General features: G+C 33.3%; 5 protein-coding genes and 1 non-coding gene across 18 annotated transcripts; 2 read left to right on the top strand and 4 right to left on the bottom strand.

Annotated features, from left to right (window-relative positions):
- The first annotated feature begins 43,274 nt into the window (after window positions 1–43,274).
- LOC123712570 (neurogenic locus protein delta) lies at window positions 43,275–70,121 on the top strand. Its single transcript, XM_045665739.1, has 7 exons — window positions 43,275–43,564; window positions 50,013–50,312; window positions 58,621–58,681; window positions 62,566–62,823; window positions 66,078–66,138; window positions 66,291–67,661; window positions 67,835–70,121. The coding sequence occupies exons 1-7, from the start codon at window positions 43,517–43,519 to the stop codon at window positions 67,926–67,928; spliced, it is 2,193 nt and encodes a 730-aa protein (XP_045521695.1). The 5' UTR covers window positions 43,275–43,516; the 3' UTR covers window positions 67,929–70,121.
- Window positions 70,122–75,528: 5,407 nt separating this feature from the next.
- On the bottom strand, window positions 75,529–85,194 carry LOC123710675 (serine-arginine protein 55). 9 transcript variants are annotated; one of them, XM_045663385.1, is made up of 12 exons: window positions 85,059–85,184; window positions 84,910–84,977; window positions 84,229–84,367; window positions 83,896–83,966; window positions 83,012–83,107; window positions 82,553–82,561; window positions 80,678–80,765; window positions 79,163–79,236; window positions 78,724–78,903; window positions 78,355–78,453; window positions 77,592–77,705; window positions 75,529–76,322 (listed from the first exon to the last, which is right to left on the bottom strand). In XM_045663385.1, exons 3-12 carry the CDS (start codon window positions 84,352–84,354, stop codon window positions 76,115–76,117), a joined length of 1,065 nt encoding a protein of 354 aa, XP_045519341.1. In that variant the 5' UTR covers window positions 84,355–84,367; window positions 84,910–84,977; window positions 85,059–85,184; the 3' UTR covers window positions 75,529–76,114. The 9 variants fall into 9 exon arrangements, with proteins under 9 accessions (XP_045519341.1, XP_045519418.1, XP_045519255.1 ...); XM_045663462.1 differs by lacking the exons at window positions 77,592–77,705; window positions 84,910–84,977; window positions 85,059–85,184 and adding exons at window positions 76,683–76,697; window positions 77,997–78,032; window positions 84,461–84,615; XM_045663299.1 differs by lacking the exon at window positions 84,910–84,977 and having other exon boundaries at window positions 85,059–85,194.
- Window positions 85,195–91,003: 5,809 nt separating this feature from the next.
- Window positions 91,004–272,605, bottom strand: LOC123711730. Of its 5 annotated transcripts, none has more exons than XM_045664460.1 (25): window positions 272,153–272,605; window positions 230,534–230,571; window positions 205,774–206,078; window positions 205,331–205,448; window positions 204,194–204,332; window positions 203,642–203,845; window positions 202,700–202,798; window positions 202,310–202,412; window positions 201,084–201,214; window positions 118,713–118,883; window positions 117,309–117,464; window positions 116,299–116,464; window positions 115,109–115,674; window positions 114,642–114,785; window positions 113,969–114,190; window positions 113,160–113,389; window positions 112,380–112,746; window positions 111,245–112,039; window positions 109,289–109,385; window positions 95,616–95,794; window positions 95,154–95,305; window positions 94,571–94,775; window positions 94,063–94,224; window positions 93,753–93,850; window positions 91,004–93,556 (listed from the first exon to the last, which is right to left on the bottom strand). In XM_045664460.1, the coding sequence occupies exons 3-25, from the start codon at window positions 205,781–205,783 to the stop codon at window positions 93,322–93,324; spliced, it is 4,749 nt and encodes a 1,582-aa protein (XP_045520416.1). In that variant the 5' UTR covers window positions 205,784–206,078; window positions 230,534–230,571; window positions 272,153–272,605; the 3' UTR covers window positions 91,004–93,321. The 5 variants fall into 5 exon arrangements, with proteins under 5 accessions (XP_045520416.1, XP_045520450.1, XP_045520433.1 ...); XM_045664494.1 differs by having other exon boundaries at window positions 109,289–109,382; XM_045664477.1 differs by lacking the exon at window positions 272,153–272,605 and adding an exon at window positions 238,032–238,383.
- LOC123716670 lies at window positions 126,584–126,722 on the bottom strand. Its single transcript, XR_006754593.1, has one exon. It is a non-coding gene; the product is annotated as a U4 spliceosomal RNA (small nuclear RNA).
- Window positions 272,606–273,117: 512 nt separating the features above from the next.
- On the bottom strand, window positions 273,118–276,943 carry LOC123714898 (39S ribosomal protein L19, mitochondrial). The gene is made up of 6 exons (XM_045669553.1): window positions 276,776–276,943; window positions 276,463–276,705; window positions 275,617–275,759; window positions 274,895–275,074; window positions 274,515–274,669; window positions 273,118–273,338 (listed from the first exon to the last, which is right to left on the bottom strand). Exons 1-6 carry the CDS (start codon window positions 276,837–276,839, stop codon window positions 273,206–273,208), a joined length of 918 nt encoding a protein of 305 aa, XP_045525509.1. The 5' UTR covers window positions 276,840–276,943; the 3' UTR covers window positions 273,118–273,205.
- Window positions 276,944–277,779: 836 nt separating this feature from the next.
- On the top strand, window positions 277,780–280,236 carry LOC123708883 (protein Spindly-like). The gene is made up of 5 exons (XM_045659879.1): window positions 277,780–278,517; window positions 278,597–278,688; window positions 278,760–278,874; window positions 278,991–279,117; window positions 279,748–280,236. Exons 1-5 carry the CDS (start codon window positions 277,839–277,841, stop codon window positions 279,953–279,955), a joined length of 1,221 nt encoding a protein of 406 aa, XP_045515835.1. The 5' UTR covers window positions 277,780–277,838; the 3' UTR covers window positions 279,956–280,236.
- Window positions 280,237–288,358: the final 8,122 nt, after the last annotated feature.

Here is a 288,358-nt window from a genome sequence, read left to right as displayed (position 1 = left end):
GAACTGGTCACCTAGAGAGAATGGAAGAGGAAAAGAGTATCAAGAAAGCATGTCTTGGAATATTAATGGACCGATGGCCACGATATCGGTGGAAAGACGTCGATCGTTGAAGGCGGCGTTCTCCTATCTCGAAGGCGAAGACTCTCTTCGTCGTTGTGCCAGCGGGATAACTAAGTATAGGAACAAGTGCCAACTGCACGTGCGTCAAGCGTTGCAAGTTTAACGACGAAACTATTATTGATCCAAACCTATAAAATACAAACAAAAACTTTGTTATAATACGTAATAAACAACATAATAAAATCTCTTAATTAAATAGCAGCCTTTAAGAATTGAAGCATAAAACGTTCGTTACAAAGAGCAGTTTCATCGGAGGTAACAGGGTCCTAGCAGTCAAGAGCAATTCACGTTATCTCCTCTCAAACACGTTTAGTAGAAGTGCACTTATACCCTTCATTTGAGTTTTGTCGAACTTTTAATTATTGAGTTCACTGCTTCAGATAAGTGATTATGGCCTGTCCCGACTTCGCATGGCATGGCATTTATTTTTTGAAATATTTAAGTTATAGCCTATAATATTTAGGGATTATGACGCAATCTGATAGTGAGGCAATTGAAATCGGTCAAGTAGATTTTCAGTTAATTCGTAACAAAAATGCAATCTCTCGTCTCTTAATAATATTGGTATAAATATAGTCGTCTTGGCTGATAACGGCTCTGCCTTTTGTTTTAATGTCATTTTTCTTTGCTGTCACGTACTTTCAGTTGCTCTAAGATTTGTTTAAAATGTGTAACGCTATAACTACGAGTGAGATTTTTTTATGAATTAACTTATGGGGTACTTGGAGTAACGAAACAAAAAAAATTCAACTAAATGATGGAAATATATAGCTTTATAGACGCGTAAGCTTAACCTACTTTATTACGCAGTGACAAACAGATAGACTGACTGACTGACTTGATGACGCGCTTATATCGAATAATGATAGGCTAACAATTGTTGAAAAAACAATAGTAAATCCTAGCCGTGGTTACTTGTTAGATTCTTTGCATGATATCTGAGTCTGTTTTATTAATCATGTTTCTTAAAAGAAATGATGTGATTAGCCGTGATTTTTATCACGAACAATTGCTAATTGCTCACATAGAAATCCGTTTAGTCCATACGCACGACTCTAGGTTAGGAATAGACCGGGTTTTATTAAAAGTTCTATGATGACGTCATACGGAAACAAACTAATGAAGCTGATAAAATCTAAAGAACAGCGAATGATTGCAACAGCGGTGCGTCAGCCTGTGGGCGGGGCGCTGCATTGAGATCTGCCTAACCTTGACTATGGTTGTGGGATGTTCTAAATGATAAAGTACCGAGTAAAAGCATCTTAGAGTCAAAATTAATTTGCATTCTAATCTAACACCAATAGTTCTGTATATTTTGTGGGCAAAAAGAGATATAAGAAAAATATATAAAAGATACAAATATACGGCCATATTAGGATTTGTATATATATACTTCAAAGTATTATCTATATGATAAATATACTATGAATGAAGAACCTTTTACAGCGTGTTGGTTGGTTTTTAGTTTCATGATTTTTTTATTACGGCTACAAAATGCGAGCAGAGAGAGTGAGCTCGTCATCTATACATATAAATCACACATATATCCAAGATTAAATACTATAAAATAAATCATATAAATTTAAAGTCTAACTTACGCGAATGATACAATTTATTCAGCCTAACACTAAGTTTGCAATTAGTTGTTTGGCATTACTGTATTATTTGATTATAAGAAAAATAACAATGATTGTATTACTGATTGCAAATGAAGTCATCAGGCCTCCAGGATAACATAATTAGAGATGATTACTGATTATGTCATAGATTACTTGGACATAAGTGCCATGAGAAGTCATAGTTACATTGTTGTATAATTATGTTTATGATTAGTATTCGGTTTATGGTCTACGAATAAAAAATAAAAATCATTGGCGCTACATCCTTCTTAGGTCTGGGCCTCATATTTTTACATCTGTTTAATGGTCGAATGGTAAATGCGCACATAGAAAGAAAGTCTATGGTGCACAGTCGGGGATCGAACCTAGGAGTATATTTTTTTTAATTGTAAAGTTTACCAAAAAGATCTTCCAAATGATTTCTATAGCATGTTTCTATTAGGGCAATATAATAATATAACGAAATAAGATTATAAGTTAATTTTCTCATATTAATCAAGATTAATGGTCAACGAAAAAGACGCGGAAAACTGAGGCCAAACCCTAAAATTATCCAGCCATTAGCATTTAAAATTTGCCTGTATGACTGACAGATCAACAGACAACATATAGTAGACATAGACAATGTCACGGTTATTAATAATAAGTGTTTTCAGAGCGGAAATAATTTTAAATTAGTAGCAGCAATGTAATACTGGCTAATCTCGATAATTAGATCTAATTGTTTGTGAGGATATCGGTTAACAGCTTTTGATATCTTCATTACGCGTAAATGATTTGCATACATTATAATTATTATTCTTAAGATTTAATAAGAATATTAGTGTGCTTGATAGACAATTGATAAGGTATATATATATATAGGTGGAACTATATATTTTTTGTTTACATTTTATTACAAGAAATATAGAACAATGAAATAAAAAAGGATATAGTTTTCAGAAAAGCAAAGACGAGTATCAGCCTCCATAAATTTAAAAGCGTTCTTACTCTTATATACCTACTTCAGATTTTTGTATCATCTATTACTTACACTTCCTCAAGCCTTATGTAATTCTTTTATAATCCACATCTTTGTGTGGGTTAAAAAAACGGAGAAACCGGGCTTTTGTCTCTGCAAATAAATAGTTAGAATATTCTTCAAGAGAAAGTCCAATGTATGCACAGTCATATTATGCATAAAAAGTTATTTGAAAGTGACGTTTTGGAGCGGAACGGATGGGTTTCAGTTAAGGTTAAATTAAAAAAATATATCTTTAATTTAAATTTAGGAAGTTATTTAATTGCCTTTTCGACTGTTTTACGTCTATAATTATTCAAATATTTTTAATCGGCTTCACTATAAGTAATGCGGTAAAGTGGGTGTGATTTGTTATTTTATCCCGTTGATTTTACGACTTAATAAAGAAGGAAGGGTTTAAAAAATAATAACACAAAATCGGAGGCAAAATCGGAGGAGTAAGTGAGGCAATGTAAAGACACGATTATTTGAAGGATTCGCTGCTAGCAGAATTGCAATCCAGATCAGATTCAAATTGCAATCTATTTTAACAAACTTAAAAAAACCCATAGAGATATCTATGTATGAATTACCACAATTCTTATGTGCCTTTTATAGACAACCACAGGGCATCGTTTTATCATATAATTGAAACATGAAAACTAGTCTTACACAGGTATGTAGCATACCAAAAAAAAAATTTAATTTAACCGTCAAAATAAAGTCATGATAATGATTAAGTTGAACCGCACATTTTACGACATATTCAAGGACTAAAGTATAGTAATTTTCTATATATATGTTAATATAATGCTATTTAAATACAAATGACAAATTAAAAAAATATATATGATGTCTAGGGATTTTAAGATACATTTTTTGACGTCAATTCCTGTGAAACAATAATTGTTTCAGGCTATTTTATATAATAATTAGAAATCCTTATTTATTAAGTGTATATAATGTATACGCATAAAGCTAAAATGTTACTTTTGTTGGTAAAAACAATTACTGTTTCGTATCTTGTAAAGTCATTATTTATAGTTTTAAGGTCGAAAAAATAAAACTTATATGTAGTTCTATTCACGTATCTTGTCTTGTATCCAATTATCATATTAAAAGCGGTGTTTTGTAAAAATATTAACTATTAAATTCTCACATCACGTACACATTCTCAGGAATTGCGATGTCGTCACTCATTGCCGAAATCTCAATGATATTAATTTTGTATGACTTACAATTTATTGAGGTTTAAAAATATCTTTAAGTTTCATTTAATAAATATGTTATAAACAGTGCCGAAAGCTCAATATATCTTAATATATTGGTATGTCGTCCATGCCCCCTATAGGAAGATACATAGTAGGTATATATATTATATATATATATATATATATATATATATATATATACCTACTGTGAGTCTTTTTGTTTCTACTTGTTTTGTTTTACGAGGAAATTGTTACTAACTCTAACTAAAATGACATATGGATAAAATCTGAATCAAAGAAGTTATAATTATTATTATAAACACGATAATAGAAAACCTATCAATTCAGAAACCTCATAATTACACAAGTAGCTCAAAATATACAATTAATGCACATCGTCCATACGAAATTACCGCTATTCTCGTTAAACGCCTCTCAGACGATAGATAGAGGACTTAAGTCCTTCAATGATGACTTCAAATACGAATTTCAAATTGTTTTCTTCGAGGCAGGTTTAATTCGAAATTTGAATCCAATGCATTGCACTTTTAAGTTCTATTCTACGATACACGCGCCATACAGCCTATGTGCGCCAGCGAGGTGAAGTATGCCTTGCGATAGAGGCATAAAGCTTATTTTTGAATGTATCCACGGTTAGGTTTTAATAATAACCTGTTTGTATACTCCGTGGGAACGAAGTCGGATATGCGAAGTATAATGGTCGGTCGGAACTAAGTGTGCAATAGTCTAATTTTGCCTTTTACTTAGATTGTATACAAACTCGTTTGGGCATCTGATTAACGCCGATCTCTCGAAGCATTAGTAGTAAAAGCTATCAATGTTTTAGATTTGTATGGGTAAAAAGAAAGGCAGTTAGTAAGTAGACATAGCAGGTTAATAAATAAGACAATTCGTAAAAAACCGCTGTACAAATTCAAATTGCCTAGATGTCGAAGAGAAATAACTTATAACATTTATCTAACAAACGACAAAGTGTATTTTTCTTTTATCCGATTATGTATAAGCGCAACTTGAACCATATTTTACATAACAATAATTCTAACTTTTGCCTGTCTATCGTCGTATCCTATTTATTGTTACGTAATATAACTTTCTGTCACAGAGATCGGATATTGCAAAAGAAAGTCATCCATAATATTAACGATAATATTTTTTTATGAATGACATTGCATTGGAATCTGTAACCATGATAGAAAGAGCCCATATAATTGACATAATATATATTATCACAAGAAAAGGTATTCTTATTTTATCGAATTATAAGCAAAGTCACAGCTTGTTATATGTTAGAAACTTTTGAATTTCAACGACTTCGTGATCTACGTTACATTAATGGTCAATAATTTATGATTAAATGTTAAGTGATCAAGTTGAATTGATTTTAATTAGGTTATATAATTATTTCTAATACGAATCGCGGCTTATTAGAACCACCACAGATCTTGTTTGATATATTATATGATCCACCTGCATTAGGTAGCTAACTAACATAGTTTAACCCGGATATACTAAATTCGATTAAGCTCGATTCGGAAAGATAAAAAAAGCTTTCTAGCTTTGCTTAAGTAATTGAAAAAAAATAAGTGTTTATTGGGTTTTATTAATTTAAATAATTAAGCTCATATTACACCATTTATCGATTTCCTTTAATTAATATTTAAATAAAGGTGTAACAAACATCCGTTTAGTTATTACTGCTCGCACGCACGAAAACCACCATTTTGTTTCATAAATAATTCTTATTTCAATTTAACAAAACTAACAAGATTTGCTTGAGTAAATAATATCTTATTAGGAAAATATTTACTTTTATAGTTAGTAAAACAAGCAAAATATAAAACCATTATATTTATGATAATTTTAGAATAAAAGTTTCAAGACATAATAAGTACCAAGATATTATCTTAGAGAATTTGGAGGCGTGATATCTTTCACGATTCTTTCAATTTCCATTTTACACTAATATTAGTGTACTAGCTTGAACGCGGTAATTTGACTACTTATTTGCCCTTATCATGATTTTAAGGAATATTATAGAAGATATCAGTTTAAATATAATTTTGCAACGAAATAATGATGTACTAACTAATTATAAGACCCCTCCAACTGCTGTACTGTTTTACAATTTTTAAGAGTAAAAGATTATGAATTTTGTGATAGCTTTTTCAACCGACTTCAAATAAACGGAGGGATAAGCGAATAGATCCCATTCTCGACCTCATCAATAGAAAGAAGAAATATCGTTGTTTAAAGGAATTTATAGATGGCACGAGGTGGTTAATGACTTAGAGAATTGGGAACTAAAGTTTTTAAAGCATTACGCTATTATTCTTACAAAAATGTTACTCAAAACTACTAATTCGCAATATATTTAATAAATGTTACTGCTTTAACGTGTACCTAAATCACTTAACCCTTTTAAATTTATACATCGAATTTCAAATTATGACAAATTATTCATACTATTCATTCATAAGATTTCCATTTTAAGTTGTACAGAAATGCAAATTTAAGTCTTCGCAACGCTCAACTAAGATAATCCGAGAAATAGGTATTAGGTAATGTGTCTGAGCATGGTTTAGTACGAAAAAGGAGTCTCCATTTAATAGTATAATGACGACGTGGCTTTAGTAACGTAAAGAATTTTAAAACATTTCAATGGTAGAAACTTGAATAGACTGAGCGTTATAAAATGAAATATTATTATCCCGTCTTAACATAATGTGAAAATTAGACTTGTAAACGGTCCGACTAATTTACGTTTTAAATCAATCAATATGAGTTTTAAAACCATTTCCTTGTCCTAATAAGTAATTGTAATGTTATAAAAATCGAAGTATAAATAAAACCAGAACATAAAACTTTGAATGGCGTCAAAACGATTAAAATTCTATTAATTTTATGCGGTATATGGATCAGAGAACAGCGCCAGTTTATTAATATATTCTATCTAATTGACCTTACATGATTTTTGTTTGATAATATATTATTGTAGACTACTTTATTTGTAACAAAAGTTATATGACAGTTTTTTATTAAAAATATAAACGTACGAAAAAGATAACAAGACTTATTTTTCATTATTTACATTTTTCTATCTAACCGTTTAGTTTAAATACAGCCACCCTCGCATAAATGGATTATCCTGAGATTATTTATCATCAAAGTAGTATTAACGAAAAGCAGGAATCACTTTCAACAGGACTAATCTTTTTAAATTTGTTTAGTTTTCTCTCTATCCATTTTTAATTATTATTACGAAAATTGTAAATTTTGATGATTGTAAATTTCATATTGTCCCACACAGAATATAGACCGCACAGATTGGTAAATAGAACTTAAAGTACCGATGAAATCAATAGAATAATAAACGATATTAGATTGTTGACTGATGATTATCCAAATATTGATTAAACCTTGTTATATACACATCAAGAAGCTTGTAACCCGAGTAACGGCATATTATTGCTCAATTCAGCCAAAGCAAGTCACGATTTAATTTAATTTATTGGATGTAGAACCATTATATTTACGCACAAAAAACTTTTATGTGTTTCTTAGCGGTTTATGTCACATGTAAGTACAAGTTTATGCCAACGATAACGTGTATATAGATGTACAATTATACAGAGCATAGTTTTGTTATATGTTGAAAGAAAAACGATTTATTTGTTGTTTTATATATAGCTTTGTTTTATATTATTACGGTATGTTTTTTAGGAAGCTGGATCTGCACCCACGTAGTCCTGGAAAGCGTGGCTGTGGCCAACCAACGTACAGATGGTCCTGATCCTAGGAGCAATGAGCTCGCTCTGAAGGTGGTGAAGCCTACGAAGTGCCCAGGAGTCTTAGTGGTTCTGGAACGCTACTTCTATGCCGTCGTCACGAATGTTGTCTACGCTGGCTTAGTTAGCCAGGACTTTACACACAACGGTAGGTTCGTTATGAGCGTCTAAGTGCGGAAACTGAGTCCTCCAACCATTACCAATACTAATAAGGATGCTGGATGGATACTTCTTTTCATTTCATTCTTTTAATTATAAACTAACACTGTAAAAATGTTTATATTCTAATATTATCCCGTAATACCAGTATTGTACTGTAACGTATTATAATACATTAGACTAGCCATACGTCTTGGAGCCTAAAGCCTAAAATGTAGGCTTTCGGATGTGGGTTTTTTTCTCGTTTAGAGATGAGTTTAATTCTCGTTCATTTCTAAAAGTGAAATTATGTCCATCACCATACTGAAGATTGTGTATTGAACGATGAGTGAAAGAAGTATCTTCAATACGTGACGGTTGTGCAATTTAACTAACATTATAAATACTAGAAATGAAATTAGATTGAACACCACGTTTTTAATACGAGTCATGTTTATCTCCGCACTACCAACATTTGAAAGCTTGAAAGTTTCCGTTATAATATTTAGTATTCCATCCAGGAAACACACTGTGGGAAAGCAACTTATCTATCGTACGATAAAAATCGTGATTTACATATCCTCGCGACTTGTCGCCAACTCGTTATATGCATTTTTTAAGACTAAGCCTATTTCGGTGACGTAATCGAAATCAATCACGTGTTGTGTAAAAGGCTATTTTTGCCTACAAATTCTGTAGATGTAAATTCATTTGAATGAATGAATCATGTTCAAATTCTTAAAAGAAATCTGGGATTATGTATGATCAAAAAAGCTTTATATAAGTTTATGTAGAAATAATCAAAATAATAAATACATATATATAGTCAGCGTAGGAACATAAAATAAAGGGAGCATATAGGTTTTTTATTTGTTAATATATATTACATTGCATAACGTACATTTCGAAGAACTGAGTTTAAATTTAGCGGAGCATCGTACGCGAATGTTAAATATACGAAAAGAGCAACTACTAGTAATAAAATCGGATAAATTCGTGTCAATTGAAGCGTAAAATTACCGTGGACACTCACAATACGCCATTGTTAAATATCTTTAGTCGCAAAATGTACCTTTGTGAACTAAAGGATAGTCAGGTGCTTTGTAAGACAGTGCAGTTTCAGTAACGTAACAGAAATTTTCCCTTTAAATCTATTATAATAAGGGCTAAATTTCCGTATCAATATATTGAATACCGTATGTTATAATTTTTTCTGAATTCACAGCATCTGTTAAGAATTCGCGAGATCTTAACATGGTCGCATCTGTTCTCGACATTTGGTACGTGCCGTCAAGAATAAACAAAAAAAATGGGATCGATGGAGTCCAAAAAATGCTTATGGCTTCTATTACCTATGAAACTAATCATAGGGACTCCAAAATATACTCCAAATATTAGCTGACGTGTTAAACTTACTTCTAAAACATGCGCCCTATTTGATTTAATTGCTTGATGATCACTTGTCTTATAAAACAACTAATAAGCGAGCTTAATTAATATATACTTAAACACATTTGACACATAAGTTGTAAATTGAAGAAAAAATTGAATATACTTGAATTTTTTTCATAATATTATATTGATTTATACAAAGCAAGCATAGCTATAGAATATCTTGTCTCTTCAATACTACAACTACTAACTTATCTTTTGGTCAAATATTATTTATTAAAAATGTAATAAAAAACAAAACATTTTCGAGCTTATAAAAATTTCAGAGTCAATCCATTCTAAAATGGATTGACTCCTGGAAGCGATAAAGAAATTATATTATGAAATTTAAATCCATAAAGCCAATATTTAAAAAAAAACAACAAATTCCGTGACTTACTTACAAATGTATACTAGCAACATTCTTTGGAATTAAAAATATTAAAAGAATGTGAAGGCAATATTAAGGTATGTGACTTTATCTCAACGGAGAAGTGGTTACTGGTTACAAAGTGGTGAATGATTTTATGTATTTTAAAACTAAAGTATGTTAAAATCAACAAAAAATCTTTTCAATGTTAATCTCCAACCATTTCACATAAATGTTATTAATCGTTTAATAAAAATTAAAGAGCCCTCCTCCTTGCAATGTGTTTTTACTTGTTTTAAAAATTATTATTTACTCATTAACTACATACACACTATTAGTTATTAAATTGTCCCCGACAAAGCCCTAGTAAATTGTCACTATTCCTATTTGTACCTAGTCTGTGGAGCAATTTTAATGTTATCCCTATCTATTAAGTGGTATATAATTTCAATCATTTTTCAACCAACTAAAGTTGCGTTGAATACGACCAGCGAAATGTTGATTAATGTATAAGATCCACTTTTATTTTTCTTCCGTATTTGAACATTATACGTCGTCTTACATATAATAAAATCTACAACACTTCTTTATTCACAAATATATTCATTAGTTTTCTGTAATACTAATTAACTCTTAAACTCGTATTTAAATGTCCAAAGTTGGACATCTCTTAGTCCTTTACCTGGCCATTGGCATATGTCTTGGAAGAAAAAAATCTCGTAATGATACAAAAGTTACTTCGAATCGCGTGAAAAACATCTGCTCTGCTTTTAATACATTCGAATAAAGACTTTATCTTCTTTGCTTAATACTTGAATTAGGCTGGCAAAATATAAAAGGCTGCATCTTAGAAGAACCAAGATTGAGAAAATTTCATTTGAAATTATTAACACCTTTGTTCATATAAATTATGCTTCCTCATAATCTGTTATATATAAAAGATAAATATATATTCTCAAAATTCTTTTGCAAGTTATTTATTTCACATTAATAATCTGATTTTCAAGATAAAGGCTTAATTTTAATTCAGTAGAGTAATGTTCAATCTATTTATACATATATATTTTATATTCTTTTAAGGAGTCTTATTTTCATACATAAATTAAAATATAAAATATCATGTAATTAGTTATTACTACATTAGGTAACGACTAATCTATAACGCAATATTTGCATACTCATCATTTAATTACACATCCCCTTGAACTTATCATTAAACATTCGAAAGTAAAAACTTAAAGGTGTGTCTATTTTTTTAGCCAAACATCTTCCAAGGTTATTTTTCGTGCATCTGCCATCTCACACAAACATCTGCATAATAATAGCAAAAACATGACCTACTAAAAAACTCACTTATTAAAATTTCTATGATCTAAAACATTTTCCTATTCCAAAGAAACAAAGTCTAAAGCGGTAATTTTTGAGTTTAAGATGGCGTCTAAATAAGAGGCATAGAGTCTAGAGTCGAAGCCACAGATTAAAAACTTTTGAACATGTAAAAAGGTGCCAATTTCCGTTCGGATGTGACATCCGCTTCTAAAAATCAGCAGAAAGTGATTAGTGCGCATGTGCTGCGCTTTTTTGATTTTAGAGTTTTTCTTGATGTTAATTTATCTTTTACAGCTGCTTTTTAGTGATTTTTTATTTGCATTTCTGAAATACATGTGATTTTACGGATATCCTTATTTTACGTAAAAGCAATAACAAAAATACCTATATCCATTGATCCATTATTTTAATTGCTGCTATGACAGAATTATTTAAAAACTTATAGTTTTAAAATTGTCCATCCATGTATTTGCTTTCCAAGCTTTTTAAACCTTATAACCTTTTTATACATATTGTGTTACTCCATCTTTGGCTATATTTGTTTATCCAGTGTTATTTGTTATATATAATTCAAAAAATAAGTTAGCTGTAGATAAATGTAATTAATAAATAAATGCATGCAAATAGCAAGATAATTTATCACGTAAACAAAACTTTGTCAACCTTAAATGTTTTGTATCAAAATCGTTCACCGCTGAAGCTGTCTATTTTTATATAATTTTCGCGGCTCTAACTTCAACTATAGGTACATTCACCTGTCTTACCTACTAATATTTGTACATTAAAGTTCACCTTCAGAGTTCACAGGGTACTTTTGTTCGCCTATTTCCTGCTTACCAATTCTTATAACAAATTCGATATTTCCCATCTCTAGATTTCGATTCCCACCGGTTTAACGGGACACACACCTTGCACTTTCGGATATCCGTAACATGTGATACCAATAAAGTCTTCCCAAGAAACACCTTTACTTGTCATATACACCTTGCTCAGGTCTCACGGTACTGCAGGTATCTGACCAGCGAAACCCTTTTTTAACAAAAAGCCTCAACCACTGCTCTGTAGGAACGAAAAAAAAATATGGGAACGAAATATTGGTTTAAAGATATTATTTTTTTCGGAAATACTAAATGTTTGTAAAATAAATACATATGTCTATGTATAAAAGGTGTTATAGAACTTATTTCAGAATTTGCTCCTGAATGTTCAGATCTATTATAATCTTACAGAATGGTTTTAAATATCTTAAAGGATATTTTATTGTTTAGTGGTGATAACAGACCAATAATAATATATACCCATTTGATATTGCGACGGTCCCAATGTTGGAAAAGCCCACTTCCGCGGCAATAGCCCTGACAAACAGGGTTAGGTACCCCGTGAATAAATGGACAAAGTGGAACTCTCCATAATGATGCTATGACGAGATTGCAAGAAGCGGCTCCGGAATGTTACCAACTGTCCCGTATTGTAGATACCTTGCCTTTCCCTGCCCTCGCAAGTATGAACCTGGATTCGACAAAGATCTACAGAATTTTTCAGAACAATTACGGGCCACTGTGTCTTCACCGACAGCCTCACGTCAGCCAGAATCAGTCACCCACGTAGTCCACTGTGGCTATCAAATAAAAAATATCAACGTACAGAAATCTTCGGAGCCGTGTGGTCGCTCTAAGAAGTCTGCGCCTACTTTGCAGGCTTCATAGAGGAGACCTCTGTGCTTCTGGAAGAAGCTAGGCTAGCTTGGTTAGCCAGGAATTTAACACAACAGACTAATGAGAGTCTAAGTGCAGAAACTGATGCCACCAATATTTAACTAAATGTTAAATGGTAAACCTTACATTTTTATTCCTATTTCCGCTTTGTTTATTATTAAATGTGCTGCATAACTTCATAGTTCTGGAGGAACCCCAAATTTTCCCAATATTGCTTGGTTCGTAGTGTGTTTTCACCCGTCATTATCTATTATTGCCCATCAGTATCTAATGTTGTAAGACTTTAACAATACCACTACGTTACACGCAAAAGTATAATGTTTCTCGAACTGTTTGAATATCAGATACTACCAGATGTCTAGTACAAACCCGTTAGGTACAATGTTATGAATCCAAGATCACGAAATCCCATCTTAGAGCCCACATGTCGATGCAAAGTAATCAACCAACTGTGAGCCTTTGGAGTAACGGAATAGCGGTTGAACAGCTTAGCGTTAGCGGTTCCTTTTAGTTATTTTTATAATATAGTTATCTTGTGATTGTAAAGTTTAGTATTTTAGTGATTTCATATTAAAACGAAAATGTATGAATAAAAGTAATATACTTTATAGATAGAATCAATTTGTTTTGCCATACATTATTTGATCATGTCTTTTTTATGTTATTTGAGGGACTATTGACACGATTTCATAAGAAATTACAACTATATCGAGTAGGTACATAGCAATATATTTTCCACTTATTAGTTATTTATTAACAGTAAATTTTTTCATATTCAACGGAAAATTACAAAAATTAACCTAACCTATACTAAACATATTTGGAGAAATCCTTTAATAAAGATTTTTTATTTATTTGAACAGCTGAGACGGTGTTCAGGGCGTATTATCGCTAGTTTCATAGCCCCGAAACCTTAGAACTATCAGCGGTACCGAATATCTACATTGCGATAACCTACTTATTTTTTTGTAATGAACAGGTATTTATCACCTGATGGTCAATGATCTTTGCACCTGCGAAAGCATATGGCGATAATCTTCAGCCCCAAATCAATTTCTAAATGTCGTAATTATGTAACTTCTCAACTGATTAATAATTATTCTTGGTGTGGTACCAGTTGTACGTATATCCCTATTTCGATTTTAATAATAAGTTTTCGTACTACGTAAATCAAAGTTTGCAAATTACACGCCATGGATGCTAAAAGAACTATGTACTTCGATTCGGTTTCCTGGACGGAAGAAGTCAGTTTTTTATTGGAATAACGGGGCTGATTTAGTGAATCAAAATTGGGTAGCATTATAATTAAGTTTGTCAATGCATGATGAGTCTCCTGTGACTTTTACAGAAAAAGATGTGACAACATTCATTTGTTTCATTTATTTACGTTAAAGTTTGTGGTTTTCACCTACATCCGTTGCGCAACACTCACTTTTTATTGTAAATACTAGTCAAGTACATATTCATTATAGGTGCTTAGTTTAGCTAGAAACTTTTATTAAAGACATTTTAATTTCAAAAATTTACTTATTTCTTTTTTTGGATTTCAAATAACACTAGAACAAGAATATATGAAACGTATGAGATATATAATAATAGTAATCTATTATTAAAATCATTATCATTTATTTCCTGTGTATATTGCGTTGATTAATGTTTATAATTTAAATATTAGTTTTATTTGCGTCATAATAAATACTAATTTCTGCCGTAACATTACAGGATTGGCCTGAATTTGTATTGTCTTTTCCTAAAACTAATTAAAGACTTTTTTATAGCAATCAATTAGTCAATCAAATTCTCGTCTGATTACCTACTTGCCATTAAACGATTGTATATCTTACACATCCTTTGAACACGTACAATAACGTACGTAACATAAATAAATTGGGACCAAACTGATTTAGCTCTGGAGAATACTTGTACATATTATTTACGAGCATGAATTTTATAAGGCACATTTCTATACAAACAGCATTAAGTAAAAGTTGTACAATTATAATGGTATGTAAGGTTTTCGATTAAATGTAAGTCGGGTTTTGACAACTCTGTCATTAAAAAAGTTATTAGTAAAGATATTACCTTTACCTAACTAACTAACTTTAACTTTATACTTACTTACTTTATATAGTATTAGACGACGATTATTATTTATATGTAATAAGGTATCTATTTAAGAAATAATTTCAGTGAAAGAAATTATACTGGGTACTATTAATGTATGTTACTACTTACACGTTCTCAACAGTGCTACAGTTTGATGACCATATTTTGATGCAATTTTACCTCTCATACAGATTATAATCTATGGAATATATCTACCTAAATACAAATTTTACTGATATAAACGCGTTAATTACGGGACATTTTCTTAAAAATACTTCATTTCAAAGCATTCCGACTTGTGTTAACTATGATATGTCAGTGTCAATTTGTTAATTATTTCAAGTTATCTTAAATAGTAATTAAAGGAATTAAGAGGGAGAGGATGGATAGAATTTAGGGTCCCAATCTACACCTTTCAATCGGCAGGTGATCATCTTTTTTGTTTTTTTAATTAAATGCGCTTGATGTGTCGCGATGCGATCGGGTGACAATAAACATTGTTCGACAAATTATAGTGCGTCTATCGGCAAGAGATACGTTCACTGAGGGTCGCCACGTCAGAACAGTAATAAGTAAGATATTAAATATTTTCTATGAACTATGGATATAGTATTTTGTCGCTTGGAGTGAAAATACGACGTAATTAAACGTATAATTGTGATTAGGCAACAACAGTAAAGTGTTTGACTAATGACATTCAAAGGAAAGCTAGCCTTTCCTTTTTATTAACATTTTCGTAGCCTCAATATTTTTCATCAGTGGTTTTTAATTAGTTCGGAAGACCGTAACATACTAAACCTTCGAGTCTTGGAAAGTTTCAGTAAAATTGAGAACTACATCCACTAGCTTCTAAATAATTTACGAATCTCATTGACGCACGATAATCAGTTACGCGTATATTAAATCGTTTGACCGATGACATAAAAGTGACTCTCGGTAGCATATAACAACCCGTCTGCTTAGCCATATGCAAAATAGCACGTGGCAAAGGTTTTTGTCTCAATGCAGCATCTGCTAAACACATTTCACGTCAGTTGTTTAATGAATTCCAAATATCGATACCTAATGTTTGCCAGTTTTCATATACCTATCGTAGCTGTAAATGTATAGGCCAGATAAAGATTTATTAATAAGAAATAATAATTCATAAAGCATTTACTTGATTACGGCAGAGTTTATGTAAATAAATTAAGACCGAGAAAAAGTATTCATTTTATTAGTCAAATGACAATAAAATGCAAATATAGAATATATATGCTATGCTGGTATGACCTTTATGTAATATATTTACACCACGGCCTTATTAACTAACATATAAACGACCCGTGTATCCCTTTTACATTTTGTTTACTCAATTGACTTTTTTATAAACGTTAATTATTTTATTCTTTAATTAGTTATTTTACCTTGAATAATTTAATTATAAATGGAAATCGGAAAAATAAATAATTTGCGTTTAATGATGACGTATAAAGAAATATTTAGATTTTATCGTAATTAACATAGTGCCCTAATAACGATGTTATTAGCCGACATAATAAATTACTTAATTCCCTCGCAATATATTTATGACAATATTATGTATGAATACAAAAATAGTGATAAGTTTATTAGAATAGAACATTCGCACAATGTTAATACTCGAAACAAACGCAGGCTGCAATTTCTCCGTAACACAGTCTAGCTGTCTAAAGTTAGTAATCCTTTTTTGGGAAAAGGGATACTCTTCATTAATAAAATCCCCGAGCCCCTTTTATCTTTGCCTTTTAATAAATTTAAGAAATGTATTAAAGAGTAGCTGTGTAAAAAGGCTTACGACAAAGTTAACGTTCATCTAGTTGATAAAAGGTCCTGGGACTAGTGATGGACAAGCTGCTTCTAATTAATTTGCGATATTTGTTTTAAAATAAGTGTTGTTTGATGATTTGCTATTTTAAAAGAGTACCGAGAGTTTTTTACGCCAGCTTTTTCTCTCGGCCTACATCCTCTGTCTTCTTTGCCGTTGAGTCGGGATGTCTACTTATTCAAATTTAATGACGTGGATAAATGATACTTGTATCGTATGTTCCATAATAGACATATACATTTTTTTTCTCCACATAATAGATCTATTGGAGAACACCGTTTTAATACCTATGGCATAATTTTAAAGATCAATTGATATCAAAATTGACATTGATATCAAAGTCACAACACCGTATAAATTCCTAAAAGGCTGGACGACACTCACGAGTCTTCTCTGCCTTTTATTTTTTAAAAGATATACCCTTATGAATTATGAGGTTTGTTTGTAAAATATTCGACGTCAATAATTTATGTTATATTAATCTCTTCTTTAATCACAATTTTCATTACTGAAGGTGTTGGTGTTGCATATCATCCTTCATTCCTATGTCTTCAACAAGCCTTATCACCTGTTTAATACTGATACCTTAAGTTGATCGGTCTAGCGAGTATTCGGCCTCGGGGTCTCGTACCTTACAAGCAGGGCGTCCTATATGACTCTCTCTCTGAAATACGCTCAGGATCCATTGATATCATGCCGAAGAAATTAACTTAAAGTTATATTAATATCATTCCATAATTCAATGGATAACATCAAACAAAACGTATATGCACTAAGATGTCGACGCTTAGATAAATACAATAAATTGCTTATCTTAATTACATTTAACCATTAAAGTATAAAGATGATCCGACTCTAATTTCATTTGAACTAGTGAACTTTTTTTAAGCTTCCATTCGATGGTTATCTCAAATGTAAGGAGTGGAGTTTAATTACATTACGGAGCTCCGTTTGGATAGATTAAAATAGTCAGTATAGAGAATTTTAAAGATTTATCATATTAATAGTCTTTGAGCCTGGTTTGGTTAACGTAACTACAAATAATATTTGTTTATCTCAATGTAAAATATATGTTTATAATGTGAGTGTTAACATTATTATTGTCTTATGTAAACGCGCAATTTTATTACGTAATTTAAAAAAAAATGAGTATAATAACTTGCAATAGAAATGTATGGAAATTGTATTCGTTTTTACAACAAACTTCCAAGCGAAATTAGAGTAATATCACTGAATAAAATCAAAATCTAGTCAAACGTAAATTAATTAACATTTTTTGGTTCATGGGATTGTGGAACCAGTTCAAATATTTCTAACTGTTCTGTCTTACAAACTATTTGTATGAATTAAAACTTGGGGATTAAAAAGAGTGGCAGAAGTTTTTTATCAGTTCTTCTCGCCCGCTCTGCGACTTGTAGTAAATGTAAAATTAGAATCAATTTAGCATCTTTTCTGTTGACGTTCATAAGTGTACTTGGTTACCTATATAAGATAGTCTTTTTGAGATTCTGCCTTTGACCTGAAATCAGTAATTATATCTAAGTTTTTTTATATATATATTATGATATTCCAATTTAGGATTAGGATTTAGTTAACGACTGAGTAGTCAATGTTTTTAAATTGTTAAATTGAATGTCTAACTTCTGTTTACAAAGGCATAGCGTGCATCAGCTGTAACCCGCCGGCATTATATTTTCAAATTGTTAAAAAGAATGGACACCCTGAGATTTATTATACCCAACATCTGGTTATTACCTGAGGCAATAGTTTTGTAATAGAAAAGTTTTTGAATGCAACTGGTGACTTTGCCATTATTTTTTCTGTTCGACTGTTCGCCGTCGAAATTATATTTTTAATTGGATTTACATATTAATGTGGCCGTACACAGTAGGTATAATTTTCCGGGGATATAATTTCTGGTTCAATAATTTGAAGGTACTGACTGACATGAAAGTGACTGTAAAACAATCATAACGAAGAAGATAGAGAAGTAGATCACTTTAGATGAAATGAGCTACTCGTTGTTGTTAATCGTAATGAAATGAGATAGATTTTAAATTAGTAAATGATATCTATAAGTTATTTAATTACGTGTGTTAGCCAAATTTTACTAAGCATTGACTAAGTATATAAAACTTTCTCACTACTTTATATCTACTACATATCATTCTTGCTACGTTAAACGAGTAGCGTTCACGAAAAGCACCTAAATCACTTTATTTATTTAGCTCATTAAAATACACATAACAAGCTAATAAATTACAAGTTACATTTCAATTACGTTTTAAATCAAAATAAGTGAAACTAGACATAAATAGGTTTACCTAGGTCAGGTGAAGGCAGCGCTCACGGAATTCAGACTCGCGCTCGAGTGATGATATTTAACTATAGGGTTGTCACCTCTCATTTCCAAAAAATGCAATAGATATGCATACATGCATGGAAACATTTTCATGAAAAAAAATGAACTCGCATCGGATTGCTAGTCATCATCCAGTGACATTACAACCCAGGGTGCTAGGATTATGATATTATCTGCTACTAAAGGTAATGATTAGGTACATCTTGTCACCCAATAGGAACCAATAAGCAATAAAGCATAAGAACTTAAGTTTTGATAGGAATGACAATTGATTAGTAGACATAAACAAAACGCGCACATTTTCGACAATGTAATAATACTCTCAATAGGCCTCCTAGGCTATCTAGGTCTTACTACTTAGTAGTCTTAAAAGCCTCTTAGCAAAAGCATATTTGTTTCGCCTACCTAAGCCGCCCAAACACGAAGCACCCAGGCTATTATAAAATATAAAAATGTTGTTTTTATCAACCCTATGCTTTACAGAATTGGTACAATACTAAATTCCGTAGATTTAAGCAATCCCAGAAACGATCACGATCCTAAATATTTTACATTCATTCTAATACCAATGATTTGCAAATGATACTATTGTAAATGCTTTAATCTGATTTCATATACTTTATTCCGTTAAAAACAACAATTGGTATATAATAAGATATTTCGTGATATTAATTTTGTGTTTCAGAGCGTCAAGTAACTTGTGTTTAACTTCTTATTATTCTTCTTCTACTACTTCAATAACAAATAATTCGGTCGTAGCTGTGTTCGTACTGAAATAAAGCTTTTAATGATTGAACTGTACAGTACGATATTTTAAACAATAGTAAAGTCTTAAGCGTTTAATCTCATACAATAAAAATCTTCAGCTGTATATAACATTAATTAAAGCTTTCGTAATTTTGACCTCTGACCAGTCAACTCGTATTAAAAAAAACAAAGCAGTGTCTTTCATAAAATCACATTAGGTACAACTTTAATGCTAAACGTACGATAACCCTCAAATCAAACTTGCCATTGACAATTAACAAACAGCATATGGTCGCGACTCTCTAACATTGGTGTCCCGCCAAAGATAATTAACCTAGTTAAGGCCAGCTATAGGAACTATTCTTGTAGAGTGATTCACGATGGTCTCGTCTCAGACGATATTCAAGTGCACGCAGGCGTCCGGCAAGGCTGCTTACTCTCGCCACTACTTTTCCTGGTAGTTCTCGACGGGATTATGGATCGCATACATCAGAACCAGCGTCGCGGAATAGAGTGGGGATTAACCAACATCTTAGAAGATTTGGATTATGCCGATGACCTCTGTCTGCTGAGTCACACGCACCGCGACATGCAATCTAAGCTGGACGACCTGGAACGCGAGGCGGGATTTGCGGGACTCAAAATCAACACCCGGAAAACGAAAGAAATGCGTGTTGGAGTTGAGAATCGCACCCCAATGCAGGTGCAGAGGACATAGAAAGCGTTCAACAATTTGTTTACCTCGGAAGCGTCGTGTCTGAAACTGGAGGTACAGAAGAGGACATCACTTCGCGCATTGCCAAGGCCAGAGCAACCTTTGCACAACTTCGGCCTATATGGCAGTCACGGATGTTGACGCGTCGAATCAAGGTTAAAATATTCGGATCCAACGTCAAATCTGTGCTGCTCTATGGGTGTAAAACGTGGAAGGTCACCAAACACATCTCGCACCGACTCCAAGTCTTCGTTAACCGCTGTCTTCGCCGTATTCTGAACATGTACTGGCCTGAAAAGATCTCTAACGAGCAACTTTGGGAGCGCTGTCGAGAAACCCCGATCAGCCAGCAGATCAAGCGACGCAAATGGAATTGGATAGCCATACACTCCGAAGGGATCTCAATCATATTCCCAAGCAGGCGCTTGATTGGAATCCGCAAGGAAAGCGGAAGCGTGGCCGTCCCAAACAACCTGGCGCCGAACAGTTGCGGACGAGGCAAAGAGAGCCGGAAAGACTTAATTTTGACAGACAGACAGACAGACAGACCGAACGCGATGGAGACTCACTGTGGACGCCCTCTGCCCCACCTAGGGGTTATAGGACATTAAGTCAAGTAGGTCAATATATCATAAGCAGTTTTGGCGTAGTGGCTTCAGAGACGGCCCTCATCCCTATAGGTTTGATCCCCGGCACCAATGGACTTTCTGTTTATGCACATCGACCATCGTAAGGAAACCGGCATTAGAGCAAAGTCGACGGCGTTTGTCAGGCACAGAAGGCTAAACACCTACATGCTATTTACAAATATTCATAAAACAGATATAGAAATCTAAGGTCCACACATAAAAAGGCTTGTAGTCCCACTGATTTACTTTTATTAATTTACATAGTAAATAAGACATATAGAATACACATTTTTGGACTAATTATTTAATGTTCAGTGGCTTTTTGCCACTATATTATTTTATACGTGACCCGTCTGTAAGCTCGCTCAAAAGTCCACTTTAACAACGCTAACCAATTGATATTAAAGTCATCATTTGAGCCCGGAATTCATTAGACATTTGTCGAAGAACCAGTTTGACATTTTATCGTAAGCATCTAAGCATTTAAGTTTTTAACTATTCTATGGAAATCAGTATTGCATTCCATACAGATAAGACATGTAAACAAACACTTTAGTTAAAGGCTTAGTGGAAAAACTATGTTTTGTAAGTGTAGTTATTGTTACTTTCACTAAACCATCACTTGGAACAAAATTTGTCGATTTGTCGTACTTTAAATTTAGCAATATATGTGTCCTGTAGAATTTATTGTTGCTCTACTAAATTGACTAACTATTGTACCGACTTAATACATAAAGTATGGGACAATTTGCGATGTAGTATATTTATTTTTTCTGTTATTTTTTAAATGACACTCAGGAAGTTCTCAAATGACGTTGAATTGACGAGAAGAAGTAACAAGTAACTCTTCACTAGGATGTTAAATCGCCAACTATTTTACCAGATTCTTGTTTGAAGCTCCAACCATTACTCATTGCGTCACATAACATGGATTGAAACAGCATAATAAACATAAAAACATGTTTAGCTATCAGTAGGCAAAGCGAAATAGGAGCATGTACCTTCAGTATATAATAATAAAAGCCTTTATTGCTGTAATTAATAAAAAATAAATTCAAATAATTAATCGGCAAGCCGGTTGATTTTGGTTATTCAGGTTGTCCTTGGACATAGGCCCCTGTAAGGGCTTCCACTCTTCTCTGTTTCTAGCCTTACACATCCACATAGGGCCAGTTACTTTTCGCTACCTTCTATATAGTGAAAAAAAAATGCAAACAAACAACAAACAATACATTCATACGCTCAATAGCATATCTCGTATATATTATTACAATATTTTGCATAAAAACATTAAAATCTATTAAATTTTTCATATACATTAACTATAAAAAAATAGACAATGAAAAAATTATTGCCCGATTTCTAGTAGTAACGTAGCTCACAACTTCAGTATATTTATAAATGTAAGTATGACAAAATCGCATGTTTGTGGAGTCAAACAGTAGCGGGAGTGGCAAGTGGCCTCAAAGGTCGCTATCGAGCTTTCAACTCCCATCAGAATATGAAAATCTTAATTTTATCCAATGTGTTTTAATAGAATAAGTATATATTTTTTAAAACTGATGAACATGAGGTCTTTCTAATTACCTATATATGGTTATAATATCCACGGGAGTTATATGTCCCTTAAATATAATATTAACGTTAAGATTTTTTTAAATATTATGTTAGGCCATTTAGAAATACTGGGACGTTCAAAGTTATAGATAACGTTAGCGGTCGTACGTACGCAACAAGTCACAGTTTAAAAAGATAACTTTATTACAACATCCCTAAAAGTAAGAAACTTACTTAAATTTGCTTACCGGAAATTCGAAAATCAAAAAGTTGAAAATTTATTGGCTTTCGGTTTTAGGCCCAATTTCTCAACTCTAGGCGACGCTGCGTCTATGGTAAAGCTTTGTCCCAGAAACACAGATAACACACCTGGCCATATCTCGTTTATAAGCCATCCATGATGTAAAGGTCAAAACGCTGGACTTATGCTAACGAGAAACTGTCACTAGCCTAGGAGTTAGAATATATTTTTAATGACATTACAAATTTAGTAATTCCTATGTAATAAAAAAGACATTCAGGCAACATGATGATTTGTGCCACTTAATTATTCCTGGTGTTCAGTCGTTCCATTTTCAGTTTAAAAACCTTAAAAAAACATCTGAAAAAGTATTGCATCTTTAGTAAACTGTCAACGTTTCCTAGGAAGAAAAACCAATGAACGACTTAACCCCAAAGAAAACACGGTTTACACACAGCTAAATAATGAAGGACATGACTTGGCTATTTGAAATAGATTTCTAATTTTTTAAAGTAGTATGCACTACTAAATTCTATACAAAGATAACTCTTAAGCTATGTCGTAAGCGACAAAATACAGTAAACTATTCGGTATTTAACTATTCGGACATTCACATTTCCATAACACGTCTAATATTTGCCGATTCCCTCCCTTTCTTACACATGAAAAGTAAGCGAGACATTAATAGCTAATTAATGCTCGTTTCCTATTTAAAATTTCCCATAACTTCACTAAATGATTTGTGTTCTTACATTTGTCATCATCAAATGAAAGGCTGCTGGGTAAAAGCCAAAGTCTTAATGTAATGGAGGTTGAGAAAATTATTATTATTAACTATGTATGTACTTATAAAATACGAAAGTGTGGGAGACGTGAAAGTTGGGATGTAATGTAAAGCAAGAACGAAGCTTGTATGAATAACTGATTTTCTTAAAGATATTGTTTGATTTTCTTTAAGGGGCAACAAGTTGTTTAGACGATGGCAACAAAATCGGCTTTAATATATCACAGAGCGTAACAACATAAACAACACGTTGAATTGATCTTCCTCTGATTTTTGAAAAACGGTTAAATTAAATTCTTATTTCTTTTTTCTGAGCATTATCTATGAAGTAGAAGAAGACAGTAGATATAAATAGATGTGTTCGCAATCGTATGTAGTTTTATTTAAAAAATGTAAACGCACTAAGCCTACGAAATCTTTTTACGTTCAAATAAAATAAGCGGCGTATTTCGTTACACGGCTGAATAGCAACTGTTTTACAAGCTTTTGATAATGTAAATAATTTTATAATGCATGTTGTCATGTGAACTATAGTCCAATAAGAGGTTTCATTAGTTTGTCTATATATAGTACGTATTCTTCTTGAAAATTATTGTTTGCCCACCAAGATTGCAAAACTCTTTGGTTAGGCCAAAGGCAGTTGTTATTATATTTAAGTATTTCCTGTTACAGCACCGGTACATGGAAGCTTTAACCATTTTCGTGTGTTCATTTACTAATTAATTAGTTATTAGCATAGATAAAATAAATTGTATGCGTATTTTTAATGACGATTCAAGGATAACTACCCAATAAATTAATTTCGTATTGTTAATGTTTATCTAGTAGAGATAAACCAACACTATATTTTAATTATTAAATTTATATACTACTGTGAATTACGTCTGGGTCAATAATTTACATGAGAACTGTTAATTTTCGTAGACTCAGTTCGTACAAAATAATTGCAATCGTTTCTGACATCAACGGATACTGAAAAAATTATATCGTTAATTTTTTGTGGTAAAATAACGTCATTCTCAAGTTTTTTTCGATAGAGTATCTTCTTACCATTGAAAATGCTACCGGAGTTACGTTTTGTAACGTTAACGTATACCACGTTTACAACGATTTTTCAAACTAATATTTCATTGAGATGTATATTATTTAGCTTACAAATTTACAAAAAGAGATGGTTTTGTAATCATAGTATGCTTGCCACGTTAAAAAAATGATTTTTATACGTTTGTAACGAAATCAAACACCACGAGACCGGTGAATAAAATGGACTTTTTAAATTCTTCATTATTTATATGTCTAGAATATTCAAGAAATGTCCAGCTGTGTAAAGCCAGGACAAAACAGTTAACAATAAGTCTAAGAACTTGACGTTTTAAATTGTGTTGTATTTCCGTGTGAAACTTAGCTTATCCTTTAAGTTTCGCGCATAATAAATAGCATCCTTAGAAAACACACAATACAAACAAAATATCATTCTAACAGTTCATTTAAAAACAACGAAACAATTAGTATTAGGAAAGTAGTCCAGATGTTACGTCTTATCTCAAACAGATGTTACCATTGTATTATGTTACCTGAGTTATAAAAGATTAGGAAAACCTTAAAAGATTTGGCGCACGTGTTCTACAAATGCAATTTTTGTGAATTTCGAATACAAAAGGCGACGGTTTTCAAAGTGTAATGTTAATCATAAAATTTATGTTATTGCTAGAATGTTCTCAGTGAAATATAAAATTAACACAACATATATTCCTGTTTAATATTTGTTACATAAAACATTTCTCCCAATTTTTTCCTGTAGTAGATTTTATGTAAAATTAATAATAATTACATATATATATATATATAACGAAATGAGGAACCTCCTCACCGGGGTTAGATTTGCACTCTACGCCTTGGTTAATCTTGGAGGTGTTTCATACAAAAGGAAAAAACGCAATTTAACGCTTAAGCATTCACAACGAGATTAGTGTTCGTTTTACGACCCTTAACAGTTTACGAATGTAATCCAAATATTTGACTTAATTTGACATTGCATCGAATCTAAGGTAACAAATAAGTTCAAGGGACCTCTAAATCTTTGTAAAAGACGACAAATTCGTGTTTAAGGTACTTAATAGTATTGTCGAGACGTCACGCGATTGGAATTAATAAGTTCAAACCACAAGTCAGTGCTTTATTTGGGAACTCTTTTCAAATTCGAAATTTAAACCTGATCCGATTTTTGCTTTGCATGTTTGTATAGTTAACATCACAGTAATGTAATATATGAAAAAAAACTGAAGATATTTTATTAAAAGCTTTCAAAACTTCGGCGACGCGTTAATTCGATTTTTGATTGTTTTTCAGCAATCAAACAGTAGAATTCAATATTAAATTCAAATAAAGGGTTGTTTATTTACATTTTTATCTTGAAGGCTTCTAGAATTTACCATTATATCATAATTAACTATGATATATATCTTCCTTTTAAACCGGATACATATCAATGTCAAAACTATAAGTGAAGTCCTACTGACATAACATACAGTCATAGATTACAGAGATCTTTTATTATGTAAAACTAGCTTCCGTTTGCGGATCCAGATCACAGATAATCAATGTACTATTGTTAACTAGAACTAGAACTTAGTGCGTTGCAATTCAAAATTAAAAACAATTAAAAGCATTAATATCAAGGTAATAATATTACTTACCTGTTTTGGGTGGAATTGGTATATAATAAGCCGACAATATTTTCCTATAGGTATGGGCGGCAACGCACTTGCGAATCAGCAAACGCGTCTATCGTAAGTGTCCATGGGCGGTTGTCGTCGACTTCTTTGCTAAACTTTAAAACTTTTATAAAGCTCACTTGTAAATTGTTTAACTTGGTATATTGTTGAATATTGTTGCTGAGTCATCAAGGCATGCACAGTGTCATGGGAAGAACATGATTAGTGAATCATGAGTTTCACAGTTTTGAGGTCATTACTCACACCAGTTTTGGTATCTCGCAATTTAGTTGACTATTACGTTTTTTATTATTACGCGGTATTATGTTTTAAGAAAAGAATGCAAAGCATTTCTATTTTACTATTATATTTATAGAAAGTCATCAAGGGCATTCAAACCCAAAATAATCCAATTTATCGCCGGAAATTCAAGAGTTTTCGTCTGCAGCGCCAGGGAGGCAAATATTAAAATTTTAAATTCAAGCAGTTTTTTTTAATACAAACCTTTAATGTTTAACTATTGTACATTTTATATATAACAATTGACAGACATCTATAACCATAAAATGAATAAATCCTTGGTTTAAATAATAAAATGTTTAAAAATATATTAAATGAAATATTACGTACCCTATAAATTAGAATACTTAATGAAAAAGTTAACTGTGATATGTGACAAAAAATACAATTATTTTTCGTGAATTTTAATTGTGGATTACAGTGCGATGTACTAGGTATTTTAATTAAGTTAATGAGGTTAATCAAAAGATAATGGCTGCTGAGCAAAAAACCTTTTTGATTGGAGTACCTACACATTCATTAAAAATGATTTATGTATGCAATGTTTTGATAAAATGAGCGATTTTAGCTATTTTTATCTTTCTTAAAGGGGTATCTATTAGTTTTTTTATCACGTAAAACTGCTTATTCAATATCAAACTCAGTGTTGGCCTAGTGGCTTCAGCGTGCGACTCTCATCCCTGAAGTCGGTTGGTAGGTTCGATGTGGACTTGCTTTCTATGCGCATTTAACAATCTCTCGAACGGTGAAGGATAATATATTTAGCTAAAGACAAATCACGTTCAACCTTCGTGCCTGATGACAATCACTGCAGTATATATATAAAAAGCTATTAAGTCAATCTAAAAATAAAACTTTTTTCATGGATATAAAACGAATTTTCTATATTATTTACATACATATAGTGCTTCTCAGAAATCCTGGACAGCGAGAGACAGCTGACACATGTTTATATTAGTTTAAGATAAGTTGTTTAACTACTTATATTCTTATTTTAATATATTTTAGGATCTAATAATATGATCTCAAAAACAAATAAAGCGAAAAAAAATGACAACTTTTTAAAACTTTATCCTCAGTTTCCGGCTGCTCATTAAAAGTTTCATCATGTTGGATGCAAGGAGTTACATATAAGCTTCACTGAAAACGTAAAGCTTTCCAATGAAGACACTAGCTACTCTCTGTTGCTAGTTAAGGCTGCATTCCGTTCATGGCATTCGGCACGGACTAATAATGTGGATCTACGAATCTTTGACGTTCGGATAATTATACTCATCCCGATAAAGTCCGCGAAATACGTAGCTTAACTTCGCTGTTTACATATATGACATAAACTTTTCCATATCATTACTCTTCTTAAAGAAACTGCTTTCGTCTCCTCGTTAATCAATTCTAGTTTCTCACTTAATTTGGTACATTTCTTTGCACGAGGAGGTAACTAATCATGATTTACGTAACGACTTTAACATGAGAGCGATGAACGACAAAAATCTGATCTAAAATCATATTTCTATTCTTCAAGTACGTTTAACTCGCGGTCTATTATACAAGGAGAAAATACTCTGTGTAAAGAATTACATTTTACAATTCAGTTGAACCGAGTTTTTAACAGGAAATACCTTCTCCATGAATTATAAGTGAATAACTATAATACGTTCCACAAGCTAGGTCGCAGGGCATGTGCTCAAAGGTCGCACGCGCGCCCACAGACAAACACTACCTACTCAGACATAGACAACAAACCATCGACTAAACGTTTATAGACACCGACTCAGATATTATTAAGTTTAAGTGTGTATTTTCGATATTATTTATTTGATCTCAGTCGTATATTTTAAAAATAAAAGATGTCTAATTGTAGTAAATATTTTAGGTATATTTTCTAACAATAAAACAAGTGTTTTAGGTGATTTTAATTAATGAAATATGTAAAATATTGAAATGTGCTAAAGTATCTTTAGCATAAATTTTAACTAGATTAAGGTCAATATTTGGCAGTAATGATTAATCAGTTTATTTAAAAATAAATAGAGGCTAAAATGTCAGACATAATCTTTAGACTATACATTGTTCAAGAAATTTCATAGTGGGTCACATAGCATGACCACATATATTTTATTGTGAGTGTCATGTCTCATATTTGATTTAATCTTGCTTAATTTAACTTACAATCGCAAAGCACATTTCTGTACTAAATACTGTTGAAATTTCTAAACGGGCCAGCATATATTACATAAACCAAAACAAAATCCCATCTGTCATATACAACAACCGATAATAAACCTTACGCTTAACCACCAATGCACAGTATTGAATAATAAAATTCTGATTTACATAGCACAATATGTCGAACGATTTCGATCCTTTAGCTAATATATTAGCGGTCAAAAATCACCTGTTGCCTTCTACACCTGTTTAGCAATCACATTTTGGTAGTCATAGGAATATATCACCTATAACTAAAATTATAAAGAACAATTTCGCTTGAAGTAAATCTGACTTTTTCTGAAGTAAAAAATCTTTTGGACAGTTATTTGAAAGATATCGTTGATGTGCAAGTATCAGTGTTGGGTCTTATATTTATTTTTTAAATACCAAGTTTTTAATGAAACATTAGCGGCCAGTGACATGAAGCTCTATAGTTATATTTTTTAATCAGGATCAGTGGCAATCTGTGGTTACATATTACAGATGTCAAGTCTGGTATGTTAGAAGAAAAAAAAGTTTATTCTTTAATTCATACATTTCGACAAAATAACAGCCTTGTAGGTTTTGTTATACAACATAAGGAAATATTTAATTTTACAATTGAAGCCAATTATTATATTAATTAAAAAGTATGCAATCAAGATTTCTAATAAACTATTAATATTCTGTGCATACAGTAAAGTTGAGGAACTTGTTAATTAATAGGAAAGCGCATCCTCATATTGGCGGCCATATTGGTTAACTTTCTCTTCTAACTTTAGATTCAAATCGGCAGAGTTCTCGGAAAATACTTCCAAGCTTCCTTTAAAATTATAAGTATACGTAATTTTCACTGAGGAATGTTAGAAATATCTCATTAATTTAAATATTAGTTTCTCGTCAAGTTAAAGTGCAATTTCTATGATCACAGATTTATATGGGAATCCATTCAGAACACCTTAGAAATCTCTGCATTGTTTATAACAAAGTCACTATTAGTCATAGTAGTCGCTTAGAAAATTTTAACTTAAGGAAAGCCATATATTTATTTAATGGTTTAGTTACAGGTGATACTTATAACATAACTCAATTATTATATACGTATAAATAAGATACAAAATAATAACTAAAACCTAAAACAAAAAAATGCTAATAATATGACGAATCTATCGACGAGCGATCCAATCCTTTAGTAAGTGTATATTTAAAATACTTATATAAAAAAACATAAACAAACTTTTTTTATAATTAAATTATGTAACTATATAAGTGCTATTACTTATAAAAGTTATTAATCAGCAAATATTAATTAAATTAATAGATCGATTCATATCTTTTAGCGAGCCAATAAATCACATACCTGTCAGTTTCCGATCACAAGCCGAAATTTTGTTAGTCTAATAAATCATTAAGTCAATCATATTAGTACTATAACTACATTAAATATAGAGTGCGTTAAGACGAGCATGTGAGCATGACGACCTGTAATAGCTAACCATTTTCAGATCCTAGTTTGTTTATAAGTAATAATAAACAAAAGACTGTGTTCCACAAAAGTATGGTAAAAATCAAGAGAAGCAAGGCTAGTAAGGTTGGATCAGAACTATAAGGTCGTTCACGGATGACGTAAAGTGTCATTAAATAAAAAATAATGTAATACAATCCGTTATAGCTTGACTATTACGAATTTATTATTCTTGGCGATTCCAAAAGATATAACGGACGAACTAAGAACGACAATATAGAGTAGATCCAGAACATCAATCTGTCGTTCATTTAGTATTGTCTTTTGTTAACACAGCTTTTACTCATAAAAGAAACACTTTTCTACCGGATTAAAATTTAAAAAAAATTAAAATTATGTAAAATAATTATAAGTTTATTTATACATAGCTTCAATCCGGTAAAAAAGTGTTGTCTGCCGTTAATTTGTTTAATTAACTGACCATAATGATATACTAAAACAATTTGTCCTTTTCAAGTGATTTAAGAGTACTAGTTTTCACTTCAATATCTTGTTATCTCATTTGAAGGTTATAAACAGCATTCGTATTCTATTTAAAATTAATAAAGTCCAGTCAATGCTGCAATATTCTCATATTAATAAAAATTTAAAAGTATCATTACTCTAATTGAATACACCTACACTTAAGCACGACTTAACGGTCAATTAAATTAATATTGTAACAATTAAAACTGTAATTAACGTGAGCGTAACTCTTGCTAAATTAACTTGCATAATGAGCAAATACTTAGCTTAATATTTTATTAGGCCATTATGAAATATGCTTAGAATATCAGATTCATATAACACTTTATTTCTATCACAAAACATAAAAAATAATACATTTTTAATAGATAGGTGGGCAGGCGGTCTTTCCGTAGACTTCGACGTAAATAATTGGAACATATAAAAAAAAGTATACAACGTGTTAGACACAATGCGACCGTTAATTATAGAAGAAGTCACTTGTTCTATTAAATGTATACAAATAAAAAAATAGGTCTTTTATAAAAGAGTTTTCATATCTAAAGAAATCGAAAAGAACGCTGACTAATTTCGGCAGTGTCAGAAATCTATACCATTACATAGACCACGCAATAGGGAAATAGTTTAAAATAAGTAGGTACTTTTTTTATTTGACTTCCTCAACACGGATGTGATTTTATTATAGAATATATCTTGTATGTACTTTGATTTTCTGGGACTATATTCCATCTTATGCCGAACCATCCGGAGACGCAGGCTGCAAGACTGTTTCATTTTTATTTCTTATTTGAAATTGTTGAAGATCGCATAGAATCTCCAGGTACAATATGAGCTTTTCTCAGAACTAATTTTATTTTCAGCTTTTGTTGCATCTCTCCCCCCACTTTTCTATTGTTTTATTTCTTATGGATTTAATTTAAGAAATGGGGTATTTGTCGATTAGGGAGAGCTTTTAAGCTTTGACGCCGCATAACTTTGACAATTCGTCTGCTCGCTCAATTACAACACTTACCGTGTGTATTTATCGAATTAAGTACGGTTTTCTAGTTTTTTGAAAGTGCCGTTATTATTTTTCTGATTCCTATCACGAAAGGATTTGATTTGGATTTGGTTATTGCTTCAGCGGCCCTATAGTCTATATAAGTTTAAAACCTTTTCTTTATCGTTACATAATATTGTTCTCGCTGTATACGCCAGCGCTATATCACGCAGATATATGAAATGATGCGGTTAAAGCCACTCTTGTTTTGGTATCAATATTGTCTACAAACTTATAGACATAGTGGGAACATTAGCAAATTGATTTGTTAAAAAGCACACGTATTGCAAATATTCACGGAAGTCTATTAGTCGGCAAGTACAAAGCATAAACTCTAGCTATTTATTAATCAGACGGCAATAACATCGTTTGACCTCGAATAACTTAGCTTCACAACTTTTATATTTATTTATTTGTATTGATACAACGCATGTGAATTAATATTTATAAAATAAGAGTTAAATGTTGGATTTACCAAATGACTAGTTTTTTTCATAGTTCACACCAGTCATAAATGTTTTAAAAGGAAATCGAATACCTTTAGTCTATGACTGCATTGGGAATATATCAAGTAGTTTGGAAAAGTATCGCACATTGATTAGTTTAAGCTGAAAAATAATCTAAATAGAATAATTTAAAAAATTAAATAAGTACAGGCTCTGTAGATATAAGTAAAGTTTTAGTTTGAAAACTCAGAACTTAAATTTTTTATACATTTTTATATCTATAGTGACTTTTAATTAAATGTCACATCCTCTATTATATTACACATATACTGATTTTATATCTCTATGATTTATTTTAATTCTTTTTTTTTTGTTTGGTGTGGTGTTAACTACATTTATAAATAAATTTACGAAGCATGACTCACTAAACCTATGACTATTTAAAAATTGTAGCAATAAAGCCAAGTCACACTCAATTAACTAATTATTAAGTGTACTATAAAATACATTGTAAATTTATATTGTTTAAGGAAATTTTACGGGTTCGAGAGGTTATTGTGATCTTATGTAGCGCACGTTCCAATTAATTCGGTTATTGCTATGTATCTTAATATGCGTGCTATATGTCTGTCTGTGAAAGACGGCACGCGAGCCAAAGCTCTCCTACAAAATTATGCCGTGACAGCAGAGTTACACACGGGGTCGTTTTCTTTAATACTTTCAAATTTAGTTATTAGTTAAGCCAACCTTGTTGGAACAAGTTGAAAGTTGGTCCATCCTAATGCGGTCAACTAGGTAAGAATGTTAATTTATTTTATTTATCTATTAATAAAAAAACCACAAAGTGTACATTAAATTAAATGTGTATGTGACGATACAATATAATAAGATTTTTTCCACCGAAGCGTCGACTTTATTAATCGCGTTTGTTAATTATTACAATTCTTAGTAATATTTAGACTTATTAAACATTTTAAGTAAAAATAAATTCTCTATTCTTACAAATATGACAGTTACTGCTTATACAGGTATATGCACTACACAGTACTACTTTCATTGTATTTGTTTTATTACAGATTAAACGAAAGATAACGGTTCACCATTATATTATTACACTCGTAACGATCCCAGTATTTATTAGAGATATATTTGGGCTAATAAAATCAGTTGCCGCAAAAATTTTAGCGAATTTTAAAAGTAAAATCCAAGCAGTGTGTACACGATAGTCACAGTTCTTACGACATCAAACCGTGTTGATCGCTAACGATCCTCAATTCGTCACAAGCCTTACAAACTATTTCACATAACACACTCTAATTATTACACGAGTAATATTTAATATGTTTTTACATTCGAAATTTGAATTGTACCAGAATTGTACAGATACAAGCTCTGGGTCCTATTTCTCCGGCTTGTTCTGGCGGTCTGTTGGATCGTTTTGTCAGCGTAATATTATATCATTATTGTTCAGCAATAGTTTAGAACTATCGACCTTGTATTGTCTTTTGTTAACATAGCTTTTACACATTAAAAGAAAACACTTTTTACCTTATAAACTCATAATTATATAACGTCGGAAAAAAAAATTATGTAAAATAATTATAAGTTTATAATAATACATAGCTTCAATCCGGTAACGAACTAGTTACTCATTAGCACAAGCAATGATGACGTTATAATAAAAAAATTAGTTCTTTATATTTATTTCATAATATTTCCACTACTAGATGGCGTGTGTAACAATTAATTAGTTAATTAGTCAATAAAAGACAAACCCACAAAAAGGTATTTATTAAGGTGACAAATTCCTTTGGATTTCTTTTCATGTTTCTAATCTAAATTGTAAATTGTAATTACAATCGAAGATAGGCACGCGCGTACCTTTATTAGGCTTACAAGATTATTAGCGACCAGCATGGCTATTCTGTCAATAACTTTTTCCAATTACCTAATTGGATGGAAGTTTATCTAAGAAAGTGCCGATTAAAATACGAAGCAACGAAACACTTCGTTCAACGTGAAAGCATTTCAGCAGCCCCGTTTTGCAAATCGAACCGAATTTCCTCAATATTGGAATCACTTTTAACACAACAGGGCAAGGCTTCTCTCTTGCTTCTATCTTTTCTCTCATATTTCTTTACTCACATAAAATTATTTGAAATTAATTTTATTATTTATTTCGACTCATTTTTGATTTGAGCATTTCGCTCACTTCATTGGGCTACTTATTGTGACTTAACTACAAAAATAAGACATATGTTGTCACTTCTCAGTAAGCATTACCAAGCCCCACAACTGTTCTCTAAAAGTTATTGTTAAAGCAGCGTTCGTAAGAAACATTCGTTCGACCGTTTTTTCTCCGACTTACTTTGCAATTCCGACTATCACGAAGTCTTATTTTATATATATTTATATATTTCATATATATCACAATTAAAGTGGTTTTCTTTTGTTATAAAAGTATTTTCAAAATCAATTAATTACATCCAGAGTTGCGTACACAAAAGAAGAGGTTTTCTACTTAGATATTATGAGTATTCGATTGTACTTTATGTAGTCCCTACGGTCCTAGATTACACCGGGAAAATATAAAAGAGGCATACTTGACAGTGACATGTAGTCTAAGCAATTCCAGAAGTTGGCCCATCCCGTTTGATACAGATACCGGCAAACATATTGAACAAATGTCCTTGCCTGCGCAGAAGCAATTTTTAGGTATCACTTGGGGGGCGACGGGCGGTGGTGAGCCGCGGCGGGATAGTGACCTGTCGATCGCCTGATTGGTAAATCAGTTGACGTTTGTGAGCCGCGCTGCGCAAACTTTCCCCCACTCCCTTGTTTAATGTTCAAGAAGTTTGCCGGTATCTGTATCATATAATTACAAAAAAAAACCCATCCTTCCTAAGCAAGTAATTATTGAAACTGCCAGGTTAAGTTTATATTTTTGATCAGATATCAAACCAAATTCATTTATTGAAACACAATACATTATTATGGTAGATATGTTTCACAATTCATTGCCTTTAAGGTAAAGTTATTTTCAAGTTATACTTGTTTGGTATTTTGGGTCTCATTTATTAAGTATTTAGTAAGTATACGTAATAGTTACCTTGAACGTTCCTTCACAAACACATTTTAGGCAAGTAAATTTAATTCGCTGTGAATCGAACTTTAGACATCTTTAAAAAAACCTTTAGACATCTATATAATCTATTAAATGAAAGTGGATATTTTTTAATTATATTCAAAACACTACATTTAGTAAATCTAATCTTCAAGAAATCAGGAAACTAAAAGTTGATAGAGGCAGTTATGCATACATTTTATTGAACGCTCATTTCAAGCACCACACACCACAGTCTACACTACTACAATTGCAGTCAAATAGCATTAAACATATTTCTTCTATATACAACTACTACTACAAGTAAACAGAAAAGCTAGTAAATATCGAATTTAGAAAATCGATACAATCGATGTAAACACGCAAAATATCCTTCCACACTTAAATTACTAAAATACTATTTGCTATTTGTATGTAAAGATTTTCAATGTTAGAAGAGTTTAATATAAACTACGAATATTAATCTGTTGGACCACTGATCATTCAGTACACTGTACCTATAAATACTGGGACGAAAGTGCGCTTACGCCGGTATTCCGAATGACCCCGGGTCAGGCTTTCTACCCATCATGTGTCATGTGTAATTACCTACTAATATTAGGAATTTGTCTATTTTAGCACAGCTTGCTAAATGCTCTGTAATATATTGTAATAAGTAAACCTGATAAAAGTGTCTTTTAAATACTGATTACTATACCTTAGTATTTAAATAAAATATTTTTATGTTTTTCATAGTACTCCCTGCTCCATCAGTTGAGCATCAACGGCAGGAGGTTCAACTAATGTGACACCGCCTCCGTGGATACTCATTCTGCCAGATGTGCTGAATCAAGCAAGTGAGTTTCCTTGTAGGAATTCGTACACTCTTATCTTGAAGTCAAATTGGTTCGAAAATACTACAGTGGGCAGCTGATTCCACATAGTGGTCGAGCACGCCAAAATCTGCCTTAAATAACTCTCAGTTACCTACACAACTAGGAGGAATTTCGTATTCTGCCTCGACGTCCGATGATGAAACTCAGTTGCATTAATCCGATAAACTCCTCCGAACATTCTCCATGGAAAATGCGGTAGAAGATCCAATCCACATCCCTACGCTCGGAAAGTGACTGGTCGTTGACAACTCGAATCACTCTTCGTTGAAAACGGCCAAATAGAAGGTACTGGTACTGGGGAGTACTGTTCTCACTGTGAACAGTACTCCATTTCTTTGTGATTGTCAGTTTAACATTATTGAATTTCGAGATTTCTTACGGATAAATACATCTTTTTTGAATAAAAATTGAATTTAGACTTGACTCTAATGACACTAAATAAATAATAACCATTAACACCCATATTAATCATAAAGTGTAATGAATATTGCGTTTGTAAAACGTTCGTACGTACCAACACATAATAACGCACCTCTTAAAACTCTTTCAGAAATCAGAATAAGAAAGTCAATGATGTAAATTTATAAATATCTTCCTATATATATCTAGGATTACATAAAACAATCTCATCGGAGCTATCCTCATAACAGTTAATTGGTAAATAAAATACGTTATTACGTATTTTATTATAAGACTCATTATTATGAGTCTTCTGTAGACGCCTTAGGAATGCAGTATTGCGAAATGTTTCTTGCATTAGAAATCCACTAACTACTTGATTCCTTAAGTAGATGTCTTTAATAACGATCGCTGTTTAATATATATTTTTCAGTTACATAATTTGGTATAACATTTTTAAAGGGTTTAATCGGCTAATTCATTTTTTTTTTAAATTATACAAAAAATAATTTTCTTAATGTCAAATCAAGAATCTTCGGTTACCACGATGAGATCATATGGCTCTTTGGTCAATGATTTTTTTATATTTTTAAAAATTGTCGAATGTGCTTGATTGAATCTACATTTTCAAATAATAAATGTAAATAAGATTCAGTATTTGGTAGCTATGAACATTTCGTTATTCTTATTCAAATAATATAATAGTATTTTATTCTGTTGAAAAAGTTTTATATACCGGTGCGGCTTGATTTTTTTATAGTTAATTACATATGCTTAAAAAAGCAGTATTAGACATAGTGGCTTCAGGTCAAGCCTTTCAGGCTCAGGTCGTAGCTTCGATCCACTTTCTATGTGGCGCATCTATCGCTGTACGTGACAGTGAACGAAAACATCATGAAAGCTGATTACCTACTCGTCTATGAAATAACATTATCAGAGAAACGGATGCAATCCGAGGCCAAGACCCATATAGGGTTGCAGCGCCACTGGATTATTATTATTATTCGCTTAAAAAACTCAACCCACGCTCTTCAGTACGGTAACTGAATATTAATATTTGTATCGACTTAAAATCGGTAGGCTTGCACCACTCTCATTAAAGAGATCAATTCAAGTATTTTTTAATTAAGGTCGAATTTCGTGAGAATACATTGCATTATGTGGGTGTGAGATATTTCATTCATAAATCTTTTAATAACCGAAAACATAATTACAACTATATATGGATACCTTGTTAAAATTATTTGTCTGAATTTTTTTTTAGTTTCACATAGATTCTAAAGGTAAGTCAACTTTGTAAACAGACTATTCTCGTTTATTTGTATTGTTCGTATATTATTGCAGTAAGGAAAAAGTTGTTTTCCCTTTTTTGCGATCTGTGTTTCTGTGTCATTCACCCCAAATTATTGTCTCGTCCGGAATCCAAAATTGTAATATTCCCTGTGTGCTAACCATTAAACGACGGAGGTGATATGCTTTAATTGTATTTAAAGATTAAATAGGACTCGCCGTAACAGTAGGTCAAATTATATAGGAAAGTAAAATTTTAATTAAACAAATGAATATTATAAATACATATTCAATACAATTAAAGTCTAGAAATCCGAAACAATATCTTTGAATTATCTATTAGCACTTCGCGGAAACAGATCGTATAACTTAAACGGTTTGGCCAATTGTTTTGTAATATTGAGCGTCTGGAAATAAATGGAAATTACGCAAGTGAATTCATGGTCTCGTGAATTATTTGTGTAAATATCTATCACTCAACTATGTACGTGACATATAATCCCGGGTGCTAATATAAAACAAAAGATAACAAAATGGCGCATTTCGTTTGAGTGTCAATCCAATCCACGTCTCAACCAAATTCCATATTACATTCTTATCACCCAGGATATGTATCTTGCATACAATAATTGGTGAAGTGACACTTTGTATCGAAAAATTATCCTTTAACGTATACCTATATAGGCGAGGCATTTTATATGTTTTTTAGCTGCCTCCGCGAACTTCGTTTCTCCTTAATGTCATTTAGCTTAGCCTACCTTTTTTACCAACATGGAACATTTTGCCTTAGAGACTGTTCGGTTTACCGGAATAAAAACTTTTAGGGTTTTCTGTGATGTTTCCTCTATATAACCGTCTGAGTTCAAGTCATAAGTTTCTAATTAACAAATAACCCCTATTTTTATTTTTATTTTTTCTATTTTTATTTTTTTTATTATTTAATCGTAGAAGGGTGAAAATTAAGACTTGTATTCTGTATCATAAAAAACAAAGAATTTTGTCTAAAAAATAAATTTAGGGGTAGACATTAAGGACACTTTAGTGGGATGAAAAATAGATGTTGTCCGATTCGCAGACCTAGCCGATTTGCATACAAAATTTCACGAAAATTGGTCGAGCCATTTCGAAGGAGTTTAATTACAAACACCGTGACACGAGAATTTTATTTATTAGATAAGAAACGCAGTACGATGTTTAAGATCGATGATTAAGTAAAAATTTATCTGCATGTTTTTAAAATTATTATTTTTATTTATTTGTTTGTAATTTTTTACATGCCTCGGCCCATACTAATATATCATGTACATAAGTATAATAAAAAGGCTTTTTATTAATTATAGATTTTAATGAAGTAGCTGTGTTTATTTATTTATTACCAGTAAATTTTCGTTTCGCGTTCTCTACTTGCGAGGTGATATTTTACTATTTCAAGACTTCCGTTGTACAATATAACAAGCCCCTAGCCAATTTTTTATTATTCTGTATTATTAATTGTATAATTATACAATAATTTTTCTTGTTCTTCAAATATAGTGTCAGGGACAGTGCTAGGGCGCGGTGGGTGCGCCTCTTTGTTTTAACGATCACTTAATCACTTTTGTTCACGAAACTTTACTTTAATTAAAATAAAACAATAATTAATAGTTCTCGTAATTATAATATTATGTTAACAATTCAATTTTACGTTTTGCTTGGGAACCTCTTCATAGAAAATTACAAGGAACTAGAATTTAAATAGATATTTTTATCGTGTATTGGATAATCCTTGATTAAAGATGAAAAACTATATTGTTAAACTATAATGACTTGGTACAGCACTTTTTCATAGAATTAAGATCTTGATAAGTTTTTCAACAAAGTCACATCTATACACAACGAAGTACACTTTTAGTATAAAGAGCAAAGATTTAATTATTTATTTCAATCGATTTGAAAGATATTTCGTAATAAATTACAATAAGAATCCTAGATCATCCCTGATGAACAAAGTCTTTAGAATATTGTCGAGGAAGTTAGAGATCTGTCTGATCTCGATAATGTATAAACGCTACGCTAGTATCTAATGATAATTAAGCTACGAGAAAATTTCTGCCTTAATTTCAATCCCATATTAAGATATTAGAAGAAATTTTATATTTTTACAAAAATGTTTAAACGATTATTACAATTATCTCATTAATTGTTTATCTAAATGTTAATTTTGAGAAATATTTTAAAATAATTAAATATTCAATAGATTTCAGTCGTATTTATTGAAAGGAAACAAAAGTAGTAATAAACCTTGGACTTAACCTCAGATTTCTGCATCGGTACCTTAATTCTAAAATCTTTATAGACAGGTACCTACCTATGTGATCCTTTTCTCACACGGCGTCGATTTTTAGGTCTTAATCATGCCGGTCTCTACGTGTATTAAGTGGTGTATCACTCATATCTTGTCTGTATATATAATATCATCTTTTTTTACTTTTATCATTGAGCGTTATTCTTCTTATAGTGCCATCTCCTTCTACGATTGGCGATCATAATGGCTACTTTAATTTACTACTAATTTCCTTATTATATTTATGGTACACATCGTAGTCGATATCAAACTTAAAATCTATAGAATTGTAAAACGTGAAGTCGCCTAAAAACCCAACAGGGCATAGGTTGAGTTGTACTATTTTAGTGACCTGTATAATCGACATGGAGGTCTTTGATAGAAGATACGACTTCCAAACATTAAAAAAAGGACAAACTTACCTACCTCCTTAAAGGCCGGCAACACATCCACTAACATGAGCCGTCAACGGCTTCGGTTCAGCTGCCTTTATGGCTGTAACGTTGGTTCGTGTATGTTTGAACCCGATATATTTTAATGGATTACAGGAATCAATCAAGGAAAATACAGTATAAGATATTTCTTATTTACATCCTCTAACAAAACTCAGTACATAATGATCGTAGACTACAAATGTTTGAGCAAGGTAAAGCAATCATGTGGGTGAATGAACCGAAAAATTAGGCGCGGTCTAGGAATTAGGACTTGTTTTATAACTTCAATGTTACCAGTTATTTAATTAATTTTCGATTGAACATGTTATAAATTATGGCAATTTAGCGGTAAAGAGCATAAATATGTATAGGTACATGTAGAATTTTTTGTGTTTAAATTTGAAATTTAATTACTAAATTTCAACTATTTATATATTTTCATTTCAATTTATTCAACATTTTAATTGACCTGATAGAGCCCGTAAAATGCAATTGCACAATAATATATATTTATATTAAATGTAACCAGTAAATTGCTCAAATTGCTTTTAAAGATGAATAAATATAAAATATGATATCTATATTCGAACAAAAAATATGGTTCGAAATGCCTACCTTAATAACACCCAACCTATTTAGGCATATTAGGCTATGGTATAGTTTTTTACCGAGTTTTGTCTATGCACTTTGGTCGTATTATAATAGTCTGTATTACAATGAAGTCAAAGCAACGTCATTAAAACTGAGTCGCGAGTCGGCAGTACGGATACGTCATTATGGGGGCGTGGTTTTGGCGACCAATAAAACTAGACTGGTTATGATGAATTAGATTGCTTAGTTGTGTTTTCAGACTTTTATGTTGGTCACATTTGGTATAATATAACTGAAACACAAATTAAATGTTTCTATTATTAATTATATATACCTATAGCCTGAAAAACACACATTATGTTTACCCTTCTAGGAATGAATGTTTCTTCAAGTAGAACTCGTATGATTTCACTGTAGGTATATTTATTATGTAGATGTTTACAAATATCACTAGCAATACCAATACTGAAATAATAACTACATGGAAAGAAATGGTAATATAACAAGCACCCACAAGTAAACTTAGGTCGTAAGCGTAGAAAATATATACCTCATCTGGAGTGTACCGTAAAGTCACCCCGCGACGGCCCAAGCCGAGGTCCCCATCTCGCAGGAGACGCCGTTGCGCTAGACGCCTACTCCGGCGAGCTTTCATTCCAAAAAAAATACCGTAAACCAAGTAGCTCCACCAAATAGTCCCAACAATGTTCTTATTCCCTGGTCCCAATTATGTATGTGTCAATGGTGCTTGGTAAGTTAGCAAACTGAAATTAAAAAACTAAATTAACGCTTTAATTAAATTAACTAAATAGGAAATCACGAAGGAAGTTAATTGGAGGATTTATAATAGAATCTGGAAACAATTGCTATACAAATTGATTTAAAACGCTGCTGCAAGGTAAAGTGTTAAGAAACCGTTTTTTGTTACGTTGTCCTGACGGTAATATTCACAGATAAGATCCTGCATTCTATGGTGAATTAAGGTAGGGAAAGAAATGTCAAAACAATCTTTCATTAGGTACCTAAAACTAAAACATTACGTCGCAAGATATAATTATTCAAGTACTCAGTTTAAAAATTGAAATTGTACATTTTCGTTGGGTATTATTATCATTAAGTTTGCAATCTTACCCTTATACATTTATCACTCCACCAATACAGTGCCCACCTGCCGGAGATTTAAAAAATTACCATACGCATGGCGCGATAACGACAAAACATCTGACAGTTGATACATGACATAAATGAAGACCTTTCTAAAATCACAGAGAAAACAATTGTTATCAGAGCGAAGTAGCAACGAATTTTTATTATTTAATTAATAATATCTTTGTGTGTATAGAATATTTTTTGTTTCACAAGATGTTGCAGAATCGTGCCATTGATGTAACAAGTACCGAGGTAGAAAATTTAATTAAATTTTGCATCCTTAACTAAATTACATCTTACAATTCGTACAGATGGTTTACATTTAAAAATAATGTACTCAAAGTTATACGTATTATAATTATTTAATAAATTATAATTATTCTACTTGGAATTTTAATTTACACCAGTATTAAAAAACAAAAGACGTATGTTAAGTAAGAAGCCGCGTAGCGATCCGGGTTTAAGTTTTTACTATGAGCACGTGGCCGATGGCAGAGATCAGTAAAAGACGGCTGTTTTCCGTGTATTTTCTGGTTGAGAGCTCTTCGAGGGGGGCGCAGCGTGCGGGCAGGGCGGGGAAACAAACGGCAGATGCGCCGCGCAGCGCCATCTAGCGTCGCCGCGCTGCCGCCAGGTGTGCGCTGCCCGCACCGAGCCGCCACCCGCCCTTCAGTCCGTTGTCACGCACCGTCGCGATCACACGTTATTACGGCTGCTCCACGTCGGCCACACGCGCGTATTTTGAACGTAGTGCACGATACACCGTGACCGGTTGTACTGTGGATGAGCGCGACCAGTGACACCTTTAGTGCTGTGTGACTTAGTGAAACTCAGTGCAGACATGTGCCAGTAATGGATTACTCTGCCGTCGTTTACTGACGGGCTCAGGATCCCGTATATGCCCAGGCGCCGGTAGAGGACGCGCCAATATGCGCGCCCCCACGGTGCTCCTAGCCCTGCTAGGGTTTCTGCCCCAGGTATTGGACATTGATATCGCAAACCGCGAAATCCCCGTTTGTTTACAATTCGCGTAATCGAGACTAGTGCGAAGCGAATGTAGATTCTAGGCTGTTTGGTAGGAATTAGAAGTGGAGGCCGCGCGACACTCACTTTCCCACGATTGTAGCGTCCGAGGCACCTAGATCGTCCTGGATAGAGGGTGTAGGTTAGCTGAGTCGTGACCGGGCCTAAGCAAGTCCGGACGAAGTGGTTGTGTGTGTTCAATACGTTTACCGAGCAAACATGGGTGCATAGTTAAGAAAGTTCAGGTTTTAATACGGCCAGCGCGGGGTCACGAGCTTCTTCGTTTAAAATTAGATGCATACCAAGACTTATGTCTTGAAAAAGGACTAATCGTTCGACGCGAATAACTCGCTATCGAACTTCGAGTAGGTACATAACGTGTATTTTAGGGTTAGTAGGTATCTAGAGGTTAATGTTTATTAAGTGTTATACGATTATAGCCGTCCTCGAAAAAACTTCTTGTAATTTCGATAGAAACTAGGTTAACTGAAAAAAATAGGTGAGAGAATTATTCAGTGTATTTTGTTTTGAGGTCATTGTCCTAAAACGGTCAAGGTTGGCACAGAGGGATGTTCTCAGCTGAAAATATTTTCACATTTTATAATAATCAGCCATTTCTAATACTAATTCGAATAACACGTTTATATTCATAAGCGCATAGCGTTTCGTTAGCTAATCGTCCAATTAAAATTATATTATGAAATTATTAACGTTAGTAATAAAGAATACATATATGCTTCTTTGGTTAATAAAACTTAAGTTGAAATAGATAGACCTAATTGACAGAGTGTTTATTTGTCTAACGTAAGCAACTCAAGTTAAACTTTGAAAAACGTCGACATAAACATTACCCAATTATTTTAACGTACTAAATGCCAGCGACAAAAAAATCGATAAACTCCCCTATTTTATACTCGTTTATAATAATGGCCTAGCTGGTAACAACCCCTACTTGCGTCTGCGCATAAGTTGACTATTAATCGTAAAATGCGAATTTTTACCGTTATAACTAACACAAGCATATTTTAATCACAATGTGTGTATCTCCAGTCATTTCAGTTTTTTTAAAGTTACATTAATGTTAGTAATAATTTAATGCTGAATACGTTTAGAGGCATTTAACGTGTCCAAATTTTAAAATTATGATTATATATATATATATAAGAAATAGTAATTAAAGAAACTGTGTCAATATCTAGCGTATTACTTTAGCTGAAATTTTTACTAAGTTAATATATTTATATATACAATAACGTGCCTATATATATATGTAATAAAAGTATACAAGACAACACTACAGCGTTAAAATTATGAATGAAATATGGAGTTGGAATAAAAACGGTGTTTGCAACTGGTTTCTTTACTGGCTCTGCGGATGTCACAATAATTGTTGAAACCCGATCGGGATGCTCGCGGGCACCGATTATAATAAAATCGATTCTTTTGAATCGTGCAATAATCGCGTGATCGATATAATCGGAAGCCGCATCGGAAACGTCTGCCCAAAACCGCAACCGAATAGCAATTTCCATTTTATAATATTCACCTCGGGTCAAATAAAAAAAGCCGTAATTGCCAGCTCTAAATATGTTTAGTATTTATGGGTTTGCAACATTACTGTATTAATCTATATCTAGGACATACTTGTCGTGAACGAGTGATATAATCGATTTATTTTGATACTTGTTTGTACCACATTGCAGGCAGGTGCAGTGGCTACTCTGCTACTCTTAAGACCATCTGCTTTTTTTATACGACGAATTCAAATTACGATCCGGTCGATTAAAGTTCATTTTGGGGGTCTTAATCGTTAAGTTAATTGGCACCTTCATATAATTATAATATACCTATAATATCCAAAACTTAAAATGTCACGCCTTCAGAATCAATACAAGACAGGAACTTGAGCTGTCAATTACTCTGAATAATTTTTGTGTCTAATAAAAAAGTCACTACAACTCGGAACTCCATAGAAAATTTTCCTTTTTTTTCCTACTTATGCATGAATTGCGACCACTTATTTTATGAATAGCTCGTTCACATGTTTTGCCAAATCAAACTGTCCAATTTGAGTTTCGAAATTTCCCTAAATTTTTTCACAAGCGGACAATAACAATTAATCATATATGTCATGTAAGCAATAAGCATTTAAGTATGTGAATCGTAACCCTGTTATAATTTGGCCTATTGTCCATAGCTTTTTGTTCTATGAGAACCGACTCAATTACAATACGAAATACGTATAATCGTCGGTTTTTAACGTCTTAACTATGTGAAAGTTGTATTTCGTCTCATTGTCCGATGAGCACGTAATACACTCATTAAAATTTAAGTTAAACGCTTATCAGGATTTACGAAAAATTAAGTACTTTATGGACGCAATCGCAATTAAAAACTATCTATTTAATAAGATCTGGATTTTTCAGAACATTTCATAACTACTAAACAAACAGCTTAGTTAATTTATCAGCTTGTGTTGGTATGGTTAGGTAGCTTAAAAGCTTGTTATAAATGACTTGCTTTCAAGCAAATGTCAAATTAAATTGAACCATATTCTATCACTGTTCTTTGACAATTACTGACAAATGACACAAGTCACGCTCTATTATAAGCTTTCTTTCATCTTTAAATAATTTAATTCAGTTTTTTGTACCTCTGGACGTATAATTGATTCCGACGTGTAAAAAACTAAGATGGCTGCCAGGAATCAGGACCATTGATCAGATTACATGTCGCAAAACTGGATGGTATTATGTATTATTTATAAAGAAACATAGCTGAGACTACTGCGAAACGGGGATTGAAGTAATTAGCTAATGAGGTTATCTGCGCAATTTGACATTATGGTTGCTAAAACATGAAAGGATTGTTATGAAATTTTTGTTTATACATAATTAAATTATGTACAATAATTATTGGTTATTAAATTACGCTCAAGGTCTCATTGTTTAGAACTGCGTGAATTATTTAAACCCAAAATGGGTAAATGTGTCAAATGGCAACACATTACGCAACGCTTCAGGCAGTGTACAGATGAGTTTGTGTGGGTTGCAAGTTGAGGTCGAAATATGCCAACTATCACTTAAGTGACAATACTTGTTACTTCATTACTAAGTACACTAGTATGCTTGACACTATTTAAAGCGCTAATTAATATGGCTTTGTTTGTTTAACGTGTTTCATTGAAAAACCTACACGCAGATGCACAATAGTCTGAAATGTCGTGTCGTAAAATGCAAGCAATTTTCAGTCTAATTGGCATTGCCATAGCGACCTCAATATAGCGATATATCCTAACACTTTTAAAACACATTATAAAGCAATTTTAATAGTATTCTCACACCATTTCAATAATCAGTACCGCACTTAGAACACCAACGCACTAGAATTGCTTGTGCAACTTAACCGCAAAATACCTTATGCTTTCCATATACGAGCAATCTGGAAGTCTATTACGCTCATTTCTCCGTTAATTTCCAATGTTAGATTGTAATTTTCTACACTCTGCAGCTGCCAAGACGAACAAAGAAATGACTTTTGTCGTATGTCGATTTTAAGAACGTTTTGTTAAAATTGTCCCTTTGTGCAATCATTGTTATGGGTGAAACTTTTGTTAGGGTTTACTCAAAGACGTTAAGAATTATTGCATAGAATATTGCGGTAAACTAACAACTAAAGGTATCTATTTTGAATAACGAACAGCTGGTTTTAATAATATTGTCAGGCATAAAATACCATACCGAATACAACATTCAGGATGATCTATACATAGAGTTTTATTTTTAATTCTATATTCAAATTGCTACCGCCTTTTTTAGTCAAAGACAAAATCAGCCAGACAAATGCATAATTTGCATTGGCCACAACGTTGCGCTAATAAAAGACTTTTGGTGTTTATTTTAACACATTTCGCGTAACGACTGAGATGAAAAACATTCCCCTGTGTTTCATTATTTGAGTTATTTTTAGACTTCAACCTGCCGAGTGGTGTTTACACTGTACTTATTCGAGTTATTACGAACATACGTTTTATTAACACAAATAATCTTAATGTAATAAAGTTATTATAATATTGTTTTATTAAAGTTTTGTTGTTTATTATAAATATTACTGAATAAATCTAATGAAGTTAGTACTACACCCTTTGATTATTTTAATACATATCCTGGTGAAGGAATATAAATGTAGAAGCAAATAAATTTGTTTTTATAACAAAAACAATAAATAATTTTGACACGTAATTTTGTGTGAAATATTTACTTAATTAAAACAATTTAAATTAATGTAAAGTGTTTTATCAAAGGTTCTATTACCCAAATCAATTTGTGTTGATGGCCTGCGCCGGCGCAATTAATGTTACGTGTCCAAAAAAAACAATATTGATCACGACTTACATGCATTAACTTAAAATTTATTCAAGGCAATGATACAATCGTAGGAATTTTTGTAAATAGGTTTTAACCTATGAACTTAGATTAATGCGGGTCTTAAATATGGTAATATCATTTGATAATATGTAAACTAATCCTGTTAATAGCTAGTAGAATTTGAACTTTATTACAAAGACTAACGCTAAACAGCTCTGATCCGTAAACATCGTTTATTTATTTGAATTAAGACTTATTAGTAACAAGGGTGTTTACAAACAAAAAATGTGGATTAGTCCTGACTAATTCTACATTAAACAAAAACGTTTTCTCTTTTTAATATTAGAGAAGATTTACTAAATACACGTTAGAACACATCAATCAAAGGTTCATCGCGTTAAATTGCTTGGGGATATGAAATAAAGCTTATTCGGTAGTAAGTAGTTTTTAATTGTCAATTTGTGGTACGCCGCGGGCACACGCCTGCGCATACTTTTAAATAATATTTAAGTTTTTACATTTATGCTACAAAAACCGTAAATTGAAGTTTCAAACCAATTACTTAAAATCGGTAGACCACAGCTACTATCTAATAAACAAGTTAAAGAATGGGATGTTTAGAGTAGCAGTTTTTATGTAATTTTTTTTCTGCTCCTACCTGGCGTTTACCACGTGGATGTGAAAGTTTCTCTCCTCTACCTTATCTATATGAATGAGAGAGACGGAACGTTAACAAACCCCTATGGCAGGATGTTGAAGAATCTGGTGTATTTTTTCACCCTTTGTTTAATCTGTATTTCTTTCATAGATAAGGTTCAGTGAATGGAGCATAGTATACAACATATCACAAACAAGACCTAGAGAATCGTATCAAAATTTATGAGCTCAATTCAGTAATTAAGTTTTCATATCGTGGGAGAGTCGATTGTTTTCTTTAGTAGCTTATAATCATTAAATTTTAACTGTTCCATAATTAAAATTGTATAAAATCTTTATTTATGCTTTGATTGTCGTCATAAACTATAGAACGAAAGTACAGGAAGCTTTTTTTACAAGGGACTTCCCCTGTAATGATTCGCAAAGACAGCCGTAATACTGGCCACTTCCTTCCGATGCCTTATAATTACCGGGATTTATATTACCTTAAACGTCTATATTTTCTTCAATATTTCCAAAATACAATATGATGTGTTAAATTTATATATAAATATATATATATATATATATATATATATATATAGCAAAACATTCTATATTTAAATGTTTTCTGTACTTAATTCTTAATGAAATACAAAAAACACTAGATAAGTTACTGTGCGAATGCAAGGTGGTGATGTTATTCCCTATTCGTAATATGTTGCTCATACTAGTTAATCCCACATGCATAGACAACTGCGCATTCTTTAAAAGGGGTTGCTACCCTTGGCCAGTGCTATTATTATAACACAAAAAACTATCTGTCGTCAATCGATTATACACAAAAAATCTCGCTTAAAACTACGCTGGAGGTACTTGTATCGTCTATCATCGAAGTTAATTATAATAAACTAGCGATGGGTCGCACGCCTATAACTCAAAAAATATGAAACTTTTCGATTCACATCACAATTATGATAGAAACGTGTAACATCAAAATTGTTGACAATTTAGTTGATTAAAATAAAAACAAATTTTATCTGTAGGTAATTTAGTTTCTGTTATTGTCTTTGGTACAGAATGTTTTCGAAATTTGAATCATGTTAGGGTTGTTGCACCCCTGGCATTAGGCTCTCGACCCCAGTTAGTCCAGTAAAACCGTTAATGTCTCAACGGGATCGATCATATGGACAGTTGTGCAAATAATTTGTTTTTAGAATTTAACTTTGACGTTGACAGATCTATGTTTGCCATTTGTGTTGTCTATGAAATACAACAAAAGTAAACTTATAATTTTACTAGTCAAACATTTATTCTTCGCTTTTAGCCTCCCAACAGTTTTAACTAAGTATAACGAAAAGATTGTGTCCCTACTAACGTGTTATTTTTTTCATTTCAGGTGCTGTCATCTGGTTCTTTCGAGCTTAGGATAAAAAGTTTCACGAACTCTTTGGGTAGATTAAGTAGTGGCCAGTGCTGTGATGGTTCCTCAAATAGTGATGCGCCTTGTTTGGCGCCGTGCAGGACTAAATTTCGTGTGTGCCTCAAGATATATCAAGCTAATATCGATACAACATCACCGTGTACTTTCGGAGACATCACTACACCTGTTTTGGGTGGTAACTCCTTGGATGTTCCCAACCTCAACGTGCAAGGGTTCAGCAATCCCATCGTGTTCCCTTTTGACTTCACGTGGCCGGTAAGGTTTTATTATATTAATAGCTTATAGAACACTCATACATTATGAATACAGAGTAAACATGTAAATCTGGGTTAAAGCTTTACCACACCAAATATCATGGCCGTATTGTAAAATCAATACATCATTAGAGAAGCATTAAGTAGCTTTGTATTCATAAATCAAATCTGTTCGATGTTCAAATTCCAATTCTGTAATTCTAGTAACATGACTAAAATTAAAAAGAAATTCCGTATTCAAATTTGACAGATGCAATGATAAGAATAATATTCTATGGTTTATCGGGTGTCCGTGTGGGCATAGTAAATTAATCGTATCGGAGATGTATGTTATTAAGTATTATTTAACCTTCACTGCATGTTCTCATCGATTAAGGCTTCAATCGTGATTCAATATTGTAATTACCTGTTCCGAGATCACGCTTAAATTCAAGGATTAATTGTATTACAGTTATTTCAAATTGTCTATACTTAACATGGTCGTGTCACTTCGTGTGTTGTTTGCTTTTTATTTAGCGGCTTCAAATGTTCCGTCTCGTAATGTTTAAGCAAATACCAAGCTCTGACCATCTGGAGAACGTGACATTTGGTCAGGTAAAGACTAAAGCTATAAGTTTGGGATGCCATAGAGTAGGATCATTTTTTTGGCGGTAGAGCGTCCGGTATCCATATGAATTGGCGCTAAATTGAAACTTCCTCTTTAATTTCACATTCTATTGTTGACATGCGATCAATTGAGCGAAAGCGACGCAGAGTAATCCCTGTCTATCGAATTTCGGTGACAGGTTAAGCTGAAACCCAAAGACCCATGCGGTATTTGATAGGAATATGAAATTTAAACATCCCATATGTTATCACATATGCGAGTATCAGAATTTGACGTCGACAATGGCATCTGTCAGTCTAGCGTTATCCCTAGATTAAACAGCCGAAACATCTATAACTTTGTAAAATCCACCGTTATTTTTAATAAAAATATTTTATTTAAAATTAGAATCAAATTCAATTATCGTTGATGAAAGCTTCATTAATGACTTTTAAATTTTGAATTATCGGGAGGCGTGTCATGGCCGGCCAGACATCACAATATTTTGAAACACGATGCCATGACGTCGTCATGGTAACGGTGCCGCTCAGGTTACCCGGGAAGAAGTTAGCCACCGTTAGCGTTTATATCTCCGTAACTACCTTACAAAGATTTGACCCTACAGATAATAGGTCAAATTATTAATTTTACTGACAGTAGGATTATGAGAAGGAATAATGACTATTCATCATGTATTTAGGCCCACTCATTTGTATGCAGCATCGTTAGGCGGGGTTCTTTAAAAAGTTCGTTTTACACGACTTTATATTGTTTAACCGGCCCGTTAGCTCCGGATATGACGAGACCGGATTATGTCGCACTTACACGTTAAACATGTTTGAAATTTGAAATTATTTACGTATGAGATAAAATTGTTAATTATCTACTGAGAAAAACGTATATTTTATATATGTTCTATTTTTAAGTTTAATAATTATATTAAAAACACTACACATTTCATGTAATGGTTGCATATGAATCCATTCATATGCGGGGACCGTTACATTTACTGCGAAAAAAATGTTCAATTGCATGCATATTTTTATGGCAACACCTGCGTACGTGCTATGTGCGAAAGCGATAGATATATCGCGAAAATGTCAGAGTTTACTTCCGCGCATGCGCGTATAAGAGGTTCATTTACACAAACCTACCTGACCGTGAACTATACTTTTTATGAAAGATCCGTATTGCGTTAGATCACAGTCTTATCTTTATAAATTGTCTAAATCATTCAACACAAAAACTAGAAACCCTTACTTTTTTTTAAATATAGAACTAAGGAATTACTTTTTTCAATAGAGTAGCTAAACAAAACATTATTATAACTGTATCTGGGAGTATTTTGGCGAGTCACTTTCCCACAAAGCTAAAGTTCGACCCACATTGCCTACAATAACATTACCATGTATTTAATTTTTCCGTTCACTCATTCTGTATTTAAAACACAGCCTTTCGCTCGTCTTGGTTATATTTTTGATTTATTGTTAACTGCTTTACCGATTTCTAGAGAAAAAGTAAATCAGCATTGTTTTCCTCAATTTAATGTCTAATTATTCACTGGCAACATTATCACCGGAAGAAACGGTGACAACATGGCGGTTTTATCAGTTTAAAGCGTGAGACATTTTCTTAATTAAGGTTAATTATATCATAGAAGTGAGCTTTTTATTCGTTTGTATATTTATTACTGAAATTTAAATAATTTTATTACGAAATTGTATGCTTGTCTTATTCCCTGTGTAAACTAAAGTAATGTTATCTAAAATTTAAGAAAAATAACACTTTCAATTGAATTGTGAACAAACCAGCCATTTTGAAATAACTGATATAAAATTTCGTTTAGTTATTTTATAATCTATGTATTATTTTACAGTGAAACATGTTACAATTAACAAATAAAAAATGTGACCTTTATGGTTACATTACCATATATACATTATCATAGATAGATAAGTATGAAGCTTATGTATGAAGAAACACGTTTAATGCATATAGACTAAGCAACAGCGTAACTAATTCTAGAGATTGTTAGTTATTTTGCATGTTTCGTCAATAGTTTCACGCTCTGAATGTTTGAAAAAATTTCAATGAAAGTGTGGTGTGGTGTCTCGGGTTTGATATGTCGACAGTCATTTCTTAATTTATCATGCAAATTATTTTTATCTGAACAATATGGGCTAAACTGTCTTAGGTGTATTAGACAAACACATTTCCCTTAATCTTAAACCGTTTTAAAACTTAATTTAAAGTTTAGTTCAAACGACACAGCGAGTTTCAAACAAATTAACGTTTCATGACGTCAGATAACGCTTAAAACAATACCTAGAAATAACATAATCTGTGACAATACGGTACAATGACGTTTAACCATTGTGATGCGTGTGAGTGCAACATTTCTATCCTAGCGGCATTTCTATTGGAAAGCAATTAACACTTCATGCTTAATCTGTACATACAAGGATGCTATTATCGATTTTCATACTTTACATACTAGCAACGCGCCTCCGTACCTAGTAAAAATACATACTAGTACTTCATACACAATATACGCAATGCATTTGTATTAGGTTCACAGTAACGCGATACGGTACGAGGTATAGCCGGTGTAACTTCCGTCTATGAAGTTTTTATCCCAAGAGCTCTTAATAATTTCCTTTATCTCAATCCGCTCGCGTCGCTCTCTTAAAATACTTACCCCTACATCCGCTTCTTTTAATAATCTTCCGAAGCTATGGAATGTGATCGCTCCCTCTTCGACGTCTTTTATCTCTTTCCAGCGAAGCAATTAAACTCGGACAAAAAGATTGCGAAATTCCACATAAGAGTAGCCCAAGCACAGTCGCAACTCAATTTCATAAGTAACAAATTTAATTAATCGGAGCATGTATAATTGCTCGTTGCATTGTTCGAAGCCGAACAGGTTTCCGACCCATCAATTAGCGAATTTGACGTATGCCTAAATAAACTTGCGAACAAAAGCGGTCCATTCGAGGTGTCTGCTAAAATAACAAATCTCGCAGATTAGGACACATAAATAATGATTAATCATCGAAGCTAAAGAAAACCTCATCAAGACAGTGAATAGACAAAAAGTTTTACCGGTCTTGTTATTACGCGGCGTCTGACGTTAAAAGACTCCTTTTTCAAATGAACGCTCGTTTACTGCCACTTTCTGACATTAACTACGTCTCTAACATTTATGGCTGCCAATAAAATTGTTCAAAACGCCCGATTTATAATCTTACCTAGACTAGACACTTTTTATAGAAACACGGTGATGAAACGTAATAAACAAAACTCTGGTTGGATTTGCTACAAGTGACCTGATTTGTAAGAATGATACTTGGAGTCGTATAGCGTTATTGATTAACAGTGTTCCAAATTTAAAATAGTTTTTCTTGTCTACATTCCGATTTTATTGGTTTCGAGCGGGCGTCTGGATGCTTTCTCACGTACTATAAGGGCGCGGATAGCCCTCAAATCTGCAATGATAGAATTCCGTACGTTCCAGTCTTTATTCATCACACGCGCGCAGTTTCTAGGAATTCTGTGTAGCAATGTGAGTGGCTCACATGCCCAGCGTATCCGCGACCGCGCAAAGTGTAGCCATTATTTAGTATGGGAGGTGGTGTGGCACTTTACGTCATACTGTTCACGGATTTATGGTCGTGTCAAAGGCCATTTGGAATGATCATCACAAATTAATCTTTTGATATACTTTTATAACATCGTTAAACATCCTTTAAACTCATTCTGAGAAAACGTAAACACGTCTGCGGTAAATTAACTCCATTCAAACAATCGGTTTATTTATCTTGTCTATGAATAAATATTCTAGTTCCATTTACAAATTGGCTTAGTTACTCATCGGATTTATTTAAATGGCAGTGGATTGCAAAATGTCTTAGAAAAAATTAAGATACGAATCAAAAGAATCATGTCCAAACTTGTATTGAACGTCATTGAAATCCGGCTGAAGATGAGGTTCGGTTTCAACACAACCTGTCTTATCTTTACATCAGGCTGACATCTCCCGAAATTTGTTAACTATGCTTTGTTTTATTCTTTTTAATTCAAATCACTTCGTTGTTTATGGCCAACATTTTCATTTTTCGAATTCCTTTAGTTACCGTCCGTCTGCGAAATGCCGCTGAGGCCATGTGAAAATAAATTTATTTCTTTTTCAATTTGCCCCTAAAGCTCCAAATTCCTTGGGTTTCGTCTTTTTCGTGATAATTGTAATTGAGGACGATATATTGTCATACCGGTACTGTTGGGGCCGTTTGTGTTTATATTATGTATTTAATGCCTAGTCACAAAATTGTCCCATATTTTGTTTGAATTACGGCCAGCTTTCGAAGTTTTTAATGTTTCACATTATAGTGTGGTGAGGTAATTAATCCTTTCGTAATGAGCCGTTTAATATTTCTTTTTGGTTATTATAATGTTTACTTTGTCGTTTGTGGTTGTGAGCTTTATAGCTGCGATAATGGTTGTTTCGTTATTGGCGTGTGAAATTTTGAACGGGCTAATTTAATTACAGAGTTCTATTCTAAGTTTAATGCACTTTAGCGCAACAATAACGTTCCTCTTATTATTTTATCAGGCGACATGAAACGTGATTCTCCAATTTGGCTAATTGATTCTATATTAATATAGCAATTTTCCATTAGGATATCTCAAATTTATTCACGTAAAAATAAAAGATATGGAACGCTTGAAAACTTTATTTAAAATAAATCATTAAGTACCAAATACCGAAGCTTGCAGAGCGGCTTATCATCGGTTGCTTTAAATATTTCTTTTTAAAATTTACGATTCCATTAGTCAATTCCATTTTCGTACCGATGGACAAAGAGGATTTTATGCTAACGATTTGAATTTAGAACAGCAACGGCTTATCTCACGGCAAGACCTCATTGAAAACACTCTTTTGTCTATACCTATATAGCTATACAAGTATAATCCGACCATTTTAATCTCATTGGATCTAAAGAGCGGTGCTCTATGTGAGAGGTGTTTTCAAATGATTCGTGTACACGTATATGAAATAGACTCGGTTGACGGTACTGCGGCGCATTACCACGAAACTGCTTAGCATTCCAACAGAATGTACGGTCGCCAATAAAATGCCGACCTGGTTTTTATATGATAATAATTATACATTAAATCTCACGTTCACACGGTACATTAACTATATATAATACAAATTATGCCCAATGTTTAAGGATCTAATAAGATTAAGCTATGAATCACCGGGTCAATGAACTATACAATCGTTGATGCCAAAATAGAATGAGATAAACTTAATTAAAGGCATTAATAATATGGATTATACGCTTTAATACTTCACGCTACGTTCTGTGGTAGACATTGAGATTTGCATATCTTTTAATTTGACGTATTCGAAAACACTCGGCCACATATCAACCAAGCGAAACGAGCTATAAACTAGTTTCGTTGCATAATCGCCTTTATTCCTGTCCACAAAGCGTTCAATCCGTGATGCGTGTCAGGATGGAGCTAAGTAAAAAAACCTGTCTCGAACAAGACGATGTTACCACACTAGTGAAGTGTGAAATATGAAATCACGACTCCACTTGGCTGGTTGTTTGTTCCAAATAACTATATTCTCGTGTTGAAACTAGAAAACGAATGCCCTTTATATTCAACATTCGCACCATAGATACTAAACACTTATCGTAAAACTTTATGGAACAATTAGTTAAATACGAAACATCTGTGGCAATTTCTAATTTTACAAACAATACTTCTAACAATGGTTCGGACACGTGCACCAAAGATGTGCCCGAACGCCAGATCCTCACCTGATTATCTTTTGTAATTGAAAGACAACTGACAATTTGTTAGGATAATAACGATGCCCGTTCCCCGTTCCCACGTAACCTTCATTTCTTTAATTACAAAAAGCCGTAATGGGAGCACCCTCATAAAACGATTATCAAATAATACAACCGCCTTCAGTTATCATCTAGTAATATAATTTAACGCGAAGGGATAGTAACAACGTCGTTACGGTACGATCTCACGATATTTTGTTCTGCCTTTTCTTTTGAAATGTTTAATTAGGAACACGGAGAATGAGCATAGAAAGGTCTATGATAATCTGTGAAAGTTTGTGTTTATAGTTCATAGTCCAAGTGTTCGAATTTCAAATCAGTAATTTATAAATCGTCCTAGCAATGCAATGCTACCTGGTAAAAGGTACACTCGTTGACTTTTTATGACTAGCGTCGAGTCACCGCGTCGTGGGAACTCGCCCGCGACCACAGCTGACCGAAATGCCTCCTTATTCGATTAACAAATCGATACATACCATATTCGACACAAACAAATATTCGCGCACTGTTTCGCAACGTGAGAAGGGAAGCAACAAAATTCGTGAGACCATTAGTATTCAGCCGCATCATAACACGTCCGTTCGTATTAAACAGCTCTTAATATTCGTCAAACCCCGATCGAAAGCTTTAATTGCGCGAATAAAAAGCACATCGTCGATCTTGCGATGTTGGGAAAATGATTTCTACTATTGATCTTCATCTGACAATGCGTTCACAAGACATATACGTATCAGCTCCTATGCAAATGGCTCATTGTTAGCTCTTAATGCAAATTATGTTTTCATTCATCAAGCTAATTGACAACGGGGGACATCTGTCACATCTGAATCACTCCTTAAGTTCGTGTGGTGATCTTATAAAACGGTGACCCTGTACATCCGTGGCAGCTGCAAGACTCATGACGTGTGTATGGCATCTAATTGCATTCTGGTCCGCTGTCCATCTCGGCTCCATCTTTGTTAGGGCCGTTGATACGATGGCTGATTACATTATTGATACGACCCGTTTCCAATTTTGAATATTTACTTTGCCATTATCGATGTGTAAGTTGAACTCCTTTATAGTCTTAAGAATGTAGCGCGCGCCTGCGAGCAATTATACATTCCAAGGCTAAAGATGGATAGATTACAAATATATTTCATGCTGATGTAATTTAAAAATAATACTTAGCAAAAAGTATCGCACCGATACCGAGGGGTGACTATCAATTAAGTGTATAAAGAACTGTTAAAGGTCAAACGTTGTATCGGCACGATGCGATGTTTTTGGTAAAGAACCGGTTTTTATGAAACGTCTTAAGCCATAGCTGAGAGACATTTTCGCATAAAACAACTCAAACTGTAAGCCATAAAGAGACGATAAGGTCCAGGCGCCTACGAGCTGTTGACTCCTGTTATCAGTGATAATCGTTTTTGGACTGCCGTTTCGCCTCCTTGTGTAAACATCGACAAATGTCAATAGCAGACTATCAGATACGCACCCGTTTTTTAACATCGCACGGAAATATTACCCGATTCCATATTGGGTTCTTTAAGTAGCAGCAGTCGTATTACGCGTCGTGTATTTTTAGCTCGAATAAAACAATTCAGCCATCTGCTCTGGCTTCACCTGTCTATCGTGATGTTAATTTACACTCATCCACCATGCAGCGCGACATAGCGTCGTCATAAAGTAGAAGAAATATTTGAAATGTTCAAGCGGCGCGCCCGTTTTTAAAGGTCTTCGGGATATCTGTGCATCTCGGTTTAGGCGACGCTTCAAACATCGAAATAGCATAACGTTAGCCCGCATTGCTTCTTTGTTTTTAGTTTTATCTATAAGTGTATTTATTGCGATGTTGTAACCGTCTTTTGTTTCAGGGCACCTTCTCGCTCATAGTCGAAGCGTGGCACGACACAAACGAGACTTCAAGATCTGATGGTGAGTTGCATTATTTTATACGAATGCAGTTATGAGTAATGATTTTTTTTTGGTAAAATTCAAAACACGTCCGTCACGACTCGCTCACATTCTGGTTTCACTGTAATTCTGGGTGTTTATCGTGCGTTTAACGGACAGTATGTATATTTGAATGCTTATATTATCATATCGTGGAAGACAAAAATTTTCCCATGGCATGGACGATTGGTGTTCTGAGCACGCGGCGCTGCGCGTGAGTCGCTTCGCAATGCACGCCGTATTCTAATAAACTCAGCCTTCTGTAGGACGAAAATTTAGTAGAAATGTTCTAATATATTCTGATGGCCATTGACCGATAGACGAAAATACTAACGTATCATTCTCATCAACTTATGCACGAACCTGACATAATAATGAATTTCAAATTTTACGATTATCGTAAACTGGAGGATAACATACAACATATGCGCGCATACAATACGACAACAATCATTTAGAGCAACCGAATAGATATAATCGATATTAAAGTTTGATGTTTCGTTTCACGATATCGCGCGCGGTATAATCGGCCAATATAGAAGCGACAGGTTCACCGCGTACATGCGACATGGCGTGACCGAAAAACGGATCTCAATCGTGACCGCACTCCTTACAGTAAATACATCATCACAATAATTCGTTGCACGTATATCAAACATCAACGCAAATAAATAATAACCCATCAAAAAACGAACGTTCGCTTTCAAGCAATTCGATTTTCGAAAACAAAACCGGTGCACGTCTGGCCCTCCCCTTCCTTAATTAGATTTTCATCCTGTTGCACTCTGACCGAGATAATTACTACTCCTGACCGACTAACAAAAACAGTGATTTACTTAAAACAGATTTAGAGATATGGGAAGGTGTGTTCTATAGCCGGTTTACCGAAAATCATTAGCGTCCAATGCTTAAGAGGACGGGTATTTTTAATACGGCGCGGCAGCGATGGGCGGCGTCCACGCACTACCGAGAAATGTTACCAACAAAAATCTAATCAACCATAATAACAGGTTACGTAGACGCCGTTTGTGTTCGGTTAATGCTTAATTAAATCATAATCATTTTTTGTCTAGCAAACAACTGCATTCCGAGTACCTTCGCATTAATCGTTAGTCGATTACGATTTACTGCATTATCTCATTCGGGTCGCAGGGTGTCTATAACAACGCATAAAGTATGCAATATATCATAGATAAACACGTATTGAAATCTGCGCAGAGTATAAAGAGAATTCTTGTTCTGTACAAACAGTACGCGACAATGGGTGAGCTTGCAATTATTGCTCGTTCCTTCACCGAAATCTTTTGTTGCCCGCGGCTGCACCTGGACGCCAAGCCCCACATATTGTTTACCCAACACTAAAAAACTTAGCTCCGAGGAAGTGAATTTTAGTTTACACTTCATCTTTCGTCGTATGAAAAAATTACGGAAGGCACACTGGCTCAATTTATGATAACAGGCGTTTTAAGGAAGTTAGGTGTCGACAGACACAGAGCATGTGGTATAGGTGAGGTACAACCGCTTTGTTTTAGTCTGCTTATTGCACTGTCTCGATTTACACCTCCATATATGTGATACAAGAATGGGACCGTGTGAAAGACACCACTGATAACAGATAGGCAATTACCTTGCACCGGGCAGAGGCGCCGCAGGGCAGCTACCGTTTGTATTATGGATTCAGACATCACAACCACTTTGCAGTCGGGACAGATCGTAATAACAGTTCGTTTGGGATTATATTTATTAATTGCTAGTTTATGTTCGCAACTTCCACGACTCGGTATTGGGATAAATAAACGACTACTTGTGAACAAGTCTATCATTTATTTTGTACATATTAAATGGTTGCATAAATAAAATAGGCTTTTTATAACACTTAAATCTCCGCCCGGAACATTTTCTTTGAAAACAATAGCAAATTAAAATAGTTGTTGGCGAACTCCTTAACACGAACAACGTCAAGAGCCGAGTGCCTGTTGTTTATCGAGTCCAAGACGTGGCACTCAAATTGAAATACACGTTAGAAGTGGACAGTTTTATAAACAAAAGGAGTGCATCGTGTGTGCTCAGTCCATTCATGAGATGTTTCCCACAGCGCTCGAGGCCGGGCCGGTTAGGCGAGTGACCAAAGCGAGAAATCGAGACATCGACTACATATTACATCGAACGGTCCACGATTTCATTTTCATTTGTTCGCGATTAATTATCTCCGCGACGATTATAATGATCGAGAGCGCATCCGGTCGCCATTCGATCATCGCCGGAAGCTCGCGTGTTCCCTGCTTCCCCTAAAAATCGTATTCAATATTAAAATTCGAATCCGCTTTGATCCGCTCAAATTATGAGTTGTTTCGCTTTCTTATATCTCGTTTTATTTGAATGACCTCTGGGTCCGTAATTATGCGCTATTGGAGGTGCGCTGCACGTAGCCGGCTCCTTTTTTGAATGCCTTATTTATTTGTAAATTGGAACTACATTAATAGGCGATAGGGTAGACCTTCATTTAATATTGTTACGGGTGTGATTTAAAATGATGAGTGTAATTTGTGGCAGGTTTCTTTAGGGTTTCGTCTGTACAGAAATAGTCATCTACAAATTGTTCACCGACTTGAATTTATTATAAGGTAGTCACAAAATAAAAAAATCAGACATTTGCCACAAATCGCTTCAACGATGATAAAGTCCTCATTCTTCTTGCTTATAAGCGAAGCGAGCTAAAAAGCTTGGCAATGTAGGGCTATAAAATCTCATATATCACGGAAAACACAGCCCTAGTAGAGGCGAGCCGGCAAGTGCACGGTTGCTATAATTCCTTGCACAGTCGAGCTAAATTGCTCGCGCTCCGTTCCCACACATCATTTTTCTAATTCTCTCAACCCTAAATTTTGTAGTTTCTGGGAAGTATCATATCTTATAATTTATATTATACAAGAATTAAATTTAGCTTCGCGAGTGCATCTTCGAACAGGCTAAAACTGACTTAAAACAAGATTAACGCTGTCTATTGGAATCGATTGCATTGGAATTTATTGATATTTATTGTATTTTCGCTTGCGCGAGTGGTAGGTTCGTTTTATCTTACAGATTTATTGCTGAGATAGCATCGGTGTAAGCTTGAATTGTGCGCTATGCGGAATCCCGAACTGCAATCGAGTTCTTCTAGAACATACATTGCGTAAGAAATATACGTATTCCACTGAAACCATATTGTGTAGGATCAATTCCGAACGCACGAATACAATAGGTACTTTGACCGGTTATAATTTCGATTATATGTCAACAAAAGAATCCGATGGAAGATAACCCTCATCTCATTATGGTTCCCTTATCGCTGACACCTATAATACCAAAGAACAATCCCACCGAATGCCATACGCCACAAAATTAGACCAGATCGATCGTTTTATATACCTTTTAATTTTGTTTCGCGTCTGGTTTAATTTTATCTTCTGACGGGATTACCAGCTTAGGAATGTCGAGGCAAAAAGAATGAAAGAAATAAATAAGGCAGGAACTGGCCTGCGCTGAGATTTCCCATCGCACTTGATGAATGGTTAGTGGCGCTTTTTAAATCAGAACACGCTTTTTCTCGTTTCTCATTACGTTGCAATGGCGTCTAGTATGTAGTAACTAGTGTTATATAGCTAATACTCTAAATCAATCGTATCGCTAACAAACCAAAACAGTGAATCACGCTTGGGAACAATGAAATCTCACGTTCAAATGCGGGCGTCAAACAGCCCACGTTAACAGGTCAATTTGCTACCACAACCCATTCCCACGGTGATAATTTTTTTCCTTATCAAAGAGATTGCTCACGAATTATCCTTAAGCGCTGTTATAAGAAAATTCTTGATTGTTTTCAGATACGCTTATCGCGCGGATGACGAAACAGAGTATAGCTGATGTCGGTGGTCCCTGGAACGAGGAAGAACAAAGGTGGGGTGCTGCTGGGGGCGCTCATTTAAGGCTATCTTACCGGGTGACCTGTGCCGCTCATTACTACGGGCCTGGCTGTGAAGTTCTTTGTCGGCCGAGAGATGATGGCTTCGGGCATTACACCTGCTCACCAACTGGAGAGATCGTTTGCAGGCCAGGATGGACTGGGGACTATTGCTCGAAACGTAAGTACAAGTAGTTTAATGACTCATGAAGAGCCGAGAAGAAAAACGAAGACGCCACACGTGTCCTTTATACATGCCTCACTTGCGTGGGTGATTTGTAAACAAACTCGCGATTCTCAAAGCTATTTTTTGTGTTGATTTATTATTCTGATAAAATTCAAAAGGAATGACTTCATTACCATACAAACCTTGTAAACTTGACTGACTTAATATGTTAGTTAATAGTTACGCGTACGCGACCCAATTTACAAAAATTTCGTCTTCCTCATTAAAACGGGTTGTGTGACAAATATTTGAGGAACATCCTTTAATAAACTCAATTGGAGAGGCGACCTTTTGGATGCCAGCTTTCTAGACCGCGCCCATAGAGCATAGACTATAGAATGACTCATCCAGGTCAAGGGAGGTTCATTACCTCCCGTTAATACTAGGAGTAATATAAAGCTTGGGACATTGACTAGAATATCTAAATATTCACATTTCTTAGTGCGACGCATAACGGTATTACCTGCGTCAATTAATTCTAAAAATCTAATAATTTTTATTACTTGAGAGGTCATGAAACTCTTAATTAAATAAAAAACTTTTTATTTCCTGCTTGGCGACTCTAATTTTATTACTAATTGTTTCATATTTTCACATGGAATAAAACGGTTATTAAATTTGATAACAGTTGACTCACATCTCCTCAAACTAGATTTTAACCATTAACTTTTATTGCATTATGTAAACGACCGAAAAAGTTGTAAATTTTTGGGCACAGCAGACTTTAAATCAAAAATTACTATTTTTTTCATAATTGTTATTCATAAAATGTTATTGTTTACAATACAATCGGTATGCAGTCAGGTATTGTCACATAGTTTACGTGCGTGTGAACAGCGGTGTGGTCTGTTTACTTTTGAACGCCGGATTTGTAAACAAAAGCGAGAACTAAACCTTGCATTAGCGACATTTATCAGCCCCTTTTTATTAACACATCCACTCCGATAGCTTTGTTCACAAATTATCGAGATGTATGTTAATTAGATTTTTACCGGTCCGTCGCAATTCCATTGAATCGAAGGTTTGTAATGCAAAAAGTCTAAACGTTTCAAACGTCATTACAGTGTTCTGACGTACATGTTAAACACATCGCGTCTTGTATTGTAAAACAAAGCGGTGCGTCTCAAGATGCATTGTGGCGGGCGGATGTCGCGTCGCAATCTCGGCAGCCCCACCTGCCGCCGCGTTCCCACACTCCGGCGCCGCAAAAAAACACGCCAGAGCGAGAGGAAACACTAGGCCGAGTGTAGCGCGTCCTCTCGCTCTCACGCCCGCCCTCCATACAGCCTCCACGCGACGTGATAACCGCGAAATCACAATTTTCTGGTAAAAGTAAATAGTTGAGGTCAAGAAATGTCGACTATTTCTCATTAGACTGCCTCTCATAAAATTCCAGAACAAAAAAGCGTAGACCGCCCTCAACGCTAAGTAAAAGGCCGGAGCGTATATTATAAAATAGCTCTATACGCACGCACACAACTGCCAACCGGGTCAAAACACCTTTAAACGAGAGCTGGTCGAAATAAACTCTGTACTTGACCGTGTCATGATATTGCTTCACATCTGCCGAACGGTATCTCGCCTTCTGGGAAAGCTTAACAATCCCGAAAACTGATTTGCATGTCTCGACAACATTATCTTGAGTCGATACTCCGGCCTAATGATAGGGTAAACATCGCGAGAGAAACCCTTAGGGGCGCTTAATTTCGCCTAATTGTTAGCGAGAGTGCAGTTCTCACGAATATTACCTTCTGTGCAGTCGCGAATCACACGCGCACCTAATTTCCGTTTCGAATAGAAACAGATGTCTGTACAGTTAAATATTTGCTCGATCCCAAACACGTGCAGGCACCATCCTCGGGGAAGGTCGCTTTTTGTCTTAGGGATCGCATTTCCGAAAACTTTCTTTCTCAAAGCGGGCTATGTTAACATCCGTTTGCACTAGAAATCGATATGAATCCATTGATGTATAATTAATAGCCCGAGCGAAGGACGCATAACCCTCCCCTATTTGTAATCATTCATAGAATTGATAGTATTTTTACGACTCCCGTTTTACCAAGCACTAAGATAACACAAGTGGGGAGGTACATGAAGTGGATAGTGCAATGAGCAATGAGCACTTGAGTCTTTGATCCGTGTTGCGCCGACGCATGGCGCCTACCTTTAATGTATCCTATTAACTCTACTTTAATAGCCTTAATAGCCACTCAAAATTCAGAAGCAATTGTTCCAGACATCATCGTTTCCAGTGAAAGTACAAATAATGTGAAAGCGATAATATTATATTCCAATCACCGTATCACAGCCGTACTAAATGAATTCAAACTTTGCCAATTTGGCGAGCGAACTGTAAGCGGATTTGTGAGTTTTAGGGGCTTTACTAGCTCCGAGTTTAAACCTACATTACAGTCTGGGGAGCGCAGACTAATCTCTTATAATGCTCGCTACTGAAATCCTCTTGCTTCCTCGTTTAAATTGGAACTCGGATTACAGCTTTATATTTATTCAAATTGCAAACGTCTTATTTTTCTAGTTAGGGGACTAGTAACGGTCGGATGACGGTTAGCTCCCCGCACTATCTGCCCCCTTTGTATTCGCTCCGATAAGTTGCCCATGCGCACCCGACCGATACGACGCCGCACTTCTATTACAAAATATTGTAATGCGTACATTAACTCGCAACCTATTGTAATATATGTATTCTTTGAACTGATGCCGCAATGGATTCGCAAGCTCACAGAAATCCATAATGCGGTTGAGCAAAGTGGAAAGGCTCGCGTCTTGAACGTAAATCACACGGTTAACGATGTGCACATATTACGTTTGCAATGAATCATGTTAAAAAATATTTTCTTCTTATTTATACGATTACGATAATACCAATACAAAATAATATTTTTAAGTTATCGGCAATTAAGAATGTAATATTCGCAAACCACTTTCAAAGTTCTTGCATTAACCAATCGCTGTTAAGAGGAATTTCATATTGTTTGCGTGAGATAAATGATCACCGCACTTAGCCTTTTGTGACCTCTCGAAGTTTTGTCTTTCGCGCTTCTTTAATAATGCCATTATACTCCTTTCATTCTATGATCTTTTATTATGCATACAAATATAATTTAACATCTACCAAGCCTAAGTTAAACATTGAATTGTAAATGCTTTGTCTACATGAAGCGCTAACGAACTTGTTCCTTTTGTTACAGCGAGATGCTTGCCCGGCTGCGACGCGGAGCATGGCCACTGCCTCAAGCCTGACGAATGCATGTGAGTATCCACTTTACACCTTTGTGCTAAACGCTTAAACCATCCCTTCGACTCTTAAATCATTCATCCCACTCATTGTTCCGTGCGACACATGCTTCGCTCACTCGTTATCACATCGTATACTTTACTGACTAGTGATTGTTTTATTTCAGTTGTCATTCTGGCTGGGTGGGCGAATTCTGTGATCAGTGCGAGCGACATCCCGGCTGCGTGCACGGCACCTGCTCCAAGCCCTGGGACTGCATCTGTGAGGAGGGTTGGGGCGGGCTCTTCTGCAATCAAGACCTCAACTATTGTACGAATCACCGGCCCTGCAGAAATGGAGGAACATGCCACAACACAGGACAAGGCAGCTACACCTGTGTTTGTCCACCTGAATATACAGGATCTGATTGCGAGAAGTCTTTACATTCTTGTGCTGTGAGATCCTGCCTCAACGGAGGGGCATGTGTACCCGATGAGGGAGGAGAACTATCTTGCGCTTGCCCGTCTGGTTACGAAGGAGCGCGCTGTGAAACGAGAAGACTGACCTGTGCCGACCAACCTTGCCGAAACGGTGGAACCTGTGAGCTGCGGCCTTCTGGGTACGTTTGTCAATGTCCATCTGGATACACGGGCCTCGATTGTGGGGTAGAAGCTGATCCATGTGCCGCCAACCCCTGTCGAAACGGTGCGACCTGTAATCGAGCTGGAGATGGGTTCCGGTGCTCTTGTAAAACCGGATTCAGAGGAAACAGATGCGAAATAGATATAGATGACTGTACCGGAATCATCTGCGAACACGGCGGCACTTGTGTGGATTTAGTCAACGGGCAAAGATGTCAGTGTGCACCAGGCTTCTTAGGACCTAGATGTGAGACGCGGGTGGACTTTTGCCTTGCTAAACCCTGCGCCAACGGTGGCGAATGTCACGTGCTCGATAACGATTATGAATGCCGATGTCGTCCCGGCTTTGCCGGAAAAGACTGTAGCATAGACATAGATGAGTGCGCTTCTTCCCCATGCAGAAATGGTGGTACCTGTCGCGACAGAGTAGATGGCTACCACTGCAACTGCCCGCCTGGATGGGGCGGAAAATCTTGCACCGTGTCACTAGCGGACTTTGCTGCCAAACCGGCCGGGGGTCACTTAAGGAGAGTGGGTGACGACACTTTAGAGGAAGAAACTCTGTCTGGGAGTCACGTGGCGCTAATAGCGGCGCTGTCAGCAGCAGTGCCGGCAGCGGCTTTAGCCGCCGCTATCGCAGTAGCGTGTATCAGGAGGCGGAGAAAACGAGCTCAAAACGCGGCCGACGCTGAGGCGCGAGCCCAAAACACGGCGAACGCTGGCAACGGCGGTCGCGTTATTAGAAATACATGGGGGAAATGTGAGGGGCCAGTACCTGAGTGCCAGAATGCGCACAACGCTGCGGCGGAGGAGTGCAAGAGGAAGACACTCAACACAGAAAGCGCAGCGCGGCTCTTGGCCGCACTTGACCCGCGACTCTCGCGGCTCTCCGCCGACTCGGCGTATTGCGCCAATAGGTCAGTATCTTTATATTTTATTTGTCTTAAAAGTGTAGCATTCTTATTCGCATTAACATTCTTTTTAGCAAAAATTAATTGAAAATAAATTTCTGAATTCAAAATATTAGATATACAAAATAGTTTGTAATTCGACCTCATTTCCCAAACTGACCTACCCTATGTTGTTACAGCGATACGTCTCTGGTGAAGCGCGCGCTGGAAGGCGGGGGGGTGTACGTCCTGGACGAGCATTGTCTGCCGCCGACGTTCGCGACGCAAGTGTAGTGCTAACTAATGTGGACATTAACTTATTTATTGAAATCGGACGCTCGTGCGATCAAGGCTGTGCGCCGCGTGTACATATAGCGTTAAATGTAAAGTGACCCCTGTATAAACGGCTAGTTAAGTTCGGATGTATTTATTTTACGATCCTACGCCCTGTAAATAGTAATGGCGGAACGGATTGTTGCCCGTTAGCGGCGAGCGGCGCTGAGGCGCGGGACCGCGCGCGCCGCGGGCTGGTGGCAGCGACCACTGTTTGCGATCTCTGTAGGTAACGTGAACGCCGGCGGTTGGTCCGCCGCAAGGCGCCGCGTATGCACTGCACTCGCTACCCTTACCGGTGTCTGTCGATATATCTGCGATATATTCTTTTTTACTCTTCTCTATTCTCTCGCTTCATCCCTGCCACCCCTCTCGGTGATAGGGACGAGACGACCTTTCGTGTTTTACGTCCGGTAAGTTTTAAGAGTAATGAGTGCAATACGTACGATATTCACACTCCGCTGTCCCTTCTCTAGACTCGCACCAGTATAGAAACCAAACCGTGCGTTATTTTAGACAATTTTATGTGAACGCGAAACACGCGCCCTTTTTACATTGATTATGTGATTTTGACTAATTGTTGTCATTGTTCCTATGATTATGATATGTTTTAAAAATCTTGTTCAGGTTTTATTGAAAATCGACACAGATTTTTCTCACTTCAGTTATTACCTTATTCTTGTTCTTTTCGGAATATAGGTTGAAACGTTCCTTTTATTCGAGCGCTATTTTCGCGCTCTCCAAGTAAATTTTTGACACTTAGAGGGCGCGATAGTCGCGTTCGAACCTCACAACAGCGCACGTATTTAGTCTATAGGTTTAAAATAATTTGAGTACTTATAAGAATGTCGAAACCTAAGTCATTGTGTATAAAAAAGTTATTAAGTTGTAGCTATTAAGTATATCTCCATTTTGTAAGAATACTGTGACAATATAATGATGTAATTAGGCAACATACGACCCAATATTGAAAGTTGTTAACTTATTTATTTAAATAGGTATGGTACATCGCATGCGAGCCGAATCGATTATGTATCGTGTGAAGCTTTTCATTTGCTTATAGAAAGTGCGTTCAGTAGTGCACAGTCGATGCGGCTTCATGGGATAGTCTCGACTATAACAGACCGTTGCTGTTGTTTTTTACTGATTCTACACTTACATCCCATATTCCATTAGAATGTGCGATGGCCGTCACAGAATCGGTTAAATGTGAAAATAATTTATGTTAAATCACCATTTTATAAAACTTTCTTGTAGATATTGTTTTGTACGATAGTTGTTACCTCTTATGTTGCCTTTTGTACTCGAGTGTAGATTTAATCAAGGTTAGAATCGACAAAATTGTAAAATTTATATCAAACTATGATAGACTGATGATCAATAATAATGTTCTTGTATTTAATTTTGTAAGGTGACAAAATGTAATGATAAATTATGAGAAAATAAGCGCTGCTATATAATATACCTAGTGTACTTAAACATTGATTACAGTGAAAGACTTTCATTTTTCTTTTTTAACATTTTGTGTTCTATAATTTTTTGTGTTAATTGATGAAATGACAGTATTTTAATTTATTTATTGGAACGATTAACGATTGTATTGATTTTTTTAATTCATATCCAAATATTTTTTGATTATTTACGATTGACTGACAGAAATGTCTTGTTGATTTTGGACCATATTTACTGAATCATGAATGCATTTAAAATGTGAGTATACTGAAAGAATTTGAAAACTAATATCATTCCATTTCTCATTAGGGACTTCTAAATATATATCTTTGTAATATTTTTTTATAATTGTCTGTATTTTTCTATGATTATTTTGCATGCAAATCTCGTGATCGCGTTTTCACGATTATTGTAATCCTTTATTTTTCTAAGTTTAGGTGAAGTACAATAAATTATTCTATTTTCTTCAACTTTAGTATATTCACATGTATGTTGTTTTCGAAAGAAAAATGAAAGCATGTAGAAGATGAGAAGTAACAAATAATTCCATAAATAGATCCTATCACAATAAAGTCATATTATTGTAATGCTAATTACGGTGATATTTTTTGCCAGCGAGTGTAAGTGACGAATGTGTATAATTATGTGCAGTGATGAAACGAGAAATAAAATGTTAATAAACAATTGTTTACAAAAGAGTAATGAAGTTTATTTTTATTTAACTAACCTTCCAATACTGTTTTTAATGGCATAACGTATCGTAAGTGGTGTCGCAAAACAATATTTTCATAAATCGATTAAAAAGTTTACTGTTACAAAAGTCAGTTAATGTGCAAATGTAAAGCTATTATTGTGACTAACATTTTTGAAAAAAAAAACATGAAAACAAGCCATGTTGCTTGAATGGTGCAATAATGATCGGATTGCTCGATCGCGTGAACAACATTGCACTCTCATCTTTCTTTAATATAAATCGCGCCATCTAGTAGTTGCCTTTGACATTCTCTCACAATAAACGGAACTATAGAAAAACTGAACTTTGAACAACTGTTCAAAGAACAAAAAAATATTTCATTTTTTGGTTTCAGATGTTATATAAAAAAGAAAAGGGTTATGGAGTCTGACTCTCGTATGTCCAAAATCTAATAATAATATCTGTTCGCCGATCTGGAATCCCTTCTATCGATGCCATATTAACATATAGCCCGGTCAATTTAGACATAAAAATAGTGGTCAAATAACAAAAATTCCCAGAAAGCTGAATTTTGGTGGAGAGCCTTGCTTAGCCTTAGAGAGAGGTTTACCATTACAAATAAAGTTTTAAAAATCCCCATCGATCCTTTATGTGCTACAAATGTTATATATATATATAACGGTAAGTTCTATCAAGAAGCGTTTCTGGCCTGGGTTATAATTTGGGATCTTAAAATTTTCTACAAAACTTAATATCATTTTTTCTCTAAGAGTTACCATTCTTGAGACATCGCGATTCTGAGAGTCACATTATACATGATATGCACACATCTCCACGCCAAGTGTGAGGTAGTGTACTCGGCGTGTTTTTTTACCGTGGTTTCCCCTGAAGGCCTACTCCACTAACTGTCATGATAATTTAAGGCATATATGGGCAACCAACGGCCCGCGAGCCATTTTGAAGAAACTAAATTAAAAAAATATTACATTAGGTACTTCTACTTACGAGAGTGACAGTGAGGCGGCAAACATCCTTTGATGTTTGTTGATTCAATATAAAGAGGCATTACTCAACGAAGCATGCTACGCTGCACTCACTGAGAGGACAATTAAGAACAGACAAAATCGAGAAGCTTATCGCAAATTTGGAAAAACACAAATGTTTCGTAAACAAAGAACACAACTTGATAATGTTGTGAAAGCTAGTTTTATAGTTAGCACAAAATTGGCAAAGGCATTAAAACCATTTGCCGAAGGAGATTTTATCCAGGAGTGTATGGTAGAAGTTTGCGGTATTATCATGAAAAGAAAAATTGATTTGAAAAAATTAGTTTGTCAAGACGAACTGTTGCTCGAGGTATAGAAATGATGGCTAATGATATAAAAACAACATTGACTGACTGTATAGCTAGACTTTAATAATTTTCCATAGCATTAGACGAGAGCACCAATTTGTCCGACATAGCTCAACTGGCTATGTTTATTTGAGGTGTTGATAAACTGTTACTGGGGAATTGGTTGCTTTACAGCCGCTAAAAGGAACCACAGGAGAGGATATGTTTTTTGAAGTTCAAAAGGTATTAACAAGTTTTGGTTTGCCATGGTCAAAATTAATTGGAGTATGCACTGATGGTGCACCTTCTATGGTCGGCTTACGTAAAGGTTTCGTCCGAATTTTGAATGTAAAAGCAACAAAATTAAATGTGCAAGATGATTTGATAGTCATTGCATTATCCACCAAAAGAACTAGTGTTCTAATTCCAGAATATTATGAAAGTGGTAGTAAAAACCATCAACTTTATTCGAACCCGAGGGATTAATCGTTCCATCGTAAGTTTAAGGCACTTTTCGATGAAATATCAGCTGAATATAATGACGTAACAACATATTACTGTGAAGTCAGATGGCTGAGCAAAGGAAAAATATTGAAACGGTTTTACGAGCTTAGAAATGAGATAGCAGAGTTTATGAAAATAAAGGATAAACCACTATCTATTATTACTATTAAGTGACCCAAAATTGATATGTGACTTAGCATTTCTGGTCGACCTTACAGGCTATTTCTATGATTTATATTTGTAAACTTCAAAAACAAGGACTGTCAGTAAATGATTTGGACAGCCATTTGAAAGCGTTTCAGATCAAACTACGCTTGTGGGAGACGCTGTCTGGTATCAGTTACGATTTCAACACGCTCTGCGTATCTGCTATATTGCTTATGCTCAATATGCTAAAGATCTCAAGTTACTGTCGGAACAATTTTTGAACAGATTTAGCGACATGTAGCAAAACATAGAAGACTGTTTCAGTTTATTTGCTACTCCTACAAAATGTGTTCTACAAAATGCTCCAATACAGTTACAAATGGAGTTGATCGAGATTCAAGATTCATTAAACTCAGTCCTAAAATCCAAATTTGAAGACATAAAAATATCTAGAAAAAGACAATTTTCCGCAGCTTAGAAAATTCGCAAGAAGATTGATTTGTGCGTTTGACAGTACTTATAAATGCGAACAGTTCTTTTCATTGATGAAAGTTAATGAATCAACACATCGTAAAGGACTGACTGACGATAATTTGGAAAATTCTTTCCGTCTTTGTATCAGTGGAATTAATCCAAATATCGATGGATTAGTTTCCCAAATTCCAGCTCAAGTTTCTCATTGATTTAACTTTCGCAGTTTGTAACAACTGTACCATTTTTTAAATGATATTTTGTTATTTTAATAAATTGTACTATAATAATATTGTTGTACTATTTCATGTCAAATTATTATAACTACTTTAAAATGCACTAAGTACTTAAAACGCGGCCCGCGAACGTATTTGCACACTAAAGTTTGGCGCTCAACATGTCAAAGGCCCATACCTGATTTAAGGAAACAATACCCGCCAAGTTCTAGATGTTACCTTATTAATGATATTGATTATTGATTATTAACTATTGTTTTGATTTCTTTACATATTTTAATCATATTCATACTCTTGAAAGTCTACTTCGATTTCTTCTTCTTCCTCTTGCAGGATGTTCATAATTGTTCAAATGTGGCTGAGTCATTGGTCTCTTCATTAAAACCACAGGATTCTTCCTCTATTGTACTCAACTGGACATTTGAGCAAGACTGACCTTGGCAATTGATACACGCTCGAGAACACGGCAAGCCGACTCTTTTACAGCCACATTTGGCAGTACAACTACAACTGCAAAAAATAATGTTGAAGAGTTTTTCTGGAGTAGGTGCGAGTAAAGTTTGAATCGGTTCTAGAGTATATATCAATTTCCAACCCGTCTTCTGGGTTCAGTTGATTCCCTAGCTATGTTTGAACTTGATGGTATACTAATGGATACAAGTGTTGAATAGCAGATGCCGATGATGGAGGAAGATATGATAGTTGTACTTTTTTCTTGTTTCACGTATTTTTTTACAAAAGTTAGGTATCTGTATTTATCAATATAAGTAATTTTTTTCGGAGCTGCATAAACCGCAAGAAGAAAGCGAATTCCTTCCGTAATTATTGTGTGAGGTATGGAATCAATTTCTGAACTTACTATACTTTAGCGCAGTCACTCAAATCTTTTTTTTTTCGACCAATTTATATACTGACGTTTTACCCCTTCTGTACATTAGGTACTGACGAATTGTCACAGCCGGTTATCGCATGTAAAAATAAAATATAGTTTTAGCATTTGGGATAAGCAGACAAGCTTTGTGAAGAATATATTTCTGTATGCTGTTGAGCCCGTCCAGGTTTCAGAAAATAAATAATAGTATCCATTGGAGTCCTTGCAGTAAGTAAGTACTAACTAATCAACAACTTCAGTGGCGTAGCTACCTAGGGCAGTGCCCCGGGGCCTCAAGCACTAAACTTAGAAATTTCTCACACTTTAAAAATAAATATGACAGATTGCAACCCCACTTTAATCATGACAACTCAGTTGAGAGCAATTCAAAAGATAAGTCTAGGGAATTCTCCTAAATTACTTCTGTAGTTTGGCAATGTTTCCAATTTGACGGATATGTGCGTTTTATTGTGGTTAAATGCCTAACGGTTAAAAAATAATGCTGTATCAGGTGTAAGTAAGGTAATGTCAATAAACGTTTGTACTGGTCAATATAGTTTAGTATTCAATTATATTTGATTTTACCACTCATATTGATGTCCGTTAAATCATTAATCGTGTCAAATCTATAGATTTCGGCTACAACGGCTACGGATACGGCTTGTATAACGCGAAATCTGATGAAAAAATTCAAGTCACCGCAGTAGATACATTAATTCAGGTGCGTGGGCAGGAGATCGTTCATGGTCTCCACCGTTAAATGTGGTAACACTAAAGGTGATGACAAAAAATCCGGGGATTCCCTAACGACACTTGTAGCGTCTCATTGACTATTGTGTTTCTTTTCCCTTTTTTTTAATTTTAACGTCGTCAGCGAACAGTGAGTAGGGACCTACCTTCTTGAGCACAATCTAACATTGTATTATTTAAATAAATTAGAAAACTAAAATTAAGGATTAAAAGAAGAAACACGGTGGTGGATTGAAACGCAAACAAAGCCAAGAAAAAGTAGATAGTAAACAAAAATTGCCCAAAATTGACAAGGTTTTTAGTCAGCCTCCTGCAAGTACATCTAGCCAAAATATTTCTATTGATAGTGACTCAAATAATGTGTAACTACAGTATTGGTTGAGAAGCCTACTGAAGAGAATGGATAATAATTGCAGTTTGAGATACCTCCGCCGCAGATCTTGTGAACGTGGATGATGTTTGCATGACACACATAAGAGCGCAGGGTTTTGAGCAAGAGGAAGAGGAAGGAACCACAGACCTCTATATTTTTCGAAAATGTGTACAACAAATCTTCTTATGACTTGGGAAACTTCACGAACAAAATATTAAGTGATAACGAAAAACGTCAATTCTTGATATGGGGCTTGTACTTGTACTAAGTTTCGTGTTCTAAAATGGGCCAGTAATTAGTTTTTGGTTGTTATTCCAAAATACTAGACGCTGCCTATTCTCAACCCAGCTAGTCATTTGCTTAACAAAGGAATAATGTTTGGAGTACAGGAATTCGAGGATATGGATAGTCGAAAATATGGATTAAGATGAATTAGCTGCTGATCACCAATTTCCAAACTGAGAAATTTTTTTTTAGGTGTTCCGAGTCGTAAAGTACTTTATTAGCAAATTTGGGAATAGTTTATGGATTAAAAGCCAATTAACCACAACCAACCAAAGACGACCATAATAGTCTCGCAAACTATTTATATTAGGAAACGGCGAAACGTCATGAAGCGCATCACATCTGCCCCTTTGATACCACTACTAAATAGCGATCACGACCGCTCTGTCAAGAGTGTACCGGATAAGAAGAAAATTTATATTAGGAAGCTCAATAAAATAAACAATTTTAAATCTTAATACTTTATTTTTGGTGCCTTAAATCGAAAACCGTATTTACAAAATTATCTTAACCTATATATTTATAGGGTTGTCAAAATGTTAATAGTAAATTTTATACTTTACCATAAGTATATGTTGTAAGGTATTTGCAAATTAAAAACATCGTCTGTACTATTTATTAGTTATTCGCGGATTTAACAGTCTAGTACAACACCGCATCAATACACAATATCAAACCTTAGGTCATGTGTTTAAAAACCTGGTTAATACTTCTGGTTTGATGTTTGTCCAATAGGATTTAATAGTTACATGTAACACAATTATTTGGCAACCCTGGTCGTTCATACATAGCAAATTGCTAACAAAAAGAGAACATTCATACTCTTAGTATCCTATTTTCGCCTCCTTATTAATCAATGAAAAATTTTGCATTCCCAAACAGTTGCCAGTATCGGCTACAATAGTCGTACTTAATAGACGTTCACAACCAGACATTTAACGAACGTAAGTGATAAAAATTGAATGCAGAATAAAACTTTTTAATTAATAAAGGGGCCGCCTTATATAATAAGGTAAATCGTGCGATTTATCTTATTCGCCGCTTCTAGGTGAGCGGTCGATACTACGGCGCTCTTGTGACTCTCCGTTTTGTCGGGGCGAGGCTGAGCGAGAACGCTCGCGAGAACCACTTCTTGAGCGGGATCCAGAGCGAGAACGGGAACGAGATTTGCTAACTTTACCCTCGTCTCGCTTTGGCGATACAACCTCCTTGCTATGAGAACGAGAACGTGAGCGCTCCCTATAAAAAAACAATACATTTAAAATAAAAATAAAAACAATCTGAAGCCTGTAGTAATTTCTTATATTTTTAATTATAATTATCTTGATTGAAATTACTATAATTATTTCCCTGTACAACAATGTAAGAATGTGTTATTATGGAATATCTTGTTGCATGAGAAAAGTTTGCAGAATGTCTGGACAAACTCCTTGAAAAAAGATATTATTATTATAAGTACATATGCTTTTAAAACTGTCATTTCTACATGCAAACCACGCCATCTAGTTGGGTTAAACACACTTGTCCAAATGAAAATTTAATAATAAAGCTACTAGGCTACTGGAAATAAGGGAAAGTGGGGTATATTGTACAGCTTACCTTTTGGTGGGATCCCTTCAAGAAGCAGGAAACATAACAAAAGTTAATAAACTAATTTTGCGTTAGGATATTTAGTATGTAAAAATCGTTTCTGTGAAACGCTTGCTAATGCTTGGGTGCATTTTTGCATAATTTGGATGTTGAATGTAAAAGTATTTCAATAAATCTAAATAATACACTGGGTAATTGTAATGGATTTCGACTACAAAGTGCCTCTATCAACTTTGTCGTCATCACTATTGTCATTTTGACACAATAAATGTGACGGATTACGATTATTACAGACAGATTATTGATTAGGATAAATCTATTCTTCAAAAGCATTCGCTATGTTATACCTATATGTTGACATGTTTAATTCAGATAAATAATATGAATCAGTCATAGCATAATCACCGAAGCACTTAGAAAACAGGTAGTTGCAAATACTCAGTATTAGTAAGTCTCTAACAAGTAAGTAAGGACTGACATAAATACACTTATTAATAAGAAATGGTTATATGCTTTCACAAATTGCTATTATCTATAAGCAGTTGCATATCATGTGAGAACCCATTTTATACAAAATCATACCAAAACTAATAATGACTTACAAAATGTTATTAAAATGATGTAGTTGTATTTTTCATGCTGTATGAGAAGTATGAATCTTTAGATTTTATTCACCATAATTATCACAATATTACCAAGATTTTATCTAGCTAGTATAAGATTCATGCAACAATTAAATTTAGATATCAGCACCTAAACACAAGCAGTTGCAGGCCCAAATTCTAAAATCTACATAAAATCGTGTAACTTGAGGGTTGTATTACAAAATTCATTAAATGGTTTGAAGCAACTTCATTTGATTATGAAGTTTTGGAATAGGCTTAGATATGGAATCGGGGCCATAGTACGTGTACTCACTTAGATTCGCGTTTGGGCGAGGGTGAAGCAGATTTCCCGTTGGTCTCGTTGCGTACCGGGGAGCGCGATTGTCTCGTCTCGTTGTTGGACCCCGATCTAGAGCGGCTGCGTTCCCTAGGCGCCCGGGAATATTAGCTAGCTACTACTACTTGCATGTTTCTCAACGTTTCCAACTTAAGACAGATACTTGGCATTATGTAATTTCAATTGCAACATTTGCACGTCGCTGTAGAACTAAATGTTTATTTAATTGTGAAATAATTGGCGGAAATATATTCTGACAAAAATAATAAGTGCCGCGATAAGCATCCATAGTTTTAAAAAGAAATGTTGAAAAACTACACGGTAACACATAAACTACAATAAATACCCCGAGATACAATATCTAATATACTTTATACTTACGATTTTAAGTTTTGCTCAGCGATTGAAATTACACACCTAGCCAAATAAACTCTATATTAATTTCATTGAAACCGTGCATTTAGGTACGATGATACAATTTTATAAATACATGCATATCTTCGGGGATATTGAAAAATCAAGAAATGAATATATAATTGATAAATTCATTTCTCAAAATGATGTGACATTAAATAGACACAATCCACAAAGACGCTAGATTTATTTGCTTAATTTCGAGACACTATTTTTTTTATAACATAATTAAGTTGTGTAAGTTTTGTAAAGGCCTCGATCGAATTCGTTGCTTTTACCAAGTGCTCGTCTTAGTGGATCGCAAATTGTATTATATAAAACTTACTTAGATCTAGATCTGGATCTAGACTTTGCCACTGGACTCTTGCTCTTCGGGCGAGATCTAGAACGAGAGCGGCTCTTGGAAGAGCGACGAGAACGGGACCTAAAAAATATACATTTTCTGTAGTATGATGATATGATTAAAAGTATATATAAAAAGTAGGACAAATAGCCTCAGTGTTAGATTTATCAGTCAGTGGTGTCAGCCCCGAAAGATGGTTAAAGAACAATATCATCATTTCATGTATTATTTTGAAACAGCAGACAATTAACGTCTGCTTAAATAGTGGGTAAAGAAGTACCTTTACCTACTCTTTTGACAGTATAGTTTTGACTCAGCGTGCCCTATATATATATATGTATTCTAAATTACCTCGATCGTGATCGACGGCGGTCACGGGAGCGACTCCTAGAGCGGCTGGATGAAGAGCGTGACCTGCGGCGAGAAGAGCGACGATCCTCCACCAAACGAACACGGCGGCCATTCAGTTCTGTGCCATCTAGTTTCTCAATAGCAGCTCGCATATCGGAATGGGTCGCGAATTCAACGACACTGAAATTTATATTAATTAGAAAATGTTGCAAATAAGAAAATTTAAATTGAAACAGGTGATACTCAGAGTAAATGTTATAATTCACAGGTAATCAGCCCCGAAAGATGGTAAAAATACGATATCATCATAAAAATAACCTAAAAAGACAATAATTGCCCATACCTTCGGTAAAGTGCAAGTTGAAATTGTAAAAAAATCAATCATTAATGATGGCCTGGAAACTAGAATACATTTTATTTAACGTAAAGAAAAACTCACCCTTCATTCCTGTGTTGTTTATGCGCATCAGCGTAAGTGACTTCGCCAGCTTGACGCATGTAATCCTTTAGGTCCTGCCAACCAATAGTACATATTAGATAGATACAAAACAAAATATAAAATAAATTCTTAGGAATGTCGTCAGTTTCGATAGTGTCATCAAGGTTGTCAGCCCCGAAAGATGGTAAAAAACGATATCATCATGATAAATCCAATCTAGCTTACGATACCTGCTATGATAACCTGATGGTGGATAAACAAAATTAAATTGTGTCAAATACAGTTTCGTAAACAGTTATCCACTAGGTCATTGCTTTTTCTCCAACGAAGCCTTTGAAATGTCCAAACTGGATCCATATATCTGCTTTATAGTCTTGGATGCCTTAGTCTTTGTCGTCATGTAGTCTTTACCTCTTAATGCGTTTCTACTCTAATATTTCCTTCCTCAACTTATCTTCTTGTTTTCCTTCAGTTCAACTTATTACCACCTGTCTTTCATTGTCCTTTTCAACATTGCTTTTTTCTGCATATGCTATACATCTCTGCTCTCAACCTTCTTGGCGTCAGCTTGCTTTCTTCGTTCTGTGTTTTCTATAGGCATTCTAGGCCTTATATACTATTGATTCTATATTATTCCTTCAGAGTATTCAGCTCAGATCAACAGTCAATGGTTCTCTAAAAATGCGACGATCTTTCAGGTTCTTTAAGTACGTGAAACTTCGCCTTCTTGGCATTGTTCGCCTTGCATTCCTTATTCCTTCTATGTTGAATTTCATCCAGCTCTGCAATTCCTCAAGCAATGACACTGGGAAGAACAATCTACGAAAAGCTGTACGGACACTTAAAAACAAAAATCCAATATAGCCACTAGATCGCTATAAGGAAAATGACAGGATGAATGAATTTACAATGGGTTTGCACAAACGGCTCCTGTAGTGCCCCCCTGACATTACCTTGGGGTCGGGTCCTCTGGGGCCATCGGCACACGGGGTCCGGGCAACCTCAAGCCAGGGGAACCTCAAGGGTAGCGGGCGCCAACACCGTTATCCCTCCTAACATCCAGATCACATCGCACACGGGCTATCGTGGAAGGGCACAGGCCAGAAACGCCACCTTCTGTCGTTATTTAAAAAAATGAGCTCGCATGTCTTTTTAACAAAAATAAATATGATTGTAACTGTTAATAAAAATGTTTTTATTACTAAATTTACATTTTATATTACTGTTAATTTAAACGGCGCTCTAGTACATCCGGGTCATCTTTGGATTGGTATTCCGTCTTCCACGTCTGATCGATCTACGGTCACGGTACGATTCCTTTTGCATCGTTTCTACGTCTTCAATGGTTTTCCTCATTGACCACGGATAGATATCGGTTCCCGACTTCCCTAGTTGCCACGTGTGCTCCAAGCCACAGATAACCAAGCCCTCAGCGATGAGTATTGGATTGCCCTGAGTCCTGCCCCTGGGGTGAATGATAGATGATGATGGAGCTGGTTCTGCTCATTCTCTTACCTGCCAGCTAATGCGGCTTGACAGATTTTCGACGACTAGCCGATACTCGGTACGCGTCGGCGGCCCATATCTGTAATTGTTGTCGTTGCTGTAATAGAAATTCTATCATAAATGTCGAGAGACTATGATAAAAAATCTATTGATTCTTATTGTTTAACTATTGATGTATAAGAGTTTATACAATAGTACAGTAATATTTTACGTAGTTGGTCCCAAAGTTGTCACTGGCACATTATTTTTAAATTTCGAACATGACTTTATAACAAAATTATTGCATTTTATTTTTGAATTGGCGTCAGTAGGAAAACAGTAAAAAAAGGTTTTAATTGAAGATATTGGTCTACTAGCATACAAAAAAATAGAGTGGGCACTTATTTAATGCTCGTCTAAAAGCAATAAGGCTTAAGCGATCGCGGGTGTTGTTAAAGCGGTACGTTAAAAACCGACACCGTGATATTAAGGACGAAAAATGTTTGATATTGAAGAGAACTACAATAAACAGAACGATAAAGTGTACGCTTAGAGTTCTCAAGAGGCTAGAAATAAAGTTCCGAGGGTGCAACATGGACATCATCCATCATCAGTAATGGTCTGGTTGGGAGTGTCCAATTACAGACCGACTGAGGTTCATTTTGCAAAAAGAGGGTCAAAACCAGTGCAAAAGTGTACCAAACCAAGCAAGCCTAGTTTGAGCGTTAAAATATCGACTTAATTAGACATGAGGATTGATTGGCCTTCCTCCAGTTCGTACCTTAATCCTTTAGACTATAAAATTTGGCAGGAGAGAAAGGTCTGTGACAAACCCCATAAAAACTTGGGAGTCTGAAGTCATCTTTAAAAAAAAAACAGCACACAACACAGTCACGACTGGCCGCGGCGCTTAAGGGCCTGTTTTAAAAATAAGGGAGGTCATTTCGAATAGTTTTATGCGATTTCTATTCCTTAATTAATAAATATCACTGATTAAAACTTTTGTTTTTATCATTATTCCCATTTATGAGGGAACTTTGGGATCGACTACGTAGATTACTGATAGACGGGTGTTTATAATAGTTGAACAGTTAAGATACACATGTTAAAATATTGCAGTTAACCAACCAACCAACTCATTTATTTAGTATTTTCAGCTTTGAGGTGCTTGGTAGTTTGATTTAAAAAGTAATTCAAAAATATACAATATACGATTTGATAGTAAAAAATTTAACTAATTCTTTAGGCTGAAATTATATTTGAGATTTTGTAAAATAATAACTTTAATTTGCTACATTCAGTGTTAAGTATACTTAAAGTGTCCAGATGTCCCGTATTGAACGGGACTGTCCCTTTTTCCAATTACGACGAGCCGATGTCCCCGAAATGAACTGTGCAAAATTGTCCCAATTCGAGAAACCGCGAAAAAAAATTAAAAAAAAAAAAGTTTAAACAGCAGAATGTAAAAAAAAAGTGCCATTAGTTTCATTGTTATTTGAAATCTTCACCTATAAGATTAGTTTAGTTTAGTTAGTTAGACAGAACAAATTTGTTCTGTTCAACTAACTTAACATTTTGTGATTCGTAACCTTTAAGCCAACTAACTTTTTCTACATAAATAACTTTAAAAAAGTATTTTTTTTTCATTGACTACTAAATTTATTTTTAGCCAAATTATGTCCCGGTTTGAGTGAAATAATAAATGGCCACTAAGTATACTTCTCCACCAAGTGTGATTCTCAACACGAACTAATACTTAAACATTTTTTTAAGGAATGCAAAATCTTAATCATCTATAAAAGCATTTGAATTATATACAGAAATATAAATAATATACACAGTTATTTTTGCTATATACCTCTCAAAGTTTTACCAAGTGATAACAATACAATTAAAATTACTTACGAATACAAGCTGCAATAATAATAAAATTCATTATGTAATGTGTAAATGTCATTACTATTAATAAAAGACATGATATTACTAAATTACATTTTTGAAAAGAATTATGTGCAATAGTGTATACCGATGTGTGTATGTATTATAAATTTTCAAATTGTCTTTTAGTTGTTAAAGAGTGCTTTAGTTACAGCACATACACCATTGTCGACCGCTTTGCTTAGTTCAATACATTATTTGTACTGTAGATTCATGTAGCGGTAGACAAATGCAAATACTATTTGTATGGTGGTGATGTCCCCTAGCTGAAGGTAAGTGTTGTGTCATGTAAAGCGTGGCAGTATACAGACGCGGGTGGTTTGGGAGGCCTCTGCGGTCGGGCCCTTCGGTCCCTTCCCCGCCAGCGGTCTGCGCCCCTCGGCACGCCCCGCGCCCGCTCCACGCTCACCCTACAACAATACTCACTCGTAACGAGAGCGGCCTCGGTCCCGCTCGTAGTAGCGGTCACGCCGGTAGCGGTCCGCGCTGCGGTCGATGCCCCTCGCCGGCTCCACCACGACCCTGTAGCATACCCCCGATGTTATACACCGCGCCCCCACTTACACCTCGCATACACACAACTCTCAAATATACCCAATCAGAGAAATACCCAGATGGCAGACACAGTGCCCAAACAATTATCAATAAATACTCTGGACTTCAAGAAATCTATTCTGTCTACATCTGACAATGTCATGCTATGATAAAGCCCTCTTAATATTCAATTGTTTTTGATCTTAAGGTCAGTAAAACATGAGTTTTCATTCAATCTGCAATCTACTTTTATCTCAAAAAAGACAGTCTTGCACAAGTTCGATACCTTTTATCAGTATAATTTATAAATAACAACATGTCTTTGTTCTTCCATAGACAAGAAAATTGAATAGCTATGAAAAAGTAAATTCTGATCAATTCAAAGCAAAAATCCACATTCAATCAAAATATTCAACCATACAATATTCAGTCACATTCATTCTTCATTATAAAATGATCCGTCCTCCATACACTTCTTTCAAAATGTGGAGCCGGCTGATAAAAAAGATTATTATTAGTCATGCTATCACATAATACTATTGAACCAGCATTATTTGATCACATTTTTTTCAAGTAGGTTTAAAATCTTTACTCTAGGTTTAAGATTAAACTTCAGTTTCTAAAACAGGAATTAATCCCAAGCATAGTATTTACCCCACAAAAACAAATCTAGGAATATAGCTATATTATTTACTATTTGTTTTCAAATGTCTACAGTTATAGATACAACAAAATTAAGTGAAGTATCTGTTAAAATTTAGAAAGATAATAATTACCTTTCTCCTAATAATTCTTTTCCATTGAGCTCATAAACAGCATCATCTGCATCTCTATAGTCTTCAAATTCCTATAAAAATTTAATAGCCTTTGTTAAACTTTAACCATCATAATATTAATTAATCTAGTACACAACATCTAGTAACATAGTAATCCAAATTGTTAATCTAATATATACAGAAACAATAAATAATTATAGTGAGACTAGAGATGTATTTTAATCCATGATAACCCAAATTAAAATATTATATATAATATACTTTCTTCGAATTATTATAGTTTAATAGGTGTCAATGCAGGTCTAATCGCTATACAATGCTGTATGCACTTACCACAAATCCGTAGCCATTCTTGATGAGGATATCTCTGATTCTTCCAAATCCTTTAAAGAACTTTTCTAAATCTCTTTCACGAACCCCAAAGGGTAAACCACCAACATAGACCCTGGAGCCAACCATTTTTTGAGATGATCTGAAATTTAATGCGTATTAGACACACATTGATGACCTTAATCATTATAAAGTTATAATTAAGTAATGGATGGCTGATAAGGAGATTATTTACCGGTAATTGCTTCTTTTGAACATAGCTAGCTTTCTAAAAATGCTGAACTACGTTACAATATAATATATTGATTAATACACACGTCGTTCAAAAATAAGAGTACACATTTATAAATTGGAAAGTCCAGTATTTAATTTAGAATATTTATGAGAAAATAGATTACAAATTTATAAAATAACAACAAATTCAATATTTAAGCACGCTCATTGAGTAAATCACACTCCGGAATTAAGACAACGTTACTTAATACTTAAAATCGATAACCTTTAAACTATAGGAACGTGGAATGGCGGCAGTTCGCGCTAGTCACCACGCGCTATTACGAATTTCAGTAGTAACTTTAATTTAATAGCCAATAATAAGTGGAACATAAATAGAGAAAAAATACTTTAAAGGATTTGACGTAGTTGAAAGTTATGCACAAATTAAATCTAACTAAAGTAACCTACCGATCTCAATACGCCGCGGTTACCAAGACTTCACAATATGGCGGTCGGCGGCACTTACCACCACTCGGCTATCATCACATTTATACATATTATAATTTATACCAGTTGATGATAGTCAATGTTATTAATTAAAATAAATGTTTACTTACCACTCAAAGCCAACGTTCAAAGTAAACAAAAATTAAAATTAATTAAAAACACTGTGTTCCACAAAATCACGATGTAAGCCGAATAACACGAAATCGGAAATAGGAAGTCAACTGGGCATGCACAGAGTACAGACTACAGACTAAGATGACTATAAACAACAGAATAATAAAGTGGAACACCTTGGTGCCAACTCTATGAACAAAATAAGTGTTACCAGCGTTAACAAAATATATTCCTTAAATATATATTGTGTTAGTGTCTGTCTAATGAAAGAGATACTTGAATTATTTGAAAACTTTCGGATGGCAGCACAGAATGTCATTGTCAATTTCTCAATATGGCTGTTGTTAAACATTCGTTTTGGTTTATTTTGTTCTTATTTATTCATTTACGAGTTTAAATATGAGTAAAACTATACCTAAAAGTGGAGTTCGAGACATATTGTTCTGCATGATATCCAAATTCCAAGAAGAAAAAGAAGCTGAATTCTACCAAAAACAAGATTGTTTACGTGTGGTGTTGAGTTTCATAGGTTAGTGTGATTTATTGTCTTGATACTTCATGCAATTACTCATTTCTATTATATATTTTTTCCGAATAGTTAACAGGTATAATAAACTTTGTTTTATTTGATAGAATATTTCGTTTCTTTAGCAGGAAATCTGTAGGATGTAAAAGGAGTCGATGCAATAGTGAGAAGTATTGGTAAACTCATTGATTTAGAGATAGAATAAAATCCCAGAACCAGTACTTTAAAGAAATCGCTTACATCACTGGTAAAATTTTCAATACTTTTCAAGTTAATTTGTAAAAAAATGTGTGTGGTAACATTTTCATTGGTTTTTCCAGGTGTAATATCAATACACAGAATAAAAAAGAAGGGGCAACAAATCAAGGTATGTGGAGTACACCTGGAAAAAAACGACCTCATAAATCAACAGTGTCTCATTTGGACAATTTTGACATGGATGCTATTCGCGACAAAATGAATGAATTTTATATTGTTAGAAAATAAGTTCCAACATTAAGAACACTTTTGTTGGAATTAATAGAAAGCATAGGATTTACTGGGTGTGGGGAAACTCTTCGCCGAATATTATTGGCCTATAATGCCTATGAATTTAAGAAAAACAAAAATGAATGTTCTTTGTTAATTGAGCGCAATGACATATGTGCCTGGAGACATTACTATTTAAGATCTATATCGTTGAAACGTGCAGAAAGAAAGCCAATAATTTATTGAAATGATGAAATTTATGTCCATAAAAAACTACAAGCCCAAAAGTCGTGGCAAGGTCCCTCTACAAGTAGTGCTATTGAAAATATTTCATCTGGAAAAAGGTACATTGTACAAGCAGGGTCGGAGAAAGGTCTTGTACTGAACTCATTATTAATATTTATATCAAAAATGGCTGATATGATATGATATGAACTTTAATAAGTGGTTAAAAGAAAAGCTCCTACCCAATTTAAATGAACCAAGTGTAATTGTTATGGACAACCAGTTACCATTCCGTTATAGTTAATAAAGCCCCTACAACACAGAATCTCAAACATGAGATAAGAGAATGGCTTACTTTGAATAATATTCAATTTGAAGAGTACCATACGAAAGCAGAACTGCTAATAAATATCTGCTAAATGTAATGTAATGTAAAACAGTATAAACCAGAGCCAATATATGAAGCCGATGAAATTTAAAGCACAATGGTCGTGAGGTATTGAGACTACCTTCATACCATTGTGATCTAAATGCCATTGAGCTGGTATGGAGTATGGCAAAACACAGAGTAGCAAATAAAAATATTATATTGACTACAGAGCAGTTAGCAACAGAAGAAGAGTAGAAGAAAATGAGAGACAGTTATAATAATATTGACGCAGATGAATCTATGGATATTGATTTTTTAGATTCTGATTTTGATTATTCCGAATTAAGCTGTGTTTTATAATAAATATAGTTTTAGTTTCCCATGCAATTCTAGTCATTTTAAGTATCAATAGTAAAATACGTATAGTATTTAATTTCATAGAAACACAGTTACTATCAATGTAAAGAATAATAATAAAAAAATCAAGTATCAAGTAAGTTTAATCCACAAAATATATCAAACTTTTAGGGATACCATACTATTTTTTTTATTTACCGCGCTTTTTCGTTATCTTTCATTAGCCAGACCCTATATAACTGGTAAACCACTTCAAGCTAAACACGAACTATTAAATCTATTGACAACCAGGACAATAGTTTATGGGACGAATTTGGGAAACAAGACCAAGAACAGAAGGATAAATGGTATGAAAATGTTCAAGCAAACCTATCTGTAGCACCATGGTATAACAAACTGAAAATGGCCAGTCGGGACTTTCTTACGACTATAAACAGACTGCGTTTTGGTCACTCCACCGTCCCGGCCCACCTTGCTCAGTAAATAATTGTGTTGATGATATCGAACATTTCATATTTATATGTGAGTGTTTTTCGTTTGACAAATTGATTCTTGTCAGTGAAATTAGTGACAAAGTACAAAATTTAGTGATATGTTAAGAAATAGGTCCTATATATATATATATAAATTCATCAAAAATACAGTGGGTGTTCAGATTTCATTTGAACATTGACCAACTGCTGACACGGCTCACTTCTTCCAAATATTATTGGCTGAAGAGTAATTTTGAATTATATTTTATTCGAATATTGATCAACTGCTGTCAAAACTCACGTGTGTTCCAAAATGTTAATAGCGGAAGGCGCGCAATACACCAACAGCTCACTAAAATAATATTATGTATATGTGAATAGGTGTAAGTAGTATTTAAGATATTGTATTTGAACAATAAATTGGATTTGGATATTACTCCGTCGTATTCATTTCTCGCTTCCTCTCAAAGTGGCGAAGACTACTTCAAGCCCTTAATTATCGTGTTGAGCCTGCCCGATAGCTTTGAGATAATCCCATCACCTCAAACCTTTGATCCTACCCGTAGGGCTCCGTTACCTTAGGTCTCTTGGTACAGACATCCCGTACTTATTTTTATGTTTATATATTCACTATTTATGTGTTAGGGTACATCTGTAGGGCTTAGGGTAGGGGTAGGGTTGTAAGGTTCTTACATCTCACCCTCTCATATATTTAGCTATCTAGTGCAGCTTGCTATTACATATACAATACAGATACTCCTGACATACAATACATATAAAGATTAAATACACATTTCACAGTCCACTAGCTAGCGAGCTGTACAGTGACTATGTTTATTTAAAAAATCACGCCAGGCTGCGCAAGGCTCTTTCGCCAAATTGGAAAGGTCCCTATAAAGTCGTTAACGTTCACGATAATAATACTTTAAGCCTTTTAATAAATCGACGTCATGTCAAACATCATTTTGATGAAGTGAAACCAGCTCACGAGTCCTAGGATGAATTTTATTTTAAACATTTTTATTTTATTGTATACTGTATACACTTTATATAGGTATTTAAGTTGCCAGTTTTGTAATATAAATTTACATCAAATGTTATTGTTGTATTTTACTTTTCTTATAAGTAACATTATTTTACTCCTTTTATAGTATTATAACTTGCTCACATATTTTCCAGGGTCAACGCAATTCTCTGCAATGTCACGTTTGCTGAAACTGAAAATCAGTATGTCAAAAATATAGTGAAAGGTCCTGGGATCTTCTTAGACCCTGTTGGCACACTGAAGATAATAAACAACCAATTTCATATTGTAATTCCAGTAGAGATAATTCCCATAAAAAAAATCATATAATAGACATAAACAAAGTGTTGAATAACGTTCAATCTTATTGTTAGAGAAGCGAAGTAATTGGTGTTTCGCAATGTTATAACTTATTGCAACCTTTAGAAGCAATGCTTAAAGATCGTTTTTAATTAATGCCGTTTCACATCTAGTATCCGATAATTACGTCTCGAAAAGATCCGCATGATTTTCCGGAATAGGCACTGTATTTAAACAAATATTCGCTAGACCGAAGATGATGCGAACACTTATGAAGAAGCTATTTATGAAAATAATAAAAAGATTTCAGGAACATTGAAGACACCCGTAATTGCTTTCCAATCTGCCATTTCCAATATAAAGCAATCCTTACATGAAATGAACCTTAACCAAGCAAAATTGAATGGTGTCGTTAAACAATTAGGGTCTTCGGTATCCATTATAACGAATGCTTTCAGTGAGGTTGATTTTAGGAATTATCTTTATAACATCTTAAATACTTTGCAATCAAACTTACTGTCTGTATCTCAAACATTTAAATGATTGTAAAAGCATACTTACCGATACTTACCTTTGTGAAATAACTGCGTAGACATCAGTTACTAGCATTCTCAAACTTTGAGAATTAAATTAATGATGGTTGTTGTTACACCTTTACAGGTGTAAACAAATTAAGTAATAAAATTTCCATTCCAAATAGACCTTGATAATTTAAAATCTATTCAAGCTATTTCAGACATGTCAATGGAGGATCTAAATGAGATCAAGGATCCTAATAATTTTAATAATCATGTTAACTTTCCTATTTTAAGTACTTTCTCTGTAATCCTAGTTATTATATTTGTTTTGTATATTTTTATAAGAAAGGCAACTTCGTTTGAGAAAACTCCAAGTTTCCAGAATGAAGTTGAATATCCGGCAGACCAGAGTAATACTTCAGTAGCCCGCTTGCGAGTTTGTTAAATATTAAGTAAACATACAAATAAACAAAAGATTAAACGAAAGGAAAAGATTTTATCTCGGGAGATGAAGTTGGCACCTAGAACCATGTCGCGTAAATTAAAAGATGATTTAGGACTTGATAAGAGACGTACTGGTCATTTCTTAACTGATAATTTAAAAAAGAATAAGGTGGCAATATCGAAACAACTACTGAAGCGTTACGCAAAGGTAGGTCAGCAATTTTGTTCACGGATGAGAAAATTTCTACAATTGAGCAACATTTTGACAAATAAAATGACCGTATTTAAGCTCAAAGCTCTAAGAAAGCTTCCCAATTAGTCGACAGAGTGCAACAAAGGCACTATCCGACTTCAGTGATGGTTTGGTGAGGTGTTAGCTATGAAGGAGTGACTGAGCCATACTTTTGTGAAAAAGGTATCAAAACATCGGCACAAGTCTATCATGATACCATTCTTGAGAAGGTAGTGAAGCCTCTTAACAACACCAGGTTTAAAGGTGATAAACCAAGAATGGTCCTTCCATCATGACTTGGCGCCGGGTCAAAAAGCTTGGTCTATGCAGTCTTGGTTGGAAACGAACATTTCGGACTTCATCAGAGCTGAAGACTGGCAGTCCTTTAGTGCCGCTCTTAAACCGCTGGATTATGATTAATGGTCAGTTTTAGAGAGTGCGGCTTGCTCTAAACGCCATGAAAATGTGGAGTCCATAAAACAATAGGTATGATTTTGGCAGTGAAGAATTTGACCATGGAAAGAGTGCCTGCTTCTGTTGATAACTGGCCTCAACGTTTAAAGGACTGTATTGCAGCCAATGGAGACTTCTTCGAATAAGCTTTTTATATTTAAAATTATTTATATTTATGTATGAAATTAACTTGTAAAAGCTATTCATGTTATTTGCAATAGACACACAGCCCGTGTTATCATTTATCGAAATAAATTTTAGAAACGGTTTAGTAGTTATATATGTATTACTCTTACAAACTAACTAAAAAAATATAAGCTTTAAGTTTTTATAATATTTATTAGTATAGATAATGTTCGGCTCTGGCGATTAGATTGAGGTACATTAGTAGGTTCGCATACACAAATTACTATATTTTGTTTGTATCATTAAATGTATTCCAAACTTAGATTGAATAAATTGACACATTTTACCAGTAGTCTAAAAAACTAAAGACTCACATGGACATCATATAAGGATTTGTAGTTTGCTCAATAGAAAGTAAAACACAATTTAAAAATGAAAACCAAATTTTAATCACCATTCCAAAAAGCCAACATAGTTTACATTACTCCATTCCATTTCTACAAAATTAAATGCACATTAATAGCATGATCATACTCTCTACACGCTTAATCAAAATTAAGATAAAAAAGCCTAAAGAAATATGACACACTATTTAGGCAGTAACCACCCTAAGTGAATTATTTAAAAAAATTACTTTCTCTGCAGCGATTATTTGTCTTAGTATACAAAAACTATATACTGGCGGTTATTTATTTTTAAACTTTTTTTTTTCTATTTTTCCTTAGTTATCCATCGCCACAGAGATATAACTTAAATAATAATCGTATTCCGTTTATAAGAATGCGCCATACACACAAAGACAATCATAACAATGATTTTGTAGTTTAAAAATCGTATGTGGCGTTAAAACTTTGTTCATCGAAATGTCAGTATTATTTAAAGCCACATCCAATTTACTTGTAAATTCAACATATTATATAAAAATATTGTCATTACTTTCAATACTTAAGTATGTCAAAGCACACAACACACCACAAAACATTTAACATGCTTCTAAGACTTCTAGTCTCCTTAAGAAATTCTAGTCTTCCGTTGGCTATTCTTGAATGTTGTATAAACTGTTTAATACATACATTATAATGGTATGGCAAAATATATAGTCTACAATAAAATTTTATTTCATTTTATAATCATTGACAGTATAACAATATTCAAATGGTATTTTTATATAAGAATATATACCAAATATATATGGAATTATAAATAAACACTAATTCAATTTCAATATATTAAATTAATTAACAACATTATAACAATATATGGGAGTTAATACTATTTCAATCAGAGAATTAGCAAAATCAATATATATTATTGAATTGAGTGACCAAAACAAAATCAATTTTCGGAGCACAATGTTTTGCTTCATGAAGACTTTATAACGGCTTGAAACACCTTAATTGAAACCATTTGTCACGTAAATACTATTGTAAATTTAATATTGATTAATTAAATGATATTTCTTACTCAGTCTTCAATATTTTTATTTTAATAAGGCCTCTTTTCGCATAAACACTCCTGTAATGTAGTTTTAAACATATATGTAAAGGAAGCCGATCGAAAATGTTATTACCATAATGGCGGTTGTACAACCTCGCCGAGATATCTTATCGTCGAGAGAGATAATGGCCAAATTCTTGATTTTTGGTCCGAGGCAAACGTTTTGTTAATAGTGTTTGCAGTTAAGTAAATAAAATGAGGGTAGAAAACTGCTTCCACCAAGACAAGGACGAAACTCTGGTAGAGTGAACAACCAAATTATATCTAGATTATTTAAATCGGCTTGGGTCATAGATAAAATAAGCAATTCGAAAAATCTATTAAGGTACATCGAAAGAGTCACCCATGGCGCACTCCACACTTTCTTAAATAATTGTACTAAAGTAGGCTTAACTAAAGTATTGTTACATTCAATAAGTATCTTTAGCCAATATGTAGTTTAACGTTTTATTCTGCATTTATAACAGTTAAGACTTGATTTTGGCTTTAGATGCTTATTGAAAGCGGACCTAACAGTCACGTTAGTAAACTACCTAGTTTGAACGACATCTGATACAGATGATATTTTTTCGAATTTAGTTCTTGACATTGCAGCCATTAAAAAAACCGGTCGCTTATATCAACATAAATAAATACAATGTTAGATCCCAACTCACAGACTTTCTTATGTTTTTCCCTTAAACAGTTGTTTAATGTAGTTTTAAAAATAATGCGTGAAAGTCCGCGAACCTCATTAGTTTAATCATTCACACAAACATTCGACCACAGACATTATATATTTTGTCTGTGGGCAGACAGAACCACTCATCCAGCCACAAAAATATAAAAGTAACACAACTTGATGTTTCATGTCACAACCTTAAACCAATTTAATGGTTTTTACGAATTTTATTATCTTAGTACATGTCTGGGATATTTTTTTCGTAATTTAAAGAATATTTTTTCACTTTCTATCTACTCCTATCAATTAGCATATTTTAACGCTGCCTTGGAAACCACGCTTAATTAAACCTTACGTGTTTCTTACGCGATTTAATGCGTGGAAGGCAGCATAACTTCATTACAATAAATGACATAAAGGTATTCGAGTAAGTTTCAAATTGACAACTGTCAAAGTCATTTCCTGGTATCGTCTCAATCCATAGACCACATAAACAAGATTTTAGCGTGATATTTCGTCGCGAGCTTAATACGTCCGTTGTGTGATTCGCCCTATCTTTTGTCTATGGACGGTCTTATGCTATGCTCACACTGGTGGAGGTCCACGAACATAACGCAGTTGTGGGGTCAATGTTTGCGCTAATGAATTCAGTGCGTCGCAACATCTTGGCCGTTCTACGAGCCACGCGGCTAGAAGTAAAGCCACAAGGCATAGTTGAATGGGAATAGATGAACGTAGTACACGCCACACCCAACCGCCGCGAGGATTATAGTCTGGATCGCCAGAGCCAGTTTTGCTGGTTACAATGACGGCTTGATCACTGAAAAAACATTTCCATTATTAATATTCCCTGTGTAGGTCGTTTTTTTAAATTGGTATTCGATTATTTCGTTTAACTTTTGAATATAATATGATAATATTTGTTTTATTTTTAACAAAATCATATAAATGTGCTTCAATTCAAAGCTCTTTATATATTAGTACTTGAACATAAATAAAAAACATTTAAAACTTACGTGTCATCTTCGATTTTAAGATCGGGAATGCTTTGTTCGACTAAAGCGCGACAGGATTCTTGCAAAATTTTCACTTCGTTCTCTGTCTGTTCCATACGCTGCAATAAAAATTGTTTTATAGAAAAAAACTTAAAAATACTGGGTGTATTATAATGGAAAGATAAGAAAAAAGTTCAGTGTATATTTTCTTAAAAACTCGGTAATCCTTCAATATATTTGCAGGATAAGTAGTACGCCGAAAATGAAACTCAATATAAAAACCATATCCAGTACTACAGTAACTTTTTTCTCGTATATTACTTATCTGTACCTTAGTTATAGCTCTATGAGCAGGCGAGTTCGGTGCTAGAGCGGCTTGCAAGCGCTTGGCCAACTCACGTAGAGCGCTTAATCGGCGAGCACGACCGCCTGCATTTTCACTATCACCATCTGATATTCCGGAATCGGAGAGCGAGTCGCATGTGGAACCACCCTGTAATAAAAATATTGTAGGCACACATACAAGATATAGAAATGGCCTTCACATACGTGTGCATATTTATCTAAGTACCCTATTTCCTTATTAATATTATTAACTGTGTAGGGAACTAGTACATGTGTTTAGAGAGAAGTCTTATAACAACTTATTTACGAAAAATCTACTATGAGATAAAAAAAAACTGTTGAATGTTTTGACGTGACAAGGCATTAATTAACTAATTTAAGTTTATAGCACTTTTACGCTTTTTTTACTAAGCAGCTTTTTAAGTTCTTTAGGGGAAAAAATTCCCCATTTCACAATAATGAGTATAAGTTTATATAATGTTTTATATGTTTACCTTCTTCTTGTCAATCAACGAAGCAGCCAGCTGTTTGATTTGAGCCGCCACTTCGCTTTGATCTTCAATTTTAGATCCTTTATCGCGTAAATTCTGCAGCGTGGTTAAATCACCACGCAATGCTCCTTGCAATTCACGAAGTGCATTCTCCCAATCAGCCCAAGCGCTCACCGCTTTTTCTAGCGAGAGTAATTCACTCGATGTGCTGTGAAAACACATAAATATCTTTATAGAACTACAAATGGTTTAATAAATGATCCCAATTATAATTGTCACGAAACGATGGACCGATCAGGCTCGTTTCATTTTCACACGAACCATTTAATTTTCTAATTCGCACGCATCGGCAATAAACGTATTGTTAAATTTCAATTGTCTCGTCTCCTAATATGGGTCTTAGTACAAAACCTGAGTAGAAAAGAAAGGCACTTATATCTTAAGATTCAAGGCCAGCCGAATTACACTCTTCTGGATTTAAATATGGAAGAGTGAGGTCGTCGCTCTGAATGCAATACTGAACTTAAAGCACAAGCTCGTCTTGAATTTCAAATTTTATAAAGTAAATTGTAAAAATATTACTAACCGTTGGTGTGCGTCGTCCCAAGCGGCTAGTAAAGCTGTCAAGTCGGTAGTAAGGCCGCATTCATCAGTTTCCAATTCGCCAAGTGCACGTCGAACGGAAACCGTCAGTTTCAGCATTGAGACCTTGCATTCAAGCAGACGTGATAGACGTTCCTATAAACACACGAAGGAATAGATCGAGTACATACCACTGAACTTTCAAAACTTTTTTATAACGACTTTCGTATTGTAGGGTTTGAGACCCTTCAAACCTAGCCCTGAGTGAGGTTTTGAAAAACGAAATAATTGTGATTCTAATGTTGCTATAATCAATTGCTTTTATTAAGGATCAAGGTGAGTTTTAATCTAAGGTCCTGGTTCGATTACTATAACAACTGTTTCTTGAATTATATAGAACTCTTCTAGCAAAAATGAACCTGCTCCAACTACGTAGACCCTCTACAATTTATTGTGATGTATGTACCTTAAGTTCTTCAATCCGTCTGTGTAACTGAGCTCTGGTGTGCGGCTGGGGAGCGCAATCTCCAGGCTCACAGACCTCATCAAGTGTCTCGCGCAGTGCTGCAATCTCGCGGCGCAATCGGCGTGCGCCACCGCGCCGTATTGCAGCCGCTCGGAGCGCTGTCCATCGCGCAGATACCGCTGTTAGAAAGAAAAGATAATGTTAATTATTTAACTTAATCCGATGACGGAAAAGATAAAATATTAATGTATATATTTTTTAATTCTATTTAGCTTTGTGAAGAAATACATAACATTAAAAACACACAAAAAAAACTTTTCTATACGTGCTCGCTGTATTTTATTCTACGCAGTACTTTAGATAACTCGGTTAATTCCTACTGTGATCAGACATACATACGTTTTTGTTTAATTGCTTAATTGTTTAAAGGATATTATATTTATTTATATTTAGCTAATAATAGCATACGTATTATATGAAAATTAACGATAAATATATATTCGTGGTTGGATAATTTACTTTGAACCTTGACTTGGTATTTGCTGTAACCTTGTAAAATATAGCTTTTGTGGTTATTAAAAATAGATGAATAAAAAAGAAAGTTATATAATTTTAATAATGTGTTTGTTGTAATGTGTATTGTTTAGACTTGCGTATAAACATTTAGCTACCCGATTTATACCACAGAGAAATATATCAATTGTAAAAACAAATCGCTAAACTATTCTATACTTCTATAACATTTATATCTAGCCCGCTGTATTATTGCATAATATAGCTCGCTATAATTTAAACAGAGTTAAATCACCTAAACGCCTGATAGCCATGTAAATTAATTCATGCCGATAAACACGTATTTGTTTTTGTCTTACATACGGTATTTTTTATACTGTGAGACACGAGGGGATCCGAGTTATGAATAATATATATGAGTAAAATTGAATAGAATTTACGTGTTATTATGTGTGACTGTTCTAAATTTGTATAGTAGCATTCAAGGCGAACGTCCAAACAGAAATAGACTGCAAACGCATTTACATAATATAAATACAGTCTTTATATCACAAGGAAGACTCAAGTCTCTGTGTATTTACACGTTCACCATTTAGCGTTCAGTTGTTTTTATAGATATTAATCTTTGATAATCATTTATAATTTTACCAAGAAGTTGAGCTGTTGGTAATAATTAAACCGAATACATCTAAGTAGTAATGCATTTACATATAATATAACTATATAACTATTAAATTAGCTAAGAAAGTATAAAAATTTGAATTCCTTGCGTGAATTAATCAACCTTGAAATGGTTGACGTCAAGACTATAATGTACGTCAAATAATTATTCATATAAATGACTTAAACTTAATGTAACCATAACATATCGATTTATTTATAGACTTTTCAAAATGTTATGTAATTGATATAACATAAGATCATAAAGTCTAGGCCACAATTGTTGACCTCAAAAGCCAAATAATGCTGGCAGGAGACCAACCAACATACCTACTAATGTAAATGTAATGCAGTGATCTTTGTTAATGCAATACTTGCTTATGTAAATTTGATGCCAATAGGCCGTAAGCTAGTTTCTAGAAGAGAGATTCATTCGACTTTACATAAATATTTATTAACTTTGGCTTTTCATTCGCTACTATAAATGATCAAAATCATGAATTAATATGAATGAAATACACAATAAGGTACAGAGTATAAATAAAAAAGTCAGAATGTATCCTTCGAATTCGAAATGAAAATTAGTATTAGAAGGTTATAGATAGTAATCAAAAATACAATAATTTCTCTAGGGAACAAATATTAAAGTAGGTAAAGGTTTTTGCAGATATGAAATGATGTTAAAAAATTGTTTTCTTTCAATGTGTAAAAGCTATGTTAACCAAAGACAATACTAAATTTGGATTGCTTAAATAAACTTAATTTTTGTTAATAATTATAGAAAATATAAGTACAAAGTCGGGTCTCAACAATTACTTGAAAGCGGATATGAACTAAACCAATCTCTCGATAAACGATCAATTTCTAAATGAAACAAATTGTTTATTATAGTAATGGCATCAAAGATAGACGGTAATTATAGAGAATAAGTATTTACTTACTTGATTATACATTCAATGAAAATGAAACAGTTAAATTTTCTTTTAAAAATAATTTCAAGCACTTTAAAGAGTCATATAAAGTATCGTAACACCCCAAACTCTATTAATATTAATAATATAAAGATTAACGCTAATTAATAAATAATTAAATATTATCCTTTCGATATGAAACTTTAATTAACTGAGATAAGCACTAATTTAAAAAATCCAGAAGTTTTAACCTTGTTTGTTTCAAAACCTACAAAACTGCGTCGTAAAATGTTTTAACTATATACATTTATATTTAATATACGATTTTAATTAAATAGAAAATATGGTTTTAAAGTAAACATTCGTTTAAGTCTCCTAAATGTTTGAACATGGTTTGAACATATATGTACAGCTTAGTCGAGTTTAAAATAACTTTGTTAATGTCACTGGGTCCATGAACTTGTCTGATGCGCAATCCGAAGGAAATCTAGACAAATACCGAAACTAAAATATTATTAATGTCTTGTATTGATACGATTACATATTTGTAAAATATTCTGTTGTTGACAGTGTTTAAAGAATTAAACTTTGAGGACTTTATTTAGAAGCATTTTTTATTTTTGAGATTTAAGGAACACGATATTATTTGATATTTTGTTAAAGCAAAATTCTAATAGGTATTACGCAGGCGCGACAAAACCGTTTTAGAAAGTTTTGATAGCTTTTATAAATCAATACATGAACGGCAAAAGTTTGCCAAACATATTTTGCCATTTCGGTTTAATAATTGAATACACTAGCGAGGTAAAGGTGACAAAAATAACAAATAGAACTTAAAACGTGTAACATTATAAACAATACTTAGCAATACAATTAAATTAAATATTTCACGTTTTGTAAATGGGTATATAGGTATCTATATGTATCACATTCGTGTTTTTAAAATAATCTAAGTTGTTTTTAATGTTGTAAGATAATAGTTTTAATCTAGGAAAATTATATTTACTAGCGTAATTAAAATGTTTTTTTTTAGTTTGCACGGAAGAGGGGTTTTTAGAAGCGTTCCAATATTGTACCCGCAAGTGTATTTACGATAACTCACAGGCAGGATTAGTCATCGAGACGCAAAATTGTTTCGAGTACCAGTTTTGATATTGAAACAATTTGCTTTCCGCAGGAAACCAATTTATGTACCGTGGACGTCGTCCATCAAAATCCATTACTTCTTCCCATTCTAGAGACTAGTGTGTATACAATACACATAATGTATAGTTGTGGTCGTAGATAATAAACAAAACTATTCGACTTATTTTAAATATACCTAATAACCGTTTGCCGTATAAAAAATACGTACAACACGCAGCTTTGAAGGTGATGATAATAATTTGTTCTGTTTTTAAAAGTAAATCGTAAAACCACAGATATTACAATATAGATATATACAACAGACTACAGTTTAATCAGTAGACTGTCGATATACAACTTGATAATCTCTGGTTGATGAATATTATAAAAGTAAATTTCACAACAATATAACCAGTATAACGAGTTTCATCGATTTTAATTAAACTCATTACATAATTTTAAAACATAATTTGAATAATTGACCGAATGAGGTTATCTAATGACGTGTTTAATAAATTATATTAAACGTATATCGAGTAAAATTATGGGTCAAGAAAGGTCCTAGCTGTAATTCTTATTGACTACAGACTTATTATATATATTTATGTCTTGATCTGCATTACGCTAATATTAATTTATTTAATTTCTGATACATCAGCACAAATGTTTGTACCTTCGATAATTTACCCTAACTTTAAGCGGTTTTAAGATTAACATAAATCGATTAATACAAGGTAATAAAAATCAGTATTAGCAAACGGGGAAATATCGAATCGATTACGACACATCCTCGAGAGGTGAAAGCAAACAAATTCAGATAGAATATGTGATACTTATGGCTTAAAGATGTAGCCACACCTTTAATGGTGAATATTCATTGAGTGAACTTTTGGATAAATTACAATTTTATACATATATAATTTCAGCCGATTTAAAAAGACCTTAGTAAAAATAACTGCTTATAAATTAAAAAAAAACTGTATACGCAATAAAGGAAGTTGAAATATAATAAATTTTAAACTACCTGGGTAAGGCGGGAGGTAATTCCGATCCATTATGACACTGTCAACTCGATCATGCGCGGGAGTCGACGAGGCGGCAAGGTTAGAACTGCACTCAGTAATAAACCAGCTAACGTCACGCTTATTACAGCGGTACAAGGTCTAATTTAATTTAGCACAGATGACGAAAATTTGCTACGGTTTTAAAGTGCTTATTGTTAGAGAGCTAGGTGCCAATTGCCTTGAAACTACGATACAAATAGATTGTGATAGACATTAGTGCAACAAATGGTACCTAATAATTACACGCTAAACTATGCCTTTTTATTAGTACATTATGGTAAAAAATTGCTTGACTATAATTGTAATGTTATATGACAAAGTGTATCTGAAGGTGACCCCGATATAATATATTTAATATTGAAAATAAAACAGTAATAATGTATGATTTTATTTTATTTTTATTTGTTGTGTCTTATCAATTACATCTTGCATGAAGATGATCATGAAGCCCAGGAACTCTACGACAACATTTGCACTTCATGCTAAATATATTATATGATTTTTTTTTAAACGCGTCCTCCATGCCACAATTTATGATCATTTATAATACAGAAAATGCACACTAATAGTCTTTGACAAAGAAATTTCTTATGAATCGCGAATGTGTTTGAATGTACTGTGGTGAAAAATATAGATCGGAATTCAAGTAGGCCGATAAACTTCATTAGATATTAATTTTAATTCACAAGACGAGACCACATAGCTCTCAAAAAGGAGCGCGCCACGTGATTGTAATGGTAAGTTGCATAACTCATTGTATCACGTAAGAGCATTACTGTTAATCAATCGAAATAACTGCATTATATATTATGTAATAGATTAAACCGAGACGAAAAATTATTGTAAAAAAGCGCGGTTGTGTCATTTAGAATAATAGTAATTTGTAGTGCTTAGGTGGAAGTTAAAATGCTCGATTTTCGTTCATAAAAAAATATGGAATATGTTGTATGTACGCTGTTGGCCTGAAGGGCCTTGATAGCTCAGCTCGTCCGGAATAGGTTTTTTTCCGCGACTGGCGCAAGGGAGTCTTCTGCGAGACTCTGAGTGGGCCGCCGCCGTGGTCAATCGCCTGAAGGGCAGGACGGCAACTCACTGGAGTGAACGAAGTGCGAAGTAAAGGCCTTCCAATAGAAAGGGTACTTAGCACATAGCAGGTTTCAGGTTGTTGTCGGTCGGTTGCAAACCATGAGCGACCAATGAGTATGGGTATGGGTACGTAAATCAAGAAAGTAAAGAGAAATTATAATATAACAATTTGATATTATTACTTATATGCCCATCAAACTTCCATGTTTATTATATTTGATATTCCAATCTATAAGGGCTTGCTAGCTAAAGCTTCACCAGCTGTTAATAATGTGTTTATTATTTGCATTAGTTGAAATTAACCATCTCCATCATCGTTTTTGCCAACAGTTGCGCAAGAGTTGCAGTTGCAACACAGATTATAATCGGTTCAGAAAAAGTTTGCGTTCGTTCTTAGTGACCTACTTAAACTATATTTGAAGTTCGAACCTAATTTAGGTTGATTATAATCAGTCATTAACAAATTAATAGTTGCATCATGAATTATCTGTTATCTTAATCGGTTTAATTATGTCATTAATATTCGGGCAATATTCTGTTATTATATACAATAGTCTAAACTTCATTACAAGCACTAAATCGTATTAATACCGATTGGTGGGGACGGGTATTTTGGAACCAGCTCCTATTTAAAAAAATATACAAAAAAATCAAGATTGGACAGAAAGTAGATTATGGTCTTTTAAACAAACGGGTATTTAGAATATTTTAGCTTATTAATCTATATATGATTATTAGCAATACGTTAGGTCTTAAGATGGCAGTACGTGGGTTAAAACGTGGGTGAGCCAGTGCCAAGATTAACATATAATACGTATTATTATATTGCTAAGTCGTTCTACTGGTTTTATAATTCAATGTTTCATTTATATAAGCGATACGTACACTCGTTTTGATGTCCTTATTTCCTTATTTTTAGGTAACACTTATTTGCATGCAAAACATGATTGGTAAATAATTAACTTTAAATGATTATTTAATACTTTTAACTTGTTTAGATATTACATTGCATAAAATTAATTTTTTAAAATTTCGTTCTGTTATACCTTATAACTGTACTCGAGGAATAAGCAAAAATTTGTAGTCCAATGTAATTCCGCAAAATGGCATTCAATTGAAGTTCATTGACTTGCCAAATTACTTGAAATAGGAAACTTACCAACACCATCATTATTTGCATTCGAGGTCACTGTAACCGCTGCACTCATTTTTACTCAGTCACTTTTCACAAGTCTATAGCATTTTACACTTATTCACTTCACTTACAGTCACTATGAAAATATCGAATTTAATTTTGATGTTTCCTTTTGCGATAAATGCTACGCAATGCAGACGTCTGTTTTCTAAAAGCAACCGACTCGAATGCGTACAATTCTTGTTTCAATGGAGCCAGACAAAACAAACAATACAATCGCGAAACATTTATCTATTGCACATTTCTGAAATATAGCTTATATGATATGCTTGCTTGAATGAAAAATCTGCTCATTTGATCTACAAATAATTATTATAGTTTTATCGGTATGGGACATAACATATATCTTTTTACGCGTAGGCCAAGTCCCGAGCAGCATTTAAGATTTAGCAGTAAAGATAAATAAAGTCATAAACATTAAATTAATATTACGATTATTATCTGAGAGAGATGGATGCGCACGATACTTACGTCACAATGAAATTTCTCTTTTTTATAACTTTTGAGAGAGTGACTGACATTTATAGCTATATTAAGGATTGATGAATAATTAGTGCGCAAAAATAATTATATAATGTGACGTAATATCTTTTTAGGTTAAGATTAATAGAACAATTATATTATATTATTGTATTGTGTTGTATAATAATAGGATAATTATATTATTATGAATATCCATAGCTTAAAATAACCTGCATCATGAGCACACCCCACATACACACACACTCACTTTTACATCATAACACACAGCCAATTTAGGTATTACGTAGTTAATTGCATAATTTTTATTTTTATTTGCTTTTGTAAATGTTTGTACCCTAAAAAAGAAAATTATATTATTTGTAAATATTATGTATTCCATCTTTGGCTATATCTTTAGTATATTTTTTTTATTAAATATAAGCTACATTAGCTGTAAGATTACTTAACTAAATAAAAGATAGCATATCCATATAAAGTGGTATTAATTGTAAAGAAGAGAAAATCAAAAGAATGCACCTTGAAAGAGTAAAAAGAGTCCAGTCTAGCGGTAAACGGGATGAACTAGAATAGCCGGTCGAGTAACCGTTACAGACAGCTACAATTAATAATCGAATTAATATCAGACACGTCAAACCATCATAGACCACGACTGCATTTAATAAAGAATTGATTGTTATATTGAATCTTCTGAAAACGCGTTCGTACAGTTAATAATTTTTCATACTTTACATTTTAAACTTGAATGGAAGCTTCCATTGTCAATGCTTGAATTTTCAGTTATTTCAGCAGTGCTATTCTAAATAATGATTAGGTACCAGAAGTAGAAACTAAAACTGGCTGTCGTTACTTTCATAAACCTATATGTTAATACATCTCGAATGCAACGGATTTGACTAATTATGGTATATACTAAACATAGAGATGTTGGAAATTCGCTTTCAAACTAAGATAGTGCAATGACCTTTGCATTGAGAAATGGAATTGAACATCAATGGTTGAGGAAGATGACTGTTACTTAATAAGGGTTCATACATTGAAAAGATTCTTGATAAACCTTTGTCACGCATTCTCAGAGAATTAAATAAATATTTTAATAAGATAGCATAGTATTTAGGCGAATGTTGTAATACAAAACGCCATGATTAAAGTATGCTTAAAATGGTTTACTTTAGGGGCAAAAACCGCAACTCAACTGACAAGTTGAAAACTTTCCTTAACCAGTAACCAGATACTGGGGGTCAGTATAAGCGATTTGGTTATGTATTATGAAAGCCTGAAGGTCGATATTTACCTGCATTTGCATGTCTGGCAGAAATTTGGCAATGCCAGCTTTGGACATGTAACTTAACGGGACTTGTTTTATAAAATTTTAAGTCGTTTTTAAGACTTTGGTAAAAGCCTTTCGGACAGTTTAGTCTGATATATAAGTTCAACTAATAAAGATATTATTACTTTTATTTATACATACGGGCTTAAATTCTTATGAGGCGTTATCGAAATCTAATCTACAATATTATCAATTATACATATTTTATTGGGAGAATAAAAAAAATATTGGAACCGATTATTTATTTTAATTCGAACAAATATTAAATGCATTTATACCTCCAATAATGAAATATCAGTGTAAAAATAACCTGTTTAAGCCATCGGAGTAGTATTAATATACAATTAATAATCTGTGACTATATTGAAATTAAAAATAATGTAAAAAAAATTTGGAAGTACTTGATCAAGATTTAATACAACATTTCACAAAATACAGCAATAATTGATTAGAATTGTAAAAATAATAAAGTTATATGTAATGTAGTTTATCTAAACACGGAAGAAAGACTGACAATTCTTATATATCTTCAAATTGCAGTCCTTGTAAAGATTCATAATCAAAGCAAGAAGTCGTAATTATCGAGTACCTATTTAACAATTTTCGTAACATTCAAAAGATGGTTACACACTGTAATTAGTTAACATCGAGACAAAAATAATATCTTAGCAGAACTTCAAATCCTTATTTTACATCAATATATGTAGTGTGATAGTGCCTTTTTTGTCTTACGTAAAAAGTAATGTAAGCATGACTCCATTAAAGGTTCACCTTAAAAGGGGTGTGTAGGCTTTAGTCATAGACTAGAGATGATGCCATCGCAATATAGATAAAAAATTGAACAAACTTATACAATAGATATAATAGCCAGCAGCATTCCACTTCTTTCTAGTAATAACTTAACATGATGTGAACCTCCTGCCCGTTTGCCCTCATAGCGTTTTGTTATATATATATATAAAGAAAAGAATATGAACGCGTCGGATTGTATACCTCAATCTTCGGCTTTGTCTAGTGAAAGATAATAACAAAAGATACATAAAACTCCTACAACCTCCGGCGCCGTAGAATGGACAAAATAGTTTTACTAAAAGACATTTCGAAGGATTATTGAAAAACGAAACTGGACTGGATGATGTCACGTTGTAAGCAACAAAGAGAAACTTGTTGCACAAGTCTTTCTTTACGACCCGGATTTTATGAAATTGGTTTTACATCAATAATTCATCGTAACAACTAATTTTCTATAAATTACCCTTCATTTTATTCATATCAATGATTTTTATCAGCGCTACTTTTTTGAACGCGAACAGTGAGCTTGTTTACTAACAATGACTGGTCATTTCATCCATTATGAGTTTGAACAGTAATGGACTTTTAATGAGGCAAATGCATTTTTAAATACTATCCGCATTTGGTAATACAACATTATTTTATTAAATATTAGGCATAAAAAAACGTATCAACTTTGACTTTATTTCTACGAAGGTAATTAGCATTGCTATACCGCTACTGTGGTATTACGCGATTAGAATTTCGTATTTTAAATAGAATCGCGTTTAGCGAAAGTATAATCACTCATGCGCATCCAGTTTCTCTTGAATACTTTTCTTCGAATGCTGCTAAATGTAAAATATCCACAAGACATACAATCACTCGCGATTTATAGCCACAACGGACACGTGTGTCTCGTGCGACAGTCACAGCTGATCTAAACGCCTACAATTTGTTTAAAACTGGTTAAGCGCTTAAGGCGATTGGATATCGCCTTGACAATACAATCGCTTTATAGATTTAAAAGAATAACATTTAACGTCAATATTTTATATATTTAATTTTATTGAGTTAGATGATTTTTGGTAGCAATAGCCTATGTAGAAAAATTTATAAATATCATCGCATAACGGATCAATCCCGATTAAATTCTGCAGACAGCAACGCAAAATGAAATGGGAACAGAAAAGAAAACTTTGTGAAATCATTAATATTAACGATGAATAAAAAATAGCTCAAGAAATTTAAATAATAACATTTTTGCAATGTATAAGATCACGTTTCTTTGAGAGTCCCAAAGAAAATGAGAAAGTGACTTTGTATGTTTTACTTTAACAGAGCCATATTGATTGATTTTTAAAAAGAGCATGGTTTTAGGATTAGTATACGTTAGTGAGGACTTGTTGACTTGTCGTCAATAAAGAAGACAATCAAAATATGTATAAATAAAATTGTTACTAAGCATTTCTGAATCGTTCGTTAATTACATCAACGTTTCGCTTGTCCTGGTCGGCAACTTCTTTATATTTTATTTCATTGTGTAATCTTTTAGTAGTGTTTTACTTCAAAGACATTATTTATTCAAAAACATTACGTAAATATATTTAAACAATCCTTGACCTTGTGATGTCTGGCTTTTGAGTATGTTAAGTACATATCTTAGTCTTATTAGATAATTTTAGTCTGTGACTAAAACTTCATACTTAAGATGTCAATGAATTGCATAAAATGTATACTTACGATTTTTATTCGTATATTTTACTTATTTGAATAAATGATGGAACGTTTAAATCGTTACGATCCATGATGTCGTAAGAGCATTGTTAAGGCTTGAGAAATTGGGTTACAATAAATATTGTAACTGCATTTTTTAAAAATCATTGTAACTCATATGTAACATAAGGATAATTGTAATTACATCTATAGAGATAAAATTAAATGTACTAAATCATTTTTAGTAAAAATAAACTTCTAGGAAATTAAAAATAATACTCACATAGTCTATTCTTTCTTACATGCTTAACAACAATTACGATCTTAAACACCATTTTACGACGGATTCGTACACAAATCTAAATGTAACTGATGTAAATTTTATTAGTGCATCGTTAGAATTGAATGTTTACTCTATATTTTACACAGCTGATGTCATAGCTCTGATCCAATGGAATAAAAAACCATTTTATTTGCCTTTGAAATAAAGAGTTTTTAGGATTTGTCTTGTCATTGCACCGCACGTACATTATGATAACTTTGTTGATCGGAAACATTATATATACGAAAACAATTGAATGTTTTAATAATGTCTCAGGTTTTCTAGGAAAATAGAATTGTTGTGTAGTCTTCTTAAATACAATAAAAGTCTTAAATAAATTCAGCCAATCGATGTGATGGTACCGAGAATGGATACATGTAAACTTAAAATTAAATAGTATTTACATTTAGTCTTTGAAACGATGCGTTTCGATATCCTATTGACTTCTTCGAGAAATGTTTTAACGCCTAATAATTACGCTCGTATACATTTACGAATCAATACCTTCAATTAAATAATACTTAGTCTTTTTATTTATTTGCAAAGAGATAGTTATAAGGACAATTCTAAAGCTTGAGACTTATTGTACGTGTTTAAAGGAAAGGGTACCGTATAGAAGCTAAAATAAACCCACGCCACACACATTTCCAATTTGTGTTGAACATATTTAGAAATCCTATTTATGAACCGAGTACTTATCTCCTAAGCATCATCTTGTAAAAGCATTTTAAAAGCACTTAGTTTAATTTATCTTACTTTTACGTCATTTTACTGTCGTGGCATTACAGCTTAAGTAATACAAAAACAAGTATTTTCAGTCAGTCAAAAACCAAAAGACCATAAAAATATTTATGGTTAAGAAATATCAATAAAATTATAAGTTCCTTTAACATAATGATGGCTTACTATTTACTTCTAGAATATTCCGGTAATAAATCGTGTTTATAAATATCATGTGAATAATTAATTAGGGAGTGTATATTATAATACTATACTAATTTGAATATATAAAGAGGAGAGGGCAGAAATAAATTAAACGTGTAAAAGAATGAAAGACCATTATTCGTTCATTAACAGTGAGAAGAAACACTTTATAAATGCTTTAATGGTAAAGTTAATCATTATGTGTATTATGTAAAGCTAATTAGCAAGGACATTACATCTTCACTTTCGTAATGTTCCGCTTTCGTTGGCAGAAATAGATGGTCGTCCTCCGTATCACCGTTTCCGGGGTACCAACTACTGAGTTTGTCCCAGTTAATATAATAACTTTTAGATTTATTTCGATACAAAGGGTTAGTCCGTTAGATTGTTTTGTTTGAAGTTTTGTGGGTGTTTTTCGAAACAAATTTAAAATGAGAATTTTTATTGTTATGAACGGAATAATCCCAGACGCTTATATCTAAAGAATGCACCATTTTTAGTGACAGACGTAGGAACATTAATGTATCTATGTTTCTAGTTGACACAAAGATCATAGGTGCGTAAGACTTAACTCTGAAACTTAACCTTTGTCCCTGAATACGGTATTAAACTTAGAGCCAGAACGGCGAATTGAATCTTGAACAACAATTCGATTTAATGTACAATCCCGTTGATATATGAGTGCGGAAAGATTCATTAGAGGGATTTGAAACTACAAATTTTAATCTCACGATGAATAGATAGTATAAAATGGATGTGTATTAATTGTAATTATTATAGTCAATTATGCTCAAAATAAAAACTAAACCGAGGCAAACAGGACTTAAGTACTGAGAAATAAATGCATTACCTTGATCGAGATTGTACAAAGGTCTTCGTACAAGAACCGGTCAAGAAACGAATAAGGCTGCAGACTTCGTATGAATAATGCAAACTTATCCTGCTAATTATACTTTAGTGAGTTATGTAATCATCTTGTTTTATGAAATCATTTCTTCTATAGTAACATTATGAAACAATTTTAAATTCAGAGCGAATTTTCCAATTTTTGTGGTAGTCTTTGGTGTTTAAAAAAACATATGGATTTTAAGCAACGTAAGACTTGTTGATGATATAACTAGTATCATTCGTAGAGTACGAATTATAAAATAATAACAGTGATCTATCCTAAAATTACAGGTGATACGCACCGGTTCAAAACCGCAGGACCACAGAGTTTGCAATATTGAGTAATCAGATACTACGAACTTAATACGTTAACCGGTGTACTGGCACTAATGCAAATGTACTTGTTTTGTTCTTACTTAATCCAGTAGCGGTACAATCAAGCACATACACTTTAGATCATGCAGCCGTTGTATTTCTAGTGGATTTCTTAAGCTAACAGCCTTCAAGTTAGTAAATGTCATTTGTTAAAAAATAAGCTTCAAAACAATCAATAGATGGCGCTGACTTTATGAATTACAACTGTAAAACAAACATTTCAACAAACGTGATAGCCAGGCTACGACACAGCGCAAATGTAATTTTAGTTTTTTTGTTTAGTATAATTTATCTATAATAATTTTTGACAAACCTCTGGCATCCCGCTGCAAACCGGGCGATAACGAACTGTCTGCTAAAGCCACCTCCAAGAGCGTGATGTTCTCACGGCAACGCGTTACGACCTCCGTCTGTATAGAAAAAAGTTCACTTTCTAACGGATCCTTATATCTTTCGCCACCTCTCATTACATTAATTACATCTTCTCAAACACTTAGGACAAATGCTTATTTTTTAAAGCTGATTTAGTTCCAAAAAAAACCAAACATGCCGCCAATTTTTAAAGCAGAACACGAGACGGATTAGAAAAGCGAGGTAATTGTCAAAAAAACTTTTTAGAATTTCGAAAATGTATAAAGTCCTATTTGCTTTATTTTAAAATTTACTAGATAACTGTGCTAATAGAGAAGGGTGTTAATTGACTGAAACTCCATTTTTACTTTTAAACTGACTCATTTATTCTCGTAAAAGTTTAATACAAAGATCACTGTGCGCTTGACATTTCGTTAAAAAAACATCAATTAACATCCTAACCCTAATCAACTAGTTAATAACAGTATAAAATGTTAGTTAATGAGATGAGGAGTTCAGTCAAATCACATTTGTTAGTTAGTGGACACCTATTGAATTATTTTAGGTTCGACTACGATTTAAATTATACAACGAAAATAAGTTAAATATTTGATTATAAATACACGTATAAATATCACGGTCGACATAATGACGTTTTAATTCGTCCACCATTGTCTCGTATAAACTGTAACGAAGACGTCAAATGTGACATCTGTCAATTTGACATCTTCGAGTGACTTGTCAATGGCTATTCTGTCTATGCCAACGTTTGCAAGCTGCACCCCTTTAACTTTCTTAGATCATCAATAATACTTGAGTCTAATAGCTTGAACCTAGCACCGAGTTATATCACCACCAATATTAGAATAGAAAAATGAAATATAGAAGAATATTAACAGGCAGTTAGTAGTTAATTCTACATTCACAATCACAAATGCTGTTAGTGTTATGATGGCGCTTCACTTGACTTTTATCTTCCTGAATTTATGGCAAATATTAAACATTCAGTATAAAAATCGTCAAATAAAGCGCACGCTTAAGGAATCAAACAAACAAAAATGGAAAAAATTAAAATGCACACACACACACATACAATTTAAATAATCATGATGTTTTTGATATACATGCAACCCTGAAATACTTATATATTGTTATTAAAATATTTAAAATAATTAATCATAGTAGACACCATTTTTATACTTTCCTAATGAATTACTTAGTAAACCTAGTATTGATTAAAACATAGAATGTTTACTTATGTATTTTTACAATATATAAAAAATCCTATGACAATGTCTCAATACGGGATTTTAATTAATACTTTTTTTTGTAACATTCTGTATTTAAAACTGCGTTTGTCAGACTCATCATACAAAAAAATGCTTTAGAATTTGTACCTATGTATTATTCAAGAATAATTTAAAATGAACTACTAGGAATGTATCAAATGGGAATGTCATTTTCTCGACACCATTAATGGAGATATATCTAATTCTAACACATGTATAGAAGGTTAAATACGTGCTTAGGTAAGACATGCAATTGAGCGAAAAAACGTAACGCCTCTCTTAGGCCGAATACTTAATCAAGGTTTAACTTGTCTGTGTTCTTTTTTACAAAGAACGAGACAGCACTATTGAGATCTATATCTTGACCTCGACCGTTTGTGCGAATCCTAAATACTTCGCAATCTGACAATCGCAGCGTGCCTAACACGATTACTCAGATATAAGAGAATAAATATAATACAAGCCCAAGCCAAGTGTCATTGAAGATGTATGTATACTATAATCATTATAGAGAAGGCGGTGACTGCTAAACATATGCTAGAGCGGAAGCATGCGGGTCTTGTCACACACGAGCGGAATTCGTCATCCACGTCGGTATAGCTACTGTAATCTGTATCGAATTTTCTTACATAGTCGAAAGCGCGAAGGAGGTCCGGAGAGTCCTGCCGCGCCAGTAACGCCTCTGTGACCTCTAATTGCGTGCTCGAGCGACGAACTAGCGACCTGACTTCTTCCGATTCTGAGTCTGAATCACCCCAGTTTCTCCTGCTGTGTTTCGGCGAAGATGATTCTTCAGAATCGCCACTATCATTAGATCTACGACGCAACTCAGATAGTGCAACCTTTTGTAATTCGGCTTCACCGTTTTCCTTGCGTCTTCTGTTTAACGAGTCTAAAATATCTGGACGATTGTTGACTTCGGTGTACTCTAAGGAACTGTTTACTTCGTCACTGGTTAGGTTTGAGCTGTGACGTCTACGACTTAATGCTTGGACGTTTAGTAAATCGAATTCGGGTGAGCGTTTGTTGTTTCTGCGCTCACTTTCGGAGGGTTTGCGTCTGCGAACACCGTCATTACTTTCAATGCTAGTGTTATTTCTAGATCTTTCGAGGCTGTCCAACAGGTTTTTCTTGCGTTCGGCGCTGGACATAGACTTTTTGGGTTTTCGGACAGGGGTTTCTACCGGAGATGTTCTGGACGGTCTTTTATGTCTTGGAAGGCTTCTTTCTCTGGATATGTCTGATGGTGGTCGCCGTCTTCGTGTTCCACTTGGGCTCTGGTCGTTTTCTGGTTGTGCCGAGAGGCTCGAGCAACAGTCTGATTGTGAATCTAAGAATGCTCTGTAGTCATCACCGAATTCCAGTAGACGCCGAGCAGCATCAGAGTCGGGCGCTTCTGAATATGGCTCGGAGTTGTATTTTTCCTGTTGACAAATAATGGTTACATTTAATATTTGTTGTTAAACAAATAAACAAGATACAGCTTGTTATTGAGTTTTCCGCCATTTAGAGATATGGAATGAAATACGACATTATTACTGATACCTTATTATTAAGTTGTATATGCTTAATTGCTATGCTTAATATATTAAAATATTACGTCGTGATACAGAAATAATACCAATTATAAAAACTTTCTGCATCGTTGCGCTCAAACGGTATATATCATTTAAAGTAAAGAAAATCTCAGCGTTTTAATTTACTTTCCTAAAGAAGCATTAACTCTTTAAGATATGATATCAACAAAAAAAATTGACACATTACCTGATAGAAATCCCACGCCTGCTCCGAAAACGAACTATGCTCTTCCGTGCCAGCTGTGACACTCTTATCTGAGTCCTTGTCGACGCAGAGGTCCCACATTTGGCTCGGATCACCTAAGCTTAGTGCCAAAAAGGATCTTTCTCTTTCCATACTTTTCGTTAATCTTGGTCTAACTACACCTCCCTCTGGCCCAAGTTTAAAGCTGGGCGTAACTTGTTCTAATTCATTTTGTTCTGGAATGGCACTATCGTCCTTTGAGGAAATATGGGTTTTTTCGATGCTCTTTCTTAAATTGGCGATGACAGCCACTTGTTGTTTGAGCAGTTCTTCGTCACTGTCATTGCCGGAGGTGGATGTTGTGTCAAACCTGGAAAAATATAAGTTTAATATTACTTTCTTTCATTACCATTATTTGCGAAACTAAGACGGTCTATGTAATATAGCTAGCTTGTCGAGAAATATAATAAATTCATACCCTTTAGGGATTGGACTATGCGAGAATATCATAATTCAAATACGAAGCAATGCTATGTTTAAGTAGTTATTGGTAATCATAGGTTCAATATGTATTTCATTTATTATTGCGAACGATAATATCTAAACAGACTTCTTTTTATATACAAAATAAAATAATTTAATATATATATATATATGGAAAACTACAGCAAAATAACTAATTTGTTAATAAGCTTATACGATTACTCGTTGCTTCAATATACTCCAATTCATTTGTTCATTTGTTATATTGTTTTTGGTTTGCGTAGCTATTTTCTCACTCACCTACTCTTCCTACTAGTAGCTGGGTCACTTGCAGCACTCCTTTCATTCTTCTCCAACTCTGGACTTAATCGACCACAGAAAGAGAGTGACTTAACCAATCGCTCCCTCCTTAGAGTGTTGTTGTGTCTTCTAAGTTTTAGTCGCTTTCTTCGAAGCCAACATTGCTTGTCGTTGGCCTCGACGCACGACGTGCACGCTTCAGTCATTGTGTTTGTACTTGAAATGTGACCCTGATAAAGATGTTTAATTATAAAGAAAGAGCACTAAGTTGCCTTTAGTACATAGTAAAAGTTTTTAGCAGAAACTTAATATATGGTGAACGAATAATAAACATTTATTGCGTTGACGACTATGTAGTTGGATTTTATGTCGATCTCATATGGGTGGCCTATTTAAGATTATGTGAGTCTCCCTTTTTCTTTACTTATAAGTAACGTAAAGAGGATTCAAATAATTTTAAACACTTCGTAACCAACTCAACAATGCCCAATATAAAGTGCTCCAGATACTATTTATACATTGATAATTAAAAAAATACAAAGATACAAGCAAATGTACAAAGCATAAGCAAATTTGTACACATTATTTACCCAATATCGACTCCTAAATCCTTAGCATAGATATAAACGATTTCAACCTTATAATAACAATAATCCCTAGACTGATAGTGACAATCATGCTTTACAAATATACAGTATTTGTTGGATCTTTGGCAGTTATATATTATATGAAAATAAAAAATTTTGTTCTTTAGAAATTTAGTCTGCGTAATGCCACACAAATCTTGTTGCAAACATTTAAAATATTACCTGTACAGTTGTCGAACTTCCGCGTAACTTCGAGCTTGAGTTACCGGGGGTGACTCTTTGTGGTGAAGCCAGTGTGTTGAGAGCAGACTCGGATATGGACATGTTATGAATGACGTCATTAGTAGGCGTGACTAGCGACGCGGCAACGCCGCTTAGCTGCGAGAGGCAAGACACGGACCACGGCCGGGCGCTGTTGCCACCCCGCTTCTTGCGGAGTTGCACCTATATACCATAAGCGCTTAGACATAAGATGGGTGATAGATGATTTTATATTTTTCGTGAGTTAAGTGAAAGTATTTAAGCTTTTGGATGCTGTACATATATACTATCATAACTTTAGGTTTATTGAAGTTACCTATTAAATATATTTTTTGATTGTAGTGTTCATTGAATTTGTTATTTGTTTTAAATGCTAAACAAATCTTATAAAATATAGACTGGTTTATTTACATTACATATACCTTTTTAATACATTTTATTTAATGTAATAAATCCATATATTGTAGCTTCGAACTGTGTTCTAGTTTCAATAGATTCATTTACAATGAACGTTTTTAAATGCTTTAAATAGCGCAGCTTTACACGACAATGAACTTGTCTTTGGAGACAAGTATATAGAAGATTGTGCATTCATAAAATAGCAGTTAAGTACAGCATAAATTATTCATTTTACCTTAGCATGATGTGTAGGTGTCACAGTACAGGTGGAAGTGCTCATGTCCATGGACGAATGCAAATTCCGTTCCTCCGAAGTAAGGGATGTATCGACTTCACTCTCAGTCGTATATTCGCCGGATGCGTCGTAATTTTCACCATTCTGTAACCATTATATAGGTTAATAGTTTTATAGTATATGGTGTGTTCGATTTAAAAGGATCAACTAGGTAATGCACTAAATCCACATCCAAGCAAGTTTAGGCACATATTAAGTATGGAATTATTAACACAATTATTCATAAAATATAAATTAGCCTAACATTTTTATATCTATAGATAGCTGTCTCTTTTATCACAACGTCAGCATAATTTTTCAGAAATAGATGACTATTTTAATTAAATTAGTGTAATCGGAGTTCATGAAATCTATTTAATGAATATTGTGGTTAACATAATTATTTAGTAATGTAGGAAGATACATACTTGATGGCTTTCATCCTTTCCATCGGGACTCTGATTCAACCACTCCTTGATCCTCGACATTTTCGCCCTACTGACCGATTTTCCTTCTTCCTCCAACAACAAAGGCTTAAAACTCCTGGAACCCATCTTCTTTGCCATTTGAGCCTGCTTCTGCACCAATTCATCAGCCTGAATCACAAGTCTTTCTATATCTTTATTACACCTAGAATTCTGGTCAACTCTTAATAGATCCGGTGTACTAGATACCAGTTTCGCTTTTGGTTTCTTCTCTTCCACGGGCAGTTCACATTGTATTTCAACCGATGATGTCATAATATCTGTTGAGTCTTCATTTGCTATCTTTGCACCGTTGGTATACGTCCATTCTTCTTCCGAGGACTCATCCTGCGATTTCTCATCCGTTTCAATCACTTGTCTATCGGAATCCGTATCGTGGTGTCTGAAGTAGAATGTGGCACAATTTTTGGATTTTCGATCGGATTGATTAAATCTCGAGGTGTCTATTGGTTTCTTTCTTTTGATTACAGTTGGCGGGGTTTTGATTTCTCTAGGCAATGCAGTGTTCCCTGTAAGAGCAATGAATGATTACTAAACTATAGCGGTTGTTCAAGAACAGCTGTGTTTGTAAATAATGCGGATAGAATGATTCAAGTCATAATATTCCATTGTTTGAATTGCAAATGAATGAGAGTTGAAATTGTTCTAGATTGATTGTATTTTTAATTCCTAATGTTGTTTTCTTAGCTGAATATTTTAATAGTTTAACAACAAACCCAATAATATACGATACTAAATTAGACTTATAGGCTCTATTATAGCACGATTTTCTAAAGCATGAACTTCACCATTATTGTAAAGTTAAATATTTATCCAAGCATAAAACAGCGTAAAATATTGTTTAGTCTTGCTGCTCACTGAAGTATTCCCGAACCAATTCGACGTCTTTCAAGAAGAGAGCGTACACGTCTATAGCGGTGGTACTATTTACTTACTTTCTTTCTTTACCAGGTGAACCTCTCGCCATGAGTTATATTAAAAATCTAACTTAATTCTATTAATAATTATTGAAGTTCGATAGAGCTTGTATATGAGCATGACTAGCCTGTTGATGATTTGAATCAACGCTGTCATTCAATGATTCTGATTTGTTAATCTAAAATAAAGTAATTTAAACCCTCTTGTTCACATACCGTCAATTTCATCAGTGACAGGTACAGTTTGGTCAGTAATTTTGTTGTCTACTCCATCGACACTTGGCACTCTGCGCTCGTCTGCCATTTTGTCTCGCATTGATTCCAATTCGCAATCCGATCCGAAGTTACGCCACTTGTCACCTACAGCATATTCTTGCTCCTCCTGTAAAATCACGTTATACTTAGTATCGTAAAATATTTCAATAAAACAATAAATATGGCGCAACAACCCGTTATGGATCTTGGCCTTGGATTGCGTACTTTTCTTCGATTATTTTTATTTTATAGACAAGTAGGAGATCAGCATTCTTCACTGTTGACTTTTGGGTTAGAGATATGCCGGTTTCCTCACAATATTTATCTTCACCGTACGAACAAGCTAGCAGAACACAACGAAAGAAAAAAAAGCCGTGGTTCGAACGAACGACCTCAGGAATAAATATGGCGCGCTTAAGCCACTCGGTCAAAACTGCTCAAAATATTTCAATAGTATTTAATATAATTCGGATAAGCTTTAAGGGTTTGTATGGAAGACATCGGCTTAAAATATGAATGTTATATAACGCCATATCATAACGATGCTAATTGATAACTCTATCATACCAAATGTGAACTATTTCACAAATGTATCGGATTGTATGAATTTTGTATTAATATTATAAAAATATTTACTTACGATAAACTAAACTACCACCTAGCATTTTTTACTATCAAATGCGACATTCTAGTTGTATGGCTTCAATATATGCAATCAGATGTATAAAATAAACTTACTTGATAATACTTTTTATCTATTCTTTTATATTGCATTGTACTTGCAGGACAACTCACACCACACAACTTACAACTCACAACTCCTTAGTGGACTGGCGTATATTGCATTGTACTTGCAGGACAACTCACAACACAGAACTTACAGCTCACAACTCCTTAGTGGACTGGCGTTTTAACAAATGTAGTCAAAACAATACTTTATTTTTAATAATTTTATTAATAGGTAATTTTACCTCGGAGGCTGACTGCCTGCTATCTTCGGAGTAATCTCTCTTTCGTGAATTAACTGGAGTTCGCTGTCTTTTCGGCGAGCCACGTCTGCTTAGGCGCGGCTGCTTCAAAGCTGGTTCGTCGTCGCTGTCACTCAAAGCTTCTACTGGTTCGTACTTCTGAAATTAGAAATTAATTTTATAGGTAATTGTATAAACATGTGTATTTATAGAAAAATGTAGACTGGCAGCTTCTATGCACTTCTTTAAAAGTTAAACGTTACTTTTAAAGAAAATTGATGATTTAAAATGAGTATAAATAAAAATCATGTAGCATTTACATTATTGAGTGATCTAGAGATTTTTTTTAATTAAATTTAATTCGTTTAATTTCGTCCGCGACAATTGTGATCGTATCATAAGTGTTCGTTTACTAGTTTTCAAGCATGATATGTCGTAGAGACTGGTGCGACGCCATTTTGCATAAACAGCCCATTCTAAAAAAATCTATGCGACTTTAAATTTTCACATAATATAGTATGTATATAACTTGTTTTATAACACTGACTGTTCGGTCAAGGCAAATGAAAAATAGTCTAGAAACTAGAAAAATGTTTGCTAAACATTTAAATTACAAAATAAACTTTCTTTAAATAAACTCTTTAAAGATTTATCTAACTATAAATTTAAATATTTCTCAGAGTAATTATTAACATAAAGTTTAAATATTTATTTAGTACCCTAAACCATAACAAAGTTTGATTGCTCATAAATAATATTTTCTATCCATCCATAACCCTGGCCCCAAAAATATTGTCCATATAGTCGAATTAAACACTCCGAGGCATGACCATAAATAAATTAACCCTTTAATGCGGTCGAAAGAGCCGTTGAATTACGTCAAGTTTCCTAGCGACCGTTGTCCACAACAGTCGTAGATTTATTCAACACGTGATCTGTATTGTGTCCTAACCTATGTGGTCTTAAACACTACTTTAAATATTTAGGGTTGGCAAACTTCAGCGGGGGGTTGATTGTACTATTGTTGCAAAATGAACAATGCAGAGTTAGTAATATGTTTGACTTAATACTTAACATTTAGTTTATCTACGCTGTGTGAATATAGTTGGCAAACAGAAACAAATAAAAACTATTAAAAAATTTCATTTTAACTACGGACATATGTTCAGCTCACTAAGGTTGCCACACGTATATACCTTCAAATCTGAATTATTGACCGCGAATTTAAATGGGACCATAAAAATCCCATTTAAATTAACCACACGAAGCTTGTTTTCATTTAATTATATGCAAAAAAAAAAAATTATGACTTAATCCTATCTCTAACAAAAAAAAAATTCAAATTATATCATTATCATAGGTACTTAGATATATACTTGTACAGTTAAAGAAAGATAAAAACCTCACCTGATTATCAGTCTTAGCGAGGCAGGCCTCCAAGTGGCACTGCCACTCGATGGCCCTCAAGTACAGCAGATGCCAGCGTCTCTCCAATGCGCGAGCGACGTCAGCTCCACCGCACAGCCGCACCACAGAGCTCACGATACGACCGTGGCATTCCACGTCACGTTGTAATACCTGAAAACCAAACACATTTTCACGATCCATGCGATGATAATTAAATAGAAACAAATATGTATTTATAAAATCTTAGTTGTTTTTTTGAAATCGTCAGGAAAAAGTTGTCAAACTATTTTATTCATAGAAGTAAGGCCATTCATGTTATGTTTGAATGTTTAATTAGAACTAAATTACTGCTGTCGTTTTTAAATCGTTTTATATATTCTCGCTAAATAGTATAAATATTCCATAAAATAAGAAACGTTCACCGTTTTTTTTTATTACATTGTTTGTTTTGACGTGTGCTTGTGAATCAAATGATTTTAATAAATCATGACGATAACAAATGTATTAAAAATATATTCTCTTTTTTGTGACTGATAAAAAAAAACAACAAAACACTGTGGTTAAAATAAGATGTTTGTGGGTGGACAATTGTAACCTGTTTAATGGTTAGGAGATATCGTTGTGTCAAGATAAGTGATAAGAGTTATTTATTTTCCATAAAATATTTATTTTACATACACAATCATTATAAGGCTTAAAACTAATGAGAACATGAGAAATCAGCCTTTACCTTTCTTCCCCTAAAGGTAAGTCTTTACGATGGAGAAGAAACAGTCACTGATGATTCAACAATAAAAACAAGTATGGAAAGCATTTTGGGAGAATAAGTTATTGATTAATATTCAACAAAAAGAAACAAAATCATCAATCAAATTCAAAACAAAATATGACACTTCCTTTGATAGTACCGTTAAACCATAATATCAATAACGTGAAAATTGTGCCGAGAATGCAATTAAAGTTTTTGCTGCTTCGCGTCAAGTTCCTTGACTATCTTGTTAAGAACGTAATGATCACCACAGTGCAAACAAATATTGAAGAACCAAGGCTTTCACTAATACACTGCCTATATTCAAATAAAAGAGCCTGACAGCCTGACAACTGTTGAAAGACAGTAAACTGTGATGAAAATGTTATTCGTTGTTATAGCTTCCGTGGAATTTAACGTTCTTTTTGATACCGCTGCTAATGTTCAAATCAATTGAACGTAACAATGAGAAGTTATTTAACACACAAAAAGTTTATAGAAACGTTTCACAAAGGATAGAACGTGCTGAGTGTAGCGTGCGCGCTGATGCTCGTTATGACATCGGTAATATGCATATAATTGATATGGAAGTTATAAGCAGGAATTTTACAATTGATGGAAATTAACTTTTGTCCATAGCTTTGTTTTCATTTAAACAGTTTCTTTGTGGTTTTGTTATGCCAAAATTCTTATACACAGTGGAAGTTTAATATTAATCCTAACTTTATTTTTCTGTTAGCGCAGTGCGTCTTCCTAATCGTTACGTTCTACGTTCTACAAATGCCCTTATTTCATTGCAACATACATTTGTTTCAACCTGTATAACGCTCGAGTTAATCCGAACTATTCCGACCCAGTTCTGCAGTACAGTTTAAATTATATCCTTATCGAATCATATCAGCAATAAACAGAGCATAAATAACTGTTTAGATAAGAAAGTAGGCGTCGCCGAGTATGATAGAATGCTCGATATATTAGACTCATAATAGACACCATAACATTACGATTGTATCGCCTCTGTCAACATAAAACAAGTTAAACTGACTTGAAATAGTGCGGCAAACTGTAAATCATGCTTAAACTGCGTTCGTTCTGCAGATTAGAGATTTTCTGCATACACTTCACCTTGAAGTTTCTAACGTGTTTGGGTCTCAATTGCCACTTGTTCTAACATTGTAAAGATTATATCCTTCTAATTCTAGATCTAAATTCTGTTTGTTTTGTCTTCTAGTTTATTTGAATAAATTTACAATAATGTGTTGGGATGTAAGTAAATTTTATCTACATTATGTAGATATCCAGATAGACCTCCGCCTTGTGAATATAAATTACCCACCGCGGCTTATCGACGTTGTTGCCAATCAAATTACTATGTATCAAGATTGGGCTCTCAATTTCCAATCTCATTATACCGATGAGAAGTATGAAATCGTGTGGAATCATTTTTGGGCTCGAGTCGCTGACTTAATTGAAATCAATTTGTAATAAGTTCAACAGTTATTTCGTTGAACTTTTGGAGTAAAAACAACTTGAGATTTCCTAGAACTATAACATTTTTATCTGCCAACTTTTATCACAATTCTCTTCTATTTTTAAATTAAGCAACCACTGCTTTATTAACCACCATAATTATAGCTTCAGCGACTTAGAAACTAAACGGACATACACAACAATTGCGACACCAGTCTTAACCGTATTTTTATTTAAGACTTAAAAAAGGTCTATTATCTTCGTACAAACACATCCGCGATTGTGATCTTTCACATTCCTTCATTGGAACCCTTTCGACCTTTTCAATAGCTATTGTTACTACATTTTTATTGGTATTTGATTGAGATCGTGATAAAATCGAAGCCGATCATCATCGTACTGTATGGCAACATTTCGTAATCTCAAGTAACGTAATAGTTAGGTAAGGAATCAGTAACCTTGTGATAATAACCGGTAGTGTGGTGATAGTTTGTTCACCTTTATATTCATCCAATGGTTCTTGAAGGGGCATAAAGTTTCAGACGTCCCCTTATACATTGCAAAACTTTAATAGACTTGTCTTTATTGAATTCAATAATCAAATCCACGTTACAAGCGGAAGAGTTTGTTTGTTTGGTTGAAAGCGCCCAAGAACTCGTGTTAATTGAACTTTCTTAGACTATATGACATTACACCACAATCCCTGCTATCTTAAAATAACGCAAATGGCAGCTCTTATAATTAATTCGATAATTATCAATTACAGCCTAACTAAGTAACATTGAAAAATAATACAACTGTTTTCATTATCATCAGCTGGAAATATATAAAATTTAATTGGGCTCTAATTAATACAGGGCAGTTACACAATCAGCCACTTTCCTATGAAACATCGGTACGTCCCGGTCACGTCTGCATTACTGAGTCGTGCTCAAAACAATTTCAAGAAGCCATAAGTCACAAGAACTGTTAAACAAATACTAATAATGTTAGCATTGACATTGAAACGAGCTAAACTATAATCTCTGTCGTTCTTTAAGTTTTATTTCTACAGATATTTCTAAATTAAAATATAGATATATTTATTAATCTAATTTCCCTGTTTATTAGAATAAATTAGTTCTAAAGAACTAGGGTAAGATTGATATTTACGTATAAATAATCGCTTGCGACAATGTAAAAATATTATGTTCAAAGTTGCATAGTCTGTGCTCTGCTTGATTTGACTTCAACTTGACTAAAATGATTATATATGGCAAAGAAAGTAACCGGAATGAATACATTTTTCACTAGAATAAAGAAAAAACTCAAATGTTTAGCTGTATGAACCGTTTTTAATCTAACCAAAGTGCCAAGTTATTTGCTATAATTAAAACTTGCATACACCGACTTTATTTCACCATTGTTAACTGAAAACGCAGTCACTTTCGATTTATTAACGTAATCTGTCATTTCTGATATTGAAATTAAATCCAAAGGCTGCGCGTGCGCACATAAGTCCCGCCTTATCTCCTGTCATTATACAAGCATATAATTTGCTATGGCACCAAAACACGATCAATAACAATGGTTCGTGATAACATTTCGTAAGCTTTTGTTTTATTCATGTATAATTCTTATCTCAAAATTAAAATAATAATTAGAGAGATTAGGTTATTATTACTTAAATATCAATTTTAAAATATAAATAATGTTTTACGGCTTAGGTATATATTCCTGTAAGAGGCTAAGGGGCAAAAAAATTTACTGGAAAAAAAGTGAAAAAGAAACAAGAAATAAACATTTCACAAATACTCATTGAGACATAAAAAATCATCTATCATTATTGATCATGTATACTCAGGACATATTCAACAAACCGCTATATAAAAAAAAATTATGTTATTAAGTATTGCATGCTACCTGTATTTTAAACTAACAAAACTGTCTATTAGAAATTTTTAACCGTTATCGCCATGTACTGACGTGAAGTATTTACCAATAACTACCACCCAAGACGAAATCCGTTAACGAAGTCTTTAAATACTTTTACGGTGGCATACTACAAATGTAGCTTAGCGCCTATACTAATTAGTTAATAAAAATATCACTTTTCTCTAATATTTCTATACAAAAACTATAACAATACTGAATAGTTGACATTTATTAAAAACTGTCAAAAGTACTAAAAAAATCGATGTAATACATAGATAATAATACTAATCAGTAACAAACTTATTAGAAAAATTAAATGAATTTCTTACATTGCCTAAGGAGGTTCGGTTCACATTGGTTACATATAAAGGTAAAAAGTCAAGGTACTTTCATTAATATACGTGACATTTTAGTACGTCATAGTATTTATTATTTAGAACTGATAGGCACTTTTAAATGTCATGGAGATTTGTTATTTAAACGAGATTTCATGGTGCGACGAGTGTACTTTGAATTAACGCATTTTTAATGAATAACACTAACAGAATCACCGTCAATTGTACAGTAATAAGTTAAGGAAAACCAAACGAATAATGGTAACAACTAAGCTATAACGAGGCGTTATTGATTATGTCATTAGTTGTCATACTGGAACGAGATAAAACCCGTAATAACCGTCGTGTAATCATAAACATTTAAGATCACCAATTTCCGGTGAATGCGCTACGATTAACGATATTAATTATTCATTAGTTTATTTTTAAAGTGTATTTTTCCAATATTTCTTTCAAACATGTCTAAATAAAACGCGTAAATTCTACTTAAAATCTCTACTGACTAGGCAGAGTCGTATACATAAAATATGTTCACCTGTAACGATATGCCTTAGACTGCTTGTAATAGGTCATATCCGCGTTACTTATGTTATATGAATTCCGCGTTTTCAATTTTGTTCTTCAAGGTCCGGCGCTTGCGCATGCTTGCGGAGTCATCGGCCGCAGACGGATTTAGCCGAATCACAGTCGAGAATAACCGAGCGTTTCAGCAAACGTCGCCATTGTGTGTCAATGGCGGAATAAATCAAAGCTTACTAGCGTGTTAGGTCGTTTATCATCTATGGAACAGACTCTGGTAACCCCGTTTCTTGAATGACAGTCACTCGTCACTATAAAAATTGCGATGACATACTGACATTTTGTTTACGACTTGGATGCTTAAGTACAGTTACAATGTATGTAGAAACTGCTATGCTATTCGATACTAAATCAGTTAATTTTTACAACATGAACTATCGTTAAATGTCGTAGTAAAAACAGACATATAATAGCTCTATTATACAACTACATTACATGTTCAGTATATTGAGACTGTACTGTAACTTTGTTGAAAACTTTTACAGATGTACATGCATATTATATACCGTATTCATAACCTTTTTTTCGTAATTAAATTAGACAAGGTTTATAAAAGCGATTTAAAAATACATCGGAGTTTACTTCAGATCGTAGTGCTTTATCTCAAGTAAATCTCTGTTGAAACTATTTGAAAGGAAAATCAAGACCTTCATGGTAGGGCCCACAAAAAAGCCTTTGTATTAAGTCAATCTGTCGTGACTTAAAATGAGAATAACCTTCAGTGATATAATGACCACTATACATCGACATTGTAGATTCCAAATAAAAAAGTATAGTTATGAAACCGTTGTTAAAATGAAAAGGCTAATTTCAGCCAATCTATGGACAAAAAGTATTTTCTATACAGAAGGAAAGCTGTTCATTACAAAGCCGGTCTCAAACCTACATAGAAGCACTGTCCATCACTATCCATATTTAGGTATGACATACAGTAGAGATAATTCTACAGTATCATATCTATGGATATCTAGGAATCCCTACATAGTCAATGAGTATTGAGATCGAGATTAATATAAACTGACGGACAACGGTTCTTGCCGCAAAAGGGGCGACCAATACATACAAATGCTAGGCTTATAGTATCAACTTATCAGTTTATTAATCCGCACTTGCAATAAATCGTACGATAACTTGTAGGACTTTCAATGTCATTAACGATACAAATACCAACAGTTGAAAAGAAAATCGTCTTTGTATGTAAAGGTACTGTTAAACTATCAAGGTATGGATGAAACAAAATCTATTGCCATCTGATGCAAAACGTAAAAACGCGTTATTAATTGTAATAACAGTAAATAATACAAAATAATATACCAATAACGGTAACTAAAAATGAAGATAATTCTGGAGAATAACACACAGGACGACATGGCCTAATCAGAATTATCCCAGTATACAAGTCAAATTGCGAGTGAAAGTAATTTCACAATTTTTCTGTTTCTTTATGCTTTTCTACAGGTCAGCAGGCAGGCATGTAGGTGTATCCTGAGAAATTTCAAGTAAAAGTTAATTAGCATAAAACCGCACATAAGAACTTTTCGCTTACGTATCGATTACACCAGCTAAAATCGTGACCAAACATATGTTCGTGAGGTCTCGATGCCATATTTGGTCCCACACGTCTCATTTATTACGAATTAAATTTTATAGGCCCATTCCATTTTCACACGTTACTTCTATTGAATTATTTCGAAAATTAAGCTTATATTTAAGGTCGGCTGTTAAAGATCTCATAAGTTACATGTAAATAAATACAAAGCTTTGGATACACTCACATATTTCGAAAATATTATTAGTGAATTAGCTAAAATTTACAAACAAACCTTTTTAACCCTATAATTTTTTAAGTTTTGGGATCATAAAATATTATCCCGAGGAACCTAATATGCAATAATAATATTTATCGTTGAGCCTTTAGCGAAAACAATAACATTCGGCTGGTATTTATAACTCTCCAATAACGAACAAGAAACTCCCTGTTTGCTAACACAAAGAATTTTCAAATGGGTCCAACTATGGCAACACTTATCACTCGATCTAAGAATAATCTGCACCGTTAGTGTGCCACAAATCGATATAACCACTGTGCTGTCCGCAACAAATCCAATACGCCATTTCCCACAGCCCCACAATAATTGACATGAATTAGCACACATCTTCGTTTTACTCAACTCTTATCCTTAATAAAAATCTTAGAGGTCTTCTCTAAAAATTTTGCACATATTTGTCAAAAAATTATTTTGACGATACGCTTTTGACAGAAATGTATTTTGACGATGTGTGCATTTGCGTAATTTCGTGACGCCTATTAATGCAAAAGGCTGAGATAATGACGATTACACTATGAATACAGGAATAATGCATGCAGAGTGCTATGCTCTATTGTCTAATGTAACGGTATATACTTACCAAGCGTTATCAATTATATCTATTCAACACAACGAGGGTTATTATTACGTGCTATTTATGTTTAGTCTGTAATAAAATATTATCTATCAAAATACAATAATGGCTGATCGTATAATTTATATGGAGATTAATTAATAATAAATAACATTATCGGTACAGACAATAAGGAATAAAATTCTAACACATCGACTTAAAGTTAGTAAGTAATAGTGTATACACTATACTACTAATAAAGCTAATGTGTAATAGTGAAATGTAACTGTGGAACAGGCAGTTATAGGGGACATTCAAAAGTATGCACTCTTACTTGCTTTGTGTTAAAACTTATTAAAACTGTGAGTATGTTCTGACTACTAACAAGTGACTAGTAAGCTGAAGCTTAGAACTTATAAGTCACAACACAAGATGCTAATGAGACCGTAAAGGTCGTTCAAAAATTGCCATAGCGGACGGTATTTCACGTCCACACGGCGGGGTATTGGTAAAGTTTTCAACTAGCAATAATCGCACCTCGGATAAACCTCATTGGTTACGATATTGCCTCTGCGCAAAGTTAATCCAAACTGAAAACCTTATCATCTTGTACTTGTCGCAAAATATATAGTTAGCACGATTTAAAGTACTACCAGCGCCATCTGTTATTCACTACAAAACTAAGATTTTATACCCAACCCTTTTATGTATCCCGCGTGACCCATTATTCCCATTCAATTTGATATTAAGTATGTACGTTTCAAAAACCTTATATAAATATAAACTACATTATTTTGCTTATAAGGTCACAACAAAATTTGAAATTGCATTGACAAAGATCTAAAACGAATGGTTAATAATAAACCCATCATTAGCAGGTCACCTTACAACATTCAATTCGAAATAAGCCATTCCAAATGCGGTATGACTGATTTGATGCATTGAGGTGTCATAACAGTCTCGTGATGAAAGCAATCAAATAATAGACCAACAAATTAAATCACAATCTGATTGTGATATTTAAATTAAAGTGATACAATTTTATGCTAATAAGAACATTTTTTTTTTTGATAGATTGAATAAGAGGTTACGTATAACAAGACAGGGCTGTACATTTCTAGCGAGCCTATTATAAAGAATACTTATAACTCTTTCAAAATTTAAAAATAAATCTACAGAGTTTTACGAGTTCAAACCAAGAAATCATTTTCTATGATAAAGGAAATACTTGAAATCATATATATTCACCGACTATTTAAAAGTCATGTTTCTAAAAAGCTTTATTATTTATAAAAGCTCTAATAGTGATATGAACCCTTTTCGAAGATACGTCAAAAGCAATATTCAGTTTGATCTGGTATTGTGCAAGCAACACGTGCGCGGAGCAAATGCAGCTGCATATTATTTCCGACAGCTCCAATAAATCCGAGCAGCTATGTTCACTCTTGTAGTTATTAAAGTTGTTGTAGTTCGAAGAGAAATTTTGTTGAACTATAAACGATTTGACCACGTTTTGGAATAGTGCTGTTATTTATTATAGACTAGCGAACTTCTTTTAGCCTTAATATGATTTCTGGGTAGATGCCTACGAACATATGTTTATTAAGGTTTTAAACACAATAGATGATTCGAAAATGTATAAATTATAACACTTTACCTTCATTTTGAGTCAATCATTAAGCATGAAATCTATTCAAAGGTCAAAATGCTTCGACCATCTCATCGTGTTAGTCTAACGTAAATATAATAAACAACTTAGCTCAGTCATCTTTTGTTCATACGTAGGAATGTTATTAACATAACTGCACTACACTCAGCAAAACAATAAAACCAAATTATTAGCTACTGCACCGAAAGCTTTGTGGTAAATAAGGCATTGTATTGCTCCAGCCACTTAAACGTTCAAACACTAACGTTTACTGTTCGTGCCCACCATTTCACCTTCCATGGTTGATTTAGTAATGTTTAAACAATTTCCTTTGGACAATAAAAAGCAATGCACGTCATGTTTAAATACGTGTTCGATTTCAAAACCGAGTGTATGGGAATTTGTAAACCAAATACAATGAAAAAGGTCATTGTTTCGTAATTGTATGCTTGAAGTAAAGGCAATTAAAATGTATGTAGGGATATGTAATTATTTTACAGTAACTAAAAAGATTGACTTATCACATAAAAACCAATGTAAATTATAGATCCACAATGTTTACCTTTGATTTGTAGTTTTTTATTAGTAGAGAAATTTTCCTTTGTGTCACGTCCATGACTGTCAAATTACTTTAATCATTACCGTAAGAGTTTAATAAACTTCCCTTATTGAAATCGTGTATGAGTTTCGTCAAGAATATAATACTAATGATGAGAATTTGAGATGCGATCATTATAACGCAAGACATAACGATAAAACCGCAATACGTACTATAATTATGAATTTGTGGTTTTACAATAGTTTTGCAAAAATAAAACATACAACGTATTCTGTTATATATACGAGAAGTAAAAGAGAAATAAGGAAACACATTTGGCCTGTATAAAGAATTTTCATTTAGTTACAAAGAGGCAACAATCTGAAACATTATTGAGCTTAAACGTAAGACTGAGTGCTATGACTAATGCAATAGAAGACCTTCAAGAACATTCGAAAGGAAATAACAATTTGCTAACAAAATTATACCCAAGATTTTTCAATCGTTAATGAACAAAAGAATTATTATATATAATTATGACTTGAGTGAATAGACCAATTTATACATGCAAGGTTGGTAACGAAATTTACATTACCAAAAGGAAGCACAATTTATATAAGTAACAGAAACACCTAGTTTGAATTATTATACTTTTTTGTGACCCTAGTTCCGTTTTCTTTCAGTTTAATCTTGTATAAAATATTTAGAAATATATTTACTTGAAAAAAATCCATAGCAGTTGTCTAGAGCTATTAACTTCCTGTCACTATGACCTTGCAACTTTATTACTAATACGTTCACAGATCACCATTAATTTTCCTACCAGGTCGTTAACCTCGTCTAAAAGTAAAATTACAGTCAATCAACCAACACCTACACTATTTACGATCGTGAACACTGTAGTAACTACCCACGTGGTTTACGAAAGTCTAATTCATCAGATCTGATGAAAACTTGATGGACAGCTCAAGGTTTTAATCACAATTATCATAATTTAAACCATCGCTTAGCCTGTCACAACATAGTTTTAGATATCTATTGGTATACCTATTATAAAAAAGTAGTAATTTATTAATCTATAAGCAGTCACTTAAATATTTCAAAGCAACTGAACCATATAACAATAAAGAAGCAAATCATACAGAAGCAGCTAAAATGATTTGTATATTTGTAGATAAAATATTGATTCAATTACTACAAATGATAGTTACAAAATACCAGTTATCAAAACCATTAACTTTTTGCTTAACATTAGAGATGAAAGTGAGCTGAAATATTAAGTGAGAGGTATTTGTAAGTGCTACTGTCAAGTTTAAACGTTCCGAACAATTTCCTTATGAATCCGTGGCAAAGCCGCAACGCATCATGATTATGTTATATTTAATTTCACGCGAGTGAAAAGGGAAAGTAAGGCTAAAGGAAACATTGTTAATTTCTATTCATTGAGAACTGACAGAAATTTACATAAGCCAACATTATGTTGGGATGAAAGTTGTCACCATGGTCGAATTAATTAAATTTTATCGTTTAATCAGGATACCATTTATCGACTAATATAGAAAAAATAAGAAATTTATAATTTAAACGAGAGTATTAAAGGTATTAAATAAACTACATTAAATAAAAAATACAGTCAGTGTTTAATGATAACGAACTTGTCATGTCAGATAACGATCTTCTCAAAGTAAGTTTTAAATGTTTAAGGATCTATCAATTAAATATCTACAATTGTAAAGCAATATTAGCGGTTATTTCTAAGTGTGGGCTTTCCGACGTTATAATTACTATTCTTGGCGTAAAGATAAATTTCGTAACTTTATAAGTTACAGATTCTTCAATTGCAATCATTAAAGCTCATTTGAAACTCTGTATTTATCAAATAAACTTAATGTAAGATAATTTGTTAAAACGTTTCGTGTTTCACTAGTTCGATTTTGAAGATATTAGACGAAGGTCATAATTATGGAGAGGCTTTACCTCGGTATTACTAAAAGACCGCAAGTCGTCGTTACTATCTGATGAAGTTTCTACACTAGCTGTACAATAGGAAATACACAGAAATTTGTACAGTAGCATTAGGGATGTTATTATTTATTTACATATTTATTCCAAAAGTCTCGAATAAATATGTAAATAATAACATCCTTCATCCTATTGACATTGATTTTCATTCAACTTTCTAAATTTATATTGATCTAAATAATAAGGCGTTATATTTGTCTTACGAAAATTTATCTGAATCTTAGAAATCAAAGCGCCGTTTACAATCTAATAAATCAAATAGATCAGATAGTTCTATACAATTGCGGCCACCGGCGATACTTACAATTCAATGTGCGGTAGTCGTTTAATAATAAGCTTCCTATGCGCTTGAGGCGATTTTGTAGATCCTTTTGATACAGATAATGAAGTTATTATAGAGATTTGTGTTAAGCTTTCTACTACCGGAATGACAGAAGGCGACGAATACCTGTTTTATTCATCGTATAAGAATACAGCTTAAAGTATCATAACAATGTTAACTCTCGAATGGAAAAAAAATATCATAGTTTGTTTTGTAATAACAAAACTTAAACATTATAAAAAAGTCATACCAGTGATGTTCAAACAAATTGTGCTAAATTGTATCCAGTAATTACCTGAAACAAAGTAAGTAAATAGGTATTTAGCGAATATGTATTTGTATCCAAATTATACGTCGTTTTTAAAAGGACCATAATAAGTCAAGACTTACGCTATCTTAACCTACAACATACATGGTGTATTGATTAATTCTTAGTCTAGATCCAAAAAGTGACGTCGTGTGTCAGGGACGGACATCTGCCTATAAAGAAAATATCACTCTCAAATATAGAGTGTATTATACGCACACAATCATTCACGCATACATGAGATCTTATTCGACTTTTGTTTGATTAGATGTAACACAAAAACTACTTTTTCTGAAATAAACTGTTTTAAACATCCAACATGTACCACGGAATATATGAAATCTAGTTACCAACAACAAAGGGTGGGGGACTCCCTATTGTGAGGACTAGAGATAGATTAATTATGTCACAACCATATTTCTGTCATGAATACTGAGTTTCAATATTATTATTATATAAAAGATCTACAGTGCTACACGGATATAGTTATTATGTATTAATACGATCTCCACTCGCTTCACGGTGTATGAATTTGTTAATGCACTTCGCAGCCGGAAACTGAGGGTCACGACTACGGTGTTCTGGCAAGCAATTAGGCTACCTTGAGCGAATTGTGATGCCATTTGAAACGTTTTGGGTGTTATTGAAGTTAGGTTACGATAGTTGAAGTTGCCTAATAGTATATTAAACTGCGTTAGGTAATATTCATTATACCATTTATTTTGTATGTTACCTGCAATTTAATCCGTTTTTTTCTGTTTTATCTTGTTTTATCTGTTTTTTCGTGAAAAAGTAGTACTGCTGAAAATTATGATTTTAATGTCAGGAAAACTTTAAAAAATTATAAATGTTTTTGAATTAGCATGTTAATAGCTGAATTTTGTTCCTTTTATTAAATGAAGTGAACTACATTCTTAGTAAGAGTGAAATTGATATAAAATCATTTTAATATATATATAATTTGTTATATGTTCTTTTCATTCGCTAAGTTGGAGAATGCCTGGACCAGTTTGGCTAATAATGATCTTGAAATATTTGTAGAAATTCAGGAAGGTGTAAACCGTGCCAAAACATGTATAAAAAAATATAATATAATAAAAATACAAAAACATAAGGTAGAAGATTAATTTGTTATTGTCGTTGAGGTTTTTACTTACTGCTACTGTATGAGTATATCTTTAATTTGTAATTAAGTCTAAACAGATTTTAATGATTTTTTAAAAGTGGATTCGAGAATCGTTTAGATTTACAATTAGTTGTCTTTTAAAACATAAGACTTGTATAAAAGACCACTTCCATCGGGTCCACTAATTTATACATAATTCTGTTATTAAAAGCGTATACAAATAATGTTCAGAGGAAGCAAAAAGCTTCTAAGATAATAATTTAAATGTCAACAATAATAAGGATGAGATCAGCGAACGTGAGTCATATGACCTATTAAGATAAAAACAAACCTTATTGATGAAAAGACAAATTATTATTATATTTATAGTTATTTTTAGTCTTACTTCAACTGAAATTTCGGTGAATTTAAGAACGATTATTTAAAATTCAACCTGGCAAAGTTTCGTGGGTCTTTTGCCCTTGTTCAATTGATTTAAGCAGGCGCTATGCCAACATTATTGCCTAAGTAATATTGTACTACAAAAGGTATTAATTATTTTAAAAGCTTCCTCGTATACACCACACCAAGTTTCTTCAATAAAATACGATAGAAATTTAAATAATAGATTCCGATTCTGATTTGAAGACTGTTTTCGTACCATGTCATTTCACGTTTCTTGCCATTGAATGACGTTATTTACAACTAGAATAATTAGTGAGTCGATCATCGCAATTGTTAAGGTTGTGCTGGTAGATCCCACATACCAATTTACACAGGTCACAACAAAGCTTGAAACGTTACTCATATTGTCAGCTCTAATAATTAAAACTAAATTGAGTCTAACTAATATCTGAGACCCTGGCGTTGTAATTGAAAACAATATGAGTATTGTTAATTGTACCCATAGGGAAGTGCCAAGAGTCAAAATGTTTAATTATTAAACGACAGTAACAATCAGCAATTTGAAAAGTTTAAAAAAATGTGTGCGTATTCTGGTGTACGTACGTACACGTAAAAAGTAAAACTTCTTAATGACCTTATTTTTCGAAAAATGATCTATTATATGCAACTTTACAGAAATCGGTTAAATTAGATAACGTTTAACAAAAGGCTTTTATTATCATAGACATGAAAACAAATAATACAATTATTTCATTTTACCTTATTACTACTAAGATTATTACAGAATTTCATTAGTTGTAATAGAATTATTACTATCATTGTTATCGTTTGTATATTTTTGTTGGAACAACGATCATTCCCTCACAACAAATCATAAAGCCTGTTCATAATATTCACAAAAAGATATTGTATCACACTTCATCATTTAAACATCATTCTAAATTTCAAGTGTTAGCTTATGAGAAAACCGAAGGCGATAACGAAGAGATAAAATTGATGACCGGTCAATAAACCTATGAGAAAATATCTAGTACGTGAATTAAGGCCAAGTACATTACTGTGCGTTTGTAGATAGAAACTATGCTTATTATATCTAACTACAAAGATAAATAATTAATGTATATGACTAAAGACGTTGGAAAGATGGTGTAGAATTTATACTAACCTTATCAAACTAAATATTAAGATAATAAATAACTTACTTTATTACAATTAAATAATTAATTGTGAACATTAATTAAATAATGCGACTTTTGACATTGTTCATTACTTAAAACTTTTTCTATACGTGGATCATCTTTGCAAACAATCATAAGTAAATTATTTTCATAAAATAACAGACGATTTCTGTATATAGTTTTCAAAGCCACCACAGACGCGAAATCTTTTTTACATAAGAAGCTGCAAAGGGTATCAATGTTTTCCAATTTTCAGTACTCACGTCGTCGTGCAAGCCACAATTGCAAGCGCAAGTGGCTTATTTGTCAAGTTCGTGAAAGTACAACGCGGATTAAAAACAATGAAGGCTAATATAACGTAGGAATAGTTAATAAAGAAGGCCCGCTATGTAAATATTATTATAAATTTACAGTGACGGGGTCGCAAGACTGTTTTACCTAACTTTTTGGCTTTTTTGTGGGTCTACCCAGCGAGCGATATAAAATTTGGCCGAAGTTAGTTTATTTTTAGCGGATGTAAGCAGTAAATCCTTTGTTTCATTTGTTACCCGCTATTGAGTCAGTTTTATAATTAAGATATGCTTCAATTTTGTATTCATCAAGTAGATCACTTAACTTCCTAGTGTTACAAAGACCTAACGCCTTTAAAACCCTTCAAGCCACACGTCGCTCTGATTACGATGTTCATACCGCAACTTTCACATATTTATTAATTAAGGCCATATAATATGACATCGGTGCAACTGATTAACACAGTGTGACAGACATTATATTGATAGTAAAAGAACTAGGCAGCTAAGTGACTGAACTGACTGACTGAAAACCAAACATATTTATTTTTTGGACATATAGATCAAAACAATTCGACTTAGAATCCGACAAGAAAAGAGCGAACTAATTCTTAAAAGGCCGACAACGCACTCGCAAATCTTTTAGCATTGAGTGTCCGTGCGCGGCAGACATTCGGTGAGCCACCTGCTACTTTACCCTCTCTTCTATAAATGAATCGATTATAAATGTGTAAAAACATTATTTTAATATGGCAATCTTTTGGCTTAGTGTTGATCCATAGGAGATATCACAACAGGTAAATGATATTAACAGAATAGCTGTATTAAAAATAGAAAAATGTAATTAACGTTTAGTATAAAGTATACCGGAGACAATTTGACCCTTGTCTGAACCTCACGTAACGAATATTGAAGAGTCATGATAAATGTATTGATTAATGGTGAGATTACAACACAATAATACATTACAATCGTAATATATCATTTTACGGAACATTGATTCCAATCACAAACTTTCTGATGCTACATTGTTTTTAATTATTTAAACATCGGCCCACGTAAATAAAATCCGGTAGAATATTAGGAAAAGTTTTTAAGAAAATATTGTTTTTTTAATGCTTAGGCCATATAGCAATGAATTGAGCAATCTAGCTAAACTAAATATATTGACATATAGAGTCCATTATTTCAAAATTTTGAAACAGAAAACAAATTATACTTATCAAATAATGATTCTAAACGATTCGACGATATTTTACATATTTCATGTGAACGTAAATAACGAACACATCCAGATCAATATTCAGCTTGTATCTAAGCCGGCTTATTGATAACGTTTATCATATTTACTTTATTGGGGAATATATTGTAACCTATATATAGCTTATGAATGTAATATTACCATCGGATATTAAACTGGCCGTACAAATAAGCTTTGATAATGTTTTATGACATGAGTAATATCAATCAATAAGTAAAGTATTTATGATTTCTACTTAATTGCCACAACACACTTTAAAATTATTAAATTTATTTTTTAAAGTGTCAAATCATGTAAGAAACGCAAATTCTGCTTGAATCATGGCATATTAAAATACAAATAAAAAACTAGTTTAGAAATCTTCATCTAAAAACATTTGATTAAATTAATTAAGAAACACTTCTTTTATTAATTTTGGTGATGTTTGAAGTCTCACAACGCAAAATTCCGAATGCCTTAGTTTAATTTTCTTAAGTGTAAAATTATTTGAAATTAATAGACAAAATATTGTTGCGAAAAATAAGGACGGATAGACTTAAGATGAAATTGTAAAACCTTTTAATAGCCACAGTAAACTATTGGTTGTAAAATAATTTGTCTCGATTGCTCTGTATACGTCGAATTCTCGGCTAAATATGGCACACAATGCAGCTTCAAAGCTAAGAATGTTTACATCTAAAAATAAGGCAATTTGTGTTGGTATAGTGAAATTCATCTCTTTAACAATATTCATGGTAATGGCAATATAATCGTTAGTGTCACGTCTAAGTAAAAGAGAAAGTTGGCAAATAACAAGTGTGGAACAAAATTTTAAATGATTTAGGGCCGTGCAACATCGACATAGAGTAGGTTAATCGATGTAAATTGTTTGAGCCGTTTGTGAAGATCTTGTGTTTAGAAAAACATAGAATGCCGCGGCACACTTTCTAGGCGAAATTGCCTTTGGAACTACTTGAATTTCTATCTTGAGCCCTATACCAATACCTCATAATAGTGTATTGTTCTTACGTCTTACTGTGTGAAGTATATATAATCTGAAGCTCCGAGACAATCTAAAAACTCCAAGTGTTTTGTTGTTTATTTGAAGTGCAATTTTTTACATTATTTTTGAACCTTTGTGTCACAATGTCCCAAAGCACAAATCAGTTTAACAAAAGCATTACTGGAAACATAATTAAGAACAATTTTAACGCTTGTGCATGACAAATTTTCTAGAACACTTTAATGTGCACATGGATATTGTCCATTGGTTTCCCGGTATTATATCTGGTTAGTCACCGCTGACTAGTGTTTTAATACAGGATAAAGTTCTTATGTGTGCGTCGTTCACTGTGGACTGATATTGTACCATATTTAGTTGATTTAATTAGCACATTAATATTTATGTATTTCTAGTACGCAAAATTTGTTTAAAATATTAATTATATATTTATATTAATAAAAAAGTAATGCCTTTTTATCCGTTAAATGTGTACGTTTTGTACTTCTACCGTCACAATTTTCTGCGATGATGCTCTTTTCTATATCAAATAGAACTCTGATTTATACTGTTTGTAACAAATTGTGAAGCGTAATATGAGCAAAGAAATCTAAATATAACGCATTATCTCAGACTTACTAACTGTATTTTAAAGCAACTATTTTTTAGTATAATATTAATTAAGGTTTTTAGTATGTGTGTAATTTGAGGAAACTCCAAAGAAATTGTTCTTCTCCAAGTACATTATCGCATTTCAAAAACATCAACATTTTAGGGTTTTCATGAAACCTTAAAACCTATGCAATCGAAGCGATAGTCAAAGGGTTAGGTCACATCAAAAGAGGCCAAATAAAAAAGCTATACTTTTCGCGAAATATTTGAAATTCAATCACGCAACACAGGTTTTTGTGTTAATTAAATGCCTTAGTAAACAACCTTGTGTAGCTTAATATACAACATATATAAAAATTATTTACAATAATCAAGCATTACGAAATCTTTAATCAAATCAGGAGTACCTACCAAATAAATATAGAAATTAATAAGGCTTCTTTCATTATAATTATTTTGTATTGGTCTAATGTGGTTGCATGTTTTATTCCAGCAATTTATTATTCAAGAACAAAACTGTACTTCCGTAGTTATTAATATTTAACCTTAAATTATATCTGTACATAGTATAAGTAAGTAAGAACTTTTAAATGACGTATACAACTTTTAGCCTAGAGCCTTGCGCGTGAGACTCTCACAAGCGGTATTTTCTTACTAAGCGCGGATTTCCGCTAATATAAGAGTAAACTTCGACTGAATTACCATATTTCTATTATATATTATACATTCATAGGTAGGCCTAAAAATAAATATATGGAACATTTCACTTCTTTTTTAATAATAATTATCCAGTGACGCTACAATCCTAAATAAGTCCCCATTGGCGCACATCCGGGGATCGGACCTACGACCTCTGGGATGAGAGTTATATGCTGAAGTCACTACGTCAACATTGCTTGCCCAGCTAAGAAAACCCCCTTATTGATCTAAATCTAATTGCAACGTTTCAGCGTACACTGTCTCTTTTCATTTCAGTATAAACAATGTGTCAGAAAGAGACGAAATATAATAATTGAATCGAACAATACCTAAAATTAAATGGAAAAATAATTTAATATGCGTTATTTATAATTTCCACTTTAGATTTAATAAGGGTTAACTTGAGCACCAGTCAAGTGTCATAACAACCCCAGAGCACGTGATTGTTTGCCCACATCCCCTAATAGTTTAACAGAAATGTGATATTTTGAATGTACACAAAGAATTATAGACCAGTGCATAACAGAGGTCGCATAATGTATAAAATTGTAATTCCGTTACCGCTTTTTTTTTCAATTAGTACCTACTCTTTTTAATATTTTAAGTTAAGCTTATATAAGTTTTTAGTTTAAGTTTTATTATCTAGTTTCGCATAATATTGTACCTAGATACACATTAGAAGGTTTTTCATATAAGTTATACTATGTTTTTTTATAAAAATAAATTTATGGCGTGTTAGTGAATAAATGATGAAAGTAAATTTTTACGATGCGCGCGCATACAGTCACAAAAAACCGACACCCTGACACCTTACTACATTTTCTATGAAGTAATCGCTGAACCTAGTCATGGTTTTTTTATTATTGTTAGTGTTTTTTTTTATTAGTGTCGTATAAATTCTAACGCTTGTACATAAGTACACACATGCTTTTTAATTTCCTATTTTTTTCTCTAAAAGGTAAAAAATAGCTCTTACATTAAAATCACGTACATTGTCCAATTACGATCATATTTTTTTGCACTAAATAAGACCACATTTCTTTAACATTATATAATTTAAAAAAAAAAGATGTTTTAGACTTCTATCTCTATAGTATAATTAATCTATGACCAGCATCACCATATAAATTTAAGTTGCATCCGCCCCACACGCTGAACTAATGAACACAGACAGTTTGTTCTCAAGAATTGATAGATTTATACTCCTTTTATTGCATTTGGTACGGTTTGTCTACCGATAATGATAATTCACTAAGATAAACTCACAACATAAGCCATAAACTGTCAAATTACCAAGATATAAATACTGTTAGTGCTATAGATTTTAGCATAGTACAAATAGAGCTGAAAGATAATTGAAAATATAGGTCAAAGAAAGAGAAAATTCACGGCATGATTCTTCCATTGTTTGGTACACTCCAATATTTGAATTTCGAATATGATCGGTCACTATTGCTCTAGTGACAAGTGACGCACTTGTATTTGAATATAGAATGCGTCTGAATCTTTTGAAATAATTTTCCTTTATAATAGCGTTGCAAGTGAGTTACCAGAATTGTATAATTAAATATCGCATTTATAATAAGTACATAGATCACACTTCTGCGTGTGTTTAATTAATCATGTACATAATGCAAGTCAGTGGCGACTCCTGCTGTGTTTGACACATGTATTTTTTGTGTATATTCAAAATATCACATTTCTGTTAAACTATTAGAAACTGTTAAACTGTTAAACTATTATAAAACAAATCACTCTCATGAGCAGTGTTGGTCTAGTGGCTTCAGCGTGCCACTCTCATTCCTGAGGTCGTAGGTTCGATCCCCGGCTGTGCACCAATGGATTTTCTTTCTATGTGCGCATTTAACATGAGCTCGAACGGTGAAGGAAGCCGGTTTGTCTTAGACCCAAAAACTCGACGGCGTGCGTCAGGCACAGAAAGCTGATCACCTACTTGCCTATTTGATTAACAAATGATCATGAAGCAGATACAGAATCTGAGGCCCAGACCTAAAAAGGTTGTAGCGCCATTGATTTCTTTATTTTTTATTCTGTAACTCTAATAGCAATAGCTATCTCGACGTTTTTGTACGCAATTTAAATATTCTCTGAATATACGTAGTGCATGTCGCATTTTAGCGCGGTTCAAAGATTTGTGAGTTACTACTTTCGGAGTAACAAGAATTGTGCACATAAAAAAAAACAATTGGTGCGTAGCCGGGCTTCTAACGCACGACCGCGGTTTAGATATTGGCACTTAACTATAAGGATAGTAAGCGATTACGTCACGTCACACGAGACATTGTATTTGTCACGGATGCCATCTCAGTTCAGGATATGAAATGAGTCCAATTAATAATGCAATTGTCATATCTCAAAACCATCGAAACTGAGGTGACATAATGCGTGAAAGTTTTGTGGTTAACTCATTTATTATTTGCAAATGTATATGCGTGTCATTTGTGTGCAAACAGGAAGTGAACTCACATTAAGAGTAAAGTGAAAATACGTTTCTTAGTGATTAGTGCATATTTAGCCTAGTGGTTAAGCATGCGATTCTATACCCTAGAGTAGTGTGCTCAAAACCTTTCTATACACTATTCGAATGTGTCTTGCTATGGTTTTGGTTAAAAGATTATAGAGCTTTATTTCCATTAAATATCGGGTTTTGCGTAAGGAATTGTTTAGGCCTACAATGTATTTAATTTAAAAAACGATGTATCAATAAAGTAGTACCTAATAACAATTTTAAACAGATAAAAACTAGTAATCAATTAATCGATTTCCTTAATTTAATGGCTTGTAATTGGATCGAGATGTCCAAATTATAGGTTAAATGTATGGCGTATTGTATCAGCATCTGTCGATCATGTGAGCCGCGACCAGATGGACAAACATTCACTGTTAGGGGAGCTAATGCTCTAATGACAAACAATATGGTTTCGTAATATGACGATAAAAGGATTTTTTGGGAAATTCACTTTAACTTTATATGATATCCCTTATAAAATAATTTAACATTTAAACCAACATTACTTGATTTTATAACTACAAGATTTAAGCTCGGTACTGAGCCCATTATTAAAATACTTTTTTTTATTGTTTATTTGTATTGCAATAAAGTCGATGGATTAGGTTTTCATAAGGAATAAGGCACCTACTTCGCATTAATAAGCATTAAGCATAATTTTCAGTAAAACGGAATAACAATACTTTGTACATGTACATTATATTATTACGTATACTGGCTGGAATATCATACATTGCCCCTCCCAAGCTATAAACGTAAAATTAATAATTACTCATATTCAGCATAATAACGGTAATATTTCAATAAAAAACCGGCTTGATGCTACCATAAAATCGGCGATTATAAAGACTAGTGAAAGCTCGAAATTATTAATAATTAATAAAAAGTAAAATAAATTCGCGGAAATGTCGTCAGTTCTTTAAAGATGATTTATTGCACATATAAGATCGAAACCCACTGTTGGTGACGAACGAATACGGGTATTTGTCTTATGTAGGAGGCAAACGGGTAGGAGGCTCACCTGATGTTAAGTGATACCGCCGCCCATGGACACTCGCATTACCCGAAGGCTCGCAAGTGCGTTGCCGGCCTTTCAAGAATTGGTACGCTCTTTTCTTAAAGGACCCTTAGTCAAATTGATTCGGAAATACTTCAGTGGGCAGCTGGTTCCACTTAGTGGTGGTGCGTGGCAAAATTTGCCTTAGAAAACACTCAGTTGTGGAACGACGCACGTCGTAAATATTTATTTATTAAAAACACTTTAATCCAAAGTAATGAGGAAGTCGAATGCACGCAATGCAAAAAAAAAATATTATTAATAGAGGTCATGTAATGGAATTACTCGCAGATTTCGTTATCATTATGAATTGATTATATATACAAAGTTTACTCTGAACAAGGGTAACCTAAATTTTTTGCTATTGTGGTAATTGCAACAATTTACTTTGGAAGAGGTTTATATATAAAATAATTAGTGAGAAGATAAGACTGAATCGAATGCTCGTGTTAATTCACGGCCGAATCAGTAGACTAGAAACGACCTTGCCGTTAAAACGTGTAAATTAACTACCTTTTTAAATAATTATACGATAAAAATACATTAATAATATTACAACATTCATTTATAAACCATCTGTTTCTCTTTACAAATATAGAATACAAACAATATTTGAGCATAGATAAAAAATAATTAATCAGAATCTCTCAACCATCATATTGGGTGAATGAGTTGCGATTTCCGTGTATTGTTGCTATAATCAATAACAAAAAACGGGTATTGTGATAAAAATTATTTGGTTTAATTTAGCAATATTAGTAAAAAAATATTTATTTGATATATGTTTTTTTCTTAAACTTTGCTTGTTTCTATAGTAGAAAATACAAGACCTCAATTTAAACACATAGATGAAATCTAAAAATAAAACTTGTATAGACTGATCTCAAGGACGAAATAAATTTGACTAAAAAAGCCTTCTAACAATTCATTGAGTTCAAACTGGTTTAGCCATTCTCAATCGATCAATTAATTTAGTTATATTACAATAATCTCTTAATAGATTAGCATAGATCGCTTATAGACTACAGGCACAAGAGCTCTCCTCCCTCGAAATAACAAACCCGATGGGATTCTGTTCGAACCGGACCGAAATGAGAGTATACATACCAAACAATATAATCATAGATCCTTACCTGTAACAAAATAACAATTATGAATATTGTGAAGTGTTGTTTAGATATAAAGCTAAGTTGTGGTAAACTTGAGTCATCTTTGATTATTGTTGTTAATATACGTACGGATACGTAATACGTTAAGAGACAGCATTTGCTGGTAAAACAACTACATCCTTTGATCTATGACCAAATTTACTACAGGAAATCACAAATAATTAATTAAATATAACATAGGGGCCGTCAAGTATTACGTAAGCAGATTTACAGCGATTTATCCCCCCCCCCTGCCTTCCTCGTGTAAGGAAAAGTAAGCAAAGCTCTAAAAAATAAGAGTACATAAACGTATTAATTCTTTGTAGGAATCCTCGAAACTGCATTTCGTTTTCAAGCATAGACAATTTGTGGGTAATATGTGTAAAAAAGTAAATAAATAACGGTTCACGTAATCACCAAGTCTGAAAATCAAAGAGCCACAGCCTATTGCTAAATAATAATGTTTTATTATTCGTAGAGCTTTGTGAAGATTCATACTAGATCTCGGTAGATATTATATGACTAGATAATTAAACTTGTTGAGAGTCTGTCAAGATTATTCTAATCAATCTATATTTTCAACTCTGAAAGGATAAGCGCGAGTGGTGGTAAAAGATGGCTGGCCTTTAAGTGACGTATGTACCGTATACATTTTACGTAAAATATGTTTAAACATATTCAGCTAAAATAGTACCGTAATTGAAAGTATAAAACTATAATGGGATTAGAGAAAAAAATAAACGTAGCTCACTGCCGGTTTAATGACCGGTTTAGAAGATTTATGACTTGCAATAAATAAATTAAATACCACACACCTGAAATCGAGCTGGATTTTTTTACGCATTTAAAGTTTTATGTATAAAATTAATTATTACAATTATTTTAAATTAAGATATTCGCTCTAGAATTAGCCGCTACGAAACTGCTCTATTATATATTACAACGTAGTAATAAGTAATAACCCATTAGAAAAATGTAAACAAAAACACGTAATGAATGTAAACAATTAAAAATACATATTGTTCTTTCATGTCTGCATATATTTTTAACTTAAAAAACATACGTCGACTGCCTTTAATATAATATTTTTCATCTACAATCAAACCGCACTAACCACAACGCTACTACAAGACAAAAACAGTATACATCTTAACCTGTCTTATAAAAATATCCTTAAAAACCGAAATATTAAGTTACCCGTGCTTAATGAGCTTGAATAATAAATATTGCAACCAGTTATTACTTTCACAACATACTAGCCGTCGGCCCTTACTTCAAACCACAGATAATTAAAAAATAATATTAATATAACAATATTAGTGAGTGTCACAGTTTATGCCAACTACCAGCTTGGTAAAGAAACATAGATATCCAAGTTTTACGTTAATTTGTACAGATACCGGCAAACTTATTGAGAATTAAACAAGGGAGTGGGAGAAAGTTTGGGCAGCAGACACAAACGTCAACTGATTTACCAATCACGCGATCGACATCCCCGCCGCCCCCTGATACCTAAAATCGCTTCTGCGCAACTTAACACATTCTTTAAATTTAAATTCTTTAAATTCTTTATTTGTTCAGATATATGTACAATACAATTCAGATAGAAGCCTCCCTAGTAAGTCAGAGACCTGTGACAGGGAAGCTTCGCTCTTCTTTAAATTTACAAAGTTTAATCAACCAACACAATTGGTTTAAAAAAAAGAAAAATAAATAAATAAAAATAAACAAATATATGAGAATATATTATGATGACTATGTAATGTGTTTGTGAAAGACGAAACGGGCCCAGAGAGATTGTATTCTTTAACGAACATACACGGCAAATTAAATTAAAGCCTTTTCAATATAAATAATCTCGTAAATCTGTCTTGTGACATTTCAGTGTTACGAAGCGTTTGCGATTACAATCGTTATTATTTTTGCATACGCGTATTATGTAAGTTAGTAATTGACATGATTTACTGATAAACAATAAATGTAAAAAAAAATTTAAGCTAACTATAAATACGCTTTTTGATATATATGTTTATGATCCAGAAGTTTATTTATAGTTAATAGTAATAGTTAGGAAACAATCTAGAGACAAGAAAATATAAAAGTAGTAATACAAGATGTGTAGATGTGGCTTAATAATGTTTTACAAAAAAAAGGATTACACATATACAGAAAATTCATTAATTATGTTTAAATGCTTATAACAACTTTTGATATTCATTTGTGTAAATATTTTTTGCAATGAATACTTAATTACAATTTTATCTGGCTTCACAGATTAGTTTTTATAAAATCATACTAAAAACTAAAGAAGCCAGACAATGAAGTTTGACAAAAACAATGTTTCTGAATACGATTATCTCCTTGCCAAAGGCGAATCTCGGCTTACGCCTGTCTTCAACCACCTTTCAGTAAAGAATACCAGTCAATATTTATAAGAGATTCAGCAATTTTAATCTGTATGAATCTGAGTTAGTGTTGTAAATATTCTCGTCAGCGATTAAAACTGAAGAATTTCTGTATTAAAAATGGAACTTTTAAAATTAATATAATATTTTTGACTCTTGTGTTCAAACATTTATAAACGATGTTAGCAATCAACTTTAACATACACTTTCCGATTAGCAAGTAGTTATGTCCGGTACAAATGTATGTCTCGGTACAAGATAGTGCGGAACAAAAACAAGTCTACCACTAGACTTTCTACAAATGGAGAAAAAATAGTCGCTTCGTTAATCAATCGCATGAGCTTTATCCTAACAAAGTCAAATAAACATTAGTTGTTTCCGGATTTTAAAGCGACTAAAACATTGCCAATAATAAACATATATAAAAGCAGACAAAAAAATGTTCTACAGTAGTACTTTACTTAGCTTCCACAAAATTATTCAAACTATTTGATTCGATATTTACCTACATTAATTTTAGATCGTTTACGCTTTGCGCGTTATCCTTTAAACGAACAAAGCCAATAATAAACATATCTCGAGCATCGAGACAGTAATTGTTACATGTCGAAATCAGGCAGAAGCCTGTTAAAAACACACTTAGGAATGTTTTACACGTGCTATTATTACTCAAATCGAAAATTATTTTACTAATAACATAAACGTGCAACGTTTAGATAGATTAGATACATAAATCTGAGGCCCAGACCCCAAATGTAGCGCTACTAATTTTATTTAAACTCAGCATGCAAATAATCTAGCTATACTAAAATTATTAGTATTGCTCTTAAAGGCTCAACTTGGCTTTTTTTATTAACAGATGGGACAAATTACGTAAATAGTGCAACCGGAAGCACGATTTAACGATATAAAATAATGCGTACGTGAAAGTGATCCTTAATTTCGTTACATAAAATAGATTGTTATGTTTGTATGCTATTATTGTCATTACGATTAGAATGGAAGTAGTAAATAATTGTAAAACAGTGGTGGGTTAACACTTCATAATTCATTTGAATAGCAGAAACTCCATATAATATAACACCGGGGTCGGTTTTAGCAGTAAAAATATAAGACCCAAAAAAATATTAAATTATTTTTAATGTGGAGAAATAAAAATTATAAACCTCTATTTGTCACTCGTCTGAGCATAGAGGAGACGACAGAGGCTCCATGGCGTTATTTACATGAACGATAAACACCGAGCTTCAGGTCTTGTTTTATAACACGCAACAAAATTCTAGCGGGAATCTTCATTTCTCACGATAATTTTTTTGTTTCCTAATGAGGTATCGACGAATTATGGCTTTAACAGCATTAGAAACAAAATACGCTCACTGCATTTAAAAAAAGTATTACTTAGACCAAAGTTCATTTAACCAGTAATTAGAATGTTTAATATGTATTTAAAAAGTTTCCAGCAATAAAAATCACCATTAAGAGAAGTTAAAGTGACATGTCACGTTATAACTACTAGCTGATATAATCTTGTCATGTACTGCTCATTATAACTGTAATACGCCCTGAATACTTATGTGATAATAGGATAGAATCATAGAAGATTCTGTTATTCAGTTTACAAATATAGTATATTTTTCATAAGCAAAAATGTAATTAATTTGAGAAAATTCGTGTCAAAATTGATTGTAAATAAACTCGAAGAAGGTTAACAATTCGACGTGTATATATTTTAAAACTTTACCATGTTATAAATACATATACATACATTAAAATCAATAGCTTATAAATAATTAATTCATTTATTGAAACATTGTTCTACAAATAGAATATACATACAAAATCCTATCAAGGACCTGTCAACTCGCATTTGTTTTGCATAATTGCTTTTAATTATTAGTTTACAAAAAATTCAGTGATATATTTATATAACAATAAAATAAATATCTATACATTCTCTTTAATTAAACAGATAACGTGATCGATTCGACCGAGTTATGAAATGATATGTATCGGTTTCACACCCATCTCACACGATCGTAAATGTTTACGTGAGTTATGTAATATGTCAGAATTATTCAATTCTCAAATATTTTTTTTTTAATGGATCGCTTGCCCCTTAACTGGGTCTTTCTTATTAAGGTTGGGCGTAAATATAAATAATCGTTAATTAAAAAAAATATATAATGAAATGTATAAGGATTATGTAAACGATAGATACTTATTATTTATGAATAAAACAAAATCCGAGAGAGATTAGCTATTAACATAAACTAAACACGAATCCTAGAACTTTCGACTTATATACGACGTATAGTACAGCGTATAAAATAACAAAAGAACTAAATGTTTTACTAAATCGCCTACCCGCCATAAACTTTCCCTAAGAGCACTATCGAAGTAATCAGATTACTTTAGACTATAATTTAACACATTGCACAATGACTCTAATATTAACAAATTCCGGAGATAATTTCTGTGCATATGAAAATAACTGTAATTATTATTATACCGCTACAAACTTTAACGTACGAGTAATGGTCTTAGGAAACAACTAAGAGATTGCTTCAATTTATACAACTCTAACTTTTATCTACGTCAACATAGGAGGAAAATCATACAGTATCAGGCTATATGTATTTAAAGTCCGAATTGTATATTATTATAAGTTTAACTAAATGTTCTAAGTAGATTAAGTGTTTGGCATTGTACTGTAATAGAATAAAAAGCGCTTCTACAATACCAAAACAATAGAATTTGACAGCTAATTTTTTTTTGTATTGGAGGTCATCGAGATGTCATTCCGCTCAATTATTAAATGAGGAGAAAGGGTTTTTGTTTAGATGTTCCATGTTCGACAGTTCGAAGTACATATTTCCGAACGAGTTCGACTTAAGGTCCTTAGCGATATCACTTAACATCAGATAGTTCTGCCCGTTTGGTCCCGTTCCCTTAATAATAATAGCGCGTTTGTCGCAAACTGGAAGTTACTGAGTAAGAGCTTTTCTACAGTTGTTTCAGAACATTAATTACGTTCTTGTGGGCGGATGTGTTAATATTTCGGTGTTGGCGTGAAGAGACATTACTATCATATAAACGCATACGACGCTTTAGATTTTAAACTTCACGTATTGCGGGATAATAAGGATATATAAAAAGTGTAACATTTGCGCCGGATTTTAATCTTTATAAGTTAAATACCTGCGAATAGTAAAAAAAAATGTTAATCTTATACAAATATCAACAGTGTACTGAAGAAATAGGGTCTATTTTCAAAAATCAACGAATATGCATCCGTTTATGGTTTAAGCAGGTGCCATTGCACCTTGTTGAAGTAAAAGGATAAAAAAACAATATGCGGCAGATGTACTCAGATTTCAAACTGCATGAGATCGATACATGAGATCCAGGAAACTTTAATATCAAAAAAAATCAAATCCATTATACTTTATTTACATTTTAAAACTACAACTACAACAAATGCATCAATTTTTTAATAGTTGATTGATTGCAATTCATGAATTCTTAACAACGAAGTATACCAGCGGCTTTGGTGGCCAACTATTCATAAATTATAAAAAAACAGATTTTTTATTGTAAACTTCTCAACTCATCTTATAAACACCACAGACCTTAACCTTAGCTAAACACCCTTTCATTAGCTACAATTTCAGCTTGCATCATCTTTTGAGACCCTACATAGAAACTCCAGCAGTTACGAGACTCTTTATTTGCTAAGAGTGAACTGAGGCTATTAATTCCAGATTGTATCTACTGGTCCTACATTGGGCACATCATTACTAAATGAAGTGCAGATTCTAGCCCTCCAATCGTACTCGCAATTTGACTTAATTCAAACCCGTGTAAATATTTAGAAAATAGGCCATGCGCTATTAAGACATTACACACGTATATAACCGCCATAACTTATAAGGAAGAGTTTTAATTTTTAAAGCCAACTTACATAATAAAAAATACAATCGAGCCTTAAGCTAGGATCTCCATCCCAATGCATCTTTATTATCACAAGTGTTTACAAAACAACTTGCTTTGTAATCGGATGAAGTAAGACCTAGCTAAGAGAAGCCGATCACGAAAATATCTCAAGATCGTTCATTATCCTGAGCAACCTATTATTAATAAGAAAAACCATGGCCGTTTTTTGCGATCGAACTAACAAAGGCTAACGCAATAGTAAAGATGCCGTCATCTATATACATAATATTGAAGTGTAATTTATGATTGTACATATTAAAATGAATCGAGGAAACATTTATTCATCACACTCTTTTTTTTTTCACTTTCACTAACGCACCTTCCAATTATAGAGGCAAATACATTTATTTGCCTCTATAATTGGAAGTTTTTATGAGAATTAGTACTTTATAATAAGGTAAAGTAAAAACTGAGAGTAAAAAGAAGTAGTTCTCGTAGGGCTGGTGCCCAAACCCGACCCATTAATGTCCATGGCGATATCACTTAACATCAGAAGAGACTCCTGCCCGTTTCCCACATTTATATAAAAATCTCAAAGTGCAGAGCTTACTCCTGTCATTGCCAGTTTGGTAAATTACACTATTATTTTCGTGTACACGCAACATTTTTGTGATTTTTACGATACAATTTTAAATATATATGATGTCCTTATCAACTTTGAACCACATTAATACGTATTTAACCTATTATATTTAATTATGTTAGCAGTTTTATGTTATTTTAATTTTAACACGATTTGAATAATAATATTTTAACCTATAATTATTTAGCATTAAAGCTACGCGAAGTTTGTAATAACGATAGGTAATACAAATCTGGGGCAGGCACTAGTCAATGCGTAGCAGACATGCAAAAGATTCATTTAATTTTGGCCCGCAGCAATAGCAAGAGATTAGAACTCACGGCCTTTGTAATTAGAAAATACTCCAATTTTTTGCTCCGTGTTTCACAGAAATCCGGTTACAACGTACTCCACAAAAAACTATAGGTATCGGTAATGGGTAAATACTTGTGTTTTGAAAGCTTATAAAATAAAGGGAATCAAAGATTATCTTTACTTAAAATTTAATTTATATTTTTGATTGTATTGTTTTGTTTTGGGTAAATATTCTTTAAGTCATTGCTTCTTATAAACGATAGATATTGAGTGTATATGATATAATACTATATATTACTAAGTAAAAACAGGTCCTTAGGTAGAATGCCTGGCGAACCCCGAGGGCCCATCTTAAGTGCGTCTGAAGGGCTGAGGTGTTTTTAGTGGGTGGGGTCTCGCTACCCCTCTGAATAGCAGAGGGATTTGAACGTAGACCCAGCCTCACAGTCACCGCATCCAGCTCGACACCCAAGGCGCCGGCCTGCGTAAGCGCATTTTCACCTCATTTTAAAAAAAGGTAAAAAGGGCTAAATAAAGGTTTAAGTTGACGCCTGGTAGCTAGTACTCGTGACCCGTGATAGTATCGAAATACACTAGGAATATTTTTTTGTAATTTTTTATTACTATGTAGATTAAGAAAATTGTAAAATTTAAATTACATAGAATACATCGTTAGAGAGTTACTAGCAAAATGTTTTGTGGCAAAAAAAAACCATTAAATAGATTTTTAAGTGTATATTTAACATGCGTTTTACATAGAATTCGCTTCAATGAAACATTGACGTAATCTTCGCTGAAAGTATAGAGCCTAGTATAATCCCCTTTTAAACACAAATCATATGTGTAACAATGTCACTTATTTCTATAACACAGCCAAGTTATCCGTAATCTATGTTTAAGATATATACAATTAACAAAATATATCTTTATATCAAAAGGTGCTGTACAGCAGGATATAGCTGGAAAGTTTGTCATTGCAATTCAATAGAGTATTAAGCACAATACTGGCCAAGGCGTGAGATAAGATGTTAGATATTAAATCACTTTATGACAATGTTACTGTGAAAGGCTTAGGAAATGTGCCATTGTTCATATTTAGATTGATGTGTGCACTTTCTCGGAGCTATATACTTATATATCAAAATAAGTGAAGCTTAATAATGATAGTGCTATGCTCCCATTCGAAAAAGAATACGATACAACATACAATTTAGAGGAATTTGTCTGTTAATTTAAATAATTGATTGCTTAAAGAGTATTTTACACTCTCGTATGTGAAAAATGTATTGGATTTGACGTACGGGAGTCACACTTAGCGTTAAGACACAGTAGATTTGTGACAATAGCGATAACGATAGCGAAGTCAGGAGCTTCATTATATGTTTGTACCAAATAAAAAATTTTGGACAGACCATTACAGAAACAAATACAGGAATTGGTTTTAATAGTAACGAATCGCTTTTCAAAATTACTGTCGTAGTTCTCTAAATAAACTTTAGTCTGGTAGTCAAATTACTTAATATCAGTAAATCTTCATACGCATAACAATATTTTTTTAATCTAACATTTGCATATCATTACTTTAAATCAATTATAAGGAGAATATAGTTAAATATTTATTTAAAGGTAACAGTACTATCAAGCTAAACTGTAGAAGACACCATTCTCTATTCAGATAATACAAAATCACAGACAACTGTTAGTCAAGAAATAAATAGCATAATATCTCGCGCGAAACGAAATGCGCTTTCTTTATTCGATTTCACAATTATTTAATTAAATAAAATTAACTGTGAGATTTATTTATTACAGTTAAGATTAAAATTAAAACATAACAATTGAAACCTTAATCGATTAAAATAGCGTTTTTTGTAAACATGTATTATTGAAATAATAATAATAAATAAAAATTTACTTATGAAAAAATATCTCATATTCCATTTATTCGTTTATGTGCTTCGATGACAAGACCTGTAATACGTGAATATAAAAGTGAGATTAATTGTAGTGAATATATGAGAGCATTCAAAAGGTCTGTATTGCTATTTTTAACAGGCAAAATATTTTTGAACTTTGAAACGATTGCTGTTGCCCGGAACAGGAACCAAGACATACATTAATAAAATAAACTATACAATTCGTTTTCTATTCCATAAAGCAAAATTTATACACATAAAGTGTATTATATAATAACTTTCGCGCAATATCCTAGCGACCTTTATGTAAATTTAAGCTTGTTAAATTCGCTTTCTACAAACCCATAAAGCATAGGTTAAAGCTCTACATATCAACACTATCATTTACCTTCAGTAACTCAATATAGAAAATAATCTTAAGAAATTATTATTATTCTTCAAGAAAGCCGAGAAAGGAGTTTCTTGCACTCCATCTCTGGATGATTTAGATTCAGCATTAACGGAAACATACATCCATTAATAAGCCTAACAGAATGTTCTTATATCTGTATTGATAAAGTTTTAAATATATTCAACCATATTATTAATATTCATCATTTATAAAATAAAAATGATTTTATTGATGATATTGAGTATGGACCATACAGAGCCAAACAGCAATACATGACCAGTACAAAGAAACGTTCTTGTATTAAATAAATTGATGAAATATATCATAAATTCACGCTAAAAGGCTACTATCAATCAAGGCAGACATGCTATTAATATTCTATCAATTACGAGATGTGTTATTACATGGTGTTAAGTGTCAAATTAGAGAAAGTATTTATTAAATGTCCTGAGGCGTATAAACTTAATGAGGCACATCTACAACTCTTTCACACGCGAGGAGGTGATTGAACAGTTTTTCATAATTCCGGACCGAAATCCGAAGAAGACCAAGTATCAAAGACTAGTACGGTAATAAGGTTCAATGGTAAGTGTGCACCGTTTTCCCAATTAAAACAAAACAGTGTGGACGACCACGAACACGTGTAATATACTAAGATGCATCATACCTATGATAAAGAACAACATGTTAGCTGTTAAGCACAAATACCTGTTGAATTGAGATGTAAATAGAGACGTCAATCTAGTCGGAACTTTCAAAGTAATTCAAAAAATTCCCATACTTCTGCGACACGGCTCGACTGATGCTTATGAATTTTTTTATGCATATTATACAGCATACAAAAATACATACATTGTCACCCCTGTATGATCAACCCCTTTTATTTATTATAGTACATAGGTTATTTTTATGGAACTAAAAAAATGTTTCCTGGAAATAATATACATGGCAAAACGACGTTTGCCGGGTCAGCTTGTATAAAATAAAGTTTTCTTTATAAACGTAAACCAAAACTTTATTAAGTGACAAAACTGATAAGAACTAAACAATAGTTTATAAGAAGACCTAAGTAAAAGATATTAATTACAGTTCTTAACAATAAACCAGTTACACCATACAATAACAAGATTAAACGCAGCCCGTATACAAACCAGTGGTCTCTCGACACGTTATTAACACCCACAATTTTTCACTTACATTTAACAAGACATTTGAATGGATGAGGTTAGGGGTCAATCACACTAGTTTTTATTCCTTATTGCAATAAATCTATTACCTCACATTGAATAATACTTTCTACGTTGATTGATCGTTCTTCGAATTTGTTTAAATTTTCAAGACATCTTTCACCCACTCATAAATAACGCATTCAACTCTGGAAAGATACTTTTGTTTAATGCGTTTAGCTCGGGGGTCTGGATTCAATATTTGGGAGTGTTTCGGTTTGAAAAGCCTTACACTACCAAGTGCTTAATTATAAGAGAAACAGCACAGATCTGTCCATTGAACTTACCCCACAGGGATTACAGGATTTCACTATGAACTCGACTACAGCTATATTTGTGTTTTATGATATTATGCTTAAGTGCCAATCCACTTTCACCCTTTAGCACGGCATGGCCACTTTCCAATCTTAACAAGGACGTACTGAAATATCTTGCATTTATTGTAAAATATTCGTTACAAACTGATTCTATAAAAAAACGCAATAGGCTTTTGAGTTTGAAGAGCCCCCAAGATTGAGTTTGCAAAAAAAACATCGAAGTTTGTTGTCACGGAAGGATGTGTGGTAGATATTTCTCAGATCGATTGTGTGTCTGTCAGTCAGCAAGTCCTAGATTATAAATGTAAAGTGCAATACAGATGTTATCAGATCTAAGAAAAGCGCATTACGTCATTTTCTATTACCTATGGTATTTGCAAGCGGTTGGTAAAAAAAAATAATAATAATATTGGCAGTTGTCCAGCAACCTTGGGCCGCTTAGGGAATGCTCTCACGCGTCGGTAACTTGGTCTTCTTAAACCGTAGAGCCGATTGCAAAGATAACGTAAACTTAATTCTACATCTAATAATACTCTTGATCTACCAATTACTTTAACAATTAAATTGATCCAAAGATGTTTACTCCACATTTTTGACACGTTGTGACACGGATTCATGAAATCGTAGACACAAATAGTGTCAAATTGGATTGCGTTTCCGAAACAATTTGATTTAGGGTTCTTAGAATTCAAGAAAAGAGTACCAATTCTTAAAAGGCCGACAACGCACTCGCGATCCCTCTGGCATTGAGTGTCCATGGGCGGCGATATCACTTAACGTTAGGTGAGCCTCCTGCCCGTTTGGCCCATGTTTTATAAAAAAAGAGTTGTCTTTATATTGCGTGTGTATTGAGGTTGCTGCAGGTAGTGTAACAAAGTTGTCAATAAAAATTCATTTGTGTTTTGCCTAATTATAGTAAAACCCGGATCAAAATTGTTTAAGGTCGTGAAGAAAAAATAAGAAACGAGAGAAATTAATAACAATTTAAAATTATCTTATTAAAGCATGACACAATAGTACATATCAAGTACTATAATTAGAGATCACACAATAATTTTAATAATTGCAAATTGCGTACTTTTTGACGGATTGATGGATGGGTGATGTAAGTGAGAAATCCTGATTTTTATCGTCGATGTTTTACATGTTTATATAATACAAAAAGGGTTAAAAAAATATACGAATGTTTTGCAAGTCATTGCCAGCAGTTCCGTTTATAATCAACAATTAGATTGTAAGAACTCTATTAAATTACTGTAAATATTTTTTCGCAACTGTTTTCATATATGGCTTTATCAAATTACACTTAGGTGTTACGCGTGTAGTACTTATGCATGTGAAGCCGCAAAAGACATTGTTAAAATCGCTATGACAAATTGGACTGTATATTTGTATATTGTAATTGTTTGTGGATTTGGCCAAATGCCGGAATTCAAAGCTAATTCAAAGACTATTGTAGCGGCACTTATGATTGACGGCTACATATAGTACGAGTTCATACCGGTCGATTGAGTATCCTTCCTTTAGTTTGGGAGGAACAGTACAACATCCTTTCCTTCACGGAATAAAATCTTAAACTGAATGAATCCCTAATTATCGTGTAATAAATGGTACACCAGAAAAATAATTCCAAACATAAAGAAACCAAATTCAATTTTGTAACAATTCTAACCTCTTCGTTCACGAGAGGCAAGACATCAAAACATATTTAAAATACGTTATTTCAAATATAGCGTTATATAAACACTTCAATGTATAAATAATCATATTCCCGAGAACCCCAAGTAACAGGAATTAGGTCAAATACTGCGTGAGAGAATTCCAAGCTGTTTGCAATACTGATCCCGAAATAAATCTTAAAGTTCATCTTAACTATTGTGATATTTTAAGCTATAACCTTGGTACTAGATCCTATGAACATTTACCACATCATATATAAAATCTAAAGTAGATATTGGATTATCTCATACCGTATTGACGCTATGATGTGACATCAGTCTTTTGTCTAATAAAAATACTGTATTCGCTATATTTTGATATCGACCAGCCAGGCTCCAGAACATAAACCACTCCTTATATGGAAATTGTATTCGTTTTTATAACAAACTCTTAGTGAAATTAGAGATTTATTTCTAAATAATTTCAAAGCTCTCGTCAAACGTAAAATAATCAATGAAGATTTTTATAAATTTGACGAATACTTAAATGATCCTAATCCTTGGGATTGATTTGCTCCAGTTCAAAAGATTTAACAAAACTTAGCTATTAAAAGAATGGCGGAAAGTTTCTTGCCAATTCTTCTTGTCCGATCTACGCCCTTGATTTTCTAACTGGCAGTAAATGTTAATTTGGAATTAATTTAACTTCTTTTCTGACGTTCATAAGTGTACTTGTTTACCTATATAAAAGTTATTTTGTCTTTGACTTTAGTCTGTGCAACATTGGTTTGGTTTGGTTTTCAGGTTGTCGTGGATATTTTATCTATATTTCAAGGAACTACTTATACAATTTGAATCTTACAAATACCTGTATTTGTTACAAATTTTACAGATACAAAAATAAAAAAGTTCATTATTCAATGTCATCATACTTCTATGCATATATATCGCACCAACATTAATATAATTTGAATAAATACATTTAATACAACTTTTAAATTACGCAACCTATTCATTATGGGTACAAACTTCAGGGCCGACAATTACTTCAATTAGAGGTTTAAAATCAGTTATACTTTTGTTATTTCAACTGTAAGATTGCATCATTGAAGATTTACAAAGTGAATAGATTTATGCAACAGCAATCTAACCACTCGATATGTCAATTTTATTTTTAATAAGCTACTTATTCCGTTATATAAAGACTTTCACTATGCAATTTAACAGTACACTATAATGATATGATTACGAATCAAAGTCTAATTAGAGATTGACAACAAAATTGTTAATGTACTTAAAACATCAAATATGCAACTGTGCAATATATTTCAATGTTAAATTAGCGATATGCCGAAATAATTATATTCTTTAAAATGTTGTTAATTAGCCGTTTGGTGAAAGTGTATATGTGATATTCACCTTAAGACTAAGAAATATGCATAAAAATAATTATCTATATCAAAAACCATGCGGCTATCGTCGCTGAGGTGGTAGGTTCGATCCGCGGCTGTGCAATAATTGCCATTTCCAATAATACACAGCCATTTAGTAATTTAAAACTCGCTCATACCGTGCAGGAAATGTTCGTGAGGAAACTAAAATGCCTCAGAGCATAACGTAGACGGCGTATGTCAGGTACAGAAAGATATAAATATATATATACACATATATATTTAATCTTTCTTATATATATTTTAAGAAAGATTAATAGTCTCGAAACAGATATAGAAATCTTAGGCCCAAACCTAAATAGTTATAAGTTTAAGGCTACAAACATGAAACTAATGTTAAAAATCGTATCACATTTAAAATGGTTTTAAAAGAATGGTCGAAAATTATAAAATCATACTTAATTTTTGCAAGTCTATTAACGTCAATAAAAGTTTAAGCGAAGCTAATTCTTACCAAATATTACAGAAGATAATGGTCAATTTGGCGGTCCAGTGGATCTAAGAGATAACTTTGTTACTAATTGTTATTTATTTTACATTTCATCGAGTGAATTGTAATGAGGAATATTAGATAAAAAAATAACGATAACTAATATAATGGGCAAGTAATGGTTTTCTTCTTACCAAAGTAACGAAGTTGATCTTACCTGTAACAAGAAAGTATTTAATTAGTACAACTTATTTTTCTAGAACGACAAACAAAACCTATTTGCATTTGAATTCAAGGTTATGTAAACCAGAAAACCAGATTACAGCGGATGTCATAAAATAACTTAAATTAAGCAAAAACTTTGGGTAATATAATGTCTTTTTAAAACGAAGGTTAATATTTGTTTTCTTGTAAAAGGATACTGCAGTCACTTTTTTGTAGTGCTATAAACTTATAAGATATTTTCATTTAGTTTCCTTTTGTAAGGAAATAATGCTACATAAGGAGACTGGAGAAAGAGCGTAGTACCAGTTTGAGAGAGAACGGAAAGGGTGAGAATTAGAAGGGTCACCCGTCTCCTGCAAGGCGCACATTGTCGACACCATATGGATATCATACCATAATCAGCGACCCCGAAAGCCTTTTTAAACTGGTTGTGATGGATCTGCCCGAGGTGGTTTGAGTGTAATAGTTACTTTGTTTCTGGACATATTTCCCAATTACTACATCGTTGCACTCCTTAAAAAGAATATACAAGTTTCACTTATTTTAACTAGATCGGATTTCTTAAAAGTGATTAGTTAAATATAGCTAAGTGAGTCTATAGTGGCCTACCGTGACATCGGCGAGTCATAGTTTGTGGCGTTATAAATGTCAGCATGTGTCATTACCCAAAATAGTGTGACCGTTATAATTCGGTGTCAAAAATGACGCGGTAACAGATGTCATCCCTCCCACAGATACACAATTTTTTTGTTACACTTCAGTGTTACGGGCGTTATGTATATGTAATTCTTCGTTTAAAAGCTTTTTGCTGTTATTTTTATTTAAAACTTGGAACTTAAATCATTATGTAAACTTCAAACTAAACATAGTTTATAAAATCAGATTACATCCAAATAAATTTAAATAATTTGGTAATTACTTAATAGTGTTACCAGGATACACATAAGCCAGTTTCATAAAGTGTTCGTGTTATTTGATTTGTTATCAGTAGCAATCTCGAGTACGTAGTGATAATCTCAGACATTCTACCAGTTCCTATCGTTTTCTAAAAATACTTGTGATATCATGCGAGTCCTTATCGGGATTTACCTGGCGATAAATAGGGTTTGGACATAATTAGAATAAAGACAGCATTAAAATTGGAGCAGTAAGTCTCATTTACAAAAATAGTTTATATAGATAAAAGTAGTTCACAGCGATAGGCAGCTATGGACGTAAGTAAGCGTGCTTTAGCCGGTACTTAACAAACGTACAAAATACCTATAACTTAGCGTCCAAAAGGCGGTGCCACCTACCGCACGGAACGAAGCTTCAAAGAACTTGAAACATTTTTGAAAATTAGTTCCTATATTTACAATACAGGGTTAAATATCAATATATGTATATCAATATATAAATATAATATCAATATGCAAGAATCAGAGTTCTCTAATATGTCATTAGATAACTCTAGTTATATATATATATATACTCATAATTGTTTCTTCAAAGACATTTTACCCTTACCAGCCAATAGCTTACGAGCTTATTTTCAGCAGACTTTATTATCTTCTTTAGAAAGAATAATGAATCTTATCTTTCATCTTGCTAACATCTGATGACGCATTCATTATCTTAGTTAAGTGGGTCATTTAAAGAGTCATATAGTACTTTGCGTGAACACTTAAAAATATTTACCAGATCTGTTTAACAACACAATATTCAGGTCAACAGCTAGATAAGCTCTTAATATAATCAAATAGTCTTTGTATCTCTATAGAAAGTAATTAAGAAAAAGTTCTTTGAAAGTTTTATATAAACTTTATTAGCCCTAGGCAAATTGTACAAACATGTGACCTAAATAATATTCCAAAAGAGATTAACCAGAATCTATTGATTACATGTCCAATTTGATGTCGGCAAAGAAAAACACTGATTGGCTTGTTATGTATGATTTATGCGCGTTTTGATCTAGATAACCGATTAATAATACGCTTCCTATAGACGATGACCTTCTTAAGAATCTAATTTTATTGGCTTTAAAAACTCATGAACGTTATTGCACAGTATGTAAGAAATTGAGGGCATTAAACTCTCTATTGAACTAAAATTTGCGTGTGAACTAAAATTGGGAGGGACTCTTCCACTTACGGTGAGTAGAAAGGTCCAACAGGGCTGACCAGATAAAGGGATCTAAGAAACACAATTGATCACAATGGATTTGGGTAATGCAAAAACAATTCAGAATAAACATGTCTTAATTAACAAAAATACTGTATTGTGCTTAATTCTAAAACTATTATCTTTATCAAACAGACTGATTACTGGTGTTATTCTTCAGTTGAACAGTCATTTTGACTAAATAATAGCATAGCAAACGTGTAGTTTCCGAATTCTGATTTCTGGTTTAAAGCCTAAAAGAAACGCCTGAAATATTAAATTTACTTAAATGAAAGAGTTGGGCATGCCCTTGCCACTTGGCATACGAATAATGAGCTGATGGTAGATATAATATCATTAGAATAAGAGCTTATTTTGTAAACACTCTATCTTTCGAATAACAGACCTTATTTTGTTATAAAATCATCGAAAAGCATTTTTGTTCAAGCATGGAATAAATAACTAATTAGCTAGTATTGTCTTTTATTAAAATAACTTTTACACATTAAAAGAAAACACTTTTTCGACGGATTGAAAATAATTATAAGTTTATAATAATACATAACTTCAATCCGTTGTAAAGTGTTTTCTTTAAACTAATTAGCTAGACAATAGGAGATATTTACGAATTGTGAATAGTTACACAATAACTAAATGTCCTTTACACGTCATATTTCACACGTATTGAATAAAAGGTAAACTGCATGAAACTCGCGGTCACCTGACAATCGTCACGTAAGCCTGGGAACTCGTAAATATTTTTCATACAGATAAGAAATTTGATAAATGAGAAAAACGTACTTTTTGATATATCTACAAAACGATTATGTCATGCAGACTATTATTTCAGCAAAACGTTATTATTATTCACGAAATTATTACTAATCCTGTAAAATATTTTGAAGTCTCTTTTCCTATGAAAATCATAGGACATCATCAAACATTACGTCTAATACATAAGTCTAATATAAAATAATATCTACACACATAATATCCAGTTTGAAAGTTTGTAATATTGTATTATCAGAAAATAAAAAAAACATTAACAAATCCATAATTTATTTTTTGTTAACATAGCACCCGAAGATTGTAATTAAATATCACACAGATTACAAAACCAGTATTTAATCTATAGAAAATATATTACATTAACGTTATTTAAAATATGAAAGATTTTACTATTTAAATATTCATTGCAACGAAAGGGAAATCTAAAACAGTCGACAATATTAAACTGCATCCTGCTATTACTTAAAACGGGTCAACTCATGTAATCGGTGGCTATTTATGGTCAAATATTTGAGACGTAATACCATGAAAACTATACGGAAGAATACCGAACATTTTGTACAACACTGGATTAAATATTTACGATTTATACAGTGTTTAATGACAGGACTGTGAAGTTATTAACCACGTAATGAAAAATAAACAGAGTAAGTACTAACTATTATCTACATTCTCTCATAATTATTGGACATGCAAAAAACCCTTCTAAAGTATTAAATTTTTACTCAACAAATGGCGTGGTAAATAAAACAGACCAAGTTTTTTAATATGCTAATATGTATATACAAGTTCTTACAGTTATATTTACAATGTATTTTGTAATGAGCTTTGATAGCTCGATTGCAGCCATTTTAGGGCAACACATGTCGTACAATTACGAGTTCATTGCCAATAGAAGACGTGTCGACTTATGACGTCATTAATAAGAGGATTGGCGCCTATTTTTTGTGACGTTTGAGTACTAGGCGCGCTCCTAGTGACTAACGCTCGGGGTTCTTTATTCAAATAATAATGCGCGCGCATTCGCAGTTCTTCTTATCTTATAAAAAATATAGTCATATTATTATTTTAAAAATAGAAGACCCTCAAACAGGATCACAATTCGACGTGAATACTTTTAAACGGTACCGTTATAGACAATATTTTTAATTGAAATGTGAATGTATTTGGCGTTATAGCTTTAAAGAAACCAAAAAACTATTTATATAAGAAAGTTAAATGCAGTCAATATACATACGAATGCCGTCCGTGACAGAAATCTGTACCTACTTCGCGTACATTTTAATTTGAAAGCAACGTCATACTTCTGTTTTAAACATAACATCGAAATAGCCATTTAATATTCATAGAACACAGGTATTTTAAAAAAAGCGTTCCCGGAAAGGAAACAGCTTGTATAGATCGGGCCATTACCACTTCCTTTTAGGAGCGTCACCGTCTCCTGGTTACATCATGCGGAAATAAAAATATTCTTTGATGTTATCTTCACTAAGGTGTGACATTAGGAAATTTTATGGCTTGATTCCCGAATTTGTGGCCAAATTAGCCTTCAATTTCATGGAACGAGTCGTTATAGATATATGTAAATAATTATTAATCTATATATATCCTGTCCATAAATCTCAAACCGACTGTAAAGAAAACAGTACTGTACCTTTAACAGGACTGTACGTGATTGTAATGGATCAGCTCGACGTGACTTTTACTTTTTGTCCACGTGTTTGGGAGCTTAAATAGATAGTCAAATATTATTAATATATAATAATATAGTTGGAAAACAAAAGACTAAAAAACGAGTGAAGTATATTTTAAATGTATGTAAACTGTGTAATTACATTAGGAACTTTAATTCTATAACACGGGAACATGAAAATACACTAAGAGACATTGAAAAATATTCGTTCACTATATTTTCCCTTTTATACGAATTTAGCACGCGAATCTAAGCACCATTAGCTAATTAACTTTGTCAGTCTTTCAGTTGTCTATGATACAATTAATTATCTTTTTATTACCTACCACAGCTGTCTCAATTATATTCAGAATAGATACTACATATTATTATTTTGTTAACATAGCTTTTACACACGTTAAGTTTATAATAATACATAGCTTCGATCCGGTAAAAAGTGTTTTCTTTAGATACTACATATTTCAAATTTGATGAGATTAAAAGGTAATCCTTATTTTATATTTGTTGTAAACGCATTTATTCTGAAGTCTGTAAGCAGGGAGGAGAGATAGGATTGTGCCTTAGGTATTTTTACTCTGTTAATCGCAATTATGTAAGGAAAGAAAGAACCTTATAGATTTATATAAAATCAACCGTTTTAAAATGGCTGTAATTTTATTAAGTATTTTGCACAAACAGAGCACTTCTTCACAAGTACAGCGAATTTCGTACATAATTTATTCAATATAAATTTATTTCGAACAATTTATTGTTTCATCAATTTTCATATCACGATAAAAATGCTGCAATTCCGTCACTTCAAAAACTATTGTGGGCATGCGCGCCCAAATGTCTACGATAAACAATATTTGAACAAATCTGATTTATTTTTATTTACAGGAATCGAATCTACGTCCATTCACAGTTCACCATAATGTAGGCGTTAATGTTTAAGACTATGTGTGAAAACGGGAAGTTACCTATTTCACTAATATCTCAAAATAGAGTTGAACTACATTTGAACGTTTAATAAATTGCTTCAAGTTCCATTCTTCCGTTAACCTAATTCATTCTTTAATAAATCAGTAAATAAACATGTGATTTAGTATTTATTAGCGGTTTTTAATTTAATTCTTTAAATATAAAATAAACATTTACCAAGAGTAACATTCGTTAATTCTCACACTAATATAAGAAATAATAAGGACTGAAATAAAACTGTTTAAAATATAAAATACAAGAAACAAATTATAAGTTTGGATGCTTTACAACAGTAGATGTAAGACTGTAAATCTATAATATATTTAAAACCATAGGAGGGAAATAAAGTGAGACTATTTCATTAACGTAAAAAAGTAATTAAGAAACATGGTTTTCTCTGATAATATTCTATAAACAATTTGCTAATTGGCAACGAAATCTCTCTCTTTTCATGTTTGAATTTAGCTTATATAATTTCAGGTTTAAATAGTCATGTACCAGTACTGTATTTGGAGTGTTAACTTATTCATTTCTATATTATAAAATGAGTTAGAACCATATAATTAATTTTACATTTCAAAGCCAATACCTTAAAAACCTTACACCTGTACGTGTCACGTGTACGTCGCGTGACAGCCACGCCTACATACTACAGACTTTATTGAACCACACTCCACAACTAGTGTAGTATACATATACAGTCAATTTGCCTGCCTTCTGTGCGTATATAGCTTTGCTTCTAACACAACAGATGTTTCAATGACAATACAGTTTTCAATTTCTCGTGTTTTTCATACTGTAAAACTTCCTAACATATTATGAAGTTTAACTGTTTACGAGCCAAGTCTATGATGATACATCACATAAACGTTCTCATTTTTATTATTCTCATAGATTCGGGAATTAATGAATCGTTCTAATTTTAAAATAACTCATACTATTTCTGTCAATCTACCACAGTACTTCATATCATACAAATCACTTTTATAAGTGAGACCCGTCTTTTTGAGTCGGCTAAAAACACTTAAAGTTTCCCTAATAGCGGTGAATGATGTGAAAGGAATAATTATTTTCTGATTTCAGAGGGTGCGTTATATAGAGCAGGGCGCGGTCGTTGACATTTCAACAAATGCCTTACAAGCATATAGTTAAGTAAAAACTATTTGAATGATACTCGCAAAGATTTTAAAACTCTTAAAACCTCTGAAACGATTTAATTTGAATAAAAGATTAATTTAACTAAAATTCCTTGACCTATTTAAAATAATATAGTGCAGTGTAACAACAAAACGTATGCAATTATACGACAGAAATGTTATTTCTGTGATTTATAACGTTTTGCATAAACAGTATTTACATAAACCTATGCAATGTTCGTTATTTGAAAGTGCTCTACAGTCTCAATTATTATTGTAATTTATCAACAGTAGTGACTTTTAATTTGATAAATAATGATCGGGTTAATATTGAGAGCGAAAGTGATGATTTATAGGACATGTCAAATAAATCATTTTGACGTCTTAATTCGTGACAAACGCTCATTTCCATAGTTTGAAAATATCAGACCGATATTATAATTTTCAATGCATCTACGAGTATCGCATTAGGTTCCACTAGCATAGAACCACGTTGTCGATTGGCATCTAGTATTTTTGTTTTGGTATGACAGATAAACAGGAGGCACGCATAAATGTGTTTGTTCCATACGCTAGAGGGATTACGACTTATCGGACACATGTATACGTACGTGACCTAATTATGGTTGGAAAATTATTATGAAGGATGGTTATTCAGTATGACCTAAGGCAAGGTAATAATTCGACGCAAAAGAAATATAAAATGCATTTCTAAACTGATGTAGGTCGAATATATAGAGGAACGCACAATACGAACAGAGAACATTGCCTATTTCTGAATAAATACAAATTACACATATAAAGACGATAATTGGAATTATATTTCTTTGTCTTCCTAAGACAGGACGTGGGCGTCTGCGTTTATGGTAATAACATGACTCCAAGTCAATGATGTGACATTATTACAGTCCTATACATTGTTACGCCTTCTCTATAAACCCGTACCCATTTTTTGTATAGTGATGATAAATTGGTAAGAAACTTAAAGAATAAGAACCAGAATTATAACGATTTGTCACAATTATTTAAAAAACTGTTCTACTTGTTATGCGTCCCATACAGAGTGTAGAGTTTTTTGTTATGGTACAGGAGCAAATGAGTAATTTTAATAAAGGCCCCCTTGAACACCTGCAATTCCCGGCATGCGGGTGTGCCGTCGACCTTTGTGATAATGATATGCTCTTTTCTTGAAGCCTCTATGACGGAATGGTTCGAATAGAAATTAAGTTGCCCATTCCTGAGCTAGCACAATCCTATTGGTTCAGTACATGTAGTTATTCGTTGATGAATATTTTATTTAAAAACCTATATAATTTTGTTTAAATCACTATAAATAGAATGAGGCTTTCACAAATTTTATGAATAAGTACGTAAGTACCCTTCAAAAAACAAAACACGACCATTTCAATATATATCACCGCTTAAAATGCTTTATGCCACGTGATGATCATCAAAATGTCTGACAACGGCAGCGTACCTAATTTCCTTACAAATTCTGTTATAAAAGATCTATTGTACATGCGAATATATACCATATAGACATTGATTAAGTATGCAATTCATTCAATATCACGATCAAATCCCCCACATCGCGTGTGTTTCATTCATTGCGACGCATGCGATCGCTTTCTTTAAAACAATGAATTCTTTTTGATATACTGTCAGTCTATTTTTGGCATTAAAAATGCAATACATACATAAAAATATGATTGTTATTGTGCAATAAATATAAGGAAGAAAACTTTCGACCTAATCGATTCCGTGTGCGACTCTCATCCCTGAGGTTTGACTTTCTGTCTAAGTGTGCATTTAACACCCCCAAGCAAGCCTATTGCAGACCCCACAAACCAACAGCGATTTTCAGACCTAGTGGGCTGATCACTTATTTTCCTTTTGTAGAAAACAATTGATCACAAAATAGACATCGAAATACGACTATATATATATAAGGTGATTTGAATACAGATAGATAGCAAAATAGGTTTCATTGAGTTAAATTCAAGGTTAAATAAAGTGTGAGCCAATTTTTTAATATATATATAAAATGGTGGCATAGGGATTACTGTTCTATTTAAAATTAACCGTGAAATTTGTCAAAAATACGTCAGCCGTGTGACACTTCCGTTCGTAGTTAAAAATGTAAACAAATTAATGAGAAACGCTACATCCAAACATCTTTTAAACTAACAAAGATTTGACACTGTTAATTGATATGTATACGTACAGTTGACAATTAAATAAAAATCTCGTATTACTGAAATAATATAAACATTAAGTGTGCTTAATGAGGTAAAAATAGATTTTATTTTTCTCTCCAAAATATTTTAAATACGTAACACTGTATACAGATGTTAAATGGAAAATATATAGTCGTTTTGTCCTAATTAGGTGAGCCTTCAACACCAGTTTTCCTTAACAAGCTATTTTCTGATCGCGGTGATGAATAGTGAATGACCTAATGACGTTGTTTACGGACACACATACATATCTACAGTGTTTATAAAGTATTTGATATAACGGTAAGATAAGATTAATTTATCAGTATGATACTATTAAAAACGAAATTCGTTTCGTACTGAACTTTGTAATTAGATTACAGTCATGTTTTGTTTTCAGTATATTAAATGTTTGATATTTACTTCACGTCCTGTTAGGTTCTTTATACATATTATGTCAAATGAAGTTTCTATAAAAAAAAGTACGACTAATGACTCGTAGCGATTACGATCGGTTTATTCTCGGTGTTCAGTGCACAGGACCGCGACCCTCAGAAATATGAATGTATTCTTTATTTAATTCATTGAAATCGGTTCGGAAAACGCCAACGTACGAAAAGCTATTAGTTAACCTGTAGGTGAAGTCTTCGAGGCATTACATTTACAAGAATTCTAAATAGCCGTTTATGCGGATACCGTAACAGTGGGCAAAGACAAATGAACAAACAAGCGTTACTTGAAAACAAAGCGATCTGTATTTAGGCGCCCGCGCACCTAATGAGCTGAGGGGAGCGTGGGGTCGCCGGGAATCAAACACGTGTCTGCCCGTTTCCGTTACTGTGTTTAGACTAGTCATCTTTAACTATGGCTTACACCCTACGTTGATGATTAGAATTTATCCCTGCAATTTAATTTTTACAACAGAATATTGTACTGGGGTCTGTACTAAAATTTGTCATAATCAGAATTACATAATGAAAAGCAAAAACAATTCATACAAGGTAATTAAAACCTGTCTTGTATTTATGTTATAATTGAAATAAGATTTTTCTGGCTGTATAATTGTATGCTCGCTGTTAAGCTATCTGTTGGGACCAAATATTGGATAGCTGTTCACACATATCTGCATTAGCGCTTTGATAAATCTTTTGACTGTAAACCACGAAAACCCGAATTGGCCATTCAATTAGACATAGACATAACATTGATTACTAACAAAACACACACACACAGAAACACACAAAATAACAATAATCAGCAAGGTACGTTTTAAGTATGTGATGCTGTGGTTGTAATTGGCCCTAGCTTAGCATTATTCTGAGGAGCAGAGTTGTTCCACAGCGCTGGTCATTCTAAATTCATTCACTCATTCAATTACAAACCAACATACCGCCTATAGAGTTTGTACACATTGATCAATTGCCAATCTGTTAACCTGATGCGTACAGCAGGCATTAGATTAACAGACCAAGAATTTAGAAACTTACAATGTACGACTAATAACAAACTACGTCATATAGTCACCAGGAAAATTAAACTAAATAATCGCTTATTTCAATAACTTCAACTGTAATCCGTAACCCGTTATTTTCAATTAGCTACAATTACTGCAACATGCGATGGTTATCAGTAATAAAATATGTATATGTATTTTTATGGCCACAAGTATAATATGCATAACCAATTCTCGAGGAAAGCAAATTTACGTCTGAATTAAACTCTATTAATATTTCTAAGACTGTTCTGATTTCTGTTTTTTTAAGAGTCTTGTTGTTAACACGTTACTGTTGGTAACCCTATTTAAATGCGGTGTGTCTTATGTCAGTAATTTACGGCCAAGTAAGGTTTCAGTTGATTAGAGCCAGTTTCTTTATTTCTGCCGCCTGCAGTTCACATAAGAACGGATTTATTATTTCTCAGAACTTAAGCCAAACCCGCCCTATTTCCTCAATGCGTAAACGTACACTAAAATGGAAATGTCCTCCATTCTTTAGACGCAAACATAGTAAATATACATGTGAAGCCCCTGTTCTGTATCTTTATCGTTGATGTTTTAAATTTATATATAATTATGCGGACAACTACGTCCGAACAGTTTTCACCAACTGAACCACACACCAAATAGCTTCTCAAATGAAACCCAATAATTAAAATATATAATACACATAAATTTAAGTAACAGTCGTTATTTCTAAATCGATCTATATTTTAATAACCTAGTAATAAATATTTTCTCTTCGATGACAATAATTCACAATTAATAAGATTTTCAATAAAATCATGTTTAATTTAAACTCTGTTTAATTTAAACTCTGTTTAATTTATATTAATTCTACAATCATTTTATAAGTGATACCTACTCCTACAAAAGGTTTCAATGTTAAAATCAAGCGTCCGTAAGCGCAAGTTTCACACGCCGTCTCAGCACGAAAATTCTTTTCCCACAGAAGCACGCACAACTATTCCAGCGTTCATAGTTTTAGTGACAAAACCCGATACACAGACAGATCGACAAACAATGGTAGCAAGTGATCTCGTTACAAGTCATCTAAGTTCCCACGCGCTCGACCCCGTGGGAGCCTTGTCTATAAGTAAGAGTATCTACGACTTCTATGAGCGAGTTCACTACTTTTATCTTAAATTGTACTAGCATGTAGTTTCGTTTGCAGTACATTTAAATACGATATATTTTTACTAGGTATTACGTTTCAATTAGTTATTTGAATTAAAGAATTCCATTCACATATTTATAACATTTTAGGCTCATTATAATTTTTTTTATTCTCTTTTCAATCAAAGAAATTTTAATGTACGGCACATTGGTTTAAGCGTAAATTTCATAAAAATATACTTTCAGCTGGTGTCAAGGATAAAAGTAATTTCTTTCAGTAATTCAAACAATTTATCTATGTATGTACAATGAAACTTACTTTGCTTGTTACTCGTATAATACTAATTCGCTTACCTGGAACAAAACAAACACGTTATCAAACAAACATAGCAAGCATTAATCACTTTACGAAACTTCATATTATGGCACTACGAGTATAGAGTCAGTTTACATGACACAAGGCAATATAAAACTTTTCACAGGCTTAACGGACTTACAGGGCTCCGAAAAACTGTCCCTGTACATTTGTTTTTCGTATGATGCGGTAACCCTAACAGAATTTAAATACAGTGTAAACTTATTATATATGTTATATAGTAACGACACTGAAGGCACTGTGCATTTTATTGCGTTATAGAAAGTTGTCGTTAAATAGAGAGAAGAAAAGCGTATAGATAATCCACGACTCCTAGTCATGATCAACAAAAGTCTACAATAGCAATTCCAATTGTAAACAAAAAATCGAATTTCTTAGAAAATTCGTATGTCTGATGCCGACAGATAATAAAGCGACAAAAGAACGTACACAGCTGCGCAGTTTTTACTAATTTTAGCAACTTAAAAAGTACTTTATTACTCAATTGTTGTATTGTAGCATGCAGTTTTAAGTGCATCATTGTATGGAAGACAACCAAAGCCAATTGATTTCGACGGTTTAGGGAGTTCGTCGTTAAATCCAGGGAAGTTACATGGAGTTTACATTGTAATTGTTTTGTATTTAAATAGACGCGTAACAGATCGTATTTGGGAAATCAACACCTTTCCGTTAATTTCAGATAATGCTCGCTTACCGGTGTTTTAGAATCATATTACAAAGACCACTGATTGACAGCTGAATTAATATGTAGGGATTATCTTTAATAGTTCGTATAACAGAGATCGTCGTCACTCACTTTTGCTTTAATTAAGTCTCTTAGTAATATACCTAATTTAATCCAAAAGAGATCATCTCAATATGGCTTTTAATTTACAAATTTGTAGACAAACATACAACTCATAAAATTTAGCAAAATTGGAAATCCTTTACCACCATTTTTCAAGTCGGTTAATAAATAATAAGTAACATGATAAACATCTGTGAGACAGTTCATAAATTATGGAGAAGACAAATTGCATCACAAAATTAAGATGCAACCCACGCGACATGCATTCACTGGAGGTAATTAAGTATTATAAAGGTCGAATAGAGCCTCTCGATAAAATTAATTACATTTTTGTGTGCGAACTCAAAATAAATTAGATTTCGAAATACTAATGAGCCATACCGCGACAATCATAAATTAAAACTCGGTATTTTAATTGACACGTAATTATAATAACGCATATTCACAATACTTCCATTTAACTTCTATTTATTAATTAATTAAAATACTAAGCCTGAATTACACAGGTAACTTATAAATAATACTAACTTATAATGTAATATTTCACAATATAAGTAGTCATGTCCTGTCATAAATGGAAATAACGATAAAAACAAAAGTACTGATCAGTGTTTTATGAGAGTTATATCAATTTATAATACATTAATTAAGGAATAGAAATAGTATAAAAACCACTGGATCGTGAAAAATTACGGAAAGTGTTGTTTTTTGTTTTAAAACTACATACAAACATTCAAAAATAGAATACAATATTTTTTTTTATTTTAATTTTAAAACGTCAATATAAAATGTCCTTAAAATTTACTTTCACGATCGTAATAATAATGACCCATACGTATAGAATCGTATCTAATGTCGTCGACCAAGGACTGCGGATTAAATGAGGTCTAAATATTACCTTAGCGACCTCTTTCACAAAGACATAACCCTCACAAGAAATAAATTGCTCAACACTAATAAAGTCCTACTAAAAGTAGATAATACCTTCCTTCCTAGGAATCGAATTACCATTTAAATGAAATGAATCTCAAATATTTTGATCAAGGGTAGGACGTGGTGTGGTAACGCGACTGTATATTTTTTAACATAAACAATTAGCTCACTTTCTTTTTATCAAACCTGTTATTGTCAATATATTATCATCCAAATCGGTCACACATTAACGCTATATAATCAATTACATAACCAGTGCAATACTTTTATATATCAGAAACATTAAAATAATTTTATAAGTGAATGTAAATTAATTATTTCAAGTACAGAATAATTTATTGATAACCATATCCTGTAGCTCAGGTGGTTTTTAATTCATTCGCGAAGCTTTTCTTTCAATATGACTATTCATATATGAGATGTTCTTCCTACAATGTACTTTTCAGCATTTGAAACCGTTAACCGTAATGACAATCTGTCAATACAAGTTAAGTTTAAGTGTATTTTTGCTAGAGGGCACTAAAATGACGGCATAACGATATCCAAGATGTATGGTGACAGAATATGATTGCCTACATTATACACTTTTGCATTGAAATTGTTCTTAGAAAGGAGTTTGAACGACTAGTTCTCTAGTATATACTAGAAGTGTCCCAGGCAAAAAGCCAATCGTTAGGCCTACTTTTATAGGCATATTTTTATACTTCTTTTTATAACACTGTTGTAATGGAAAAACACGGAGCTTTTTAAAGTTGTTTTACGAAGTGTATTTTGTATTGAACATATGTAGACATTGCGAAACTGGTATATTATGTTGACTGTTTCTTCGTCAATTATAAACATTCCAAGCCTCAAATAACTTTTCATTACCATGTTTTATCACATGATTTAATTAATTAGTCTATGAAGGGACTTATTGTACTTTAATATTAGGTCCTTACATATGAAATTGGCATATTTCGTACTGTACACTTTAATCACGATGCTCTCCTCTTTGGCAAGGAATTTGCATTATTTACGAGTACGAGTTCCGCCGTGGCACTAGTGCTGCGGAAACGACTCGAAGGGTGAATGATGTGTATGGCGGTCATGTTTCAAAAGAAAACACAGTTCGTTTTTGGTTCCAACGTTTTCGTTCAGGAAATTTCGACCTGCAGAACAAGCCCCGTGGTCGGCCTGAGACCCAAGTTGATAATGAAGTATTGAAGGCTATTGTGGAAGCGGATCCATCGCAAACCACGTCCGAGTTAGCTGCAGGCTGCGGTGTTAATGATAAAACTGTTTTAATTCACTTGAAGCAAATTGGGAAGATTAAAAAGCTTGAAAGGTGGGTACCTCACGAATTGACTGAAGCAAACCGGCAAACGCGCGTCGACTGCTGCGTTACATTACTGAACCGGCACAATAATGAAGGTATTTTAATCCGAATCATTGTCCAATCACCTGTGATGAAAAATGGATTCTTTACGATAATCGGAAGCGCTCAGCGCAATGGTTGGATCCTGGCCAGCCAGCCAAATCCTGCCCCAAGCGAAAATTAACCCCAAAAAAGTTACTTGTCAGCGTTTGGTGGTATTGTTAATTGCAGTTTTCTCAAATCCGGCCAGACTATTACGGCTGATGTCTATTGTCAGCAATTGCAAACCATGATGGAAAAGCTAGCGGCTAACCAACCTAGGCTGGGCTGGTCAATCGCTCCACGCCACTGCTACTTCACGACGTACTCCCCGGACCTTGCTCCAACAGATTACTATTTTTTTCGAAATTTGGACAACTTCTTGCAAGGGAAAAATTTAACTCTGATGGGGCAGTCCAAATCGCCTTCACAGATTTTATTGATTCCCGTCCGACTGGTTTTTTTAGTAAAGGGATCAATGAACTACCTATGAGATGGCAAAAGTGCATAGAAAACAATGGTTCATACTTTGATTAATTAAATATATTATATTTAAAAATATTCGACTTTTTGTACCTCCCATAAAAAAGGCCAATTTCATATGTAAGGAGCTAATATTAAGATCGTATCGTTAATCGACTAGTGTTCTCATCATACAACTAAGTCAATTAATTCAAACAGGAAGCGTGTAAGGAAAGGAAACTATTAACTTGTCGCAGCTCTTCCTATTAACTGTAACATTGCTTTTACGTTAAAAATAACCAGACATTGGAGCGTAGTAAAGTAAAATATTAGGTCAGGGATTCGTTGTCGTAACAAAAATTCTGTTGTGTCACAAATATCGGATACCTTGAGCGTTAAAAATAGTAAAATTTTACAAGGGACTAGCAAATTGAGTTGCGGCACAAACAATTTATCAAACTATATTTCTTTAAATCAAACATATTATACATATTTTTAGTAAGAACACGTTATTGAATTAGATAGTTTCGTACGTATTATTAACCTGCTTTTCGATGCGTGTAATCAAAATTCTGCGTGTCATGACAACATAACGTAAAACAATTGAATAACAAAGGGCCCGAGAGATTTTATTCCATTGAACTTTGAAGAAATGATGTATATTCAAATACATATAAAGCTATTAACGCCTATAGGAGTTCTGACCTTCACCTGACAATATTTTAATCACCCGTCTCTAGTAACAACTCGTTTAGTGAAATTTTGGGTAATTTTGGTCAAATGCCGACAAAAAGTGACCTAGTCTTGATATCAAATGACTGCAACGTAACGGTAATCTAAGATTACAATTTGTATCTACTTTCGGCGGCTTTTGTTACATTGTTACACGGTTTTTACACAGTCAACCATTTAATTAGAATATTGACACCTCGCGTCGTCATTTAGAAAATAAAGAACTTATTCATAAACACAGATACATTTAGGTCCGCTTAAGTATTACGTAAGAAGATTAACTGCAATTTATCCCCCCCCCCTCCACCTCAAAAATAATGAATATAAACGTATAAGTTTTTGTAGGAATACTCATGCATAGACAATGTGTGGGTGATATGTGTAAAAAAAATACTGTTGACGAAATAAGAAAATCAAAGAAAGAAAGAGTGTTGAAGTTTTTTTCTAGCAATTAAAATACATTACAACTGTAATACTTCCAGCCTGGAAAAGCATTGTCGGGATTCATTTAATCTTGACACAGATGACAACTGGGGTAGCACCGACTTGTCCTTTCCGAGGATACATTTATACCGTTAAACAATTTTCGTTACGAATACGTAATACAGATTTGACCTTGTTAAAATATAAAGTATAAAGCCTGAATATAATCAATATTCAGGCTTTATATAGATTTCATTATCAAGGTAAATATTTTTTTTCGTCTTAATGTTTTTATCGAATTAACAAAACGCCAGATAAGTGTCATATCTAAAGCAGTGTCATCCGATTACTTAACGCGTGCGTCTATTGAGGTCGTAGATTTGAAGTAAGTCTATGTTCGTTTTAAACATTCGCCTGTACGGTGAAGGAAAACATTGCGAGGAAACCGGCATGCCTTAGGAATAAAATAAAAATGTCGCCAGGGTCTGTCAAGCAACATAACTATTAGAAATAAAAAAGATCGCGAAACATAAAGAACAATAGGGCAATATCTACAAAACAACAAATTGTACCAACACAAAGTTTTATTTAACTATTAGTTATTTATTTAATTGCGATGGAGACAGTACTTAGTATTGAAAAAAAAAGGTCTAGAAGTTAGAACGTTTCGTTATTGGGTGTTCGGTACAGGTGATAAATATATTATAAGAAAAGGTGTTCTATACAAAAAGGCACAATAAGTAACGTAAAGTGAACGTCGTATTTAGAGCATGAAGAATTGCATTGAGCGTTAACTTTAGGAAGTTAAATAGTTTCTAGTGTAATCAAAAGAAAATCTTTAGGTATTATAAAGTCAAAGGAAAAGTGACAAATATTCCGCGGATTATCAGCCTAAATTTAGTTGTTTATAATTTGCATCAAAGCGTCAGAAACTTAGGTCTCGAGTTCTCTATACGAAGTCCTAGCAAGACATTAGTAACGATGGAGTCACTGCGGTTAACACGACCGCAAAAATATATAAAACAACTGGGGTTATTTACGGTGAGTATTGATCACCAATGCTTTCTAAGCGCACTCAAGACACACCTGCACCATTAAATGCCGTAGGTGCATACATACATGTATTTATTTTTAAATGTGAAGTTTATGGTGTCTATGGTTAAACCATTTATCGGGGAGGCTCTATCACGATACGAGTAACATGGGTGGAACATAAGGATACAGCCAGTATTTTATATTAATAGTTATATTAACTTCTGTTAACTTAAATTATTTACTATTATTCAGAATTTTAATTCGCTAAAAGATATTAGAAACCGGATGCACCGAAAACTCACGAGCGTGTAATGAAAACATTCTTGCGGCTTCGGATGTATGAAATTAACTAAATAGTATAGGTTAAGAATGTATTTGGTAAAGTTTTAAAGACCGAAGAATTACTATGGAATACATATTTCTAGCATTATGTATACAGATTTGAAGAAATAATTAGGATGTAAGATTTATATTATCATTTTTATTTTACTAGCAATGGAAAGTAATGTCAATTATGCGCTATCCATAAAAACACTAAGTGACCGAACCGAATAAAGGAACCGGGCGTTTCGTTTCGTATACATTTTAATACCTATATTATATAAATAGATTTCAAAACAGTACCAGCATCCGGATTTTGAATGTAAAACAAATTAGCAATTGTGGCGTAATAGTTCGTTTTGAATTACTATAATAAAAGCAAACGTAACTAGTACTATATTCTGTGGTAATAAGGTTAGTAAGTCAACAATTAAAAATAAGGCGGAAACGCAAATCTGTCTATCTATATAATAATCTATCAATGTGACAAATTTAGGCATATTCTACATAAAATTACGATGACTTATAAGTCGTATTAAATTATAACATAAACCTTTATTATTAATACGTCACTAATACATTGTCTTAGAGTACAGATATGTCTATAATGAATATAGTACAATAATTTCATTTAAAATAAGTGATTTCGAAAGTAAACATAGTCTAGACCAAGACATCGCATATATAAAGTAGATACTAAGCTTTCGAGTAGCATAATTAAGTCATAAGATAGTTCTAATTAATACAATCATAAAGATTATTACGGAGCATAAAAATTTTCTCAACAGAATCTTACCGTTCAGTATTCGACCCACTTTTGGCTCGTTAATTTGTAATGGCCAATCATGATCAGCCATTGAAAACTGTTAGTAGCAATTTCTACAATAGCAGTAGATTGCATTATCAGCAGAAAATATTATTTATCAGCTACCGACAAAAATACGCGCTTTCATCGGTGTTACGACTTTGAGTTGCGGTTCTTAGTATTGACTTTTTGGTATTATTTAAATTAGATTTAATCTTTTTTAAATGCAATAATTTAAGGCCTTGTTTTAATGTGCTACCCGCAAAGTTCAAGTAGATTTAACATTACTTTAAAGACATATCATATGCATAATCAATAGATTCACACAAAATAAGTGAGCATACATATCTGTTTGTCTTATAATAAAAATACACCTATAAGATTTTAAGACACAACCAGTACTACCACCTAAGAAAGAAATTTTTTTTAGCTTTAAGCCAGCTTAAAGGTTTTCCTTTCAACAACAAATTTTAGTCACATCCAGGTTCGAGTGTATTGTTTATTTGTTCATAACAATACACAAATAGCCGTTAATATGCACCCTACCGACTATAACAAGTTTAATTTCCCCAAGATAAGACTAGAGTGTATTTATAGACTTAAAGCATAATTATATAACTAACGTACCTAATATTTTGTATCATCCCACATAACGAAGAATAGACAATCCAATATCATGAGCTCCAATCGTACCACAGTTCATGAAGTTCACAGTAAAATGTCTCAAAAAAATATGTTAGCTCATCGGTTACTTTTTAAACACTTTTAATAATATCTTATACTAACGTAACTTGTTCGTCTACAAATGGAATGTGGACGTGTCTTTTAGGTACCAAAATTGTATGTATTTGAACATGCAACTATAAAAAAAACTTGTTAATATTCTATAGAACCATGCCTCCTCATAAAATATGTTTATGGTCGTTAATAGAAAATACATGCGGGCGTCTTTATAAGATTATGATTTTATAATATAAAAGGGACATTATGAAATGTTCTCTTCCGATATTTTTAAGAATATCTGCTGTATTATTATGTGCAGCTATTATTTTAGATGTTAAATGTAACGTTAATTAACGTACACAGCACTTGTACGCTGTCTCAATAACAGACACATGCAAAGTGCTGTTAAACTTTTTACAGCAATCAAAGGTTATTAAGCTCTATGATTCATCCAACAGACTTACACCACACACTTGAGTTCACTATTATCTGTTTGCTTTTAATTTCATTATTCAAGCAATACTACTATTTATTAGATTTTATACGGAAAACCACGATCGTTATCATTCCGATTTTTGGAGTGTTGCCATTATCAAATTCACACTAGAATGTATTACTTGTGGTGAGTCACAAATCTTAGGTATAGAAAAAGATTTATGTAAAAACTACTCAATTGAATTGGGCAATTTAACAGCGAGATTCAGGGAATGCTCAGCAAAAACTGATAAATGAAATCACGTTTGCTGAATGTAGCCATGCGCAACAAGTGGTGAATAAAATGTGAGCGACTAAGACCGGATTAATGTAATGCAACAGGCTATCATCAGATTTATTTACGTCGATATAACTGCAATAGATAAGACTTCACATAGACGGTAGACCGATTTATCATGAGGCGTCCTATTACAATAAAATTTGTGTTATTGAAATAGAGCAATGTTTGTGTCTGCTTATAATTTTTCAGTCGGCATAACAAATTCTCATTTCACACTTTGATTGAATATTATATTGAGTTTTGTTAGATAAAATAAAATTATGTATGTATTAACATAAAACGTAGCATAATATTAACAAACACTAAAAGTTTATATAATTGAATAACTAGCGATTACGTTATGTGCAGTAATAGTTGTAATAAAACAAGTAATCTCTAAATGGTCAAAGGACTCGTCTGACCTCGAAATCGAAAGGCTCAGACTGAATTGATAAATGGTCAAGGTAAAAAATATCCCTCAGTGCAGTAACAAAAGCCATAAATGGAGCGATAAAATTTCACGATAACAATGATAACAAAGGAAATTTTGCAAGTGTTCGCTTTGCATCATATGATTAACAAATGTGTTGACTGAAACTATAGGGAATATTGAAAGCCATTTGTAGACAGCCCGCATGTATCTCAGGAACCAAACCTCACGGGCAAACTGGTTTGGTGCACTATTATTATTAAAGACTCGTGCCAAAACGTGCACCAGAAGTAAGCCCAAAGCACAAAAAGAAGTTAATTGCAATTTATACCAAAAAGACACAACACTCGAAGATATCAAAACACATTCACTATTCATCAGTTCATTTCATGCTAAATCACACGTTAAGGCACTGTTTATTTATTAGATGTAAATAAAATTTGTTTAAAATTAATAAGTTGAGCGTAACGGACTGTCTGCCCAAGCCAGCCATGCGCGGAGCCGGCGACTTGCAAACTGTTCGCGTCGTGACGAATACCAACGGCCACGAGGCGCCCTACCTCTCCATCTCCCTCACCGTACAAAACTAAACAACGGATGAAAGAGATGACGATATTTCTCGCACACATGCTTATTCGAAGGATCAACTTTACGACGGGAATAGTCTCCGAACGTTAAATGAAAAGATAATTATTTTGTTTAGTTGCATTTTTCCGTTATTTCAAACTAGTTTGACAAGCTTAGTTTAGATACTAAAACAAACGCTTGATACATTTATACAAATATAGTTTACGTAAACACTATTAAATGTGCAAATTGTTAACTCAAAAATATCAAGATTTTCCATCATTTTATGCTGTGACCTACTATTTAATTTAAGTATTGAAGTTACCTAATACATTGAATTTTAATACCTAACAGATATAAGAAACATGACTAACTTGTCAGCCAAAAGATCAACAGTTAACAAATGAGAGCAATCCATCTTCAGTGTAATAATTGCCCTTTTAGACTTGCGTGAGTTTTCCAATATTACTAATAAGTGGTTTTGCAATATTCAGTTCTGTAATGCCGTTCCTTTGAGTTTGCCCTCAATTCGGTATCTAAAGAGATCTCCAATCGATCATATCGCATATCAAACCTGACATCCCGAGCGTCACGAATTTCGTTAGTAACACATTTTATACCTTTGTCATTTACATAATATTCTCTATACCTACTATATTATAATTAAAACGTAGCTTATACTTACGTTAATTAATACGTCTCAACTCGATGTACATGATGTCACGTATAAACACAATATCGAAAGCTCGCGAGTGCGTTGCCGATATTTTAATTATAACATTCTTTTTAAAGCACGGGTGGTATAAGTGAACTTATTGATATACATGTGTCATGTGTTTAATCTATGTTTGTAAAACTATCACTGACTATTAAAAAATTTAATTTTGTACAGAAAATCATAGAAGTAGCTTTCTAAAGCGCGTAAATAAAATAACAAAAGCGTATTAATTGCTATAAACAAAGCGCTGTCGTAACATCTACTTGACTTCCGTAACGAGATTTGCAATCGGAACTAATTTCGTTAACAAGAACATTTGCCACTAAATGGATTTGTTACTGTATAGAATTTTTTGCTTATTTTGTCAAGTGATCTAAATAGCTATGCCTTCCAACGCTTTTACACGTAAAAGGTATAAGCGTGAAGCTACAGATTCAACTAAGGTACAAAATGTTAAAATTGTGCGAGTAAGTGATGGAAACTTGACCTCCGAAGTAAAGAGAAAAGTCTAAATATACAGAGACCCATGTAAATTTTCTTAAGTGACTATTAATCCTGGAATGGGCACGACAAACTCACCCCCAACTGTGTGTCTCCCAGAAATGTGAAGTGACAAATTAAACAATACAATTAACTTAGCGTTATATTCAATATATGTACTGCATATTAATCCAAGATTATATAATATTCAAAGAAGTCATGTAAAACCTGGTGCAGCACACATATTGTGTAAAACAAAAAACTTGGCGATTAAAAAGAGTGGCGGAGTTGTTCTTCTCCTCCGTTCTACGCCCCTAATTTAAGAACTGGCAGTAAATGTAAAATCAGAGACATTTATTATGTAATTCCTATTTTACGTTCATAAGTGTAAAGTAACACATACATGAATTAATGATTTTGACTTTGACTTTGAATAAACAATCATTTCTTTGCCTACAGTAATAAATTTACCAATTTTCAGTCTGCAATTTTCTTACTGTACCATCAATTACAACTGATTCATGATGAGCTTGTGAGCCGGATATACGGCGTTTCACATATAAATAAATGTAACTATAACATCTATAAGGAAGTATTACGACAATACATTACATAAACAAAATTCCAAGGAAATAATGACAATATGGAACAAAGAAAAACGCTGTTGGACAATCGATGTTCGCTTTCTCCACTTATATATCAGATGTATAGGAAATAATCTTTTGGAATGCGGCGACAACAATACTGGTACTAACAGTTAATCGATATATCTACAAGAAAAGAATAATCTAATGACTTTTTTTTAATGATATGTTCTAGTGTTCAAATTGTATTGTAGCTTGTGTCTAATGTAGATTTATTTATATTATCTGTGAATTCTATTAATTGTTAAAATGCAATACACTTTATTCATAATAAAATATGGTTACAAAATGGATGTAAGGTCATCCAGATTACAGTTCTTCAGTGGTTCATGGTTCATGTTTAAAATAAAAAGTATATTAGTTATAAAGCAAAATTAATTTTTAAGAAAACGTAGTCTTTATGTTAAGTCTAATGAAACAATAATCGCGAATGACCTTAAGTATGCGTATAATTCCTCTAGTAAAAGATGCATTGCAATATTACTTATTGGATTACTACACCATTTGTTGAAATTATTGTGTCCCAACCTAACCTGTAAATAGGATTTATTGAATACGAATTTCTGAAAAAAGACCGTAAGACTCAAAAATAACAAATAGACATAAATAGTACCTATCTGAAATTCTGACTCTTTTTGAAGACTTATTCTGAAAGACCTATAAACGTGGCCGAAACTTGGCTTCAGTTTTATAAAGAGATCATGTCTATGATTATAGATTAATAAACCAATTTGACATTGACATTTCTAACCACTTTCTACCAATAAGAGTAAAACAATCTCAATACAAAAGATTGACGTTTGAGACGAATCTGGATCAGGGCTTACAATGAGTTCTGAAGACTTTCACTCGGCCCTACGGCTTGGTAAACCTTGCAATTAGGGACATTTATCTTTTTCGACACATCTGTTCATCAATTTTGGGCACGCTTCAACACAAAGCTTTTGAAAAAGTTTCAACCGCTATTACTTTTTGTGTGTGGTAAAAACCCGTTTAATTTTTACGCGTCCACGACTTTAGACTACGAGTGCAATGAAGATCACAATATCTTTTTGCTATACCAAACGAGTCTACTGTAATCGAGTCTATCTTAAAAGTGTGGGTAAAATTTCAAAACAACAAATGCCTACATCATAAAGCGCTGCAGGTTCTCATAATTATTATGCACGAAGCATCGTTCCCCAAAATCTCTGAGAAAAGCGAAAGCTGTGTGCAATGTGTACGGGTTTACCATGAGTTTAGTATATACAATAAGCGGTAATCGTTTTTTAATGGTATACAGCATACGTAATATTTCGGGTATGGAAAACTATGAACACCGTTACCATATCCGGCTAATGGTTATAATGCTTTATACGTACGTTATATCTCATTTCCTACTGGCATCAATGTCCTCAGTACATAATTTCTCCTAAAAAATAATCTAAATAAATCAATGGACGCTACAACCTTTTAAGGTCTCGGAATTACGTATATGTATCTGTTTCGTGATCAATTCTCAATCTAATAGGAAAATAGGTAATCAGCGGATGTATTCCTTCACCGCTCGAGCAAATGTTAAATGCGCACATAGAAAGAAAGTCCATTGGTGCATAGCCGGGGATCGAACTTACAACTTCAGGGATTAAAGTTGCACGCTGAATCCCCTAGGCCAACACTGCTCATGTCATATAATTTTTCTACATCACAAAAATAATAATTTGTTTATAGCGGCTGTAAATTCAGTGAACCGAATTTACTCAAAAGCAATTTAAAAATGTCAAACTGATGCCAAAGTTTCTCGTCTGATCTATCTAATCCTAATGAAACGTATTGATTACTTTTTAACTGGAATGAATTTATCTCAATGGTTGAATTTAGCTCCTCACTTTCTCATGGGAAGAAAAACAATTACGCATCGAACTGTAAGTATTTTTAAGGATAAAAAATTTATGACGCGAGCATTATCAAAACTTATCTACTAGATAGAACCTTCTAGATAGAACGATAGACGATAGAACCTAGAAATAAGCGTAAACTCATTAAATCAACATTACTTTTTAATTCTTGAGTACATACACTGGGGTACATTGTGGCCAGTAAGCTTGGTAATTAGGTCTTAAAGTACTAGGACAATATGAGAATATGAGAGATTTCGCAACGTAGATATAGATCACACGCTCACGCAACACTAATTACAACTGACAAAAGATCATTTAGTTTCGATTAAGATTAAAAAGTCTATCCTTCCTGAAGAGTTATCAGTTCATTTGTATCGAGTTACAATTACGGTTCGCTTCCCGGTGCGCGCATTTCCGTATTGCGGATAGCCTATGCGTACGGTATAAATATATCAGGTGTGTAATCGCTAGGTTAGTAGAACCAAGAAAAACATACTAGAAAATTATGAATAGCAAATGTATTCAATTGACAATTTGCAAGGAGATTCGATATAATTTTTTGTCTGATGTTTGACCAACTAAACAGCTAGAGCTTGTAGATTTTTTAATAGAAACAGTCAATTCTAGCCAGTTATATGGAGACATTAAAAGTCGTGTCTTCGTATAAAATAATCACACACGATAAATATTTAGTCGATTTTAGTGCTAGAAACAAATACATAATATCAAATTATAAATATTAAAAGGGATACGGGACAGATTTACAAAAATTATCGCGAGGATTAGAGAAAAGACGAAGAATTTGGAGGAGGCCTTCACTCCGTTGCAGGTCGAGTACTAGTGTAAAACATACATGAAATGAACATAATATAGTTTAGTCTAGTGTAATACTCGAATAAATGATATTTTTATTCATTTATTTTAATACATGAGGTGTTAACGCTGACACATAATCAATAATAGACAAAAAAGAACCATTGAACCCACTTCATCCACATCACAAGGTTCCGACTTTGGGTACCTGCCAATGAGCGTTAGGAATGACGTCAAGACTGGTTAAAAATGATCTACTCGAAAATTCAGGATAACCAAATATTATATAGACATTAATAAATTATTTTAGTGACTACTGATGCAATATTTTAGTTATTCAGATAAAAGTATAGGTTATCTATTTCAGTTATATACATTTGTATAATTGTAAACTACTTTAAAATGCAAGTTTTAAATATTTAAAATAATTAAAATGTTGAAATAATGTCTTACCGTAACTGTAACACATTAAAAAACAATTGCAAAGACAAACGCTTAGCACGTTTTCGCTATTACAAAACATTTTATTAGGATACCATTCATTAGATTTTTCAGTTACCAACATTACGACCTAGGACATGAGGAGCTGAATACATATTTAATAGAAACATAAAAACCGAAACAATTTGAAAAATTTCACCAGTTTTACCGGTAACATGGACATAGTAAATAAAATAAATAGCTCAAGGCTTACATACATAACGTTTTATATATTTAAAAACATTAAGAAATCCCTTTAAAGTACTATAACCAATATACAAACAAATGAATTCCCAAAGGCCATAGACCACTAACAAGATAATAAATAATGAGAGATACCGTAACTATTAATTCAAAGCTCACGATGCAACCGGCGTTATTTACGTAGTGCATCTGCCTGCGCCTACGCACCCACCCACATCACCCTAATGACTGTGCAATATCACTAGACAGGCATACGAAATTACATATAATTCAGATTTTAGATAAATCGAACGTAAAGTAACAATTGTAATTACAGTAAGCAATTTTGTAAGCGATGACGAAATTCAAAAACTCAGATATAATCTATATTAACAAACTTCGGTTACGGCGTTTGTTAAAGTATGGGGTGCGAACCTAATTGAACTAATTTTCGAGATAAATCTAAGCGTAATTTCTTTGAAAAGCTGACTATTAAATTACATACTTTTACTAACGCAATGTTAGATAACAATTGACACAAATATAAGAAGTAAACACCTGAATATTGCAATGATAACTTTAGCAACAGTTTGTCACTTCGTTTTAGAAAATCTCGGTTCGAGAGAGAAAGAATATGTTAAGTGTTTTAGGTTATTAATCTTGTAGTACTAAATACCCGCAAACTTTGTTTTGCCCTAAAATATTTTTTACTTTGCCTACCTTTTTAGTAGCTACATACTAACATATGGATCATTTTGCTATGCTACCAAATAAAGACGGTTCGTTTTTCCTGAATAAAAACCTAAGTATTAAACATAATAACTTTCTATCCATAAATCCCTCCTCAGAGTTCAAAGAATACATTAAAAATACTCGAATTTGTCCAGCCGTGTTGAGGCGCTTTGAGCTTATCAACATATTTTGCGATTAGTTTTTATTATACAGATGTAGTGGTGTTGTAACCTTGTTTTCCTAATTTATATTTCATAATAAAACAGTACTGTATTTCATCCAATTTTAGTTAATTTTTCATAACTTGGTTGCATATATATATAAAACAAAAAACATCTGATTTTGTGAATTGTCACTCTAATTGGTTTAAGGATGTTAACCTCATTCGATTATAAAAAATCTCGAATAATATAACTAGTTACTATCTATAATCTACAGATACGCTCGCGCTCGCTTGAAAATTCGAATTTAAAATTTTAACAATGGCGTTCTAATAACGCATTATACAACAGTGTATATAATTTATACGTTGATAAGTTTAAAGGACAAAGAGGTAGACCATTGGAGAGGTGGTCTTTGGAATTAAAGAAGGAGAAGAAAAAAAGTTTGTGGTGAGGAGTAGTCAATAGGAGGCATTTACTCACGAAGAGGTACTAGAGGATTAACTAGGAATCATTACATTTTTATTAATTTCATATTTGTAATAGTTCTAAGGCTAAATTATTTATTAATTATTTCAATAAGTTATAAAAAAGTAGCCACGGGACAATAGCGGAGATTGTTGGGGTTATCTCGTAATCCTAATATGTGTAACGAACCGTGAAGGCTTCGTGATGCAATGAGGTTGCAAATACAATCGTGACAAAAACTATAATTGCATTGTGTTTGTGACTGTCGCTGCCACAAAACTATGCAATATTTAAAGGATTATAAGGACGAATGGCGTAAATCGGTATTTAGATCACGTTTTATAAAGCCGATAATAAGATCACAGTTTAGCTTCCACGTGTGGAGCGCTTGCACTTACATATTCCAAGTATTGCAAACATCGGAAAAAGCATAGAAAAATCAGCAAATTAGGTCGTAAAATTATGAAATAAAAAATATATTTTTAAAAAGTTTCGTCTGTATGAAAACAGAATTTATCAATACATATATGTATTCTTGATGCCAGTAACATCGCACGCCTAATACTGTTCCAAAATCATATGTTCGACGCAGATGGCAACTTCTGTCGTTCTTAAATAGATTGCCAGTGTAACAAATGTTAATTCTAAGCTAATGCTCAGAAGGCTGAGAACCTACTTCCTTAAATGTCAATTAAACAAACGTAGAAATGTGATACGCATAAGAGGTTGCGGGTTTGGAGTTAATAATAATCCAGCAGCGCTACAACTCTATATGGCCTCAGATTGCATCCGTTTCTTTAATCATTATTTCATCTTAGACAAGTAGTTGATCTACCATCTTCACTATCGATTTCTGAATTTGAGACATGCTGGTTTCCTAACGATGTCTTTCCTTACCGAGCGAGTGTCGGCTACATAGAAAGTCTAATGGTGCTTGGCCGAGGATGGAACCTTAGGGACGAGAATCGTATCCTGAAGCCACTGGGACAACACTGCTTGGGAGGAAATTTAAATTAAGATGTTTTAGACACATACCCTTGCAAATAAAGTATGAAGTGAACCTAGAAACTGTGCTATGATTTCTAATTGTACATTGCGCCTCTAGAACTAAGAACCTTCATAACCTTTAACCCCCATTTTCCGTAATACAAAACCAATGTGCCTTTCCATTAATTCCAATGATGGAACGATTATCGTTCTATCGGTAATAGTTATCCAATAGGAATCACCTGAGGCAATTAGTTAATACATGACCTCTTACTTTCGCTATCTGCATGTGAATCTTGTAAATACAATATTAAATAAACGGCAATCTAGCTTTTGACATATGACCTCGAGGCCGAAGTCTAGGGTTGTCAAAATATGCTTTATGTGTTTGCACCGGTTTAGACATCATTATGTTATATGTAAGAAAAGTAATATGTGCATTTAACACAAGAACAAATGTATTTACTATCAATAGCGTATTTGACTGTGTGTATAGAATTATGACGTTCTTAAATAGCTTTTAATGCATAAATATATATTATTCACTTTCTTTGTCTCAGTTTCGTTGTATTCGGCTATGCTTGCAAAATAAAATTACGTTAAACTCTTTAAATCTTATAAAAATATTTTTTATAGTAATGGTTGCGAAATTATAAAGGTAATGGTAAACTTTCATATATTAATTATAATTAAGCTTGAATTTACTACTTCAAGTTATTTTACATAATTTATTTAATTAAATTAAATGTAACTCCTGGAATCTGACCAACAAATAAATAAATAGGTTCGATATTACTCCTGAAGTCATATTTTAAATTATATATCAACCCTAGTCAAAGCTGTTAAAACAAATACAATCGATACCGGAAGAACATTGGGTATATACTATAGATCGATATTGTGACGTCACGCTACAGTACGATTCTTCGATCACTTGTGAAGCCGGGTGGTTCACAGGTGGTGTAAACGTATTACATCACGCGGAAAGAAATTATTGTAGTCATATAAATCGAATTTATCTATACATAAATTACCTCTCTGTTAATAATTTTTTGATCAAGCATAGTGCGTAGAAATGAACGATAGAACACTATTCAAATTATTGTTTGGTTTTTAGTTGATAAAGCTAAAAAAGCACAGAAATTTCTGCGTAACTTGCCAATATATTTTTGACAGTACAAAGGATGAATAAAAATAAAATTACGTATATCTCCGTAGATTGACCGAGATAATATTAATAATTTATTCGATAAGTAATTAAACATTTACACACGTAACACTAATGCGTGTTAAACCGACACAATGCGTGAAACTTAATAAAAAAGACTATACACACCGCATCGTTAAGAAATCGCGAATAAATTTAGCTCAATCCAATTACAGAGATTAAAGATTACATATTCGGCAATAAAAGTCGTAGGATAAGTAAAGGCTTACCGTTGAAGGTGATAATAATTACGAGGCCTAATTTGAGTTTACTTATCGTGTATGTAATCTGTGAAACTTTATAGTCTATTATATAACTTTTTTTATTAGCGTTATTATTCGATTAGTAAAAATCTTGAGGTATCTAATTCAACGCGTAAGGTATATGTATGTATATTTACGAATAGCATTTGACCGACCTTATTTGAGTTGTTATTCGTCATTGCTGAGAAATGATTGTATAGGAAGGTTTTGACATCGTACTTCTACAGACTACTTTGTCTTAATAACTACATAACATATTATTTCATCATGTTATATATATACTTTACTGCATTAAAAGTTATAAATCTATTAGGTGATATATATAGACTTAGATTTATTTATATTTAGAAAGAAATTGAAAAGGTACATTTTATAGAAGTACATTGTAGAAATATAACATTGGTAGGTATATAACCTAACTTTCCATTGTGACGGATGATTTCCCAAGAGAAAACGTTCTCCGATAAAATTTTGATAAAATCAAGAGAGATTAGCATCTACCAGTCATTATTCACTTTGAGCTATCATATAGTGTTTTTATCGTTGATTTATGTTTCAAAGATAAGTACAATAAGTCTTAATAGTTTATTGTAACTTTGAAAATAAACCTGACAAACAAAAAAAACAAAAGCCTTGCCACTTCGGTTTCCTTACGATGTTTTCCTTCACGGTTCGAGCTTATGTTAATTACGTACATGGAGTTCAGGGTTGAGAGGTGCACGCTTAAGCCACCAAAATGGTGACAAGCAAGGAGATATAGAATTTCCTAGTGGTTATTACCGCAAGTGCTCAAATATTTTGTGTGACAATTTTAACGATGCAGCCGTTATATAATTAATTCTCTTTGACGACCATGTTCCACTATTTAAGGCTTACACGTTTATGAAAAGATTATACGTAACCTTAATATTAACAATAACAGCAATTAAGATGTCCATGGCTTACCTGTAACAATTTTTTTTAATTATATTAGAAATTGAATGTGAAATCAAATTTAAATAAAATTGGTTTTTTAAATGTAATTAAATTCATAAACTGCTGGTTGTGCAAATGTCCGGTCTACTAAATCTAAATTTCAACCTAACTAATTAATTTTACAAGTAAAAACTAAAACGAAAACCAGTTATCGTACTTATTTTAACATAAATAAGTGAATTATCATACAACACAATCAATATTTGTAGAGATGCATAAATTTATTGTAGAGATGCAGAAGGAACCTAGTACGTCAAACAATTTCACATAATTTGAATATTCTAATATAACAAACATCACGGGCATTTAACTAGTATAATTTCCGTTACATAATTCAGCCTTCCCTTAAATAAGAGTATCGCTGTACATTGATTAGATAGGAAATGTTATGGCCCAATGATTTGCAACAGCTCAAAGCGTCGTCCATCTATCAAGGCGAGACTTATATGAATTATTGTCGGAGAATTATTTATCGACCACAGTTTCACCTGTCATATTGCCTGGTGGAAATAATCGTTATATGGTGACATGTTATATCATAACTGACCGAAACAACGAAAACAATGAGTCGGGAAATTGAGATTCAACAGATGTCTATGGGACATGTACAACACCACGTGATTACGTCATATTAGTTACTACCTAATGACTATATTTTTAACACACAACTATTTTAATAGTCTTAAATTACGCTGCAACGAAAGTGAAAAGTTAACACTTTATTTACCTATGACATCAATAAATTTAAAATTCAGCCCTGAACATGAGATTTATCTAACATAAATAATATCAGGAAATTAGCGAGCAGGTGTGGCAGAACATAAAATTATTACCGAACCCGGAATGCCCGGACTCTTGCATAAAGCTATAGCGATTATAACAACCGTACCAAATTGAAGTATCATTAGAGACGAGGAAACGATATTATTGAGAAGGAAAGCCCTTCATTTGCATCACTATTTGAGGAACATACAGCTCAATTACAGCTCACGTCAGATATAGAGTATTTACTCTCTAGTAAACTATTGCATACACCAACGCATAATCAGTAATTGAAAGCTCAATTTACGACGAGAATTTTGAAGGCACCATGTTTATGCTAATGCCGGCAAGACTTGAAGAGTCTATTGTCTACTTAAACGACGGTAATAATGATCAAGTCGTAACTAAACCCTGCTTATTACGGCTTTGAACATTGAAATTGTCATTATTTTACTTTCTACGGGCATTGTAATTATCGCCAGATTTGTGTCTCTTTGTTTGACCTCGTCGGTAAAGCTGAGAATTATCCAATAGAACCGAGAGATAAAGTGAAACTTCCGCAGAGCTTTCAACATTGCATGTATTGGTTGGATCGTGACGGTGTCGCCAATGTTACTGTTATCAATAGCGCAATCGTCACTAAGTGCTACTGCCATTTCTAATATACGTCGGGCACACGAAACTTATTTGTTCACTTTGTTTTGTTCCTGAATTAAAACATTTCTCAGAAATTAAGTTACTCCGTACTATATACAAAGAATTATTATGTAACTGTCATTGTAATTACTACTGAATATTATAGCATCAAATTTATGTTTTAGACATTATCGGTATTAATTACATTCGACGATACAATTTTCATACCATTTTAGATAATAGTTAGTCCAATACACAAGAGAAACTTAAACAATGCTGTTGAGCGTATACAAGTACAGTTTAGTTCAAATTGCCGTGAACGTTGTCTTTGAAAATGCATCCTAAGTTGCAAGTGTCACGGCTTAACAGAATAATGACGCTGCTGAACCTGACGGACACCACACGAAGGGTGAAAGTAATAAAGCTGAGGTCAATGGGTAATGCGCGGAACAAATAGCAGATCTTTAAGACTCGGTAGAAGCGCTGAATATTGCGCTGGTGCAAAGATTTTTTTTGTTATAGTTTTAAGTGTGTGAATATTAACATTAATATTGATTGATTGATTTAAATGAATCTACATTTTTGATATAAGACAGACATTTAAAAAATGTACGTTCCTCCTAACAACTTCTTTGTTATTGGAACACAAAACCATGTAACAAATTATATCGCCAGCGTTATTCAGAGAAACAGTTAAAACTAGGTAACTATAGGTCTAATTATAACGGTGTGCAACGATGCAGCACAACGTGACATATGAGTGTTGCAATCACACAGTAATGACACCACTAACATAAAATTACTGACAAATGACGGTCCACCAAGTCTGAAAACGGGTCAATGATTATTAGATACGAAGTTTTTATAAACGGATGCAAAACATTATATGATTGGGTAAACCTAATGGAATTTACAGATCGTCCTATTATCAACGAACGCTAAAAAATAATCAGCAATATGGTCACAAAGATGCATTAAACAGGAAGAGATCCGTTGTCAATGAACAAGTAATAGGTCGTAAAAGTTGTTTAATGAAGGAGTGACAGGATGTATGCTACAGTACGAGCCGGATACTCGGATTAAGAAGGGTCCGACCTTGTCCTACGATAGATAAAGGGCAATTGTAAAAGGTTGACTAAACATGGCTAAGGCTAAGCCCCGTTATTTGCAAGTCTCCTAATATAAATTAAAATTAGTTTTTTCATAGCATAGTGGAACCAACGTACAGACGCCTAAAAAGGCAGTCAACGCAGCCCATGGACGGAGTGACTTTGTAAACAAGAGATTTTTAGTTTAAGAGATCATTTCTCCCAGGTAAGACTCTTACCGGGAGTCGACATTTACAACAATGTGGTAACATTTACCAGTGGCGTTATAAGAGAATGTTTTTGAGTGAATACTCCCTAGATGAGATTACAATAAAAGCCAATAATCTTTTCTATCTTCGATGTAGCAATTACCAATTTGCTTGTCGATTCAAACAGACATTATGTCCTTGCGTATTAAACCCGTGCTCTATTATTAAGAACAAGAACTTTCCTGGATAACGTGCCATAATTACGTAATGACCAGTCTGAGTTATGGTCTAATTGTGACCACGATAACACGAAACTAAAATTTATAGCTGGTACTGATAGTACTAAAAGATCAGTAAAATAGGCCTGTGGACATATTTAATAATGTTACATAAAACTAATGTAGGCCAGGCCACATTTAGAGACTTATAGTTTCAGTTGTAGGATTGTAATCGAAGTTGTAGATTGTATCTACCTTTGCGAATGCTTCATTATAGTAGACACATTTTAACGTTACAAGCGATTGGACATGTTAATTAAGTGCATGACTACTTAATAAAGGGTTTATTGTATTTTAATGAGTAGTCAGTAAAAGATATTTACAAGTAATTATTTAAGAAGAATACTTTTTGAACGGATTGAAGCTATGTATTATTATCAAAAACTTACAATTATTTCGCGTGCTTTTCAGCGTGCGTCGTCACGGTGACACGGTTCAAAAAGTGTTTTTCTTAATGTGTAAAAGCTATGTTAACAAAAGACAATACTAAGTAATTATTTATTAGCAAATTTTTAATTAATAACAAATTAGACATATTACTTATAAGCCTTTTTAAATGTATTTTGTCTATTCCTAACCAAATGTAATATAAAAATGTAATGATAGTCATTTGTTTTACATAGTCAATACAGAATATTATCTCAATGAAAAATATGCCAGAAAATTCTATGAATTAAGCTATGCACTAGTTAACACATTGTAATAACATCAGATAAGCATCAAGTGGCCTGTATTAGAGTACAACAATAGATTGCTTTATCAATAAAAATGCCATAGAATAAATTAGTTGTCATGGTAATGAACCAGCTAATATATAAAGACAGTTACATAGTTTGCTAGACAAGTGAATAAATAATTCACGAAAGCAACCGATAACGGATAAGATAAGCGTACTATCAGCTACCCTTACAAATAAAACCTTTAGATATTCTAACTTATCTATAATACCTACTCCGACAAAACGGTATGATTATACAATTTTCTTATTAGAACTAATTTGTTACATAAATACTGAGGTCGTTTTAAAGTACCATTACTAATTCCTAGGAAATTGATCAAGCTATTACTTATTCTCACACGCATAATACCAACAATAAATCTATTTTATTTTATTAGTAAGGAAAGAGATAAATCGTCCACTTCAAATTGTGGCAGGTGCGGAAATTTGTTATTAAATCTAGTTCCAAAGCGTGAAAGTCTAATTAATTGTAACCAATCTAAAACGTTAGCCGAGACCCGCCATTACGATAGTACCAAATACGTACTGTATGCAGATATTGAGATAGGACGTAGTGAATTGCAAAATTGACTAACATTAATACAGAAAGCAACTTAATGAAACCGATACGATGATATAAAAGCGGGCTATTATAAATTACTTCAATTATAAGATAACTGAAAGGCGCTGACAAGATAGAGGCAGGCAATATTATTTGAATCTACCCTCCAATATTACGAATATTAGTACAGATTATATACATAATTTGAAAGAATCTTCGACGGTTACGTAAAACCTAATTACTAAACTGAATATTTTCTAGATTCTGAAAATTATTTTCAGAATTTTACAACATTAAAAAGTAATCAAATCTGAAACAAACGCGAAAATAAATGATTACAAACTTTCCCAACAAAACTAAATTATAATGATTTAAATTAGCCACGGACGTAATTATCAGATTGAATAGCGTCAAAAGAGGAAAGGCTTCCAGGCGAATGTGAGTGAAAGTTAAAATTGCAGTATTTCTGAGTATTTCAGTCCAGAGGGCAATACGCGTAGCAAGTGACCTATCACCTACCGAGATGAAGATATGCACGCGATAATTGAGCCGTAGAACCACCAATTGTATGTAGTATGAATTACACGGTTAACGAGGCCCTTTGACATCGGTGAAACCGTAAGCATCTGATTGGTTTATTTAAGCTTTTTAATTAGGTTTTTTTGTTAATATTATTAGTTTTACAACTCTGTTATGCGTATAATGATTTATGAATATGCGGGTATTATATGTTTAGTAATTAATTATAGGCAGGTACTCCATTAGGAGTAGGATGTTTTGCTAAAATCTCACTTGTTTTAAAGATCAATGCAACTTTAATGTAAGTATACTATATATATGAGTACAGGCTGACCCACACTAGTTTACAAATGAGTTGTACATATTTTGTAATAAACCTATTATTTCCCTGTCAAACGTCACGTTATCCAACTCTACCCGAAATTCCGACTTAGATTGGTTAATACGCAATTCCGTACTAATATTATGCAGTTAATTTTCTCAAGTCACTCGACGTCAGTACCCTGGGGCACTGCAGGCGAGCATTGTTACTGATTTTTGCCACACAACATTATCTTATTGCGTAGTGAGACCACTTTCGCAACTTTCTAAATTTGCAAAAAAGATTAGACCACTATATCAGCGCATGTGTGGAATAACAAAGACGTTTTATTATCATAATAACTTGTTGAAAGGCGTAAAACTTTTATATTTCTGCCTCATATCATATTTAATTAAAGGTCTAGCGTAAAACACTTTTTAGCACGATAGACAAGTGTTCTACGTTCTTGAAAAATATACGTGAAGAATCGTAGGTGGTATACGATTTCCTTTTGAAATACTTTCTGGTATTTTGAATTCGGCTAACGAGAAAAGTATCCAAACAATGAAATATAAATTATCTAAGGGTCATCATAATTCATCATTGCATTCATAACCGTATCTATTGCAAGTACACAGACTTGGCATATCCGAAATTAATTAAAGAAACATATTATAGAAGAAAGTATAGTTCGAAGTTTCCTTTCAACAAAGCATAATTTTCGCTTTCCTTACACCTTCCTGCTACCGGGGGGCACGATGTTATCTCCTCACCGACTTGAGAAATAACCTCAACTCCTTAATCGTTGTAACTGGTTCTAATCTTTGAAAAATATTTCCGCTGCTGCCAATTGTCGACCCTAGAATCTATGGTTTCCTGAACTTTGTTTTTCCTAGTTTATGGACTGTACTCGTTTTATGAACTACCTTCGTTACTTTAGTGATCGCTTACTTAGGTTTGTCAATAACTTAACTGTATAATTTTAGGAGGTAAATAAAAAGTTATCTGTATTAAGCAAGATATTCATACCTGAATACCTTCTTGTGTTACTAATGTTTATATAATCACTGTTATTTCCATATATGTTACATTATTGACTTTTGTTGGAATTGCATACAACAGTTTCTTAAGGTGTTTCTTCAACTATACATATTTGTGGGTTGAACAATTTACTAAAGATTGAACTGAAAGGACTTTCAGATCTTTGGATCACAAAATTAACAACGATTTTCGACCGAAAGAATTACATAGGATTTTCTCAAATAAGGGAACATAACAGACACTTCACACATACAAGATATATGAAAATACAAATTATAATTAGAGAAGTGTCTTTAAGTAGCTTCAAAGATAAGAATAAAAATGTGGCGGAAATACACTTTGACAAACATAAAATTGACTAAAATCATGCACCGTGTCTATGTTAACCCCTAACCCTCTAAAATTAATAAAACAATAGATAATCCAAAACCGTTGCGAGATTTAAGAAAGTCCAGGGCATCCTAAACAAGCTAAGCAATCTCAAATCAATGGTCATTAAATCTGATCTAGATGTTGGGCACACGTTCCCCTGTCCAGTTTCTAGTTAAAACTAAACGCAACAAGCAACAACGAATGTTAATTAAAACCGTATAAATCTCGAAGCGAAAGCAACTGATCTTACCGTCGATAAATTTATTAATCACCCAACTCAACGATTCAAACATCTCGATTCAAATTGTATTCGAGTCGAAATCGATATAGTTATCGAGTGCGACATAATCGTTTGCATTTAAATCACTGTTTATATCACCTCGGATTAACGCCTACATTGAATCGTTCTAATTAAGCCGTTGAATGAATTTATTTCCGCCTCATTTTGTTCTCTCTGCCTCGCCTACGCCAATCAAAAATCAACTCAAACTATGAGGTATCTTATACATATTAGAGACGCATTATAACAGGTTGTAATTTATCGGTACAATATGTGTACTGTACTTTTACTGTATGAATTAACGTCGCTAAAACATGATTTTTGTGTAACTATGCACATGCTATTCTTATGGGTGTAAAACAAATATATATATATAACATAGCACACCGGTTCACAGGTAACAAACTCCCGCAAGTGTCAACAACCCTTCATCACCGCAGGGCATGTTGTAGGGCATGTCAACGTGTGCGCTGACTACTTGTTAACAAAAGGTAATAATTCCATAGACGCAACGATTTTTGAATTTTCATTTAAAAATATTTTAGTTAAGTCACTTAGCGTAATGTATTTCTACATTATTAACTAATCGTTTTATCCTAACAAGACGCTCGTTTAAAGAGCGCGCCTAAAGCTAGCAAAATTTATGATCGCGCGCGCGTCTTCTTCCGCCCGCTTTAGTGACAAACGCAATCACCGCGGCGCTATAGTACACAGGACGGGTTGAAACCTGCGCCTACTTTTTGTAATTGTCAGAGCAGAACAAGGCCTTTACTAATCTATTGCACTATTAAATACCAACTGTATTCTAAGCCGTAAATGATAAATAAAATGCAATATAGTAAAAACTTGTACTTAAAATATGAAGACGTCCATAATGTTATTTACATTATATATATTTACTTGGGGTTATCTAGACTATAACATATTTATAATACACATATTACATTAACTTTTATACTTTGTTTGTAATGAATAACTACTACACTGATCTTTAACATTATTTCGATAATGTTACACTGTCTGTGATTTTCTATATTCCAGCAAAAATATACGTACGTACGTTCTTTTCCTTATACTTTAAACCATTGTTAGTATTAGTTGTTTTTTATCAATTTATTAACAATTAATAGCGGCAAATAAAATTGTATATCATGTTCACTAAAATCATAAAATACAATATTTTTATTTAAATATGTCTACTACACAGTTTGATTTAAAAGTTCATAGTATCTTTTTTTTATTTTAATTTGAATAATTTCGTATAACAACTAATATTTTAGATACAAAAGTGTGTTAGTTTTGTTTTATTATGACGAGCGTGAAATAATTGTATTGTGTTCGTCTCAATGAAGCGATTAGCCACGGATTGGAATTGGAAACAAACGTATGGCAAAAATTCGCGTTTAGATAATCACACACTTAGTTAAAACCAAATCTTCGATAACTGATTTTGATTTTATTAAAATCTAATAAATACTCTATCATTTATAGGACATTGAACACAAGATAATATCCATAATCTTATATACTTTTTTAAATATAAATTACCAAACCTTTTATAGTTTAAGGCCTAAACGACCATCTTTAGTCGTAAACGTTTTATATACTGATATCTCATGAATAAGCAATAAATAACCAACGCATTTGTGTAACTCAAAAATAGGCTCCCTACAATCTCCATAACGTATGCCTGAGATTTATTGAGCGTTTGTGCGCGCTGTACGAGCAAGGAGAAATGGTGATGGCGTTGTGGATTTTAAATACAATCATAGGAAATGGACGTTGTTTGTACCTGTCTATGATTTATAGATTGTGTTATGATAAAGTTATGAAGCTTCAATGGTAACTGTTCATGCTAAGGTCATTCATAGTCAAGTCTTACGGTTGTACCATATATACTGTTTTAAGTTAATATTCAAATATTACATCTTATAAAATGCGGTTGAAAATTGAACATATTTTTGTACAATTTTCACCAATATAAAAATAATAATTAAGATATATAATATAAAAAATAATTGAAATATAGAATTAAATTAAAAATATATAAAGCATCTTTGGACCACAGATGGCAGAAACAGTAAAATTACGGTTACATTCCTCGATTATATACGTATAGTTATGCGACCCTAGAATAGAAATTACAATTTAGATTCACACACAAATTGAATATTTTCCATAAGTAGAAAGTCTGACAAATCGAATTAGTAAATTTTTCTATTTCTTAATGTATTATAGATTTCGGAATAACTTTGCGAATATATTGGATTGCTTAGACAATTGAATTATTATTTGGAAGGCTCTATTCCATTTCATATACCTAACAATTATTATATTACTTCAAACGAGCGTACCTACTTCCTTATATACCACAAACACGCGATGACTGTGACTATAAGTATTTTTCAGGCGTCAGTATTTAATATCAACTGAGTGTCCATAAACAAATACGCGGGTAATGAAAGATTGTTAAAACAATGCTTCTACCAACTAAAGGCTCCTGGACGGCCATTTTTTTACGAAAATGTATACCGAGGTTAAACCCGGTAGTGTTATTTTGGTGTTATCTGTAGGTACTCTAGTTTATATATATTATATAATTATATACCTAATACCATATATTATATATACCTAACCACGTACTTATATATATACCTACCTATCTACTATCATAATTTTATATCATAGTAGCTGACCCGGCAAACATCGTTTCGCCATGTTTATTATTTCCAGGAAACATTTTATTTGTTCTATAAAAATAACCTATCTACTATAATAAAAACTAGGGAGTGGTCACCCCTTATCACTTAGGGGTTTGAAAAATAGATAGTAGCCGATTCTCAGACTTACTGAATATGCATAAAAAATTAACAAGCATCGGTCGAGCCGTTTCGGAGGAGTATGGGATCAAACATTGTGACATGAGAATTTTATATATACACAGATTTTGTTTTTTCATGCGTATAGATCCTTTGAATTGCTTTCATCCGACAACGCTAACAATTAAATTATCCATTCAGTGAGCTTTACGTGCTCATTACACGTGCGAATATGATAAGCCAATTAAACAATACAGGTCATCTGATGAGCACGAGATAAACTTTCTAATGTTAATTACAGATCTTGTATGGTAAGAGAAAAACTCTAATCATGGTGTTACTGGAAAACCGCTGTCACACCTTTTATTAAAATTTAAATTTAGTTAACACTAGCTGGTGCCCGCGACTTTGTCTGCGCAGGATTAGTATTTCTACTGGCTTATATTAGCGAGGCGTAGAAAATAACTAATATAATGACATTAAAATTATCACATGAATAATTTTTGGGTCGCATTTAAAAAACAGCCTGATAAGATTTAGATATTACAGTCGTAATATAAGAGCAGTGTTGACCGAAGTGGCTTCAGCGTGCGACTCTCATCCCTATAGATTTTCGTTCTAGCATTAGCTCCAACGGTGATGGAAAACATCGGGAGGAAACCGGCTTGCCTTAGACCCAAAAAATCAACGGCATGCGTCAGGCACAGAAGGCTAATCACTTATATGCCTATTCGATTTACCATGAAACAGATACAGAATCTGAGGCCCAGTCCTAAAAAGGTTGTAGCGCCATTGATTTATTTTTAATTTTGTCGCAATATAATATCGTAACAAAATTGTCAACATGGGAAATACGGTAAGCACTGCAGAGCCCTAATCATAAGCCTATGGGTAGCTACTGCAGTATGGTCTTTGCCATCATCACATTACATATGTTTAACTCTAGCAGTTATTGCAGCGCACGCCAGAATAACTCGTAGATGGTAATTTTTTTCCTACTTACTTGATATTTTGGACCATTCACACAATATCTTTATAAATTGTAGCCTATGTGTTATTCTGATGTATAACCTATATTTTTGTTTCATTAAAAACCTTGCAGTAGTTTTTACGTGAAATAGTAACAAACATCCATCCATCCTTACAAAGCTTCGCGTTTATAATATTAGTAGGATTTAATTAAATATAGTTTAATGGACGGCAGCACAACTTTTATGGAAACATTACACACATTACATGGTTGTTCTGGACTGAAACCCACTGTCCACACATCTGAATATAACATACGGTATAAATTACCATTTATCGAATATTTTTAAACTACTTCATTGGTGTGAACACGTTCTAAGTTTAAATTATATTAATACAGATTAAAAAACCATACATCAAACAATATGTTTTTTTTTATTATATAAGAAAATACTTATCGAGGACCCACCATACGTGAAATATTCATTGTTTACGTAACACAAGACTAATAAATGTTATAGTAAGTCGTGTTACTTTTGTACTTAAAGCTTATCGGACTGGATCAAAATTATCATTAAAGTACGGAAAAGAAAGTAAACACTGTATTATGCGACAAAACCTATGGAGTAAGAATAAGGTTTTGTCACAGTGCACAGACTTGTAAATTAGGAAATTATGGGTATATTCACGGATTTTTCTGTTAAATAATTATTGATTGTGCACATAATGAGACTTCTCTATCTAAAACACAATAAGATTTTATTTCTGAAGTGAATTCAAGAACATCTTGACTTATATCGTAAGGAGCCATAATTGTAAGCGATTGTAAAATTCTCTACATGATATAAAAATATTACTCTCTGGGCACCTAATTCCGAAATACAAGTAGGTAGTAACACTAGTAAGCAAATTTATTGTTTTACATTTCATGAGCACGACTGCTTATATTTTTTAAACATGTTTTGAAGACAATTTCTACAGTGTTACATAAATAATTATTAAAGTATTAATAACTAAGTTACAGTACTCATATAAGGCTAATATGTATATAAATCCGTAGTGCCTTGAGACAAGCCGAGAATAGAGCATGTATCGGTTAGGCTATTTTCAAGTACAACCTTAAAAATTAAATCTACGAAAAATTAAGCATACTATTTTTCATAATAAAGTATTTTTCCCAACTGAGAGAAGTAAGTAAACTGCATCAGTATATGTAAAACAACTCGTGCAGCACACGTCACGAAGTTACGCTCGTTGATAATCTGGCCTCATTATTGTAACACCAGGAACGAATAACGATAATGTACGAACATAATTAGAGCATTGTCGTGGCATAACATGGAATTAATTTTATCTAACAAAATGGAATAAGTTCGGCTTGGATCGTTATATCCGTGTATGAATTCCTTGTTTCAGCAAAGGCTTTAATTTTTTTGTGTCAGTATATAGCAATTTTTAAAATCAAACTCCATCTCTGCTAGCAGAACTAACAGAGTTGATAAGCTAAGCCATATACATCAAAATATAACTAAAGGTTTCGCATTAAATGCCTCCTTAGGAAGTTTCATCTTGACATGCTATTTAAGCACCAAAACGAGCAGATTACCGCTATTATTATTCTTTATACTATGATTGCATACCCATTACTTAAGTGGTAAGTTCAGACAAAACGTTTTTAAATTCAGTCCTAAATCTCCTGTACATATATTGTCAGAAAGCAGTACTGCCTCGCTAGATGGCGCTAAAATAAACAGGTTACTTAAAATCAATACGCCAACGGAGAAAATACTATTATTATTTGTCGTCAGCAACCAAACTAATTTAAAGTATCTTACCGTACCATGAATGTTAAGTGTTGAACTGACTGATTTTACCAACATTTTTGGGAACTTATTTCAAAGGCTAAGGCACCTGATCCCGTAGTTAATAATAGCTTATTTCAAAACTTCCTTGCGAGTACCTGAGGCTTTCGCGAAAAGGATAACATTATTCATGGTTTTAATACACACAAACGATTTATTTGATCTTAATTATGTATTATGAATACCAAGAATATCAACCACCAACGGGGATACATAATTATATTTTCAATAACCAGTTGATACATAATGTGAACTAACCTGGTGTTCGCGTAGTTTTCGCATCAGCTCATGGTAGGGTGCGGCACGAGCAGCGGCAAGCGAGGGCGGTGGTAAGCGGCCTTCCATTCCGTGTAACCAACGGCGAAGGCAGCGGAGTTCGTGGGCAGTGTCTAATAACAAAATATTATAATATTGCATTAATTGAACTGTATTTATATGAACTAGATTGTGGACTATTTACCGGATTTATAACTCAGATATTTAGGATCAGATTTTCGTGCGAATGTTTGTTGTCAAATATGCAAAAAAAATATCCTACAGAATTTAAAAGAAAAATAGCTTTAACTTAACTTATACTTAGCAGGATTATCTGTATCGTACCAGCTTGATTCTCGCTGTCTCAAAATCAAAGTTGTAGCTGAGAGCCAATATGATATTTTTAAACTGTTTAGATATCCTACAACCATCCTAAATTAATTATACAATAAAAAATATTTTTATTTAAATTCCATCCCAAAAAAAAATATTATAAGGTTTACAAAATATTTTTATAGGAAAATTTATAATTCTTACCACAAATTTAAGTTATGAAAATATTACCAAATATTTTATTTGGTTTCACTTATGCGAACAATACAATGTTACTATTTTCCAAACCACTTTAATCCTGTATAAACTTAGCGATCTTAAGTTATCATAGCATCAATCATTGGTTTATCAGAGTACAGACAAGGTCGATAATAATCTTACTCGTCTACACTATTGTTATATTAAAATTTACATTGTACATATTTTTTCTAGAACACCTTTTATGATGAGGAAAGTGTATAAAAGCTTTTTTATTATTGATTAAAATACATTATTCCTTATAATTACAAGAATTAACTCGTTCCCATTTGTAATATACAGTATCATTTAAATTCAATATATATTAAAGTAAAACCGCGGGTTACAGCTTAAACAAAACCTAAATTGCCGAGGCTCATAATCAACTGTAGTACTAATCAATAATAAGAGATGGCAGCACACACATAAAACAGTTTATGTAACACTACCACTAGATGGCAGGTATTTAAATGATTTATTTTAAAAATGGCGTTTAATAGCCGGTATTAACTATAATATAATATATCAACCTTGTGACAATGACAATTGGAAACAGCGTAACCAATTCTATAAAATTAACACTTAAAATTTTAACTTTTAGGAAGGTTTCCATATTTAAATAGCTAATTTATCTATAGGCTACCAATATTTTAACTAACCAACGGTATCGGAGTTGTCTCCATCACGCTGCTGCTGTTCTGGACTCAATAGCAGGCGGAGACTCTCCCACTTCACGTTTAGATGTTCCATGCGCCATCCCACCTGGAATACAATATATTATTCATGCAGACTTTAACATGACATTACCGTAGAACGGTAAATCAATTGCGTTGTTAATACAATGCATTCATCACGGATGTTTTAAGTTCGATTGGTTACGATACTATTTTTATGGGAAACTATATAGGCTTACATATAATATAATATTCACTATTATAGAATTACAGCCAATAGTAAAGAACTACTTAAAAAAATGTACTCCTTTTATAAGAAAATAACGTTTGTTTTCAGTTAAAAATATATCTTCAAGATTTTTAAACAATTTTTACCTCAGCGCCTGCCTCGGGTATTCTGTCGAGGATGGCAGAGGATTGTTCGATGAACTTCGCGCGACGTGGCTCAGCTGACACCAGCTCAGACATACGATTCTGAAATAGGGTTGTCATTGTTTATATTTAGAAATAAATCCCTTTTTCAATTTGATAGTAAAACATAACAAATAAGACTTTAAATTGCCAAGCTGTATGTGGACATAACAATTCTTATAATAATTTATATGTTACTAGGTGCCCCCGCGAACTTCGTTTCTCCTTAATGTGCTTTTAGTTAGCCTTAATACCGTGACACGAAAGAATAATTTCACTGTATTAGCTTATATGACACGTTTGTCGGTTTACCATAGCAGTGCCATCTATTGATTACTTACTCAATCCAGTCGAAAAGTATCGACTTCTGTTAGAATCTTTTGGAGGTAACAGATAATTGTGACTATCAATTAATTATAGACAAATAATTTGCAATAAAATAAAATTGCGATTATAATTAAAGATCTAAGCTATCATATCTCTTAAGTTGGACCAGACTGCTCACGGTGTGCCAATTAAATTTAAAATCGGTTAAGTAGTTGAGGAGTCCATCGCGGACAACCATCGTGACAGGAGATTTAAATATATTAAGATAGTCATAGTTTAAAATTTTATCGCCATAGATATTGCACCTTAAGAAGTAGAACTAAGCCTTATAATAGTTCTGCTAGTAGCAATAGTTCTAGTTTCATACCGAATAAAGCGAAAACGAATTCATAAAAAAAAACTTGTTAGATCCCTATTTGAATGCCTACTTTACTGAACTAACCTGAAATTGAGTTTGATTTGATCGCTCGCTATATATATATAGAGCTCTATAGGAACTTATTGCATTTAAAACAACATTTAACAAAATTATATTTATGAGTAAACTGAAATAAGATTAATTAACAAAATTTTACTTACCGTCCTCAGTTTCCTGCTGGACAAATTTTCTGGACTAGAATATATTTCTTCTTGGACATGTGTCAGCCATTGACAGAGCTCCGTGAACTCCGATATCAGCTGACTGAGCGACCATTGGCGGTTGAAGCTGGACGTATGATTAAGAAGCCGTGGTCTATTTTGCAGTACTGACGGATTATTTGATAATAGCTCGCCGTTCGCTTCCTGTAATTGATTAATATTATTTTAAAGTTACGAAAATTAATAATTTTCACTTTTAAAAATAAATATGAAAAGCACTCTCTATGCACATTTGGAACTGTATGAAAGCACGAACATATATCGTTCAAAAGCATTCGTAAATAGCAACACACAAAGCGTAGTCTTCGGCCAAATGTTTTAGGAAATCAATTTCGTTCGAATATTTGTAATTGTGCCCTTACCATCGCTATTTATCTGTATTACCACTAAGGTCTCTAACACAGTTAGTATTTTATCATTTTACATATTAAGGGCTCAAATTTACCGGCCATATCTGCCGCTCGTTTAAACTCTATTAAAAAGTATTTTTACCTTGCAGCTATCTATGATTTGGTTATCCATAATATAGTCATAATGATGCTGAAGCAGAGGCCAGAGATCGTCGGCCACGCTGCCCCCACTCGCTGCTGAGCCCCAACTTCTGCGCCATGCTTCGCGACATGGCTCTTTCCTAGAATTTGCAATGAGCATATTAATTAGAGACACCAAGAGCAAATAACTGCGTTTCATGGAATAAAAAGAGCTAATATAAGCGTATTTTAAGGATTCGCTTCTGGGTTACGCGAAGACCAACACATTTTTGAGCGAGTCGCTTATAAGAAATTGTTGGAAGAATTTGGAGAAATAATTTATATATGATAATACGTAAGTAATAAGAAACAGCACAATTAATTATTACAAATTTAAAAGTTTTTGTTGTATCAGTCGTACGAAAAACTCAAAAGAAAATAATTTTGACAAATAGAAGCGCAGTAGCAGAGGAGCATTATTGAATAATTACGAACATATTATCATAATTAACTATATATACCTACTATTACCATTACTAAAAATCTCACGCTCGTAAAGGCGCCTATTAAAATATAGCTTTCGCGCCGACATACTTCAAATACAATACATCAACTATTAGACGTAATGTCAACTTGAAAAAACGTGTCATCCTTTCTTAATCACTGTATTACACAAACTTCCTTTGATAACACCTGATTAGCGTTTAAAAACTAGGATAGGAATATGTGTTTATAGATTAGTTACCTTACACATTACAACATTCCAGACAAGATAAAAGTAACCCGCATGCCTAAATATACGTTACTTTCCCTGCTAAGTGAACTTAAATATGCATTTAATCAGTTTGTTATATGTTATGAGAGAAATGATGACGTAAGAAATAACTTGAAATAAAAAAGCTGGTGGCCCTTGTATTGGTTTATGATTTCTGTATTTGTTTCATTAGTCGGATATGCTTTGCACGCATGCTTTGTAAGCCTACTGTGCCTGATACATACCGCTGCATTTAAGCTCTTCGAACTCCTGATTTCAACCTCCGTAAAAGAAATTATAAGTTATATTTATACTGAATCGTAATGATTTATACTTTAAGTAAAACTGGTATTAATGGATGATACAATACATCGTAAGCGGTTTGCCATATGTAATTGCTATTACCTCTTTTTGGTAAGACTATGATATGGCCTCTCAAGCTGTTCGCAAAGTCCGTTAGGGTAAGCGGCACTCTTCAGCGAAGACAGGGAGAAGCTACTCTTCATAGCCGAATTCTCGAAACCTGGAATTTTATTTAGACAATTGGTAATAACTTCGTTCACACTTGTACTTAACAAAATAGACTTTATAAAGATAGGACACAATGATTTAATATTGATTTGCGGTCTATTTATTCCTATCCTAATTCAAACAATATGAAAATATGGTTATTATGCTTAACCAGGCAGGGTATACCCAATGCGACGCTGGATATATAGTAACAATCATATGATGAGCCGTCTGTGTCCAAACAAAGTGTTTTAAAGTTTAGTTAGGTCTACATTGCTTTGAATAACCTTACAGGTGACTTATGAGGAGCAATGTTAGAAACATTAAAAAATACTCACTAGCAGACATTTTGTCTCGATTTCCGGGAACCAATAAATCAATTTATATATAAACCAAAAATTAGCATCCCTTTGTACTCGCTTTGTACTTATTCCCTTGGTTCAATTCCAATGTATTACTAAATCTTCGTTAAACTATTGCGACTAGAATCGTTAATTAATAAATAAGATGTCTTAATCATGTAATCTTGATAGATTCATGAATTTGAAGAACTAATTTCTGTTTTGGTTTTGGTGAGTGTGTCGGTGGTCACATTTTGTTTCGACAGGTCTTCCCCGGCCCTCCTTTTCGGCTTGCTTTGTTTCTGTAACAAAAAAAGCGTAATGAGCGATAACATATAAAAAAATAACAAATGGTGTGAGACATTTAATTGTAACGTGTTCATCTATAGGAAAAGTTATACAAAAATACAGACAAATTATTTTTAATACAAACAAATTTGTAAAGAAATTAGTATTCATATCTTTAGTTCAGGGGTTATGTAATTTTTTATTTAACTGACCACTTTTAATAATTAAAAATAAATCAATTGTAAAAAAAATAACAAATCAACAATTGAAACTGAACAGTGATAATAGATTTGGTTAAGAATAAATATAATGAATAAAGTTATTGTAAACTTAATTGTCGTTAATATAATTTTGTGATACATGAGGTGAATTATTTAATATAATATTTTAACCCTCCACTATGTCAACTAAAAGTAGACAATAGTTTTAAGATTAGAAAAATATTATATTAAAACATTTTTAATTAAAATATAGGTTCAGACATTATTTTCATCGCATTACGTATTTATTATATTCGTATTTCATGGCTGTTGGATTACAGGCACGTGATACATAAAACATTTCATATCGGAATGTAGCAATCGGTTTAAAATGTTTAATTTCTAAGCAAAACGTTAAAGCCAAATGAGATTTTCTATGAAATTAATTAATAGAAACTAATATTATTTAATTGCCTTCAAAAAAGAGATAATATTATGTATGTTTCCTGATTTCAACATTATTTAAATTGTTGTAGGTTTTTTGATATTTTGTTTTCTATATTAATAATTATTGGATATAGTTTAGCTTAACATAGTTTTATGCTTCATTTAAATGAGGCCAACGAGGTTCACATGGTATAGCAATAATATCTATAAGTAATATTCTATTTTATTTTTTGGTACATAATAATACACATTGGAGCTGTCACTCCAATTATGGGTACACCGTAGTGTGACTGGTGACAGCTACAAAAAACTTAAAATGGGCTTTTAAATTTTGATTAAATAATTTTTGTTGCATAGTTAAAATGATTACTATACCGTGATTTTTGCTTGGTAACGCACAAGGAAAAAGATCAGAAAGATAATGCACAAAAGACAATTTCTAGCTGACCACGACGCTCAGACATGAGCCGCCGATTAAAAGAGAAGAGATTTTGAAAAAAGTTTTATGTGGTTAAAATCTACATAAAACTTTTTTCGTTCAAAACATCAAGAAGCATTCATTACTACTTTTTCCGTCGCAGTCAAATTGTCCTTACCTACTCTGTGATAAAGATAATAATCTGTAATAAATTATAGAGTTAATACATTGTAATCAAGTTATTTTTATTATATAAGTCTGCATCCATAATATCACTTTTTCGGACAGCAAAATTTAAAGCTACACATCGTACCTAGTGCGTACTCTGAAGTTAAGGTTTTTAGGTCATTACCGTAGCGTAAACCACGAATACCAAATAACACCATGACAAATATACAGCCCTACCGTTCAATAACTTTCACTGCAAACCGATTGTTTTCGACAAATATCTAAGGGCATGGAAAGTGACTGCGGACGGGCAATTTATTTTTATAGTTTCACACCAATTTGCTTAAAATACTGTTGGTTTTACGCGAAGGTAACACTTTCAATTTGACTCTATAAACAATACAACAGATCTTATATAGGCCCATGAACATCGGCGGTTCAACACGTATATAAGGTTAGGTAAGGTATGCCTTTGTAGCATCTATTTTAAGAGGGTGTTTCACGCACGACAATATTAACTTTAAATTAAGTTCAGAGATTTTTATGTAAGGGCTCCTTGTTAAGACCTCCACTGAGAGCAGATTCCACATCGCATCGCATTTCTCTTTCATCTTATTCATTAAAGAAAATAAAAAGAAGTGAACCGTGGAAGTGATTAAATCTTCACTTTGTAATGAACAAATAGTCTTATGGTTTGCGATAAATAAGAATGATGCTAAGCCTTAATGAAGTCAACTTACACAACCTTGGCAATGATCTACGTCTGATAATATTATGATCTGTGGTTAACGTAATGAAAACGCCTGTGTTTCCGCTTTGTTATTGTAATGAACACGATAACTAGTGATGCATGCGCATGCACTCAGCAGTATATAAAACAGTTTTGTAAAACCCTATTAGAAACTAAGGGTAAGATTTATAATCAAGACGTACAAAATATGATTCCTATATGTGAAATTCGATATGTTTTTGACATATTTTACCCTTGTGCCGGATCCATTCACAGCTAATCAATATAATGTTTAAAATATCTACGACAGTGTTTTAGTTTAACAACTGCACTGTGGCTGAATTGGCGTAGTTCGTACTGCCTTTAAGTCAATAAATGTCGTGTTACAGATTAATTTAATTTATGATTTTAAGAGAGTAATACGCGTGCTTGCACCTATTTCACCATGCCTCCTGCTGATAGAGGACAAATCTTTGTTTTTAATTTATTTTATTATCATTTATTACTTCAGATGGCATGTGGATCACGGTGTAATGTTTGCAGCTCCTTAGAAACGTTGTGGGAAACAAAAACTTGGCGATTAAAAAGAGTGGCGGAGAGTTTATTGCCAGTTCTTCTCTTCCGTACTCCCTTGATTTAAGAACTGGCAGTACATGTAAAATTAGAAGCATTTCATATACATGCTGTTTTTGTCGTTCATAAATGTACATTTTGTTACCTATATAAATAAATTATTTTGAATTTTAAAACAAATTCACTACTTTAAAAAGAAAGATTTAATAACATATTGTCCAAACAGACCCAAATTGTTCAACAAACATATTATAGTCCATTAACCTGCGCCACTGAATATGCTTCCTCACGCAACAAATTCATTATGACTAAAATAAATTCGTTTGTCACCCTTCGGGAAATGGAGTTCGTTCGTTAATAGAGATATTATTTTTAAATTCATAACAAGCATACTAACTTGACATTAGCTCTATGATTAATTACATGCTTATTTAAAATTAGGAAGAAAACGAAGGACACTTTGACAACAAAATTCTCGTGTCACAATGTTCGTTCCCATACTCCTCCGAAACGGCTCGACCGATACTTATGATTTTTTTTTCTGCATATTCAGTAAGTCTGAGTGTCGGCTACTATCTATCATTCAAACCCCTAAGGGATAAAGGGTGTCCACCACAAAAACATTTACACAATTCTTTTGTTTTTATTTTTTTATGATACAGCATACAAAAATACATACAACCCTTTAACCCCTCTACAATAAACTCCTATTTTTGATTATAGTAGATAGGTTATTTTTATTGAACTAAAAATGTTTCCTGGAAATAATATACATGGCAAAACGACGTTTGCCGGGTAGCTAGTAATAAATAAAAATGGAAATATGGTTGAACTAGATGTTACCGAAAGGTATGAAAGGTGACGAGCATTGCTTCAAGAAACAATAGAATAGACAAGAAAACTCAACAACTCCTTCGACGCTCCTACCAGCACAGCAATTATTGCACTATCAGCATTCCATGCAAATTTACGCTAATCTAGCGTTAAACGACCTAGATATAAGATAGAGATTGCTCTAACAATTGATATTTAGATCAATGTGATCCGTATGGAAAGCATGAAGCATGTTTTGCGTTAAACAAACGTTTACTTTCTAATAACCCGGTAATCGCTTCGACCCTCAATAATTTCATCTGTAATGTTAGTAACGGTATGTCTTATTGATTCGGCGAAAAGGTGGACATGCATAACAAAATGATGTTTACAAAACAGTGTAGCCGCTTAAGCAGTACATTGCTTAATCTAAAGAATGAATTTTATTTATTTATTAAAAGCTTTTGCGGGCCAAACCCAGCTGCCCAATGAAGTATTTCTGAACTAATTCAACTTAAGGTCCTTCAAGAAAAGAGCGTGCCAATTCTTAAAAGGCCGGCAACGCACTCGTGTCCATGGGAAGCGGTATCACTTAACATCAGATGAGCCTTCTGCTCGTTTGCCCCATGTTCTATAAAACAAATATTTATTAACACTATGTTGCAAGTATACAGCAACATATTAATTACAATAATTAAATAATCAGATCAGAAATTTGTTTTATAAAGAAGTGCAAAAATACATTATTAATTTTAAAACAATAATTAAAATTAATGGAACAAAGCGAAGCAATCAAAACATGTTAACATGTAAAAAAAGAACAGAATATATCTAATAATATGCCTGATAAAACTTAGTAGCTAGATTAACCAAGCTCTAAGCAATTGGCAGTAGTGAACTTTTATAAAAGAGTTCACAATAAAATACGTAAATTTGCTTCTAAAATTATTTATTTTATGACTAATTATCACACAATTACATGGTAAATTAAACATAAGTTGCAGCATTTATATCAGATAATTAATTTCTTGTATATTGGAAGCTGGGAACATTGAAAACAATAAATAAAATGAATGTAGATTATGAGCGATAAAAACTGCGACCAAAATCTAATGAGACAAAAGAATTACCAAAATTAAATTGAAGCTAAAGTGATTAAGTGTGTGTGAAAGTGCAAATGTTAATATGAGAATTCGTTATTTCGATCACTAGATTTGAATTATGATAAATGACTATACCACAATTACGCGTGCGAAATGTTTTAACAATATGGCTTTCGCAAAGCTCATTTAGAAATCATAGTGTTACACGGATGTTAATATAGGAAAGATTAGTTCCTAATGAAACTCAATAAATCTTGTGGAAACAAATTTTCTACGCAAATTATTGCACTTCTTTTGTAGTAGAGTTTTAGAAATTTTTACGATGCGCGCGCACACTGTCACAAAAAACCGACACCCTGAAGTTAGCTATAGTCAACATTTAAGTTTTTTTGAAGTTATAGGCCTTTTGGCGCGTTAGGGAAGAATGATGAGAGTAAATTTGTTCTATTGTTAGTGTCGTTTTTTCTACGTACATAGAATAAGGCCTACGAAGTATAACTTCTAACGTATATAACTACACACACCCTTTTTTTCATCACAAAACATATATCATTAACAAGTAAGGGGTAAATATAGAAAACGATATTAAATAAAAATAATAATGAACACAAGAGTACCTAAGGGTGCAAAGGTAAGTCTTAGGCCTAGGTATACGATCAACCAGGGAATTGTTCAGGGAAACAATTACTGTCTCTAACAAATAACAAAACTAGCCTCCAAATATCTTTGACCCAACAGTGCCATCTTTACGACAGTACAGTGGCCACAGAAACATCAGCGTCGCCGCCATGAGAGGGTTACTAACAATTATAATATATATACTTCTCCTATTTCCTGTGTTTTGTGATCTTTAATGCAAGAACTAAAGAAAAAAATATGTGTGTAAAATATTTCTGTTTAGATTTTAAGTAAAACTAGTCACAATATAGCGTATAAATAGGTTGTTCATAGTATAGATTTTTTCCATTCATCTTATCTCCATTCAAGGCGTTATATTAAAGAACATTTATACATTTAAATTCAAAATGAAATTTATCCAACTTTTAAATTGTATTGTATAATAATCTTGTATCAAAATACAATTTTCTCACTTATATAATTAACGATTTCAAATTCGAGCTTTAAAAGGCATGACAATAAAGTTTTAAGAGCATATAATTTCTACAAAATGCACAGTTTAATTATATTACGCGGATACATAATAAGAAAGTTATTATATAATAAGTATTATTATCAACTGTTGTAATAATCAATTTTAATTTTATGTATTAGATAATTTTAAGAAACCTCAGTAAGAAACGATTTTATCCCTATCCGTCACGGGTTCGTGATTCGACACTACAATGGTGTAATTACGAACGAAGGATCAAAAGGATATCACGTGATATACAGGCGTTCAGTAAAATAATTTCATTTTAAAGAACTATAAACTATACTTTAAACACTATACAATATGTTTGTCGATATAAGCACAGACATCGGTACATAAAGGCATCTGAATTAGGCTATATTAAAAAAAACAAGGCACAAGTGCAGACTGTTTTTAAATTTACCTATTCTTTAACGAAATATTACACCGAAAAAATGAGTACTAAACACCATTATCTAATAAAATAAGAAAGGCTTACTACATATTTGTTAATATAAATACTCAATCAAACGTGTCGTTTCAAGTCAAATAAACCGATATATAACTAAGTATCTAGTAGAACGTGCTGTATAAAGCTATAACAAAATAACACTTGTAAACCAAGACGAATTAAATGCTATAAAAAGAAATTTTTAACGATGGAATGTTGGGAAGCATTGACCCTAATCCAAATGGGTCCCAGGATAAATTACACTTAGATTGCTGCTTTTAAGAAGATTCTTGGAAGGACAGGAACTGATTGTATCTACTTAAAATATAACATAAAATTATTTCTTGTCTACTTGTATAAATTACTATCAAAGTTTGAGAGTTACCAGCGGTTAGAAATTCAATTTCTATATATTATTTATGCATTGCTAAACGTTATACATTTACAAGGCACTGCCACAAATAGGTATTGTCTTTCTCATTCCTGTAAATAAATAATTATTACAAATCGCACTTTAACTGATCGAGGATTACTCTTATATGAAATTATATACAAGCATTGAGCAATAACTAATACAGAAAAGTTGCGTTCTTAACACGAAACTAAATAATAAACATTATTTTTTATTAGTATGTCTATGCTGCTCTAGCCCGTAGCTTTAGAAATTCAATAGTTTCGCAATACACATTAAGAGTTAATACAAACATACTTTCGCTACGTATTATATGATACAACATAATAAAGATAAGACAATGCATGTCGCATTTTGTTATGCTCGATTTCTTTCGCTTCGATAAAATCTCATTACACTTGAAGCAATCTCCCAGATTATTGTCTCAGAAGAAAGCTTACGTTTCCGCAATAATTGCTATGATCGATGTTTAATGAAAGTCACGATCGATGGCATTCGTCACATGACTACACTGGTTATTGTGTATGAATTAGACAATTGAATTCTTTGTGACGACTAAGCGTCAACGACGAAGATACAACAAGTCTTGAATTGGGCTCGACATGTCATGTGAATGTAAACACTAAGTGTTTCAGACTCAATAGGTTAACTAAACTATTACTAACTCAAAACTCAATATGTAAGGATTATACATACATTGATGCGAAGTCTCGTTTCTAAATATCACAAGTCTTTCAGAGTGTATACTCTGTATGTATATAAGCTCAGTGTGTATATACATATAAGCGTATGCTTACGCTCGATAATTCACCTAAGAAATTAACAGTAATTCGACAAGCAATTTAACAAACACGTTATATGTTCCTCAGCTGAGTGAATTAATGGATTGGAAGAGAAAATACCGATTTGACATCGGAATCAGAGCATGAAATCCCAAAACAATACGTATGAATTCAAATAGCTCAATACCTTACAATAATTGCAAATCAATGGCTGAGCGTCATTACATCGGCTTTCAACGATAAGCTACAATAATCTGATGTACAGTTAGAGAAAAAAGTACCGCTTGCTTGGAGCAGAGCTGCAATTTGTTTCTTCGAGCTAATAAACTGCACTTGTGCCGATTATACTATTATAAAAGAAATGTAAAGCTGAGCTTGTCTGTTTTGTTTGACTGCCAATATGTTTGTCCGGATATAGATAAACTATATTCGATAATCAATTCTTCTGGTATACGAAATTTTTCTGATTGTTTAGTTAAGCTTCTTAAAACAATTGATATTCATGAAATGGTGAATGTAAACAATGTTGTTCCAATCACAATTTACAAAACAAAGAGAACGATAATGAAGTTATTAATTTTTAAGTTACATCTTGCACGCTATAATTCTTTCGAGTGTTAAGACCTCCCAAAACATTAATTATAGATAAGTACGTAATAGCTAATAATTTGTTTGAAGGGCCAAGTTCAAGAGCAAACGATTTCACTTTTCACTTGTCAAACAAGAGTGAGAGTATATATATAAATAATATCTCTCATGTTCCATTCAAGAAAAATACGACGCTTAGTATTTACCCTATAGTAGTATCTATACTAATTTGAACCTTGATACATTAATATAAAGTCTATAATACCACATAAATTCAAGTTTCACTAGATGATTTGTGTGATAAGAATTTTACTAAGAAAAGGTATCGATAGTTTCACAGAATTACTAAACAGGCGTATTTCCTTTACTTTAAATACTTAAAGATAAGATAGGTTTAGATTATAATACTATGTTACGTTGTTACAGTACTAAATAATATAACTCCCTGTTATAGTGTGTGATGGACTGCTTGTATTGCGTAGGATTACGTGGTTGGGTGTTAGGGACCAAATTGCAGAATGCAAATATTATCCCCTTAGTAAAAGCATCACTCGCAACTGTTCCAAGTTTATATTCATTTATGTATAAATATACTTTAAAATATGAAAAAATCTAATTTCACATTCAGGTTGTTAGTACTCATTTTATATTATTTAACAGGTAGTTTTTGTAATTATCTAACCATTCTTTGTTTAAACTATCAATTATTATTAGCCGCCAATACAACTTCCGTAAAATAATTTAAAAATTGAAATACAGTACAAATTAACCCAATTACCGGTATAAAATAGCGTGTTATGTTAACAGATCGTCATAACGTGTCTAAAACTTTAAACGTTAAATTGCTATACTCTATGCCTTAACAATTTACCAACGATTTGCGTGACAAAACATCAAGCTATGCCATGCACGCGACGAAATCCGAAATAAAGTTTAAACTAAAGAACTTTATGTAAATATGTCGAAACGCCCGTAACGTTTCGTTTCTATTTACGTTGTAAAATTCCAGTAACGAAGTAAAGATCACAAAGGAATACTTAATTTCCGCGTCTCGAGTTAATTTTAACCTTCGTTACGCTAGTTCAAACGGTACAGCTACATACCGTTATGGGTTTGACAAACGTAAATGATAGCTCCTTTAGAAATTGATTAAGATCCTAACAAAGATGTTCCCAGCTATAGAAAATGCATGAAATGTTTTCAATATTAATAAATGTGTATGCCTGCAGTTAAGTAATCACCACTATACTTAAGTATACCACAGTCTGATACTAGTTATCAGAAAATGTATGGTGATTGTCACTACCAGGAACGGTTAATATATCAGTGATGACGTGTAACATAATTCGCTAGTAATTGTTATTCAAACACCTTTACCGTCATTTCATCTTTTGTATTGAATCTATTTAATATACAGTTAATAAATGCAGTACAACAATTTTTCAGTACAGCAGTACACAATACAAAAATTTCACGTTGTGTTTCTAATCACTATTGTTAGCGGTAGTTGATCTAGTTGTTAGGGTAGGAAATGAAAAACTTCAATGATGACTTAATTCACTATAATTTACTTCACTGGTTTTACGTGAACTGTATAACTTCAAACTTGTACAAAGGAATAAGCCCGAGCGCATGTGTCACAACCTCTTTTATAATTACAACTTTCCTACTCCGACTCGATTCGAATTTCGAATTCGAATTCGTAAAAAAACCGAACGAGCCAAATGAATAACTATTGCACATGCGCACTTGTAGCAAGATTCTTAAGAATATGTTTCATAAAAATGTTTAGAATTTAATTAAATAAATACTAGAAGCTAACACTATTTATTAAATGTTCTTTTAACAACGAATATATACTTGCTCCCTGCAGCACCCCAATAGTAACTTGACAGTTCTAGCTTCCTCATAGTAACATTTATGGTAACGTTTATCTATTCAATAGACGTGAAGGCGTTGATATTCGAAACAGGTTGACTTGTCGAGTCTTGTACAATGTAAATTATACGTCAGCGATCGTGGCATAGCTCCACGTGTGAATTCTTTCAATTGTGGGAGTGTGCGTAAAATAACAGGTAACACACAAAACGGTATTTGCATACTTATACTTCCCATGCATAAGATTATAGAGGGTTCATATTTGTCGGACATAACCTAGCTTTCATACCTGGCAAAATTTTAATATCTAAATTGTATATAAAAAATGTTCTTCCAAACTTGATCACCGAGTCTTTTACACGTTACACATACATAAAAGTTATCAGCCTAAATTTGACTATAAACGGACACAAAAACATACAATTCTTATAGATATTACAGTTGATAATATAAAAGTTGATCAAACTAGTCCAAAAGTGTTTCAATGACGCTTCCGTTTGTGTCAAATTATCTTGTTAGATCGTTTAAAATGGCTAACTTAAACCTACTTATTTGAGAAATTTTTATCTCAAATTATAAATCTCATTCAGACACTCGACACCCATTCAATACCATAACCAGAAAGAAAGGTTGCATTTCTTAGAATTTTCACTAGTCAATGTACATCAAAAGTGGTTCAACAAACAAGCAGCATGTCGCTTTCTTGTAAGCACACTGCTAGCATGAGAAAGCTAACGATAGGGTTGTCATCTGCAATTAATATGTGCGAAGGGTGAAAAGATATTATGAACATAATAACGTGTAAGAACGAAGAAAGATAGCCTCTTCACTGGCTAATCGAACGACCGCAAAAAGCCGATAAATTTTTTACCGAAAAAATAAAGCGTTTTCTTGAAAAAACGTACTATGGTACTATACCGTAGTTTACTTTAAATCTTAAGATATAATAGATTTAAGATATGAACTTATTTAAATCCAAAAGTTTTAACACTAAAAGTGGTAACCCTATCTGGCCATAAATACTTATCCTGGGACAGATGAATCACTGACCACTATTTCATAACCTCGTATCATGATTCACGACAAATGCATAACTTCGTTATGAACTCAGTGTGACCGGCTAACAAATATTATCCATATTTGTTAGCCGGTCACACTGACTTTCAACGAAATCACTACGTGTTATCGGCTAGAACTAAATAACGGGTAGGATCTGTCCGTCTTGTTTTAACTGTCTTAAAATATCGAATTTTGAATAGCCTTTCTTATACAGAGAATATGCCAAAGTACTTATAAGACGTAATAATTTCTCTATAAAAACAACAATCGACCACCAGATTGGTACCTGTCCTGGAGTTGTGTACACTGTACATACGTAATCGAAGCCGTATTCCTAGTTTAGCGACTAGCTAAATTACTAAGCGCCTTATATCCTGCGACTTGTGAGTGACCAGTTGTAGAAACAACGTGGGTATCTGGTTACAACCGGTTTGCGGTACATCACTGCTACAAAGGACACCCGACACCACTGACAGACGCAATCCATATATTTACTATTATACTCTATAATTAATATATTTTTGAAATTCACACCACTGTAACTTAATGATATTGATACTGTAACTTTGATGTTATTGATTAAATATTTATACCAGTTAGTCGTCTTACTTTTAGGATGGATTATATAGTTCGAATCTTTAAGATATAATCGTTCATAGATTCATTACATCGATTACCTAATTTGTCGTGGCGTTACGGCACAAGAGCGGCATTCTATGAGCCAAGGCCAGCCGTCATTTGTGCGACACTTTGAAATTTCCACGGCGCTTGATACTTAAATATTTATCAAAGTGTGATAGAATTTACGACCTTAAACCTTGATGTGTTTTGGGATAATACAATATGTTTATCGCTTTTTAAAAGTATTGATAAATATTTTCCAGGAGTAATTAGTAATTATTATTCAAGCTTCATCGTAGAGCGACCGCCAGGCATGTTTATTTATTATATATACGCAGTAGTCGAAATTAGAAAGAAAAAAAAATTAATAGTAGCCAATTGTTACATAAGCAGCATTAAATTTATTATACTTTATGTAACGCCATTGTTTTTAGCCTTGTACATTAGAAACTACAAAATTAGAACATACTAACGCAAAAACTTAATTTACATCAACTCATAACGAGATTTTATTTTAATTAACGTTACCAACTTCCTAATCAAATAAAAATAAATTTATCTTAAACATTAAGAGAAGTCCTTGGAATATAAACTACACCAAACCGCATGTGGAGAGCGCCGTCAACGAAGAATATCAAGAATATAATTAAATTAATAATTTTAAATCAGAACAAGGACCTTTGTTAGAGTGAAAGGCTTTTACGCTTAAATAGAAGAAGTAATTAGGTTTTACCTTGGTAAGTACAAAGATGTGGTGGAATTCTTAAGAACTGTATCAAATTATTGGCTGAAACTAACCACTAATCGACCCTCTACTGCTTCATTTAAGAATAAGTTAAAACAACTATTAATGTCTTAAACCTTGTATCTTTCTTCTTTATTATAGCTAGTATGATTGTCGTTCTCCTGATTTATAAATTTTGTGCTGTCATGTTTTGTTTTGCTTTGCTTTGTATCTTATTTTTTATCAGTGAAACTTTTTGTGCATATATCCAATTTTTTTATTATGTTTTTTTCTTATTGTATATAGATGTATCTGGTTTGTTTCCTAAATAAATAAATAAGCTGTTCAAAAACGTACATAAAGCTACCGAATTAAACTAAGAAAATATTTTAATCATATCTTGACAGGCTAAACTAGGCTTTTAGTATGTGTTCAATATAACTTTTGTAAAACAAACAACGGTACGACACATTTTCTCACAAATAAAACAAAGAACAGTTACAAAAATTAAATAATTCACATCGTAAAGTTACGGTGCTTAGAGCAGTAATAACAAAAATACTTTTAGTAAACGTGACAAATTTTATCATTCTCCATCCCTAAAGTCGTAAATTAACCAACAACAATATAAACATATACATATTTATATACTCATTTCATTGAGTACAAAAATGACTAAATTTGACTTCTTAAGTCCTCAAACTATTTAATTCATATACAAAGGTACACATAGAGCATGACGTCTAATCGATACCTATTCATAGACGTCCTAAAAAGAAACAGTGCTTCTGGCGATTCATGTAACAATCATTTCCGTGTGGCTTTCTAAAATCATTAGCGTATACTATTATCCTCTAGCATGAGCGAAAAAAGCCTTATCATTAATCAATCTTTTATCTAAATTAATATGACGGTACATCTGTATTTGGTAACGGAATATATCAAGCTAGAGTTATCGTATGATGAAAATCGTCGACTAGATTTACTCCTACATGAAAAGCAGGGAATGTATGAATTATATCATATAAGGCAACACTACCTACTTTCCATACTTTATGTACAGTACAGGCTTGGTCCTACATGTTGCGTAGAATATAACAATTTCCTTGTGTAAAAACGTAGGTAACTGGCAAGATCAGTCCCATCGTGATTATTTAGACATTTGCTCCGGTTAAAAAGTCCCCTTTTTTGGGGCCAAATTTCAACGTTAAAGGCTTATAATGTACAGGTGCAACTCATATCCCTGGGGTTGTAGGTTCGATACCTAGCTCTACACCAATGGACTTTATATGTGAACATTTAACACTCACTCATACGGTGAAGAGTAGCATCGTGAAGAAATGGGCATGCCTTATACCTATGGTGTGAGGCATAGAAGGTTGATAATACTTGCTACAGAACAGATATAAAAAACCAAGGAAGGCCTAGGATATATATATGCATATATATATTTATTGGTATTTCTCCTACAAGGTAACCTAACTTACATTTACAATTGATATACCTCTTACAAGAAATTAATACAATACTAACATATCAAATGACGTCATTTAATAATGGCTAATTATAATGAAGTCAATGAAAAGTATACACAGCCTTGCTAGGCCCGATACAGAAAGGTCCGGCTCATGGCCAATAGAGGCATTTTTGGTCAGTACGCCGAGTGAATTGCAGTTATACAGCTACAGATGTTATAATTAAATATTTTTAAAGTAATTACCTTGTAATAATTTAAACATATGTACTAATTATTAATTAATATTTTAAGTTATTAATTAGATGTTTATCCCATTACTTTATACGCTTAACTATCGGTTTATAATCTATGAGTAAAAACGTGCGCTGTGCATTATCCCTTAAAATATTAGAATATTAAAAGTATCTATTGCTAAACACTAAAGAGTCCTACAGTTTCACTAAGTGTACAGTAATAAAACCTTTAACCTTTGCCCTAAACACTTGCTCTTTCATTCAGTTTATGAGGTTTGTCGATTACATTGCACAAACTGTTGCACTACTGAAAGCTTACAAACCTTAGGGCTGTCACAGGCCAAGATTAAAAGTTTCAAATTATAGCAGAGACAATATAACAATATAAATCACTTTTGATGTTTTCCACGAATTAATTAGTCCCCAACTCTTGACATTGTCAGGTGATTTTAGACACAATTTTACCGAAGTGTTTTCTTCGAAGGCCTTGGTTTTCTATGTTTTCTATATGCTAAAGCCTTCTGAATTTGAGTTGTCTATATGTCTGTGGAATCGTAGCTTTTAAACGTGGACCGATTATGATGCGATCCTTTTTTGTTATAAAGCTAACATGATCGAGATGGTTCCTTGCTACAATTATTAAATATAAGGAGATTCAAAGTCATTAGCTATTAATATTAGCTGTGTCAGAAATCTTACACAGGTATTTACTTTATTCTAAAACATAAGTATGATATTTGATGCTCTGGATTCCTGGACAGCGAAAAGGACAAATTTGTCAATTCTCAGACATGTGACAACCCGTCTTTCTTCAGTTAATGCCAAAAGTTCCTGAGCTTCTTAGGACATATAGCATGCTGAGATCTCGATAACTTGGAGAAGTTTGTGCTGACCGGTGGAGTGGAAGCCACGTGACCCTGAGGCCGATGCTTTACTCGCTGCACCAAACAAGTTAAGGTCCTTATAGGCTTTAGGAGGATTACACAGGAGGCAGGGCTAGCCGAAAACAGAGTAAAATAGAAGATGATATGTTCACCCACACGACGTTCACTAATAATAAACGCGACTACAGATGAAGTTTGACCAAACATTTGGAACACCTATGTATAGTATAGCTGGTACCACAGAGCTGCTCTAATGAGCTCAAGTTATATACTTACCTATACTTAGAGGCTATTGCTAATTTGATAGTACAGCACCCGTATTGTCTAACATCCAATAGCAATACCGATCCCAACGTTTTTATATATATATAACCGTCGCGCTGATACCTCGTCTCAAACTTGGCAATGCGCTGTAGAAGAACTCGTTATCAACTCGCTGCCAATTACAGAGTAAAAACCCTGGTAAAGTCAAGTTTATTTATTTGCTCATCAGTATATATATCATCATTAAGTTTATGAAATATTTGTTACTTCTAAACATTTTTTAGTCTGTAGTTACATTTTAGTTAAAGCTTACAATATAAAATTTCATGTTTATTTTATTACTTATCTACTACTAAATGCGTAACGGTATTAACTAGTCGTATTAAATTGAAAATGTCATGTACTTTGACAGGCAACATGACAGTACCACATGTTTAAACTACGACAATAGGTACTGTTGCGAATTGTAATCCTTGTCCATTCTCTTGAATTCACATATCAAGGAAATTAGATTGTTTCCTATACTTTAACGTTAAATCTTACTTTTCCAATAAATACAATTTAGATGTATTCAGAGTACTTTCCTAAAATACAGTTGAAAGTAAAAAAAATCTTACGGGGAGCAGTTGGGGCATCCCTACACCCAACTATCAGCGAGTCACACCCAGTTTATAATCTTTGCGTCCAGACAAACGTCACGATTTACGAATACAAGTATTTACCACAGACAAGTTTAAATGACGAGTGCAACCTTTTTATAGTTTTGTACAAATGTAATGCGTTGTCTAAGTTTATTTTCAATCAATATTCTTAAGAAATCCTGTGAACATAAAATATTGTAATATGTGGAATGAGTGTAATAATTTTGAATATTACCCACACCTTTCCAGTAAGTGTTATAAGTTACAGCAAAATTACAGCTTAGTCTTTTTAATCTAACTTCGATATCAAAGACTACTGTATTAATGATTTCGGTTGAAAGATACTTTATTTCACAAAGAAGTACTTTCACTCTGTCAGAAAATTAGAGTAGGTTAGTTATGTACATTGTGTTATGAAATTATTTGAAAATAAGCTACATAAAAAATATCAATATGTACAATATTTTTTACAAAAGTGCTGGTTTTACTATAAATATTTATATATGTATTTATTTTCCTTTCATGTGTTGAAATTCTTGAAAACCTTAAAGCATAGTGGATATATGGATTATAATTTAAGCGCTTGGTAAAGAATGATTTTAAATTGTGAGAAAATCTAAAAGTTTCACTCTTAAATCTGGTAAAGGTCAAAATTAACGTAGGTAAACAATCACATCAATCAAAAATATAATCCACAAAAAAGAAATGGTCATTTGTCTTTATTTAAAGAGAAACTTTGACGTAACAATCGCCTACGCAAAATGGCAATATAAATTAAACTAAAACGACAAAAAGATACCCACGCAAAACCAATGTCAAAAAAAACAAGTGTCGAAGGATTAATCGAAACTTTTACGTAATTGTCTTGAAGTGCACTTAATAAGTCTTAAATAATATGTAGCTTAATCTTCGTTAATAGTTTCCGTATACTTTTTTCACACACAGTGATAATAAGACGAAAGACTTGGTTCTTGGTTTGCGGTAAAATAGGCCAGGGAAACAGATCAAGGCATAGACAAGACTTTGAGCAGAGGCGCTCACTTTTCTTATGTATATTAGCAATTGACGAGTTGGTGTGACAAACCGGGTATGAGACATGCATTTTAATTAAATAAGCAATAAAATCCCGCTCTTACGTCGTAAACCACATGCCACGATTATACGAACACGAATTTAAATAGAAAATTCATTAAAGTGTCTAATGAATTTTAACTTTATTGAGCTAAATCTATGAATTTTTATTGTGTAATACAAAGTCTACGGTTAAAGTTAAGTCGTGTCTTAAATAACAGTTATTAGTAATGGCAATCGGCTTATTTAATATAATAATATACTTGTATGTACATTGTATTTTCAGGCGATGGCCGAGTCAATATATTTATTTAAGTTATAAAAGTGTTTTAATATTGATATGGTCAGCATAAGATCATGTTAGGTTGGTTCCATTACGAATCAAGTTAGGAGGTCCCTTAAGTAGAGACTGAATAAATTAACCGAGTTGGTACAATAGGGATCTCACAACTGTTTACGACTTAGACTTGTGTTATTTACAAGTTATGTTTTTGATGGCATTTCAATTGTTTTGTAAGTTTTAATCTAATTACGTCTTAACCCCTTTTCGTTTTATCCTATTTAAATAGTCGAATTATTAAAATGTATATTTAATTTTAGTTCCCAAGGTCAGAGACACTCTACATTAGTCTTATACGTTTCCGAAACGCTCTGTTAAACGCGTGGTTAAAAACAGGTACGTACGCCAAGTTAATATTGTAGATTTGCGACCGGTGGTCTAATATATTGTGAGGTACCATACGTAGCCAGTAATTTTGTTTGATAGTTGTAACCTGTTACACCCCTCTAAAACACTTTCAAATCGTACCGACCTTACGTAGATAAATAGCGTTTAATTTTCCACAATTTCAGCTTGCAGCATCATTTGCCACCTTAGAAACTCCAGCAGATATGTGACTCCTAGTCTACTATGAACGAGCTGATACTTTTCTAAGTGATACACCTGTTTGATTTCTGTTTCAGTTATACGCCACCAACATCTATGCTCCTACTGATAAAGAATCCGCTATTACTGCTCGTCATTTACATGTAACAGGATACTAAATTAATGTATGTTACCAAAACAGTAATTACAAACTTCACCCCACGTAAAACCCCATCAGATAATATTTTCATTTCACCAAACTAACACCAACGGTTCTGAACACAAGCAATAAATATAACTTGAAATGTTTTCACAAGCGCTTCTCAAATAGACGAATTACAGTACCCGTTAACTGCGCAGACGCATTAACTACCCATATAACACTTTAGAGGTGTCCAAGAATTTTAACGCATCCCTTTCAGCCAATCTCAATAACTTCTATAGACTGGAATTTATCAATACATTATCAGGCACTTTTTTCTTTTGCAAGGGAAGAGAAAATTTAAGAATCATATACAAATAAAACGTTTCTTTTGTATATATTTTTGGTATACTATAACCTTGAAACAAGACAGGTTGGTTTTCAGTCTCGAACGAAATTGTTATAATTCCTGGAAAATTATTGGGAAGACAAAATGTTCAGAATTCTTTTTGTAGGCAACTTTGCAACTTAAAACTTTCACAACGCAAAAAATGCCATCATTATAATAAATAATAATTATAGCCCCGGAAACATTTTCCTTTACCGTCCGTTTTCGAGTCTAAAACATAGGTACTAGTCCGATGTTTTCCTTAACGAAAAGTGCGCCGACATATAAAGAAAACCATTGCATACACTGGGTTCAAAGACCCGTCATACGGTTTGCGAAGCTTAACCTCTAAGCTAACACTACATATTATTACATAAACCACCTACAATTCTTTATTGAGATTGGCCATCAATACGAGAATAGTACAAGGCAGCGTTGATGGATTGAATGTACAAATAGCATTGTTAATAGTAAAAGGGTTAATGTGTATTCATAGAATAGGTAAATAAGGATTTATGAGACAAACATACAAATTGATTAGTACAACATAAGGCTCAAATAAAAAAAGTCCAGCATATATAATACAACCGATATGATCTTTGGTTTAACGAGAGGCACCAATGCGTTTTGGACAATTTTTTGTTGAAAGGTGCTTCAGTGATGCGTGCCTTTAATTTTAAGAACATATTTCCCATGGCATTTGAATCGTTAAGGCACAAAACTAAACAATAAAGCGTCAAAAATCATGAAAAAATATTTATATCTAACATCTGATAGTTCACTTTGGTAAAAACTCAATCGCAAAACCACATAAACAAGCAATGACCGATAAAAATCAAGTAAAAATTATCCCTCAATAGATTCACGGATATCGTGAGAAAAGCGAATGTATGTAAAGGTAAGTCACCGGTCCGCAAAGTTTCATATTTTTTGTAGTCTTTGTACAGTCCGATTACCTCTGCATCACGGAGGGCGGGTTTTTAATTGTTTGCATACATAGAATAATAGGAATTTAATCATAAATCGTAATAAAATTTTGTCTTGATATGTACCTTTTTGATTTCAGTAAACCTTCCAACCAATACTTCGGTGGTTTCATAAATTATACTGTTTTTTTATTGACACATATTATAAATTTGAGCGACCAGACGAATAGTTTATCGATTATGAATATTAATTTCGATTACATATATTATCGCTACTATATCTTGTTTTACTATATGTTTGCGAATACGTTTAATAAAACTACTCTATTATAATATATATAATTTTAGTATTATCTGTCTGAACTAACTTCATACATCGCGTTGCGGCACAAGGTCACGCAAACTTGTTGTTTTATAGCCTTATTTAGCTTATAAATTCTGGGTTCAGACCCCTTTGAACATATTATTTTAAACAAGCGTTTTTTAAGTCTGTGTTATATTGATTTTATTCAGTCTACGGTTTAGTTTAATCAACAAAGATTATAAATAGTTGTTGATCAAATACTCAAGTTTGTGAATCATAGAACCTCTGAACGGTAATAAAATTTTGGTGTTTAACAAGTTTTTGCCTATGCTGTCTGCATAAAAGAAGTTTGAACAAATATAAATTAAGAACTAAGGTCGTATAGTCGTACTAAATTGACGACCAGTTTATTGACATTTTAGAAAAAAGGATGTGGTATTCCTTCCTATTCATCAAATGAACCACAGATTGGCAAAAAGTAACCAAAACAGCGTGCGCCTGCGCCGGTCGGATGCGTTGCGGTATTACGAGTTTTATATTGTTCAGATGGACCACTTGACTTGTAAGAAAACCAGTTTGCAATTCATAAGTTGCTTTATTCTGTAATTTATCAGGGTCATATATACCTAGCAAATTGTATGATACCTTTCGTACTTACGCGTAAAAAACTTTTGACAAACTATTTGACTTATACAAGTATCAAACAATTACTTTTATCGAAAAAAATCCGATAAATCACCTATCAGTTTATTTCAGACCAACTATAGCCGCATCAAAAACACCCACTTGGCTACATTCACATACCTAACTGTACAAAAATATTTTCTCACAAAGCCTCTTCCCGTATAAGTAAATAAATAAAGCATGTCATAGAAATATGCATCTCATATAAATAATCCGTTAGTGAATTTACATAAAAGTCATATAAATGCACAAAGGCAGTAAAAAGCTGTGAACGGTGATATTTTTCTTATAATAATTGGATGGGAATTGGGATATGCAAAGCATTAATTACTTACACAATGAATGACATTTTTTAACCATTCTGTTGTTTACATTCTTGGACCGTGCATTGATGATTTTAATATATTTTAAGTTCAAACATATTATGACTAGAATAGGCTTCCGGAAAGTGTAATTAGTGAACAATCTTTCTCGAAGTTGCGAGTGTGTTTATCTAAAAATGTTATATTTATTAGTAGGTTTGTATATATTTGGAAAGACATTATTTATATAGAGCAAGCCTAGATGATGATATGTATAACGATAGTGTAAGCCTTAGTGTAATTAGTGATATAAAAGCTTACTTCCTTCTAAGGAATATAGACCACTAATTTCTAACGTAACAGTATAAATAAAAGTGCTAAACATCTTTCTAAAATCCAATCACACAATTGGATACAATTACAGACACAATTATCTATTAAAACCCCATCTATTTGTCCCACTAACGCCAATCTTAATTTATAGCGATTGTACTACTTTACCAAAAACTACTTCGTCGGATATACAATACAGTTAACAATATTTTTTGTTGTTGAAATCGAATAAGGCTAAAATTATTCCTTTAGTGCGCATAAGCAACATGATTTGCGTCGCAAATCGGCAGAATGTCGTTGTCTGTGAAATAGTTTTATTATAAACCCAGGAAAAGGATAGTTGTTGGTTCAGACCGAGAATTGGTAAGGCGCTTGGCAACTAGTGCTAAACACTATTCGCTTCATTGAGATTTTAAGATTTCAAAGTTAAAAAACGACAACCAAATTTCGAAAGTCTACCAATAAAAAATAAAGTCCATACAATTGTTCATTTAACAGTGAATTCGTAAAATTAAATATAAATAACCCATTATACGCACTAGCACCGGCACTTTAATTATTCGCAAAAATGCGTGCTCTACTTAATGCTCTATAGAATCATTAGCGAGTCAAAAGAAGTAAATTTCACTTTCATATACGATTTAAAAGTGATTTATCATCCAAATCAATCAACAAACTACGTATTGAGAGCACAACAATTTTAATGTAGATTTATGTCTCGTAATAATAAAGGCATTAAGAAAATTAAACGTTACATAAAAACAGTAATTGTTAGATGTGTAGATAATAAGAGTAATAGAAAATTAATACATGATAGCAAGGCCGCAAGCATTACTTGCATAAACTTAATATCCTATTCATATTAAGGTTATAGACAATCAAAAAAATAAAATATAAGCGATCAAGAAAAAGGCTTCTTTAATGTTCTTTTAATTTAATAAAAATACCTTGAAAATTCTAGTAGTATTGCGTAACTGTCTACAGTCTATGAAAACTGTGATTCCCATAAAACACACCTTCGGAGCAACAGCTACATTAGTGTCTTACCAATTATGCATTTTCATTAAATAACCACACCTACCGGACCTTTATCTTGTGAAAGCGTATATTTTTGTTAGTGTCAATCAATAGATTACCAGTATTGAAGCTCATCTGGAATCACAAAGACATAAGAAAACTGACACACTTAACCTATTTATCTGGAAGCAAGGAAGCAAGACTTATAATAATCAAGATGACCGAACTCATGCCTGATAAGTTTGGTGTAGTAAGGCTCTGGATACCTTCTGTTTAATCTTAGTGTCTTTAAGCAGAACTCTCCAAAACACCATAAGTATAATATCTAACGGTTATGCAAAATTTTCAACAACATCGCAGATTTAATAACAAGTGAAAATGAATACCTTACATTATAGCTTGTCTCATGCTGTGAACAATGCTAAATTATTTAAGCCTCACTTTCACTGTCGTTACTATAGATGACATCGATAGATTACCGAAGAATGTACCAGTCGTAACTAACTAGAAGGTTATTAATATGTAATACAAAAGTTGGATACAGGAAATGCCAAGTCATAAAGGAGCTCCGGAAGTGTATAGATAAGGATTGAATTTAAAAGTACGTACGGTAACCCGATCTTCATTACAACAAGATGGATAAATAGAACTTTAAAAAAGGTCCATAAGAGCTTTCAGACAAAACTATCATGGTTGAGATTTTGGTGTTTGACATCTCGTAAATTAGGGCAAATTTATTTCGGCACGTGTCATTGTTTATTTTTAATCGAGTTAAAAAAACACGTGTGTTATCAATACGTGAATTGGTTTTAATAGACGGGGAAGTTGACTCTTTTATGCTTTTATGACTTTATTATCAAGCATAACAAATGATTGTTCATTTACCCAATCGTTTCCAACTGAGCCACGGATTTATGGTTCAAGTATAATTTGATACCCTCCAATAATCACAGTATAGGTTTAGTTTTTATTACCTAGATATTTTATACTCAGTTTGTATGTAGAAACAATGCTTTCTGACTTTATCAAACATTAGTCATTACACCATAAATTAATATCTGTCTTACAACCCAAAGCCTCCGCTAACAATCAATTCGAGCTATTGACAGCCTAACACCTTACAAGTAATTATCATAACGAGTAAATTCAAAGTGAAAGCTTACATCCACATTGATGAGTGTTTAAGTTTATGTAAACAATTTGTACATTATCGAGAAAGTGGACTGATATAAAGCAATTGAACCATTAGTGGTGCGGCCTATTGTTGCGCATTGCCATCATCCAACGCTACTTACTTTGTGTTATTTAATACAATACTATTCGACTATTGTGCTCGTCGAAGTCACAATGTACCCGGATTCATGCAGCCGTTTTTTCGAAATGACTCTTTCTCGATTTTCAAATTTAAAAAAAAAATAATATACAGCAATAACGATAAAGCGAGACATTCATTCATTACATTTGAAACTGCTTTTTTAGCGCGGTATTTTATATTAAGACGTTTTGACTATTGCATTAAAATTTAACATTGTATCATATTCACAATTACAGAAGTTAGTGAAGTATATATGTAAGAAGTGGTATATTCAGTAAAACACGCCGACTTCTCACGATGAAGGTCCACAGTAGTGACATGAGTCATCAGTCCTTTGTTTCGACAACATGTGCCTCTGTCCCACGTTAGTAGCCTCTTTTGCTCCGATTACCTAATTAATAATCCTTTAATTTAGTACACGTAACTATATAAAAGGACTATATTTCCTATGACATTTTTTTACTTCTGAGGTGATAGAGCCCCAAGTTAGAACTGTATTCAGACGAGGGTATTTGTCCTATAAGGTAGTAAAGTACAGCATCACCTCCTTGATCGAACTTCATGCCTAGTACTATTGCAATGAAAAATAAATGCAACGCTCATAATTATATGATTAAGAAAACAGAATAACTCATACTAACTAAATAACAAGTTTTGTCATAACATGATCAGCTTTTCAAATACTTAGGTTTTTGGCAAATAGTCATTAAAATCTACTACTATTTATATTAGACTTCGACCACAGGTTTATTAAGTTTCAAAAATTGGTTAAAAAATTTGCACATTCCTCTGCTTTGCTTCGTTTTCATATGAAGCTAAGTTACGTTGTCACATGTAGGCTGTGTCCTTGTTGGTTGAAGATACTGTAGGTTGGCAATAACAAGGTCAAGAGATATGACCTACTTAAGCGGATAGGACTTTGCTGTTACCGCATCCCGCCTAAGGCGATGATGATAACTGAATAAAAAATATCGGACCTACTTTTAGTGGCGCTTTGTTATATCTTCCGAAAGTTAATATAAAATCATACAAATAATTATAGGTAAAACTAAATACGAGCGCGCATACTTCTATGGGAGTCTTCCACGACTACCTATTCAAAATTATTTATTTTGAATACAACACAGATTAAATCAGCTCCTAAAGTGATTTAAAATGCTCTTGGGTGGCTATAAATTATTTAAATTGAAGTTAATAAAATACAATTGCATTATAAAATCTGAATAAAAACAAAGAAACAATAGATATTAATGTCTTTACATTAATGATGAAGAAGCAATTACCACGTTTATACTTAACACATGCGCTTGCGCGGTTCCAAGAAAACGTTTCTGAAATACGTGTTGAACAAACAGAATTATTACGAAATTACAACTGTGAGCACTTAAACCATGGCGTAGTAAACGAAGCAGGTTGTGTATATTTACATTGAACTATTTATTTTTCTACGACCCTCATGAAGTTTTTTTGCCTACTTTTGTAACAGATAAAATGTTACAATACAATCGCATATAAAAATTTACTTACGATTACAAAATAGTCATAGTCATCGTCCTCATTCTAACCTGAAACGAAAGAAAGAAATAAAATACTTCTTAATACGAACAAAAATTATAGTTAAATATTGTCAACTAAGACACCATTTACATCAATACCAAACATAATGAAAATCAGCTTATAGGTGTGTGCGTGTGGAAATCAAACTGATTTTTGCATCAGAGAATTTGTCTTCTTATAAAGAAACTCCCACAGAAATAACAGTATGGTAGAAGCATATCTAGTGGTGGCTATGGAGTGCTGCATTCATATCGGACGCGGTCTTCGGGTATAACCGCAATGAACCGAAAAGCGAAATCTTAGCCGCAGTGAAACAGTTACTTTATTCTGGATAGTACTTTAAGATCTCACACAATTCATAAATGTAGTCGAACTTTTTCTAAACATATTCCCTTTTGTAAACTCACTATAAAATTAAATGATTACTATACATAATAAAAACTAATTAATGTTCGATCCTTATGTGAAAAAATATTAAAATAAATAACTGTAATAAAAGGTTGTTTCTGCTTAATTGAAGTACGTTTAGGAATTCGTTTATGTCCATATGAAAATAACGATTTTATCACGCTTAACAATACAGTTCAATGCATTGTTAGTGATTGCTGCAAAGCGAAAGTGTGAAATGTACTATGTAGGGCAGTATTGATCCCGAGTTGCGGTTTAGGTCAATAACCAATAGCTACATTGTATGAAGAAACAATGATATATTTGTTACTTCTATGCACATACTTAGAAACTCGCGAATCGATCGAAATTACTTTTCTATAAAAAATTTGCCAACACAATTATTTTTATAAGTAAAACATACCACATTAATAATAGCTGGATCGACAGAGAGAAGGAGGATCTGCAGCCGCAAGCCAGCATTTGGCAGGAGATGGCACAAGACAGAGAGCACTAGAAATTTCTCGTTTCGGATATCAAGACACTGTTTGGGTCGCAAAACCAGCTCAGTGAGTGAGTGAAAATAACCTTTTAAGTGACTCAGGCTATACTCTTAAAACTGAAAGAACCAACATTGAGTTGATACACCTAAACTCTCTAGTTCAGGTCAGGGCTCTGTAGATATTGAGAGGATTACATCGAAAATGGGTATGGTCCTTAGAAATGCCAGTGATGCCACTTTTAAGTACTTTTTTATTTAATCGTTGAATTCGGTATGGCTTTTACTCAGTGAGTTCTGGCATGGTAAAGAAAGCATTTAAGCAAACATTATGTTACTTTATTATTGAGTGGCCTTTCTGAATACGTGGAAACAATATGCTACAATGGTCAGTGACGTCACGATTGCATATGGCACACTTTTGACAGACGCAAAACATCGGTTTACGCAAAAACTGACGCCACCTGAATACAGATGACTATAAAAACAACGTTCCTAAGTTTTTGTGCGAATGTCAGCTGACAGTCCGCGCTAACTCGAACCACTTACCATTACCATTTCCATTCACCAAATGTCCAAAAAAAAAAAACAATTAAACTACAAATGTAAATTACTCACACCTTAACAATTACCACGGTTTGTTTATGGGTGAATCAAATTCAAATCACTTTAAGATAACTGTCTGCCGGATGGACGTAGGTGTGACTTTAAATACCCGGAAACTATAATGTTCAACTACGGAAAACAAAGAAAGTAGGAACGTTGACAATTGACAGTTTAATTTATTATAATCTGTTGAATGAATAATAATGACTTAAATTCTATCATAATCAATACAACATTTTATTTTATTTTTATATTGAGATTTTACCTAACTTTCTCTGTAATTTATTTTGCTGAGATCAAGATCTCACATATGAAACAAGTGTTTGCGAGACCACACTTTACAAGACCTATGCTCTCTCAATACGGCATAGGGATTTAGCATTCGCATTCAACTAACAAGTGACAATCGTTAGCAATAGTTACACTGACATTATCACAAGGGAAATTAATATGCCATGTTTCTTTCCGGGAGTGTGTAACAAGCAGTACCTTGCTTAGAGGCCTATTAACACCGTTAAGCAAATAGTGGTATCAGCTACAATGACACTTAACAAAGAACTCAATGATCAAAGCATCACATTATACAGCCTTTTATGGAGAATAATAATGAAAACCAATTAGACGTTTCACACGTTCCACAGTTTAACCGGTTTAAATGGTGTTAGCGGTAAAGTGACGTTTGATATCACTTGACACATATCCCAACTGCGCTGAATTTACCAATATAAAAACTTAGGGTACAACATGTTTCTCGTACTGATATATTTTCGACAACATTATTAGCATGACACTATTGCAAGGCATCCTTATTAGATAAATTTATTTTGAATACGTTTTGAGATAGGCAAATGTTCAGGAGCCAGTAGAATTTATTTAATCAATGATATGTAAGTTTGTTTTTGTAAACAATAGGCATATTATTTCCAAGCGGTCGCGACGGTCTGTCTAGCTAAAACATATCCGATCTAGATTAGCCCCCTAGTACGGCTTCACAAGATAGTGTTTCATCAGCTACATTTGTTTAGTTACCCTGACCAAGTTAGAAAACATTAGTGGATTAAGATCATGGATTTTGATTTGGGCTAATGCTCTTTATATCCAATAATACTATAAGTATTATTAAATCACGGGTTTAGTAGCTATTTAAAATAATCAATGGTGCTGCAACCTTTTTAGGTCTTGACCTCAGATTTCTGTATCTGTTTCATGATCATTTTTTAATCGAATAGGCATGTAGGTGATCAGCCTTCTGTGCCTGACGCACGCCGTCGACTTTTTGGGTCTACGGCAAGCCGGTTACCTCACGATGTTTTCCTTCACCGTTCGAGCTAATATTAAATGCGCACATAGAAGGAAAATCCATTGGTGCACAGCCGGGAATCGAACCCGCGACCTCAGGGATGAGAGTCGCATGCTGAAGCCACTAGGCCAACACTGCTCTAGTAGCTATTACTTCGTATATATTTACCTTAAAAACTGGATTTCCATATCCCTCTGATCCTAATAGATGATAAACCTACTTAGACTTAATAAATAAACTAAAATATTTATTAATAGATTATAGACCACTATGAATTCGAACAAGACAAAAGAAGCATCAACAAAAATAATCACTTCCGCTCCGAAAACTTAAAATATCATGACAAACAAGCCTTAATAGAAATACAAATGGTCTCATTTAATTTTGACGGAGAATGCCATTAGATGAATGAATAATTTCCATTACACAATCACCATAACTCACAATTTACTTTCATGATAACTTATGCCAGTAACAAATTTAAATTTCAGCGTAAAAACATTTTCTATTATACATGAAATAAATATTATTTGAGATTAAAAAATATATAATGTAACAAAAGTACCAACTTCAGTGTCAACTAAGTGTTCTTCCCTTCATTATTGTTGTGCAAATATAAAACGCTTGCAAGCATTTCTAAAGTATTTCTTTAAAATAAATAATAAATCAATAGCGCTAAAATCTCTTTAGGTCTGAACCTCAGATTTATGTATTTGTTTCATGATCATTTGTTAATCTAATAGGCGAGTAGGTGATCAGCCTTCTGTTCCTGATGCACGCCGTCGAGTTTTTGGTCTAAGGCAAGCCGGTTTCCTCACGATATTTTCCTTCACCGTTCGAGCGAATGTTAAATGCGCACATAGAAAGACAGTCCGTTGGTGCACAGCCGGGGATCGAACCTACGACCTCAGGGATGAGCGTTGCACGCTGAAGCCACTAGGCCAACACTGCTCAAAGAATTTCTTTATAAAGTCATTTAAGTCACTCTCTAATTCGCTCAGAGTACACTAGGACTGTGTAAGACTTTTCAGGTATTATATAAAAAAAAAACCTTTACAGTAGGTTTTTTATGACTTCTAAACTCCCATAACAGAGGGTATGGTATAAATTTGTACGTGTTGCGCGGTATGTCTGAACTTTTATAGAACTACGTATTGTTTTATAACTTCCTCATATAATTACGCTTTAATACAGGAACATGGTCTTCATATCAAGGGCGGTACATCGGAAGGAAGAGCTGATATCCGGTATTTAGACACCAATGAGTAATTTACCTTTGTATCGAAATTTAATATCGAAACAACCTTGACAAAGACCTTAAATTAAGCATTATAAATAGATAACTTCTTCAGCACAAAGTATAGGACGTGCCTGCACATCTGTGTTCTTGAAAGAAAATTATTTTTTTCTATATAGGTGTATTATGTGCTGGACTGTGATGTTTCATAATTTTAATTATGGTCTCATAATGTTTTATCTTTAGCTTTGACCCCAGACCAATATTCACAGTCAATATTCTATTGTTCTACACTTTAAGTATGTCGTCTAAAATCTTGTAAAACTCAAAGACTTATAGGCATAAACTTCACATATAATAGTCCTCTAATGGCCTAGAATTTCAAAAATAACTAAGAAGGCGTTAGTGCTGTAAATCACTGAATTGCCAGGCTATAAATATATCAAACTCGTGTCAAAAGTGTTAAACATATTAGAAACGCGTAAATTCCGAGACACGATTACCATCTATTACATAAAGATAAAACAATTATGAAACACCATAGTCAGATGCACCTGCGGCTGAAAGTAGACTAATTACAGGGAAGCGGAGAATAATTGCCTCCAAAGGTAATTACTTTATTACAATAACATAGGAAAGTTGATTCGGATTCATAGAAATCCATAGTAATTTGTTTAAATATCGGAATAGCGTATAATTTAGCGCGAGGTTCAGCGCGTCTAAAATCCAAAAATCGTAGCCATGTGACACGCACAGAATCGCAAGTAGCTTTATATAGACATTTTAATTGAAACAAAGAGGAAAATTCCTGTTAGATTCGTGATTATATTCGTAGTCAGGTTAGATTTAATTAGTTCACGTGTAAAATGAATCGAAACATTTTAATTGGATAAGTATTCTAATACTTTATAATGGCACATTTACGCAATTATTTAATTAAATTATAAAGTATACTTTTACCGGAAACAATAACCAGAACAAGAACTAATACTACATTTTTTTAAGTCTTCAAATATTTTAGGAGGCTAGTGCGAATTCAGGTCCTAAAAAAATTTGTTACTTAAATCCCATAAGTATTTTTTGTTAAAAACAGATAGATTTAGATGATAGTGAGCAATTATATTGTATCTCCACAATATATTTGATGTAAGTGAAATGCAGGAAAATGAAATTTATCGTTGCTGTATTTTTAACTGACCGGATGTGGCGTTGATTTAAATACGCCATCTACATAGCGATAAATGATACAAAGTTTGCAGCAAAACGGACATGCACACCGGAAAAAGGGCCCAGACTATTTAACTTTTCACCAATCAAATCGCGTTGCACATCACGGATTTTAAATATGACTCACGTTATATCACACACGTTCTAGAAGTAAAAGACGTAACTGCCTTGACACTGCAATTAAAATTGTTCTGTAGGCGCATACAGTTGGCTCTCATTTCTTCTACTTGTTTAAAAAGTATGTCCAAATGTGAAGTTAAACTACAACATATGGTGGTTTTTTTTATAGCAGATTGCCGACAATAATAGTTATAAGAGACAAAAATTATCATCCTTATCTAATCCGGCCTAGGTCAAGGTATATATGCGTCATAATTACCATTTTAATAATACGAAGTAGCAACTGCTGCTGTTAAATATTATCATGCCTTTGCAACTTTGCAATTTAAGACAAAACGTAAACTAGTTCTGCGGTTATTGAGCCAGATCGAATCATTTTAATCGAACGTAATGAAAACATTCCGTAAGAACAATTTGTTGTCAAGTTATTTCTGTACAAGTAAAACAGTCTTTAAAAAATTTACTATTTGACTTGTAAAGACAAATAGTGCTGCGAATCGATTAGACCACATCCTTCATAATAACACAAATGATTTGCTTAATTCCAACATTTTATTTAGATACACACAAAAGCCTTGATATGAACATGATTGGATTCATAATTGAGCAAGAACAAAATGTATCTATAAATTACCTTCATTTTCATAAAAACTATATACATCAGGATATTGAGGGGCGTAACCCTTATAGTTAAAGAAAAATTACTGTGCACGCTACAGAATGCGTTCTATCAGAAAACATGTATAAGTCCACACAAGACAATCAAGGATGTTATAATGAAACGATAATAATAAATGTGTAGATAAACTAAAAAAGTTGGCAAACCCAATAAAGATCACATTATAAAGCTCGTGCTTTTTTATCCAAATGATTTTAGGTAAGATTCGAAAGAATGCAGATAAATTAGTAAAGGATTTATCATTTAAGTTGAGGTTGTGTTTCTCATTTGAATATATAAATATAACTTGTTGAGTCACCTCGTGGTTACGGCCACGATATACCATTTCCGTTCATATATCAAACGACTAAACATAAATCTACAAACCGTTAAGCCATAACAAACGAAATGCACAAATAATATATTTTACTGGATACATTGAAAAGCACAGTTAGATTTCCACAAGAATAATAAATTTATAGCCATAAATAATTATAATAGATTGCAGAAAGTTAACCCAGTCGAAAGAGATTCAATTATTTTCTAATACACATACGAACACAACATGATAAATGTGAAACAACTCTATTATTGCCCAGATAAATCAATATTACTTTAAGGCATCCAAAAGTATGACTGAATATCAAAATAAATGATAAAAATCTTAGGTCACGTTGACCTCACGTCAAAGAAATAGACAGATCTAGGAAGAGCAATTAAATACCGATTTCATTGCAAACTGAGAATGAAGAAAGTGGGAGGCAATTGTACGTGCACGATTCTCAATATTTTGTTAGGTTCGTGACGAAAGGGTCAAGGGTGTGAGAGCTCGTGTGATTGTTTACTATAGGAATACCTAGGTCAAACTCTCCAGCTTGATTCTCAGATAACAATGTTTATGGAGTGAAAAAAAACGCGATAACGCTATTGGTACCGTGTTTCTGATAAGCGAAAAATCGGAGCATGACTAGTTTATTAAAGTTGACATAAAAAGTAGTTCATTTTGTAACAAAAAATGAAACCAAATAATCGTGGGAGCATTAGTTAGGAGATTAAATTGCGAATCCGATTGGAATAATAAATTTGTACTCATTGTGACCTACATCTTCAAAAAAGATAGTTATAAATGCTTAATGAAAAATGATAACTTGAAGAATCTTAATTCTCTTTCCGATATATTTTTTGCTTTGCAGATTATGCATAATTTATAATTAAATCCATACGCTAGAAACTGCAATGAATAGGTACATATTATACTTACATTGCAAGTTCACTCATTTACAAGGTCCTATTGAAATGTTACGAAAGGTTGTTTTATAAATTTAAGGTAAACAACTTAACTTGATCAAATAATGTATTATATAGTATTGCGCATCTCATAACTTGTTTGAAACTGCAACCGTGATTTATGAAGTTAATTTTGGCGTGACGTACCTTTATGATGTTGCTAGATAACACGTTTCCTTAATTTATAAGTTAACACCACTGTTTCACTGTAGCAAATCCTATTCGGAATTAAACTTAAGAGAATGCTTATAAACCACTGCACTAACACTGTCGTGTTCACAGCACAACACACACGTTTCCTCACAGTTATCTGTTAAGACTTAGCGTAACAGAGTGAAGCAATAACACCTTCGCAATGCGAAATTTGGGCGGTCACAAACGCGCTATTCAAAAGATGACAGTTAAACCGACTTTACCGGTCGGAATCGTTCCAAATTCGAATTCAGAAAGTCGATTTTGTTATGTCATGATAAAAAGTGTACACGAGTGAGCTGCGCGGGCAGCGCCAGCATACTAACTTCGGCGCCGTCGAGCGTGACTACGCGATGCATCCCAGAGCGTGGACTTCAAACTTAATACTACTAAGTGCCGTATCGACTCCTCCAAGCATACTAGAATGGCAGATGGTGGATTCTTAATTTGGTAGGGTTACAAGGTTGCAAATAAGCTCGTAATGCAAACTGCAAGTTAAGTGACCAGTGGGCAAAGTGTGACATTCAAGTATACTGCATAATCGTGATCAACTGACTTATTTGGAAAATGGAATCTTACTTCATGGTCGAATGATGTATGATAGTAATTAAATAAGTCGTTTGGCCCCAAACTGATAATCTTGGGCTCCGTCATAAAAGGAATAATAACCGACAGATTTTCTTCTTCTAGATGCTTATAGATTTCTACATTAGTTTAAAGACCATTATCGTCATATGAACTATTTAGGTACAACGATCCTTTTAAGCGGTTTTATTTACAGACTAAAAAAGTAAATATCTTAATACAACTGGAAATTTTTGCATTGCAAGTGTAAAAATAGCAAAGCAATAAATATTAATTTTAATCAACGGAAGGATACTTATCGATACCTGTTCTGTGTTATGCAAATTATCACGGGAATAAAATAAGAGATAAAAGAATTCCAAACCTTTTTGAAATAATTACTATACATATTAAAGTGTGTTTTGGTTTCTTCGTAATAAGTAAACCTCAACTTCTGCATTATAATTTATTAGTAGGTTAGGTTACGTCTTTTAAAGATATAAAAAATAAATCAATGGCGCTACAACCTTTTTAGGTATGGACCTCAGATTTCTGTATCTGTTACATGATCATTTGTTAATCTAATAGGCAAGTGTGCCTGACGCACGCCGTCGACCGTAGCTGGTATCCTCAAGATGTTTTCTCTCACCGTTTGAGCGAATAAATAGTATTACGCAAAATATACGCACAGCCGGGGATCGAACCTCCGACCTCAGGGATGAAAGTCACACGCTGAAACTACTCTACTAAAGATCTCAGATACTCTTTTAAAGATATATTTCTGCTAATAATTCTTTGTGACTTTTCTAATAAGGCACAGTCAAATATGCCTACCTAATAACTAGGGTAAGGTTAATATAGTTAATCGTATTTAAATACGTGTAATTATTATTCTCAAATAATTTCAAATGAAGTCTCAAAGACATTCTTAGACATTACACAACAAGACTCACAAAATAGAGCATTAATTTTCTTTGTCTTAATATATAGAATAAAAATATTGTTGTCATTAAAGATTGCCCGCCCATGGAATGTAAGGTTAAATTATAATAATTTATCTCTATAGCCATTTTTCATCTTAATTTTAGTAAAACTCTACAGTTTTAATCTACATGTTGCTGGCATTGAGTGCTATAGTGAAGAATTAGTCTCAAACTGTATATGCTAAAAATTGACCCAATATAACGCAGTAGGCTGTCGAGCTAACACATTTCTTTTATTCTGTGCCTTCCGATACGCGACAGCTCGATACCCAGCACAACGGTTTAGCAACTATGATAAGGAAGCACTAACACAATTATGTGTGGACTAAACTGTAAACGTAACGTTCTGCGACAGCAACGGCTAGACAAGCTAGAGGCGACGTGAGAATGCCAGTAATTACGTATAGTGCTCAATCAGCAATCAACGATAAACATCACTGATGCAATTACACCAATGGTTACACTGAAAATATCATGAGAAATACAAGTTTCTATTTAACCGGCTACCAGGTCTCAAAACACGAACACGGTCAGGAAATGAACGCCATCACTGGAGGCTAACAGTGCATACGGCGGTAGTCAACTATTTGTTTTATATCTTTCTACCCTCTTACATTTACTAGTGCCATTTTAAATTTAATTGCGATAATCGACAAAAATCGTAATAATATTGTGTGAGTGCTTTTACCATCTTATGAAAAACTTACCCTAAACGTTGTACATCAAGGTGTAATAGATGCAGAAATTATACGGACAAGACTAATGTCTGAAGAAACTGGTTTCATAGAGGCTAATGGATGCAAAATTATGAAACATCCCTTATGTTTGCCTCTGGCTATGGCTAGCATACATAAATAACGACTCCATAAATAATAATATGTTGTAAGTTCACTTCGGTTGATATATTCATACAGCTACCGAGGTAGAAAACATTTAAATTGAGGATTGTTTTGAATTGAAACGTTAGAAAACAAGGAATTGTTACATTTCACCTCCTATTCTTACACAGACTATTTATTTTTGTGTAAATAGTTCGTATATAGCGCGTAGCAAACATTTATTCAAACACCATTTTTACTGAAAGAAGAAATAAGCACAGACTATTATCATACATCTTAATTATTATTCGGGGTATTTGTTGTGTTTTCCCAAGAGAGTCGGTACGGAAAAGTTTACGAAAATAAAAACATGTTGACACTATCTGGTCAAAATATGTATCAGCGATTTTAAAACAAATTGTGACTTTCGCCAGTCTATAATACTTGAAAGCGAACTATTCTAAGCGTACGACCAACCAGGCTCCAGAAGATAAACCACTACTGTAAACTTGTATTCGTTTTTACAACAAACTTCCAAGCGAAAACTCTAATTCAAAATTTACGTTAAACGTTAATTAATCAATAAAACTTTTAATAAATTTGACCCATATTTAAATGATCCTAATCCTAGGGATTGATTTGCTACAGTTGTATGACTCAAAACTTGGCGATTAAAAAGAGTGGCGGAGAGTTTCTTGCCAGTTCGCCTTGCCCGCTCTACTCCATTGATTAGCGAACTTGTACAAAATCTAACTCAATTAAACATCTTATACGAATAAAGTTATTTTGATTTTGAGTTTGAGTTATTATAAGTATCTGCGAAACTCAGCCTTGAAATCGCAGTTTGCATAAACGGCATTTCTGTGTCTTTGTCCTTTTTCGACATACAGAGAATAAAAAAGAGTGTAAATATTAGGTCCTTACATATGAAATTGGCGTTTTGTATGGCAGGAACAAAAAGTCGATTTTTTTTAAATATAATATATTTAATTAATCAATGTATGAACCATTGTTTTCTATGGACTTTTGCCATCTCATAGGTAGTTCATTGATCCCTTTACTAAAAAAACCAGTCGGACGGGAATCAATAAAATCTGTAAAGGCGATTTGGACTGCCCCATCAGAGTTAAATTTTTTCCCTTGCAAGAAGTTGTACAAATTTCGAAAAAAATGGTAATCTGTTGGAGCAAGGTCCGGGGAGTACGGAGGATGTCTTAGACATTCCAATTGAAGCTCTTCTAATTTGGTAGCCGTCTGTTGTGCAGTGTGTGGTCTAGCGTTGTCGTGAAGTAGCAGTGGCGTGGAGCGATTGACCAGCCTAGGCTGTTTAGCCGCTAGCTTTTCCATCATGGTTTGCAATTACTGACAATAGACATCAGCCGTAATAGTCTGGCCAGATTTGAGAAAACTGCAATGAACAATACCGGCACTAGTCCACCAAACGCTTACAGGTAACTTTTTTGGGGTTAATTTTCGCTTGGGGCAGGATTTGGCTGGCTGGCCAGGATCCATTCCATCCATTTTTCATCACAGGTAATGATTCGGTTTAAAATACCTTCATTATTGTGCCGGTTCAGTAATGTAACGCAGCAGTCGACGCGAGTTTGCCGGTTTGCTTCAGTCAATTCGTGAGGTACCCACCTTTCAAGCTTTTTAATCTTCCCAATTTGCTTCAAGTGAATTAAAACAGTTTTATCACTAACACCGCAGCCTGCAGCTAACTCGGACGTGGTTTGCGATGGATCCGCTTCCACAATAGCCTTCAATACTTCATTATCAACTTGGGTCTCAGGCCGTCCACGGGGCTTGTTCTGCAGTTCGAAATTTCCAGAACGAAAACGTTAGAACCAAAAACGAACTGTGTTTTCCTTTGCAACATGACCGCCATACACATCATTCACCCTTCGAGACGTTTCCGCAGCACTAGTGCCACGGCGGAACTCGTACTCGTAAATAATGTAATACTTTAAGTTTTCCATTTTGTAAAATGAGTGACGCAAACAGAAAACAACAGAAGAAAAAACAAATGAATGACGGTCATCGAAGCACAAATACATGAGTAAATAGCTGTACAAATTTGAATTTGGAATTCCTTACCATAGAGGAGAACATCGTGATTAAAGTGGCCAGTACGAAATACGCCAATTTCATATGTAATGACCTAATATATGAACATGTTTTGTGTTCTATTGGTACAAAAATTACATTAAACAATTAGAAAAAACAGCTTATTCAAGTATTGCTTTTGGAGTTCTACAGAATTAAATTTAATGACTTTTTATTTCGTAAGTTATTCTTTATTACATAAGTTTCGTATTACAATTATGCAGAGCGATTTAGTTTTGATTCTTATTAAATACCAGTCATGGAATTTTCATTGCTGAGTAAAAGTAGCTCGTTATAATGTTAACCCCTTTAAAACCACAATGAACACAGCTCTTCCACGCTTGATCGAAGTAACAGTTCTAAACAGGTGTTCCGGGTTAGAAACCCTGGCATTATCATGTAACAACCTATAACTAGCCTTTAATAGTATAGACTAGAACGTCTGCCATCTAGATCTACATTTCTCAGACTTTTTAATCACAGTGATGTAGAAACTCTATCACTGCTCTGCATACTGTCTATTCCGTAACATTTTCTGTGGGTCTGATTGAGGTCTTCAACTTAAATGGATACTATAAAAAAATTTTCCCGAAATGTAAAAAAAAATCTCAACTCATCTACGTGATAAATTAAGTTCTTCATCTAAATTGATCATTAGTGGTTTAAATTGAACCGAAGGTAAAAGCTGCAATAACCACTTCCGTAACAAATAAAAAACACCCAGTTACTAATGAATTTAACAATGACATGGAAACGTATTATCTAGTATAAGCCCGCGGTTTCGTTTTCTTATTGGAAACTATTAAAGTATGCAAATGATTAATATTATCATGTCCATTCAGTAACTTTTATCACAGTTATTATAATATTTATTAAATCAAGATTAATATTTTCTATTTCTTTAAAGTATAAAAGTTAATATGGAATACATAATGACAGTATCCCTATTTATACCAATAACGAATCGCAATCTGGTATTCATTGTCATAAATAAGGTATACTACAAAAATGTTTCCAATAACTAAGATAGGTAACCTTTTTTTTTTGTATGAGGTGAAAATGCGCTTACGCAGGCCCGCGCCTTGTGTGTCGAGTTGGATGCGGGGACTGTGAGGCTGGGTCTACACTCAAATCCCTCTGCTATTCAGAGGGGTAGCGAGAACCCACCCATTAAATACCTCAGCCCTTCTCACGCCCTTAAGGGCTGGGCCCTCGGGGTTCGCCAGGCATTCTACCCAAGGAAGATAGGTAACCTGGCCGAGTAAGGCTTATAATGGGGTAGGTACATTATAAATAATTTTGTGGAAGCTAAATCCGTTTACTTAAACAAATAAACATACAAACTTTCACTTTAATTATAGGAATTTAAATCTGGGCCATTTCACACCATTGACTATTAGGAAGTATTTGTCGGAATATTCGTGTTTAATCTCATTCAAAATTCGCATAACTCTTAATTGTTTTATGAGTAGCACAATGTTATTTTTGTAATTGGCGAACATATTAAAAAGCCTATTACTAAGTTAACAAGCCAAGATGAATGGTATTACGCGAATGAGAACTTTTTATGGGAACAGAACAATTCCAAACTTGCTCGTATAATGTTGCTTTTTATGTAATCAATTAATGTGTTTCTACAATACACGTGCCCAAGTTTTTCTACATTCTTTCATTTGTATTATACTCACAACTATCCGAGGAAATATACGCAATTTGGATACTATAAAAACCAAATTAATTCTTACAACTACCGTAGCGTCACGAATGAATGTCAATATCCAACAGCTGATATTATAAACTATTAAATGATGATGATTATGACCTTTGAAAACTACTTTTTAGCATAGCATCTGCCAAAGAATAATTTAAAAGGGCTTTAGAACAGCATTGCCATCCTTGTACCAGAATTACTATTATAGGCTACTTGCTTATCTAAAAATACACTTCGGGTACCTAATAAAATGCATTTAATGTTTTTATTGTCCCAAACATTTGCATGGGTATAGTCACGATGTGATTTGTGTCGATAAACAAAAGAATATCAAATTAAAAAGATGTAATATATATTTTAGCGCGTTATCGAGATGTGTGATTCAATGTCAATAATAATTTAATAGGATAGATGAATTACCTATCCTAATAATTACTGACACAATCAGTACAGATACCGGCAAACTTCTTGAGCATTAAACAAGGGAGTGGGGGAAAGTTTGCGCATCGTACACACACAAACGTCAACTGATTTACCAATCACGTGATCGACACGTCACTTTCCCGCCGCTGCGAACACCCCCCAGTGATACCTAAAAATCGCTTCTGCGCAGGCAAAGACATTTGTTCAAGACGTTTTCCGGTATCTGTACTTTCCCCATTTTTTTTAAATTAATATGAAACACATGTTTATCTAAAACTATAAAAGTCAAAGATCCTATTCTATTACTAAAACGATTCTCTAGCGTAATTTTACATGCGACAATGTATTGACAAATTACTTTACTATTAGTAAAATGATATCGAAGGACTTCATTCTGATTCCGGACAATAAATGATGTCCAGTAAATATAAAGTATTATTATATTATAATATGTTATATGTATGCTAAGTTAGACACCGTTCGTAACTTCAGTATCTTGTTACAGTAGTTTAGCAATTGTAGATAGTGAAACCGCGACGAATCTTACACGCTGTTTGTCATGTGTCAAAACTAAGGGTTTATGTCGTAATGAGCAGGGCAGCTTATAAAAATTAATTTGTGTACTTGCATAAGATATAGCAATGAGACAAATTGTAAAACGTTGTTTACTGCGATTCATTATCTCCATTCTCTGTCTGCCGTGAAAATGCAAGTCAAGGGATCTAAACAAAGTTGCCTTACTTTGCGACACGAAATAATTGTTTACATAGCTGATGTAATACAAACGTAGTAAAGAAAAGTCTCGCATAATTGTAACATAAGTGTAACATTAAAGGTAAATATTTCAAAACTGGTTGGTTCATTGAATCTAAACAAAAAATTGCAAGTAATTGTAGTCTCTAATATTATGTAAGATGTTTCGATTTTCCATACATTCTTGACACAAAGCATCTTTCGTTACAACACCAATGTATTACAAATGTTCATTCATCTATTAATCACATGTGTATGTATGCACATTATTGGTTTTGTCTATTTGGTTAGTTGAAATTCAATCCGCGTTATCCGCTATTATGAATTAGAATAAATATATTAAGGATTTATTTTCATTAATTAATGATAATTCAACAACTCAATCCATTTAGTATAGAATAAATTAAGTTTACCAATAGTTCTCTAAGATTTCTTACTGAGCCTTAATATGTAAAATATACACATAGTAGAAGTACTGAGGAAATCACCACGAGAGTTATTATAATGGAAGGCTTTGAGACAGGCTATTAGGCAATAATGCCATACATTACATACCACTATAAAATCTATATAAGGTTAAATAACTTAAACACGAACATTGCTACTACGTTATAAAAGTACATTTACACTTTGGTACATTTGGAAAAAACCAAAATACCTGTTGTTACTTGTAACAATTACAAAGAACACGTGAAACTGGTTATGCAAATTTGAAAGATTTTAACAAAGATCTAGGACAAATGTCACCGCAGCATTATACCTTCAAGGTCTGATGAAGACGGATGAGAAACTGGATTCAATTGATCAATAGATTGAGAAATCAGACCATTGTTTAATAACACGGATTACAACATTATAAATAAATTTATATATATACAAGCAAATCAGGAAATATCGTGATAAGATTTTTTTACTAATCATTCCAGCTATATTTAGATAGCAAATAACCAGCATCTTTACTAACAATAACTTACAAATTAAAGTAATTATAGATAAACAAGAGCCTTATTATAAATTAATTGTATGTATTTAATGTTGTCGTGTTTTTAATTTAAAATTGACGGGAGTTTGATAAACTGTTAGATAATGGCGTTATACGTTCATAAAGAGACTAAACTGATAAGTTTTCCACCACTTGATCATGTTATTTTAAAACCACACAAAAAGTTCTTCACAGTTGAGTTGCATATAGAACTCTCGTATGCCTTAGCGTTATCCAAACTGACTTTTAGTGGGGAAATTCACTATAAATGCGAAGTTATTAAATTATAGTGATAAATAAAATTAGTATCAATAACTTCTTTAAACAGCATAAAGTATATAATTCCATATAGAAGGTATGTTGTTCTTAATTATTAAATTTTTCATTCACATGCCATATTCAGTGTAGTGATTAATCAAGTCGTGGGAAATCGAAAGTTGTCGAAAAGCTCGATGGGTTTAAATCATTATAATTAGTTCATTACAATGTGTTAATAAGTAATCACTAATAACCTTTTAAGTTTATTCACTCTAAGTTAATGCCACAAAACGTGTCTATTCCAAAACTAATGTTGTAATAATAGGTTATTATTACCGTACAATATTTATTAGAGACACCCCAAAAATTTGGATAATGATAGTTTTATTAAACACCTGTTTATTAACTGCCTAATGATAAGGAATAACTTGTGATTTGTAACTCTTACAATTGATAATGAATCTTTCTAATGACAAATATAATAGGATACAACACTTTATAAATATTTTGTTCCTAACAAATCCCACTCCCAAGGATAAGAGATATTTTATTATAGAACTTAAAAAATAAACCATATGAAAAATGAAATAAATAATCAAATTTTAATCCGCTTGTAACGTTAAGTAAATTTTAAACAACACGAGATGTATACTAATAAACTTAAATAGAACTAATTAATGATACGGAAGATATAAAACAGATGAAGTTCCTTATATCAAAAGTAGAGCAAACCAGGGCGGTCACGGCGGCGCCGACGCCGCCCGATGAATTACTATATTCGGATATAAATCTTATGAATGTTGACATATATATGTCGAGTTTACATCACTCTCAAGCTGTAACATTTGTCCTGACTGATCTATTTTTATTCGCCAATCTATAAATCTTTATAATACAATATATATTTAAAAAGGTGTAACATGGGCACTTCTAGCATTACCATGAGGTATTTCGGTCTGTCCAGTCTTATTAGAAGAGATGATGTGACGTTTAGACATTTTAGTCCAACGCTTATGGACTAATGCATAATAAACGCAAAAAAGGATATCAATTTAAAAGGTGGATAGATCAGATTAAGGAAACAGGTGGTACATGACGGAGAGTGACATAGTGCAGACAGAAATGGAGGGATTTGGAGGAGGCATTTGCTCAAAAAGCGCAAACAACTATCTAGAATGAATGAGATAAATGAAATATAAATGAATTTAGTGTATTTGAAATAAAAGGTTTTTATTATTATGCTTACTATGGAGTGTGGACTCGTATACTATAAGTATATATATGTACGTGGATCTATATAAAGTGTCTCTATAGTAAGTGTAAGTACTATAGTAATAAGTTCTTATAGTTCAGACGCGGTACAAAATTAAATAGCAGGCTTCCCTCAAGTTAATTTAGGAAAAAGGATTTAAGTAACGTAATTAAATATATATAGCAGAATGTATAAAGTGGTGCAGGTTCGTTCCTAAACGCCATTTCTTTGTCTAATTTTAAAAATATATTATTATAATAACAGTGCATTTTTTTATTCATGCACACAAGCTCACTATACTTCTATGTAAGAAATTTTGCCTACTTTGTTTATTTTTATTCTGACTTCTGAATTAAAAGTTTAACACCACTAACAAAAATTACCAGATGCCGTCCGTTGTCAGTAAACCTAGTTAAGCTTAATGAGCTACGTCGGTTGTCAGTTAAATGCTAGAACTTCAAACGTAAAAATCCAGTTTCCGTAATGTATGGAGTTTCATATCCTTTAACATAATTATCTAACAAAAATAAAGCCCATTCCTAATAGTATTTACGTAACAGACGTCCGGAATACACTTTTATCGTTTTGTTCAAATGATTTTTCTTTCCGACTGTCAAGTGTAGACACTACTTTAAAACACATTAAAATCCCCAAGCCTTAGTCACATTTGTTTCTGTTTTGAACATACTTTCGCTTTTTTGACAAATATAAGATCAGCCTATGCTATTGCACCACCGCTATGTGGAACCAGCTGCCCACTGAAGTATTTCCGAACCAATTCGACTTAGGGTCCTTCAAGAAAAGAGCGTACAAATTCTTAAAAGGCCGGCAACGCACTCGCGAGCCCTCTGGCTTTGAGTGTCCATGGGCGGCGGTATCACTTAACATCAGGTGAGCCTCCTGCCCGTTTGCCCCCTATTTTATAAAAAAAATATATAAAAATCCAAAAACTCCAACATATACGCCAACTATGCATTACCAACTAAACCGTTAAGGTAGTATAACATAATAAATGTAACTTTCAGATAACATTATAATTACATATAACAATAGAAGAATAATTACGAAAATGCATTATTGCAACCATCTGAAAAGAAAAAAACATTTATCTGCATAAATATTACAAATAGGCATAAAACCTTCAGATCAGTGCGTGAAATTCGATTAACCTATTAACATTTTGACACGAGCTTACACGAAATAAGAATAATGAATCAAAGACATAACATATTTAGAACACCTTACATCATACCTGATTAAAATTTATCATCGTCATTTATATTTACCTAACCATTTATCACTCCTTTAAATAAATGTATATATTACGTTTTTGATATTACATTAACTACAGTAGATACTAACAATTATTAACCATTAAAGATGGATAATGTTAAAATTACAACAGTATAATGTCAGCCAATTTTTATTCTCAACAAAATCACTTCAACGTAGTTGACTTCCTGAAATAATATACTATAACTCAATTCGATTTTGGTTTCCGTGTTGTTTTCTTCCAACTCAAATAAAATAAGAAAAAACCATTTCCTACAGCAGCTTTAGTGTGACGAAAAAATTTCTTTTAACCTCATTCTTGCCTTGTTTTCATTTCACTAACGTTCTACAAAATCCTAACTAATATACGAATGTGGTTAAACAACCATGATGATTACAATATACACAAAAAAATTGTAAAAATTTTAGAGCAGTGTTTGCCTAGCGGCTTTAGCGTGCGACTCTCATCCCTGAGGTCGTAGGTTCGATCCCCGGCTGTGGACGAATGGATTTTCTTTCTATGTAAGCATTTAACATTAGCTCGAATGCTGAAGAAAAACATCGTGATCATCCATTCAGAATATGTAAACAAATACAACGATTCAACATCAGTTAGTTTCTTCAAACATAGTAGGTACCATATCAAAATCAAAGGCAATAAAAATTTCTAATCAATGCAATTAAATTACATACGTAAGGTCGGTTTTCCCTTTTAACAGTTGACTATCGAAAGTGATAGTTGATATAGATTAAACGTCAATAGTCAATACAGATCATATATCTTCCTTTCATAAAAGAATTACATACGATGATATTGATGATTCAATTTTAAGTTATATAATCCTTGTATTTTTTATTTCATGTTACGAACCTGTTAACGATCGAATGGTTAATTACTTTAAAACAACTAAGCCATCTAAAAACATAAAGTTTGGTTACTTAAACAATTCACTTTAGCTTGTGTATACAAATCAATAAAACAGATACAATTATTTGTTTAGAAAAAAATAGAGAATAACAAATGACTATTTGACTATGACAAATGAATAACGAACATAAAATGAATAAAACATAGAGATATTTATACTTTAGTAGTAAGTACTGGTCGCACAATGCGCTGAAATTGAAATAAAGGCATCGGATATCGAGGAAATAAGAAAACGTTTAGGCCCCGAAAACACAATAAAGTGACAATATTAATATTTAACTAGTACCCTATAACAAAAACTTAACTGTTGAAGCTGTAAAATGCCAATAAAAAGTGAGATAAGATATTATTAAACTAGCCCAAGTTAAAAAAAGAACAATTTCGCATGTGGCGTTATTCGCATTATTCAAAATATGACATTTAGTAATAGCCTAGATGCACCTGTACGTCCAGAATGCACTTCTAAATAAACACCCATCTATAATATGGTGACATACATTTAAAAATAATTGGCAGGTGCACATCACGAGCAGCTAGTAATAAAAACAGCTCATTAAATTCCATAGATCTTTAAAATATTACAGCTAAGAATGTTTGATATAAGCTGTACATAAAATGGTCGATTAATTAAAAAATAGTTAAATATGAAGGTTATTTTTTACAGAAAGCTTCACTTAAAGGTACATCTTCGGATTTAAACATTAAAAAATAATTCATAGCCAGGTGCGTAGCACAAGCCATCATCAATTATCAAGCTACAATTACTTAATGCCATAAAGTTCTTTCAATAATGCAGTTAGGAATTTTGAAACAGCTGAATGTAGAGTTGTTTGTATCTGTTTTAGTAATTGTTTAGCACTTAACAAGTAAAAAAAAATCCTTTCTAAAATATGTGCTAAATACCTCTGTCTCTCCCAAAGCTTTGGGTGAGTGTTATACATTAAATCGCAAACTTCTCTTTGTAAACTTTTCCCATAGTTGTCAAATATACACCGTTACTCGAAGCTGGCCCTTAACAAGATGGTTCGTTCATCTCCATTAACAATTACGGAATATTTGATGTTAGATAAGCTACACTAATGTGCTGAAACACATAATGTAGCTAATTTATTATCCTTTCGTTATCTTGTTGAAATGGAAGGCAACGAGCACATCCGTTCATGGACATTCACCATTAAAAAGAGAATAAACGTGTAGCTTTCATAAAAGATGAAACATATTTCTTAAATATATACCGACCAAATCTGTGGAAAAAGTAGAATGAAGAATTAAGCTTCATTATATAATATATCATGGAGAGATAGATATATCTTTTTGTAATATACCTAGACTTGCTAATTCAATATAAATGTAACAAGTCACTTCTACTAGCAATAATATCATTAAAGATAAACAAAGCTTATTTATTTATTTACTTCGTAATCCTACAGATAACAACAAACAATTACACTTAAAATATAGAAAGAGATGGAGTACATAATATTTACCTACAAAAAGTATCAATGTACAAAAGGGAACAAACAATAAAAAATATTCAATACATTACACTTAGTTAATAAGTGGTACCTTATTTGGCTGTGTTGTGTGATGGTGTAAAAGTGATGCTTCCAGAATCTACTTTGCAGTCTAATTTCTGTTTTAATTTCCTTTTTTAAAGCATATAATAACGATGTGATATCTCTAATCCAGGTGGTCCTAACAAATGAACCAAAGTAAAACCTTTTGCTTAACTTCAGTAATATACTTTATCTTTTTAAATCACCGTCAAATGAAAGTTCATATCTAAACGTTAATTTTTCCAATTTCCTCTTATAGTTAATCTTAGATTTATTATGACATCTATTTCCAGTCCGATACAAGACAGGCCATTAATCGTTGGTTTTGACCTTTGAACATAAACTATACCTTTAACGTTATCGTTCAGTTTATCAAAGAAACCGTATCAATAAGATTTGTGTTTGAAAGTGTGATTAACAAGTATCTTACGACTTTGATCTTTATTGCTCAAAATATCACGGTTACCACAACCGGTAGCCACCTTTAAGAGTTGAAATTATTCTTTTAATAAATTATATTTATCACATCTTCAGGAAGATTTCATAAGGATGATGATTAGCTGCTAAATAAAATTTCGTAGTTTAATTTTAAATTAGTTAGAAAGCTGTCAAATCATTTTTATATTAAGAAGTATGTGTCATTGTACAGCTCCCATGATTATGATTTAAGATACAAATTGTAATACGTGTGCCTTTTAACACATAAACTATATTATGCTTTCAAATAATTCATGTAGCACTCCAAATAATCATTTAACTCTGACAGACTCAAGTGGCTGCCTCTGATATGGAAATTATCTTCAAATTTAAGAGCTAGCAACACTTCCTTATTGTTATTCTTTCCGGTTTTATTATTATTGACTTAAGTCGTTATATTCATGCATACTAAGTTTAGTATGTTAGTAGCTAGTTAGTTAAGATAAAAATATAAGACAGAAAAGTTATATTAAATAACATAGAATTGCTTTCATATAAATATTTTTATAAAACAACAAGGAGACAGGAAAATATAAAATATTATATTTTTTATGTATTTTAAAAAGAGTTCGATGGTAAATTAAAACTATTTAACAGTTAAAGAGAAAACATTAAAAAATTGTCGCTTTTTAAAATATAGCACATATACAGTTTAAAACAATACGATTAAATAATGATTAAGCAATGTCATTAGTTAAGAGTTTCGGCTGATAAAATAATTGATTGATTAACAAATGTTTATTCTAAGAGAACAGAGATCATAATTATATTGGTGTTGACGGCCAACAACACATAGGTATCATGTTATAAATTGTAACTTTCTCGCATTGTGACCGAGCTATTGTGGGTCCTTAGTACATGTGAAAGTGTTTGAGACAAATAGCCCTTATAGTTAAGTGCTAATAAGTCGTAATGGAAGCCATAAAACAGCAACAATCCAATTCAGTTTATTGTACCAAATTCATAATAATAAAGTGCGCAACACTTAACGTTTTAACATTACTTCAGCGCTTGAATAGTTAAAATAATATTTTTTCTAACAACAGTTTCAAGCTCATAAATCGCTACGATTTACGCTAATAGAGTTGATATTTGAGAATTACATAAACTAGTCCCGGTATAAAATTATATTACGATTTTTTCTCTTATTTCCCACATATAGTAAAAACTTTTTGCTTAAATGAATTATTTGGAAGTTAAATGTAGGTAGTGCATATAATAATAAATATATAAAAAAATACGTACTTGTAATCTCTATTGTAGCTGCCGCAACATGTGCGTAGGCTGGTGGGTGGCAATAACGATAATATAAGATAACATTAATCGATCTATTGTGACAATATCAAACCTGCCCCTTTGCAAAACAATTTCATATGACCCCTCATATAATGAATTACGTTCAATAGAACAGGACCAGTACGATATAAATATTTAGACTTGTCCTCCGAGTAACAAGTCATCTACTGGTAACTTATAATTTCAAAGGATACTCAGTCTCGTTTCTGAATTACATCCTTAGTTTTCATTCCTCGTAAATGATAACTTCAAATATAACACAAATATTAATACACATAACGAAATATAATTTAAATAACTAAATTGCATTTGGGTTTCGTCCTTAAATGACGTCATATGGGTTTTCGTTAGGGGATTGCAAATGCACTCTCTAAAGATTTTTAAATAATAATTGAGTCAATTATTGAAATCAGTTTGGATTTACAGAATAATCGCTGGATTCCAGGCAAATGCGAATCTGAGCTCAATATCAAAATAACAATTACGAATTGTATAAGCAAGTTGGATGTGTACTAGTTATGAAATAATTTCCTAAAAGACTTGTAGTCAATAAGCTTTTCGTTAATATCTTTGATCTTTATCGCTTATTTGCAAAAGCTAATTCTGATTGTGATGATATTAAATGTCAAACTGATAGTATTGTTCTTAAATCCAAACAGCATTCTAGTTAACTGTAAAGGGTCATGCTCTATTTATAGTTGTTACTGTCCTAAATTATTGTGTTGTATTTTGTTACTACATAAACCATTTATTAATTCAGGACGAAAAAAGATTAAAATTGGCTAGTCTATTAACAGTCATTTTTCCACAGAACTATTTTTTTCCAGCTTAGCGGTATTTAATGACGAAATTCCCACATTTTTTGTTGTTTTTAACACATTGCTTAAGTATTTTATTAAACTCTTAAAGCACCTAAAACACTTACAGACTATAAAGCAAAACAATTTTCATCTTATCGAATTATCATTAAAAACTATTTCTAATAAAGTTACTTCCACGATTAATGTTTTATGATGAAAACATAAAATTTCACGCCTTACTAGTTCAAGAACTATCTTTCATACTCACATAGTACATACTTGATAACTCTGTAGATAGTAAAGAATCTGATTTATATGGACATAAGCTCATATTTGCAAAGAAAAAGCTTACCCACATGATGCTTACTTCCTCTGTGGTTATATTGCGCCTAGTAAGCTTTCTCTTGTGATATTCGCAGCAGTTATAATTAATAAATAATATTCATATAAAGAACATTTTTCATTTTGAATAAAGCGTGACGTTGACGTTATTTTGCTGCAATGAATCTGTGACAACTTTACCTTGATCCTGTTATTCGAGTTATTCTTATAATTTAACCAATTCCATTTAATCGATCTGCAATTATAATGTAATCAAGACCGGTGGGATATTATTTGCTTGAGTACTTGCTATAGATAAATTCATGCATCGTAGCTTCCCAGTCAACCGTCACGGTATATAGTTAAGATAATATAAGTGATGCTGTTGGGTGGTGAGAATGTTCAACGAAAGGCGAAACTTTTTACCCTAGTTACCCTCTCCATCTCAACGCCTGCTGTTCCACAACACAGTGCATTGAGGCAATTTCTGTGGCGCACCACGTCGTTGTGGAACCAGCTGACATTAAAGGTATTTCTAAACCCATACGACATAGGGCCCTTAAAGAAAAGAGCGTACCATTCCCTGAAGGATAGGCAACACACCCGCAATCCCCTGGCGTCGCAGGTGTTCCTGGGCGGCGGTTATTACTTTATTCAATGTGACGACCCTACTCGTCTGACTTCAATATCATGACGTCATATCACTTGTCAACGCATCATAGGCTAGGGCTGTTACCTAATCATAAACAAAAGGAACGCGCCGTCGTTTTGGGGGCCCAGGGGGACCCATTCCTTTGTGCCATATGAAAGAAATCTTATAAGATATAATGTATGAGACCAAAGTACAGATTTTTTTTTTTTTTTTTTTTTTTATAAAATAGGGGGCAAACGGGCAGGAGGCTCACCTGATGTTAAGTGATACCGCCGCCCATGGACACTTTCAATGCCAGAGGGCTCGCGAGTGCGTTGCCGGCCTTTTAAGAATTTGTACGCTCTTTTCTTGAAGGACCCTAAGTCGAATTGGTTCGGAAATACTTCAGTGGGCAGCTGGTTCCACATAGCGGTGGTGCGCGGCAAAAATTGCCTTGAGAAACGCTCAGTCGTGGAACGTCGGACGTCGAGGTGATACGGGTGGAATTTTGTATTTTGCCTCGACGTCCGATGCTGAAACTCAGCTGCAGGTATTAATCCGAACAACTCCTCTGAACACTCTCCATGGTAAATGCGGTAGAAGATGCAGAGTGACCCCACATCTCTACGCAACGCCAAAGGATCGAGCCGCTCGGAGAGGGATTGGTCATCGACGATTCGAACCGCTCTTCGTTGGATACGGTCAAGTGGAAGGAGCTGGTACTGGGGAGCCCCCGCCCAGAGGTGAGAACAGTATTCCATGTGGGGCCGTATTTGCGCTTTATAGAGTTGCAAGCGGTGGCCCGGAGTGAAGTACCGTCTCGCCTTGCTGAGCACACCAAGCTTTTTGGAGGCTAATTTAGCCTTTCCCTCCAAATGACCGCGAAACTGAACGTCGTTCGATATGTCAACGCCAAGTATTCCGATGCTGGCTGTGGCTTCAAGAAGAGTGTTTTCGAAAAGAGGAGTAGCGACAAAGGGTATTTTTTTCGCGGAAAACGCGCAAACTTGTGTCTTCTTGGGGTTAAATTGGACTAGGTTTAGTCTACCCCAGTCCGAGACTCCACGTAAAAGAGTTTCGACTTCAGACACAAGTTTGTTCCGGTACTCATCGACAACTGCCCGAGAAATACCTGCCCGGCCAGTGTAAAGAGTATCCCCAGTGCTGTCGTCCGCATAGCCATGAATGTTGCTAAGTTGCAACATGTCATTGATATGCAGAAGAAACAGGGTCGGGGACAGAACACAGCCTTGTGGGACCCCAGCATTCACGGGTTTAAGGTCGGAACATGCTCCGTCGACGACGACCTTGATGCTCCGATCGGCTAGAAAGCTGGAGATCCAGTCGCATAATTTCTCAGGAAGCCCGTAGGCTGGTAGCTTCGAGAGCAGTGCTTTGTGCCACACCCGATCGAAGGCTTTCGCTATGTCCAAACTAACCGCTAGTGCCTCCCCCTTGGACTCAATTGCCTCTGCCCATCTATGAGTAAGGTATACTAGAAGGTCACCAGCTGAACGACCACGACGAAAGCCGTACTGATAATCGCTAATCAGCTGGTGGCCCTCTAGATAACTCAAGAGCTGGCCATTAATAATGGATTCCATTATTTTGGAGAACAAGGAGGTTATTGCGATTGGGCGATAGTTGGATGGATCAGTGCGATCGCCTTTTTTAGGGATCGGATGTATCGAAGCGGTCTTCCAGCACTTCGGGACAGTGCCGAGCGAGTACAGGTACCGGAAAAGGCGCGTCAGGACCGGAGCCAACTCAGGAGCACATGTACGCAGCACAATTGGAGGGATACCATCCGGCCCGCTCGACTTATGAATGTCCAAGGAAGATAGTGCTCTGCGAACAGCACGTTGCTGGAATGTGATTTCCGGCATTGAGTTATCACACCGCGAAATCGCCGGTGGTGATCTCCCCCGGTCATCCAAAGTCGAGTTGGACGCAAAGAGACAGCCCAAGAGGTCGGCCTTCTCCTTCGCAGTGTGGGCGAGCGAGTCATCCTCTCTGTGCAGCGGTGGTATCGATGGCTGACAAAAATTCCCTTGTACAGCTTTGGCGAGAGACCAGAAGGCTCGGGTCCCAGAAGGGAGTTGGGCCAATCTCTCGCCAAATCTGGCGATGTGCTCTGACTTTGCCTTAGCGATTTCCCGTTTGAAGGACCTGGAGGCTGAGTTATATGCTTTTTTATGTTCGCTGGTATTGGCATCACGAGATATCGCCGCTTCCGCCCATGCATTAAAGCATTCTCGCTTTCGACGCGATGCCGCCTTGCAAGAACGCTTAAACCAGGGCTGTGACCTGCCACCGATCGGCACCGCAGAGAATGGAATAAAAAGATTCACTTAGTATGATTTTAATATATTTTATTCCGTAAGATAAGACAGAAAAACTTTAACGTCGTCGTAACTTATTAAATCGTAATTTAGTTATATATATTTGCTACATAGTAAAGCGTCAATAAATAATACAAACACTGAGAAATGATTAGAATTTGTATATCATAGTTAAATGTTTGTGTTCAAATAATTGAAAAAGCTGTTTTATTCTATTTGTAGATAATGTTCTAATACTAATAATTTATTTGAGAGCAGTGTTGGCCTAGTGGCTTCAGCGTGCGATTCTCATCCCTGAGGTCGTAGGTTCGATCACCGGCTGTGCACCAATGGATTTTCTTTCTATGTGCGCATTTAACATAAGCTCGAACGGTGAAGGAAAGCATCGTGAGGAAACCGGCTTGCCTTAGCTACCTAAAAAGTCGACGGCATGCGTCAGGCACAGAAGGCTGATCACCTACTTGCCTATTCGATTAAAAAATGATCATGAAACAGATACAGAAATCTGAGGCCCAGACCTAAAATAGGTTGTAGCGCCATTGATTTACTTTTTACTTATAATTTACGAGTTCTAAGAAATAATAGTAAAATGTTTTAAAATATTACTTAAAATAATATAATTTTGATTGACACGTAATGTAGTATCTGAAAAAGAGACATCTTAAGGCCTATTTACGCTTTGAAATGGAACTAACGCAAATGTAATGCTCGGACGCATTCCACCGTGAACTTTATTAGGACTAATAATAACATGGCAATAACATATTTATACACTGCTATTTCAACCAGGGGGATACTCTATACACTACCATCTGTCTGTCTTTGTCAATGCACAGACAATGAAAATATAAGATTTGTGGTTTTTTCAATCGAATTTTAAAGGACATATTATTTTCACGACTGTAATAATATATACATTTAAGAAGATTATGTAATAAGCTGCGTTTCATAACCTCTAGTGCATAGTAATGGCTCGTTTTTGTATGTATGAGCGCTATCACGAGGTTAAGGGACTTTATAAACATAAATTTTAATATTCAATCGCTATTAGGGATGTTACGACAATGAGTGGTTATTTAAAACACTGTTTACTCATACACCTATTATAATATATATGGTAATACTAAAAGATGTTATGTAAGCCCAAATTCAACTTTGATATAATTTATTACTGGTTTGTACGTTAATCTCCGCCCATACTTTATCTATATACCACACACGGATACACAGCTTTAACCTTTCAAGAGGTTCAGATGTCAAATAGCATACGACTTAGATGGAGTTAGGATTGTTTAAAATAATGTAAATAAGTATGCCATTATGACTTGGATAAGGTATTTTAAAAATTAATAACTAACGCTATTAAGCTAGCTAAGTGAATTAGACATATGTACGAAAAACCTTCCAAGTCTAGCTTTATCGGCCATAAAAAAATATTAATAATAAAGACTCGAGAATATTTATCGATTTATCTATTACATTTACGGAATATCAATGAAATGAAATGTGTAGGAAATACAAATTCAGCTCTTGGTTTCAATTAAAATCTATTAACAATAAAAGAACGAGGGATTCTGCTTCAGTATAGAAAAAGTCCCACAACAGTAGGCTTCAATTAAATCATAACGTGGCGTAAAGTCCTTATCAGCAAATATTTTTAAAAGACACGTCTAGACTCACCCGATATGGTACAACTAATTGCGAAAGGCCAGGCAGACATAACGGATTGGATTATATGAGAATTATCATCTGCTAACGGCACAAAACACATGTTTAGCCCACATCAGAACATCAGGTATGAACTTTAGTATCTCCATTAGCTTCTTTGAGTAGCGCTTGATCACTAGCTTTTTTAATTCTTTAAAAGTATTTACAATCTATACATCTATAGAAATATCGTACTATTTGTGGTCTCCAAAATAGCTCGATCGATTTCTATGACTTTGATACAAATCTATCTCTATATACTTAGGTAAAATGTCACAAAACACTGTATTGAAAGTGAAACCTAGCACAACTATAATCATAATTTTATTATGTTTGATTATATCAAAAACACTATAGGTACACGCAGCCACGACGGCGAATCTTCAGCAATCATGGCTAAGGGTATTACAGGAATTTCCTCCATATATTTCAATATTTCAGTTGATTCCAAATATCATGACGATAGGACGCATGTTTTAAAAGAGCCAAGGCGTACGACATACAGCCATACGTGCTCCGAGGCACGAGTTTATTATAACATCGCCAAACTTACTACTTTTGCATTATTCTTTATAAAATTTCAACGGCTAGATATATTGGGTGAAACATGAAATTTACGTTTGTCGTACTGGCCACTTTGACAAACGAACAAAACTTGATACATTACATTTACCCGTTTTAATTTGCGTCACTCTATTATAAAATATTTAAAAAAAATATCGCGTTGAGACCAACGTTGCTAACCAAGAACTGAAGGCTATTTGTCTATTGTCAGTAGTTGCAAACCATAATGAAAAGCTAGCTACTAAACAACCAAGGCGGCTGATCAATCGGTCTAGGCCACCGCTGCTTCAGGATAACGCTAGACCACTGCACAACAGACTGCTACCAAATTAGAGGAGCTCCAATTAGCATGTATAAGACATCCACCGTACTCCCCGAACCTTGCTTCAATAGATACCACTTTTTTGATGGGGCAGTCGAGACCGCCTTATAAATTTTTTATTGATGGCCGTCCGAATGGTTTTTTAGTAAAGGGAATACCTATACCTATAAAATGGTGCATAGTTAGCAATGGTACATAATTTGATTAATTAAATATATTCTACTTAAAAAAATCTACGTTTTGTTTCTCCAATAATCAACCAACTGACTGATTTGAAATGATGTCGATTTATATTCAATAGACAGTGTGTCCTGTATTGGTTTTGTGACCAAATTTATAAAGACAAATGATAGAACGGTAAAACGTATGCAAATGATTGAGTCACCGAAATTACGGAAACAAGTCCAGAAATCGTTCTCCAATTAATTATCGTATTTTCGACTTTCCAGCACTTTACACCACATAATGGGTTTTACAAGTTTTAGGTATGAAGAGTCACTGGGGGTGGTCACGAAACGTTTTACTATTGGATACAGAAAACGTGACGGTGCGTTTCATGGGGGGGGGGTCATGAATCTCCAAAAATTGCGTGACGTAATACTTGAACGTTTTCTTAACGACTTTAATACTTACTTTGTGACTTTCCATATTCCATCTATAAAATTCTTATTAGCTAGCATTAGCTATAATAAAATCAGAGTAGATAGAAAATAAGAAGTAACGCCTGTATTAGTATAGAGCGGATGAGGTCATTGACCCGGCAAGGCCGTATTGTCCTCCTAGCGACAAAGATTTATGATTTTCTATCAATAGTATAATGGCATTACGTCAACAAATCGGTTTTACGTGATTGTTAAGTCAATATTATAGACGAATTAATTCCTTGACTACAATTACGTTTCTAAAAGTAGAACTTCGGGTCCAAATTTTTAAACGATATACAAATATGATAAAATCAAGATATTGCAATACCTACACTGATTTATTTTAATCAATAGTTTTTCTCGTGTTGTTTCGTTGATATGGTATGATATGGAACGTTCGTATCCATAAGGTCAATTATTTACTACCATGGAGCTTATTAAGTTCATGTACGATCCTCACAAGTAACTAAGTAGGTAATAACAATAACAAATAGCGCCGGGTTCCTTATACTATTCATCAAGATAATAAGAAAAATAATAATTTAAAAGGTAACACGATAAAACCTCCATAGAAACAAAACGCAAGCATAGGATTTGCATCTAATGCCATAGAAATAGGTTATCTATTAGAAAGACGTTGTTAAACAAACCTCCAAGAAAATCTCCATTCTCATTATAACTAATAATTTGCATTCCGACCTCTTTTGCTAGCCCAGCATAAAATAGTGACCAAAGTTGGCATCGTGCCAACAGTTGAGATATTCTTGGAGGGCTTTTTACTGGTTTTATTCATTTCCCTTTAAAGTTATTTTCTCCGTGGACGCGAAAGGGCAGTGTTCTTTTGTTTTACTATAACCAATTAACAACTCTTACGGTTGACTAGCGTCACACATTTGTTACAACAACAATTAGTCTTAAATGTCCCAAGAAATAGTTCATATTTATTACTATTTTTTACGACCCCATAAGGGCAGACATATATCTGCGACTGTTTCATTGGACACTTGTTACGAAAAAATTTTTTAGACAATGATTGTTTAACTGGGGAGCAATGCGCTGTGTCAGAATATTTATAACAGTACTTAAATTATAAGATCAGGAACATTATTACATAAGTAAAGCATTCACTCCCTTTGTTACTGCTATACAAAAACATCGACCTTTAACATGTTATGTCACAAACAATCTTCAATCATAATGCAGCTTCGCAAAATCGTGCTTTAAGCCATGACAAATTATGCCATGAGAACTAGTCTAATTATAAGTACATGCCCGTTATCTAATATGGCATTTTAGTGATTGCTGTTCATTTGTCTTGACCCCAAGCTTAGAAATGTCAAACGATTTGAACCACTTACAATTGATCCATATTTATCTATGTGAGTAATGGCACAATTGTATTGGTTTCACTAGTATTAAGTGGGTGCTGTACAACGTTGCTTATTTGATATAATAAATCAAGGTATTTTGGTACCTGCGAAAAAACTTTGATAGTGTCGTATTTAAAAATACAATTTTTACTTAAAATTAAAACAGGCCATTTGTACATGAAAGTTTCTCTGCAATCCGCACCGGTAAATAGAAAAAAAATGGAAGATACTGCATACTCTAATTGTTTTGTGTTTTAAAGGGCAAAGTTGTACAAAAAAAACGGTTTTTATGAGGTAATCACTACACTACTGACGTATCAGTGTTTTAAGCTGTTTTGCTTGTTTTGTTTTGTTGTTACGATCGGTTACATACTTACATATAAAAATAAATTGAAAGAATAGAACTTTCCTCTATATAAACAAATAAGAAACCATTAAAAACGATAGCTGTCAAAATGCCTATAATATCTAGAACTTAACGGCAGCTCATTTTCAATCTAATTGTAATTATAAACGCAATTACTCCCACTTATTGCCTACGTAAATAAACTGTAACTAACATAAAATCAATTTAATATATCTTAATTTTTTATATCTAATTTAATATATCTAATTTAATATATCTTAATGGGTCTTAATCTGAAATGATGTAATTACTAGATTCTAAAGCAATAATGTTAGTCCATTTATTCAAGGTTTTGGTCAAAGTAGAGAAATATTACAAGCTTAAACACATCAAGAATACGATAGTAAGTCAACCTAAACCTTCCGAGCTTATTGCTTTTCCAATTGCTAAAATATAATATTATTAAATTTAGTAGGTACATACACATTACGGGATGGATAGGAATAAAATATGGATCATTGATATTTAAACCATTGATATTTGTTGTTTTACACATATACCTAATACTACCTACTTAAAGAATATTTATCTTCTATTAAATGTGTCAATAACAAAGGATACATGTGTCGTTACATGCAAAATCTCAATTGACGGAATACCGACGTTGCATCTTGCCTATGCTATATAAATTCTGCTTAGACATAATTTATTTTCAAATCTACGTGATGATGGAACAAATAAAACAACAAAACAAAAGGAATCATAAACAAATTAGATGTGGAAAGTGATCAATTGGATTTGCAAGATTTCCATTGACCGATAGCTTTGGGCAAAAAGCAATCGGCGGGAAATGCTGTGTTATTCAAATGTAACAATTCCCTTGCACTTGGAAAGCGAGGGGTCAATTGTGGTCACTGGCACATAAGCTGCAGTCAAATTGCAATGAAGGAAATTATATGTGATTTGAGTGGATGCGTTTGCTGAATGCTTTGTAAACAAGTTTCTTATTTCATTCCTATGAAAAATGTAATAACATTTAGATATGTGTTATATACTGTTCATATTTATATGATTAGATACTATCTACATGCAATTTAAACCGTGTTAAAAGTTAAAGCTATTACCTGATACGACAGGCCTAGTGTTAATCTATCGCAATGACATTAATGCGTTATTTACACTGTATAGTAAAATTAACCTTTAACTTGTTTAATATAGTTCATTAACAAACTACTCATTATGTCAAGCCTTTAGCCAATATGTGTCTATTGCTGAAACAGTCATTCGTGGTGAGCGGAGTTTATCCCATATCACATACCTAATACGGCAATCATATCACTAATAGTTAATTTCCACATCAAGCCGACATTCCTTATAACTGTACAATATTCGCCGAGCCCTTATAATCTCATATTGCTACACTTTAATCCAGTTGAACAAGTACATAAATCACTTCTATGCGGACTATGTTAATGTAATTGTCCTGCTAAAATGAGATTTCTCTTGAATTTGTAGGTTGTTGTACTTCAAATTGATTTCCAGAAGGTTGTTTTAGGACAATAAACCCCATTCTTATAAATATATGTAATGCAATTTAAGGTCTGGCTCTATACCGCGAAAACTATCAGAAAATTGTATAAATCGTAACTAAAAATCTTAAAGTAAGTAAACGGTAATCTTAAAAGTAATGTTGTAATAATGTTTTTTGACTTCGACGATTCTTAACTCCTTCAGACCATAAGAACTTTTCATAGCAACTTAGATATTAAACAAGCGCAGTAAACGTTAGTTAAGTTAGAACACGTACTGTATTCTACAGTATTTATACAACTCTGTTTTTACTTTATAACAGAAACAGAGTCCTCAGTGGATACTATTATTACTTTTGCATATTATTATTAAAGTCTCCTTTACCCAAGGGATATTTGTATATAGCTATCTAAGCTAAGAGCTGAAGGACAGTTCAAGTTTAGCAAATAATATTACCGATACTTATATCTGTATTAACTTTATTTGAAAATCTAAAATTTCGTTTCACTTTAAAAAGCATACACATCTATATTTCTTAAGTATGTCAAACTTTGAAAACCTATTTCATTTATATGCATTAGTGAAAAGCGTCAATAATGCAGTGTTCTTCACTTAATAAATAGCTTTACGTTAACCAAGAAATTATTTTAATATTTCATGATTGTTAGTTATCCATAAAAGTGTTAAACAGTTATCTGTGGTTTACCTAAATACATAATTCAGAAATTTACAACTTTTAAATCATTCAAAGCTGTTCTACTTTTAAATAAGCTATGCCGAATAATAACCAAAACGTATTTAACTACCTAGTCCAGCCATAAGTTCTGTTATAAATGAAAATGCATTTTTTTAATGAAGTAATCATATTACATTACTTACAATTATTAAAATTTATAACTACATATTTATAGAAGTCTAGTCTCCGAACTTTACTCTCCATGCTAACAAACTTCTGGTTTTATTTTAAAGCATCAAACTAAAACAATATTATTTTCATTTCAGTAGAACCTTTTCAATAATAGTAAAATATTAACGTAAATATCAATATAATACCTAGTAGTATTAAGGGGCAACACCTCGCCCCTAAAGATCCTTCCTTTGATAAAATCCTTAATTTTATTAGCCAGGCTCAATATCAAATAAAATGCCCCTTCAATAAATAAGCCAAGCGACAGCGTGTTGCCATGACAACGGCCGAGTCAAATCAAAGCTAGAATCAAGAGCGACATTTTCGAATTTAAAGTGCATGCAAGACCACCAGTTAACTAACTACTACGCTTATAATTTCCAGCAAAACTGTAATTAGCAGAGGTTCTATGTTAGTAGACTTCCTACGAAAGTACGTCGTAAAATAATGATGTGATGAGTTCCGACAATACACATTCGGAATTCGTTTTCTATGATAAAATATCAAATTTATCTTCTGTTCAAAATAAGTTGTTCATAAACGACAATGTTCTACCTACTACCTCGTTAGTTAATCGAGAAAGTTCTAAGTCGCAAATAAATTCATCTCATTAAAGTTATAAAATTGACACAGGACAGTTTCACTGGCGGGTCATTACTCGTGATTTGTACAAAACATACACCTACATGAGATCTACTTTCGCTCCAATACTCTTCATGCACTTTCTACTATCGATTTTAACCTTTTCAAACACTAAAGAAACGCCCGATAGCATCGCAACTTTAATTGTGTTTCCAGTAAATAGAAAATTTGCTGTGCTCTCAGTTAAAACATACTTTTAAAATAAATTGATATCATTTGTAGAAAATAATATAATATTGAAATTATTTGTGCGTTTCGTTATCGTACCTATTTATGTTTATTTTTATACACATGACATAATAATGACATATCCATCTTAAGTTTACACACTATTAAAGGACCGCAAGACCTCTCTGAGAAGTTAGTTATTTCCATCATGTATCATGTATTAAACTCGAGTACCATCCCAACATCATTTTAATTAATTTAAATCATATTAATTCAATTAAAAACCTATGACGACTTTGGGTAGGTTAACGAACTTGGACGATAAGGACCAACATCTATATAGTTATAAAAAATATTAATTAATGTCTGTCTAAATCTTAACCTCTATTTAAGAGCAATTGTTACATCATACATACATAATATTAGAGAGGTTTATTTACAAACAACCCGACATGTTTAACGATATATTACTTAGCATTACAGTGGCTAACATTAACAACCTTTATAAACATGCCATGTTATGAAACTATTTTATAATGAGTCGCAATATGATTTTCAAATGATGTAACTAACTTTTACTGAAAGGGAAGTTGTTTAACTAGGCTTTTTATACTTATAATAAAAACAATATCACAGATAAATGTTTACCTATATTAAACTGAATTACTTAATTTGCCTCGTTGCATATATTAAATATGATACATTATACATACAGTATAAAATATCAAAACCTTTACGTTTTGACTTTTGATGTTATATATTGTTCGTATATAGTGACCAATAGAAACGCCATGAAACAATATAAAACAGGTTCAGTATACAATCTTTTAATAAACTTATTCTCTTTTTTGTATAGGTTTAAGTTAAATATACAATAAGTTAAAGCGTTAAAATAGCCTGACCTCGTGGATAGAAATCAATTGTGTTTCGACTCCCGCAGCGTCACTTTAGCCGAATAATAAGTTTTAAAAGAAGCATCAAAGATACCATTTATTTAGATACCTTTCGCCTCTTCTTTATATTGATTTTGAGGATCGTGTGAGAATGGTCAAAGGCGTGGGAACCAACTGATAAAATGTTCACCTTGACTGATACTGAAGACGTGATTTTGATGACAAACACTGTGCAATAGGTAAATATTCCGCATATTTATACCTTACCTACCTATTTTAAAATTTTAACATTTGTTTTAAACCTCTAGAGTTATATAGACGCTTATAATTCAAAATTTGCTTGCCATTAAAACAAATTGTAAAAGATTTTTATTATTTTCTGCGTTTCTGTGATCCACCCATGGTTACTATTGAAGTGGTGCCATAAACTCACTTTCACGTTTACGGTACGTTAATTTATTTAGGAAAACTTCAAAAATACAAGTAAAAGTTAACATTTAAATCTGCACACTTGATAGCGCTGACCCGCATAGGAACAGCCAAGGCACCCTTTAAAGGAATTGTATAGAAAGCCGGAAAATCGTGAGAGATGAGAGATTGCGACGACATCGAAATGAAACATCGTATGCTAAACGACTACCTAGTACCTAGTATTGCTTGACACTGTAAAACATAGGTTTATCGATCGTGTTTGATGAACATGGAAGTTAATACTACGTAACATTATAGAGTAATTGATGAAAGGAAGAGCGAGCTGTTTTTGTTATATACATTAACTTGACCATGAGGTAGGAAGTATGTATTGTTTGGGTTATACCCTCTCTTAGATTCAAGCGATATTTAAAAGCACAGACTCAATCAGGAAACCTCATTTATTGCATCCACTTTTACATTGGTGGTTGTTTACATTTAGGTTTTAGTTTTGAAACCTTACCTTCTGATGCTAATTATTATTAGCGACAAACTATTCTTACAATTTGTTGCTGATATATGTATATTGTATATCTCAAATTTGTAATATTGTAAATGTTCTTGTACTTAGAACTAACAATTACAATAATAATAAATAAACACTCAGGGTTCTATCGAGTTAGAGTATTACCAGATCTATGTGAATTTATCAAACGAATAGAATCTTATTCGAACGATAAACATTTAGTATTTTAATATAAAAGCACAGAAATCACTAGAACTATTGAAATCTGTTCAACAGCCATGTGTCCACCCCAGGGAACACATGATTCCGCGAATACTGAATAAAAATAACTAGATTTCCAATAAAGGTTTGCATTAATTTTAATTACCGAATGAAGCTATACAAAGCAATAAGGCACAGCAGTGCAGCCCTATCAGTCACCCCTCTGTTATATTTACCGAAAACATTTATTAATTAAATGCATGCAACGTTAACGCAATATTAAAATCGAATAAAAAATAAATAACAAGAAATTTCATTTTATGTTATATTTGAACTATTTATTTTAACTTTCTAAACTGTACAATGAACATGTTATATGCGCTACGAATCTCATGTGTTGGTCGCATGAAAGTTTGTGTGCGAATGCAAATGCAATCTAAATATTCATTACATAACTAAATTATAGATAAATTTGATATTAATCACAAAAGCTCTGTTGGCTCGGTATTTTATGTGCCGGTTGAGGAAAAAAGTTAAATGTTATTATTTGAACACATGTATAGGTATGTCTATGTATTTAAAGGTAATAAAAAGTACATACACCTCAAAGTAAAATCAATACAAGATGAAAATAGCGAGAACATATATAGATGTGTTATATTTTTATCTTCGTACATAACCTTATTATATAAGATTAAATTAATTTATTTCAAATGTGAGAATATACAGCCATAATTAATCACTCCAGTACACTTCCTTTGTTCGACAAATTTTAACCAATTATATAAGCCCAGCTAATATTTACATAATATCCGTAAAGTTTTAAACACATCCGCAATTGTCATTAAAATTGTTACTAATTAGATGCAGACTTATTTATTTTATATAAATTCGATGCTTTCTTAATAACTACCAAATATCATTTATTAAATGGAAATGTATACGAAATATACATATTAATATTTTAATCGTCCTATATAGAGTACTAAAACGATTTCTTTGTAATTAAGAACTAAGCATTCATGTGAGTCCAGTGATAGGCATTCAACATAAGTGGTTTTCACAGCCTTAACGCACCAAATTATATTTTTAATAGCAGCAACTATTTAGGTATAGGTACAATGAACACGTTTTAAGTCAAAATGTTATCGCAATATTCTTTGCAAACCTTCCATGATTCAAGCGAACACGAAATCAATGTGTCTATCACGCACATTTTGTTAAGCAGCTCCTTTGTTCACTTGCAATAATGATGATTACGAATTCATCAAAACTGAATTACGATATTGTCTTAAGAATTTTGAAACAACATCAAGTTATGACTAACCAATATTCGTGTAGAGTATAGAGAGGATAAAAACAGATTTTTGTGTATACGGATAACATTGGGTTTCCGAATAACTAAAACTGCCGTTTTGAAAAAGATTTGAAAACTCTTAATTCAGAGGTTTCAGAAGGCTGATAAACTTATTAAAAGTCAGAATTCAATTAATATTATTATATAGGATATTCTAAGTTTATTGATATAATAGTTAACTTAGTTACAAAGTTAACTTTAAAATATAGGAATCATTTTGAAATGCCATTTAGTTTCGTTGAAGCCGAAATAAATCACTTTCAAGCTTCCGTTCCCATATCAGAAAGCCAAGCCAATTTATCAGGAAAGGCAAATGTCATTTGCATATTACATAGGCCTACATTACGTCACGTAACTAGTCATACTATGAATTGTTTTAGATTGATTGATAAATTTATAGAAAATTACTAAAACTGTTTAGAAAATATAAATAAGAGTACAACGTAAATGGTGTACCTAATAGGGTATACTTGTGAGTATATTATCCATGTCTCAACTTGGCAACTGCTACACCTATATATCTCAATTACGGACTTGAATTGACATGTGAAAATATATTAATACTAACTTATAAATCTTATGTTACCGAACAGCCTCTTAGGGTACCCCACATAAGTGTAACGGACCGCGCATCCACTTCTTTTTGATTACGTATATGTAATAAATGATTGCTGTATTTATATTTGTTTTTTATGCTATAGAAGACAAACTGGCAAGAGGAGTCAGCGCTTTTCTTGAAGGACTAAGGGCAGTCAAATTGGTACGGAAATACTTCAGTGGTGTGCGGCATAAATTGCATTAAGAAACGCTCAGTTGTGGAACGACGGACGTCAAGGTGATACGGATGGTATTTTGTATTCTGCCTTGAGGTCCGATGATGAAACTCAGCTGCAGGTATTAGTCCGAAAAACTCCTCTTAACACTCTCTATGGTAAATGGGATAGAAGATGCAGATAGATCTCACATCTCTTCGGAACGCGACTGGTCGTCGACGATTCGAATCGCTCTTCCTTGAATACGGTCAAGCGGAATGAGCTGGTACTGGGGAGCTCCTGCCAAGAGGTGAGTACAGTATTCCTTGTGGGGCCGAATTTGCGCTTTATAGTTGCTAGCGGTGGCCCGGGCTGAAGTACCGTCTCGCCTTTCTAAGCACCTACGCTTCTTAGCCTTTTCTTCCAAATGACCGCAAAACTGAACGTCATTCGTTATGTTAACGCCCAGTATCCCGATGCTAGCTGAGGCTTTAAGGAGAGTGTGATATAAGAGAAGAGTAGTAGCCTTTATATAGTATTAAACTATAATATGTAAAGGCGTGATCTCCGCATTCATAACATTCATTAAAAGGAAAAATGACGCGAACTTCGAGGTATTTAGTCGAAGAAGCTATCAGCGGGAGAGTGCATAGCTTCTTGATTGCTGGTACCAGTATTATTATGCTGTAAATGCAATAACTACCTCTAAATTACACACCCTTTACCTGCAAAAAGCGGGTAACTTTAAAGTAAAGTACTCACTAAACTGTAAAGCTACCATACAACATTGGAAAAAGAAAATATATGTTTGAACATTAAAATCAATGTATTATAATGAGAATGAGCCTCTTGCCATACTCTAATGTACTCTAATGGCTGTATGAAGTCCCGAAACCTCTTCTTAGGGCATAACTCACTGGACACATTTTCAGATTTGTTAGGTAGGAACTATGTATTTAAATGATTGGCATAAGCTGGGATTCAACTGCACACTACATTATTAAATAATATTTAATATTTTTTTAATTATACGAACAATACATTTAATCAATGTGATTAAACCACGGTTGTAAAATTATAACAACTATACAAAATAGGTCCACATTTCCTTTAAAGCTCATGAACCCTTGAGCGAACAACTGTAAATAATCCATAATAATTTGAACCCTTGTTTAGATCAAGGACCGTTAGATCACCAAGAACAAATTATGGAGAAATAAAAGAGATTTATAACAAAATATGAGTTCTGTTATACAGCCCTTACTTAAGTTAAAAAAAAGACTAAGTGACTATGATGATTTATATTTTTAAATATACCAATTAAAAAAAACACAATAGCTACTGTATATTTTATAAGTATTCACTAAGTCACTCATAAGTATACACAATATAACATTGTGTATAAAAGTCATACTAGATAGTATAGCTAGCTTGATTATAGTATTTTTTAGATTTTGTGTAAATGACATATTTTTTATCATAAAATTTATTATCATAATTTAATTAAAATAAGCTCTAATTTATATTAGGACTCGAGATATTATTAAACAAAAAAAGAACCTGAATGAATAGTTCAAATCTGTAAATTATTAACAGGTATATACATAAGAATACAGACTCTCTTCTTTTTCTTAGCTCTCTGATAAAACCTTTTATTTACTAAATACAATTAGTTTAAATTATTAAAAAAAACATTGCTGCTTCAACTTTTTATGTATGAGCTTATTTTTCTTAATACAATACCTAGACTCTTATTTATATTTATTTTCATTTAATACATTTTTCAGTACAAATTAAAGCTTCTCAAAACAATACATTTTTTAATTCTTTGACCTCTAAAAGTTACAGTCCTTATGACAAGATGAAGTCCCTTCTGTATATGAAAGATTCTTATCAGTCTAAGACAAGAAATCTAAAACCCTAACCTGTAACAAGTTAATTTTCTCTCAACCTAAACAGATATGTATATCAATTCAAGTTCAATTCAGTACAATATTGAGCTACTTTTGTACAAAACATTAGCATACTATAAATATTTCAAGGGTTCTCTCTTATAATTTTTTTGCCTTGATTAACATTAAACCTATATAATTTACCACAGTAACTTTTCAACACAATACGGAAAAAACGAGCAAATCAATAAATCAATGTAGTTTTCATACTCCATTCGGCGTAGTAAAGGATAAGTTTTTTTGATGTTCTGCATGTGTAGTGTTCAATAAAAATAAAATCATGTACTTAACATATAAATAATGTAACATACCCGGCGACAGGTGTAAAGAATGCAGGGGAGTGATCAATGAACATCACATATTTCACTGAATATTATCGAGGTAATTCACTATTACACATACTACAACACTTTTTAGTACTCACTGATATATTCTACTACTTCTTAGGAACGGCCTATAACAATTTTTGGCGATCTGTATTATTATGAAAAGTTTTTAATTAGTTCGTTCGTTTTGTTACGTTCAATATTGTTTCTAAGTTCCAACCATAACTTGACGAATGACCTTTTCAGAGATATATGACAGGTATCAGTTTTGATTATTGACTTGAATGACAACCCCTTTCATTCTGAAATACAAATTACCTACCTACTATCAACCTCGAACCTCGAAGTACCAAATGAAAAAAACATGTAGATTCCTTATTTTCTAACGCCATCCTAATGCAAAAAGAGATATTATGTAGTTATAACAATGTTTATCATTATCAGCTTTTATGTTTGTATAACTGCACAGAATGAATTTTTGAATAAATGAACTTCTTTACTAATCTGAGGATAGATAAATATTAAATAATGTATTTATTGTTAATCATATTAATATCATGTTACATGTAATACACATTAGTTTCATAGTAAAAAATCCAGTCCAAGCAAAAGTACTTTTCTTTAACCAATAAAATAAAGTTCGAAATTTTTATTTTTGATAAACGTTTATTTATTTATCGTATTAAGTATTTTTGAGTTTCATTTGTAAAATGTTTTAAACATTCCTAATTATCTGTAATTTTATTTAATTGATAGTCCGTTTGGTGGTATCAGATTCGCAGCTTAGTCGTCCTCAAATTGCCGATAACAAATTGAAGTTAACTTAGCCCAAGATTGAAAACAAGCGGGAGTCATAGTTTGTAGTCTAAGTACTGGCAATAATTGGTCTATAATATATTATTTCACAAATTGAGCATATTAAAATAGATGATAAGTCGATACAGAATCAATGGAATTAATAATAAGGCACGTATTTATTAGTTTTTACTAAATTACTATTGAAATACGAAAACGACAATTTTATTCTTAAAACATAATTTATCCAAGCTGGGATTTTGGTGCTGTAATTACTCGTTTCCGAGCAGTTTTTTTTGTAGACATCCTCATTTGCTGTAATTGATTGTAAACTTCACCCCATATTTCATTTTGGTCCTCGATCGGTACAGTTTTTCTAAAACAAATAAATAGAGAACTGTTGTTATTTATGTTTCGACATAATTATCGCATGGATCTTGGTTATTAACAATATATGGGTTAAATAAAACCTAAACTGTTATACTGGATGATGAACATGTAGTATTAGTAAGTAGAAACAAGCTACCCCATCAGTTGCATGAAATATATTTTGTCTGCATTAATTAGTTATCTGGCAATAACTCTTAAAATATTCACTTAAATGCATGATATCATGTTTAAATTTATCCACTTGAACATTTTTAAATATCATTTTATAGAGACCGATAAAATGATATTTGAAAATGACTAAAACTAATTTAAAGAAACAAAATATAAAGATACCGCTTCTAAAAATAAACACACATCCATACTATTCTTTAAAGACATTATATATGCTCACTTTATATATTTTTTTTAAATTAAAGTGGATTACTTTTTGCAAGACATCACAATGTACTATGTTCAAATTAAATACTTTTGTAAAAACTCCAGTATCCAAATTTCTGTTTTTAGTAGCACCCTTTTATATATGATACATATACACTTAGTTATCTATTATAATAATATTAACTTCTGGATCTGTACCTCACTGCCACATTGTGGTGAGTATTAATCATATGATTGCCAATCCAATAATACACAAAATAGGAATGTGCGGCAAGGCTGCATATTATCCCCATAATTGTTAAATATATATAGGAAAAACATAATGCGAAGAGCCCTAGTTGGATGGGTGGAGTAAAAGCAAGCTTAGGTATGCAGATGACATCACCCTTGTGTGTGAACATGGCATAACCATACTAATTCAGAGAATGCAAACAGAAAGTGAGAAGTTTATTCTACAAATAAATAAATTCCAAACTAAAGTGATCTCAGGAAAACTCACACACACAGGTGAACTGAAAAATCTAGAAATAGGGGGCGAGTTTATACACTTTGGTTCCCTGTCACAATGAGTGAGTTGAGCACCGGATCTTAAGACCAATCCCCTACTCACTGTACAAATTAAATGCCTCTGAGCCTGGGTGACCATTAACGGTCTTACCATCACCCAGATGCATAATAAAATAATGCGCAGAGGCTTGACAAAGACAGGGGAGCGGAAGAAGTGGTGCGGCGCCAACCTTCAGAAATGTATTGTGTAATTGAAGAAGATGCTGATTATGTTTACCTGTACTGTTTCATGAGGTCATATTTTTCCCATGGAGTCTTTCTTAATTCTCTTCTTACTCTATCTTTTTCTTTTAAGTGTTCTTCAATATTGGATACACCTTTTAGTTCCTGCCTTTCCCATCTTTCCAGCCATGGTCTAGGTTTTAATTTTACCTAAAAATTTAAGTTGTATTGTAAAAAAATTGTTAAAACAACAGGTATAATAAGATAATATAAAATATAAAGATTATGTAATAGAATAATATAGCTACTATTCTGTTTCATAAAAAAAAACATTATAAATTAATGTAATTAAAATAAACATTATTTCAAATAAAAATGAATTTATAAGTCGGATTAATTCATTCAAATGAGACAGTACAACTTGAAATTACATACCTGAACCGGATTAACTGGTACCGCGGTCCCTTCTGGTAAAATTTCAGGATCCATGTCAACAGGAAATGTGCTGTATTCTGGGAGAGCATCTCTAAGATAATACAACTTGTCATCCAGTCTCTTCTCAAGACGTAATACTTGAATTGTTTGTATTGTAGGATCATACAATTCATAACGTACCTTTAAAAAGATTTTTTTTTATAATATGGGGCAGACGGGCAGGAGGCTCATCTGATGTTAAGTGATACCGCCGCCGGTCAAATTGATTCGGAAATACTTTAGTAGGCAGCTGGTTCCACATAGCGGTCGTGCGCAGCTAAAATCGCCTTGAACAACGTTCAGTCGTGGAACGGCAGGCATCGAGGAAGGAATTTTGTATTCTGCCTCGACGTCACGACGTGTTAAAACTCAGGTGCAGGTTTTAATCCGAACACCCTCTGTGGTAGAAGATGCAAAGTGTGACCTCACATCCTAATCCCAAAATCCCGAATCTTGTTTTACTATTTACTTGATATGAAGGAAGTTTATTTATTTTATTTTATAAATACTAATTGCTATCTTATGTTAGGAGTTCTATGTTTAGAATGGCCATATTAACAATCCAAGCAGAATTACATGCTTCAAATATTATTCTTTTAATTTTATGGTGTCTGACCTTGTTTTTGTTAAACTCAGAACTAAAAGCCACTTTTTTTATTAAAATTAAAGTATAATTTAATTACCTCAACACCTTGATTATCTACAACATTTCTCAAGGTGAACTCTGCCCTTAAACCACAACCTTTACGTTCAATGCATATTCCTACAAATCTGTTTGTTTTCCCTTGAGCATGTGGATCTGATATGGTTACTGCTAATATAGAACCTAGAATTGTATAAAGTGATTAAATGTTAAAACTATACACAATATAAGATAATTTTGTAAAAAGCAAGGTTTTATAAATGCCTTTAAAAAATTTATATTTGATTTTTTTAATTTTGAGATAGCTCATTTCCCAGTAGAGAGTGGCTTAGGTTTGTACAACTAAGATGAATATTTTAATGGTAGTTGGTAGGTAATTTTGCAAAATCTCTTATGATCTTAGAAGATATTGCAAATTTTTTGCAAGATACTAATATATTAGAACTGACAATTAGTGTGTTTGATTGGGTGACTTATCTAAGGAACTCAATTTGATGGTTGAAAAGAAAATGTCTTTTCTTTTGGAAGTTCATTGAACAAGGACGTCTTTAGGCTATATAATATAACACAACAAGAAAAGGGGAATTTACCCTAATATGAAAAGTGCTTAAATTAACACAGGTGAAACTGGAAACTTAATTTTTTATTGGTTTTCTATTATTTAAATATAATATAGCCATATATATATGTTTTTGCCAGTTTACCAAGGTGAAAGATTCATTTAATTGATTCAAAATTTATTATATTTTTCCATTACAAACATACTCTCATATATAATATTAATTCAAATATTTCTTATAATCATACTGAATGATATTTTTTTTTTCAGCCAATATCAGCCAGCAAATACTCCTAATTCAGTATATGATTATATGTGATTTCTTACCAACATAGAATTCTGGTATATCAATTTGCTTTCTTCTCTCAAGCATATCTGCTCTTTCAAGTTTTTCTCTCAAACTGTTACGCCAATTCGGGTTAGGATCAGGTAAAAATTCTGGATAAATATGCCTGTATTCAAGCATTGGGTTCTGCGACCGCGGTCGTCGTCCTGTCCGAGTTATTTCTACTTCAACTGCATTTATTTTTTCAACTTTCTCAGGTAGCGACGACAGACATGCACGTATATCTAAAAATATCAATTTCATTACAAAAATTATGTAGTTGTAATCTCTCGTTTGAATTGTTGAAATTCTAACCTTTCCGTAATATCCATTTTACTGTTTTAAATAAATCAAATGATTTACGGAAAACAAGAGACATTTTTGCAGTTACTTCATTCACCTAATTAGTTTTTAACATTATTTAAATAATAGTAATTGTAAATTGATGTAGTAATAACAATGTACTCAAAACTCAAAAGTCTATCAGTGTTGCCAGATGGTCTCAGCGCCGTATCCCTAGACTAATTTGATTCCCCCCAGAAATCCCCTGGGATGCATGCACCAAGCGGATGGTGGCATGGGCCAAATGAGAAATAAAAGGCATTACGCAAAGTATCTGTAATAGAAAATGGTTTGACAGGTTTTAGTTTTATTCGGTTTTTATTAAACGAATATACATTTAGTACGGTTAACCACACGCATCCTATTGTTACGATGTGTTTGTACTTTAGTTCCAAAATCAGGAACGTTATTTGACGAGTTTTTGAATCTTTCCCTAAAAAAAACCCCCAAATATACTTTCCCCCTATTCTGTCCGTAACTCGGTTGAGAAACCCCTAAATCTAGGGGGCAATCCCCTCTTCTGGCAACACTGAAGTGTATGAAAATATATATATTTTTTTAATTTTATGGCCTGGTAACCAGACCTTTAAGCCAATGAAATTATGTATCATAGAGTACATTATATATTTATATCGATCTATCTCTTTATCTTTACACCCAATCTATCTATATTACACTTATCGCAGTCCACATAAACCAGTCTAGAATTATAATTGCAAATTGCAATAAAGGCTAGTTTCCACATAATACGTATTATGTGGATTAAGATTTCTCTAGACTGTGTGGATAGTTGGATGTTGACATTACTGCTTACTCTAGTATATAAGATTTCTCTTCTGTGGTTTGTCAACTATCTTAAATTTGAAATTTGAATTTGTGTTCATACCGGATTAATTTATTATTTATTCAACAAGAATTGAATTGAATTTATTTTACGTCGTGATAACTTATGACTCAATAATATTAAAAAAATTAATGACATCAGTTTGTTAGATTCGAAAGAAAGCCAAGTATTTCATATATTAGTATTATAACTATGAATAATTCGACACTTTTTAATAAATCAGAGTCAGCAGAATTATCAGGTGTAAAAATGAATGAATGTTATGTACTTCTCAAAAAACGATACGATACCCTTTTTAACAATTTAAACGTTAAAAAGCAAGATTTGGCTGATATTAGAAGAAGTTATCAAACGGCACTCGGAGTAGAAAGTCAACTGAATGCTGATCTAGAAACTTACCATTTAGAAGAACAAAAACGTAAAAATGAACTGCTTTCTCGAGTAGCAATTCTTCGGGATAAAATAGCGTCGTTGATATCTGAATCTGCACAAATAAACGAACAAAATAACGTTGAAATTAAGAAATTGGAACAAGAAAATTCTCTTCTTAGGGAGGAAGAACCCGTAACATCTTATCAATTACCGAAATGTGATACCAAGGAAATTGATGAAATTCGTAACAAGTTGTCCTCTGCTACAACTGATTCAGTAGTAGCTAAAGCTACCCTTGAGGAATCGAAATGTGAAATTTCTTCATGGCAATCAAAAATTGAAGAATTACTATTAGAAATAAGTGAATTACGTGCAGGCACTGCTATTAGTCGGGAGGAAAAGCATGAAGCTAAGGAGAGAGAAGCTTTTGCCTTAGCTGAACTTGCAGCAGCCAAGGCATTGCTTCACCAAGTTCATTCTGTTGATCTACAGCCCCATGGTTATTGTTAGACTACATTATATTATTATTACTTTATTATATTGTGTATTTTTAATTTTCTTTAATATTTCTGTTACAGCCACAAAAGGAAATTCAGTATTTGCAGAAGTTGAAGACAAAAGACAGGATATGGCTAAAAATCTTATTCAAATGAAACAAACAAATGCAAGAGTAAGTTCCTTAGAATTAGTATGTTTTACACGAAACACATGAATACTATACAGATTAATGATTTTTTTAAGCTTCGTCGGGATTTAGTTAATAAACAAGCAGAGGCTGAAGCTCTTATTCATGAGAAGCAAACAATTTGGATCCAACAAGCTGGTACTACCTCAGAATATGATAGAGAACTTATTGGTAAATTATTATGTTAAAACCCAATGTATTTTTTCTATAGTTAGATAAAAATACAAAAAAAGAAATGTTGATATGTTCTGTATTATTGATTGATTTTATCTAATATAATATTACAGAAAGCTATGAAGATCGAATTGCTAAGCTGGAAGCAAAATGTGAAAATCAGTGGAGTGAAATAAATCAAGGTTTATGTAAGCTGTGCGAATTCTCATATTGGCAACCTGGAATTATTGCTCATTTAAAGTAAGTTTAAATGTTTTTTTGTTTATACAGAACTATTGGGCCACAATATATACATATACGATGTTAAGTAAGATGCAATCTATTGGATGGCAAGCCCGTCTATAACCTATGTAATACTGTTTTCAAATGATTGATATGGGCATGTTAAAACTCCAATGTGCTCTTAGAAAAGCATTGTTAGAATAGGGATAATGGAATCAGGTGAAGTAGGTCCTAGGAGCATTCTCCGAAGTGTAATCTATTGAAAACTGAAAGGTAGGTAACTGATGACCTTCTCTATTTTCCTGCTGACCCTACGCAAGGTTGTGTAAGCAAGGTACGAAATGATGGGTTGTTGGCATATAGCTACATCTTCTCCATGTATGTTGACAGAGGAATGGTGTTGTCGGCATATTGTATGTTTATTAATTTTTTTCTGCTTGCAGAGAAACTCTACCCCAATTATTCATTGTCTTTCATATGATATATTTGCCATATATGTTGAATAGTGTAGAAGACAGAATGTAACCTTTTCTCACACCTTTTTTTTGGAACATGTTGAAGTTATGCCTAACCTGATGAATAATTGGTTCTCAGTATACAAATTTTAGATAATATTTATAACAATTTGTAATGTCCGATAAATTTCAGAACAGAACGGGAACAACTTCGCGCTAATGTATTGGCTAAAGGGGCTGCACAATTGGCTAGTGCCGCGCAAATTCGTGAACTGCGCCGAGTGGTGACCCTACAGACCATAGATACAAATAAACAATCATCTCAAGTGGATTGGTCAGACAAAATTATAAATTGCACAGATCGGCAATACTCAAAAAGTGACATGAAAAAAATAAAATGATGGTTAAAAGGTTCCAATAAATTTAATGACACCTATGACTTAAAGCTATCAATATGTATACTCATTTTATGCCCTGAAAAACTTGGCTCCATTTCTAAAAGCTTGTCATCTTCATATTTATCATAACAACGAACCTGAAAAATTATATGTGGGTAACACTAAAAATGTTTAGAACTGGCCAGTTAAATGCATTGCTAATAAAAAAAATTTTGAATTTCAATTTTAGAACTCTTTGGTAACCTTATATTACTACATAACTACTAATATACTTATTGAATTTATTTGTCTTTTTTGAATTGGCCGCAAATTTAAAACTCTTATTACACGTGAAAATGCGCGAGAAAATTTTCGGTCAATGATTTATTATGACTTGTTGTGGGCTTACTTAACAACAAAGCTATTATAGGCTGCGATTAGCATTTCTTAATGAAGCCCCATCTCGTGCCACTATTTACAATTAGTTGACGAGTTTAAGCGTGGACGAAGCAATCTCAATGATGATCCGCGTGAGGGAGGTCATTTAACAGCGACTACTGAAGATAACATCAGTTCTGTGCGACGCATGATAGAGGAAGATAAGAGATCAGCAGACGGGCAAGTCTAGGCATTGGTATGAGTCAAGTTCAAAAAATATTACAGGATTGTTTAGGCGTCAGCTTTGTACCAGATGGATTCCCCATACCGATGACCAAAACATGCGAAGGGCATGGACTGGTGTCGCCGAATGTTAGGTAAGTTCAACGGCGGTGACTCAAATGCTGTATTCAAATGACATCGTCACAAGTGATGAAAGACAATCAGCTCAGTTTGTGTTTTCTTTCGAGGATCAGCCAACTAAGGTAAAGGAGGGAAGAAGTAAAGGAAAAAAGATGATTGCCTTATTCCTTGGTCGGAAAGGTCATATCGCGACAGTTGTGCTAGAAGAAGGATAGTTAATGCAGACTGGTATGTCAATCGCTGTTTGCCTATTGTCTTGGAAAAAAAATCGACAGCAGCGCCTTCGAAGCAGGATCCTCCTTCACAACGACAATGCTTCAGCGCACTCTGCAAAACGGACTGTTGAATATTTGACTATGGCAGGTGTCGAGATAATGAGTCAGCCGCCATACAGTCCTGACATGGCGCCCTGCGATTTTCATTTATTCCCAAGTACTCAAGATAAAATTCGAGGTATTTGCTTTACAAGCCCTGAAGATGCAGTGAACGCGTACAAATATACCATAGAAGAGACCCCTAAAGAAGAATGGGCCCACTACCTTTCTCAGTGGTTCCATCGAATGTGACGATGTGTAGAGAAGAACGGAGATTACTTCGAAAAACAATAAAAGTATTGGCAACTTTCTACATTAAGCCGTTTTTAATTTTCTAAACATTTTAACGAGTGTTAACGAGGTACCAGGCTGAGATACGGCTCCAACTAAATTTCTTTGGAAGATATAAAGCTTCACGACTAAGTGTTATTTATGTCTAAACAATTTTTTTGTATTTGACCGCCTTAAAGTAATAAATTGTTATGTGGATTACATATAAATAATTGTATTGCTATGTAATTTTATACGCATAATTTAGTTACGGCTGGCGAGAGAAGTCTTGACTTGTATTCTTATATTGCTAGTCTTATCGCATGCTAATTAAAAAATAATAGGTAAAAGGATAATTAATATGCATGGTTTTGACGTGACAACGTCTTATAATTCGATGGAGCCGGTTGCACGCACAAAAAAACATGACTCATGAGGCGTTACATTTAAGCGCGGAACGAGCGACAAAGAGCTACAACCGGCCTTCGCGTTCGACATCTGTCTCTCTCCTACATGAGTGAGCGATGAAATAAAAAATTGACATAATTGTATTTATGCGTACAAATAAATGTAACTTGATCAATTTAATCATGATTTCCATTTACCTACTTCTCTATATTCATACAAAATATCTATCAAACATAAAATTAATATTTTCTTTTGAAAAAGCAAAAATTCCATAAGTATTTTCTATTGAAGTTGTCACGTTCAAATATTCTTTCCCCTTATTCTGCCCCTAACACGCTTGAGAAACCCCTAACTCTAGAGAGAAATCCTCTGATCTGGCAACACTGTTTATGGCTTGAAGCTTGCAGAACGCGAAACGAGCGACAAAGAGGCACAATTTGGCCTCAGCGTTTGACATCTGTTTCTCTCCTACTTGAGTAAGCGATGAAAAAAATATTGACATAATTGTATTTATGTATACAAATAAATGTAACTTGATCAATTTAATTGTAATTTCCATTTACCTACTTCTCTATATCAAACAAATAAAATTAAAATTTTCTTTTGAAGTAGCAGCTCTTCCATCGGTATTTTCTTATGACGTTGTCACGTTCAACTATCGTCAGTAAACCGACTACAGACAACCAACCAAATTTTTTTGGATTAGTCTTTCTTTCCTTGCCTTTACTATGCAGTTATTAATACCATCACAAGGGGCTTTGACAAGATTACTTAACAGGGGGTCTAGCCATATATACCGAAAAGTTTTCTACATACACTACCGTAACTTGCGTAATTATATTGTCGAAATCGCTTCGTTCGTAGCCGAGAGACGTTACTACACTACCGCAAAGTCGTATGCGTATCTTCGAGCTGCTGTTCGTAGCACCTTATTCCGTTAAATTGTCTGGATTGATTTAATGTATTCCTAATGTCACATTTACCTAATAAAAGTAAAAACTTTTTAACTTGTTAACAATTTTCGATTATAGTGGAATTTATGGTAAGATGTAAAGTGGCATAATATTTGAATAAAACACAGACTAGTGTGAATACTGAAATAAGTGTTTGGTTAAATTCTCAATGAAATTAAATTATGACCATTGATTAACTTTTGATTCGATATTGGTGCTCCAAGATCTTAGATATAAATTTAAGTTTCATGCTGATTTTAAGTTAATATTTATATCAATTAACTTTTTTTGTATCAGTGATTTAGTACTAGTTAATATGTGAATGCAAAACCTATTTAAGTAAGGAATTAATAAACATTGTATATTATGTATTTGATAGTTTTATTTAACTTACCTGGAAATGAATTTGATAATGAGGATTATTTTATGAATAGTAAAAAATAAAAAGGAGCGAAGTAAGAAATAATGGTTGGTTAAGTAACATCAAGAACACGAAACAGTAAACTATGTTCTGCCACATTTAATCGTAATAAGTTCAGCAATTGAAATTTGAATGAGATATTTATTATAAACAATCTGTATTTGTAGATTTTGGGAAGAATTATATCTTTACAATAATTATTATTCTTTACAATCGTTGTGTTAAGAAAACAAATATATACACTATACTACTGTAGGTGATTAGTACGTGTCGTCATGAAACAATAATTCGTTCTGAAAAGAACAGTTAATTGCGTTACCGTTAGGACAACTTTTTGCCGCGCCTCGATTTTATTGTCTACGCACCCTTCGCATCTTGGTACCACATGTTTACCACTAGTGGCCAGGTAGGATAATTTTTGTATATAAGTCTGCAGTTTTTGAAAATTAAACACATTCCACATTCCATCTTCACCTCTTCTCAACGAATTATTAGGAAGTTTTATTTTAACCAAATAAGGACCAATCAACATAATACAAAACAACCTAAAGTGGTGACCCCGAGAAGAACACCAAGAAAATTGAAGATGACGAACACAGAAAATTCCGGTGCAGAGCGTCAAGTTTCATCACATCCGTCGAGCCAAGAAGTCTCCGGTATCTCACTGTCGCTCCGTGTCCCACCATTCTGGCGCGACCAGCCGCTCCTCTGGTTCTGCAGTTTCGAAGCAGCAACCGCCGATCTGAAACGAAGCCAGGCCCAGCTCGCCCAGATGGTCATCGCACAGCTTGAAAAGCAAGATATCCAAAACATCGCTGATCTCATTTGCTCGCCGCCGGAAGCAGATTACTACAACGCCATTAAAGACCGTTTAATATCGCTATACGAAGAATCTAACAGCGCACAAACGAAGAAGCTACTGTCGCAAGTTGAGCTTGGAGACCAGAAACCCAGCCAGCTGATGAGGCAAATGAAGCAGCTTAACAAGGACAAATTTCCCGAGAGCACCATCAAAATGATGTGGCTCGAGCATCTGCCGCCACACATTCGTTCCGTGCTAGCCGTCAGCGAAGCGTTTAAAATCAAAACGACGCTTGACGACCTGACCTTGCTCGCGGACAAGATGATGGAAGTCCACACGCCGTCGCAACACATCGCTGCCGTCGCAACGCCTTTCACACCTGTAGCATCGCCACCAATTCTAGAACAACCAACCATCGACACCCTCATCGGTGAAATAAGAAGGTTGTCTTTGGAAGTTGCCGAGCTACGAGTACAACCGCGCGACAACTACCGCAACAGTCGTTCTCGCTACCATTTACAATCACGCTCGCGGAAGGCATCAACAAAGCGCAACGAAAACCGACGAGAGTCGCAGATGGAAGATCGAAGCCGAAAAAAATCTCCAATGCCGTACTGCTATTACCATCATCGCTACGGTATGGACGCGAAGAAATGCACACCACCATGCAGTTTCAAGCCCATAAATCAGTCGGAAAACTAAAAGTAACGCTGGCCGCGGCGGGAACCGGCGTTACCGAATCATCACACCGCCTTTTCGTTACCGACAGGGTAACGAAACTTACCTTTTTGGTCGACACAGGAGCCAATATCTCCGTGCTACCAAAGACAAAAGGCTCACGTGAAAAACCACTGCCATTTCAACTCTACGCCGCCAACAACACGGTCATTCCAACATACGGAGAGAAGTCACTCCAACTCGATCTTAACCTCCGAAGACCATACACATGGAAATTCGTCGTAGCAGATGTGTCTAAGGCAATCCTGGGAGCAGATTTCTTGCAGCACCACCACCTCATTGTCGACGTAAAAAACAGAAGACTGATCGACGGGAAAACAAAACTGGTAACAAACGCTCAACTCAGTACTGCAGACATACCTACAGTTCGTAGTATTGACATTGAGCAAAATTACCACAGCATTCTAGCAGATTTCCCAGGCACAACCAGAATCACTTCAATGAAGCTTAGTCCCAAACATTCCGTTGAACACTTCATTGAAACAAATGGACCGCCCCTTCACTGCAAGCCACGCCCCATTGCACCGCATCGTTACGAAATGGTCAGGAAAGAATTCCAAAACATGATCGATCAAGGGTTATGCAGACCAAGCAAAAGCCCTTGGGCATCACCTCTTCACGTCGTGCCAAAGAAGAATGGAGACCTACGCGTGTGTGGCGATTACCGAAGGCTCAACGCCATAACCAAGCCCGATCGGTATCCCATACCACGCATACGTGACTTCACATACCAACTCGCAGGGAAGAAAATTTTCTCCACACTCGACCTCAATCGCGCGTACCAACAACTGCCAGTCAGCGAGCAAGATGTGGAGAAAACCGCCATCATCACACCTTTTGGTCTTTTCGAGTTTCCACGCATGTGTCCTGGTCTAAAGAACGCCGGACAGACTTTCCAACGCTTTATTCACGAAGTACTGCGCGAACTCGACTTCGTATTCCCTTTCGTTGATGATCTACTCATAGCATCAATCGACGAGGAAGAGCACCGAAAACATCTACGCATCGTATTACAGCGACTAGAAGAATACGGCATCACCATCAACCCATCAAAATGTGTTTTCGGCCAGCCAACTGTCAAATTCCTCGGTCACCAAGTCACGGCGGAAGGAATACAGCCACCCCAAGAGAAGGTACAAGCTATTACAGACTTTCCAAAACCACAAACCGTAGAAGAACTACGACGTTTTCTCGGTATGATAAACTTTTACCGTGAAAATATCAAAGATGCCGCCACCATACAAGCGCCGTTAAATACCTACCTGCACAACGTCAAGAAGCGTGACAAAACTAAGATCGACTGGACCACTGAATCAACGCAAGCTTATGAAGCATGTAAAGAGAGCATAAAAAACGCCGCTTTACTTGCTCATCCGTCTCACCAGGCGACACTTGCTATATTCAGCGACGCTAGCGACAAAACAGCTGGTGCCGCACTCAACCAATTTATCAACAACTCATGGCAACCACTCGGCTATTTCTCGAAGAAATTCACCGACGCACAGACTCGCTACAGTACCTACGATCGAGAGCTACTCGCTATCTACATGGCTGTTAAACATTTCCGCAAAATGTTCGAGGGACGAGAAATAATAATATTCACCGACCACAAGCCGCTAACTTTCGCTTACACAAAAACAAATACAAACAGCGAATCACCGAGACGCACCCGACAGCTACTTTATATCAGCGAATTTACCACTGATATACGACACGTTAGTGGATCTCAAAATGCAGCCGCAGATGCATTATCACGTGTCGAAGCAATCACCTGTCCATCGCCGATCGACTACAATCTACTTGCTGAAGCTCAAGAACGCGATAGCGATACCATTAAGGCACTCAGTCTACAGAGCAACTTATGTTTCAAGAAAGTCAACCTGCCCGTCTCAAATATCAAATTACACTGCGAAACTTCAACCTCACAGTTACGTCCGTACCTACCAGAAGAATACCGACGTACCGCATTCAACGCAGTACATAACGTTAGCCACCCTGGAATCAAGACTACGAGAAAATTAATTACGCAACGTTACTTTTGGCCCTCAATGAACGCAGACGTCGGCAAGTGGGCAAAAGTATGCCTACAGTGTCAGCGCGCCAAAATACAACGCCACACATCAAGTCGATTATCAATTTTTTCACCAACCGAACGATTCGAACACGTTCACATTGATATCGTTGGTCCGCTACCTACCGCGGCCAGCGGTCATCGATACCTCGTGACAATGATCGACAGAGCAACAAGATGGCCCGAAGCATACCCATTATGCGAAATATCAGCTGAAGACGTCGCCAAAGCGGTATACGAAGGTTGGATTTCCCGTTTCGGTTGTCCTGTAACAATAACAACGGACCAAGGACGCCAATTTGAAAGCAGAGTATTTGCATCTCTTTCTCGCTTACTAGGAATCGAAAAAACGCGTACAACTTCATACCACGCACAGTGTAACGGTATCATCGAACGATGGCACCGTGTCCTTAAAGCCGCATTAAAAGCAAGACTACAGACCGCAAGAAGCTGGATCAACGAGCTTCCAACCGTCCTACTCGGATTACGCGCCGCTATGCGAAGTGACACCGGCGTAAGCGCCGCCCAACTTACCTACGGATGCAACATACGCTTACCCGGTGATTTCTTATCAACGACCCGCAATGACGTCATCATGGACTCTGGCTACATCGATCAGCTGCGCGACGCAATACGTAACCTGCAACCAATGCCGAGTCAACCACACAGCAACACAAAACCCATATTTGTTCACCGCGACCTGCAAACATGTGAATACGTATTCGTACGCATAGACGCCGTAAAGAAGCCATTACAAGCACCTTACGACGGACCCTATCGCGTGCTGAAACGAGACAGCAAGATATTCACGCTGCAGTTACCTAACCGTGAAATGAATATCTCTATCGACAGACTCAAACCTGCCTACACTATCGCCGAGCAAGATGTGCCTACTGATACAACAACGAGTACCTGCAACAAGCAAAACACATCAAGTGCGAGCGAACTACATGAACCATCAAATAGCCTGAAACATCAAAATGACAACACCCTGAAACATCAAAATGACAACACCCTGAAACATCAAGATGACAACAACCTGAAACAACAAGACACTGGGAACACCTCAATACCTACAAGAACAACTCGCCGAGGCCGCGTTATACGCCTGCCGGTACGCTTCGCTAGAGGGGGAATCCTGTAGGTGCTAATCACCTACGTGTCGTCATGAAACAATAATTTGTTCTGAAAAGAACAGTTAATTGCGTTACCGTTAGACCACGATGTCGAACTGTTCTGAGAAGTACACGTTCATACCCTTCGACGGTTGCGCGCAACAAAAAGGACCTCGATTTTATTGTCGACGCACCCTTCGCATCTTGGTACCACATGTTTACCACTAGTGGCCAGGTAGGATAATTTTTGTATATAAATCTACAGTTTTTAAAAATTAAACACATTCCACATTCCATCTTCACCTCTTCTCAACGAATTATTAGGAAGTTTTATTTTAACCAAATAAGGACCAATCAACCTAAACCAAAACAACCTAAAGTATCAATATGTCCAGACCCCATATGAAAATGAAAGGCTACCAACATATTGTCGACTTCAATATATACCAGTGCCGCCAGATCAGGGGATTTCCCTCTAGGTTTAGGGGTTTTTCAACCGAGTTAGGGGCATAATAGGGGGAAATAATATTTAGGGGTTAATTAATATCTAATAATAATTATACCGAATAAAACTTGAACCCGTCAATCCATTTT

Source organism: Pieris brassicae, chromosome 1 (genome assembly GCF_905147105.1).
Source record: "Pieris brassicae chromosome 1, ilPieBrab1.1, whole genome shotgun sequence".
In the NCBI taxonomy this organism is placed as follows: Eukaryota; Metazoa; Arthropoda; class Insecta; order Lepidoptera; family Pieridae; genus Pieris; species Pieris brassicae.
Note: the sequence above shows the minus strand (reverse complement) of the source record. Positions and strands in the feature narration are given on the sequence as shown.

Excerpts from the sequence above, each read along its gene's own strand:
- LOC123712570 (XM_045665739.1), top strand. The coding sequence starts at position 43,517 with ATGCGCGCCCCCACGGTGCTCCTAGCCCTGCTAGGGTTTCTGCCCCAG. Across the intron at positions 43,565-50,012 it reads TGCTAGGGTTTCTGCCCCAG|GTGCTGTCATCTGGTTCTTT; the intron begins GTATTGGACATT and ends TTTTCATTTCAG. Across the intron at positions 62,824-66,077 it reads TGGGGACTATTGCTCGAAAC|CGAGATGCTTGCCCGGCTGC; the intron begins GTAAGTACAAGT and ends CTTTTGTTACAG.
- LOC123710675 (XM_045662780.1), bottom strand. The coding sequence starts at position 84,483 with ATGTTCAAAAGAAGCAATTACCG. Across the intron at positions 83,967-84,228 it reads AGAATGGCTACGGATTTGTG|GAATTTGAAGACTATAGAGA; the intron begins GTAAGTGCATAC and ends AAATTTTTATAG. Across the intron at positions 77,706-78,354 it reads AGATCCAGATCTAGATCTAA|GGAACGCAGCCGCTCTAGAT; the intron begins GTAAGTTTTATA and ends CCGGGCGCCTAG.
- LOC123711730 (XM_045664460.1), bottom strand. Across the intron at positions 204,333-205,330 it reads CATAGTCTTACCAAAAAGAG|GAAAGAGCCATGTCGCGAAG; the intron begins GTAATAGCAATT and ends TGCAAATTCTAG. Across the intron at positions 202,413-202,699 it reads TACCCGAGGCAGGCGCTGAG|GTGGGATGGCGCATGGAACA; the intron begins GTAAAAATTGTT and ends ATTGTATTCCAG.
- LOC123714898 (XM_045669553.1), bottom strand. The coding sequence starts at position 276,839 with ATGTCTCTTGTTTTCCGTAAATCATTTGATTTATTTAAAACAGTAAAA. Across the intron at positions 276,706-276,775 it reads AAAATGGATATTACGGAAAG|ATATACGTGCATGTCTGTCG; the intron begins GTTAGAATTTCA and ends TGATATTTTTAG. Across the intron at positions 274,670-274,894 it reads TACCAGTTAATCCGGTTCAG|GTAAAATTAAAACCTAGACC; the intron begins GTATGTAATTTC and ends TTAAATTTTTAG.
- LOC123708883 (XM_045659879.1), top strand. The coding sequence starts at position 277,839 with ATGAATAATTCGACACTTTTTAATAAATCAGAGTCAGCAGAATTATCA. Across the intron at positions 278,518-278,596 it reads TGTTGATCTACAGCCCCATG|CCACAAAAGGAAATTCAGTA; the intron begins GTTATTGTTAGA and ends TTTCTGTTACAG. Across the intron at positions 278,875-278,990 it reads ATATGATAGAGAACTTATTG|AAAGCTATGAAGATCGAATT; the intron begins GTAAATTATTAT and ends ATAATATTACAG.